This window comes from Anastrepha obliqua, chromosome 2, assembly GCF_027943255.1.
Source record: "Anastrepha obliqua isolate idAnaObli1 chromosome 2, idAnaObli1_1.0, whole genome shotgun sequence".
NCBI classification, from domain to species: Eukaryota; Metazoa; Arthropoda; class Insecta; order Diptera; family Tephritidae; genus Anastrepha; species Anastrepha obliqua.
Window position 1 is genome coordinate 50,611,443 of NC_072893.1, and position 233,990 is coordinate 50,845,432.

The 233,990-nt window shown below is 38.4% G+C and overlaps 2 protein-coding genes and 2 pseudogenes across 6 annotated transcripts; 1 reads left to right on the plus strand and 3 right to left on the minus strand.

Annotated features, from left to right (window-relative positions):
• Positions 1–399: 399 nt before the first annotated feature.
• LOC129237739 (uncharacterized) lies at positions 400–2,982 on the plus strand. 3 transcript variants are annotated; one of them, XM_054872658.1, is made up of 3 exons: positions 400–561; positions 642–863; positions 945–2,982. In XM_054872658.1, the coding sequence occupies exons 1-3, from the start codon at positions 480–482 to the stop codon at positions 2,801–2,803; spliced, it is 2,163 nt and encodes a 720-aa protein (XP_054728633.1). In that variant the 5' UTR covers positions 400–479; the 3' UTR covers positions 2,804–2,982. The 3 variants fall into 3 exon arrangements, with proteins under 3 accessions (XP_054728633.1, XP_054728634.1, XP_054728632.1); XM_054872659.1 differs by having other exon boundaries at positions 642–857; XM_054872657.1 differs by having other exon boundaries at positions 642–2,982.
• A 24,596-nt stretch (positions 2,983–27,578) lies between these two features.
• On the minus strand, positions 27,579–27,762 carry LOC129239863 (U2 spliceosomal RNA; annotated as a pseudogene).
• Positions 27,763–28,296: 534 nt separating this feature from the next.
• Positions 28,297–28,480, minus strand: LOC129239923 (U2 spliceosomal RNA; annotated as a pseudogene).
• Positions 28,481–98,670: 70,190 nt separating this feature from the next.
• LOC129238801 (galactokinase-like) lies at positions 98,671–224,175 on the minus strand. Of its 3 annotated transcripts, none has more exons than XM_054873991.1 (8): positions 224,157–224,175; positions 213,438–213,805; positions 212,991–213,127; positions 201,440–201,628; positions 198,598–198,723; positions 178,613–178,800; positions 130,303–130,409; positions 98,671–99,120 (listed from the first exon to the last, which is right to left on the minus strand). In XM_054873991.1, the coding sequence occupies exons 2-8, from the start codon at positions 213,603–213,605 to the stop codon at positions 98,824–98,826; spliced, it is 1,212 nt and encodes a 403-aa protein (XP_054729966.1). In that variant the 5' UTR covers positions 213,606–213,805; positions 224,157–224,175; the 3' UTR covers positions 98,671–98,823. The 3 variants fall into 3 exon arrangements, with proteins under 3 accessions (XP_054729966.1, XP_054729964.1, XP_054729965.1); XM_054873989.1 differs by lacking the exon at positions 224,157–224,175 and adding an exon at positions 223,603–223,762; XM_054873990.1 differs by lacking the exon at positions 224,157–224,175 and adding an exon at positions 223,460–223,563.
• Between the last annotated feature and the right edge of the window lie 9,815 nt (positions 224,176–233,990).

The window sequence follows — 233,990 nt, forward strand, 5'->3', positions numbered from 1 at the left end:
GCACGAGCGCTGCACATTTGCACCGTCCCGCTCCATCAATTAGCGCGCCATTGGCATATTTTTGTTTGTTTGTTTGTTATTGACAATTCTACTTTATTCACTATCTCAATACGCTCCTCTTTTTTACAATTTCATTTGGTCTTTCTTTTAAATTTGCTTGCTTTGCATTTTCCAGTAAAAAGTGAAAAATAAAATAAAATGGAATAAAATAAAATTACTTATTGGCATTTGGATTTTCCCATCTTTCTATGCAAATGCACGTAAATTCTATTTTTATTCTATTTCGAAAATTTTGCTGCTGCGGCTTCGATTCACTATGCACATCTTCGTTTCACTGCGGCAGCGCCAAAGCGTTGTTGCACTGGTCTCGCCAGCCACCGCAGCTCGGGTATAAAATAAAATTGCAAATACTCAACTGGCACAATTGCAACTTAGACACCGTAGTAAACGCGGATACGAATTTACTTAGAGACTTCGAAATGCTGCATCAATCTAAGCGCACGCGTTGCGCACGGCCGCGGACGTTAACCGCGTTTATTTTTATAGCCTTCTGCTGCATTGGTGAGTACTCAAATAAATATGCGGTTTGTCTGCAATACTCCCCAGTGGAAAAGTGCTGAATGTTCGATTGAAATTTGCAGATGCGTCCAGCGGGTATGGCCATTACGGCGGTGGTGGCGGTTATGGCGGCGGCGGAGGTGGTGGCGGTGGTGCAGGCGCAAGTAGTTCCGCCTCCGCAAGTGCAAGCAGTTTTGCCTCAGCTGGTGCTGGAGGGCACGGTGGTAGCTGGGCGAGTGATAACACAATTGGTGGCGGTGGCGCTTCCAGCGGCGTTGTTAGCAATCCATTTTTGACAGGTAAAGGTGCGGGAAGCCCCGGCGGCCTAACAATATCAATTAACAGAGAGGGCAGCGGATTAATAAGTGGTTTGCTCAATGGCTTAGGAAAATTACATGGCGGTGTTATTGGTGCACTTGGCGGTGGAGGTGCAGGTGCAGGTGGCGGTGGAGCTGGTGGAGGTGGAGGCGGTGCTGGTGGAGGTGGCGGAGGTGGCGGTGCAGGTGGCGGCGGTGGTGGTGGTGGTGCAGGTGGTGGCGCTGGAGCCGGTGGTGGCGCTGGAGCCGGTGGATTTGGTGGTTTCGGTTCAGGCTGTGCAAACGGAAGATGCGGTAGGCCAAACAGTGGCGGTTATGGCAGTGGCGGTGGCGGCAGTGGCTGTAGTGGCCCATCGTGTGGCAGTGGTGGTGGTGCTGGAAAACCCATTTCACCGCCGAGCTCTATTTATCTACCGCCTGTACAATCTCCTGGTGGACAAAGTGGAGGCTGTCAGAGTGGAAGTTGTGGACGACCTGGCTCGCCTGGTAGTCCAGGAGGATTAGGTGGTCCCGGCGGTTTTGGCGGTTCTGGTGGAACTGGTGGTATTGGAGGAGCTGGCGGATTTGGAGGATCTGGTGGTTTTGGAGGATCCGGTGGACACGGAGGCAGTGGTGGAGCACCTGGCGCACCCGGCAGCCCAGGCGGTTCTGGATATCCAGGTGGTCCAGGAGGATTAGGTGGTCCCGGCGGTTTTGGCGGTTCCGGTGGAACTGGAGGTATTGGAGGGGCTGGTGGATTTGGAGGATCTGGTGGTTTTGGAGGATCCGGTGGACACGGAGGCAGTGGTGGAGCACCTGGCGCACCCGGCAGCCCGGGCGTTTCTGGATATCCAGGTGGACCCGGAGGGGCCTCTGGTGGTTTTGGTGGTGCTGGTGGTCATGGTTTTGCTGGTGGCGCTGGTAGTGCTGGCGGGCCTGGTAGTCCTGGCGGACCTGGTGGTCCTGGTGCACCTGGTAGTTCTGGTGGTCCTGGCGGTTCTGGTGGCCCTGGAGGTTCTGGTGGCTATGGTGGTAAAGGTGGTTACGGTGGCGCTGGCGGAATTGGCGGTGGAGGACACGGTTCTGGATTCCCAGGCGGTTCTGGTAGCCCTGGTAGTTCTGGGGGTCAAGGTTTTCCTGGAGGACCTGGTGGTTCAGGTAGTCCCGGCGGCTTTGGAGGCTCTGGAGGACACGGGAGCTCTGGTGGTAGCGGTGGATTTGGTGGTAGTGGCGGATTTGGTGGTAGTGGCGGATTTGGTGGTAGTGGCGGATTCGGAGGCTCAGGTGGACACGGTGGAGGCAGCCCTGGTGCTCCAGAAGGACCCGGATATCCGGGCGGCCCTGGCAGCCCTGGTGGTTCAGGTTATCCTGGTGGCTTAGGCGGTCCAGGTAGCCCTGGTGGACCTGGTGGCTTAGGCGGTCCAGGTGGCTCTGGTGGTCTTGGCGGCTCAGGCGGGCATGGTGGTTCAGGTGGTTTTGGTGGTAGCGGCGGTGGTGGCGCTGAACCTGGCACGCCAGGTGGACCGCCGAGTTTTGGCTGGACAGGTGAATTAGGAGGGCCACAAGTTCCAGGTTCAGGTGGTACTGGTTGTACGAGTGGCAGTTGCGGTAGTTCGAAGCCTTATGGTGGCAGTGGTGGCAATGGCGGTATCATCTTTGGACTCTCTGGCTTGGACTCAGCAAGTGCTCACAGTGGAGCGAGCGCATCAGCGAACGCAGGAGTAGGCAGCGGTAGTCATGCATTTGGACTGCCTGGTTCGGGCGGAGGAGGTGGTGGAGGCGGCTGTGGCAGTGGCAGCTGTGGTGGCGGCTGCGCTAGCGGCAAATGTGGTGGGGGTGGCGGTGGTGGCGGCGGTAAAAGGGGCTATGGCAGCTCGTGGAGTAACGCCGGCTCCTATGCCAGCGCCTCAGCCAGCGCACACTCCAGCAGCTTTGCGGGAGGCTATTAAGTAAATGGGAAGACGTACTTAGCAATAGTTGTAGTTTTACTGCTCATTATCGTTTGTATGGAGGAATGTACAACATTTGTAAATATGTATAATATTTAATTAAGTAGCCATATGATAATATATATAATATATATATAATATAAACTTTTAATAAAATTAATAACTTAACTAATTGAAAATACATTAAAATCTCTGAATGGGTGTCAGCCTTCAGCCTTAAGTCTTTAGCTCTCTGCTCATCACACACTTCTTCATGTCTGCCACAAACGCATCTGGAATTGTGTTAAAATTAGCATTAAACATCAAACGGGTTGGCCAATCTATGGCATTGCAACTCCTACAAAGTCACGGTAAATGTACTCGTAAATGTTTGCCAAGAATAAGGTCGCATATTCGTCATGCGATCGTTGCTCGTACATGTCATAAGGCTGCGTCTGCTTGCACTTCGAGTGCGTTTGACAAATGCATTATAAATTGCCTGAGCGCGTACACACACATGCGATTTTCATGTTCAGTTATTCACACTCACACATACACACAAAAACACAGCTATATATTTACTCATAAACTGCATCATTAGCCGACCGCTCCAGTTGTCCTTTCAGAGAAGCCTATCAACATTCAACCGCCAGTTGACAGAGCAGTGAATGCCATTTTCCCGGCGAGAACGGCATCAAGTGAACAGAAGAAATAGATTTTAACAAGCCAACGTAAGCGCCTTTGATCTCTGTTTAATAATAAATCAATCATTTTCAAGCTTCTAAGCAACCCAACAAATTACAATTAAGCGCTGCAAACTGGATATTTAGGTCCTGGCGCTCGCCTGCTCCCTCCACTGAATGAAACAACCCCAGAAACTCTAGGAATTCCAATTGTACCACACAAATTTTGCCACTCAGTTAGTTGGCTTAACCGAACAACATCGAATGCCAATTTATTTTTAATGTGAAATTCATTTCATAATGCTTATTTAAAGCGCTTATTTCTATGATAATTGTTAACGAAGTGAGGATGCAGCAGACACAGGCTTCCATGCTGCTAAATATATTTATTTGGATACAGAGAAGTACAGCATAGACTCTGTAATATTAAATATAATAAGGCCTAAATGCCTTTCTCATTTCTCGCCTGATTTTGAATTTGATTGCTGGGTGGTTGTTAGATTTTCAGCTGCTGGTAGAGAATTTCTGAAATTGTTATTTAATATGTGACAACAGCTGTGGCTGCCAATCAGCAAAGTAAGTTGAGGAGAGTTGGGAGGAGAATTTTTCTATTGGGCAAAGCGCTCTTATTTGATTCTGTTAAATATTTAAACGTGTTTTTTATTGTTTAGATGTGCGCAATTCAAGAATTATTAAATTTTGTTTTTAACCGATAACTTAGAAACGCGGGTATTTTTCTTTTTGCAAAAATATAACTTAATTTCAATTACAGATTAACGAGTATACTGAATGTTCACCAGAACCAATTTATTTTTATTATTATGAGCGAATTTTGCACTGATCTATTGTACTCCTTCTTGGATTCAAAGTACTTCTTTGCGCCTAACTCAGTAGCTCCTCAGTAAATTTAAGTTTTTTTTGATGCCAATACAAGCTTGGCAGTTTAATTTTCGTCCAAATCGAACTTTCCAGTTCCAATGAAGTAAATTCCCAGTTTAGTAGACGATAATTCAATCTAAAGGACTGCCATTAGAAGATAGAGAATTAGTTACCACTGGGGAGTCCGCCCCTTTCCTGATTAATTTATCTGCTACTTCGTTCCCAGTAATGCCTATGTGCCCTATGAGTTTAAAATTTGGAGCACAGGAGCGTGCGGACCGCTCTCTACCTAGTTATTGCGCTGTATTGCGCTGAATCTATAGTATTAGGAATTTCTGCATGACAAGTTCACAGTATATTCTTAAGATACAGGGTGGGCCATATAGCGTTTGCTTTTTGAACCACCTATTTTTTTGAGAATGGTAACACAAATGACAAGTCAAATGTGTTCATAATTTACTTAAAGGTTGGTCATTTACAAAATGGGATGTTATACGCTTGAACAAAATTGGGAAATATTGAAAACCTATTTCCAAAGTGGTAAGTCTTCTTCTTCTTTTCTGATTCTCACATCGGTGGCTGCGTCAATAAGCAAAATTGTCGGATTTGGGGCTCAGAAAATCCACACCTTACTGTAGAGAAGCAAATGCATCCACAACGAGTCACTGTTTGGTGCGGTTTTTGGTCTGGCGGCATCATCGGGCCATTTTTTTTTTTTCGAAAATCAGCGAGGAGCCGCGGTTACAGTAAATGGCGAGCGTTACCGTGACATACTCAACGAGTTTTTGTTTCCAAAAATTGAAGAGGATGACATGGACGACATTTGGTTTCAACAGGACGGTGCAACTTGTCACACGGCCAAAGTTACACTCGAACTTTTGGCTACCGTTTTTGAAAACCGAATAATCAGCCGAAATTCCGATATCAATTGGCCGCCTCGGAGCTGTGATTTAAGCCAGTTGGACTATTTTTTGTGGGAAGCCGTTAAGGACAAATGCTATGCGAACCATCCAGAGACGATTGATGCTTTAAAACACGAAATCGAAGTTGCCATTCATGAAATTGGAGCCCAAACAATCGTACTTAAAAATTGGGCTGATTGAGCTCGAGCACCTTAAAGTAAATAAAGTTTTTGTTTATCGCACTATTATTCATCTTCTACTGAGCTTCCTGAAATCCAATTTCAGCTAGTCTTAGATTTTAAGAACTCGGCTGATCACCTATTCCTTTTTCATCTATCTAAAGTAGCCATTGCGTATTCTGACGACTGAGGGGCTAATTACCTTGAAGGCGTAAATGCTAAATTTCAAAACAATAATGGACTAATGGGTAGTGCAGCGCATGAAATTTCACGAATTAAAGAGCAACTGCAGTTACAAAAACACGAAAAAAAATTTGAGAAAATAATTCCCATTAAACGTCGAAATTTCAACGCTAGGGAAGTGCATACAGCAGAATAAAAAGAAAAACAGCACATAGACCAGCGCAAAAGCAAACGTCGAGTCAATTGGAAATCATTGCAACTTATTCCCCAAACGATAAAATACAACAACACCTCCAGCGCGTCAGCCTTTCATTCTCACTCGCTGCATTCCAAGAAGTAATTCCACTTGTTTTGCTTTGCGTCACTCTCAGTTGCCTGCAATCAAAAATATGTACCAACACAATAAAAAGTGTGCGAGAGTGTGTGTGTGCGTGTGGGTGCAACTCTTGAATTTGGTAGCAAAAGACAATAACGAGCAACCGTTTTTGTTTTTGTGTTTTTTCTTTTTGTCAGAGCTCCCAAAAGGAGGATGTATCTCAGATTTCTAGACTTGACTGCAGTAGGCGATTTATGTGCGAGTATTGGCAATGCAATTCACAAGGCCAGGCAGAACATGAATGTAAGTATGTATGTGCATGTGTGTGTGTTAGTGTGAACAAAAGAAAACATACTTCGCCTGCTCCTTGCTTCTCTGGACATGCCGTACTTACATGCCGATATATTCATCTGATTGCTAGCAACAAGAAAAACAACAGGCAGATAGGTGGGATAGGTCCCTGTTTTTTTGTTTTTGTTTTGTCGCTCCCTTGCCCCATGCACGAGCATTGCTGCCGAATTGCTTATTTGTTTTCATTTTGCCCGCTCTGCGTCAATTTCAATTTTCCCTGCTTTGCAGAAAGATATATAATTTTCCTGTTGTAAGTTTCAGCATCCTCTTATCCTCAGCATCCACTATTCGCCTGCGGCCAACTTGTTTTTCAACAAGCACTTCCACGCTCGCCTTCCGTTTGACTCTGTTTTTATGACATTCTGTGTTTTTTTTTCTCCTGTGCTGTTTTGTGTTTTTTACCCCCGCTAGCAATGGCTTTGCTGCCGCTGTTGTTGATGTTGTACTTTATAGTTGATTTTTCCTGTGCTGAGCGAGTTTCGAGCATTTCTGCTCATTGACTGACAGTGTCATTGCTGTTGTCTTTCCGTAGCTGATGTTTATTTTATTTCTTCTTTGTCGCTGTTGCTGATTTGTGCTTACTGAGGTGTGTGTGTGTGTGCGTGTATATATGCATGTGTAGGTATGTATGCGGATGTATGCATGTGATGGAAGCCAGCAAGTCAATATCTGCCACAGCAAATTGCGCTGCTACCGCTCCATTGGTGTTGTAACTGCTCATCATCGACATTCTTGTTGTTTGGGTGGCTGCTTAACAATTTCTTTATGTTACTTTACTTTCCACTTCCCACTTCCCACTTCCGATACACCCATCCGTCATGCATGCACTACAGCGTAACTGTTCCTGTATCTAACAAACTCAGCGTAGCTGCCTTCCCAATTCACTTGTTCATCAACATTCATCGCTTTTGCTCTGTTCCGCTTGATTCGCTTCAATATACGAGCACGAGTACGCTTCCTGAGGGAAAGCTTTATAAATGTTGTGTGTTCTTTTGTTGTTGCTGTTGCTGCTGTTGTTGTTGTCGCAATGACAAAGACGCTCACTTCACCATCATCGTGTACGTGTTGTTGATTTCTTGATAACCAGCTTGCCGTCAATATTTCCCCCAAATTGGGGAGCGAGTAATTGCTTCAGCTTAGCAATGACATGCAGATTTTCCGCGTGATTGGAAGTTGCAGCCAAAGGCCTCCGGGGCTACACCATTCAATTGTTATTTGATTTTTCCGATATGTTTACGAAATTGAAGTTGGCACAAAACTCCAACTCCATGACTCAATGGAATTTAGGAGGAGGTTGGCCGAAATATAATTAATAGTTATAAGGAAGGTGGGTAGACGCGATCAGTGGTAGGTCATCCATTGTGGTATCATTAGATCTTATGTGACTCTCAGTTCGATTTGAAGCGAAGTGTGAACCTGGCTCTTCAGCTCCGAAACGAGTTCGTGCCCAGAAATCAGCCAAGCAGTTGTTAGCATCAATGTTTTGGGATGCGAAAGGAATTTTATTTGTGGATTACTTGCAAACTGGTAAAATATTATTAAAAATAAATTCTGAATATTAATGTAATCTTTTAGACCAGATGAAGAAAAAAATTCGTGAAAAAGACCCAGCTTGCAAAAGAAAATTTTCTTTTTCATCAGGACAATGCACCGTGTCACAAGAGAATTTTGGCAATGGTTAAAATCCGTGAATTAAAGTTCGAAGTGTTGGAGCATCCACCGAATTCATTATATTCGGCTTCCAGTGATATCAATTTGCTTCCAGACTAAAAACGCTTCATGCGTTTAAAGCGTTTTTCATCAAATGATGATGTCATAACGGCTGTGAAAGCGTATTTTGCAGCCCTTCTAAATTAAAATCTCGTTGGGGCAAGTGTTTTGATGTTCAGGGGCACTATACTGAATAATAAAGTGTATTTCAAACCATGAGGTTGTGATTTCTTATCGAACCGCAAAACTTATTGGCCAACTTAGTTTCTCTGTTAACCATTAATACCTGACATGGGATCTTGCTACTCGGCGATATTTAAAGGGTTATACCTATACCTTGTGTTGGACTGAAAATCAAAAATTTGTTTGTGACATGTTCTAAAAGTTCACCATCTTAGAAATATAAATTCAAAAAATCATAAAGAACGGAGCACTAGAACGAAAGTTACAGACCTTTTTTGGAAATGAAGTGCACGCAAAACTTTAGAGGCGATTATCTCGAAGTCGTGGTTTTTGAAAATTACCGTCGCAGTAACATTATTTATCAAAAACAAATCTGAACGGTTCACTTTTTATAAATATTTGCATAGTTCGCTGGAATTAATTTTTTGATTAATTTTTCAACTCCTCAAAAATCGTTTTTGGTGCAAAGCGGTTTTCATATCGAGAAAAATATTTTGGGTAAATAAAAAGTTCAGATTCACTAAAAAACATTTTTCTACAATAATAATTTAATTTTTTTTGATTTCAATATTCAATCGCACTCATCTCTATCTTTTCCTTCGAATAGTCCGTGAGATTACACTGATAATATTTTTTTTCTATTTTATGCACGTATGAAAATACCTCTGTAGGCAAATAAGTTATACAAACGCTAAAATTGCATTAGCGTTTAAGTTCTTTGTTGAATTGTGCATGTATAGGAGTATATTAAGCTTAAGTATGGAAATATTAAAGCGTGAAATTCTTCTCATTTCATTTTATGACCACACATCATATCCGACTTTTAATTACTCTTGAATATGTGTAATTATGAGCGTGCATGTCTATAACTTCCGCTAATTAGACCTTTTGTGCGATTCCGTACATACTCACACTCATGATCATACTTATACCCATATCTATACTTATACTCATATATGAATACATCAGCGCATACGAACGCATTGACACGCACCCTCGAAAATGTGCGCACAGGTTGCTTTGCATAAAGTCTCAGAGATATTTAAACAGAGTCCGGCACTCGAAGTGTAACCAATTAAAAAGGCCAACAAATTTAGGTTGGAAAATTACTTGTATCCATCTCAGAGTAAAAAATATGTGAAAATAATACAAAATTAAAAATCAATTTTTTTTTTTTACCTCGATATGACCACCTTTTGCCTTGATTATGGCCTTGAGCCGGACCAGAAACGAATCGCAAGCTACCCGAATGTGACTTGCAGGTATTTTGGGCCACTCGCCGACAATGGCGTTTTTCAGCGCTTCGAGACTGGTGAATCTTTTAGTTCGGACCTTGCTCCCCAAAATGGCCCAAAGAGAATAATCCATCGGATTCGCGTCTGATGAATTTGGGAGCCATTGTGTGCGCGTTATGAAGTTCGGATCCTTGTTTTTTAGTCATTCTTGGTTCACTCGAACTTTGTGAGACGGTGCCGCGTCCTGTTGAAACGCCCATGGTTTGCCATCGAAATGTTTGTCTGCCCACGACTTCAAATTCCGGCCATAAAAAATCTTTAATCATCTCTCGTTAGCGCAATCCATTCACCTGTAACACCTATTATTGGATCACCCTCTATATCCTACCTAAGCCTCACAACTCACGGGTTAATATATAATATCTAAATGCTTTGACGCACTCATATATAAGTGTATTTCCAATCTTGCAAGCTGAGGTGGAATGGTCTTGATAGCTATTTGGATATCCTGGCAGATTAATATCTCAGCGTCACAGATATAACGAAAACTTCTGCCTAAAAGACTGGTAATGTTACTACCAAGGGCAAACGAGAGTTGAATACGTTCCGCTTCGTAAAAAGAGTGCACCTCCAGAGCTGGAGGTCATTAGTGATCCGTTCGTGTACAAAATGATAGCATCGAATGGATTTTGTTGCAACCATTTGTTTGCCGTTCGTATTAGTCGGCGTATTAGTCGCCCAAATTAGTTCGTAGCTGCAAGGCTCGCGACGTCTGTCGTTCTGAGTGATAAGATACGCACAAGTACAGTAAAAGAGTCACTTTTTCATTCAAAGATATTATCTTTCTTATAATATACACTTACGATGTGAAACGACGATAGAGTCAGAACGAATTTGAGTTCTTCGATTCAGTCTCTCAGTGGTACTGCCAGAGGAACCAGGAGGCTTTTTAGGCTTTTTTTATATATATTTTATCTTACGCCCGATGGCTAAGCGATCTAGATATGATACGTTAGATAGTGACAGCTCTCACGAATATTACTTTGAATCTGATAAGACGGAAGATGACGGCATTACTTTGTCAAGCGGAAATAAAATCCGTGCAATAAGGAATCCAATCAAGCATTAAACCATAAGTAGTTATAGTAGTTTGTCTATAATTATTTTTTTAATTTTATGGAAAATTTTTCTTGTGCTAAATAAAACCTTAGTTTTTATAACGTTCAACGTATTTATTTTCTTTACTGCGCACTCCAATACCTCTCGTCCTCAGCGACGCTCGCCCGTCGAGCGACTTCGTCTCCAAAGGGTTAAGAAGTGGGCAAACGCTTGGTCAAAAAACAATGTTTGATAATCAATACAGATGTCTCCATACAGACGCAAATCGATCTTCCCGTATAAATAAATCTATCTATGCCTTTATAAATAAACCAAGCGAAGTATGCCGCTCGGAAGAACAACCTTCATGAATTGCATAGACTGAGCCGGGAGCTAATTGGCATTAACGGAAACTCAAACCATCCTATTAACTCCTAAAATGGGGCCCTTATTACATCGGAACGTGAGCAAAAGACTAGATGACAAATGGCTAATCCTGAACCCTCCAACCCACCAATTCTAACATCGAGCTCTACCTCGACACCTACCTAATATGCACACTCTAATAGCTGTTCACCGATATCATCCTCTTCCACAACTCTAGAAGAAATAATTAAATCGTGTCTTTATACAGCTGAAGTCCAGAAGAGCTTCGGGTGGTTATATGAACCCTTCTGTAATCCTCAAAGCTGACCCAGCCTTCTCAGCGCAATATTTTGTCTCTCTCTTTGATGCGATTTGGCGGGTCGAGGAACTGCCTAATGAATAGATGACCGCCATTTCGGTGGAAAGGGACCTCTCCGTTTGCAAAAATTATAGAGGCATCACAATTATAAGTACCCCAACCAAAATTTTGTTCAAAATGCTGTTTAATAGAATCAAAACTCATCTTGAACTGAAACTTCGTAAACAGCAAGCCGGGTTTCACACTAACAGGTCGTGATGCTCCGATCATATAGTCATTCTTATCATAGTTGGCTGATATTTTGTTGAGAATTGGAAGAAAATTATCCGTTGTCAACTTCGTATAGAGAGATTCTCTCGAACCATCGAGCGTAAGAGACGTACCAACCATTAGTTTTCGATTGCAGTTCGAGAGAATTTAGACCAAACTCTTTTATGTACTTATACTCGTAGATGGATAGGAAGGGTCGCATATCTATAATCCGCTACAAGATCACATCCGGTGATAATTTCCACTTGTTTTGTTTGTTTTTTTTGGATATAGTTTAAAGCATTAGTCTACGATGGTCCTGTAGATAGCCTTGAAGAGCTCCAGTTGCGAATCCGATTCCCCTAGGGAGTTTTAAAAAGTTTCCAACTTTCTCCAAGTTTCAGACAACAATTTTGTGCCTGCTTGGAAATGGAAGGACGCCGCCCTGAACATCTTTTCTAAGTTTGTATTTTCGTTCTTTCTCTGTTCGTATGTTTGCACGAATCATATGCACAGGTGATTGTCAGTAGATGTTTCAAAAAAGAGTAACTTGATATATCGGATATGCGGATACTTTTTTTTTTTTTGCTCTCTTGGTTCATACCTCCTTCATATTACCTCCATACCACCCTATATTATTAGGCTGGAAAGCGTAAGTTCGAATCTCTGTGCATGAAGATCAAATAAAAATAATAAAAAAAGGCATCATTGGGAGCATGAAAAGGTTCCTAATAAAAACCATCTGCGGTTCGAAGGCAGCATGAAACTGTAGGTCACTCCATTTGTGGAAAAGCAACAAGACACACGCCACAAGTAGGAGAAGGAGCTCGGCCAAACACCTAACAAAAGTGTACGCGCCAAATATTTATTATTTTTTATTATTAGATATATGTGTTATTAATAATTTATGAAGAAATTCCAAACTCAAAGTAGACATAGATCCAGACAGGCCAGTAGACCGTGAATATGGGAAAACTTTAGTTACATCACAAGCGCGACGACTGCGTAGTTTATTTTTGGCGAAAATTTTTCAAGAATGCCAACTTGTTTGTACATAGGCCCACATGCACACATTAGGGTGCACCACTCTGCATACAAAAAAAGACATAGGTGGTATTTTTCCATCAGTATCATTAAATTTTTCTTATTTCAAGACTTCCACAAAAATATTTCCAAAAAATTATAAAATTCGCAGGAGCTGTACCAATTTAAAAATGCTTTCAAAATTTCATTTGAATTTTTAAATATTTTTACGCTGAGGTTTTAAATTTAAGATTTTCTATTATTGATTTTTCTCTTTCATTCGAAAAAAACGGCGGCCGAAGCGCATCGAGAGCTACAAAAAGGTTATGGAAATGCTGCTTTAAGTGAAACAACGTGCCGAGATTGGTTCTGTCGCTGCAAAGGCGGTTATTTTAATGTTGACAACCGTCCGCGTGAAGTAAAGCCAAAAACCTTCGAAGACGCTGAATTGGAGGCGTTGCTCAAAGAGGATCTGTTAAAACGCAGAAGGGCTTGCTTCAGTATTAGGAGTTACCCGTCAATCCATTTCCAAGCAATTGCATGCTTTGGGAATGATTCAGAAACAGGGGGCTTGGGGTCCTTATGAGTTAAAACCAAGGGATGTTGAACGTCGTTTTTTCGCCTGCGAACAACTGCTCCAGCGGCAAAAAAGGAAGGTTTTTCATCACATCGTAACGGTTGATGAAAAATGGAATCATTACAGCAATCCAAAGAAAAGAAAGTCATGGGGACTGCCGGGTCATGCTTCTACGTCGTCGCGTCGGCCGAATATTCACGCTGCGAAAGTAATGCTATATATTTGGTGGGACCAAGTTGCCTTTATTTATTATGAACTGTTAAAACCAAGCAAAACCTTCACAGGGGATCGATATCGACTTCAATTGATGCGATTGAGCCAAGCACTGCGCGAGAAGCGACGCAATACGCGGAGAGGCATGAAAAAGTGATTTTACAGCATGAAAACGTTCGGACTCACGTTGCAAAACCCGTTAAAACCTACCTGGGAAATCCTGAAATGGGAAATCCTACCCCACCCGCCATACTCTCCAGATATTGCGACGTCCGACTATCACCTGTTCCGATCGATGGCACATGGTCTAGCTGACCAGCAGTTCCATTCATATGAAGACATCAAAAAATGACTTGCTCCGTGGATAGCCTCAAAAGATGGACAGTTTTACAGCGACAGTATACGAGGCGGCTGCCGTAGCCGAATGGGTTGGTGCGTGATCACCATTCGGAATTCACTGAGAGGTCGTTGGTTCGAGTCTCGGTGAAAGCATAATTAATAAAAATATTTTTCTAAAAGCTGTCGCCCCTCGGCAGGCAATGGCAAACCTCCGCGTGTATTTCTGCCACGAAAAAGCTCCTCATAAAAATATCTGCCGTTCGGAGTCGGCTTGAAACTGTAGGTCCTTCCATTTGTGGAACAACATCAAGACACACACCACAAATAGGAGGAGGAGCTCGGCAAAACACCTAACAGAAGTGTACGCGCCAATTATTTATTTATTTTTTATTTATACGAGATCTACCATAAATATGGGAAAAAGTAATAGCCAGCGATGGACAATACATTCAATTCACTTGTAACTATTTTTTTCATCAAAAAAACAGCGAGAACTTAGTTGCGCACCTAATATTATCTGAGCTTATTTTTGGAAAGAAAGTTCATTGGTAAAATTTTTAAATATTTTAATGCATACCTTTTAAATTTAAATTCTACCAGTACCTGAGGTGATTTTGTGAAAAAAAAAAAAATTTTAATTTTATTTATAAACAAATTGATTTTTGGCAATACTTACTTTCTGAGCTTTTAAATTTAAAGTTTTCCATCATTTGAGCTGATTTTTGGAAAAAAACTTCATTGATAAATTTTTTTAATATTTTTGCGCTGAACTTTTAAATTTAAACTTTTTTATAATCTGACCTGATTTGTGGAAAAAAGTTCATTGATACAATTTTTAAATATTTTTGCGCTGAACTTTTAAATTTAAACTTTTCTATCATCTTTGCTAAATAAACAAAAAATTGTTTAACTAGAATATTTTTTATATACAATAAAATATAGATTATCGAAGGTACCTATTTTGAAATCTCAGTATTTTTCGGAAATAATTGGCTGAAGGCTTAAAAAAGTAAATTAAAATTAAATTGAAATAATATTGATGCTTTCTTTATTTTTGTATGTGGAGTGATGCATACAAATATAATATAATAAGTTTTTGTGAAGCCCCCTTAATGTACATACATAGATATACTCCTATGTAAGTACACATAAACTCAAGCTCCAGCTCACGCTCTCGCTCATAAATAGAATCATATTATTTTTCGTGTGTCAACGCAATTTATGCTTCCCATAACTTTATGCCTCCCCCTCTTCCTACTACCACGACTACTTCTCCACTTATTTGTGTTTCGCCTCGTGTTTGAGTGCGGGTGTCTGTTCCTCTGATTTTCGCCATGTCGGCAAACATGTTTTATGCTCATCTTTCGCTTACCAAAGATAAAGTAAATTCAGTGTACGTCTTATACGGTAGTTGTTGTTGCTGTTGGTAGTATATGCCGCAAGAAGTTGATCATTAAATGTTGGCATTGACATTTAATACGCCGCAACCGTCACCACCACTGCCATTACTACCACAATGCCAGGCAGGCGGTAGCAGTAAAGCATATTTCATCACCACTATCACCCATTTCATCATTATTATTTCAGTCGTCGCATTCTGTGGTCGGGGATGTTCATCTTCTCAGGGTACAAAGTGTAGTTAGTGACTATCGTCAGCTGAAGTCAGCCAGTGTAAGGCAAACCAGCAACTTAAATGTCAACAGTAACATTTGTTTTAGGCTGCGCCGCTGTACATACTTTTGTTGGCTTCAATACCATTACATGGGATATTATTAATCGTGGTGGCGATGGAGGCGGTTGAGGCTGACTAAATTAACAGCTTTGTGAAATAAATTCTAGGACATTAACTTTGATAGCGCGTCATAGAATGTGGGCAAAATTTGTAAGTATACATTTAGTTAGTATTCTAGAAAACTTAAATCAACTACTTTCAAACGAATTTAAATGTTCCTGGAAATCGCTTAGAAACTAGAAATGCAAATAGACATAAAAATTATTTATAGGTTTACTGATCGGTAAGGTTAAAAAACGGGTGATTGGCCCATAAACTTGGACACATATAGAGGGAAGAATCCGACAGAAGTGTGAAATTACTTTTCATTTTCGATATACCTATTCTTGTTGAAACCTCTTATTATGGTAGTAGTCCGGTGTAACGACCAAAATTTCGATGTTTTTTCATAAAACTTTTTTAAAAAGAAAATAAATTGCGATCGTTTTAAAGTTTTTACAATACATGTTTTTATTGGTGTTTTGAAGTATATAAAAAAATTTTTAAAGTTAATTTTATATTAATTTGTTTAAAATTTTTGACGTCAAAGTGGAGTCCTTAAAAAAAAAGATGAGTTGGTTCGGGAAAACACACAGCCTTCCAAAGTCATCTGAAATAAAAAATTCAAAGAGACTATTATTCTGTAGACTTTATTTTAGGTACCGAACCTAAAATATACATAAACATAAAAAAACAAAAACAAAATGGCGAACTTGTGAAAAAGTTCTCAAAATCTAATTTTTTTTCTTCATAAATTGTTTAAATTAAATAGTTTATTATTAAAAAATTAAATGTTCTAAAGGTCCGGGATCTAGATATGTGTGTCTAGAATAACGGGTTAAATTTTTAGCCATATCGGTTGAATAGTTTTGAGTCAGTGATTCCCCGAAATTTCGAAAACAAGGTTTTGAGAAAAACGCGGTTAAAGTTTCAGAGCAGCTGCTGCTGGCGTGTCACACGCTTTCATACACACTACGGCGCGCTCTCTTATTGTAGCTATAACTTTAAAAATAATTAAAATTTCTGTCTGAAATTTTTATAGTATATTTTTAAGATGTTTTTCTTCTGAAAAATGTAAAAAAAAAATCGATTTTTTGAATCCGTCACACCGGGCTACTACCTTATGCATCGACGTTAATCTTCAGAGGTTAGTAGCAAAGTTCTAGCGTTTTTTTCAATATTTTTTTTTTATGTCATATTAAAATTGATTTTATTGGTGGCAGCTGATCCCACTTCAATGTTAGCATCCGATATTATTACAAAACCATTAATTTTTTATTTTATTAACTTCTCAATTTTTCTTCTTCTTCTTTGGTATAATAATCGCTACGGCGTTTTTGCTCGAGTTCAACATGGCGTGCCACTCGCTTCTTTCTCGTGCTAATCGGCGCCAGTTGGACACTCCAAGATAAGGCAACTTCGCCTCCAAATCTTTCTAAAGACATGGAGGAATTCTTCCTCTAGAAGCGTTTGTATCCATTCGGACGATATGACCCAGCCAACGGAGCCGCTGGATCTTTATTCGCTGCGTACAAAGTTCCAAAAATCTTACGTAGAATCTTTCTCTCAAACACTCCAAGCGTCGCTTCAGCGGATGTTGCCATCGTCCACGCTTCTGCGCCATACGTTAAAACGGGCATGAGGAGTTATTGAGTGTTAGTTTTGTTCGTCGTTAGAGAACTACTCAATTACTACTCAATTTCTTACTTAGTCCAAAGTAGGGCTTGTTGGCAAGACAGATTCTCCATTGGACTTCAAGGCTGATATTGTCACTTACAACCTTGAAATCATAGCTGCGACGGGAGATACCTAGTATTGTTCTCGTTTAACACCAAACCTATTCGCTTTGCGGCTTTATACAGCTTGCAAAAAGCAGAGCTAACAGCGCGGTGATTCCTACAAAAAGTACCTCACTGATTTTCACTAGGAAACACAATATGGAAGGCCTGTTACTACCCACATTGGAAGTGGTAACCCTGCAACTGTTTTATGAGGTTAAATATTTAGGAGTAATCCTAGATAGTAAGCTTACTTGGAAGAAGCACGTCGAGCAGAAGGTCTCTCGAAGACTAAAAGTCTTCTGGCAGTGTAAGAAAACCTTTGGCCAGCCATGGTGTCTAAGACCGACGATAGTACACTGGTGTACCCATTCACCCTGATTAGACCCATTATTAAATACGCCTCTGTAGTATGGTGGAGGGCTATAATGGTCAATTCCAGAGTAAAACTCCTAAACAGGATACACAGAAGTGTGTGCTTGGGTATCACAGCTGCCATGAGTACGACATCTGGTGATGCCCTTGATGCCATTCTGAACTTGCAACCTCTAGATCTTCAAATTTGAAAAGAAGCGATGGAAGCGGTGCACGGGCTCAAGTTAAACGTAGTCTGGGGAAATGAAGAAAGCACTGGCCACTGTTCTCGATGCCAGTGGATAAGCACCCGCGTTAGCTTCGGTAGGAAGTATGACGTTTTGGTACCAGAGAGAGATAGTTAAGTCCAGAGAACCTATCAATGGGATATCAGCACACTTTCTACACCGGCGCATCCAAAACCAGTGATGCTAGTGGATCTGGATGGTACTTAGACGAAACACCAAGTACACCTATGCCACAGGACAGATGGCCACGGTATTCCTTACGGAAGTCAATGTTACTGGCATACTGGCTAATTGAGAAAAAGTGGCGTGGTAGTAGTATTGGAATTTGTAAGGACAGTCACGCTGCAGTGAAAGCCCTTGCTAACCCACGCTGCTCTTCAAAACTAGTCGGTGAATGTAAGACAAAACTGAACAGTGTTACAAAACACAACAAAGTGTTGGCTGCCTGCCCATTGTGGTATTACAGGGAACGAGTTAGTTGAGAAACTGGCTAATGAAGGCTTTGCAGGTATGTCACTAGGCCCTGTACCCTTTCTAAGTGTCAATTACGCATCGATTCAACTATGGATTGTCGACTTCATTAGGTCTACCCATAGAGGACGTTGGTCTGGATTGAGCTCGTGTAGAGTAGCCAAGTGCTTTTTGAAAGAACCAAACAGGAAAATAGCGACCTTTCACCTAAAACTCAGCAGAAAGGACCTGAGAGTACTGGTGGGTGTAATCACGGAGCACAACGCCTGTGGTCAGCATATGGCTGCCATGGGGGTCGTAGCTAGCCCAATATGCTTACCCTGTCGTGAGAATGACGACACTGCACAGCATTTTCTCTGTAGCTGTTCGACGTTCTCCAGAATCAGACTTAGGATATTGGGTTGCGATATACTGAGTATGGATAAAGTTCATACTCTTCCGCTTCCGGAACTCTTAAGATTCATTAATGAGTCCAAGAGATTTGTAGAAGAGTCGGCTCAAACTAATTTATCCGTCTTACCACCCACATTTGTCTTTCCTATCTCTCTATTCTTTCTACTAAAAACTATCCGAGTGTAGTACAATAGTCCCCTGACTGAGTGCTTGGACTTGTCCAAACCCCCGTAAAGTTGTAAAGGCCATGGATGTCAATATGAAGCAGCAATTGCGCGCTCTTATAATAAATAGTGCATGAGCGATTAAGTTCTGGGGCTCGCACAATTTTTTCAGTATTAGGTTAAAGATTTTTTGATCTTTGATTAATAGTTTTTTTTGGAATGAGTAGTTTCAACCAGACCGTGCAATGTTGTTTCGTGAATGTTCGAAATGCTTCGTGGCTTTTATTTCTCGACCAGAACTCGGTGATTTTTAGCATTTTTCCCAACAATTCAAAAACTTTTACTTTATAATTTTTTAGCTTTTAGAAAATTGTTTTTATTTTTAACTTTCTTTGGTTCTATTCCTTAATTGAGTCCCTTGAGGCTCATTTCATATGAAATTCTCTGATATTATCGCAAAAACCTTAAAGTACAAACCTTCAAAACTATTGTACATTTTTCTAAATCTTATGTTGGAATGCTACTTATGTCGTTACCTTTAATTCCAGGTGTAAAAATGATCAAAAATCCATTCAGTAGTTTTTGTTTTATAAGCGAAATTGGAAAAATGTTGTTATTTCTATGGATAAAATAGCTGCACTGTGATACCCAATTTCATAAGCTGGATTTGATCGGCCAACCCTTATGAGCTGTTCTCAATTCGATCGCCAGTACCTTTGACAACAGGCATTTTAATCCCGGCATATTGGATCCCTTGTTGTGTGAGAGATGTAAGCAGCAGTCATTTTCCTAAACTTGCAACTTCTAATGTAACAGAAATGGGCACAAAACCGTTTTGATTTCCATGTATCAGAAAGAAATTACAACGCTCCGATTTGCCTACACACCCCCTTCCGCTTAATTATGAGTACGCTATAACTTACGTGACAGACTGTAAAAGTATATACAGATCAGCGCAAGTCCTTGACAATGCAATGAATTTGAAGCGACAGCGCTTGCTAACCCGCCTTGCGGCCTAACAATCAAACCACTAGACAACCATTAGTCAGGGAAGCTCTCTGCTCACTCGTCAGTCTGCCTGTCAACCTAATCCACCTTGCTCGCCGATGCTGCAAGTACGCAGATTGTCAGTTTGCCGACGTTTGTGTCACATCATTTCATCAATTTCGCGTGCAAATAACTGCGTGCATGCATACATGCACATACGCGTACATATACAAGCAACCTTAGTATTTGTGATTGATGCTTTATTGAACTTAGACGCTAACCATAAACGCACAGATATTTGCAGATTGAGTCATTGAAGGACTTTAACCTCAACCATAGGCGACATGGCGTTGCAGTCCACTACAAACGGCACATCCGAACGCATATAAATACTCATTCATAAGGTGTGTGTGTGTGTATGTACGCAAGTGTGTATGTATGGAGGCTTGTGGTACACTTCAGCAATCTGGCATAAACGCAACTGTAACGGTTAGTGTACGAGTATATGCGGCATTGAAGCCACAGATAACGGTAATAGCGCTTTACTACAAGCATAGTGGCTGCGCACAAGCAACCCCAACGATATCATTACGTACGGCTTTGACATTAATAACACTGACGGTATTGTCAATGGAGATTGTCGATATTATAATTCGCAAATTGAAGAGGCAAGCAGCAGTGGCAGAGCAGCGAAGTCTGTAACAGTAGTAGTAGTAGTGGAGGCATTTGAGTGTTAGCAGTGGCAGTCAGTGGCCTTTGGCGATAAATTACTTAGAATGTGGGCAAACAAAGCTAAACCAAAATTTCTCAATCTAATTATAGTAGGACAATATTATTAGATACTAGAAATGAACAAGTGCGTAGAGGAACAATTCCTGCTGAGGCAGAGTTTGTGGAAAGTCTCACAAACTATTAGCATTGGGCGAAGGCTTACACCTCTTTAGTTTGTTCCTTGATAAGTTTACTGAGCGAAGCCATACTTTAGCCATGTAAGTTGCACAGACTAGGTTTCGCTCGAACAGCCGGTGAATGGCAACTGGATTCAGTACAAACTTTCAACTTGACCTATGAAACCTTTTATGGTAAAAAACTCAGTTCCGAATAAGTTTTCAGAGAAGTTTTGGGGAATGACATCAAACTTCGTGACCTTAGTTATGAAAATTAATGGACAGGTAGAAAAAAAAGATCTGCCTCGGTAGTCTAGCGTAAGTGCACTATCCTGTCATCCCGGAGATTGTGGGTTCGAATCCCACGTAAAGCACGGTCCTCGCACTTTTTCAAACTTTCGTAGTTATAAAAAAAAGTTCAATCCACAACCCCAACAACCGTATCCCTCCAATCCTAACTCCCGCACAAAAGTCAACGCATTCATTGTGGCTGATAAAACAAGCAAAAAAATAAAAGAAAAATACGCATTACACATTGCATCAGTGGCACAGCAAGAGGACAGTCGCGGACAGTCGCGGTAATAGTGCAGGCACACCAAATTTAGCGAAGTCCTCAACCATCTTTGCGATCCCTCTGACAAAAAAATGTGAAACACAGATTCCGCTCTAAACAGTTGGAAGGCGTTGTTTCTAAGCAACGACAGGTGGGCATTTCCACTATTTAGGACTGGTAGCGGCAGGCTAATCACCTACCCTGTCAGAAAGCAAAATAGATTAACGAAACCAACGCGCAAGGCTGAGACTTGTCGAGGCCCTATGCTCCCGAATGGAATGAACAAGGAAAAAAAGAACAAAAGTGGGTCAGGGAACAAGTGAAAATATGTGAATACTAGGTACTTCAGACTTTTTACAAATGAAATATTAAGTTCAATGAAATTTTAATATTTAGTACACATTCCTTTTTGCCTGGAGATTTCATTAAGACTATTTGGCACGGAGTTAATTAATTTTTTAGTCACACCTGGACTCAAGTTTCGCCATTCTTATTGGAGTACCTCTTTTAATTGAGTTTTGCTAGTTATGTTTGTATGTAATTTAAGCGACACGCCTACCGAGTTCATCCCACTAATCTTCGATGGCATTCAAGTTGGAAGACTGTGTTGGTTTTGGAAGAATGAGAGGCACATGATGTATGATTCATATTCGCACACCGTGGGCAGTATGCTTAGGATCCTTATCTTGTTGAGAATAAAAGTTATTTTCCAGCATACAATTTTTGTGCACTTTCATGCAAGTTTTCTTTTAAAATATTAAGGTAAAGTGATTTATCCATAATACCATCAATAAATACAAGATTGCTGAAGCCTGCTGTTGACATACATCCCCCCACCATTACATACCCATCCCCATGTTTCTCCGGAATTGATGTATTGCTTTTTTCGAATTCAGTATTGGTTTTTCTCCGATTGAAAAATCTTGAACTTACTTACTAAAAATAAAGTTGTCCTAGAAATCAAGTGGCTTAGTTTCCTTATATTACTTTGCAAACTCCGTCCTCTTATTTTTATTGACTTTGCTGATGAGTGGTTTCCTTCGAGCCATTCGCGAGCTCTACCCGGCACGTTTCAGGGCGCTGTGAACTGTTTTCGGATGGACGTCTTTATTAATCTCCTCTCGATCCTCTGCTACCACTTGCGTTTATGCAATTTTTGGGTTCTTCCTTATTTTTCTGATTACAAGGCGTTCATCAGTGAGGGTCAATTTGCGAGGCCTTTCAATATGAAGTTTGCTTTTAAGGTTTGTTTCCCTTTTAAAAGGCTTTTTTGTGCTATAAGTAGTAAAACGACTTCGATTTAGCGTTTGACCGATTGCTGCACATGATTTGCCCTCATTATGCATATGTAAAATTATTTTTCTTTTAGCTTCAGTTGTGTCTGCTTGTTTCCGACCCATAGATAGATGCTCACCATTTCACCTGGTTGAAGTACCGCTCTGAGATTCCGTAAGTATCACCAAAGTCGTTTGATACCATTTTCAGATATCCAACAGGCAGATAACTACAACTAACCAGAGCTGTTGATGCAATGGAGAAGATTGATGAGATTTAGTTTGGTGCATTGCTTCAGGATGTCGAAGAAAGGAGCACCTAGTGACCTTAATCGTATAGCTTTCAAACCCGGATATTTACAGAGAAAATTCTCAACGGTTCTCTTCTCTGTGAGGCCTTCACAACTTCTGCAATGAGGGGTAAATAATAAACCTAGCTTTTATGCGAGTGCGCCGATCGTGCAGTGACCGGTAAATACAGCTACAAATTTGGAAATTGAATGGCGAGGAGTCCAAAGGACTTTCTAAGTCTTTCGTATATCGTATTGGGGCCAAGGCTTTTCGAAATAGCACATGCAGAAATGGAGCTCCATATTTTCTGCGTTCTCCTCAGAAATAATTTGTGCAGTTCTCCTTTATCAACTGTCTAGGCGATGTCGATGATCTGGTAGGAGGTCTCTGAAACCAATTCAGTCGACCCTTCCTGGCAAGCTCTTCAGCAATTTCATTTCCTTCCATGTTCCTATGCCCTGGAATCAGATCAGAGAAGTATTAGCTGCACATCCACGATCCCTAACCGTTTTTATTTCTGTAGGATCGCAAGGTCCTCTGTCTGAAAAACTCTAGCAGTTTTCAGGAGATAGATAAATTTACTGATTTAGAGAAAACCCGTGCTCTGACTCCCGATTCTATCTTAGAACCATCAGTGAAGACGTCCCAGCTTCGGTAAAGATTCTTCCTTCGTTCCAAGTTTACTTACTGGGAAAGATTGCCCTGGCATGACCCTCAAACTCCAGTTTGTGGACAAAGAGATCTGTTCGAAGTTCAGAGAAATACGGTGTTAACTGCGTAAAAATCCTATCATGTCCCTGGAGATTTTGCTTGCGGAGGCCAACCTCTTTTAACCTGTTGGCACTTTAAGCAGCAATGAAAATAACATAAAAGTCGATGGGAAGTAAGAGCAAAACGGCATTCAGGGCAGCACTATGGCAAGTTCCTCATGCTCCAGTAATGGCAATACATGCCGTTCCTTGCACTCTCACCAGTTTAGTGATATTATAGCCCTTCCGAAGAGCTTCCCACCAAATCAGGCATCCATACGTTAAAGATCGCAGAACCACTACTTTGTCTATCCAAAGCCGTGGGATAAGAGTTCATTAAATTTCGCTATGTTTAGAGTAGATGATGTATTTTAAGCGTCCAATCATTCACAGTGACTATCAACCCTCAATCTGGCAATTCCGTGGCATCGACACATTTGCAGAACGAGCACACACTCGTCTAACAACAAATTTAAAAATCGGTATAATTTCCGCAACGCTGATTAAAATTTTTCTGCCAGCGATAAAATATATATCAATCAATTGGACGATGATACTTGTAATACTGAGAAGCGTCATAATTGTGTATGTTGGCGAAAATGGTGGTAGGCACTTGCCGTAAGTAACGAGCCCTGCCGGCAATGCCATATCATTCGCTTGTACTTGCATGCGAGCACTTCATCAATTACCACCATTTTACTTATCAATAAAATCAAAGCTCCACGTACAAAATGAACGGAGTAAAGGGTGATCAAATTAGAAGTATCGGGCTTTAGATTTTATTTATTTGTTTAACATAATCCCTCTCAAATGTTGGCCGCAACTGCGCCGTAATTTGGCCAGCCGTAAGCACAAATTTTGAAAGACTCGCGACTCGCTGAAGGATTCCAGACGGTATCCTGTGAATAACTTTAGTAATTTTGGCTTCCAGTACCTCAATAGAAGCTGGTTTTATTCACAAAGTATTTCGATTTTACATACCCGCTCAAATAAAAGCTTAAAGGTGTGATATCATACGATTTTGGTGACAAATCCACTGGTCCGAGACGAAAGATAAATTGTTGACCGAAACGGCGACGCAGCGAATCTATTGTTTTACGTGTTGTGAAATATTGTGGAGATCACGGCCTTCAATTTCCGGAACCGATATCAAAGCGTCGTTTATCACGGCGCGATACATATGCATATAATTTCCTTTAGCTCGTTTTGGGGCGTAGGGCCAGAGCAAACTTATTGAAATCATTTCGATTGTGAGCCAACTGTTTTAATGAATCCCTCTACTTGGGAGTTTAATATATCCGTATCCACCATGCGTCGCCAGGAGGTCTTTGGTCTTCCACGGTTCCTTGCACCTTGCGGATTCCACCACAGAGCAGGCCTGCAAACTGCGCCGGCATCTTTGCGGAATGTGTGGTCTATCCAGCCAAATCGTATGCGTTTGATGCTGAGCTCGATTGGGAGTTCGTTGGTGGAAATAAGCCTCCTAACACGAGACCACCAGATTCTTAAAATTTCGCGTAAGCACGCGTTGACGAAAGATTTCCATCTTTGGATGAGCAACACCGATTTAACGTTGGAATTGAGGACTCGTAGCTAAGTTTTGAGCGATATGAAATTTGAAACCCATATGTTGTGCAACTGTGAAAATGCGGCACGAGCTTTGTTGATACGGTGTGCGATGTCTTCAATCGTCCCGCCTGGTGGTGTGATTTTACTTCCGTGGTAGCAAAATTCCGTCTTACGATTGATTTCTTCTCCACACACAGTAAACTGGGGGGTCTCGATTTGCAAGCAATTTGAAATGAGTTCAGACTTGCCAACGTTTATTTTAAGGCTCACTTTGCTTGCGACGGCGCTGAGCTGGTTTAAATTTGTTTGCAGATGTGACATTTTGACGGACAAAAGCGCTATGTTATCTGCATACGCTAATTCTTCTAACTGATCATGAAAATTCCAGGGTACGTCGCATTTGCCTGTCAGCGCTTTATTCAGCACATCGTCGACGACTATGAGAAATAGCAATGGCGGCAAGAGGCAACCTTGTTTCACACCGAATTTCGGGCGTATCGCATCCGAGAGTTGTTTGTTGTGTAAAATTCTACATACAAAAGCTTCATAATGAGCTCTGATAATGCTAATGACTTTCGCCATTCACTGTTACATTAGTTGCAGCCTCGTTTTTTAAGAAATATGGACCGATGATCCCTTCATTCCATAGGCTACACCCAGCGGTTATTTTCAATGGATCTAATGACTGTTCTTGAATGGCTTCGGGTTGCTCCCTAGCCCAAATACGGACATTTTGTTTATTGACGTAGCCATCAAGCCAAAAATGGGTCTCATCGCTGAGCCAAATTCGGGTCCCAAAATGCGGATGAACACTTTTCACAGAGCGTCGATTTGTAAACGCTGTTGAGGCAAAAGTCTTTCCATTATGAAATGTCAACAAGTACTGAAAAAAAGTATCGGTTTAGTCAGGCGTAAGCTTTCAAAAAAACTATATTGGAAAAAGTACCACCAATCTGATCACCCTCTGAATGTAGAGACCCTGCATGTGCCTGAAGGTCGATTTATCGGTATGTAAATATGTATATACCTGTATGTATGTATGTAAATTTAGTGTAACATACTCGTGCACATAAATGCATACTACGAAGCAGTACTTCACTTTTAAATAAAAGTACTTCAATCTTTGTTTAGCTATTGTGTAATGTGTACGTGCCACTTACACACACATACACACATATTCAGGCATAATTATCGTATTCACAAAATTTTCTATCATACATCCTTGTACACACACACACATCTATCTACTCGTGCTGCTTATGACGGTTACCGTGACTAGACACTCAAAAGTATGTAGCAACTTACTTGGTTCATTATACTGATGGATTACCCTGCTCGACATTAATGACACCGGTGTTGTCGTTGATGAAAACGATGAAGGTTGGAGCATACATAGTTAACGCTCTTAGCTATTGGATATTCTTTGATTCTGTCTGCCCTTATTGTTCGGCAGCTTAGTTAAGTGAGTGAGTTATAATCAATGTGGCTGATGAGCTTGATAAATATTCATCATTAAAATTGATAACCAAGGGCAACCAATCAGGCTCAGACCTAACTTGACTGAGACAAAGTGGCTTTGGCAAATGTTACCCTCACGTAGCGGCATGTTTGTTGGCATAAAGCACTTGGCATGTAAAACATTTTGGAGTGCCATTGAAGCTCTGGATATCGATATGAATGAGTTCAATCGAATTCTGTGTTATATATAATCATAGAAACACGCGTGCATTGTATGAATAAGTAGATTTTTCAAATGTTCACATATGATCCAACCCATTCCACGGCTGCTGGGAACTTGCTAGCGACTCTCATTCGCTTAATTCAGGCTTGGACGATGGCAGTGACGGGGCGAAGGATTAAACATGCACGTTTTCGCGTTTTTCCTTTTGCTACTTTTATTTTCATACATTTTTTCAAAAAGTATAGCTCATTCTACAATAAAAATCATACAAATGAATGTTTAGAACTCAGTGCAGGAACGCTTTAAAAATGATTTATGTGTGAGCCATATTAGTGTTGTTTATAAGAGCTTTCATCTCGGCAAAAAAATAAACTTTTTCATTACAGAAATACGCTCGGAGATTTTCCATTGCCTACCGAGGGGCGACCGCTATCAGAAAAAAAAAAATACCAGTCTAACGGTTAGACTTGATAGAAGTGAAACCTTCCGTAAAACAAACTGAGAGAGAATAAGACGAAAGCAGTATTAGGAGCAAGATAATTATAGGTTCATTATAATATTGCTATAAAGTTCATATTTTATTTTCTTCATTTTATCATTATTCATCCTCAATGTTTTCAATTTCAACAAATGATACGAGTGGCTTATGATAGATAAAATATGATACAAATGCTTTGGTTTCGATGTTGTCAAAAAAAATACCCAAACGGACCGAAGAAACAGACTTACAAATTTCTTCCATTTTCGTCTACTTGTATTCATATAAAAATTTATGTCTCTTCCCACCAAAGCTAAATGTATTAGTATATTTCTTCTTGTATTTATTCAAGGCTGAAATCCCGGCGGTACTGCAATACCGGGTCAACCCGTGGCAGAGAAGGAGCAAGCCCCTAACACACTCCGCCCATTTCCAAAAATTAGTTTAACATTTGTTGTCCTCCGATGGAGGATCTATCAGATGTTAAGCTGATAACCACACTACCTAGTCAATACATTTTAAATAATAAACCTAATAAACCTTTTGAGAATTACACGCTCACAAAAAAAAAAATAATGTACGAAATATTTATACCGATTCACTTAAACTGACTTTCAGTATCTAAACCAAAAATAGAAAAGCCAAAAAACTGTTTTCAATAAATAATCAGAAATGTCCTACAATGCAAATTTCAAAAAAAAAAAAATTTTATTTCTTGCGATTCGAACCAAGAATTTTGGATCGGAAGCTCACATTGCTAGCCGCTCGGCTATCGCGCCATACTGTCGGTGCTGGCCTAAAAGTTATTTAGTTCGTCGCTACGTTTATATGTTGTAATTCGTTTCACTTTTCCCAAATCACTCCCAACCGATTCACTTAAACTGACTTTCAGTATCTAAACCAAAAATAGAAAACCAAAAAACTGTTTTCAATAAATAATCAGAAATGTCCTACAATGCAAATTTCAAAAAAAAAATTCCATTTTCGTCTACATGTATTCATATAAAAATTTATGGCTCTTCCCACCAAAGCTAAATGTATTAGTATATTTTTTCTTGTATTTATTCAAAGCCGAAATCCCGGCGGTACTGCAATACCGGGTCAACCCGTGGCAGAGAAGGAGGAAGCCCCTAACACACTTCGCCCATTTCCAAAAATCAGTTTAACATTTGTTGTCCTCCGATGGAGGATCTATCAGATGTTAAGCTGATAACCACACTACCTAGTCAATACATTTTAAATAATAAACCTAATAAAACTTTTGAGAATTACACGCTCACAAAAATTATTTATATCAACATATAATATAACGCTTCGTAACTAAATAACTTTTAGGCCAGCGACGACAACATGGCGCGGTAGCCGAGCGACTAGCAATGTGAGCTTCCGATCCAAAATCCTTGGTTCGAATCACAAGAAAAAATGAAAGTTATTTTTATTTAGTTCGTCGCTACTTTTATATCAACATATAATATAACGCTTCGTAGCCAAGAAGGTCGCTTTTTCGTTTCACTTTTCCTCAAATCACTCCCAACGATTCTAAAGAAGTTTTCACTTCAAAAACTTTTTCTGTCATTTGATGTTTCATGCCCAAAGATTGGAGCATAGACACTTCCGATTGGCAGGCACGCCCCAACCCATTCGGTTACGGCGACCGCCTCTAGTACCGTAAAAAACTTATACAATGATTTTTGTAGTGATGGCAGTTCACTCAAAATAAATTGTTACGCCTGAAAATATCGAGCCTGTGCACGAAAAGATTGAGCAAGACTGTTACGTCCCATATAGTGAGATTGACACATCCTTGGGTTTTAGTATGACGAGCATCAATAAGATTTTGAGTGATCAATTTATAGCAGAAAAGATGTGTGTTAGATCCCTCATATGGCTGAGTGCATAAGTCTTCCTGGTGTTTGGCCGAGTTATCTCAACCTTATCCGTGCTATGGTTTCACAAAACAGATGTGAAAAGGAAGGAGAAGCTTTGATTAGAGGTTATCTACCAACAGTGGCTATTAACGTTCGTATATCTTGCTTCAAAGTGCAGGTGTCTGATATTTAAGCCCACAATATCCGCAGATGTAGCAACAAAGTGAGAGCCCAGATGTCTAAACCTTGGCTCGACAAGAGCAGGGCAGCTGAGAAAAGGGTGCTGAGATGATTCCACCTCACACTCCAGACAGCTTCTGCAGAAAGGATTTGAAGCAATCCCAAGTGTCACCGCATAGATACCTAACGAATAGTGTCCGGTGAGGATACCTACCAAATTCGAGGCCTGCGGCTATGTCAGCCTTAGAAGTTCTCTGAAGAACCCCCAATCCACCTGTGACCAGAAAGATCTTGCGACTTTCCACGTTTGCGCACTAGCCCAGCGCTCTCTGAGGTGACGCGAGTCACATCTCTTCTGGAGTGGTCCACAGGTTCTCAAAGCAACCCGAATCCTCCCTGCTTGCAATGAAACTGTCTCCAGGGTCCCCTGTCTAGTCGGCTCATCAGCATAGCAGTTTCCCTCTATGCTGCTGTGGCCGGGAACCGAAATTAGAATAAACTAACTAAAGCTCTCGAAGACAAAAACACAGCTTCTCCCGGGTGTACTAGCCCACCATTGGACTCTTGTTCATATGACCATCTTATAAGCAGTCCCGCACAAGGATTTTTGTATGATCTATAGAGTTTGGAGACAGACAGCAGACATGCATCGTACTGAGCAACCGCTTTTTCGAGGATCTGGGTAGACAAAATCTCGCTAGTGAGACTTATTGTATTTACGAACTACCGATTCAAATCCATTTATGGTTACAACTTGTCAAATTTCTATTACGCAACGCAATGAGCTTCTATGGCAACTGCTTTAACTGCTTTTTAAAAGCAGCCGCTATAGGTTAAACTCAAATAGCCTGTATTATTAGCAGCTCCAGAAAATGAAGTTAACATATCATTAAAATCAACTTAAGTTGAGTTAGTATATTTTGCTTCCCCTTTGAGATGGCGCTTATTTCTATCGCCTTGAAGCATGCCACTGTGCACCTTACTTGGTTTGAAGGCCATCCAATACCACTTAACACAATCACATCTGTTTGAGCAAAATTTAGCACAGAATCCGCAGTTCGTGAAATCTTTGGTTAACAGCAAGAAAAATATTTTTCTAAAATTTTCTTACATTCGCAACTAAACATTCTCGCAGCACTCAAGCACCGCAACAATCTGTCCAACAAATTTACTCCTCAAGCATAGGTATGACTTAAGCAACACTTTTCACACTCAATGACAGAGAGATAAGCGCCAGAGAATGGGACGATGAACGATACAGAAGCCAAGAAAGCCAGTGCCAAGTGAGCCAGTCAAATTTGAATTGGCGTTGCTTTAAATCCATATAAAAAAAGGTAAAAACCGAGACTGAAACAAGTGCACAATATTTTAAAAATTTCGACAAAAATTCATCAAAAAAAAAAAAAATTAAAAAATGTCGGGTACACTGTTCTACGAGTATAGCGTAATAAATTTTAGTATAATAAAGGATAAGCTTGAAGTGGCTCAAAATTCTATTTAATTTTTAATGTTTTTTTTTTTACTTTGTCGTTGTTAAGCAATTTCCCATATATAAAAAAAAGCATCGTACATTCGTTATGTGGAGAAAATGAGCAGTACTCAAAGATAGCCCGCAGTCAGTGACCCATTTGACAACTAGCTTTAAGGGGCAGCTTCTACAGCACTTTCAAATTTTTCATTTTGTTTTTTTTTTTTTTTTTGCTTCAAAAATTCATTTCTTATGTAAAGAATATATTTTCAAGCGTAATAGAAAGTCTACAAAACTCGCTTTAAGGCCAGTGAAGTGATGAGCGTCGAACGAAAAATGAATAAGAGCGAAAACTTTAATCGCGCTTTTTCCGCGCTGTAATCAACATATCAACTTAAGATATTATATTACAGTGAAGTTCTTTAACTTATAGGCCTTTGCATGCACCTCAAATTTTATATTAATTAACACTAAAAATATTGTTTCAATCAATTATTTTATAAAAGAAAAGGTGTAGTTTTTTCTTTTTCACTTCAAACTTTCAATTTTTTCATTTAAAATAGGTAAGTGCACATCGGAATAACTTATTTTAATGAAAAATTTTTGTCTTGTCGATTTCAGTTTATTATAAGAGGCTGTACATACCCGGCGCAAATTAAAGGAGCCACGTTGGAGCAGCTGTAGAAATAGCACGGAAGCTTGAAATTGCACGTTCATTGGTTTCTCATGCAATCAAACGATTTAAGGGGTTACATGGGTTCCGTAGGTTCAAAAAATCGATTTTATTATTAATTATTTTTAATTTCTACCACGCCTCAAGAATATTATCCTAAATTTTCAAGTCGATCCGAATAACAGTTTCGGAGATACAGCCTTTGGAAGGTGTGCGCTCCGAGCCACTTTTATTGTTACTCAAAACTTTAAACGCGTTTTTCTCGGAACCGTGTTTTCAAAGTCGGTTGTCAAATGATCTCGAAAACTACTTAACCGATCTTGATGAAATTTTACACAGATGTTCGAGATACAATTTACTCGCGCTTGAACGAAGGATTTTTTTTCCATTGCAACTCTTTAAAAAAAACAAAATATGAAGCAAATTTGACCGAAATTTTCATTTTTTTGGAAAAATGTCTGCCAAAATTCCGTTTTTTACTTTTTTTTTCTTTCCTTCGTTCAAGCACGAGTTTATGATCTTAACTAAACACTTTTTTTTGATTTTTCATTTTTTCGATGATCCTGTCAGGAGTTATGCTGACAACGCGGACGCACCTGTTTTTCGAGGGGGCACCGGAAATGACGTCACAATGGAGGAGTTTTAATTTTTTTTTTGAAAATTTCAGAAAATATTCTTTAAATATGTATCTATAAGACAGCAAAATGTTTGAATTAAATAAATAATGTACGTAGAAAAAAATATTTAAAATTAGCTTTTTTTTACTCGACGAAACCCATGTAACCCCTTAAGGAGCTTGGTAATGAAGAGGACCTTTATGGAAGAGGAAGAAAACGAGCTGTTAACACGTTCAACAACCAAAAAATCATCAAAAAAAGAGTTCAACGAAATTCTATAGTCTCAATGAGGAAAATTCCTCGTGAGACAGGCATCAATCGTCGCCTTATAGCAAAAAAAGAACTTGGACTTAAGCCTTATAAACTACAAAAATGCCAGCTGCTCACGGATGAAAACAAGAAAATAAGACTCAAAAGATGTCGCTCGCACCAACGTCGGGCCGCAGGTACGGGCTGGGAAACAATCGTCTTTACGGATCAGAAGTTGTTTGTCCTTGAACAAGCTCACAATCACCAGAACGACAGAAATTGATCCACAGAAGCGCCGCCGGCCCATAAACCGCACCAAACAGTCACTCCTTGTGGGTGCATTGGTTTTTCGGTAATCACTCTTGGATTATCATTCGCCCAAATGCGGCAACTCTGCTTATTGACGAATCCACTGAGGTGAAAATGTGCCTCATCACTGAAGATGAAGTGCGCGATATTCATTTTGATTTGAACGCCCGTTTTCATAATAAGCCTGAATAACTTTAACACGTTGCTCGATTATGTATCTTTCCATGGTTCAAATTGAAAAATGTCAAATTAAATGAAGAAAAAAACCTGACGTTTAGGTGTGGTTCACATTCAACATCGGCCCTTGAAATTTAACCACCCTTTACAATTGGAGGAGCCTAGAATTTTATGCCATCTCTGAACGGCAAATGGTTTGTTTTGGGAAAAGCTTTTTCATACACAGAAATACACTCGAATGTTTGCCATTGCCTGCAAGAGGGATTTTCTTCTTTATCCTGATTGGCGCGATAACCGCTTAAGCGATTTTGGTCGAGTTTAACAAATCGCGCCAGTCGTTTCCTTCTCGTGCTAACCAGCGCCAGTTGGATACACCAAGTGAAGCGTAATCGCATCTATTGAATGGCAGTGATGTCAGAATTTACTCTTACGAAGACATCAACCAGCCGGGCAAAGGCATCTTCGCCATTAATGGGGCGGACATTCCAGGTGTATGCCCTCAAATCGTAATCCTTGGTTCGTTTGCAGTGGTCGTCCTCAGTGTAATCAGTTCCCATTCGAGGATTTATTTCCATTTACCTACATTGGGGCGCGTTTTTACTTGGCGTGCCCCAAACCCAGCGTACAATCCTATATTCTAGGTTTCTTCGCCTTCGTGCATTAGCTCGCTCTCGAACGGATGTTCGGAAGCTACCCAGAGGATACTTGGGCGATGCCCGGAAGTTGTGAGCATGGACCATGTACAGAAGAATTGTCCTGGCCACTACGAAGTGAATAGATTGTAGAAGGAAAGGCCAGATGAAATGCAAAATTAGCAGAACGTTATGGCCTACCCACAACCTCAAGCAATCGTCGACATTAATAAGCATGAAACGACAGGACGCCTGGAGACGAACGGCGGTTGTAACTCGCTTTTGGTCTATCGGAGAGCAAGCAGCCAAAATGGGTATCCCTCACTATACTTACTGTCATAGTTGTAAACAACCGGAGAAAAAGGAAACAATCTTCCTTTTCCTCTGTGAATGCCCTGCCCTATGGAAGGACAGAACATTAACCCTGGGCCAACCGCTATTCGAGAATCTCGAACAGCTGTCTGTCTTGGACGTCAGCAAACTAATAAGGTTCTTAAACCGCACAGACTGGATATATTATATATAGTCTTGCTTTAAATAACCGTTAAACAAGTTGGTAAGAAGGAAGTGGCGACAAAATGGTGCCGAAGCGCTAGTTTAATTCTGGAAGAAACACTACTTTAACCAACCAACCCAGTGAATGGCGATCAGGTACCATCCACCACATATGAAACCATCTAGAAGTTGATCACTTGATCACTGTTAGAAAAAAAATTTGCTGTTTCATTTACAGTCTGTGTCAAAAGAAAAGAACCGGTTTTTTTCTTGTAACTGCAAGATATATTTCGTTCTGCTTTTTCCTGCGCACTCAGGGGTTACGACGTCAGTGCTAACTCAGCTTAGTGTCGGTCGAATCTTTCCGGTAAACGCAACCAAACAAAAATGCGGTATCTTTATCCACGCATTCGAAAGGGCGAAATTATCTTACGCCGTGGCAGCAAAAGTGATTAAAAAATCAAAAAATTTGTTGTGATGTAGAATCAACGGTATAAGGTGTACAAAAATGTTGATGACTTTTCCGAGTGCGGCTTGAAATGAGTGACGACAAAAACGTAGGATCGTCCAACTTTTTAAGCGGGACCCTTCTTTGTGACTACACCAAGCACGATCAGTTCTCGCTAAAAAGGGAATAGATGTGAGTATCAACACCATCGAATGACGACTGAAGGAGGCGAACATATCTTACCGTCCCACATCGTCAAAGCCACTGCTCTCAGAAAAACACATGGAGGAACAACAAAACAAGAAAATGGCGTCACGGTAGAAGACTGACCTTCTCAGTGTCCAGACGCCAACCTCAATGAAAATGTGTGGGAAACTATGATAACGCATCTTGCCGGAAGGCCAGTCCACGATTTAAAGCAACTCGTACGTCAAGTTCGTAAAAGCTGGTCCTCTGTCGACGTACTATGCAGAAAAGCTGGTTCAAAGCGTGAAGAAGATGTCAGGCTATACTCGACAACGATGAAGACTAACAAGCCGATTGAGTCATTGCGACTCGTAGTTTTGTACATACTTTTATGAAAAATAATTTTTAAATATATATATTTTATACTACATGAATAATCGCGGTTTCCTTTTTCTGACACAGACTGTATTTTACATTTATTTATCATATTTACCGGACGCTATGCAGTAAATGAGTTCCGGCAGCGGCGGCGGCCCATTTAGCAGAAATATTGTCCTCAAAATAAATACCAAATAATCTGTGTAGGCAGTCACCCGACATCTTCTTCTCACCAGTTCCTCCAGCTATTCGTAATGTATAGTAAAACAAAGTGAAATATTTGTTGTAACACTACCCCTTACAATTTCCAATTTAAAAATTGTTAGTTGGAATATTTTGATTTAATAATTTTTTACATTTATTGCATTTTTGGTAGCTTTTTAATGAATTAAATCTTTTTTCATTGTACTTGGAATGGGTTACTCTGTGTTTTAAAGGAGGCATGCTGTGCATACTAAATTTGTTTTCGGAAATTGAATTTGTGTGAGTTTTATGGGAGAATGAACTATATTTCCATAAAGAGAAATTGAAATTAAATTAAAAAAATAAACTAGTCGACAAGTCTTAGTACTTTAATTATTTTAAATTCACCCACTGACCTCCTATATGGGGAAAATGATGTATTAGCTGATCGACTTCAACGAAAATGTATGTATAGCTGAACAATTCTCTTTTTTCTAGGCAAAATATTACATCAATTTGGCTCATTTTATCATTTTAATAACTTTTTTGCTCAATGCAAATTTGATATCCCTTTTAATGGTTTTACTTTTGAAAAGTATTTTAAATTTATTAACATTTCTTGTCTTAAGTTTGCTAACATAAAATTATTCTCCTTACTCGCGTTTCCCTATAATGCATTCTAACTACGAGTACCAACTACTGGCAATGCGGGATGAGAAGCACTTAACAACATTTCGATGCTGCACCGGCGAAGATAGCAAATACATAAAAGTCGCGGAATAATTATGTAAATAAATATGCAAAAAGTGAGCAACACAGAAAGCCTTAAAAGATAAGCATAAACTGGCGGAGCGAAAGATACCAATACTCGAAACTACTTAGGTGGAGTAGCAAAACCCCAAAGCAGTGCAGGGTAGCTTAAGACTAGGTAGCATTGCGATACTTAGCAATCCGAGTTACTTAGAGTGGACGAAAGTGCAGCGATGGGACAGCGCCAGAAGGTGAAGAGAGTAGCATTGCAATGCTGATAATATGCAAATACAGAAATCTACCGCAGCCATTGCAATGATATCAAGGAATATGGCGAACTAATTTATATTGTGATCAGAGCATTTATTTGTGGATGGCAGAAGAGGAAAGTGAGGCGGTTAAGTTGACAAGCAAATGCTTGGCATCGGAAGGTCACTCCATGGAGGTTGCCATGAGCTGAGGCAGTCAATGTTTTGGTCGTTGAAAGGATTGCAAGGAATGCAGGGACAAGAACGTGAGTTATTATGAATTCACGGAAATGATTGGTTGTCGCTACAGTCGCCGAACGTTAGTCCATATACAAGAAAAAAAACTAGTGATGTTCGCTGTTAAGGTAAAGGTGAGCTCAATATTGCACAAATGTATCTTGCCGATGAGTCCAAGTTGTACGACATAATTTGAGCAAATTTTGCTGATTGTTGTTCCAGTTGCTTGAGTTGCTGTTCTCTTTGCTGTGCAACATTTTTGAATTTATTGCATGCCATTATGATGGTTGGAGCTAAGCCAAGCATAAACTTGCAAGCACTCCGATGCGGGTAGTACGTAGTGCTTGCTTGCAGCGAACGCCTGCCCCTGATTGAGACCAACAAACAACTAACGGAAAGGGAAACGGAAACGGATATGCCGAAGATAACGTCGCGTATGATGGCTATAGGAATGTTGAAGACAGCAACTATGGCGACGAGGATCGGAGCACACCAAAAATACCAACAACAACAACAACAACAATTATGGCAAAAACAACATTACCATCAACATCAACTGAAAAAGCAGACAACAGACGAGATGAAAGCAACACTGACACGATGAACCGGGCAAAGAAATGAACGTTAAAATTTGAGTTTTATGAGCTGGCGTCAGTTATTAAGGCCAGCGATGACTATAATGAGTAGAACATGGTGTTTTCAGCGTAAAGAAAAGAAATTGGTAAAACAGCATGAAAAAAATCATGAAATAATTCCTGCGCACTCCAGCAAAGCAGAGGAAATTGGTGTACAGTCGTAAAAAAAAAACTATAAAAAATTTATAAAATTAAAATCAGGTTAGAGGAGTAGATAACTTCTTTGACCGAAAATGCTATAATTTTGGTTTTTGCAATCGCTATTTTTAACTTTTTCACAATAAGCGCTTTTTATTTCCATTTTTGGCGTTTGCATTTCACAAATTGCATTTAATTATACCAAAAAAAGGTGCACAAAATAAATGAAATAAAAACAAGGAATGAATAAAATGCAGACTAAAAAAATAAGCTAAAGGGTGTGTGACCAAAAACCCTGCGCAATACTTTGCTTTAATCTGTAAGCCAGAATGTAAGAGCTGCACTGTGTGTCAAGCGGAAGCCAAATTAGAGAGTAATGTTTTTAAAAAAGTAGATTCATATAAAGAGTGGTTAAGTTTCAAGGGCCGGTGTTAGTTTTGAATAAAATACAATTTTTTTAGGAAATTCTTGTCATTTATCTTTATTATGACAATACTGGTATGGCTCAATTACACACTGAACAAAATATTGGCCAAATGACCGCAGTGACCTCGGGGGCATACCTCCATCCGATGACGTCCAAAATTTCGATGACGCTGAGGCATAATTGAGATTTTATGCCGTTAATGTGCCGAACTCTCTCATCCTTTAGTTCTTGAATTGTTGCTGGCTTATCGACGTACACCTTTTCTTTCAAAGAAAGAAGTCTAACGGTGTCGTTGACGTTTAGGTGTGGTTCACATTCAACATCGGCCCTTAAAATTTAACCACCATCAATTTTATAAAAGTAGAAATAAATATATTGATCGTATATTACCAAACTGTTTACAGAGAAAAGCTTGTCAAATAAAAAAGAATTTTGAAAAATTAACAAAAAACTGCTTTCCACAAAATTAAAAAAAAATATTAACTTTTTCTCAAATAATTCTTCATGTATATTTTCTCCACAAAATAAAAAAATAAAAAATTATATCGAAAAATTAAAATAAGAAGTTTAAAAATAATTTTCAAAAATGTCTCAACCTAAAAAACAATGAAACATAGAAATATAAAAGAAATCTACAAACAAAAAATTTGTTTGGTAGAACTTTTTCGACAAAGTTTGAAAAAAATATAAATTTTTCCCAAATACTTTTTTTAAATATATTTTATTAAAAAAATTTAGAAAAAGAAACACAAACAAATATTTATGTTTTTTAATATCTTTATTTATTATTATTACTTTTTTTAATATATTTAGCTATTTTATTCCAAAAAAAAACAAAAATTGAAATAATAAAACCAAATGGCATTTAAAAGAGTTTATAGAAACTTCCAAATAACTTAGTTCGATAAAGTTTGAAAAAAAAAATACATAAATTTTTTTCTCAAATATTTTTTTAAAATATGCATATATGAATTTAAAAGAATTTTTGAAAAATACAAAGAAATTAATAAAAACCAAATAAAAATAGTAATTTCTTTTTCACCAATATTTTTTTTAATATATTTTATCCAAAAATCGATAAAAAAAAACCTGAAAACAGAAAATTTAAAAAACGCACAAAAACAAAACTGCAAAAACAGAAATTTAAAATAGACTTAAAAAAATATTAATTTTTCCTCAAATAATTTTTTTAAATTTTTTCAGGCAAAAAATAGCATTTTTTTGTGTATATTATCAAAAAAAGAAACAAAAAAATAAACAAAAAAAAAATAAATAAAAAACAAATTTAAAAAGAACGTTAAAATATAAATATTTTTAAAAATAATTATTTTATATAAAAAACATATTAAGTGCGTAACTAAGTTTCCGCTGTTTCTTTTATGAAAATACAACTTTTCTTTCTGGAAAAATGGTATCATTGAATGTATTGCGCATCGGTGGCTATTACTTTTTCCCATCTTTCTGGTAGACCTCGTATACCGTCACGGTGAAACTGTCCATCTTTTGAGGCTATCCACGGAGCAAGCCAGTTTTTGATGTTTTCATATGAATGGGACTGCTTGTCAGCTAGATCATGTGCCATCGATCGGAACAGGTGATAATCGGACGGCGCAATATATGGAGAATATGTCGGGTGGGGTAGGATTTCCCATTTCAGTGTTTCCATTTAGCTTTTAACGGGTTTGGCAACGCGGGGCCGAGCGTTATCATGCTGTAGAATCACTTTTTCATGCCTCTCCGCGTATTGCGGCCGCTTCTTGCGCAGTGCTCGGCTCAATCGCATCAATTGCAGTCGATACCGATCCCCAGTGATGGTTTCGCTTGGTTTTAAAGGTTCATAATAAGTAACACCAACTTGGTCCCATCAAATACATAGGATAACCTTGGCAGAGTTAATATTCGGCCGAGGCGACGACGTAGAAGCATGACCGGGTAGTCCCTATGACTCTCTTTTCTTTGGATTGCTGTAATGAATCTATTTTTCACCACCCGTCACGATGCGATGAACACTTGTTCACAGGCGAAAAAACGACGTTCAACATCCCTTAGTTTTAACTCATAAGGAACCCAAGTCCCTGTTTCTGAATCATTCCCAAAGCATGCAATCGCTGGGAAATGGATTGGTGGGTAACTCCTAATGCTGAAGCAAGCTCTTCTTGCGTTTGACACGGATCCTCATTGAGCAACGCCCCCAATTCAGCGTCTTCGAAGGTTTTTGGCCTTCCTTTCCGCGGACGGTCGTCAACATTAAAATCACCATCTTTAAAGCGACGGAACCAATGTTGGAACATTGTTTCACATAAAGCAGCATCTCTTCATAAACTTTTTGTAGCTCTCGATGCGCTTTAGCCGCCGTTTTTTTCGAATGAAAGAGGAAAATCAACACCTCCCGCAAATGACGATTATTCGGCACAAAATCAGACATTTTCACAAAACCAAAAGTATTTGATACCAAACCAAAATCACTAATGTGTCGAATCAGTTAGTTTACCATATATCTAAGCTTGATTTATGACGTTTAGGGTCTGTTAGAATCGAATAGCACACACTACTGGCGCCATCTATTGACAAACAGCGGGAACTTATTTGCGCACCTAACAAAAAATAAAACTTACAAAAGAATTTTCCAAAATTACCAAACAACTTTTTTTGCCAAAGTTTAAAAAAAATATTAATAAAAAAATAAATATATAAAATATTATTAAATAAATTTTTTCAAAAAATTAAATAATGAATAAAAATTAAAAAAAAAATTTAATAAAGCCTAAAAAACTTTTGTTTTTTTTTTCAAAAAATAATAAGAGCCAAAACATAATAAAAGAATAAAAAAGGGAATTTTATAGAAATTTTTAGGTCCATTTTGTACATGTTTTAAATAATTTGTTAAATACATTTTATAAACCAAACAAAACATAAATAAAAAAATTAAACAAAATCCTTAAAAAATTTAAAAAATAAATTGGAAAAAAGTTTTCAAAAATTTTCAAACAACTTTTTCGACAGCGTTTGAAAAAACAATTTTTAATTTACTAAATACTTTTTTTAAATATATTTTTCCAAAAAAAAATAAAAATCAAAAAAAATGCTAAACCAAGAAATTTAAATAAAACCTAAATAAATATATTTTTTTAAATTTTTTAAGTTAATTCAATCGATCATTCAATAATCAAAAAAATTAACAAAAACCAATAAATGAATTAAAAAAGAAATTTACAAAGAACCTGAAAAATATATAACTTTTTTTTAATTATTTTTTTAAATAAATTTGAACAAAAAAAAAAAAAAGAAATAAATAAATTAGTAAAAGAAATTATAAAAAAAACACTTAAAAACTTTAAAAAATAAACTTAAAAATAGTTTTCAAAACCTTCCAAACAACTTGTTTCGACAATGTTTAAAAAAAACACCTAAATTAGTTTTAAAATACTTTTTTTAAATATATTTAGTACAAACAGAACACAGCATAAGAAACTTAATTTTCATTATATCACTTATTTTTGCAAAAAGCATAACACTGTAATCTGATTGTCTGCAGCAGATCAAAACAAAAAGTTAACCAATACTTTAACGAGAGAATATTGACAGACAGAGATCCTGAAAGTAAAATAAAAAGACATCAACTGCAAAATGGTAATTACAGAAATTTTAATAAAATGTTAGGTAATGAATAAATAAAATAGTGGAAAAGCAAATAAAAAAGGATGTAAGAGCAGAGTGAAAACATTAAACTAAAACTTGAGAATGCCATAGAATTCAATCAACTGCCAAAGGGATGAGTACGTGCACATACATATCATAGAAACATGATAGAATGGCAGGATAAGCAGCAGATATTTGAAAAGGGATTTGCGAACTCATTTTGGGTACTAATTAAAATCAGAAAAAAATTCATTTTGAAAAAAATTAAAGGAAATAAATAAAAGACAGAATATTCTTGTAGATATTATAGTAAACAGGGCATCCAAACGTATTTGCAATATTTACCCTTACCATCCTTCTGTCGATATGCCGCTCGTATGTATGTATGTATGTGCAATAGCCAACATGAAAATCAGTGTGAGTCTAACTTTAGTTCGCTTGTGCTACCAGTAGCTGATTTCGATTCAATATCAACCAATGTGCAGATGTGCTAAAATAAGAAAGAAATGGAAGATAAAAGCTGGCCAAAATAAAATTAGTTTGGTCTCGGACTTTTATTGTCTAATTTGTCCGTTGCTTACGTTACACTTTGGTTGGTTGAAATTAATTTTTTTCTTTAGCAGTTGGGATGCATATATTTTTATAATTCATACACACATATTTGATTTTATATTTTTAGAATCCAACTGCCGCATACACAGCTACACGAATTTGCTTTTAGTTTATTTTACGAACTCAGGGCATTTAGCACCAACCACAAGTTACAGTCATCATGGCTTGATGTGGAAAGTACAACTTGAAAACTATGTAGTAGCGCAATATTTTTGAACAAAAACAAAATCTTTTAAATAAAAGGGAATGAAATTCATATGAAATTTATATTTCATGCCTGCAGGCAGGGTGCAGTTAAACCAAACCTAAACTAGGCTAAATGATAGTAGGGGTCAAAACACTCAACATGGAACTAAACTGAAGATGCACGAATGGTGGTGCAAGAGAATTTGTACAGGTGACGCCACCAATTATATTGAAATGTATAAAACATCGATATTTATGTATAATTGTTTAAATATAATAAATATTTATACATAAAAAATAAATAAAAAACTTAATAAAAAAAAACAAAAAATTTAATAAAAAATTTAGTAAAAAAAATAAAAAAAATAATAAAAAATGAATAAAAAAAATTAATCAAAAGTATATAAAAAAACTTAATAATAAAATAAAATAAAAAAATAGTAAAAAAACAAATAAAAAAATTAACAAAAAATAAGTAAAAAAATAAATTTAAAAATTCATAAAAAAATTTAAAACGAATTTAAAAAATTAATAAAAAAAAATACAAAAATTAATAAAAAATTAAAAAAAATAATAAAAGATAAATAAAAAAAGGAATAAAAAAAATTTATAAAAAATTTATAAAAAAACTTAATAAAAAAATATAAAAAAACAAATAAAAAAATTAACAAAAGAAATTAGTAAAAAAATAAATTAAAAAATTAATATAATAAAAAAATTACAAAAGAAAAATAAAAGAAATTAATAAAAAAATGCTGATCGGAGGTGGCGAGTGGAAACTACTTGCGCTACGACCAGACAAATCTGGCCATCCTACAATCTGAAACAGACAAAAACCCTTATAAGTCTTTCGAAACACGAGCTAAGGCATATAATATCTCTTATCACCGGCCACTGCCTTTTGGGCACTCACGCACGTCGGCTCGGGGTTCCTCAAAACGACCTGTGTAGATACTGCGAGGACGAAGATGAGGAAGTATCGAACAGACATTTGCTATGCAATTGTCCCGGTCTAGCCAGAAGTCGACTCGCTCTTCTAGGCTCTCCAACAATTGACAATCTTTCAGTACTCTCGAACCTGAAAATCGAATCACTCATCAAATTCTCGAAACGAATTAATATCTTTGACCAAAATCTACAATAAAAATCTCGGTTAGGTGGGGAAATCATATAACACAATGAGCTCTAGGGCAACACAACGGACTCAACTTGCGGTCTATGTGGCACTCCGATGCGGGGTCACCCTTAAACAAACCAACCAATAAAAAAATTAATAAAACAATAAATAAAAACATTAATAAAGTATATATAAAAAAACTTAATAAAAAAAGTACTAAAAAACAAATAAAAAAATTAACATACGAAATTAGTAAAAAAAAATAAATTAAAAAATTAATAAAAAACGAAAAATAAATAAAATAAAATTAATAAAATAAACGAAAAAATTAATAAAAAATTAACAAAAAATAAGTAAAAAAATTAATAAAAAATAAATAAAACATGAATAAAAAAATTAATAGAAATAGTAAAAAAAAAAAACAAATAAAAAAATTAACAAAAGAAATTGGTAAAAAAATAAATTAAAAAATTAATAAAAAAATTAAAAAAAAATAAAAAAATTAATAAAAAATAAATAAAAACACACCAAAAATTATGGGGTTGACTAATTTACTTCTAACTATACATCCTCTACATATATTACCTCGATAGGAATTTCGGAAAGAAAAATCCGCTAACCAGAGCCATATTGCGAGATTAAGGATGTTGTGGAACAACAAAATAAATAATTCGCGCTTACACTTCTGTTAGGTGTTTGGCTGAGCTCCTCCTCCTATTTGTGGTGTGCGCCTTGAAGTTGTGCTACAATTGGAGAGACCTACAGTTAATGCCGACTCCGAACGGTATATATTTTTTATGAGCAGCTTTTTCATGGAAGAAATATACACGGAGGTTTACCTGCAAAACGGCCACTATTAGCAATAAAATTTTCTAATTTTATGGTGCCTCATTTCCGAGCTTTCCGACCCCGGCGCTATCGTAAGGCAGTCATGTCATTTGGAAAATGTATTGATTTTGCGGTATTTTTCAAATATGAGGTCCTACTTGAAACCTCTATACTTTCATCAATTTGCTTTAAATTCTATTTGTAAGTCTTTTTTGTGCTTTTGAAGTGAAACTTCTTATACGTCGATTGACGAGAGAGAATGGAGAGCAAAATTTTAAGGCCATGCAACGTTTCGGGCATTTTCGTTCCGCAAGAGAGAAAAAAGATATAACGTAGAGGAAAAGGAGAGAGAGAGAGCTGTACCTTCTATAGGGTGATCAATTAAGAGGAGTTTTTTTCATTTGCGTTTTTTTTACAGATCGCGCGCGAGTTGTGGCAAACTGTCATCGTGGATTTGTTGAACAGCGTTTGGCATTTCATCATGGAAAGACTCACACCGCAACAACGTCTACAAATTGTTCAACTGTATTATGAAAATCAGCGTTCTGTGCCATACAGCTCGTGAAACAATGACTTTATTGAGAAGTCATTTCGGAGAGCAGCTGATTTCACGTTTAGGACCTGTGAGTTGGCCACCAAGATCTTTTGATATCACACCTTTGGACTTTTTTCTTTGGGGATTCGTGAAGTCCAAGGTCTATACTGATAAACCAGCTACGATTGAAGCTCTGGAAGCCAACATTACGAGTGTTATTCACGACATACCAGTCGAATGATTGAAAATTGGACCTTCAGAATGGACCACCTTAAGCGTAGTTGCGGCCAACATTTGAATGAAGTCATATTCAAAAAGTAAATGTCAAAGAATGTCCTTTAAAATGATAAATAAAGGTTTTGAACATAATTTACATTTTTGTTTTTTTTTTTAACTATTGAAAAAAGCACCTCATGATTGATCACCCTATATATATCTTAGATACACTTTAGGCTATTTTTCCTGAGTTTTTCCTAGTGGTTGCTGTGGTTTCTAGTGAGAAACAACAGTGCCTACTTTTTGGCGCTTGTTTGTTGGTGTAAACTAGTAGGAAATATATTTTTGGTGCCTACTCTTAGGCGTTATATATCCTTGGTGCCTATTGTTTGGAGCGTTTTTTGGTGCCAATTTTTTTAGCTTTTTTTTAGTGCATACTTTCTGGCGCTTATTTCGGTTTCCTGGCTAGTGCTTGTGCATACTATAAAGTGCTATCCATTCCGGCGTCGAATTTGTAGTTATTGCCGTGCGGTAATTTATACCTTTGCTGTAGTCCTGGAATCGCTGCGTGTGACCGGGTGATAAACGCTCGGAGTTGTGCGCGTTGTTGCCACGGTTTGTGTCCGGCGTTTACCTACACCGGTCGACCCTTCTCCGTTTTTTGTAAATTTTGTCTACTTGTTTGCTCTGCAAATGTTGTTAATTTATTTAGATATATATTCTTTCTCTCTCTCTCTCTCTCTCATTCTCTCTCGGGTCTCTCCTTCATTGTTCGTCGGCCTTCAAAGTTTTACTTCTGTTATGTGTACGCACTATTTTTTTGTTTTTTTTTTTTCGTTTTTTTTTGTTTTGTTTTTGTGAGGTGCAGGTTTCTTCTACTAAACGTAAGTCACGTTTCAAATTTCTGTTTTCACTTTACTCCGTTTTCTCATGTGGGCATCTTCCTGTGCTGTGTTTACCATTTCATTTTCAAAACTGCATTAAGCAAATCGGATCGCTAAATGCGCACCTGTAATTGGCGGCTTCAGAATGAAAATTGAGCTGTAAAATCGCGAAATGACAGCTGATGTTAAGACAGTTGATGGCAAAAAATTCGCTAAGATAAATGGAATTTAACTGTGAAATTCGCGGTATTCACCTAATATTTCTGTTTTAACAGATATTTTTTAATATAATCTACAGCAGGTGTAGATGTGGGGTTACATATCTAGCGAGTGTTCCGCAAAAAGTGAATATTGTTGTTTCTTTTCATACAAATTATGGCCATCTTATTCCATGACTTTCTCCAATATGAGATAATTTTCAGAGTGAAGAGAATTTCGTAATTACAAAAGTGCTACAAAATAATAAAAGTCTATACAATTATTGATTTTGCAATGCAATGCAGACAAATTAATGTTTGTATGTTAATAAATTTATTTCAAGTCTCCGGCAGCAGCTCTAACTGGCCAAATGGTAAAATCGACTAAAGTTCAGTTTTCAGTAAGATTAAAATCATTTCATTTTTCCATATTTGTAAGCTACCCATTTGCTTAGCTCAAACTTATCACTTATTTTGTTTGCGTTTTGCACTACCCCCCAGTAAGCAAGCAAATTCTTATGTGAGTGCAATGGCGTATGAGTGACATTTCCGGGTATCCAACTCTTTTCGCAACTCAGCATCAGTGCTAACAAAGAATTAATTGCAATAGTGAATTCGAATTAAAATCGAAGAGCGTAATGTAATCTTGTTGTTATTTTGCAGTGCTGCCTTTTGTTTTTCACTGAATTGCTTTAGTTTGCGTCTGAGTTTGCAAAGGCTTACTACAGCATTTACTGGTTTTCATTTCATATTCACTTGAAACCCTCAAAGTAAACACATGTCAAATACTTACGCCAAACTTTTCATGTATCACTACAATCTCTATTCGTAATTTATTATGTTGCCAAGCAGCTGTGTAGCAACTACGAAATACCAACATTCCCCAAAATGGCCTTAATGGCAGGTCATTTTCGTAATTTCACTTAATAAAAGTTACAGGCAAAACTCATAGAAAGTAAAGTATTCAACTATAAATTACAACATTTACCAACGCTCTTTTTCCCCAGTCCCATTCATAATTTAACGCATGCACATACACACACACACACAATTACACTCAAGTGTTTCTATCAAAATGACACGCTTTGAAATGGACTGTCAAATACAGACGTCTGGCAAAAGAAGTCGTCGTTGCAGCAAAGCGCCCCAACTTCAAGCACAAAGAAGAAGCCAAAAAAAAAAAGAAAAAAATTAACAGCAAAAGTATGAAACTAGAAAAGTAGTAAAAACATAATTTGATGTGTATTAAAAAGTAATTTGGTAGCCTACAAAGGCAAGTCGTCGAAACTATGAGGCAACAAATGAGCAAGCAATTGGCAGGTGGCTGCGCTGTGTGGGTGAGTTTGTGAGCGCAAAATGGGGGTAGTCTGAGTGGCGTATGGACTCAGCAAGCAGCGAAAAAGGCAGTTGCGCTTGGCCGTCCTGGCGCTTAAGGCGCTTATTAAAAGTCAATAAAAATTAAAAAAAAGTGCAACATAATTACAAAAACTATTTATTAAGGTATATTTTTTTTTTGTTGACTATGAAAGGTTCAAGGTATATATGTACATTTGTAGGTATTATTGAAGCGAGCACACTTTTGAAGTTTAATAGAAATGAGTAGGCATTCTTTTTATATTCAATTGAGTAGAATTAGTGTTTTTTAATTAAGGAAAAGCTTAGCTTATTTTTCTATTTTTTTATTCTTTAAGCAGATAAACATATACATATATACGTCATACATCTACACACATTAAGAAGAAAAATGTTTAATACAGGAAGTAGTCAAATGCCAGTCGTAGCAGAAGAAACTGAGTATGCGGTTAAAAAATGTCTTCCTCACTTAACTTGAAATTAAATCATTTAAGTTAAAAAAATAATTTATTTTAGGGAGGACTATCTGAAATACGATTAATTGAATTGCATAAAGGAAAAAAGAAATTATTTTTTATTTTTAATCTTCATTCCCTTTTATATTCTCCACATAATCTCCATTAAACTCCATACATTTTTTTAGTCTGTAAATTTACAGTAAGTAAAATGGCTTCTTAAGCTCAGCATTAACCGCAGTTATTATCGACGTTTATTTTCTAGAAAACGCGGATGATAATGAAACAGTTATGACTACACGTAATGTAGATGCAGCAAGGCAGAAACTTACACAAGACACAGCTCGACTTGCATGACCTTAATTTAACTCCCGAAAAGACATACTTACGAGGGTGCGCACACCTCTAGAAGTAACAATGCCGGTCTACACAGAGAACATAACGACTTCAAAGGGATGAAATATCTGGGCGTCAGACTCGACAATACGCTGACCTATTGGGCACAAATCCAATACGCTGCTGAAAAATCTGCCAAAAATGTCTCAGCGCTACATCGGAGGCCAATCGGAAGCAGGCTGAAACTGCTCATGAAACGACGGTATCTACATATTTTACTATACGAATGTGAAATATGGGCGGGCACACTTAAGGGGTCCCGGTGGTCTGGAACTTTCATAAAATCTATTTTTTTGGTTTGATATTTCGGCTTATAAAAATATGAAATGAAATGAAATTTGAATAGATCGAGCCAAGGAGCACCAAGAGATTTGGTGGCCCCTTAAACACTCAGGCTAAAAAGCACATTGTATTTAAAGCTCTGGAAAGAGTGTAGATAGTCAAGGAGGGAAGGAGAAAAGTATCAGAGAAAGAAATAGGAAATGATAGAGACAAAGATAGAGATAGTTAGCCCTGTGAGAATTTTCCAGATTCTTTGGCAAATCTGTAAATATCCTCCAGTTTTAGAGAACAAATATTACTCATTCTCACGATATCGGAATCCAAAACTCGTAGCCATGCTCTAGTAAAGGCAGGACACTCACAGATAAAATGCTCAGTGCTATCCGCCTCCTCTAAGCAAGACAAACACATCGGGTCCTCAATGATTCCAATGGTGGTCATATGCTGACTCCATGGGTTGTATCCTGTAGTCAAACCGACCATCAACCGAACGTCGTTCCTTCCAAGTTTTAGTTGAAAGTTTGACAGTTTTCTGTTCGGATTTGTTGCAAAATACTTTGCAGTTGTGCAGTGTTCTAGACCGATTTATTTTCTTTATGTAAATTGTATACATTATCGCTAATCCAATTCATGATTCCTGCAGAACCAATTCCGATTATTGGTTTTGGTACCTGTGGAGTAACCGCTGGTTCGCATTTGGGCAATTCATCAGCAATCTCCTTTTCCTTGAACACCACAGTGTAACAGAATTAAGTTTCTTCTTACATTCTTGAGCAATACCTTATGCTTGCCTTGCGTTCTCCAGAGCCGTACTGTTACTTTTGGTTAGAGTCTACGAACAAAAAACAAAAAATTATAATTTAATTTTCAAATTTAATATCACATTAATATTAATAAGGATTATTAATAAATTATTAAATAAATATTCCGAGTAAAAATTACATTTTTTTTGTATGGAGTTTGGGTCTAAGTGCAATCTGTGGTAAGTTTAAAAATGGTTGTCGTCATTCCGACGAATAATGTTTCTACCGTCCTAAAAATATTAATTCCTAGGGTTAAGCGAACACACCAGAAATTACCTACGGGTAAATATCCTCCCATCATCCGTGAAAGCGTGCTAGACGCCGTAACTCAGGTTTAAAACAATCACTTTTACAGGACATACTAAGCTTGCCAGCCACTTGTAAGAAATTTCACTGCTCGGCATTCGGTTTGGATTTCATGAAACCAGGTTTTGATGAAAGTCTAGGGTGATAAATTATCCTTTATTGTTGACGTCATTTTCAAGATGCTGTTACCCAGCTTAAGGGGTTCGGGGTAGTCAGAATTTTCAAAAAATTGGATTCTTTCTTTAAATTTCCTTAAAGCATAAAAAAATTTGAAGAGAATCCGACAACTACTTTTCGAGTTATTCAACAATTAACAAAGGACGCTGGGGCTCTACATAAATTGATAGGTTAGGATAGGTTAGGTTGAAGCGGTTGTCCTGTGTGACACACTCAGGCTCATAGCCCATTCTGATACCGCGTGGGGAGCTTTTCCCAATCTCTTCTAAAATCAGTGCGTGCTTTTCAAAAATTTTAAAATATCTCTGACTTCTGTAGAACTGAGATCTTCCAACTCATTAAAAAATTGCCTACCCAGAATAGTGTACCTGCGTCTGGATAGAGCAGGGCAGTGGCACAGTAGGTGCGAGATTGTCTCTTCCTCGTCCTCATCTAGACAACAAGTCTTGTGTTTGCACACCCATCGCTTGGGCATGCCTACCTAATAGGCAGTGCCCTGTTATGACTGAGATCAATGTGCTAAGACTGTGTTTATTTTGGCTTAGCAGAGATTCTGTGCGTTAAGCATTGAGAGTCGATCACAGTTGACGGGCGATTTTGCAGGTGGCTTCATTACGCTATCTTTCGTTTGCTTTCTTTACAATTTCTTCAAGGATGAGTAGCTTAGGTTATCCCTATGTCATTATCTATGTGCTCGTCAGACAATTTAGTGCCGAGTCTCGCTAGTTCATCGGCTCTACAGTTACCCTCAATGTCGCGATGGCCAGGTACGCATGTTACCTTTAGGTGAAATGACTCAGCCATCTCGTTAAGAGGGATTTTATCGCCGCTTGGCTATCAGTGAAAATGTAGATATCATTTCCGGATATCGCATCACACTGTATCAGTGTCGCGGTTTTTATTATTGCCATCAGTTCAGCCAGAAAGACACTACAGTAGTCGGGGAGCCGAAAACTGAAGGAGATCCACAGATGTTCGGAATATACACCTCCGCCCACCCTGCCCTCGAGCTTTGAGCCATCTGTGTATACATGGATGGACTCGCCCTGTCTCACATCGTCCCGTTCCCACTTTTCCTTTGAGGGTAGGAGGGTCGTAAACGATGTAATGGCAAGTATAGGCGGGAGTGCATAGTCCACCAGTCCGGGAAGCCCCAAAGTGCCAGCCAGGATTTTACCGTGACCATAATCCGTGTTAGACCACTTATTTAGAGTGTTCAGCCTTATAGCTGCACTGCATGCGTTCTATATTGCCTGCAGATCTACCGGAAGGAGGTTTAATGTCGCATATAATGCTTTCGATGGTGTGGTTGACCTGGCGCCGGTCAGAACAGATGCTAGTCTTTGAACCTTGTCAAGTTTCTTGATGTTCACACCCTTCTGAAGGGCATCCCACCATATTACAATACCATGTTAGAGAATTGGCCTAACCACTGCTGTGTAGAGCCAATGTATCTTTCTGGGTTCCAATCCCCATTTCTTCCCAATAAGCCTTCCGCAGGAGTACATTGCGGTCATAGCTTTACGTGCTCTGTCTGCGACTGTGAGCCCCCAATTTAGCTTCCTATCTAGTACAAGTCCTAGATATTGTGCCCCTTAATTACTCTAAGTGGTTTCCCTCCTAGGAATATTTGTTAAACAGAGATACTGAAAAGTAACAAATCCGTTTTTTTCCGGATTTACTTCTAGTCCTCGACTTTTACACCAAAGTGATAATCTTTTGAGAGATCTTTGTTGGAGGTCACATAATGTTGGAAGGTGTTTCCCCGAGATTGCTATTACAATATCATCGGCATATGATATTATTTTACCTCCAATTTTTTCAAGTTCTTATAGAAGATTATTGACAGTTAGTTTCCACAGAAGTGGAGATATTACCCCACCTTTGAGTGTTTTCCGGATCGGGATTTTTTTATAATAATAAATAAATAAATCGATAGCAGAGCTTTAAATTCGTTTTTCTCAAAACTATGTTTTTTTGAACTGGTGATTACTGTAACTTAAAAACCGCTTGGTAGATTTCAATAAAATGTACACTGCTTTTGAAAAACATACAAAGCTCATTGAAGGATTTTTTTCGAAAATTTCTGTTTTTTTTTCGAAAAACTGAAAAATATTTCGTGAGGCCGCCATATTGTTAATTTAAAAAAAAACCTTCGATCAGGCACAAAATTAGCTACTAATAAAACTAATTTCTCTTGTTCGAATGATTCTAGATGAATCTCCAAGGACATGTGATGATTATCGCAAGAGACTTCTGGAGAAACGGGATCCACACAAACAGCGATAACTTTTACAATTATAATTTTTTTTTTGAAATTTTGATAAGGTCAATTCGAAACATGATGTATTAATGCTATGTTTTTATTTTTGTAAAATAAAATAATAAAAAATTATTGAAAATTATAATTTTTCGGGCTTCTGATTACCCCTAACCCTTTAATAAAGGCACCTTTGAAAAATTTATTACTTCTTTTATTCATTAAACCGCTACCGCAACTGCTTCACTTCATTTAATAATGAATATGCCGGCTCAGCAATTCATGGTGGCCGTTATGAATTTGTGATCAACAGATACCTATAGAAAGGTAGGTGGGTTAGATGGCAAGAGTTCCACGGGAACACTACAAGTAGCACTGGAGTGCCGTTCTGATACCATATTGTAGACCACTACCTTGTGAAAAATTAAAGGAAGAAAAATCCTCTACAGCCATGCAGTTCAGTTGATGTAGTGGAGGAGAGAAAAGGGTACTCGGCTGAAGAGCTGTCTGAGATTATGCACAATTGGCACAGTAATGAACCTTAAGCGCCTAACCGCCTAACCCAGACATTTACAAAGAAACTGTTCAATTGTCTCTTTCACTGCCGGATTCTCTCGGTTCTGCAATGGGAGTTGCACGGAAGTCCAAGCTTATCCGCATGTGCTCCCATAACTTAGAAACCGGCAACCAGCGCTATGAGTTTGAAACTTGAATGGCGGTGGATCCCCAGTACTTTAAGCGTCCTGCTTCTCTCGTACTGAGGCCAGGATATTTTTTAGATAGCACACGGGACGATAGAATTCCATCTCTCTTGCGCTTTTTGAAGAAATAAATTGTGCAGTTTTCTTTTAATTTTTTTAAACGGTTCAGAGGACACTGATGCCTGAGATGGGGACAACTGAAACCAACTCTGTCGACCTCTTCCTGGCAAATTTTGTACCAATTTCATTTCCCTTTATGTTTCTATGCCCTGGAACCCATATAGGAGAAATGTTCCCGGCACGTTCGAGACGTGCTCCTTACAGGAGATGGCTAGAAGAGAGCTACAACATGGCAACAACAGATCGCAGCTTGACTATCGGAAAAGATATTTATGTCTCTCTTGCAATAGCGATCCCTAAGCATTTTGCATGTCTGCCGGATCGCGACGACCTTTGCTTGAAAAACGCTGCTAGTTTTCGGCAGTTTAAATGAGACTAAAATAGTGGCTGATTTAGAGTAAACCCCCGCTCCCACTCTAGATTCCATTTTCGATCCATCGGTGAAAAGAGAGGTACCTATGTCTATGCAGACTCTCCCCTTCCCTTATCTTCAAAACCCAGATTGCGGATGGAGAAATCTGTACGAATTACATAGAAGGAAGCAGAAATCTGCCTCAATATGCTGTCATGTTCTACCGAATAGCGCTCTGAGCAGCAATGGATTCAACTTGAAGATTATTTACAAGTACATGGAAAGTAATTTCATAATTTCTCAGTTTTTCCAGATACAATTTTAAGATGCTGCTCACGGAAGAGTATAGTAAAAAAACTAAAATTCATGCAAATATTCTTAACATCACAATGCCGGTCTTGGGATTTTCGAGCACGAGGAATCTGAGATAGGAATTTTTCCTATATCAAAAAGAGGCATTAACAAAAATATGAAAAATGCCACAATTTAATGTTTTTTCGTTTTGTTAAGAATGTAATATAAGCAGATCTAATATATTTCTTTCGGTATTCTTGTTATTCAGCTAAACCAAAAAAAAATCTCTGACGGTTTTTGCAAAATTAAATTCCTCCTGCGTTAGACAAGAAAAAGATATTTCAAAAATCTCAGCCCAACTTTTGTTTAAACTTTCACGCGTTTTCAGTTACTCGTACACTTGACGCAAAAGTAGTCAGATCTTTCAATGAGACTGTACTTAGACAGATGAAGGTTCGCGAAAAAAATGATTCTTCAAAAATGTAAGGCCTATTAAAGCAAATGCGAGGAGACCCGTGCAGGGTGTAGAATGCATTCTCTCCCTGCCTCTCCTCCAAAACTCATCATGCAAGCATCGTTGCAAGAGCCTCTGAAGCTGGCGCTCAAAGAACCAATCGTCGTGTGCTCATAGCGAATGCGATTCTCTGCCGGCGTTCAGACTGATTCATCTGCCGTTAGTAGTTGTGTCTTGTACTCATTCCAGATGTGAATACAAGTAACCCTTAGGGACTAGACTAACTTAAATTTTCCTTTTGCGTCTGCTGACACGTTTTGCGAAACATCACTTCGTGTGCCATAAAGGGATTATCGCAGAAATTTGAAATATTTATAAATGTTTTTATTTATTTTCTTCTTTCCAAAAATTTAACAAAACCACATACATGCGGACAAAAAAAGTTGCGAAATTTCCAAACTTAGTTAATAAGCAGGTATGTTGCCTCATTTTAAGCAGACGTGTGTCTTGTCGAAACAATGTCGCAAGTTGCAAAACAGAAAAGTAAAAGTAATCGAGCGCCCATAAAACTTGAGTTGTTACTTGTAGCCACAGAAAGCAAGTGCGTACGTATTGAGGCTGGAGGCAGCTATGTACAGTGTGTGGCTAAATTGTTGTACGCAGAGGATTTTTTCAAGTCAATTTTTCTTTCGCAATATTCTAAACGCTTTTAGCCTTTAGCCTTTTGCGCTAGAATTTGTCACCGGAGCACAACTTCAACATTGCCAATAGAAAGACTTCGCGAATGGCATCCAATCAAATTAGTAGTAAGAAACTTAGCCAAAAGATCTGCACTAAGACTAAGGATGACTAGTAAATTTTCACAAAGACTTTTTGGACACAGTAACAGGCAGGACCTATACAGAAGGCCACGGTAAAACAGAAGGCTACGTTATTCCACAAATTAATTTAGGCAAGAGCTTTAAGCAGAACTCTTTACAATTTAGACTGTTTATTAAAACCCGCCAAGACACTGGTAACACTACGAACCCTTGTGTTCTAGGTGAGATCTCTTCAGATCAGCCAAATATACTTAACCTAACTCAGCTACGAATAATGAAATTTCATGTTTTTAATTGTTTCTTGTGTACTTTTCTTATAACCTCAAAATAATGTTGGCTGTGGCGAAGTCTTCAGCCATTTCCTCTAAGAAAGCATCGGATATAAAAAAAATACTTTTTAGTCCTACAAATCGTTGTCAGCGAGAGGATTGAGTAGGTGTTTTACAATCTACGGTCTGTAATATAAAGAAAATATTTCATGAGACCAAATTGTTATAGCCAAGGCGGGCTGGCCTATAATATGTGGAGCGAAGCGTCGCACATTCGGGTAGCTTCATTCATTTTTTGGATTCCTCGACGAACAAAACTAACACTCTATAAATCTCTCATAATTTCTGTTCTATCGTAAGGCGCAGAAGCTTAGACGATGACAAAATCCAGTGTGGCGTCCCGTGGAGTGTTCGAGAGAAAGATTCTGCAGAGGACTTTTGGACCTTTGCACGTTGGAGACGTAAACTCTGGAGTATGGATGGCTTGAAAAGGGAAAATATTTGTTTTGAATGCATTTCATCCATTGAAACATGAAAACCAATACCTGAGCTTGGGATGATACTTTTGACATTTCAAATTCACATCTTTCAATTTGATGCTCGAGACATCCCTGAACAGATTTATGAAAGTTGTGTTGAGGAACGAGTGAAACATTCACTCTCCGCTTCCACAGAATGGAATGGTATTCAGATTGTATCTATTTCTTAACCAGAATTCTGGCGCAAGTTCGCAAAACAAACTAACGAGATTTAAATATTTATTCAATATATTTAGTCATTTTGTAAGTCAAGGAATACAAAGTTTCTTACAGACTACATAGAACTAAGAGTATTTGTAGGGAAGTCTAAACCACCCTGGTGGTCCGAGCAGCTAACCTCACTACGAGAATCCCATAGAAAACTATTTAATCTGGCCAAGGCCACGAGAAGGTCGGAGGACTGGCAAGCCTATAAGGCTGAATTGAAAAACTACAAAAAAGCAGTTAGAACTGCGCAGCGTGAATCATGGCAAAATTATTGCAAAGAAATTGAAGAGACTTCAGAAGCGGCCAGATTAAGAAAAATTCTCTCAAAGACGCCATGCAACCTAGGCTACCTACAAGGTCAAGGGAATACATGGACTACGTCAAGTGAGGAATCGTTAGGTCTTCTTCTAGACACACACTTTCCAGGTAACACGCCGGTGGAACAAAACCATTCCGCCAATAATGAAAGGCAATCCGACCTAGGAATTCTCTTAGTTACACACTCAAAAATCGATTGGGCTATTAATACTTTTGGTCCTTATAAATCGCCAGGAATGGACGGGATCTACCCCGCTGAACTACAGCAATCACGGGGCATTGTACTACCGTTTATCAAAATTGTCATTAGAAGCTGTCTTAACATGGGCTACATCCCGCTAGGATGGAGGGAGACGAAAGTCTCCTTCATACCCAAGGCAGGTAGGTCCTCACACACTAACCCTAAAGACTTCAGACCCATTAGTCTAACGTCTTTTCTTCTCAAGATCCTGGAGAGAATAATAGATGAATACATACGGAGTGTCGTGCCTTTAAATAGGCTCTCTTCGGCGCAACACGCCTATACTAAAGGGAAGTCCACAGAAACCGCCTTACACTCACTCGTCGGGTTGGTCGAAAAAAGCTTATCAGACAAAGAGTTTGCATTGGTTGCTTTCGTAGACATAGAAGGCGCCTTCAACAATATAAATGCAAACGCCATAGTAGATTCATTAGAAGATTTTGGAGTTGAACCACACGTCGTAGCCCTGATAGAAGATATACTCATCAAAAGAAAGGTAACGGCTAAATTAGGAAGCACTACTCTAAGCAGACAGGTCTGCAGAGGCACACCGCAAGGTGGAGTCCTCTCCCCTCTTCTTTGGATCCTGGCAGTAAACTCCCTGTTGCTGACCCTGGAAAGAGGGGGTTGCCACGTCACAGCTTACGCAGATGACGTAGCAATAGCCGTTAAAGGCAAATATCCTAATACCCTTATGGATATTTTGCGCTCTAACATGGCCACGCTTAGAAGCTGGACTGAGAACAGGGGACTCGATATAAACCCCTCAAAAACTCAAATAATTCTCTTTACAAAGAAACATAGGCTCCCTGCAATCTCCCCGCTAATTTTTAAGGGTGTGGAGATTCCTTTGAAAGAGAATGTCAAGTACCTAGGACTCATATTAGACAGGAAACTTACGTGGAAATCTAATATTGAGGAAAGAGTAAAGAAGGCCAACGTTGCATTATACACTTGCAAAAAAGCGGTCGGTATCAAATGGGGACTAACACCCCGTATTACGCACTGGCTCTATACTTCGGTAGTTAGGCCAATCCTAATGTACGGAATACTTGTATGGTGGCCATCTGCTCAAAAGGCGACTTACGCTAAAATCATGAGTAAGGTCCAAAGAACAGCTTTTTTATGCATCTCTGGCGCTTTAAGGACTACTCCAAACAAATCGCTGGAAGTGCTAATCAACTTACCTGCCCTAAATCTGGTAGGAAAACACGTCGCCGCCGCCTCGGCGCTCAGACTAAAAAGTATGGCGCTATGGAAAGACCGGTGTGTTGGCCACGCTTCCATTTTGCACTCTCTGAATAGTCATAAACAAGAAATAGACTACTCTATCCCTAGACTCACCTTTGAAAGGCTCTTCAAGACGAGTATACCGTCAAGAAGTGAGTGGCATACAACAAGGCCATGGAGAAGGGGGGAATTAAACTTTTACACAGATGGCTCCAAGCTAGACGATAAGGTTGGCTACGGAGTTTTCTCGAAGGAATTAGGACTGGAACTATCCGTTCGACTACCAGACTACTGCAGCGTCTATCAGGCAGAGGTACTAGCTATAAAAGAAGTGGCTATATACCTAAATACGCACGCCGTAACAAAAACGATTATAAACATATTCTCGGATAGCCAGGCGGCCATCAAATCAATGAATGCGGCTTTACTAAGATCGAAGGTTGCACAGGAATGCCGGGCAGCCCTAAATGACATTAGTGACGTATTCAAGGTCAGCCTTATTTGGGTTCCGGGACATAGAGATATTGAGGGAAACTGTAAAGCAGATGAGCTAGCCAGAAAGGGTACTGCTCTCCAACTGCTTAGTGATAAAAGTACCATCGGAATACCCATGGCCACGAGTAAACTAATGATAAAAAACCACTTCATCCAAGAGGCCAATAGGTCATGGAGAAATGAGGATACGTGTCTAACAGCTAGGCTACTATGGCCGCAAATAAACAAGAAAAGAACAAAGGAATTGCTTAGTCTCTCAAGAGACAATATCTCGAAGGTCGTGGCTTGTCTAACCGGTCACTGGCTATTTGGCAGGCATTCCTCAAGACTAGGAGTTTTCTCCCATGAATATTGCAGAAGTTGTAGAGATGAGGAAGAGGAAGAAACAGTTGAGCACTTCCTTTGCAATTGTCCAGCCCTAGCTAAAATCAGAGCAGGTTGTCTAGGTAAATACTTTTTTAATTCTCTTACAGAACTGTCTGGCGTGGGGTTGGCATCAATACTACGCTTCATAAGAGCCACGAAATGGTTCCACGAAGGAAGATAAATGAGGTTCCCGTGTAGCACAGTGGTATCACAACGGACCTGTAAGGTCTAAGTGAGTTGGTCGTGCAGACCGACTACCACCATAACCTAACCTAACCTAAGAGTATTTGTAAGAATTATATCTACATACATGGTTCGATACTATTGAAAGAGATTATCAAGGGATAATATGAACTTAAATTTAGATAGCTATAAATCAGAAGCCAAAGAACTTCAAGTATGGTTGAACTCATTCAATGTTCTAATCCTAGTTGCTTTCGAGGCATAAACAGTTCTAACATGCCCTAGGAAGAATAAATCATTACTCCGAAGGTTTTTTCGAGGTATGTGAAAATGAATGCGCTCTAAAAGTAAGCAGAGTGACAATAAACTTCTTCTACTTTGTAACAATTTTAAGTTTAGTAATGAACACCTTGCATTATATGAAGGAATCGGATCAGTGAAGTTCAAAGATCTGAGTGCTAAACGAAGAAATTTCTTTTGAAATGCGTTCAAGTGTATTGATGTGGCACTGATGATAAGGCCTCCAAATAAAGACGGCATACTCCAACTTGGATCGTACAAGTAAAGTAAATCGTGACTTCAAAGTATAAGGAGCCGTAAAGGCGGAAGAAAACAGTCCCATGAAGGCAAACGTAGAATACGATTTGGCGATGACAAAAGTTAAATGACTTAGAAACTAAAAGGGGGAGTCGAGGATTATTCCTGAATCAGTAATTTCATTAAGAGTATTTATACGTCAGTAGCAGTAGAATGAAACCCAAAACTTATTAGTTTAAAGATTAAGGTTGAGTAGCAGACTTTATCGAAGGTCTTGAAAAAATCTGCATAAACGGCATCAACTTGAAGGTTATTATTGAAAAATCTGAGAAAATAGCAAGATTAGTAGCAGTTGACCTACCAGACATAAAACCATGCTAATTACTTGAAATATTTCGTTTTACAGCGAAGCATAATTTTTGCTTCAAAAAATATTTAAAGAGCTTTGAAAATGTTGAAAGTTTGGAAATAGGTCTGTAGTACGCGATGCCATTTTTATTCCCAGCTTTGAATATAGGTGTGCTAGAGGTCACTTTCCACGTATTTATGAATTGTCAACAAGCTAACGATTTATTAAAAACAAGCAGAAGTAGATAGGCAAGAGCACAGCGTTGTTTGACATAAAAAGATGATAATCCATCAACATCCACTTGCCATGAACTTTTGATGTGCTGAATACCATCCCAAATATCAGCAACAGTTAACTGTAGAGAAACAGAATTAGCAGAAGAAGCAGTGGAATCTCAATTCTATCTAATTGATTGTGACGCTGGTACAAAATTGGAACTAAAAAAATTCTGCAAAAAGGTCAACAGCCTCCTTGGTAGAGGAAGCGTTCTTTTCTTTAAAGAAGACATCCAAGAGGAACAGAACAGCAGTTTCTGGATTTTCATATCGCCAGAACGCTTTAGGATTTGTTTTAATTTTAATAGGCAATTAAAACGCACTGAGTTGATCTTGGACCTTAACCCAATTGAAAAGGCATATGAAAAGCAGAGCTAAGAAAAAGTTTCCAAAGAAAAAGTTACTACTATATTAATAAAAAAAAAAATTATAAAAAACGGCGGGTCCTTCGGTTGATCAGGGCATGAAAGCCACTGAGGTCATAAAGATTCATTAGATATAGAATTTATAATAAAATATTTTTCGTACTTCTATTCTAAATAATTTTTTTGTTTTGCCCCAGAGCTACTTATTATCACATGTCTGATAGTAGACTACAACCGTAAGTCCCATCTACTGTACGTAGTTCAATACGCTGTTACATTCAGATATATTGCGCTGAATAACCGCAAGCAGCTTAGTACTGGAAAGAGCAGTTGAACTTTTAATTAAATAAATTTGGAAAAATTTCAGCAATCAGACAACTTTCGAGCAGAGACATGCGTCGACCAGCTAACCAAGCCAAGCAAATAAATACCAAATGGGATTAGAAGTGTAGGAACATGTAAAACACAGAAACAACACGCGCGTAAGAATATTTACATACACTGGGGGAAGTGAACCTGAGGGTGGGATGATATACTCCTATGCCTCATATAACACACAATCATACATATTTACCTTTATAAGTTTGTTTGAGCATCCATGAAGCACTCAAATTCGAATGCATTCGTACCTAGAAAGTGGCTTCGATAGGGCTCACATACAGCTGAAGCGCATCCTGTATTAATTAAAGTTTAGTATGCTCGCTTTCGAATACAGCAGCAAATATTTTATAGATATTTATACCTACGTACATATGGACATTAAGGTGATTCACTCTGCTTATAAAACCAGAGCGTAACTGATGCAAGTGGATCTTAAAATTTGATCAAGTTACGGCTTGCACCAAAATAGTTCAGCTGGCGCTGAATTGCGCTGAAAACGTGCGACAAAAACCAAGGAATTTTTTTTTTGTTTTGGTGAAATGAAAAACTAGATTTTGCGATGTATTTAATCGCTTGACAGTCAATTTTACACACACAAAAAGCAATATACTGCGCAAAATCAGGTCTAAAGTTTTAGAAAACTGCTTTTTTGTTTTGCTAACTAAAGTGAGTATATTTAAAGGAATTTGAGGTATATAATAAATTCCAAAAATTAGTCAAAATAATAAATAAACAAGTGAAAATTATCTGGAATCGAAAAATAAAAATTATTCCAAATTTCAAAGTCCGGCACCCGAAGTGTAACCAATTAAAAAGGCGAACAAATTTAGTTTAGAAAATTACTTTTATTCAAATCAAAGTAAAAAATGTGTAAAAATACTACAAAATTAAGAATCAATTTAATATACTTTTGCTCGATATGACCACATTTTGCCTTGACTATGGCCTAGGGAGTTTCCGCACTGCTCAATTTTAAAAATTTTTTTGTCAGAAAACACAATGTTCGGAAATTGACTGCTTTCGACCAAGCGAAGCAACTCCTTTGCTCTCTCAAGTCTGACTTGTTGCTACTTTGGTGTGAGATCAGGCGCCTTTTGGACCTTGTAAGTCTTGACTTTGAGATCATTTTTCAGTATGCGGCGGATGCTACGGTCAGATATTTTCAGTTCTTTCGCCATTTGATTGACACTTCGTCGGGGATTTCGCACACTTTGAGTGCCGGACCCTATATAAAGTCAGCAGAATGGAATTTTTTTGAAAAATAACTATGTATATAAGAAATTTTCAAGGATATTCAGGAACAAGTATAAGTGAAAATTATCTGGAATTGAAAAAACAAAAAAATAAAAATAAATTTATTCATTTAAAATTATTAAATATATATTTTTTTAAATAACTATGAAAATGTTTGAAGCATAAAGTTTTAACAGCACATTTTCAATACCTACTCGTCTCTGTGCACTAAAAAAGTAAATTTTTTCAGTAACAGAGAATTTTTTCTTTTATTTAATACTCGAATTCTACTAATGTTTTTGTATATTCTTTCTGTAATTACATTCCTGAAATTTCAGGGTCCTTGAAAAAATTCCAGAAGTCGGCGAGAAAAATTAAAACCAAGATTTTATTCTATTTTGTGAGTATATTGAGTTTTTTTGTGAATAAAATTGACTGTCAAGCGATGCAATCGTCAAAAAATTCAGTTTTTCAAAAAACTTTTTGTTTCTATTTTTATCGCACGCTGTTTTCTGTGCAATCCAGCAAACTATGAAGCCATAATTAAGCTTAAATAACTTATTAGAATTCATAGCTTTACCAAATTTTAAGATTTCTAAATTTATAGTGTTTATCCTGCTGTTTATGGCTATAAAAGCTGCCAAGGCAGCTCTCAGATTAAGAGAAATCGGTCTACTCAGAACGAACCCGAGAGGACACTCTTCAATTTAAAAAAAAATCCCCTGCATTCCTGTTACAACGAATATCTGTAAGACCAAGGCCATCAACTTAGATAAATCCTTCGTCACAGTATTTCTTTCCAAAGAGGAATATGAGTGCGAAAGCTTAGCGAAAAGGAAGCTCCACACTCTTGACATGGCATTTTTCATTGATGTAGCGGACATAGCGCATCTAAAACTAAGAAAGCTTTGCTCGTTTATTAAAGCTACCGAATGGTTTGAAAAGGAACCCATAGGGTAAGGATAAGCTCCAGTGGTATCACAATGGACCTATAAAAGGTCTAAGTGTATCATTACGACAGCCATCCCACCTACCTACCTACCTAGTGGTACAGGGCCTGCCTAGTATGAGACTTTTTTTAGGGTCCAATTAAGTACATATTTTGAACGTTAAAAAGCCAAGAACATGCAAATTTAATATGGCATGAAACAAGTTTTACCTGCGAAAAAAAGCGAGTTCAAGGTTTTTAATATATGGGTATCTTTCATCATGAGTTGGAATCATTTCACCACTAAAAATGTTGATAAAAAATATATTTTTGTAACTCATAAAATATGCCAAATTTGGTAATTCATTTAGAAAATCAGAAACATTTTGTTTTGTTTTTTTTCGGTGGCACACCTTAACGTACTCGTACATACACGTGTGCATATTTTTATTGATAATTCTGTTTTTCTCTTTGAATTTGTTGCATTCAATAAATTTTCGTTCTGCTTGTACTCGATATTGTCAGCTCATTCAGTTTGTTCGACCATTCGTCCGATGCTTCGTTCCTGTGCACTTAGCTAAGCTCTACTCTTGTTGGCACTTGAATGGACTATTGCTGTTGTTGTTGTTGTTGTGTTTGTTATCATTCCTGGTACTGTGGTTTTACTGCTCCTTCCTGTTTACAACTTTTATTTTGTTTTGCTCTCAACAAAATGCAATTTTATTAAGAATATTTGGATATACGATTGGCTTACAAGTGAATTCAACGAATATGGGCCAACAAGCATTCTAAGGGGCAATTCCATATTAAATGGACTTTATGTAAGGTAAAGGTTTTCTACAAATTAACTCATCTTAAGTTGGTTAGTTAGCTGCTCAGTTGGTTAAGTTAGTTAAGGTATGAATTTGATATATTGAATTGAACAGCATTGACTTAACGCTCGGTGATTCGTTGATATTTTCAAGAGTATATTAAACCCCATCTAGCACTTTTTCGAAAAAAAAAAAATAATAATTTGATTATTCTATTTAAGAAGCATTCGCTACTATTTTATGTTTTCTTATATTAGTGTAAAATTGGAACTAAGATTTTTTTCTTCCTAACCATTTCTTTTTATTTTTCATGCAAACTGCCGTAAATTCGAATTACCAAATCAGAGGAGGTATTTTTCTTTCTCTGCCACCAAGTTACGACACCGGATACTCTAAAGACCGGATCATTTGTATCCATGACCGAGTCACCAGAACTTTTTTCGCTTTATTATACATTCATGTACTGGTTTTGTTTTTTGTTTGGATTCAATTTATTGTGAAGGACAAAAAAAAATGCTTGCATTCATAAAAGGTATGCGGGACTGACGCTGCAATAAAAGAGGTCAGCAAGCGCAACAGATCAGTTGTCACCAGCTGTTAAGTGTGAGGCTTTCCTTTCCGAATGCAGTACCTCTCGCTTCTGTAAATAAAAAGCCTTCGTGCGCATTAGAGTTGCTTCCATTTTCTATTGTTTGTTAGTACATCGAACTCCTGAAGACCGTTAATGCTGTTTGATGGGTACCTTGGCGGGATAACAGAGCTGGTCCCGAAAAACATGCACTAGATAGGGCGCTGTGGAGGGCGAGCAAGAGCAATTCCCGTAGATAGTACAATTCTTAATATTTAAGAACTCAACAAATAACAACGAAATCATCCTATTCATCCGATATGTCTCTGCTATTCTCTTAAATTTTTTTCACGCTTTACTAAACTTAAATTATCCCTTCCAAACAGCCATTTTCAGTCGACAGTAGGCATTGAAGAGAATTAGAGGAAAGAACTAAAATTTGTTTTGAGAAATACGTTTAAAACTTTTTTTTTTGTTTTTGACTGGTTTAGTGGTTTCGGAAAGGACCTATATTGAAGACGATACAATAAACTTGAGTGAACTAAAGGGCCTTTCAAGGGTGGTGGGTGCTGTTTTAAAATAAAACATGTAAATATGTAGATTCTTTCTAGTTTCAAAATTTTTATTCAAAATATGAATCTTAAAAATTTTATATGAAAAACGGCACCACTTAATTGTCCACCTTAAGGGCACCCGGTGGTCTAGAAATTTCAAAAAATCCATTTGTTTTTTCAATATTTCAAATGTATAGGATCTTAAGAATATACTGTGAAATTTTGATGCGGAAATTCCTAACGGTATAGTTTCTACATCCCATTAACTAGAGAGAGGTCCGCGCGCTCCTGTACCTAAAATTTTAAACTCATTTATCTCCAAACGACTTTTTCCGGCCTGGTGTTGTCAAACAAAACAAAAAAACTATTCAACCGAATAGTCTGAAATTTTAATATGTTGTTCACAACATCAATGGCTATTGGCCGTACTAGAATCCTATTATTATTTCAATTATTTCGTATTTTTTTATAAAAAACTGAAAAAAAAAACCGATTTTTAGAGTGCCAAGTTCAAAACCGCGCCACTTTGTCAATTTTTTTTTTGTATTCTAGTACGGGAAATAGCTACAGTCATCCGATTAATAATTTTTTTGGTTTTTGTGTTTTAGATAAATAGAAGAGCCAAAATGTACAACACCTTCAGCGCCATTAAAAAATTATTAAAATTAAAAATTTTTTTTTTCATTTTTGTATGTAAAAGAAGTTAAAGAAAAAAACAATTTTAATATCGTTTTTAACTTTTTTTATTGTATAAAAAAAATTCTGAAAGTACCCTAAATTTTCAAGCACTAGACCATCCCTCAAACTCGAGGGTCCCCCCTTAATACGGCTTCAGTTAAAATACGCCAAACAGCCGATTCAAGAATGCCTAATAGTTGGGAATATCGAGATTTCGTTGGTGAAATTTGTTCAGCTGTACTTTGCGCTACAGCAGCAATATTCTCAACAGAACCAGTTTCGGGGAATTTTTTCATTAAGGGGGGGGTAGGGTCACAAAATCGAAATTTTTTTTCTTCACTCATCTTATAGTAAATCATTTCAAGAATGTTGTGTCAAAATTTTAAGTGGATCGGAGCAGAACTCTCAAAGTTATAGCCTTTGTAGGCACTCTACCTCGAATGCGGAGCATCGATAATTTCTCAGAGTCATTTTTTCAAACGCGTTTTTCCCGAAACGACTTCTTAAAAGTCGGTGCCAATCACAACTCCGAAACTATTCAACCGATTCTTTTCAAATTTGGCACACGTTTTCTAAATCAAAAATACCTCCCCCCTACACTGTTTTTTTTTTATTTTTTGTTTTTTAAGGTTGTTTTTCACTTACAAATATGGCGAAATTTTTCGCCAAAAATGATCGTTTTACGTTTTTTTGCCACCAAAACTACAAAAATGAAAAAAACAAAATTTTATTAATGTAGGGGGGAGCATTACGTCATACTTTAACTGAAAAATTCGACTTTTTTAGTTTCAGATGATTCTACGACGAATGCCGATTGGCACCGCAGAGCACCTCTCGAAAAACATATCTCCAAAAAAACTCTGCCATGGGCTTATTTGTCAATATTTTATTATTAATATTTTTTAAAAACTTATTGAAAAGATGTACAATAACATGTAACTGATTTTATTAAAGTATCTTAAGCCATATTTCTGTAAAAAATTCACAAAAAAAGTGTTTTTTTTTTAGCGCTAAACCCTACCTCCCCCTTAACCTCTTAATTGCCGACTCATTCGGACGATTATTTCCTCCACCAAAGTCACGACGTTTGCGATATGTTTTCTTAGGATGCGTTTTCCTATCGTCTAAAATTTTATATCTGTCTACTTGACAAATGTCAAAGATGACTTAAAAAACAAATTATTCAGAACTTACATCTAGACGTCATTTTCGAAATACCTTTTATGAACGTCTTGTATCTTTTGGATGAATTTCTGATACTTTTTCGACAGAGCGTGCAAGTACATCTTCCATTTCAAAATCAACCTTACATTTCGTAAAAAATGTCTCCTACTTCTAAAGCACAAATACTCGCACACGCACTCACATTCACACTGAAAAATATACTCACAATATTTATAGAATTATTTCAAAATTGAAATAAATAAAAATATATCCGAAAAAGGCAACAACGAGTCAACCCGTACATATATATTTACGTACCGGATTTCTGTTGATATTTGAAAATTTCTGTCCAACTGCAATTCTCAGCTGTCCGCCCAATTGCCTATTGGTTGTTGCCCAACTACTTTTCCGAGTTTGCTTTTGAATAAGCACTTACCATTCTCACTTTCTACTTCGCTATTCCCCTCTAAATACACACACACACACACACACACACACCCTTTTCCTAATTTCCCTTTTTCCGCCACGTCAAGTGTCCTTTCTTTTCTTCTGTTTACCGGCCGGCCTACTTGTCGGTCGTTGCGGTTTGTCTTCGATAACGATTCCTTGTAATTTGTTGCGTTCTGTGACTGTGGCTTGCAAAGTTGGTCAGCAAATACCGTTTGCTTGGCGTCCTGACTGACTGCTGCAACATGGAAGAGGTTGCAACTTTTGTTTTATGTCGTTTGGCCACAACAAATTGTGGGCAGATTTTTGTTTGTTTCAAGCATGAAAAACGAGATGAGGATCTTCTTGTTGCACATTTCAACAGTTGACAAAAAAGGAAGAAGCAAAAGTGGGAACATAAATGCAGCAGTGGCGGAGTTTGGTGGTGTTGCAGCAAAGTGTCCTGCCGAGCGTACGTCTTCTTGCACCGCAGCTGCAGCTTGTACCGTTGGCAGTAAATCGTTTTAGTCGTAAAGTGAATTGTGGCATCAGTTGTAGAGATTTTTCAAAAGTATCCTTATTCAACAGTCAACTCTAGTCCTTGTCGTTGTTGCTGTCGTTGAATTTGTTTTTTTTTTTTTATTTGTTGTATAAACTCTTTCAATTACAATAAACTGCTACACAACTTTGGCAATTCAATACGAATATAAGCCAGTCAATGTGGTGCTCAATAGGAATACTCATACACACACCCACACACACATGTAGTTGTATTTGTAGTTGTATATTTACAGTGAAGCAGAAGTATGTAAGTACTTGTTTTTAGTTTCCCAACCGGACATGTAACTACTCATTTAATTCTTAAATATACACAAGTACACACACATATATGTATAATTATATATCATTAGGGAGGTCCGAAAAAAACCGAAAACTTTAATATTTTTACGATCAACCGAAAACAATTAAAGGCAAAACAAATATCGCTTTAGTCCCAGACTGGTGGACTGTGCACTCCTGCCTGTGCTTGCCATTACAACCTTCACGACCCTCCTCTACTCTCAAGTGAAGAGCGGGAACGCGATGATGTATAACAGGGCGAGTTCATTCATGTACACACAAATGGCTCAAAGCTCGACGGCAGGGTGGGTGGAGGTGTCTACTCCGGTACATCTGGGGAGATCTCCTTCAGTTTTCGGATTACTGTAGTATTTTTCAAGCTGAACTGATGGAAAAAATAAAAGCCGTGAGACTGGTGCAGTGTGAGGTAATACCTGGAGAAGATATCTACATTTCCACAGATAGCCAGGCGGCAATAAAATCACTCATACAATAATCAATAGCCTAGAAGGTAGCCATGAAATGTCGCATATCTCCTAACGAGACGGCTGAATCTATTAACTCACATGGCAAAGATAACATGGGTTCCTGTCCATTGTGACATTGAGGGTAATTGTACATAGAGCCGCTGAACTAGCGAGACTCGGCGTCAAGTTGACTGATGAGTGCACCAACAATGGCATAAGCATAACCTTACAGACTTTAAAGCTACTTATCTTTGAGGAAATTGTAAGAACAGCGCATGAAAGACGGCATATCGTGAGACAATTGTGGCCGACTCTCAGTGCAAAACGCGGCAGACATGCCCAGAGAATGGGCGTGCGAGTACATAACTTCTGCAGAAGTTGTCTAGACAAGGAAGAGGAGGTGACGATCTCACACCTTTTGTACTATTGTCCTGCTTTATTTTTCTGTTTTTTGTTTTCCTTGTTCACTCTTTTCGGAAGCATAGGGCCTCGACAAGACTTTTCCATCGCACACGGTTGTGTGCTGTTCTTTTTACATCGTCCCATGAGATGCCGGCATCTGCTGGTTCACGCAACATCGACCTTCTCCAAGTGTTTTTTAGTCGACCGCGACCTCTGCTCCCTTGCGGGTTCCAGTTCAGTGCCATTCTCGTGATGCTATCTGGTAGTTTTCTCAATATGTGACCTATCCATCGCCACTTTCTGCTTTTGATTTACCTTAAGATGGACCAGAATATTCTGCAGATGATGTGCAGGCACTTTTGATGAAGAATTGTAGTCTCTGTGTGATGCTGTTAGAGACCAGCCATGTTTTATTTCCGTGCAACAAAACGGACTTCACGCCTGAGCCGAATATTCGTAGTTTAGTGCGCCACAGTCCTGCTCTATACAGACGTAAATCTACCATTTTAGGTAGACAATTATTCTGTGAACTGGAAGATCTCACTGTGGAAATCAGAGATCTTCTAAATTTTTAGAAAATTGCACACTGATTTTAGGAGTGACAAGGAACTTCACAAGGCATCACATTGGGTTATGATCCTGAGTGTGCCCACAGTGGACAACTGATTCAACTTAACCTAACCGAACATCGCTTTTCGAGGTTATCAGACTGTGTATTAAAATAAAAATTCAGTACTTCAAGTTTTTATACATCACCCTAATGCTGATGGGATTCTATTTATGCATCTATTTGCATCAGATTTTACTATTGGTCATTGTTGTTGTATTTTCAATCTCTCTGGTCCTAAAACAAAAAGTTTCTTTTCATGTCCCAGCTCGATATTTAGCTGCAGGAAATAGCAAAATGTTTGAATGTAGTTGTATTAAATTACTCATAGCCTAATTGGGCCATATGGAATGAATCCTTAATTTAGTGTACCTTGTATTTGTAATGAATAAAGTCCTGTTTTTTGGTATTGATATTTATTGGAATTTTTGTGTGTATTTTACGAGGGTTGCTATTTACATTTCCGGCCTTGGGCACTGCTGGTGTTGTCAGGCGCCCTATCACGGAACCATTGCAAAGTTTGACATATTTCACCATAAACGCACACAGAAGGTTTGGTTATGTGAAGCATATTAGAGTTATTTACAGTGGCTTTAAAAATTAATCTCGGCAAAAAAAAATGGAATTAAACCGCGAACATTTCTGTGCGATTATTTTGCACAACTTTCGATTTGCATCAAGGAGACAAGAATGCATCGATGAATTAAAAACATTAAACTCGTATGGCGAGCAAGCACATTCCGTAAAAAACTGGCACAGCACTGTGGTCGGAAATTCTAAAAAACGCACCAAAACCTCGAAATATTTTTGTCACCGATCGGGATTGACTTCGTCGTGTTTAGAGTGCGTTACTGTCGAGATGTTTTAGAGATGTTCCCGTGCATTTGTTTTGAGCAGGCAGCCGCTCGACCTTGAACATTCCGATGAATGGGCGTGACGCTGCAGTATTGCCTCGCGCGTGCATCCGAAAGTTTTTGTTTATAAAAATAGTACAACTATTTTGAGAATATCCGGGTCTGATGGATTTTCATCGCGATTCTAATTGATATTGGTGCCTGTCAGAGACGTCCAACGAAAGGGTTTTATTTCTCTTTTGTTTAATAAAAATTTCAATATTGAGTGAAAAATTAGTTCAAGAGTTGAACCGAGTTGAGCTTAGAACCTTAGAGTTTCGAGATCGGAAAAGTGTCTACAATAAAATAGCGATTCAATCAACTGCTGATTCTTGCGGATTTGCCTTTATAAACGATTTTCGTGTGACCACGCGCGTGCCGTTTCCCGAGCACGGCTGGCGCGGCGGTGCAGTGTGAGTCCGGCATACGGCCCGACCGCGACGCGGCCGTGCGATACGGAGAATTTGGGTATCCCTAATTCTCATTGTGTAAAAGCGTTAATCAATGCATGTAGGGATCGTTTATCTCAGTTCAATATAATATATAATTTTTATTCCATATTTTCCATTTTTTGTTTTCAGTTTCTAAACAAATGGAAGTATCGTGGACGCGGCGGCAAATGTTTAAGGCGCTCTTTAATAATGTTGACGCAGACTTCGAAGTAAAAATCAGGATTCTGACTAAAAATTAACTACTTGTTCTCCCGATTCATGCCAAATTTCAACTACATCGAAAGGACCATTGAAACATTTTTTTTTTTGCTAATTGAAGAAGAAGTGGCAAAAATTTTATCGCAAAAGAAACATCTTCGACGAAAAATTCAAGGACTGGCTGGATGCTTCAACACTCGTAAATGTTGTGGTAAAATACGCATTTTTTGATAATACCTACTAATTTATCATTTTTATTAATGGTCGTTGTCAATCTGAAATTCAAGAAGCGTTCAAAGTTGAATTGAATCTGTTAGTTGACCGTCCGAAACCTGGTATGGGGAATTCCAATGATGGGAATACCGCGAGACGTTTCTTTGAAAACTCCGAAATACCCTGTAGAATTATTGGCTTGAAGAAAGAATTATTCGACCGATTTTACGTTATTTTACAAGTAGTATACAGCGGTTTTAATGTAAATGTACCGTGATTTGAGAGCTATTCCACAGAAACTGCCGATTAATATGTAACTGAATATTCATGGTATTATATGCCCACCACTGTCCATAAAGTTCTTATCCATGGCGCAAAAATTATCCAGTCGGCTATTTTGCCTATCGGACAGTTATCAGAAGAGGCACAACAAGCCCGAAATAAGGACATTAGGAATTACAGGGAGCACTTTTCGCGGAAATGTTCTAGAAAAAGTACAATGGAAAACATATTCCATTTGCTTATGGTAACTTCTGATTCCCATATTTCTAGTTTGAAAAAGTTAAAGCCGAAAAAAGGAAAGGCATTATCTTCGGAAGCGCTTGCATTGTGGAGTTATGAGAGAAGCGAGAACCAAGATACTGAAAGCGATAACGAGACCCAAAGCGATAACGATGATTAAAGTGTGATGTAGCATTTTGTGAAGAAAACATGTTTATCAATAAAACATTTCTCATTTTCCTTACGTGTTATTTCCATTATTTTAGGAGTTCACCTAAAACTTATAATATACACAAAATAATTAGCCATTCTGTCATTCTGCCATTTTGAATATTGAAAAATTAACATCATTAAGCGACCTCGAAAATATAAGTATCAGTTGATTTCGACTCGAAACACGATATTTTTATGACAGTTGGCCGCCATTTTGAATTTTGAAAAATCAACATCATTTTCGAATTCAGCGACCGCAAAAACCGTCAGGTAAGTATATTTCATTAATTTTTATAACCGTTTAGTGATTTTGGTGCGTTTTTTGGAATTTTCGTCGCCTAAAATCAGTTGTAATGCCATAAAATATCGATGCTGTGCGCGTCATGTCACATGCCGTGAGGGTGCGGCCTCCTTGGGCATTAATATGACGCGCATCAATAAGATTTTGCATTACCACCTTTTAGTAAAAAAAAGTTTTATTGAAATTGGTTCCCGCAATTTACCCCTTGGTTAGGCAAAGTGCTTCGAAAATTGGTTGCAATGAATGAAAAAGTGTGCCGAACACCATGGAGCATATTTTGAAAAAGAGTGAAACCGTTTTCAATCACCAGTCTCCATTTTTTCATATATATATATAATTGGCGCGTACACCCGTTTTGGGTGTTTGGCCGAGCTCCTCCTCCTATTTGTGGCATGCGTCTTGATGTTGTTCCACAAATGGAGGGACCTACAGTTTCAAGCCGACTCCGAACGGCAGATATTTTTATGAGGAGCTTTTTCATAGCAGAAATACACTCGGAGGTTTGCTATTGCCTGCCGAGGGGCGACCGCTATTAGAAATATGTTTTTCTTAATTTTGGTATTTTCACCGAGATTCGAACCGACATTCTCTCTGTGAATTCCGAATGGTAGTCGCGCACCAACCCATTCGGCTACGGCAACCACCATTTCCATTTTTTCATTATTGTGCCAGAAATACAATTTGCAACCCTCGTATGTATGTAAATATTCAATATTGCTTAAATTCAATAAAGGTGCTCTAATAACAAGAAGAATTTTGAGTTTGCAATCGAGGGTAGGTCGATAAAATTTGAAGAAAAAAAATATTTTATTCTAAAAAATTCATTTTTTTTTTTACACAAGCGTAGTTTTTTTCAGTTAATCACTTCATTTTTCTCCAGCTTTCTGATCTCCCCTTTGTAATATTACATAATTTTTCTAGGTTCTAAAAATGCATTTTTGTTTCAAAGGAATTTAACCCAAATCGATATTTTTTCTCACCCATTCAGACGTTTTTACTTCAATTAAATAAACCACAGGTACTGATCATTTTACTCCTTTCAAAGTAATTGGCTTAAATGAGACTGCGGCAATCCAAAACTCTGTCACTAGTACATTGAAGATCAGCACACTCAGTCTTGGTCATTGTAGATTTTGTAGATTCATAAAACATTCTCCAACAAGTGTTTAGCTATTTTTCTTGTATTAAAAAGTGTAAGGTTTGGCAATTATTTTGGTGTGGTAATAAGTTTCCATTCTCGTAAAAGAGGCGCCGTTGCTGATACTCTTTTCGCGTTCGCTCTAGTAATTACTGGTGATTTAAAGGTGTTTATGTGAGGTCTCAATCGCAGTAGGTGACATTCGTTTGAAACGTAAAGATTCTTTTCCATCTGACGTCAAATATGTCTACGTTCGTCGCGAGAAAACAGCAATTGCGGGAAGGCAAGCTTCATTAGTGCCTTTTAAAGAAAAGTCTAGCTGAAAAGTGTCGTATATGGATCAATATTTACGATAATCCCGCTCCAGCAAATATAACTTGCAAAGAGTGGTTTCGACGCTTCCAAAGTGGCAATTTGATAAAGATCATGACTGATAAAGATCGAGAAGGGGCAGCGAAAAAATTCGAAGATACTCAACTACAAAGGATGATGGCTTAAGACACATGTCGAACCCTTGATGATATGTCTACAGAGTTGAATGTTGACAGATTAACCATCGGTAAACACTTGTATGCGACGGGAATGGTCCAGAAAGCAGGTAACTGGGTGCCACATCAATTGAAGAAGAGGAATATCGAGAGACGTTTAGCGACGTGTGAGATGCTTCTTTTACGGCAGAAAGGAAAAGGTTTTCTGCATCCGCATCGTCACTGGCGATGAAAAATGGATCTGTTATGATAACCCTAAGAGTCGAAAATGTAGGAGCCTGCCGATCTGAACCAGGTCCAACGACAGCGAAACATTCATGCTTCAAAGGTTCTGTTGTGCATCTGGTGGCATTAGATGGGTGTTATCCATTATGAACTCCTTAAACCATCTGAAACCATTATTGGCGATCGTTACCGACTGCAGCTGATGCTGCATGAAAACGCCAGGCCACACGTTGCTAAATCGGTCTAGATATATTTTAGAGGGGAAATCTTACCCCATCCACCGTATTCACCAGATATTGCACCTTCGGATTCCCCTCTGTTCCGATCAATGCAGTCAGCGCTCATTGGAGAGCGGTTCACTTCCTACGAGAGGATCGCAAACTGGCTCAATGAATGGATGAAGTCGAAAGAGCTCGAAATTTTTGTCAGAGTAATCCGTATGCTGCCTGAAAGATTGAGTAAAGTTGTAGCTTCCAATGGCACACACTTCACATGATTTTATTTAATTGTTTAAATAATTCGTAGCTTTTGCTAGGAAAGGACGGAAACTTTCTCCCATACCTAACAAATGACAAACGATATCGTACAGATATCCATCGCGTCCACGGTTTACTGATAACGATTCTTTCATAAAAAGTTTCAATCGGTTCAATTGGCTCTGTATAGACTCTATATTTGAAATGCATAAAAATAATCCACTGGTGTTAAATCGCATGACTTGATGCGGCCATTAACAGCTGGATTCCATGAACTTATGCGATCGAAAATTTTCATTTATTGTTTATTTTATCATTGTTTCGGTGGCTGTTTGGCTTGCGTGTGGCACGATTTTGTTGAAGCAACTTGTCACGCTCCGGCTTTGAAAGTATTCGATGCGGTACCAGCTGGTGGTAGCAGAGGAAGAGGGCGGCCTCCACTGCGTTGGAAAGATCAGGTGGAGAAGGACTTGGCTTCACTTGGTGTGTCCAATTGGCGCCGGTTAGCACGAGAAAGAAACGACTGGCGCGCTTTGTTAATCTCGGCTAAAATCGCGTAAGCGGTTATCGCGCCAATTAAGAAAAGAAGAGAACTTGTCAATGGTATCCACGTCATCAATAATAGTCCAAAACTCAGTTGTTAACATGGCTCCTTAGCGTAATCCCTTGACCGTAACCGCATTTCCAGCCGAATTTTCGGAAAAAATGGCTCCATCACGGATCCAGACCACATAGCGGCGCATCAAACAGTGCAAGGACTTGTCAAGCAATCATTCTTGAATTAGCAGAAGCTTAAATGAGGCAATTTTGCTTGTTGCCGTATCCAAGTATTGGAGAAAGTCGAGAAATTGACAAATTCGGATCTTCCTCAACACTGTGCAAGCAAGGCTGCGATGTTTTCACTTGAATGAGTCAGTCGAAAGAGACGCATTGGTGCTGGCACTTTGACAATTTTACGAATTTTCGGAAGTTCTTAATAGGAGTTTTAATATTTTAATAATAATTTAATATGCAGTATGCAGTATATTCGGCCGCCGTAGCCGAATGGGTTGGTGCGTGATTGCCATTCGGAATTCACAGCGAGAACGTAGGTTCAAATCTCGGTGAAAAACATTTTTCTAATAGCGGTCGCCCCTCGGCAGGCAATAGCAAACCTACGAGTGTATTTCTCCCATGAAAAAACTCCTCATAAAAATATCTGCCGTTCGGAGTCGGCTTGAAACTGTAGGTCCCTCCATTTGTGGAACAACATCAAGACGCACACCACAAATAGGAGGAGGAGCTCGGCCAAACACCCAAACAGGGTGTACGCGCCAATTATATGTATATATATATACTTTTATAAAAACATAAAAAAATAAATTGCAAAAAAGAAAGTAACTGTTAAGAAGGTCGAAAAAAAGCGAATTTTCCAGAATTTTTTCTGAGAAAACTTTTAAATTCATTGATCTAAAAAATTTTACACTTATGTTATCTTTTTACTGTATTTTAAGGCTTAGTATTAGTAAAAAATATTTATTTGGAAAGGAGCTACAGCTGATCTCCGGGAGCTCCTCTCAAAAAAGACGTTTTACGGTGACCACAACATCTCTTAACTGGATCCTCTGAAATTAAAAAGCCAAACGGATTTAGTTAAAGTAATGTTAAATCTAGTAATTAATCAAAGGAATAAACAAAAATTATTTTTTTGACAAAATGGCGGTTTCTCAAACCAAAAAAACGATTTTTGACCAAAATTTCGACTTTAAATTCTTTATAATAAACAGTGCGCGTAGCGTAGTACACACAACAGAAGTGAAACTTTCAAGGCAGACAAAGAAAGAGGGAGGGACCCCAGAGAGAATGAAAGATAATGAGAGAGAGAGAGAGAATATATATCTAAATATATTATATATATAAGAGGGAGGGACCCCAGAGAGAATGAAAGAGAATGAGAGAGAGAGAGAGAATATATATCTAAATATATTCACAACATTTTCAGAGAATACAAATAGAAAAAATTTACAACCAAATTTCCCTTTATCGCTCGACATATTGACAGCTCGTACTCTTACGGTAGATAGATGCACTGTGTGCGGACAAACCACTGACTATACGACCCGTGTGCGGAGGCCCTAACTGCGTTAGTTCCTTCAAATTGAATCTGTCTTGTGAATACCTAGCAGCGAAGTTGAAATAAAATTTACTTCGGCATAAGTGTCTTGCTTTTACCTAATAGAAAGAAATACGGTACGCAATGACTATGGATCTGAGTTTGGACGAAATAATGGAAACCAAAAAGATTTGTCGACCATCAGCAGTTAAGAAAATGTAAGCATGTCGAAATATATTTTCCTGTGTGCAAGTCTGAGCAATCTGAAATCTTTTCCTTAATGCTTTTCATTCATCGCGAAAAGCCTTAGATAAGCCAATATTTAAACAAAGCGTTGTGACTGATCCCCGTAATAAAATAATACAAAATATAAACTGTCAAATATCAGACGATCAATAGCAAATAATCAGCCGAAAATGGATGGATTTATTATGGTAACTTACTCTTTCTCTCTCCTTCTCTTCTACGATTCATCTTTTTTCTCTCTCGCGGAACGAAAATGCCCAAAACGTTGCATGACCTTGAAATTTTACTCTCCATTCTCGCTTGTACATCGACGCCTAAGAAGTTTCACTTCAAAAATTTATCGGTGAGAAAAAATCTTCGATTAATTACTAAAAAATATATTTAAGAAGCTGGTGTTAAAATTTGAGACTAGTCGGTTTAGCCGGTCTCGAGTAATGTTGGTCACCAACTTTGAAAACACCATTTTGAGAAAAACGCGCTGGCGCACACTGGGGATTTTTGTACAGAGATGCGGAAAAAAGTATACATCCCAAAAAATATTTACATTTTTACTACTAACGAAGTTGTATATATTTGTGTATGAAAAGAACATGTTTAAAAACTATTTTTCAAAAAAGATTTAAAAACAATGTTTTTTAAAATTCATATTTTTTTTTTTTTTTTTTTTTATTAATATAAGCCAGCAAATATTTACGCACAGGATACATGTAAGTTCATAATTCTGAATTACCCTCAAAATGTCAAAACAAAATTAAAAGTGTTTCGTTATCATTATGCACACACTAGAAAGCGTTTAGTTATTATCATTGCCAAAAAATAATCAGTGGCGCCTGGTGGCACCTGCAATTGATTAAAACTGAAAGAGACATATATATAAAAAAAAACTGTAAGTCGGAGTTTAGTAATTCTTTTTGATTTTATTGTTGGTTCTATTCTGGAATTTAGAAATACCACTAAACATTGCGTAGGTGGTATGTTGCAAATTTGACTTTTTTCCGCTAAATGCGGCGCTCCGGCCTTGTACTTTCAAGCACTCTGAAACGCCTTTTCAAATTTGCGTGTAAATTCGAAAATATTCACCGGAACGATATTAAATTTTAAGTGTGTGTTCTTAAATATATGTACATTAAGAGAAAAATTAAAAAAAAAATCGATTTTTTGAAAATTTTAAATGTACTTATTTCTCGCGCTCTAATTAATTTGAACACGGGTGTAGGCACATAAAGTTAAGACTTTAAGTTAAATTTTATTCGAGCGTGAGCCCAGTAGACTTGCAAAATATACTTTCAATCGAAAAACTAGCTTAAATTTTCTGTGTGATGCGCATTGGGCTGAGAAGTGCAGCCCCAGAGTTCACAATAAACGTACCCAGACATTTTCTATACGTCCAACCATTTCAAGAAAAGAATTTTCATTTTCAAAGCATATGCACATCTTGAAAAGAAAAGATCTTCTGATATGTACAGTCGTCACCCATGAGCATGCAATGTAAGAAAATTGGGCTCCACAGTGGATTCATATTTAGCTCCTTGAATCTAATTGCACGGCCTCTCCCTCAATATTGCCCGATAACAACTTGAACGGCATAACCCAAGCACAACTTCGAACTTTGATGGTTTTCTTTCTGTTAATCCACGAACTTCTAGAAAACCGCTGCACTCAGTTCGCTCCAGTTCATTGAAACAGATACAGCTCGCACTCCTCGCAGAGTGCTTCTCTTCACTCTGGCACACAAGCACACAAATACACGTGCACTTGATGGGTTTAACGTCGCAACTAAGATATTTGGGTGTAATGATCGATGCTCGACTAAGCTTCAAGGAGCACATTAAAAAAGCATTCGGATAGGCAGCCATAATGACGGCGGCACTTCAAGAATTATGGCCAACATCGGTGGTCCCACTCAGAGTAGAAGAGCGCTCGTGGCTTAAGTTACCCAGTCTACACTCATCAGCACCCAAATGGGGTAAAAGCCCTGATTCAAAAAACATACGCGAAGAAGGCGGAAATATTTTTTAGACTAAACGCCCTTAGAGTTGCCTGTGCTTTCAGGACAGTGTCGTTTGAAGCAGTATGCGTCATATCGGGTATCATGCCACCAGATATACTGGCCTCTGAACTGAGTACAGTGTACGACAAAGCCAAAAGCCTAAACAGGCGACTAACTGCGGAATTAACCCCGGGCAACATTGTAAATTACATGTTGCAGTCGAAGTTGATGTGGACCAAGATGAGAGAATGGTCCGCAAATGCGTTACAGGAACTCCGGAAAAAGGAATGGGAACGCAGTAAACAAAGAAGACAAAAATGTAATGAAGTGTAAACGGAGACAGAAACATAAACGAAGAGCCATACTGGCATACTCGCTTGGTCCTGCGATGCAATGCTTAAACGACGGTATCGCAGGGCAAACCAAAGCTGCAGAGATCGGAGTTAGGGTTTAGGTGTACGTAGGTGTACTGTTTCGCAAGTCCAGTCTAGTAGTAATTCTGACTGTGCATGGTCCCAAATGAGGTGCACCCTTAGCGGTCAGTATGAATCGTGCATGCCGTCTATATTGACTAGATACCTAAGATTCCCCCTTCGGATAAAAAAAAAACATACACTAAATACTAAACTGTTGTTTTTTATCATTGCAAAGCTTCCATTCTTGTGACCAACTAAATTGTGTAATAGGACTATGAATAAGTTCGTGCGGTTTTTTTCGAAATTTGAAACTTTATTGACGTAAAATGGTTACAAATTTAATATTCAAAGTATTGTCCATCGCTTACTACTACTTTTTCCCATCTTTCTGGCAATTCACGGATTCCCTTTGTGAAAAATTCGGTCGGTTTTGCCGCAATCCACGAATCGATCCATTTTTTGACTTCATCGTAATTACGGAAGTGCTGGTCAGCCAGGCCATGTTGCATCGATCGGAAGAGATAGTAATCGGATGGCGCAAGGTCTGGACTATACGGCGGGTGGGGTAGGACATCCCATTTGAGCGTTTCTAAGTATGTTTTGACCACTTGTGCAACATGTGGCCGAGCATTGTCATGTTGCAAAATAACTTTGTCGTGTCTATCGGCGTATTGCGGCCGTTTTTCTCGCAGTGCTCGGCTCAAACGCATCAATTGTCGTCGGTAGACATCCCCCGTAATCGTTTCATTCGGTTTCAGTAGCTCATAATACACAACACCCAGCTGGTCCCACCAGATACACAGCATAACCTTCAGGCCATGAATATTCTGCGCCGACGTCGATGTTGAAGCATGGCCAGGGTATCCATACGTTGCCCGACGTTTTGGATTGTCGTAATGGACCCACTTTTCATCGCCAGTCACAATTCGATGCAAAAAACCCTTTCTTTTGTGCCGTTGAAGCAGTTGTTCGCATGCCATAAAACGGCGTTCAACGTCTCTTGGCTTCAATTCATACGGCACCCAATGGCCTACCTTTCGGATCATTCCCATGGCTTTTAAACGTTTGGAAATGGTTGATTGATCAACTCCCAAAGTTTTTGCAACCTCTTCTTGCGTTTGAGCCGGATCTTGATCGAGCAATTCCTCCAATTCGGTATCCATGAACTTTGGCGGCGCACCCTCGCGTTCTTCGTCTTCCAAGCCAAAATCACCACTTTTAAAGCGTGCAAACCACTTCTGGCACGTTCGCTCAGCTAGAGCATGCTCACCATAAACTTCCACCAAGATACGATGACTTTCGGCTGCTTTTTTCTTCATATTAAAATAATGAAGAAGAATTCCCCGCAAAAACACATTATTTGGCACGAAATTCGACATTTTCAAGTGTGGTAAAAATATTGTTGTTTACGCTTCAAATAAAAAACTTATACTGACGTTTGTGCCTTACGACAGTAGCTCTCCAATGAATGTTTGGAAATGTGGATCGATGGAATAATAATCAAGTTACGCCATCTGTTGTAAAACCGCACGAACTTATTCATAGTCCTATTACAAAAACCGCATATGTTGCTGCCGCCACTACAAATTTTAAATGCTCTTGCTGGTTGATCTGGTTGTGTGGTCATTTATGTTAGTTGTTTTTGTTGTTGTTATTAAGATTGTTGGCAATTTGCTCGCCGGACACTCCATTAAGTGCATAAATAGCTTTGCGGGCTTAAGTTCCTGCTGCTACCGTTGTTTTTTGCCCACTAAAAAAGCGCCTTGCCCTTTCCTCCTGGCAATGCCTATTCTTTTGTGTGTAGTTATCTACTTGTTTTTCACAATTTTACAAATTCTATTTTCTATGACCCGTAATTCTTCTAACGATTTTTCTTGTGTTCTTCAGCTACGAACTTTTTGTTTGTTGTCCACTCGCCGCCGCAGTTGGCAATTATTTTACTGGCAGCAACTGTTGTAAACGTTGCTGCAACACTTGTGTCATTGGCCATTTTTTAGTTGTTGAGTAAATTGCAGTGGTCAGCAGCAGGTCTGTTGCATGGCTGTGGATTAAAGAAAAACACAAACAAAGAAATCCACTAATGCATTCAAAGAGTTGTATAAAAATTTCAGTTATGTATTTCAGTATATCTGGTCGCCTTGTTGCTGCTTGTTGCTGTGCCAAGTTGAAATGTTGGCCTCCATGTCAGAGTTGTCGGTAGGCATTCCACATTCGAAGTATTTTTGTGCATGTTTTTATTTTTGTTTTTGCTACTTTTTTGGTTGTTGTTGTTGTTGTTGTTGCTTTTGCTTTTGGTACGTTTGACTCCGTTTGCTTGTTAAACTGCAGTTCAGAAAAATGTTTTATGACTCTGAAGTGACCATTCACTTTAAGGCCAAGTATGAAATGCCCAGAAAATGCTCGTTGTATGAAATTTTTTGTGTTTATGGTTTTGGTGTATTTGTTTTTTTTTTTTAAGGTTTTGCCTTTTACTGGACATAGCATTTGACAAGCATTTAGTCGTCCATTTTTCATGTTGCTATTCTCTCAGTCATCTGCGTTTTAATGAATGTCTGGAATTATTAGTGAATGAGTAGAGTCGAGTGTCCTTTGAATGTGGCAGAGAGCAATTGAAGGTAATTGAATGGCGGTTGTCGGTTCAGCTGGCTAACTGATTTGTGTTTCAATAGAATAGAGTTTGCGGTTGAAGGAAACCAGTGTAACGGTGAGTTACGAGTCTAGACGTTGCCCAATGCATTTAAATGCTTGTGTGAGACATGCAAATGCCAGAAGTTTAATTTAGAGCGGTGCAGTTGTTCATGCATTGGCGATAACTCATTTCGCCATCACGTTGCGCCTGTACAAGGCGGGATGTTCCAAAGGCTAGTTGTGCGTTAAATAAAGTGACACTGAGAAGAAAATTGAGGTAGGAAGTGATAAGGGCAGAGATGCATTATATTAGATTGGGGCAAAAGCAATCCATAATTTTTATTTTTTTATTTCGCGCAAATGGTTAAAAACAGTTTTTTGGTCAATCTTTAGCTCCTGAGCGATGCCACGACTACTAACAAGTCCAACTTAGAGTACAGGGTAAAGAAAGCGAATATAGCACTTTACACGTGTAAGAGAAAGTTGGGAACAAAATGGGGTCTTCAACCAAAATTATCCAACTGGTCCTACACAGCCATTGTAAGGCCAATACTAACATATGCGGCACTAGTTTGGTGGCCTGCAACAGAAAGGAAATACAACAAAACTAAGCTGAACAAGATACAAAGAACAGCGTGTATCTTAACTACAGGAGCGCTTAGCACCAGTCCTACTGAAGCGCTCAATGTACTAACACATCTCTTGCCATTAGAATTACACATTAAAACAATAGCTACTTGCAGCGCGGTGAAACTCAGAGACAGAGGAAGCTGGACAACAAGGTCGTACGGTCACGGTAAGATCCTCCTACAGGGACCCCCGCTGCTCAAAAACGGACCAGACTACACAGTCCCCGACCTCAACTTCAAGAAAGGCTTTACGGTACGTTTTTCACCGAGAGCCGAGTGAAGCAAAGGAGAGGTGATTGGAAGACACGATATCGAAATGTATAACGACGGTTCTAAGATGAGCTGTGGTGTGGGAGCTGGCTTCCATTCGGAGCCACTCAACCTATCTCAATCAATTCGTCTTCCTGATTATGTCACCGTGTTCCAGGCAGAACTTTTAGTGATCAGAGAAGCATGCAAATCCCTAGAACTCTACAAGGAAGTTGGTACAAGAGTAGCTATCTTCTCAGACAGTCAAGCAGCTATTAAGGCCTTAGACTCACACTACATTTCATCCAAACTGGTCCTACAGTGTAGAGAGGAGCTGAAACTGCTCAGCCATTGGCTTGAAATTACCCAGAATTACCCGGTCATAGGAACATACGGGGCAATGAGATAGCGGATGAGCTAGCAAGAAAGGGCTTGACACTAGACATAGCAGAGGCGGTGGCAGTCTCCACCCCACTGAACACACTAAAAGCATCCATTGCTTCATACTATCATGCTTTAGCCGAAAGAAGATGGAAGCAAATCCCTACATGTATTACAAAAAAAAACACATGGCCGTCATACAAAATCCAAAGGACGAATAACCTGCTAGGATGTTCTCGGCCAAACATCTCACACATCACTGCAACCCATACAGGTTATTGGAAAGTAGGGGATCATGCAACTAGACTCAATCTACCCTTCAATCCTATCTGTAGAAGCTGTCAAGCGGAAGGGGCGAAGGAAAGTCTGTTCCACTATCTATGTGAATGTCCGGGACTAGCCAGGGCACGATTCCGATCCTTCGGTAAGCCTTTCCTACAGCAAATTAAGGAGATCGCAGACATTGAGATAAAGGATTTGCTGCTATACTTGGACCTCACTAAATGGATCTGACTTGGAAACTGGTCACTAATTAGGAGCATTTCAGCTCAGACATGTTCAACCACCTCAACGACAACAACAACAACAACAACTAACATGCCGGCCAACATCTATTATTTTATCAAAATTTTCGACATTAGCGCCATTTTCTTTGATATCAAAAATAAGCGAACGGAACGGCGAAACCGAAAATGTATATAAACAAATGTGGCCCTGGTGAAGCGAAAAATTGAATGATACCCACGAATAATAATACAAGAAATGGTATGTAGTCAATTGTGCTTGAATGCTGGGGCAGTAACGCGAATACTGCTTAATGATTGGTAATACACAAATAAATCGGCTCGATGGGTTCCACGAATTTTGAGTGCGTATCAAAAAGAAACTAGAGTACATTTTGCTGACTATTTTTTTAGGGAAATTCGAAAACGGCGACTCTCCATTTAACTCGATACAACGTTCAGAACGTCAACCAATTTCTGCATGGACTTTTTTATGTCATCTAAGGGAATGTTCTTTAATACCTGTGTCACGGCTGCTTGAATGGCTGGAATATCATTATAAAATGCACCTTTCATGGCAGTTTTCAATTTAGGGAACAGAAAATAGTCGCAGGGTGATAGATCAGGAGAAATAGGAGGGTGGTCGATGACACAAATATGTTTTTGCATCAAAAATTCACGAACATTTTTGGTTTTGTGAGGTGGTGCATTATCATGCAATAAAAACAGCTGTTTTCCCTCTGGATATTCAGGTCTTACATGAAAAATTCTTGACCACAAACGATGTAAAACTTGTATATAGTATTCTCCATTAATAGTTTGACCTTCTGCAACAAATTCCTTGTGTACAATACCCTCGGAATCGTAGAACGTGATCAACATTGTTTTGATTCTTGACTTCTGAAAATGCAATTTCTTTGCTTTTGGCTCCCCTTTCGTGTTCCATTCTGCAGATTGACGCTTAGTTTCAGGGTCATATTTAAAGCACCATGTTTCTTTACCAGTTAAGATTGAATCAAGAAAAGTTGGATCGTTTTCAGATGTTGAAATGATGCCTTTACAATGCTCTACACGAGCGATTGTTTGATCTTCATTTAATTGGTGTGGAATAAAACGTGCACAAACCTTTCTTTTACCCAAATCGTCAGTTAAAATTTTCCAAATAGTACCAGTAGACGAATTTAATTCTTCAGCCAACATTCTTACAGTGAAATTTCCGTCAACAGCAATGATTTCCCGGACTTTTTCCACCAGTTCAGCACGATTACTTGCTTCTGGATGACCAGGTCTTTCATCATCATTCAAATCTTCACAAACATTTTTAAATGGTTTAAACCAATTATATACATTTGAACGAGCTAAACAATCATCAACATAAGCTTTTTGCATCAGCTCGTATGTCTCACTAAATGTTTTTCCAAGTGTAACACAGAATTTAATATTTGCTCTTTGCTCCATTGTATTTTTACGACACAAGCACGAAACATACTGTCAATAAAAGACGCGTAACTTTTTAACCTGTCAAACGATTTACATGAAGTTGGCTGCGGTTGAAATATGATCAAAGTTCAATAGATAACTCTACGTGTTCCATGATTTAAATAAAAAGTTCTGTTATTTATTGAACATACGTGTATGCGACGATAATGCGCCTACCCACCCTGCTAAAATGGCAAGTAACTTCATTGCATTTGCTGGGATCGAAGAAATCCGAGCATCGCCGTATTCTCAAGATTTGGCACCGTGTGGTCTCTGGTTACTTCCAAAAATAAAAAAAAATAAAAAATGTGGAGGAAAAGTGTTTAGTAGCACTTTTTTTAGTTTGTGGTGGTGAGGTAGGGCTTAAAATGTTTTCGTACTTACAGCGACCGTCGTAAGCTGCGTTGAATGGTGTGCCGCTAAAACAATCCCTACTCTTCCTCTCCTGGATGGTTCCTCTGCCTCGGAACTACGGTAGCATTCCATCGAAGACAGAGAACATCCAAAAAGGCGTTCTGATAAAGACTGTCTCTACTACGCTCCCTGCGTCCAGGTCGCCAGTTTTGGAGCAAGCGTCATGCTAACAGCTCCTCTTCTAATTAGATAGGGAGGTTAAGGTTAGTATGCCGGTTAAGCATCTCTGTCCATGACAAGTTTTTTGGCGCTAAGTACTCGCTTTATGTAGGTGCCAATTTTCTGTGCTTTTAACAATTTTTTTGATTCTGTTGTCTACTCTTAAGAGACCTGACTTGCCTTCGACACCTTTCCGATCTAATTTCCATCTCTTCATTTGAAGAATGTGTGATCTACATTGCCAATAGGTGCATCTCCGTAGATGCATTTAGTGGTTGCCGTTTTCTCTACTTTGTTTAGATATTTGCGAAAATACCTATGTTCAGATAGCATCTGAGTTAAAATATAGGTTCACCTCTCTAAACTGTCTGCCATACCATTTATTTGTCTTTCGTCTCTGACTCCCAGCGCTCTTGCCATATTTGTAGTGCGCGCGCTCTAATTTGTTGTTCGGCGCTATGGCGTTTGTCGGCTTCTTTTCAAAGATCCAAAGTTCTCTTCGTTCTCTCGCTAGAAGATCTATACTGCTGCTGCCGTGCGATACGCTGAAGCAACACGGAGGCCAGCAGTTCTTTGGGATTTGGCAAGAATCTTGCGGTGATACTCAGCTTTAAGGGGTCCCGGTGGTCTAGAGCTCGAAAATTTTTGGTATTTTCAGGAGTATTTTTTAATAAAAAAAATGAAAAACGATATTTAAATATTTGAGGTTCTTTATTTAACGTCTTTACATACAAAACTGGACATATCTATTTTTTTTAATTTGAATAATTTTAAAAATGTCACTGAATTTGACCCGAAAAGTTGGACTTGGACGGTGTTGTCCATTTTGGCTCTGCCGTTTTGGCAAGAGGGACCCGGGAGCTGGTGGAGACGTACGATTGGGAACCGCTGGTGCATGCGGCTTACTCACCAGACTTGGCGCCTTCCGATTATCATTTGTTTGAATCGATGGGCTACACACTTTTCGAGCTGCGCTTCAATTCTCACGAAGAAGCAGAAAAATGGCTCGATGATTGGTTTGCGGCCACAGACGACCAATTTTTTTGGCGCGGCATCCACAAATTGCCCGATATGTACATGTGAAAAATGTGTCGCTAGCGATGGCTATTATTTTGCAGATTAAATTTGTAACCATTTTTTGTTAATAAACGTTCGAAATTGAAAAAAAAAAGTTAATTTCATTGGTATAAAAAAAAATATATATTTTACAGCGTCGGTATTGTTATTTAATAGCCACACTTCGCATATAAGAATACTCCTGGTGTTTAGCCATAAAACATTTATAAATTTTTTATCTACATATAATATATATGTCAATGTATTTCCTTTCAGCATACACGCATGCACATACACAAATATAAATGTTTGCCTACATCAGCGTACGTATGTTTACAGAAGTGTATGCGCGTGGTATAGTGTCAACAACAACAAATTGCCAAACATTATAGCCATGTTGTAAAATTCAACAATTGGGTATTACGTTTATTAATCCGTATTTGTTTTGCGCGCTGATGTTGTACCAGCAGCATACAAGCGCAAATAATGCACACACACGAACATGCACGTACACTCATGAAAAAAAAATACAAAACAATTTACGTGTGTCTCTGCATCCTTTTTCATAAGGTTAGCACCAGCTTCGTTTGTTTGTTTTTTTTTTTGTTTTATTTATTTAGTTTTTTTTTTTGGTACTTTATTTTATTTTATTTTTCTACTTTGTTTGCTTTTACTAGTAACTTACTGCAAATTGTGCGCTACATTGTTGTTGTTATTATTGTTGCTGTTAGCCTGTCATTTCTAGGTTAATAACTCATCATAATCACTAAATTTATCATCGCAGCCAAGTTTTGCTGTCTTCCTTCGCTTTTTGTCTTTGTATGTACAGCTGTTTGTGTATGTAGTTGCCCACTCTCTCAACTACAACTACAACTCCCGAATGTATGCTATAACTTTTGAGATTGTTACCATTATTTTTTCATGTTTTGTTTTTTATTATTACTGCAGCGGCAGCGCCCACTATTGATTTAGCTTTCTTCTACCATCTCCTCTACTTACACCTACTTACACATACACACAGAACATTAAATTCTGCCGCCGCACACCTTCCAGCAAATCAACTTGCACTGCACACCCACCACAGCCACACAACCACCACCACCACCCAAGCCTCACACACTGCCCTTTTCGTTTGTTTGCCTATTTGTGAGTCTGTATTAGTCATTTTGACATTTGTTTGTTCTGTCGCATTTTCGTTAGTTCAAAGCTTATTGTCGCTGTTCACTTTTTCTAATCCCATTTTTCGTACGTTCTTTTTTTTTGTTTTTTTGGTTTTACTTCTTTATTTCAGGTTTTATGCTCCTTCAGCTGTACACTCGTAGTGTAATGCGCTTTGCTGAAATTTATTGTTGCTTTGGTCAGTTGTTTTTTTTTGCCTTTTCACTCCCTTTTGTTTGTGCTCTTTTTTCTTTTATGATTTCTGTGGATTGTCCAAACTTTTCTCAATGCGCTGATGTGGATGTGTACGTCTCCTGTATGCTGTCTATTGTTCCTGCCGTTCCTGTTGTTCATTCGCATTGCATTGTGCTCGTACTGGTAATCTGCAGTGTAATCAAAGACGATTTTCCATCACATGCACTATTCATAAATCAGCATTTCTTTCATCAAATCCATTATTTGCACTTTACAGCACTCGGATTACTCATACGCTCATCTTCAGAGTTTTTCGTTTTTATTATTTCAAAGCCGTATTTTCGTGCTTAGTTGTCTGCTGCTACGTATGAAAATTTCAAATGCTTCGATGAGCAAATATTCTGCTCGAAAAAGTACTCGTTTTCTCAACTTACTGTTTCTGCGAATGGCGTCCACTAAAGCATCTGCTAAAATCAATTGTTAGAAGAGCAGTTTGGCCAACTTGTGATCTAGAGAAATACAGCAATTTAATGAAATACTTCACTCATGCATTCTTAAATACAAATAAAGACAGCCATCTTGGTTGTGTTTTCATCAATTTTGTCATACCAAGTAAACATTCAAGGATCAGTAGCCGATATGTCACTTCCAGCAACATTTTCGAAAAAAAAAATTGGTCAATGCTGCAGCCTCCATTCGAAATTTCACTTCCAACTATCACCTCACGCAAATGCATTGGCTTCTCGACGATAACGTGCTGGCTTTGTCATCTGCAAATGAGATAATCTTTCAACGTTTTGCATATCTAAAGCAACTCAGTTTACTCCACGTAGGTGTATACTACTCAAGAATGATAGAAAGAAAATTGCGCCCATCAGAGAGTGCGTGACGTCAGGTTTTCCCTCGTTGTGCAGTATTGCCAACCATTTGCTCTTCACAATAAATTTAGTGCTTTTTTACACCGAAAATGCGAAAATTTTGAAGTTTCGTGTTTTTTTCTTTTTTTTAAATTTAAAGCTACCGAAACTTTAAGTTAAAAAACCTGTATTATTATACAAAAGAAGGATAAAAAGGCCAATCTGAAAAGGTTTTAGTGCTAATGAAAATTAGTTAGTTCATATACAATTTTATATTTTGAAAGTGTGAATTTAATTTTTTGCTCCTTTTAAGGTTATGCAAGAATATTAAATTTTGAAAACCTTTTTACACATTTTAAAAGGCGTTTGAATTTACTGAATGCGGATTAAAACCAAAGAGGTGTAGTCGCTTCTTCCGGCCATCAATCCTTAGTGGGACATAGGGCGTCAAGAGGTATATTCATTGAAAAATAAGCCACAAAATGCCATAAAATACTAAAGAAATCATAATGACATTTTTACACAAAGAGTACCTTCCTTATTTTGATACATAACAATACAGCAAAGAAGTCGTTCCCAAAACGACTCCCTAACAAAGGAGTCTCGCTTAACAAAAAAAAACGCATAAATTAAATTGTACATATCCATAACACATTTATTTAAAAAAACGAACATTTTAAAGACGCATGGTCAAGTGGAAGCTTAAGATAAGGCCCACTCTGGTAGGCCACTAACCGCTTACATCCTTTTAGGGTCTTTGGCCCAGCTCCTGCTTCAACTATTTGTAGTATAGGTCTCAGTGTTTTGCATAAATGGAGAGGCAAAAGTTTTACGCCGACTCCAACCCACAGATATTTTTTTATGAGGAGCTCTTCATGACAGAAACACACTCCGAGGTTTGCCATTGTCTGCCGAGGAGCTACCAGTTTTAGAAAAAACTCGTGCTATGATTTGAGTACTCGTGCCCTGGGTTTCGAACCTCTGTATTGCCAAGTGGAAGTCCCGCGCTCAACCAATATGTAAATATATATATATATATATAATTGGCGCGTACACCCTTTTTGGGTGCGTCTTGATGTTGTTCCACAAATGGAGGGACCTACAGTTTCAAGCCGACTCCGAACGGCAGATATTTTTTATGAGGAGCTTTTTCATGGCAGAAATACACTCGGAGGTTTGCCATTGCCTGCCGAGGGGCGACCGCTATTAGAAAAAACTTTTTCGTAATTTTTTGATCTTTCACCGAGATTCGAACCGACGTTCTCTCTCTGAATTCCGAATGGTAGTCACGCACCAACCCATTCGGCCACGGCGGCCGCCAATCACTTATGTCAATAAAATAGTGGAAATCGTTGGGTCAAACTGATATGTGATCACTTACTATGTTGCCCAGTAAGTGAATAATAGTTAGGAGCTGTTTCGAATCACTTCCAAAGGGTTAGTCTCAAGAAAAACGTTTGCTGCATGAGTGTCACTTGTATTTTAAATTGAATTAATAACAGCACTTCTTGGGTGAAACGCAAAGAACTCGACGCGTTTTGATGCGAATGGTAACTGGTGATAATATATGAATCACCTGCAAGCGCAACAGTCGAAAAACATCAAGGCCAAATCGCTATGAGTCGGCACAAATAATGCTAAGCTCATATTAAAAGGGAAGAAAGGTTTGCTGGGTGCTGGGCGCGATGGAAAGAAAATTATACAATACAGCGAATTAACAATACAGTTCGAGATTTTATTATCAACAACTCCTCTTGAAGCAGACTAGAATTGGCTTAAAGGAAGCGTGTTGTGTACCATGATGACTACGTCTGGGCGCACAAATCCTTAACGACGCGTCACGAGCTCCTAGAAAATGGATGGAAGGTTATTTTGTCATATAACCTATGATCGGGAATGTTTAAATAAAATAAAACACAGTTAAATTTCAGGCAAATTTATTTTTTCTCCTTCAAAATATGACCCGTCTGAAGCAACACACATGCCAACGTTTAACCCAGTCCTTCACGCACCCCTGGCATGTCGACGAAGAGATGGCCTTCAGCTCCTTCGCCGTATTCTCTTTGATGTCCTCAATCGACTGAAATCTCCTTAAACGAAGTGAGAAACATAAAAGAAGTCGCACGGGGCCATATCAGGTGAATACGGTGCTTGCAGGTTGGTATTTACTTGGTGTTTGGTCAAATAACCCAACATAATTTGGGCTCGGTGCGATGGCGCGTTAACATCATGCAAAATACAACAATTGTTTGCCCCCCTTTTTCGGCCATTTGCGACGTACAAAACGGATAAATAGTGACAGATGTGTGTCTTACAGTCCTACTAACGTAAGAAAAAAATATGGACCCGTTTCCACGTGAGCGATTCGTTTAAATTAAACATTTCCGGTACTTTTTGATCATAGGGTACTTCCGTATAGCGTAGTTTGGCAATTTTGTATGACTTTGACTGTTCCCATATCGACTGCGTTCCTAGAGCTAGTGCCTCATTCAGTTCCGCTTTCAGAAAGAAGACTGATGGGTATACGAGTATGTCTGAGGTGCTCAATCTCGGCAAGCGAATAGCTGCCTTAGTGACCTCCTCGGCTATCCCACTTCTTTCTACATATTTCTTTGCTTCCTGGTATCCCGTAAATAGTGACGTTCCCATTTTGGCCCACCCATTTTGGATCTGCACTGTTCAACACATTTCCAGTTAGAGCAAGGCGCCATAATTGCTTCAATAGCCAACTGGGTATACATGAGAATGTTTTTCCAGGTATTAAGGCCCTCGCCTCATTTGAAATGGTGTTTTTTGGGTGTTTCTTTGAAAGCGTGTAAAACGGAAAAACGGAAACGATAAACGATTTTTTATTTGTATTTATTTTCTGTATTTTATCTTCTAATCTATTGTTAAAGAATAACAATTTTGTTTTAGCTATACAAGGTTCGTTCAAAAAATTGTCAGCCTTCAAAAAATGGTCTTCGCATGGATAATGGACACAGATATAGTCGGTTCTACCGAACCGCTTTGATGAAATGAACTTTAAATGACGTACAAGAGATGTCGGAAAAAGGTTGGCTAAAGTAAAAAAAAAGGGTGAAGAAACGGTTTTTCATCTTTTAACGTCCGCCACTTTGTCAATTTTTTTTTAAGAACGTACATAGCTCACACGATAACGACATTCATACTGAAGAAGAACCTTTTTGTTTTCTTGATTTCAGACACCAGTGAGTCCTGGTATCCGTATCACCAGCGACATACCTGTTTCTGGAAGACCATTTTTTGACTGATAACTCTTTGAACGAACTTCGTATGGCCGTAGCAACAACGCGCACTACTCCAAGCGTTTATCACCCGCACAAACGCAGCGTTTCCAGGACCGCAGCAACGGCACAAATTATCGCAAGGCAATACCGATAAATACGACGCCGGAATGGACAGCACTTTAAAGTACGCACAAGTACTAGCCAGGAAACGGAAATAAGTGCCAAAAAGTAGGCACTAAGAAAAAAACGCCAAGAAACTGGGAACAAAAAACACCCTAAACAGTAGGCACCAAGGAAATATAACGCCAAAAAGTAGACACCAAAAATATATTTCCTGCAAATATGCACCAGCAAACAAGCGCCAAAAAGTAGGCAATGTTATTTCTCACTAGAAATTAGCAACCACAAGGAAAAACTCAGGAAAAATAGCCTAAAGTGTATCTAAGATATATTATATAAGGTATAACTGTATCTCTCCTTTTCCTCTACGTTATATCTTTTTTCTCTCTCGCGGAACGAAAATGCCCAAAACGTTGCATGGCCTTGAAATCTTACTCTCAATTCTCTTCACTTCAAAAATTGTATTCCTTAATAATGGATTAGGATACTCAAATACTCAAAACAAAAATAAAAAACCTTTTTTCGTTTCTGTTTTACACGGTTTTAAAGAAACACCCAAAAACACCATTTCAAATAAGACAAGAGCCTTAAAAGGAGGTAATTCCAGAGCTAATTCAGCTGCTTTTGTTGCGGCATAGATTGCAGCTTGGAATATACTACAGTAATTAGGCAAACTGAAAGACTTTTGGATATCGATTCGCGGATAAAAGACAGTCCCTGCTATTCCTTCCGCCAATTTGGACCCAACTGTAAAGAAATTCTAGGAATGGTATATGGATTCTTGACCTTTCTGCCATCCATTTGGCTATATAATGAGTCTAGGTCTTTTTCCAAATTTAACTTGTGGAATTACTCAGCTGAAAGGTAAGAAATAACTTGGTTTTTGTCGCTTGATATAATATATAATAAAAACAAATTTAGGCACTTATGATGTTTCCAAATTTGCAGAAGCAATTGGTTCGACCACAGACACTTTGCACCACACCAGAGGCGACTGGCAGCTGCTACCACTCATCGAGTTTCCAATGAAACCTAGAAAAAACATTTTCTTACACTGCAAAAGATGTATAATGAGCACTTTATGTTAGAATTTGAATTGACTAGGCAGTTTTTATAAAAAAATAAAAACAACAACTTTTATTTTTTCGGTCTCTAGATTAGCATAAACCCCTAAAAAGAAGATTTCAATCACGCCACAGATAAGAAATGATTTTTTAAGAGCTATAGGAAAGGTTTTCAAAAAATCCCATGTGAAATTCAGAAAAATCCATGCAATTTTTATTTAAATCAATTATACAGTCCATATAATTTAATGTTTGAAGATTATTTCATGCAAATGTTGACCGCGACTGCGCTTCAAATGATCCGCTTAGTCAAATTTTGGCATACTCTTTCCAATGTTTCGATCGGTATCTCACATATAAATGCTTTAATGTTGTCTTCCAATGCATTAATTGAAGCAGGCTTGCCTGAATAGACATGAGCTTTAACATTGCTCCACAAACAATAATCTCAAGGCGTTATATCGCAGGATCCGGGTGGCCAATTGACAGGTCCCGAACGTGAAATAAAATGTACACCGAACTCGCTTCTCAACAAGTACATTGTTACGCACGCTGTGTGGCATGTGGCACCGTCTTGCTGAAACCACATGTCATGCAAGTCAAGCTCTTGCATTTTGGGCAAAAAAAAGTTGGATATCATTTCACAGTAGCGCTCACCGTTCACAGTTTCGTTACGATTCGCAGCATCTTTGAAGAAGTACGGTCCAATGATACCTCCTTCTGGATACATTGGTAGCTCTTGCAATTCTTCTTGCTGATCTTCACTCGAAAATTGACAATGCTGGTTATTAACGTACCCATTGATCCAAAAATGAGCTTCGTCGTTGAACACAATTTTTCGATAAAAAAGTGGATCTTCGGCCAACTTTCCAAGAGCCCATTCACCAAAAATTCTGCGAGGCGCTAGGTCTTTCGACTTCAATTCTTGCACCAGCTGTATTTTGAAAGGCTTTACACCTAAATCCTTTCGCCAAATTTTCCACGTTGCGTTGTTGAGTAACAGAGGCCCAATTGCTGCGAACGGCGACGAATCGATAATTGATGGTCATCATTTGCGCTGGCCGATACAGCTGCAATATTTTCTTCAGTTCGCACTCTACGTAAGAGTGTTGATGGTTTGATGTCCAATAATGTAAATTTGGTTCTAAATTTAGTCACAATAGCTCGAAAAGCCGCTTCAGTGGGTCGATTAAACTGACCATAAAATGGAAGAAGCGGGCGATAAACTTTCTTAACAGAACACGCATTTTTATAATAAAATTCAATGGTTTGCAAGCATTGTTCGTTTGTAAGACAATTCATGGTTAAATTATAGACCAAACTGAAGATGTTTGACAGAGAAACAAAACACGTAACGTGCGTCAGCTGTTTAAACCAACTCTTTAAAAAGATAATAGCTAAAAAATCACCTTTTATTATAACCGCCGGTGAAGTATTTAAGATGATCATTAAATGCAATTAATTTTCAGCGAATATAAGCAACATTTCAGCTGTCGAAAATTTAAAAATACTGCAGTAGAATCGCAAAATCTTATCACCCGGGGCATCTGCCCTGTGCTATGTGACTTCATTCCACGGCTACGCCACAAACGCGCATTCCGATCAAATATATGTAATTACATACATATAAATATGGTGGTCATTCGTCAACAGTCAGCAGTCAACAAAAAATCATTGAATGTTGCCACAAGTGCACGCTTCAATTATCTTTATTATGCGAGTGTATGAGTGCATGCATTTAAATTGTTTTATGTATATGCAACTTGTCTACCAATCTGCTGGCCGTGGCTGCTGCTGAAGCAGAGATGTAATAGGAGGAGTACCACCCACCCATCGCTAACCAGCAACCACCAATGGTGAAGGCAGCCTAGCCTGTGTGCGACTGTTTTGTGTATGTGTGTGCATAAACAGCTATACGAGTACATGTATTTAATTGTGTGTGTATACATACACATACATACGAGTATGCGATGTCAACATGTTGCACACATCAATATCAACAAAGGCATTTGTAGGATTTATGTTGGTATGCGTTGGATTCTATGTATTTTAGCCTGTGTATGTGTATGTGTGTGTGTGCACTTTAGAGTTGCAGCCATCATCTGGGCGTATTTGTATAGCAACAAAATAAATATTGACTATTTTATTTGTTATTTCAACAATTTTTGTTGACACAGCGACGCGCTGGACCGTAGAACAAACACATAACGTGCCACATTGTGAGCCAATAACAACAACCACAACAAGAGTTGCTGGAGCAGCCAACAGCTAACAGTTAGCAGCCAGCATCGAACACCCAGCGCCTCCACATCAATAGCAAGGGCGCTGTGGCAATGACAGCTGCAATATTTCTTTTTCAAATATTAAATTTTCTATATAGAATTTGAAATTATTTTTGTATAAAGAAAATTTTTGTTGCATGCAAAATGTCCCTGTCGGTATTTGCAATCAAACGTTTTTGTCTTCAGCCACTTTATTTATTTAAAGCTTTGCACAAAACTCCGCATTAGAAAAAAAATTCACAAAAATCGTAAATACTCTCCTGTGTGCCGAAATTGATGAATATGAAAATTTAACATCGCAAATTGTTTTTTTCTTTTTTAATTTTTGTTAACTTTTTTCAAAACATTAATTTCGCAAGCTTCGTCTGGTGCATGTTGCATTAATTAAATGTGCTGGGGTCGCGATATTATCGTTGGAGTTGTTTGGCAAGGTGAATATTTAATGGACGACGGCGCAGAGCAAGAAATTTACAAAAATATGTATATTCATACATACATATATGAATATATGTGGATGTATGTAGCTTATAAGTATTCGGTTGCCATTGAACTTTTTTCATTCTTTCAATCTCTTAATTTTAGGTATGCATTTATCGCACAGCCAGATGGTTGAAAAAAGTTGAGTGCGTCAAAATGCAGGAATTCAACGCTGTTCCTAAGTAAATAAAATTTTATGGATAAATAAATGTATGGGAAACAAAATGCTTTTGAAAAAGCTCAATTATTCAAAACTATTAGGTGCGCAAATAAGTTCCCTATTCCCTAACCCAATATATCAAATGTTGAGTCGCTTGTGGATATATGTCGATAAGGTGTCTTATTCACAAGGCCACTAGGATTAGATTAGATTAGATTTGTGGGGGATTGGACAAGTCCACTCACTCAGTCAGGAGACCATTGCACTACACCCGGACAGATTTAAGTAGAAAAAATAGAGATCGGAAAGATAAAAAGTGGGTGATAAGATGGATACATTTCGTTTGAGGTCACTCTTCCACAAAACTCTTGGATTTATTAATGAATCTTAAGAGATCTGGAAGCAGAAGAGGATGAACTTTATCGATACTCAGTATATCGCAACCCAGTATCCTAAGTCTGATTCTGGAAAACGCCAGACAGCTACAGAGAAAATGCTGTGCAGTGTCGTCATTCTCAAGACAGGATAGGCATATCGGGCCGTCTATGAACCCCATGACAGCCATATGCTGACCACAGGCGTTGTGCTCCGTGATTACACGCACCAGTACTCTCATGTTGAGTTTTAGGAGAAAGGTCGCTATTTTTCTGTTTGGTTCTTTCAAAAAGCACTTGGCTACTCTGCACGAGTTCAACCCAGACCAATGTTCTCTATGGGTAGACCTCATGAAGTCGTCAATCCATAGTTGAATCGATGCGGAATTGACACCTAGAAATGGTTCAGAGCCTAGTGGCATACTTGCAGAGCCTTCATTTGCCAATTTTTCAGCTAATTCGTTCCACAATGTAATACCACAATGTCTCGCCACCCAAATAAGACTAAGTTTGTTGTGTTTTGCAACACTGTTCAGTTTTGTTTTACATTCACCGACTAACTTCGAAGAGCAGCGTGGGTTAGCAAGGGCTTTCAGTGCAGCTTGACTGTCGCTACCAATTCCAATACTGTTGCCTCGACACTTTTTCTCAGCTAGCCAGTATGCCACATTCAAGAAGGCATAGACTTCCGTAAGGAATGCCGTGACCATCTGTCCTGTCTTAGTGTCTTTCTTCTAAGTACCATCCAGATCCGCTACCATCACTGGTTTTGGATCCGTCGGTGTAGAAAGTGTGCTGATATCCCGTTAATAGGTTCCCTATCTGGGATCAAAACTTCATACTTCCTGCCAAAGCTAACGACAGGCAACCGATTGCCCGGCGGCATCGAAAACAGTGTGCACCGCTCTGACAACTGGTGGTTATCTGACAATGGCCAGTGCTTACAGCATTTCCCCAGACTCCGTTTAACTTGAGCCTGTACGCTGCTTTCATTGCTTCCCTTCGAATTTGAAGGTCTAGAGGTTGCAAGTTCAGAATGGCATTAAGGGCATCACCAGATGTTGTACTCATGGCACCTGTGACACCCAAGCACACACTTCTCTACAACCTGTTTAGGGGTTTTACTCTGGAATTAACCATTGTAGCCTTCCACCATACTACAGAGGCGTATTTAATAATGGGTCTAATCAGGGTGATGTGCAACCAATGTACTATCGCCGGTCTTAGACCCCATGTCTTGCCAAAGGTTATCTTGCACTGCCATAAGACTTTTAGTATGCGAGAGACCTTCTGCTCGACGTGCTTCTTCCAGGTAAGCTTACTATCTAGGATTACTCCTAAATATTTAACCTCATAAAACAGTTGCAGGGTTACCCCTTCCAATGTGGGTAGTAACAGGCCTCCCATATTGCGTTTCCTAGTGAAAAGCACTAAGCTACTTTTTCTAGGATACACCGAAAGACCACGCAATTTGCATCAATACTCAATCTTATTTAGAGCTACCTGCATTTTATTGCATATAATTAAAGTGATCGTCCTGAGATTAATACGCACACATCGTCTACGTAGGCTTGGGTGTGTCCAATTTCCTGCAGATCATTAAGAAGAGAGTCCACCACGAAGCACCAAAGTAGGGGAGAGAGTACACCACCTTGTGGGCAACTCTTCTTATCCTTAACCCTGACTCCTTCATCGCTTTCTCTATCCATGGTAAGCAGTCTTTTGGATAGAATAGAGTGGATCCATCTGACAATGATTTCTTCCACTCCATAACTTCTGATAGAAGAGCATATGGAGTCAAAGGTAGCATTGTCGAAAGCACCCTCAATGTCCACAAACACACCGAGAGTGTACTCTCTTGTTTCCAGCCCTTTTTCAAGGTAAGGTTTCCCACTTTGATAAACATGTTGTCTGCCGTTGAGAGGGTTTCCACTTAGAACCAAACGCCACAATTGTGGAACATAAGCGTGCGCAAAAATGCTATAAAGATTCTTTTCAAAGCCTTTATTAGTCGTTCTCCGTCCCGCTTGAGCATGATTGGGTAAATGCTATAGGGTCCTGGGGACTTTTTTCGAATGACGAGAAGGCGAACTTTATCGTTTCCTCGTTAACTATTCTGGATGAAATAAAACAATCACGTCTACTGGTAATTATATTGACATGATCAGATTGATCGGTAGAGCTTTGACCAACAACATGCCTGGAGCCAGGGCCACTAGGAAGAATTGGATTTTTAGAAGTGGGCTCTCTTAATAACTTTTACTGCACTCTGGTTTTGGAAACAAATTTCCGCAGCTTAATTACTCAGCTTTGGTGCGAGTCTTCGCATTATAAAATAAAGGTTCCATTGGATTAGAGAAGTGAAATAAATTGTGAAAATGTGAAGTGAAGAAATGTATTTGAAAATCGCAATTTTCCAAATTTGAACTTTAATGAGGTTTTATTATATTTTATTACATTTTTTGATTACAATTTTTTCATCAAATTTGTTCTTATTTAATTTAATTTTTTCCAAATATCGATAAACATTTTTATTTACTTATTTCAATTTTTTTTGTTTTTTGCTACCGTTCATTTCATTAATCATTATACCTCATAAGTCTACACGCCGCGCACCATTGCTGGGTACACACGTATAGAATCCCAAACGTTCAGCAGCATCTTTATTGAATTCTTTAGTGAAATTTGTACGCATCGTCGCTATCACATCGTCCACAGCATCGCGTTGCAGCAGCGTAACAGTGCAGCCACCAAAGCCACCGCCGGTCATACGTGATCCCAAAACACCAGAACAATTAATGGCCGCATCGACCAGGACATCCAATTCACGGCAGGATACTTCGAAATCGTCACGTAGAGATGTATGTGACTCTTTCATTAGTGCGCCCATCTGATGATGATGGTGGTGGAAGTGCAGAGCAGAGATGCGGGGGTGTGGTGCAGTGAAGTAGAGTGTAGCGGCGCAATAGCGATCCAAATATAAGCAACAGCAGTATTTAATGACATGGCGTTGGGAACACGTAGCAGGCATCCATGGCGTATGCGTTACCGGAAGAGCGACACATAAAAGGAAATAAAAACAATGGAAAAATACGTAAGTACAAATGTCCACATGTAAGTGTGCATACATGTTTAAATAACTGTTAGTGTGTGTGTGTGTTTGTAAAGCAAATATGCGATATAGCGTGAAAGTTAAAATTAAATTAATTGCTAGTGAGCAGGGTCACTCATAAGGTCGCTTGTAAATAATTGATAATCATAGTGACAGTAACTTACTTTTTTATATTTCGCGTTTTCAAATGCTACATAAAAATATACGGATAAATAAGCTGTGAAACTTGGGAAACTAAACTCTCTAAAAGCTGTTTCTATGTTTTCATACCTGCGTGTTGCCTGTGGGCTTCGAAACGATTGAAACGATTTTCATGAAATTTTGTTGAGTTGGTAAGGGTTTGCCAGTGATTAAAATTGAAATTTGAAAAAGGCGAGCCAAGAAGCACAGAGAGATACGTAACTCCTCAAGCACTCACGCTAAAAGGCTCATTTTACTTAAAAGCTCTGGAACGTAAAAGAACTGATAGTCAAGGAGGAAAGAAAAGAAGTGACACAAAGAAAGAAATGGGAAAGAATATAGGCAGAAACAGATATAGTCAGAGGCAGATATAGCCAGTCCTGTGAGAATTCTCTAGATTCTTTGCTAAATCTGAAAATATCTTCCAGTTTGAGAGAACGAATTTGGCTCATTCTCATGACATCGGAACCTAAAATTCATAGCCTTGCTCTAGCAAAGGCAAGACACACACAGAGAAAATAATTTAGAAATAAATTTGGATCCGATAGGTGACGCAGGAGTGGAGATCTTAAAATATATAGTAAAGAGGTGGCCATCGTAGGCGAACGGAATTCAGAGAGAACGTAGGTTCGAATCTCGGACTAAAGACCAAAAGGAAGACATTTTTTTTCTAATAGCGGTCACCCCTCGGTCGGTAATGGCAAACCTCCGGGTATATTTCTGTCATCAAAATGCTCTTCATAAGAAAAGAAAAAACAAATATCTGCCGTTCGGAGTCGACTTGAAAGTGTAGGTCCATTCATTTGTAGAACAACATCAAGACACACGCCACAAATAGGAGGAGGAGTTCGGCCTAAACAACCAGAATAATGTACCCGCCAATTATATATATATATATATGTATATATATAGTAAAGAGGCTTCAGTTGATATGTTGTTGGTGTTCAAAGTTTACCATTTCTTAAGAAATTACAAAATTCTTTTATCTGATATAAAATATACACTCAACAATTTTATGTGGAATCTTGCAAGAATCATTTTTTGAAAGCACATACCTATACATATATACATAAAGCAAATTTTGATTATAGTCCAAAAGTGTTTCTCATAAAATTTCGAAATTCATATAAATATCCTACCCCAGTTTCTTTTTTTTTTTTGGGAAAAATTGGATTATGTTGTATAGTGTAATCTGGAAATACACTACCCCTCGAACTATCCCTTGGCCTTAGTTGCATTCCATTGGCGAAACCATGATTTTTTTGGAAAAAGTTGGATTTTGTTGTAGAGTGTAGTCCAAAAACACTACCCCTCACATTATCCCTTGGCCTTAGTGGCCTTAACCTTAGTTGCATTCCATTGTCGAAACCATGTTTCTTTTTTGAAAAACTTGGATTTTGTTGTAGAGTGCAAGCTAGATGTGCACTACCCCTCATGTTATACTTGAACTTTTGTCTGGTTATTTTTAATTTTTTTACCTTATTTTGTTTTTTTTTTAATTCAAATTTGGTTGTACAGTGTAATTTACACTCGTATTACTGCTTGACCAGTTACCTTATTCTGCTGGCAAAACCTTTTTTGTTTTATCTTTTTGAAAAGTTTTAACTTTTTTTGCACAATGTAATCTATAAGCACATTATTCCTACTATTCTCACTTGGCTTTTATTTATTCGCGTATCTCTCGTTACCGCTCCGTTGATAAAAACTTGTTTTTATTTTTGTTTAAAATTTCATTTTGTTGTAGAGTGTAGTCCATAAATGCAGAACTTCTCTATTTGCTCTTTGACATTCTATTACCCTATTACATTCCCAAACCCTTGTTTTTTTTTGAAAAATTTTAATTTTGTTGTACAGTGTAATCTATAATTTCAGTAAAGCTCTTCAATTTACCTTTTCACTCCATTTGTAAACTTTGGATGTTTTAGAAAAAGTTGAATTTTGTTGAACACCGTAATTTATAGATTCACTATCTCATAAAAGGAGGCGCAGAAATTATCACCATATCGGTAGTGTTATAACTTTTGCAATTGGCCACGTACGTTAGTCATATTTGACACTTGTGAACTACACAGCTGAAGCGCATAAAGGTCAAATGAAAGATTTCCAACACGCAAAAATTCTAAATAAAAAAATTATTCCAAAACAAAATCGAATAATTACTTTTTCGCCACTTCATATTATCCCTTCATCTATATATTCCGTTGGCGTAACTTTGTTTCGAAAAAATATGTCGGTACTCGAGGTGTATTTGTGAATGGTAATCAGATTGGAGGTACTTTTTCCAATAGGATTCTTTGACAGATTACAAGTGACTACTGTCAAACTAAATACATAATTTTTTCAGAATTGATTGGCATTTCACCATGAAAGGACTTACGACTCAACAATGTTTATAAATCGTACAATTGGTCTTACGAAAATCGACGCATTGTTCAACGCGCGCTCTGGCCAACTTATGGTGCACGAATTTTGTTCAGCAATAAGGATCATTTTTGGTTTAGTGACTACGTCAATAAGCAAAATTTCCGTAATTAGACTGAAGAGCCACCGGAAGCCATTCAAGAACAGACATAACATGCATTGAAAATAACCGCTTGGTACGGCCTATGGGCGGGCGGAATCATCGGCCCATATTTATTCACTGAATGGCGAATGCAATCGCGCCATGATAAACGGCGTTTTGATCCACACAAAATACGTCTAAATTAATTACTCTTTGTTTTAAAAAAAACTATTATATTTGCTGTGCATTCAAATTACCAGCATCCTTCCAAAGTGTATAGTTACCAATCCCGCTTAATACTCGTTTGAAAACCAAAGGTGGCTAAGTGATACTCCAATCATTTTCTTTTACACACAATCATTAAATACTCACCCACTATTTTCATTACATAGCCACCAAATGCGCGCTGCTTGGCCAACACAGCGCTCAATGAGACTTATATTAAATATTCGCATTCGATTCAATATCTTCATTAAAGTGTTGAAAGTGATTGCATTTGCAAGGAATTTTATTGGAATTGTGAAACGTCAGTCAAGCGTTTGACCATAACTGCTTTGTTAGTCGCCGCGGTTAGGTCAATCAAAGCCACCAGCGCACCACCAGCAATAACCTCAAACGATATTACATATCACTTGCAACATTCCTTTTTTGCAATTACAAACATGTCAATTTGCCGGAAATGAAAATGAAGCGAGTCAAGAGAAGGTTCAAGAGCTGCCTGCTTTTATACCCTTCAACCTAAAGCAGCAAAAAATATTATACGAATTGGAGAAAGGACGAAACTTAAAGTTTATAATGGGCGTGTGAATAGCACAATTTTTACAAACCAGATAGATTTTGACAGAAATTTACAGACACATTTTTGTATTTGGCTGGTATTTCTCTAGCGGGCCCTATTTCGCAGCAGATGTGATATGAAAGCCTATTTTTTTTTTTTGGAATGTACAAAATTTGTTCAGAATTTTTTCGGTGTTTTGTGTAAAATTCTCTCAATATTCTAAAACAAAATTAATAAGACAAATAAGCTGTTTTTTTAAGAAAAACAAATTAAATGAAATCACAATGGAACAAGTAGAGATATTTAGACGTATGAAAAAAAAAAAAACAAAAAAACTAAAGGGCCGTTAAATTTTAAGGGCCGATGTTGAATGTAAGCCATACCTAAAGTTCAAGCTTTTTCTTCATTTTATTTGGCATTTTTCAATTTCAGACCAACTCAATTTAAGCCATGGAAAGATACACGATCGAGCAACGCGTTAAAGTAATTCAGACTTATTATGAAAACGGGCGTTCAAATCAAAATTAATATCGCGCAGTTCGTGATTTTTTCGGTCAATTTAATCGTCCAAATGTGCGTACAATCGTAATAATTGTGCAAAAGTTTGAGCAAACGGGGTCTGTAGGAGATGTGAAAAGACCAGTGCATGGTCGGTACAGCTCGTACTGCAGAAAATATTGCTGCTGTTCGCGATAGTGTGGTTGAAGAGCCGTCCACCTCAACTCGAAGTCGTGCCCAACAATTGCACCTCTCACGCTCGTCATTGATGAACATTATGCATAAAGACTTGCATTTACACGCTTACAAGGCGCAATTGACTCAAGAACTAAAGCCTCTTGATCATTTCAAGCGTCGTTAATGGCCAGAATGGTGGCAGGAAATGGCAACAGTGAATGACCAATTTTCGAAGAAAATCATCTTCAGTGTGCCTCATCACTCCTCACCTCAGTGGATTCGTCAATAAGCGGAATTGCCGCATTTGGGCGAATGATAATCCAAGAGTTATTGCCGAAAAACCAATGCAACCACAAAGAGTGACTGTTTCGTGCGGTTTATGGGCCGACGGCATCATTGGGCCGTATTTTTTCCAAAATGAGGCCGGTCAGGCAGTTACTGTGAATAGTGAGATGATAACGAACCATTTATGGCCCAAATTGGAAGATATGGATGTGGACGATATGTGGTTTCAATAGGACGGTGTCACTTGTCACACAGCTAACGAAACAAAGGCTCTTTTGCGCGAAAAATTTGATGGCCGAATAATCTCACGTCGCGGTGTCAATTGGTGATTTCACACCGTTGGACTTCTTTCTCTGGGGTTATTTGAAAGAAAAGGTGTACGTCGATAAGCCAGCAACAATTCAGGAGCTAAAGGATGAGATAATTCGGCACATTAACGGCATAGAACCTCTAATATGCCTCAGCGTCATCGAAAATTTGGACCATCGGATGGAGGAGTGCCGCCGAGTCCACGGCGGCTATTGGCCTTATTTTGTTCTATGCGTAATTGAGCCATACCAATATTATCATAAGAAAGAGGAATGACAACAATTTCTCATAAAAATTGTACTTTATTCAAATTCAACACCGGCCCTTGAAAATTAACCACCCTTTATAATTTGATTTCGGCTCGTTACTGATTTACGGCAAAGTTTGTTTTTGATTCTTTCCGCTGTGGAAGTTTGAGTCTCTATAGACAGGAGTAAAAAAATATGCTGCCACATTCAACCCCCATCGTTCTCCTTACGTTCTCACTTAGGGTTGGTTAGGTTAGGTTAGGTTGAAGCGGTTGCCCTGTGGGACACACTCAGGCTCATAGGCCATTGAGCTTTCTCTATTTCTCCTAAAACCAGTGTGTGCTTTCAAAAATTTGAGAATATCACCTATTTCTGCGGAACTGAGATCTTCCAATTCCTTACAAAATTACAAAATTAATGAAAGCCAAATATTTTCTATTTGTTTTTGTGTCAAACTTGCGAGTCGTCGAAAGAAAAAAATGTTTTTGCGAATAATTTAATTATGTTCTAAGAAATGTGATTGCTACAAAAATCCTCTTTTCTCGTTGGTAGTGGTAAATCAAAGTCTAAACAAGTGGCAGTTTTTTATTTAATTAATTGAAAATTAAGATAACAATAGTTTTGTTTACCATTATTAGGTACTGTAAAAATGATAGGAAAAGTTTTGTTTTTCCAATAGCGGTCGCCCCTCGCCAGACAATGGCAAACCTCCGAATATATTTCTGCCATGAAAAAGTTCCTCATAAATATCATTTGCCATGCGGAGTCGGTTTACAATTGTAAGTCCCTCCATTTGTGGAACAAAAGCAGGACGCACGCGACAACTAGGAGCAAGAGCTCGGCCAAGCACCTAACAGAGGTGCACGCGCTAATTATTTATTTATTTATTTTTTATTTTTTGGTTCTATTGATTTCGGCTGTAGAGGAAAATTTTAAGGCACAAATATTTTGGGTTACTATGATATTTTTGGTGCTGTTATTTGCTTTATTTAATAATTTTTTACAATTCCTTGAAAAGTTCGGTTTGAAATAGCGCCATAAATTGATTTAAGGTAGTTTTAAGAAATCGTAAACCATCGTGCCTTAATCGCATGAATTAATAAAATTTTATTTTCAAATTGTTTTCCATTCTCATACACTTCTTCTTTCACTCTCGCAAGTTGTTATGGGAAGAATACTAGAATTACTAATTAATGGGAATTATTAGAATAGTAAATACTAAATTCTAAATATTCGTCAATGTAACTTTGCGGCACAGTTTAATGGTTTAGAGAATTGCTCATTTGCCCTTTGCCAGGACGTGATTTTCCAAATTATTTAATGTCAAAAATTGCATTCCATCTAAACTCTCTCAAACCCTGCTTCTAAGTTTTCACTTTAAAAACTATGCAATTTTTTTAATTCTCTTCATTTTCTTTAATGATCCAGTGATCGCCTAAGCGATTTCGACCGAGTTCAACAAAGCGCGCCAGTCGTTCCTTTCAACTGCTAACCGACGCCAATTAGAAATGCGAAGTGAAGTCAACTTCTTCTCTACATGGAACTATGCAGTGGAGGCCTTCTTCTTCCTCTGCTGCCAATCACAGGCATCGAATCGAATACTTTTGGAGCCAATGCTTTTGTTTTTGTCTATTCATACGTCATGACTCGCTGCACTCCAATAGGAGATAAAGAAAACGTTGCTGATGATAATGATAATATCTTCATATGTTGTCTGAAACCTCATACAGCCTTTCGATATTCACTGTCACCAATGTGAACGAACACTCCAAGGTCCATCACATCAGGTGTAGTTACTTATTGTGAAGCTTCTGCGTTATGCAATAGGTCGGGGGGCATGATGAGAGGCTCATAAAAAGTGAGCTTTGTTTCTTGTGAAAGGACTTTACAACTCAATTGCCCACTTCGCCCAAAGAGAGAAACCGCAGTTTGGCAAGAGAGCAACCGCGCTAAAGCTCCTATCCCTTAGGTATGCTCATGGTCTTGAGTTAGAGCACACTTTAGTTAGGGTATTGCCAAGAGATAAGGGTCCCTTTATTTTTAAGTATATCAAAGTCAGTTTAGTGACTATGAAGTAGCTCTACAAAGCGCCTACTTTGCGCAAACTTTTATTGCTTTACAAGAAATCTATTACTCATTTTTATTATAATCCCACAATTATAATAATTATTATAATCCCCAATACTTATTATTTTAAGTGAATACCTTTGTTTATATCACATAAGGCGCAACTGTAAAAGCCTGCTGAAGATGAACCCGAGGAGTTGCATGACTTCAAGGTGAAACTTCTCTTGTTACAAATTCAAAGATAAAAAAATAATTAAATGATATAACTGTGTTAGTGTGTATAAAATTTTCAGAATTGTAATTTTTGTTTCTATTTTATTTTTTTATTTTGTACATGTTGAATGATTCTTAGTCTGGAGCAGCCCCATATCTGTGCGCCGTATATAATTATTTTATTATTGAAGGATAGCGCTGATTCATTTCCCATAAGCCAATTCATGTTTCTATACTTTAATTTCATTCCATGTTTTTTCTTTTCATGGGCGTTCCATCTAAGCTTTTCATCTAGAGTCATCCCCTGCTATATATATTATAATATATTGGAACATATTTAATTTTGTTCTGGAAGAAGTTGAAAGAATATCATTTTCTGTATCGTCAGCAAAAATAGCTGTTACGCAGTTTGGATTGCATGACAGATCACAAGGAGCAAATATAAGAAAGTGCCAAGTACGCTTCCGTGGGGAACCACCCCTGCTTTAATTTTCTTGAGGTATGAATATGAATTTTGTTTTATTACTCTGAAGTAGCGGATAAATACGAACGTAGTACAATGAAGTACTGTTTGGGTAGTAACGCATTTATAATCATTAGGAGCCCATAGTGGCATACCTTGTCGAATGCCTTGGTGACATGAAGGAATACCGCAGAGCAAGTTTTTATTCTTCAAAAGAGTTTTCAATTATTCGAACTATCCTATGAACTTGATCAATAGTCGAATGCTTCAGGCGGAATTCAAATGGGTGCGTCAATATAATTTTTTTCATTTTCTATTATTATATTGGATATTGAAATAAGTTTCCGTCCTTTCTTAGCCAAAGTTGCAAATTATTTAAACAATTAAATAACACATCATATTACCCATATGAGAAGTATTTGCCATTGGAAGCTACAACTTTACTCCATCTTACAGGCGGCATACGGATTCCTCTGACGAAAACTTTGAGTTCTTTTGACTTGATTCATTCAATGAGCCAGTTTGTGACGCTCTCGTAAGAAGTGAACCGCTCTCCAATAAGGGCTGACCGGATTGATCGGAACAGATAGTAGTCCGAAGCTGCAATGTCTGGGGAATATGGGCAAGATTTCCCAATTCAGTCCCTCTAAATATTTTTGGACCGATTTAGCAACGTGAGACTTGGCGTTGTCATGCAGCAAAATCAGTTTGTCATGTCTACCGTTCCCACAACTAAGAAGGAGATGCTGAGATGATTCCACTTCATGCTCCATACGTCCATCGCAAAAAGTGGTAGAGGGCATAAGCAGTCCTCTAAACTTGAGCATAGTAATCGCAAAAACCAATCGAAGGTGGTCTCTAACTACTAACTGCAGGGTATTCCGCTCTGGCCAAAACTGAATCTTAAAAGGACAAGAGATCTACTACCAGAGCCCTCACACATGTTATAAAGGGTCACTGCACTATTGACAGTCTAGCCTATAGAAAGGATGTACCTCACAAGGACTTTTGAAGGAGTTGTAGAGATGAAAAAACAATAAAATAGGTATAACACCTTCTCTGGAAATGTCTTGCACATATGTCAAATATCTGGGCGATTATTCCTTTGAGGGCCTGAGAAATTAGCAAAATGTCTCACTGGAGGGACTAATTTCCTTCTTAAAGAGATCTAAGTGGTTAAAGCAACTTAGTTAGGGATGGAAATCAAATGCAAGTGGCACAATGGGCCACCTGGCTAACCTTACCTAAAGCCATGCTATACCTATTCGCAAATGTTTCAATTAGATTTATTGCCCGCAAAAGGGTATACAAACGAAATATTTATTTCGCGTCCTTTTTGATCCTCGTCGTACAAATATACATTTACGAGTATATTTGTGTTTAATTGTTAAAGAGAGTGTAAGGTGTTGTTATTGTTGTTCAATGTAAGGGACCTATTACGGTCACACGAGCAGCAGTTGATGAGAATATTGAACATTAATAGAACTGCAAGGCGATAGGTTATTACATTTCCCACACGTACATATTTGACAAAGGCATGCGAAGCTGTAGAGCAAAAAAAAGTAATACAACACCAAGAAATACTAGAAAGCCAGAGCAAAACTCGAGAAAGAGCAATGTACTTTGCAGCTACGGGTAGTCGTAGTAGGTGTAGAATACAAGAATACACGAAACGAAGGAAGAAAAGAAAATTGTAGCGAAATTGAGACACACACACACCCACAACCATATCAAGCAGGCAGTGCGAAGTTATAAAAATGTGCATATTTATGTGTTCATGGGCTTGTACTCACACGTCCACTAACGGAAGCGGAAATTAGCTTTCTTTTATTATTGCCGCAGCCACAACTGTCATCTGTGGCTACTAGAAAAGTGAGTGAGAGAGAGGCGTGCGCACACAATACATTTTTACGCAGACAAGCACACATTTAGACGTGCGAAATTGTTAGTTGTACCTACGGTCGGTTGTGTATGATACAAAAGTGTGTTTGAGCAGCAGCATCAAGGACGCAAATGCGTTTTATGTTACTTTATTAAAGCTAAGGAAAATAGTGTACGAGTATAAATACCAACATGGCAAGAAACAAGTGTGGGTGAAGTGAAGTATACAAAGGCAGTTTAAATAGAATAGTTAGCCTTTATACGGCTTTGAAAGCAAATATCTCCAATAAAATTAAGAGTTTCTGAGATTCGAATGAGCAAATACACTCATCGCTCCCGTGCAAAACGAAACCGCGTAAAACGACATACAGAGCTCATGCAAAGTAAACGGATGTGTTCTATAAACTTCAAACCGGTGTAAATCGATCTAAGGAAGACAAAGAACAGTCAAAGTTATGTAGTGGGCTATGGTAGAGTCACACTTGCCTCTAAGCCTGCGTGCTCAGTTTAAGCGCCAATAAGAGGCAAAGAGGAATACATACATTATACGTTACAACCGCCTACTCAAACAATTGGTTCTGCTAACTTTTGAAAACACTGTTCAACAATTTTAAGGTACGATTATCATTATTTCCTAGCGCGCCGGCTGGGGGCGCAAAGTGCCGAAAGAAATAAATTCCATAGACATCAATTCCTATATTTTAGTTTTATTTGCGGCCATAACAGCAAGTCGTCAGCTGTAGTGAATACATCGTACAGGCTTCGTTTTTCAGATTCTTTGGGCCGATTCTTCGATATTCTGCTGATGTCAGTTGGAAATTTCGCTAATCCATTTCCACTTACGCTCGCCAACCTCAATTTCAACTGGCCTTTGCCTACCTCGGGTGCGGAGCTCATCAATCGACGCCCAAATATGACTCTAAGAAGACGGTTTTTGAAGGTCTGAAGCTTTTTTATTGCTGCGATGATTTTACGTTGGAGTTAAAATTCCTCAGATTTTCTTTCGTAATGACCTGTTTGGAATACCGAATAGTTTTGAATGAGGCAAATATGCTCTGGCTTTTATTATTCTGCATTCGATATCAGATGCAGTGCCACCGTCAGGCATTATTTGGCTACGTATATATACGAGGGGTGCCTTTTATATGTCGGGATTAGAGAACAAAAACAAATTTTAATCATCGAAAATCACTTTGTTGTTTTTCAAAATATTCTCCATGAAGATCTATACACTTTTGCATGCGTTTGAACCAATTGTCGAAGCACTTTTGCCACTCTGAATGAGGTACCTCCAAAACATGCCTTCTGAATGCCGCAACCGCTTCTTCAGGTGTCGAAAAACGTTGACCTCTCAGTTTGTTTTTTACGTACGGGAATAAAAAGTAGTCATTCGGTGCCAAGTCAGGACTATACGGCAGATGACCCATTAATTCGATGTTTTGGGTGCTCAAAAATGCAGTTGTTTGAGCCGATGTGTGAGAGCTCGCATTGTCCTGGAGAAGAGTGATCCGTCTTTGGCGATTGGTTTTTTGGAAGACAACTGGCAAACAAATGGTTGTGTACCACTCAGAATTTACTATTCTGCGTTGTTCTAGTGGTACGGTTGCTACATGTCCAGTTTTTCCGAAAAAACAGGTGACCATTTGCTTGGAAGTGCTTCGTGCGCGAACAACTTTTGTTGGATTTGGCTCATCTTGAAACACCCATACAGTCGACTGCTGTTTACTTTCGGGCTCATACACGTAAATCCATGATTCATCATCTGTCACGATGTCATAGACGTGTTTCGAAGCCCCGCGATCGTATTTTTTGAGCATTTCCTTCGACCAATCGACACGAGCCTTTTTTTGAGCGATTGACAAATTGTGTGGGATCCAACGCGAACAAATTTTTTTGACAGTCAAATGTTTATGCAATATTGAATGTATTCTGGTCCCACTAATGCCTAAGATTGTCTCAATCTCACGATAGGTCACATGACGATCTTGCAATATCAGTTCGCGCACAGCATCAATGGTTTTCGGAACAACAACTGATTTTGGACGACCTTCACGAAATTCGTCTTGGAGTGAACTACGACCACGATTGAATTCACCATACCATCGATAAACACTGGTCCTTGATGAAGTTTCATCGCCAAAAAATGAATTAAGTTCATCCATGCAAGGTTCTGAGTTAATCCACGTCGAAAGTTGTAAAAAATAATCACACGAAAATGTTCACGATTTAATTCCAATTTTGGACCGAGATGAATCTTTTAAGTTACTGTAAACAACACAAATAACGCTGGTATTTCAAAACGTTCTGAGTACGTAAAAGGCAATAAATGTCAAACTTTGCGATACAGCTGTCAGTTGCCAGATTGCAACACCAGGGTTGCCAAATCCTGAAATATAAAAGGCACCCCTCGTATATATAATTGGCGCGTACACCTTTTTTGGGTGTTTGGCCGAGCTCCTCCTCCTATTTGTGGTGTGCGTCTTGATGTTGTTCCACAAATGAAGGGACCTACAGTTTTAAGCCGACTCCGAACGGCAGATATTTTTATGAGGACCTTTTTCATGGCAGAAGTACACTCGGAGGTTTGCCATTGCCTGCCGAGGGGCGACCGCTATTAGAAAAAACTTCATTTTGGTCTTTCACCGAGGTTCAAAATTAGGTTCCTCTCTGACTTCCGAATGGTAGTCACGCACCAACCCATTCGGCTACGGCTACCTAATTAGGTAAATTTGTTGAAATCTTCAGTGGGTTGTCCGTACAACGTAAATACGTGCAAGGTCTACAGGTCTACCTTCCCCTGCACTAGAAACCGGTCCCAGTTCGCTGGCAAACAGCGGCGCAGTCAACATCGCTCCGCGCGTGAAAGCTGTTTTAAAAGTGTGTTAGGATTTTGCATTGGCGAAAATGCAGCGATCGTTGGATCAAAGTTACTCGATCAAATTTTTCGTAAAGCTAAACAGTTTGTACCTCCAGGAAGCACTGTAAACGCGGCATTTTACAAAGAAGTGCTTCTTCGACTGAAAAACCGCGTCGCCCGGGTTCGGCCCGACTTCGTCAACAATTGGACCCTTCATCACGACAATGCGTCGGCGCACACCGCCTTCCTCTGCCCCTCTGCATTGTCCAAAATGGGGGTTCCGGTGCTTCCCCACCCTCTCTACAGCCCAGACCTGTCCCCTCCGGACTTCTTCTTGCTCCCGCGCCTGAAAACAAAGCTGAAGGGGAGGCGTTTCGACTCCATCGAGGCGATCCAAAAAACTGTGACAGCCGAATTGAATGCGATTCCGGCGGATGAGTTTAAAAAATGTTTCCTACAGTGGAAGGACCGCTACCAGCGTTGTATTGACGCTCAAGGGTCCTATTTTGAAGAATATTGGTTGTATAAGCCAAAAGGTTTAATAAAACTGCTTAAAAAAATAAGGCTCATTACTTTTCAATCAAACCCTGTATAACCATTAATGGTCATTGACTTTGTGTTGCTAACGTTTATACGCAACTCAACACGTTCTGCATGCGTAGCTACACCGTTGAGCACGCGTTGCATATGTCTCCTTTGTTGTGGTATTAAAACAATGCCACCAGTACAGGGTTGGCCATATTAAACTGATCCATGTGATTATTAAAAAAATATGGAAAAAGAAACATTTTTTTGTGTTTCATTGTGAAAAACATTTAATTTAGTTCAAGGAGATTCGTTTACATCACTTTTTGAATATGATATCGCGCAAGTGGTCACCCTTAGCACGTATAGCGTAATGTGCCCGTTTTTCGGCGTTTTCCATAGTTTTGGCCAGCGTCTCGGCCGATATGGCGGCTATTTCCCGTCGGATATTAGCCTTAAGTGCGCCTAGTGTTTTTGGCTTGTTGACGTAAACCTTAGATTTCAAATTACAGTAAAAAGTTATAGGGTTACTCAATGGGTCAGTTTAATATGGCCAACCCTGTATATTCGAGATCATCTAAATGTTCCATACTGATTGGGTTCTAGATAATACTCTGCAAGGCTGAGCATCAAGGGCATTGCACATCATCAACTATGATCAGAAACAGGAGCGGCGACAGAATACAGCATTTTTCCACTCCCGAAACTGGTTCAATGGGGTTATAGCACTCTGCATTGAAAATTTGAATTTTAGGACTATATTATATGAACCCATTTACCTGGGACTCCCTTACGCCGGAGTGTGCGCTGCAGATTCTTTGATGCTGCAGTCGATTAAAAGCCTTTTCAAAATCGACCAGAACGGGGTACAGTATTTCTTGCATTTGAATGATTTGTTCTGAAATTATCTAGAGAATAGCTATTTGATCCACACCCGATCTGCTCGGTCTAATACCAGCTTGGTGCTGGCGTAAAGTGTAATCAGTTTTGTCGCTTATTCGATTAAGAATCACTTTGCAGAGAATTCTGAGAATTTGTACCCCACAACAACATGACACCCCTTCAGTTCCCACAGCCTTTCTCTTTCTGTCAGTTTCCCAGATGATTTAAAACAGTTCAAACAGCATTTCAGCCGTGATGTTATCCATTCCGCCAATCGTATGAGCGAGAAGGGAACAGCATTAGCTTAGTTATTCATGCGGACTATTTAGTCACAATGTCACAGTAGACGAGTGAGCAACGTGCGTTCGCAATCGATGCGTATTTCAGAGCCAATGATTCGACAGCAACTGCTCGTCGTAGATTTTGAACACATGATAACGTTTACGTAATGCCACAAGTGAATATTTCATTCGCTGACAAATTGGTTCGGTGGCAAAGAGCCCACGGCCGGTACCCAACCGGACATCGAGAAGAAATGAAAATATTGAACTCGCCGCTATAAGTTTACACGATGCGTCTGCCCTGGGACTTCCCAAAACTATTGAGCATGAAATATTGAGGAGCGATCTTAGACTTAGGCTATATTGCATGGTTTCTTCCTCAACAAATTGTTAAGCGGTTTGGTTTTGGGGTCGACTATTGACTACTGATAAAGTGTGCCCAATAGTATACAGATTCTTTATCGCAGCCTTGTGGACTGTATGTATGAACAAACTTTTGTTTCTGGGAATTGTTGTTTTTGTTTTTTATGTTGCTGTTGTTGAACACATGTAATAGAAGAACCACGCAGCAAAGGCCATTTTTGTACAATATATACATGTGATTTCTGGGGATCGAATAAGAATCAGCCCTTAACGGACTTCGCGCATAATAATTTACGTTCGAGCTACGCACTGATTTCAAGATATATTGAACCTGCGTATTTCTTTCAATGAGTGACGGTCTCGAACGGGAATTATGATGCTTGAAGTCCGTTGTGCGCCACGTATTTTATGCGCAACATCTACATCCCATACTTGGATCAGTTCACTACACATCTACGGGATCGATTTTTGAAGCATCGGAACATCTTGGCGAATTTAGCTTGTCTTTTCCGCAAAAGAATGCCAACTTTCGATGAAGCGTCTTGTAAAGATTGGTTCCAATCGTATGCTCCAATTTTGCAAGATACGTTCGAGGAAAAATGGATAAGTGAAGCTCAAATTTGGAGAGAACGAATCGCAGGTACAGACAACCATAATCCGCTTGAAGCCTTAGATATTTGCAAAAAGGACGCCTTTCCAAATGTCCACCAAATTCTTCAGATAATGGCGGTTTTGCCCGTTACCACGGCAGCAAACGAAAGGTCTTTTTCCACGCTACGACGCTTGAAATCTTACTTGAGGTCTACAATGAGAGAAGATTGTTTGAATGGACTTGTTTCTATGAATATCCATCGCAACGTGAAAGTAGACATTGACTTGGTATTCAAAGAATTTTTTTCCGTACCTCGAAGAGTCGCAATGTTATCGGCACATTGATCAGCATTGGGAAAAGTGCATACAGTCATTATACTTGGAATAAAACCATGTTAAAATGTTTTTAATAAGATTGAAATTAAAATATAATGACCTAAACCACAGAAAGATTTGGCGAAGTTATTTTTCATTGCAAAATATTTTTAATGTATATTACTATAATATATTCATTGCATAAAACAGAACAGAAAAAATATTTTATTTCTTTTAACATGTAATCCATGCACACGATTCTTAAACACTCAACAAAAAGGCAATTTTTCTTTACTAACTCTTTTAACGTATATAAAAAGAGGTTAATCGGATTTGTCAAATTTATTTGTAAATGAAATTTCAATCCAGAACCCCCCCGTGGGCTGAATCCTGCGCACGGCCCTGCAATGGCACAGTGTAAAGTCTATAGCTTGAGACTATGTTTATTGTTTGTTCGATTCAGTTGTGAGTTACAGGATGTTAACAATGGAAGTCCACAAAGACAAAAATATTTAAGCGCCACAACAATTGAAATAAAAAACCATAATGGATAAAATTTTCATTTGCGAAGCGCTTACCAAACGAAATGAAATTTATCCATTTTCTACACGAATGGTGACTGGGGCTGAGAAATCAGTCCCATGGGACAATATTGTGCGAAAACGATTGTGGCCAAAGCATGTTAAAACAGCCTAAACCGTAGCTAAACCACGACTAACGGCTAAGAAGCTTCTACTGTGTATTTGGTGGGACTTGAAAGGAATCATTTATTAAATTCATTTACTAAATTCAAATCTCTACTCCCAACAACTGTACAACACTTGAAGCTAACGATGGACCAGAAAGGGCCGGAATTGGTCAACAGAAGAGGTGTTGGGTTCCATCAGGACAACGCAAGGCCAAATACGTCTGTAGTGGCTCGCCATAAACTCCGGGAAATTGGCTGGGAAGTTTTAATACATCGACCATTTGGTTCGGACCAGGCACCAAGCGATTACCATCTCTGTCTCTCATTACAAAACTTCCTCAGTGATAAGGAATTGGTATCAAGAGAAGAGTGTGAAAATCGATTGCTAGAGTTTTTTGCCAATAAGCACCAAGACTTTTATGGGAGAGGCATTAGCTACCTTTAAAATGGCAACAAATTATATAACAAAACAATGTATATTTGACACGAGTCGTACCATCCAAAACATCTTAAATAAAGTTTTGTATTTTAGGTAAAAAAATGTTTTTTTCCCCCCAAACTAATATAAATTTCTAATTTACAGAACGACTAGCCTCACCCTATACTCGTTCTAGTACAAAAGAATACATTTGGTCTCTTCATAGGGCATTCTCAAAGTGGGAGCAGTTCATTCCATATTAAAAGAAAGTGAAATTAGGCGAAAATGTCAGATCTCTACGTGTTTGCTGCGACAGCTAAGCTGCGTTCATGGCCTTAAACAGCAGGGCAGTCGAGTCCTGTAAATGCAGGCTGAACTATGTCGTTGTCCCACAAAAAAAAAAAAAAAACGAGAATGTTCCTTGCGTCTAATCTGGGACAAATGGCATTTTTTGCAGGTTTATGCACATTCAAACACAAAGAAAATTCTCATCATCATGAAAGTGGCCGTTACACTGCGTAATTCTATTCTGAACTCTCGTACATTGTGCATTGACAATATCACCCTAATCAAGACTTTATTATTATTTGCAAATCCCAGGTTATCTGGATCAGTCCAACTCCTGTCTATATCTATTTAGTGTGGAGGTAGTACAGTCATCAATTCATGTGTGTATGAGAATGTATGAGCATAAGTTTGTGCTCACTTTAAGCTATAGCTCATTATACATGCACACATACATATAATATACACTCGCGTATGTATGCGCATATCCATTTTTCTACTCATTCATTTAAATGCGTGTGTGTACATTTGCGTAGCAGCGTGACCCTTGGGCCATACGACAGGCCAAACTGGTAATTAATCTTTCTTTTGTTTCTACTGCTTTGCTTTTGCTGTTCACTCACTCTTCCCACTTATGTATGTACCCATTCGTACTCTCGTACTCTCGCCTCTTGTCTGTGCTTAATGCAATGCTCCCTTTGTTGTTGTGTTTCGAAATCACTCTTCCCACATTGCACAACAGTTAACGGTTCACGTATTCATGTTAAGTGTTTTTCGCTTGTTGCCCTAAAGGCATTTAACAGCCGAAGTGGCCAGCGGTCGTCATTAATTACTCCAAATTGGCAGACTAAAGTCAAAAACTAGTTGAAGTAAAAACAAAAAAACATGAATACAACCTTGATCAAAAAGTTCCCCGAATGTATTCAGAAAATTCAAAATACAAATTTATTTCTCAAAAGTGAGATTCTTGAAACATTTCTCTATTTTCGATATAACCATCAGCGCCGTCTTCGATTCCTCCATTATTTCCTTTACTAAAACGCATCCCCGTAGTAGGTTTTGACTCAATCAAACAAAACAAAAGAATCGCAGGGAGCCATATTAGATGAATTCGATGGCTGTTGGATGGTATGCGTTTCGTTCCTTGTCAAACATTAACGGTTCAAAATGGCACTGCGAGACGATGCGTTATCTTGGAGCAAAATCCATTAGATCTTTTCCTGCAAATCCTTTTTTTTGCAGAATTGCTTCACTTAAGCGTCTCATAACATTTGGGCATAGTAGTAGATAATAGTCTAAGTCACCAGATCGTTGTCTTTGTTCTTTTCCTATAAGAAGACCGCGGTGATTTCCTGTAAGAAGAAAGACGGCGATCTGGTGATTGACATCCAGAGCATGACTTAAGTTTTAGAGGGAGCATTTCTCGAAGCTGTTAAACAGTGATAGCTGCGCATGTCAGAGAGAATATGAGGTTTCCGATACCCCATCAACCAACTGATTGGACCTTACCAGTGCGGCTTTAGACCTGGAAAGTCTACCATTGACCAAATATTCACAATACGCCAAATCTTGGAAAAGACCCATGAAAGGAGAGTCGACACACATCATCTTTTCGCCGACTGCAAAGCTGCATTCGACAGTACGAAAAGGAGTTATCTGTATGCCGCGATGTCTGAATTTGGTATCCCCGCAAAACTAATAGGGCTATGCAAGATGGCGTTGCTCAACACCAGCAGCGCCATCAGAATTAGAAAGAACCTCTCCGAGCCGTTTGATAGCAAACAAGGTTTCAGACAGGGTGACTCGCTGTCGTGTGACTTCTTTAACCTGATGTTGGAAAGGATCGGAAAGATTCTGCGCAAGATTTTGGGACCTTCGCACGTTGGCAACGGCGAATATCGCAGGCGATGGAACAATGAGCTGTATGAGCTTTACGACGACATAGACATAGCGCAGCGAATAAAGATCCAGCGGCTTCGTTGGCTGGGTCATGTCGTCCGAATGGATACAATGGCTCGGGCTCTGAAAGTATTTGATGCGGTACCAGCTGGTCATCGCTTTCTTTTTTGATTGAAAATGACGTGTTTTTTTTTTTTTGTATTTGGTCGGAGCTTTCCGCTCATTTGTCTAATGTCTGGATTGCATATCATACTCATAAGCCTATGTCTCGTCTTCAGTAATGATGCGTTTGATGAATGTTGGGTCGCATTCAGACTTGGAAATCGCGTCTTCTTTGTTGCATGAAATTCAGGTTCGTTGAGACCTGCACGGCACAAGCCGAAATCATTACCTACTACTTCCTGAATGGATCCATAAGCAATGCTCAAGTCATCTGCCAGCTCTCTGTCATTTAATTTGAGTTTATTGATCAACTTTCCTTTCACTTTATTGATATTTTCGTTATCGACGGCCTGCCACCACGTCCGTCATCCTCGATGGACTCGCGGTCTCTTCTGTAGCGTTCAGGCCCCTCGTAGACGACTATTTCCTTTTAAGTACCATTACCGAAACATTTTCCTAATATTTTTAAGGTTTTCGCTCCATTGAAATCATTTTTAAGACAAAATTTAATAAAAACCCGTTGTTGCAAAATCAAACCCATTTTTAAAACTATAAAAGATCGAAAACACTTGCAGAGGTAGATTTACGCACGACGGCGTAACTTTTTCAAATATCAAGCAATGCCGATGCGATTGTGGAAATGTTAATCACAGATGTGTGGCAACCGAGCAGAAAAAAACACAGAACTCAAATCAGTTGGCTTAGAGCGTCGCCTGGCCGTTGTTCCGGGAACTTTTTCATCGAAGTGGTATATGTAGTTGTGTATTATAGATATTTATGGGCATACACTTGTGCAGTATTTTGCAAATATCAAACAACTTGATTTATTGAATAATAAATGGTTGCTTTTCTATAAATAGGAGATTGCTTCACTGAAGCATTGATATTGGGCATTTATTTCCACTTACCAGGTAAATAATACTTTCCTCCTTAGGTGAAGTGAAATCATTCGGCGTTTTTTCGCTTTATTTCAACGATAAAATTAACTTAGTTATAATTATCCGCATGCAAATATTTCCTAACAGTTTTCTGGCTAATCGTCAATTCCTGGGTAATGGAATAAGAGCTTAAGTCTCGGTGCGACTCATTCATGAATGTGTAATTGTTGAGATCGTTGAGATATCGATTTTGAAAGTCCTTTTCCTATCCTTGACAGAAAAAGTTTCATGACATTTTTTCACCAACCTTTGAGTTGTCGACTCAATCAGACTATTACTTCCACCAAAGAAACCACGAATTTTGTGATAAGTTTATCTAAAGATCGACAATTTTCATGATAAATTTCAATAAGTTTAATACGTTGCTCTAACGTGTAAAGTTTTACATTTGTCTACTTGAGAAATGTCAGAGATGACCTAAATTCTAGGAATTATTCGCTACTGACATCTACGCGTCACTTTAGATTTACCCTTTACTTTTGTACTTTCAATGCTTCTAAATCCCGAGGGAACCTTACAGTATTGGGTTCACGGAGATTCAGTGCTAGCTTAATTCCAATACCGATAGTTCAACAATAGTATCTCGAAGTAGTTTCTCTCACACTTCGCTTGGAAGTATGTATCGGTATTATAAGCAGAACAGAACAGGTGGATAGACAAGGTTTTATGTATCTGTAGTGGCAACTAAGCTACCTTAGAAGCATTGCACCGCTCTCGAATTGCAAGTGAGCGCAGTGCTGTAGCTGTTGGTAAATTAGAGTCAGAGTGCGTATGAGCTTACGATGGTTGTGACATATTGTGCGGCTAGGTTAGGTCGTCCTTCAGACAGCTTCTGCAGAATGGGCTTGAAGTAGTCCCAAGCCTCACGGCATACACACCTAGTTCGAGAGCTGTGACTCTGTAAGTCTTAGAAGTTCCCTCGAGCGCCCCCGATATACTCGTGGACATAAGAGAGACCCATCTTTCCAGTAGCAGACCACATGTTCTCAAAGGAAACTCCAATCCTCTCATTTGGCAATGTAACCGTCTCCAGGGTCCTCTGCCTAGCCAGCTCATCAGCCCAGCAGTTTCCCTGTATACCAACCTAATGAGCCTAATATCGATGTATTCCGATGCAATCGAGAGGGAAGTCAGGCATTCCCCGACTAATTTCGAACGCACAAACAATGAGCCCTGGGCCTTATCTGCCGCTTGGCTGTCGAAGTAGATATTCAACTTCTTCTTCTTAATTCGCGCGATAACCGCTTACGCGATTTTGGCCGAGTTTAACAAACCGCGCCAATCGTTTCCTTCTCGTGCTAACCGGCGCCAATTGGATTCACCAAGTGAAGCCAAGTCCTTCTCCACCTGATCTTTTCAACGCAGAGGAGGCCTTCCTCTTCCTCTGCATCGAATACTTTCAAAGCCGGAGCGTTTGTATCCATTCGGACGACATGACCCAGCCAACGTAGCCGCTGGATCTTTATTCGCTGCGCCATGTCTATGTCGTCGTGAAGCTCATACAGCTCATCGTTCCATCGTCTGCGATATTCGCCGTTGCCAACGTGCAAAGGTCCAAAAATCTTACGCAGAATCTTTCTCTCAAACACTCCAAGCGTCGCTTCATCGGATGTGATCATCGTCCACGGACGGGGTCCAGATATTGAACTCCTTTACAGTAATTACAGAAGCGAGCAACCAATCCCTCCGTAGTTGCGTCTACTTCTGTTTAAAAAACACTACAGCGGTTCAGAAGCCTAATTTGAACTTGATGGGGAGCTCCGCGCAGAATACTCCTCAACCAACTGTTCCGCTCAACTTCGAGCCATCCGTTAACATATTTTCAATACCCTGCCTCCAAATGGACCCAGTAAGGGTGTACAATGATCCAGCACCATGGGGATAAACTCAAAGTTTTTAAAAATGCTAGAGTGTCCGTAGCTTAAGTCTAGTTTATGGCCCGTACCTGTCAACCTGATTGCGGCGCATGCAGCAGCATTTTTCCTGCAATGTCCACGGGTTTCACATTCAGCAAAACGTTTAGTCCTAGAGTAGGACTGGTCCGAAGCGCCCCACTGATTCCAGTGAGGGTACATGTTTGAACCCTCTCCAGCTTCTTAACTGATATCATCCTTTCCAGCGAGTTCGACCAGACAAGGACTCCGTACAGCAAAATTGGCTTTATAATTGAGTTATATCAGCTACTTATGCCAGGTACTTAACCGTGTCAATGTTACCACCAACCGGGCGCCTGCTTTTGAGGGGAGAAAGTTTAAGTATTCTGTATTTCCTCCTAAATAAGGCAAGCTCCGTCTTCAGAAGATTTATCGAGAGGCCGCATTCTGCTGTCCATTTCACAAGTAGTTTCAGATCAACCTGCATCAGTTCCACCAGAGTATCTAACAACTTTCAACAGTGAAAAAACAACAGTCCTGAAACTGACTTTGTATATCTAAATTTTTCTATTCGAGAAACACTAACCGAAGGAACTAAAAATGTAAGTAAAACCAATCATTTTCTATTTGTGTGTCTTGACACACATCGCCTTTAATGCAAGCTATCATTGCCATGGCGTTGAACCATGAAATTTCGAAAGGCGTAAATAGCAGCTGCGCAAATGGAGAAATCACTCCTTTCCTTTCTCAGCGCTTACGAGAATAAGTGGAAACCGTTGAACAAATTCACTGATTGCAGACTTGAATAGACTGGCATCCTAGCATACATATCCACTTATCCCTACTGCCACCCACAGCTGCTTTTTCCTGATACTTGTGGTGATTACCAGGCGCTGGTACTTTAATATGTATCCTTTGTACGAAAAAAAGTTGCATACCAAATTTCACTGAAGTAACGCGGCGCAACTTACGAAGGCATGCAGTGCATTCGTTTGCCTCTGATAAAGTCGATCAATTTCGTATTTAATACGGCAATTATAAAAAAGCGCTGGGAAAAAAGGATTGCAGATGGTAAAGAGATGAAGAGTTGAAATAGGAATATGGTACACCATCCCATGGATTGTATTTGCACTCGAAATAACTGGTTCTGAACTACAAAGATTACCATGAGTTTGCTTTGCAGCTAAAGTAGGTAGTTTTCTCCCATTCTCTGGGGGCGAAATGAAACCAATTTAAGATGAAAGTACTAGTGACATAATATGCATTATGAAGCTTTTCTTAAAAAGGTTTATTTTTTGTTTTTTCAATTGAGAATGTCATCTATATGTATAACTTATCAAGTCAAAAATCAAAAAAAAAATTTTTTCATTGCCTAATTAATTTTTAAATTATGTGCCTGAATGCTTATCGAAGAAACGCAATTACCGTCACATGCAACAGCCTTGTACATTCCCAACGTTCATACCCATGAAAGAAAGGAAAAAAAAGTGTATCATATCTTGAATCCTATGGAACTCTTTGCTCTTTTACTTTCTGCAGACTTTTATGTTCGTTTTCAGCGGAATAATATTTAATAACAACTTAACCCTCTTTAAGGGGGGGAGGGGGGTGGGGTAAGGGATAAACGCTAAAAAAAAACACTTTTTTCATGAATTTATTGTAGCGAAACGGTTCAAGTCAGTTTATTAAAAGTTATTGCATATTATAAAGTAACATTTCAAGAATATTTGATAAAATTTTCATGTAAAAATATTGCAAAATGAGCGAATGAGAGCACATTTACGTAGACGTCTTTTCAAAAATACATTTTGCAGTAGTCAGCATATCTCAGCGTAGAATCATCTGAAATCAAAAAGATCGAAGAATTTAGTTAAAGTATGAGTTAAACTTCCTCCCAACGATTTATTTTCATTTTCAGCCATTTGGTAGTCGTTTGAAGTAAAAAGTGATTTTTGACGAAAAAATGCCGCCATTTTGTAGGTGTAAAACCACCTTAATATAAAAAAAAATGGCGAAAAAAAACGTTGGAAGGAGGTTTTTTATATGTAAAATATGTGTGCAAAATTTCAAAAGGATCGGCTGAGTAGTTTTCGACTACGCACTTTAAAAAAAAAGGTTCGAGAAAACCGCGTTTAAAGTTTGTAACGGACTACGCGCGCAACTGCTGCGTCTCGGCAGATGTTTGAGGCGGCTCGGCTTTATGCTCTATAACTTAAAAAGTTTTGCTCGGATTGACTTAAAATTTTAACACGGTATTTTTGAAATGTTTTACTACAATAACATGCAAAAAAAAATCGATTTTTATCCCTTTCCCCCCCCCCCCCCGCCCCCCCCTTAAGTCCCTGAAAATAAATTATTTTTAAAATTTCTCCAAAACAAAAGGTCAAAGCTGCGCTATTATGAGTTAATATATTTTACAAAGTTATTCTTTGTGAAATTCTAATACAGGGTCCGGCACTCGAAGTGTAACCAACTTCAGACCGTTCGCTCAGTTGATTCATGGGCATCAGCTGCCTGTAAGTTGGCTAAATGACAGTCCAGAGTATTGTTTACAAGCGCGCGGAAGCATTTGACGGAAGTAAACGCGAAAAAAGAAGATCAGTAATAGATGTCAAACGTAATAGAGCGATTGAATTATATTTGGCTGGAAAATCACAACCAGCAATTCTTCGTGAGCTCGAGCACCTTAAAGTAAATAAAGTTTTTGTGACTGCAACGTCACGTGAAATGGTTCAAAAAGTGAAGAAGCGACTTGAGCGAAATCCCCGACGAAGTGCCAATCAAATGGCAAAAGAACTGAAAATACCTGACCGTAACATCCGCCGCATATTGAAAAATTAGCTCAAAGTCAAGCCTTATAAGACCCAAAAGTCGCATGGGCTCACATTATAGCAGCAGTGCGCAGATGTCTCGAATACACCAGAGGGCATAGGCGCTGGAATATATGGCACCAAAACCAAGGAGTAGTTTTCCAATCTTCTTCCTCCAGACTGAGCGAATCACCATTCTGAGCGACAGTGAGGCGCCACTCGAGCTCTTGCTGAGCTTTTCTAATAATTTGTGATATGAAATTTGATTTGGTCCTTTAAATGGAGGCACCTAAAATCTTATGTCGCCTATGAATGGCAAATGAATTTGTATGATAATCAACCCTATCATGCAATTCATCGTAGACTGTTTTTCGTAGAAACTAAAAAATTGTAATCGTACAATTCGAATAGCTCCGAACGTACATTCGAAATTCGTAGAGTAGCATTCACCGAATACACTCGTACCGACAAATCTGAGAAGTTCGTACAATTTTTCTACGATGCCGTTAGATTAACGGACAAAAATTAGAACGAGGTAATAAAAAGAGGAAACAAATAAAAAAGCTGTAAATTGTAAGTCCTATATTAACTAAACTATAAATAAAAAGAAATTTTTGAAGTATATCTACTTTTATTTGACTTCCACAGGTTTAAAGTGGTAACAACATGGCAGCAGTATGCCCAATGTGGCTAATAAAGGAGAAATCAATCATGACATTGATACTACAGTAGCCCTTGCAGTTGTAGTAGAGGAATTTTTCTTTAGTGGGAGAAATACTTTTTATGTGCGTCCCATCCCCACACAAAATGATGCCAGGAAATCTATATTTTTGATATAATTCCATCTTGCTTTGCCGTTTTTTAATGGCACTTATGTCGAGATTTACCCACTGAGGACTCAATCGGGTTTATAGTGACACCAATACGTCTTTTAGTACACAATTAAATGTCGATTGCCCCATTGGTACGTCGAAATCTTTGCCAACTCCGTGCAAGAAACCGTAAAACAGAGAATAGTCGGAGAACTGGAGTTATGGACAACGACCTCGTTGAGTTTGCGCTGTCTTCAACAAAACTCAAAATGTATGTAAATGCAGTTTTATTTAACCGGTAATTTTTGATAATCCTCTTTTAAATTGTATTTAAGTAAACGGTTTATTTGACAAAAAGGCGAACACTTACATTGGTTCGTCCATATCGAGAAGGATAGATGTGATCAATGTGTTTAGCTCAATTCTGAGGCTCCATTCGCTTCTCTCACTTTTCTTCTCCATTAACACAGACGCGCATGTCAACGAATGTATTTTAATTTGAAATTTCCGCTAACTTGACAAAAAGCTTAAAGATTATTTGCTAAATAGTATTGTTTACATTGAAGTTTACAAAATTTTACATTTGAGTTTGGCAGCACTTTTTTCGTGTTCACATGGAACCCACGATTACAATTTTTTCGTATTCCTAGTAGAAATTCGTATTCGAAAGTTTTCTACAACGGATTCTATGGTAGGGCTGAAAATTTTCATTGCACAAATAAGCATAAAGAGTGACTGAGATGGACGTTCGCTATCAGAAAAAAACTTTTTTTCCCCAATTTGTTGTTTCATATCCACAATCGGATATTTCGGCCGGGTAATAGCAACATTCAAAGCTATTCGACTGGTATTAAATAAAAATTAAAAATATAAATATTTTGAGTGGCAGTATTTATTTATTCCGCAGCCTATAAAAACTATATGAAGGATATTTATTTATGTTCCAGATATAACTGAACTAATTACTGCATGTTCGCCTGTCATTCGGCTTTTTGATAAGCGACATTTTCCCAAATGTGCCCAGACATTTGACAAATAAGACACATTGAAGTTTCCAATGCATTACCAGAAAAACGTTTTCTTCTTATATAATATTCCTTTTTTTTGATTTTTTTTTTTTGTTTGGCAAGCATTTGCATGGAGCAAGTTTAGATTTTTTTCCTTTCCATAATTTTTTTTTTTCTTTCACGGCTCACATTTCCAAGCGATTTCATATTTTTGTATGCTCTTAGATTTTTTATACTCTTCCATTCTTAATCACTTCTACCATTTACATTTAAAATTACACGAATTGCGTGAATGGCGCGAGCAAATACAAGACGATTGCCATGAAAAAACAAAAACCCGCCTCCATTGCACTCACATAATCAACGAACAGTAAAACAGCTGTGCATAGTCGAATCGAGAGCCAAGTGCCATAATTGAAGCGCCTGCACAAAGGCTCAGTAGCGCTAATTTTTACCGAATAGCAGCAGTCAAAATTTCATTCTACCAATCCATTCACATTGCTTCGCGCCTCTGCTGCTGAAAATTAGAGCTCCTACGTTTTTCTCCACATCTCACATCCTACTCCACCTCCATCAGCAACCCTGCCTGCCCCTCATTTATTTCACTATTTCTCGGTCGCCCTCTCTCTCTCTCACTCACTCTTCCGCACTTTCAGTTGAAACTACTTGCAGTGCAAAGGGAAAAACTAAAGTGATTCACAAAAACGCCAGCACAGCCGCATATACACATACATACAATCATACATTTTCATTCGTTACAAAAAGAGCTTTCGCCGTCAGCAATGCAGTTCATGTGGGGTCAAACGTATGTAATTTGAAGCTAATGAGCATTGCTCTTTTGTACTTGTACGTACATCATTTGCATGTACCATTCACACTGAATGTGCTGCAATTATTGTAGAGCCTCAATCTCAAATACATATACATACGTGCACTCAACTACACACACACATTTATGCCTTTTCGCTTGTAGTTGTTCTTATAAAGGTGGAGTCTAAGCTGGCGTTCAGGTCGTTGAAGGTTGAAATGCCAAATGCGCTATTGCGCTTTTTATTGTTGCTGCAATTGAAGTTGCTCGTAGATATTCGGATTTTCATTAGTTTTGTTGAAGAAAATTAGTTAAGCTTGGAAATTAATACAAAGGTGTAAGGTTTAGCTGGTTTTTGATTATTTTCTTTTGAATAGCAAAAACAATTACTTAATTTTTCGCAAGAAATTAAGGAACCTTTTCTTTGTGCAAGTGCTTTTCTGAGGTAAATGCGTGCTGTAAAAATGAACTTTAAACTTAAAAAAGAAAAAAATATTGCAAAAAACGCACTGATTAGGTTGGTATGAACGGCCTTACCTTTAAGGCTAAAGTTAACATTAGAAAATAATTACTAAAAATGTTTAGTGCACAACATGGAAGTTGTGCCAGTTCAAATGTACCAATAAAACGGTGAATAGAAAAAATAGCGCGGAAATCTCTTTACAACTTTCAAATAATATAAAATATATATAATATATATTTTTTGCGTAAATAACGCAGTACCAATATAGATTTTTTGCCTAGACCAGAAAAAAAAATTGGGGAAAAAGAAATCCATCATTTTTACATATAATTTTAATCCTGGAAGAACATCATCAATAGCCCATTTCTGTAAATCAAACTTATGGTCCAAGAATGATAGAAACAAGATTGCGTGTAGTCACATTGGTGTTGTTGTGCAGTGTTGCCAACCCTTTGATCTTCGCAATAAATTAAGTGCTTTTCTATACCCAAAATGCGAAAATTTTTAAGTTTCCTTTTTTAATTTAAAGCCACTAAAACTGTAAGTTAAAAAACAGTTTATGTAATTATAAAAGCAAGGCTACAACAGGCCACTCTTGCACTTGAAGCTTATGCTGAGAAGATGTCAATGCTATTAAAAATTTATTGACTCGTGTAAAATTTAATGTTCTCAAAGAGGAAATCTCAATTTATGCTCCCTTTGAGGTTATGCAAAACTTTGGACCTGCTTCTCTCAATTCTTCTTAACATTTGAAACGTTTGTGTAAACTTTTAAACAGCCTTTGAATATACTGAATGCGACTTAAAGGCATAGGGTGTATTCATAGTAAAAAACCAAAAATACCAGATAATACTGAACAAAGCATGACGACCTTATCTTGTTACATAACCTCAAATATAGCAAAGAACGCTTAACATACGTTTTGAATACAAAGATGGATTTTTAAAACTCTGTTTTTCAATATAGTCTATTGTTCATAGCCATAACTCATTTATTTAAAAAAATTAACAGTAAAGACAATTTTTCAGCATACAAAGTTCCTTAAGTAGCTCAATTAAAATTTGGTATTTTCTTTTCTTTAAATGGGCGTTTGAGTGCTTTTTATATCCAAAACTAGGCAACACTGCAGTTGCGAGAGAGAGATTTGGCTGCTCGAAGGAGAAGAGGAAAAACAAACTAACACCAACAATATTCGGCAATTGCGACAATGTGGCCAGATGATACGTAACAGGAAAGCTAAATAGAACTTAATGAAATATTTAATAATTTTTAAAAAATTTAAAGGAAAAGAAATAACTAAGACTCCGAGGCTAGAGTTGTCTGTGAAAGAAGGGTAGCGAAGGCCACCCAAATTATACCGCATGGGTTCGAAAGTACCATTCATCGAATGTTACAGTATCTACTGAGTATGGTTGGTTGGATCCACCTATTTATAGAGGGTGCGCCATCTTTTATGTCGCTATGAAAATATTGAATACTTTGAAAAAAAAAACAACAACTGAATTGTATAAGTGAGGTATTTTTATTTGGTTTGGTTATTTACAATTTATTAAAACTTAAAATTTTTTTTGAATACAATATCAATCACTTTATTAGCAATCACAAACTGCGATCATTTTTCTACGTTTGTCATCAGCTTGTAAGGCATTTTGGGTTTTATAGCGTCGATTTCGGCACGAATGTTTGCCTTAGGCTGGTCAATAGTCTGCGGATTGTTGGCGTAAACCTAATTTTTGAGATAACCCCACAAAAAGAAGTCCGGGGGGGGGGGGGGGGGGTTAAGTCAGGTGATCTGGGGTATGTCACCTCTTTTTAACACTAGACGTCCCGGGAATTTTCGTTGCGCAAACTCAATTGTTGCATTTGTGGCAGGGCGCACCGTCTTGTTGAAACCAGTAACCATATAAACCTTTCGAGCGACTGTTTGGCCGCATTCCAAACGATGTGAGTTAGTACAATAAAAAAATTATTTTTTTATATGGTGGTCAAATTTTTACCGCCTGTTCTATTGCCTGGGTATATCTCTTAGTAGTTGCATTTATCCTAAATATGTGTGCTTTTATTAGCATTTCAGGTATATTCGTTCTTCAGTGAGATCAAAACTGTCTTATTATTTTACGTTTTTGAACATCTGGACACCTTCTCCATAATATTCAAAAACAAAAAAGGATATTAAATTCCTTTGCTACTTAGATCAAGAAAGCATCCCAGTGCCACTTTTATGAGTGCACATTCATAACGGAAAACTGCTTAGCCGTTAGCCGATTCGTGGGCACCATTAGCTCCGCTGTCCGCGCGCGGAAAAAGGAGAATTGCCGTCGACTGAGACATTGTGTGGAATACCATTTACAAGGTGAATTTAAAAAAAAAACAGGACTGGCGTCATCAAAATGACTATTTTGAATAAAATAATGAAGTTATCAGAACAAAGCTCCTGTCATTTCATAAATTCTTGTACATTTCATAAATTCTTCTTAATAAGTACCTCTTTGAACTCAAGTGAATGGTCCTAAATATATTTGTTCTGAGAGTACTTTGGCGGTACAAGTTGACGACAGCAGTCGAAAGACTCAATAGGGAAAAGCTTGACCACACTTCGAAGTTCCAAAGGAGATTATCTTGACGGTGGCTGGCGCATATTTTTGAGGTCGGCCTAAATTGCTTATGGGATAGGAAGTAGAAAAATTCTATAGGAGCAAGGCAATGATAGGCCAATGTGAGAACTTAACACTTTGCTGACCGGCAATTTTACACAGAAACTATGCCATGTCACCGCCTATTTTTTTGTAATTGAATATGAAAGTAAAACATTCTTTCACTATCGGATTCTATAGCATTTCTTTTTTGTCGTTTTGGTGGTATAATGTCAGATTCATCACTTTCGGAATCACTACAATTTATTTCGAAATCACTCGGACAATCAATATTCTTCGCCGATACGTTCCGTCATGGTTGAAATTCTTGAAATTTTACTAAAATTGTGATAGAAATCGAAATACTAAGAAAAGTAATTTTTTTGTTATAGAGCGGACACGACTAAACCCGATACGCCAAGTGTTTGCAATATTCTATATCGCCCTGGGTGTCAAAAAGTGAAATAGATAATGCAAGTGCAATGACGACTTAACTCGTCACCGGTCACCAAAGTGTTAAGCGAAAAATTTAAACTGTCAAAAGCAAGAAAATTCAGAGACTATTGAAAATATAAATGGAAAATATAACATAGTTAAATTTACTTCGCTAGTTTCATGTTCTTGTTCGTCAAATAGCTCATAACCACACACACACATGCCAACACAGGCATGCATACATATCCACGTACATATGTAGTTGTAGTTATGCATTAATTAAAAAGTATAACTGAAGGGGGATGCACTCACCTTTGTAAAATCGCATGCCTTCAAGGCTTCGGCTGCATCTTGTGTTCGTTTCGTTTCCGTTATGACATGACGGGCGCGACGTAACAGTATCGGTTCCGACTGCAACACTGTAATTAAATCAACGCAAAGAAACCATCGTTAGTGCGAAATTTCAAGCACCAGGCCACCAAGTGTGCGCTTGTGTGTGGGCACACATACATACATACATGAGAATTTTATTTAAGCACAATATTGTGTGTATGTGCGTATGCATTTGCCTACGGCTTAATGATTAAAAAAATAACTATGAATGAGTAACATTTTTAATGAGTTGCAGCGCTCTTTCAACTCTTTCGAGCCCCTTGCACGGAATGCGCCTGGAAAAGTGAAGGAATTGCGAAAAAAAGTGCGCAAACTTGCAAAGAAATGCAAAAGTAATGTAAAGAAAGTACGCTGCCTCCCGCTTGGCGGTGCTATTCCTCATTTATTTATTAAAAGAAAAAAAAAAGAAAACAGCTTCGCTTTGCATTCAATAGTTGCAACTTGCATGGGTAAATGCAAGAATGCATACAAGCGGATGAAAAGTAAGGTGAACTAAGTTCAGGTAGACGACCCCTCCGTCCAATGCCACAGCTGCCAATTGCATGGCTTTGAAATGGTCTGAAGTAGCTCCTAATCTGCCAGTAATTGCTACTCTAGATGGTGGGCACAGTGAGCAGAATATATGCCCGTAGCAGCAGCAGAAAGTATAGGCGCCATGCAACAGATACATGCAGTGCCTAGACCTACATGCATTCTATCTTGCTTAGGTTGGTAAAGGACATAGCAAGAGGTAGCAGGTGAATGGGGAAATGCCAATCTGATGTGGCGGCATAATTGCGTATTCACACCTAATGATTTCCGTACACACTTCTTTGCTGCTACTGCTTTCCTTTATTCTTAAGGCACATTTTTTTACTTATTTTCAATTTTTTTACTTATTTCTACTCTCTACTCAGCCATAGTTGTGGAAAAGCGAAAAAAGGCAACTAAAGGCGAATTTGTAGCACAAAGCCATATTACACCTAATTAACAAAAGAATGCGCGAAAATGGTTTTAAAATTTTACCTTAATTGAAAGCAAAAATTCTATTAAAAGGATTATAAAACAGCTTTCAGTTGTGTCTTATTTTTTCTTATACTTTCTTTTTTTTTTTTTTTTGAAAGCTTACTTGTGTTAAATTGTAAACCAACAAAGTTTGTGCACCGCTAAGCATAATAAATTCACAAAAGAATTATCAACTAATATCAAAAGGAGAGCTGTGTGAGAAAGCTTTGGTGAGTTAACTATAAAAAGAGCCAAGCAAAAAATATAATAACGAAAAATGCATTTTTCAATTACAGCAAAAGAATAGCAAAATGCAACGATAATATCGCAATTACCAGCCGACGAGCAGAGGCGTAAAGTAATTCAAGCGATTCCAAAACAAAAAAGGAAAAAAAGCTTACCAACAAAACCAACAATGCAATACTCGTTGCATGCAACTCATAATCAATGTGTAAAAATCTTCTTGCCAGAAATGCGATTATCAGTAGCCAGAAGTCGTGAGCCAGCTAACAGAAGTTCTCTCAAGCACACACACACATACACATGCATCAATAGCAATACCAGCCAAATGGAACTTTCTACATGAAAACTACAGAAAATGTGAAAAATGAAATGATTGCATTTTGTTAAGAATTCAATTGAGTTTTCAATACTTGCTTTTCATAGATAATCTTTCGATTTAGTGCAGCAGCCAATAACAGATAAACGGAAATGTGCCATTTTAGGCGTTGCAATGGCCAAAGGGCAGACCGGCTAGTAGAGAAGTGAGCCGACCAATATGTGACAAAAGCCAAAGGAAATATCTATGGATTTATGATGATAGATACAAGTTTGAGAAGATATTGGAAAAATTTGAAAATGAGAATTTTTATTTTGTATTCTCACTGGTTGGGAAAAACATATTCACATGCAGAGAGGGCAACCGGAGCGGCTTACTATGGTAAATGTGAGCCCGTTGCTAATTAAAAATGGGGATATTTGCTGTTTGTAAGGAAAATCGCACAGTGAAATAAACACGGTTGTTGTTGTTGTTGTAGCAGCTGACTACACGATGCAAAAATGTTATTAATTTACTACTTTATCTTTCAACTGGTTGGAGAATATATGCACATAAGTATTTATATAAGTACTTTTGTATGTATTAGTAAATGTAGAACGAAGCAGAAAAATACAATATACGTATTAAAATATTGCTATCAATCGAAAGGTTTTTGAGAAATCCTCGCTCTCAAGAGTTTTATGCAGCGAGTTGCTACCAATTTAAAAGTGAGGTAAATTAATAAATAAAATTTTACATCACTTGTACCAAACACAAGTTTTTAAAGAACGCTTAAAAAGGAAAAATTTTTGGAAAGAGTTGCCACCTATCTGTATAATGGAAATTAATTAAATAAAATTTAGCAATACTGCTATAAAATGCAACATTTTTGAGAAATCTAGTACCGATAATTTTTTTTTGGAACGTGCTGCCACCTTTCTGAAAACCAAAGAAATCAATTAATAAAAGCAAAAAAAAAAATTGTAGCGAGTTGCCACCTATTTAAAAACAAAGAAGTTTGCTAAGTAAAATATTTTACCACTAGTATTAAACGCCAGTTTTTAAAGAACGCTTAAAGCAATAAATATTTTTGGGAAAGCGTTGCCACCTATTCAAAAACAAGGTCAATTAATAAATAAAATTGTGCACCACTGGTATAAAACCACAAGTTTTTGAACATCACTTAAAACAAGATATATTTTTGGAGAGAGTTGCCACCTATTAAAAACAAGGGAAATTAATAAATAAAATTTAACATCACTGGTATCAAACGCAGGTTTTTCAAGACCGCTTAAAACAAGAAAGATTTTTGGGAGAGAGTTGCCACCTATCTTTATAGTAGAAATAAATTAAATAAAATTTAACATCACTGGTATCAAACGCAGGTTTTTCAAGACCGCTTAAAACAAGAAATATTTTTTGGAGAGAGTTGCCACCTATCTTTACAATAGAAATAAATTAAATAAAATTTAGCAGTACTGCTATCGAATGCAATATTTTTGAGAAATTCTTATACCGATAATTTTTTTTGGAACGTGTTGCCACCTATTTGAAAACAAGAGAAATCAATTAATAAAAGTGCGTGTCAAATGCGAGTTTTTACAGAACGTTTAAAATGACAAAAAGAAAAATTTGGAGCAAGTTGCCACCTATTTAAAAATTTGGAAGATCTATATGTAAAATATTACACCACTAGTATTAAACGCCAGTTTTTAAGGAACGCTAAACCAACATTTTTTTTTTATGAGTTGCCATCTATTTAAAAACAAGGCCAATTAATAAATAAAACTATGCACCACTGGTATAAAATCGCAAATCTTTAAAGAACGCATAAAACAATAAATATTTCTTGGATAGCGTTGCCACCTCTTCAAAAACAAGAGAAATTTATAAATAGATTTTTATATTACTGGTATAAAACTGCATATGTTTGAAGAACGCTTAAAACAATAATTATTTCTCGGATGGCGTTGCCACCTATTTAAAAACAAGACAAATTAGTAACTAAAATTTTGCATCACTGGTATCAAACGCCAGTTCTTAAAGAGCGCTTAAAGTAATAAATATTTTTTGGGGAGTTGCCACCTAATTCCATAATGGAAATTAATTGAATAAATTTTAACAATACTGCTTTTAAACGATAGATTTAACGGAAGATCTAATACTACAGTTTTTTTAGCGAGTTGCCACCAATCTCAAAAATTACAATTATTTAAATAACATTTTAAAGCATTATTACCAAACGCATGCTTTTTTAGTTCAGATTTAATATTGGAAATTGTTTTTGAGCGAGTTACCATCTATTTAAAATTATGGGAAATTCATAAATACAATTTTACTTTCGGAAAACTTAGAGCCCTATTAAAAACATATTTGGATGTTTTAGAGAAAAGCGGAATAATGAGGTTTAGTTCCATTATAATTTTAGTTCACTATGATAGTTTTTATTTCGTTACTAACTCCTCATTAGATGGATATTTTTTGTCTCTTCTGCGGGAATCGTTCAGAAAAACTCATAACAGAGATATAGCGAATTAAAATTTACCACAAAAATATTCCTCACAGATTTCTATTATAAATCCTTCGAGGGTCGTTTGAAAAGTCCGTGCAAATTCAGAGAGATCACTTAAAGGCTTAAATAATTTATACTTTTGAGAGACTGGAAAAAGGTTTGCTTATAAGAAAAGTGTAAAAAAGTTAATAATATGTTGTGGGAGGGTTGTCCACTTAAGGACAAATTAAATTTTTTAAATTCTTAAGGGAAGTGTCCGCTTAACAGAGCTGTTTGCGAGGAGAGAGAGAGCGCTGTACTCTTTAAAGATGTACGCCCCTCGAGTAAATCACCCTAGCAAATTTCGTCTCTACTTTTTGTCAAGCTGTCGCACTTCTTCTAAGTTGATTTTAAGTTATGAAAGTATAAAGTTAAAATAACTATACAGAAATGAGAAATTATGTTTTTCAATCTCTTATTCTTCATTTGCCCAAAAAAAGTATTTATGAACCAGATATTTTTGTCACCTGCACTTCCCTACTTACTGTCAACGCCAGCTCTAATAAGTACAACGGGATAACTTCATGGTTGCAGAACAAAAGCATAATCAGGCAGCAATGCAACCATAAAATGCCGCCGCTTTTACGGCGAGTTTTCTCCAAGAAAATGGGTCGCAATGCAGTGTCAATAAAACTTCTCTTTGCTCACTCAAACTATCTTTTATTGCAAATTTCCGCACCGCCTTTGTTTCGGCACTTTGAATGTGTCCTTATGAGAAATCGTTGCTTTGGCAAGCGGCCAAAGTAATCAACAGCTAAACTCAGCTGGCGGTAGAGCAGAGAAAAGGAGTTGGTATGCCAGGAGCAAATTACCTAAGAATGAGACAGGAAAGACAGGACGAATTGAAAGGATTGTAGCCAAAATATATTAGCATTTCTCTACGTGACAGGGCCGATGTAATCAAGTACTTATTAACTGCTGACGTAAATATTTAAATGGAAATAATTTTCAATCATAAACACCGCCACTCGTAGGGATTTTCCAAATTTACGTATGTATAAAAAAAATTATTACAAATCTGATAGAACTTAAAGGCAGGTAACTTTTGTTGAAGCATAACTCATGCGAAGCTCAATAAAAACGTTCCAATTTTTATGAAGTCGCTTTGATTATGGCGCTTGATGTCAGCAAGCGTATCCACAGTAGACAAGTAAAAAAAATGTTGAAGCATCAATCAACGATGAATAAATTTTGCTCACACCAAATCCTTGAAAAGAAGCCAACGAAAATGTGGGTGCTCAAAAAGTACTGTAAATAAACGAAAAGATAAAAACTCTGGCAAGGTAAGCAAAGAGGAATTGTGTATATGCGGCCGTTATTTCAAGACAGTGTTTCGAAAGCGAATGGAATGGTGCACAAAATTTGCTCTTCTTCAACTTTTTAAATCCCTATAGAAAGCGAAAATACCGAATCATTGAGAAGTGAGCGGTGTAAAGGTGTCGCTAATACTCCTCGCAAATAATTCTTAGATTAGTTAAAAATTTGTTGCACAAACACGGTTTTCTTAGGATGCTTAATATAGTGCATTGAAGCCAAAAATTACAGTATTAAGAGCATGCGATTATTTCTTCGAATTGGTAGTTATTTTCTCGACATACATGACTTGAAACTATTCCGTCATATGTTCACAAGAAGAGCGTCAAAGGCAAGTTATTCACATCCCAGAATTTTCGACTACTTTTTTAAGCATTTCAGGCAATATATCACAGTTCGGGGTCTATAAGCATAAACCAATACAAAGGCATTACATCACATGAACATGAACTTCAGGTTACTTTCGGAGCCTGATCATATCGTTGACAAATTAGTTCAATAAATTTGTACAAGACGCTTTTCATGCATTTCTGAAAACAAGAAAAGTTTTTCAAAAAGTTTTACTATTATTTTTGTCTGCTAGTGGAAATAACTTTGTGGCTTGCGTCAACTAGAGTCCCGTACATGGTTTTTCACATAACTGGTCTCTATTTTGAACTGACTATTCCCCAATCCTTTCCTTTAACACTGAGACCTTTAACCAAATTTTCATAGCCAAATATTGAAAACTAAGCGAGTGAAAGTGAATCTCTGGAGGCATCCGAAAAAAAAAATTGTCATGTGCGTACACTAGGGTGCCCCTTAAATTTCAAGGACAATATTTTTCTACTCATACCTTCTTAAAAGTTTCGTAATAACCCTATATTGTCTAGGAAAAAATATCAGCTTGGTTTATAAACGACAACCCGTGCCGACTTGCGACTTAAACTTGTCCACTGACATGCACGCGAAGGTGGGCAGACTAGTCACGCACTTTCGGACTGGAAGTCAATATCGCCAAGGCGAACGCTATGAGGCTCAACCACAATAAAGCAAGACCAGTATTCATATATGATTGACGAGTGCCCGGTGGAATTTGTTGAAAGCTTCTGCTACCTCGGCTGCACTATCACGGCAGACGGCCGAGCCGATGAAGATGTCAACTGTAGGCTAAACAAAGTTAAAGCGGCGTTCGGGCGAATGCATACAGTATGGGCGAGTTCGCAAATCTCCAGGTGCTCTAAGCTGCGATCATTCAGCTCATGTGTGAAGTCAGTATTGTTGTACGGAAGTAAAACATGGCTGGTATCTAACACCACCATACTATTATTCTTCTTAATTGGCGCGATAACCGCTTACGCGATTTTGGCTGGCTAGCAAAGCGCGCCTGTCGTGCTAACCGGCACCAGTGAAGCCAAGTCCTTCTCCACCTGATCTTTCTACCGCAGAAGAGGCCTTCCTCTTCCTCTGCTACCACCAGCAGATACCGCATCGAATATTTTCAAAACCGGAGCGTTTGTATCCATTCGGACGACATGACCCAGCCAACGTAGCCGCTAGATCTTTATTCGCTGCGCTATGTCTATGTCGTCGTAAAGCTCATACAGCTCATCGTTCCATCGCCTACGATATTCGCCGTTACCAGCGTGCAAAGGTTCAAAAATCTTCCACAGAATCTTTCTCTCAAACACTCCAAGCGTAGTTTCATCGGATGTTGTCATCGTCCACGCTTCTGCCCCATACGTTAGGACGGGCATGATGAGAGTCTTTTAGAGTGTTAGTTTTGTCGCTCATGATGAGAGCCTTGTAGAGTGTTAGTTTTGTTCGTCGAGAGAGGACTTTACTGTTGAGTTGCCTACTTAGTCCAAAGTAGTACTTGTTGACATGAGAGCTTCTACGTTGGAGTTCTAGGCTGACATTGTTATCGATGTTAATGCTGATTCCTAAATATACGAAGTCTTTTACAACCTCGAAGTTATAACTGTCAACAGTGATGTGGGTGCCGATATGTGAGTGCGCCGACTGTTTGTTTGAAGACAGAAGGTACTTCGTTTTGTCCTCGTTCACCACCAAACCCATTCACTTTGCCTCTTTATCCAGTTTGAAGAAGGCAGAACTAACAGCGCGGTTGTTAAGGCCGGCTGTTGGGGAAAGTTACTGATCTTCTTATAAAGTGCGGTGCGGACGGCACACCAAAGGGAACAATAGATTCCGTTGCGGTACGGAGAAGCCCGGCGAAAAAGAGTAAAAACGACCGCGGTAAAACTCTCAGGACAACGCCGGCATCAACGAATGAGCAATCCACTTCTGAAGGAGGGAACTCTTTAATTGCTAAGAAAAACCGTAAAGGAGCTACAAGTAAAACTCCAAAACCTTACGGGAAACAAATGGACGAAATAAATACGAGAGGAAATCGCAGACGCCAGAGATCCTCGTAAAGATGCGGTAGTTGATAAAAGCGTTGGCAATGTCTCATATGCAGATCTTCTGAAACTCGTGAAAACAAAGCCATGTTTACAGGAGCTCAACCAGAAAGTATGTGGCGTAAAAAAACTGCAAGTGGAGACTTGCTACTTGAAAGATCATCTGATCCGAACACCCTGAAGATCAACGAAGCAGTTAAAGCTGTCCTAGGAGACGTAGTGGAAGGAAGCAGACTAACTGAACTACGGCAGAAAGAAATTCGTGATCTCGAAGAAATCACGATTAAATAAGAAGTTCATGAAGCTTTAACCAACCAATTCAAAACACTAAATGTGGCTTCGTCCGCAATCGTTAATTTGCGAAAAGCTTATGGGGAACACAAACGGCAACCCTAAAATTTACACCGGAGACTGCTACTAAGCTTACAGCAGCAGGCAAAATATGGGTTGGACTAGTCATCTGCCGTATTAGAAGCAAACTTGATTCGAAGAGGTGCTTTTACCAGGTTCACCAGCCGGTTGTGAACCGGGTGAAAAGTTGGCATAGCAACAGCAGGAGTGGGTGGAAGCGACTGCACGTGGAAAATGGTGGACATGTTGACGTGGTGAACCGAGTGAACCGGGTTAAAAGTGGACGTAGCACCAGCAGGAGTGGGTGGCTTTGGAGAAAGGTGGACATGTGAAGGCGGTGAGCCTGGTAAACCGGGTGAGAAGTGGGCATAGCAACAGCAGAAGTGAAGGGATGTCGAACATGGTGGACATGTGAACACGGTGAAGCTGGTCAACCGGGTGAAATGTCGGCGTAAGCAACAGCATGAGTGGATGGAAGTGGGGGGCTTTGGAAAATGGTGGACATGTGAAGGTCGTGAACCGGGTGAAAAGTGGACATAGCAACAGGAGGAGAGGGTGGATGTTGAGGGCTTAGGAAAATGGTGGACATGTGAAGGTGGTAAAGCTGGTGAACCGGGTGAAAAGAGTGTGTATATATACATATTTTTTTTTATAATACTTTCATTGAACAAATACGAGCTTCATCATGTAGTATTGTTGACTGTCAAAGCTTTCTTTGTTTTCCATTTTATATCGATTTCTTTAAAATTCCAAAGTTCAATAGTTTGTGATTTTCAGCGAAACATTTTAAATTATTTTCGAATAACACCAGGGACAACATCTCCCCACTGTACGCTAGAGCCTGCGCTGATGGCTTTTGGAATTTTGCAATTTTTTGTGAATGATTCGAGAAATTCTTGTGCATGCAGGCGAGTACAGAATTCAGGCATGGACCTGCAGGCAAACGATCGTTTATATGAATGTATGCCGATAAATGTGGCATGGATGTAAGAAACCATGTAGGAGCAAGGAGCAAGCATGAAATCAGCAAAAATATGACAAAGAGGATGGCCACGTAAAAACATCAACACACACACACACACATGCACATGAAAGCACACAAACACACACCGTCCAAGGCAAAGAAGCGACGAAAGCTGAGTTGAGCGCATAAATCGCAACACTTACTACGTGAACCTCATGTGGCAACATTACAAACAGTGCTGCGCTGTGCCTGTGTATTTGTGCTCCACGAATATGCAAAGGTACATCGAGCGAAAAGTGACAAGCAAAAATTGCCTTAGCTTTAATTTGAATTGCAGACTAGAGAAAATGCAATACACCTACACGCAGCCCCCGCCCCCGTTGGCAGTCGGCAGGCAGGTGCTCCATTTTTCCATGTGTTTGTGCTTGCATGTATGCTTGTGTGTATGCGTGTGAATGTAAGATCAGCGCGTGTGACACCTTTCCGGTGTGTTGGCATCAACGTTGGACAATACCAGCAGCGGCGGTGGCATTGTCGCTACGATAGCCCCATCAACAGCAGGTTGTCTCGTCCCTCATTCCTCATCTCTCATATGCCTTTTGTAATTTGTTCACTGCTTCTCTACTCACACTACTCTACTCTACCCCCTACGTCTTAGTTTTTACTTTGATATCATGGCAGCTGGCCGCTACTGGGCGATTGCTGTCACTGGCGCTCTATTTGCTATGAAGCCAATTTGTACGCTAAATTGGCTGCTTGCCGCGAATTCATTCTCGCCTTTCCCTTACTCACCTGCTGCTGCTATATTTTTCGCCACCCTTGGCTAGCCTTGCCAAATTACTTTGGTGCCACGAGCTGCAGGCGAATGACTCTTCACTTCCGGTGAAGGGCAGAACAGCAGCAGCAGCAGCAACAGCAGTAAAGAAAGCGGAACTCATTCAATCGCACAAAGAGAAATACGTGCACATGGATGTTTGCGTGTATGTGTACGTGTGTACTTATGTGTGCAACCAAATTCTGCAGGTATTTGCGGTTTACTGACAACAGCATCGAAGTGGCAAGGGGCGAAAGGAAGTAAAAATTTATCGCCTCAATGAAGCGCTACGGCTATAGGCGAATGCTTTTTTCTTCTTAATTTTTTCTTTGCATCAGCCGTGAAAATACCTTGGCCAAGAGGTATGCGCCGACAGGCTTATTACCTTTGACAAGTTGGCTATACTTTTTTCGAACAAGTTTCATTTCTCAGTTTCTTTTGTTTGTGGTAGCGTTAATTTTTTGCTTGTATGGCATTGGAAGGCCGGAAAAGTAGTCGAAGAAAGCAGCAGCGGAATATTTGCCATGGGTCTTTTTCATTAGTTAGGTTTCGTTCTTTTTTTCTGACATACAAAAATGATGCTGCAATGCGGTTATGTAGTCAAGACAGTTTTTATTGTAAAGTAAGAGCAAAGTAAAATGTAATAATCATACCTCAAATTCCAAACATCTCGGCATTTGAAAACAAAGCTCACCAAAATTCTCATAAAATTTCGCTGACGTGTCATCAGCAATGACAATATTGCAGAAATTGAAATTTTTTGAGAAAAGGAATAGTCAGTCAACGGTGGGGAAGTTCTGGTGAAAAAATTCAGAAATATTTTAAAAGCCTCAAACTATTTTTCGTTTGTAATAAATGAATTATTTATTACAGAAATATTTTTTGTTTGGTCATAAGTATTTAGTATAGGAATTTAGGTAGATAATCCGTAGAACTATTTGTACTTTTTATGAATATAAGTTTCAAGAAGTTAGACGCAATCCGAGTTAATTTGTAGCCGATAAAGAACGTTCTTTCAAATTTTAATTTCCAAAAAATGTTAAAAAAAATAATAAGTATGCGCGTTTTTCCCCCCTAGGGCCTCATTTTTCAACCGGGAATAAAAGCATGAAATATATATACGTTTCCTTAATTAGTTAACATTTGTTTTGACTTGGGCGAAATCCAGTTTCTACTGAAGCGTGCGCGGAGTTAATTTGAGCTTAGAAGAGAGCCAGTTTACTTTTCAAGTAAAACTTCTTAGGCGTCGATGGACGAGCGAGAGTGGAGAGTAAATTTTCAAGGCCATGCAACGTTCCAGGCATTTTCATTCCGCGGGAGAGAAAAAAGATGTAACGTAGAGGAAAAGGAGAGAGAGAGCTATGCCATAAATATATCTTGGATACACTTTAGGCAATTTTTCCTGAGTTTTTCCTTGTGGTTGCTAATTTCTAGTGAGAAATAACACTGCCTACTTTTTGGCGCTTGTTTATTGGTGCAAACTTCTAGGAAATATATTTTTGGTACCTACTTTTTGGCGTTATATTTTCTGGGTGCCTACTGTTTGGGGCGTTTTTTGGTCCCAATTTTTTTGGCGCTTTTTTTTGGTGCCTACTTTTTGGCGCTTATTTCCGTTTCCTGGCTAGTGCTTGTGCGTACTATAAAGTGCTAAACATTCCGGTGTCGGATTTATCGGTATTGCCTTGCGGTAATTTCTGCCGTTGCTGCGATCCTGAAATCGTTGCGTTTGTGCGGGTGATAAACGCTCGGAGTAGTGGGTATGTGTCCAGCGTTTATCTACATTGGTCGACCGTTTCCCGTTTTTTGTCAATTTTATCTATTCGTATTCCCTGCAAATGTTGTGAAATTAATTAATATAGATACATATTCTTTCTCTCCCTCTCTCATTCTCTCTCGGGTCTCTCCCTCTTTCTTTGTCTGCCTTGAAAGTTTCACTTCTGTACTACGCTACACGCACTTGGTTTTTAATTGCTAGTGCTAAATGGTTTCGGATGGTAGAGGAGACGTTTTGCTGCTATTGAGAAGGATATACCGTGTACTCTTCGCTAACGGACACCTCTCTAAAGCGGACACCTCTCTTAAGCGAACACCTCCTATAAGCGGACACTTTTTTCGGTTTTGTGGTATATCCTTAAAAATGTTCTTAAATTTACTTCTCTTGAGCGGACAACCAACCCTCCCCATAGCACGTTATCTCTCCTATAAAATAATACTCATTTTTTATACTCTTTTCTCATAAGCGCAGTACCTTGGGTGCCCGCTTAAGAGAAAGTATACTGTATTCCTTTCGAGCCCACGATATGCCTATAAGTTATTTCATAAACCTGGTGAGCGATTGTGCCAGAGGAAGGAAATGCTATATAAATAACGCTTACAGCTTAAACAATATCTTCACTCGTTTTCTTCCACTTCCACTTCTACTCCTCTTTTCTTTTTCTTTTTCTTTTTCATTTTCTAATTCTCTTGTTCTTCTTTATCTCCTCTTCTTTTTCTTTTTATCTTTTCAATATTTTCCTTCTTCTTTATTTTCATCACTGTGTTCTGATTATTCTTTACTTAATTTTTTAATATTTAATAAATATAATAATATTTTCTTCAGCTTCTCCTCCTCCTTGTTCCTTTGTCCGCTTCTTTCGTTCTTAAGTCTTTCCCTCTTTTCCATTATCTTCACATTAATTTTCTTCTCTTTTTCCAGTTTCTTTTCTTCCCCCTTAGTATCTATTCTTCTTCTTTGTTTGCTTCTTGCTCTTCCTCATTTTCTCTACCTTTTTATTCATTTTATTTTTATTATATTTCTTGTCTTGTCTTGTCGCGTCTTTTTCTTCTTATTTTTTCCTCTTCATTTTTATTATCAACTTTTCAATATTTTGCCCTTTTCTTTATTTTCCTCACTTAATTCCCATTTTTCTTCTCTTTATTTTTTTAAGTTTCTTCCTCTTATCCTTCTCCTCCTGTTCTTTTCCTATTCCTTCTAATATTCAACTTTTCGGCCTTTTTTAATTTCTTCTCATTAATTTTATCCCCTGTTTTCCGGTTTCTCTTTTTCTTCCTTAATTTTACTCTTTTTTTTCTTCTTTTTCTTCAGACTCAGCTCCCTTACTAAGCTTAAGATAGAGCTGGACCGAGTTCGAAGAGTTCGACCGAGCGTATGTGCCTTTTTTGTGACTGCAAATGACCAAGATGTATCAGCTTTCTCCTGTATTGGAGTCTCCTGAGATTGGTCACAGAAACGACAGGACTTAATGGACCAAATCCCGTTTATGTCGGATTCGCTTTTTACCATGAAGCAAACGACATTATCCTCTCCCAAAGAATTAGTAATGGGGTTACGTCTTCCAACTTAATATCTATTCTTCTTCTTGTTCTTTTTGCTCTTCCTCATTTTCTTTAGTTTTTTTTATTTTTTTATATCTTCTTCGCGTTTTCTTCTTGTTTTTTTCGTTTTTTCCTCTTCGGCCTTTTTTATTTTATTCTCATTAATTTTCTTCTCTATTTTCCAGTTTCTCTTTTTTTTCCTTAATTTTACTCCTTCTTCTTCTTCCTTTTCTTCTTATAATTCTTTTTCGTTTTCTTCTTCCTCTTTTTGTTTACTTTCTTATTCCTTTTATTTTTATTATTTTTCTTCTTGTTCTTCTTCTTCTTTTGTCCCTTCTTACTCCTTATCCTCTTCACTTCTTTCTTTTTTCTTTTTCTACCTCTTCCCTTTTACTTTTTCCCTTATTTTTTCTTTCTTATAAGTTTTCTTCCACATTATCTTGTGCATTATTCTTCTCCTCTTCTTCATTTTCATATTTTTAATCTTTTTCTTCTTCATATTTTTCTTACTCTTCTTCTTAATTTATTCCTCTTCTTCTCCATTTTCATTATTTTCATATTTTTAATTTCTTTCTTTTTCTTAATTGTCTACTTTTTCTTCCCTCCTTCTTGTTCAACCTTTTCTCCCTCTTCGGCTTTCACTTCTCTACACTTTGTTCATCTAATTGTTTTATTAATTTTCGCCCTTTTATTCATCTTTACCTTCTCTTCTTCCTTCCCAACTTTTTCCGTGTCTTCGTTTTCTTCCCCTTCTTCTTTTACTTCTTTCTCAATCCCTTCTTCTTAATATTCTTTTTCTTTTTATTTTTCCTCTTCACTTTTACTTTTGCTTCTCTCCTCATTCTTTTCCTTTCTCCTCTCCTTTTTTTCTCCTTCTTCCTCTCTTTTTCCTTTTCCTTCATTCTCAATCCCTTCTTAATTTTCTTCTTCTTCTTTTCCCTTCCCTTCTCATTTTTCTCTTTTCTCCTTTCCTGTTTTTCCTTCTCCTTCCCCATCTTCTTCTCTTTCTTCTTTTTCCCAATCCCTTCTTAATTTTCTTCTTTTCCCTTCTTTTTTCAATCGTCTCCTTTTTCCTCTCATTTTTTCTTTTGGTTCCCTTCTCATTCTTCTGCTTTCTTTTTTTCTTCTCTTTCTTCTTTTTCTTCTTCCTCAATCCTTTTTTCTTGATTTTCTTCTTCTTCTCTTTCCTTCTCTTTTAATTCTTCTCCTTTCTCCTCTCCTTTTTCCTTTGTCTACTTTTGACCTTTTATTCTGCTTCTACTCATCCTTTTAAATTTTTTCGTCTCCTTCCTAATTTCTTTTTAATTTCGTTGTCTTTCTTTTCTCTTTCTTCTTCTTTTTTATATCCTTCTTGATCTGCGTTTCTGTCTACCCACTTTTGCAGACAAACCCCATATCTATTGAAATTATTTCCTTTACTTGGCAACTATTGAGAGAATTTTTAGCCAATACTTGCCGAACAATGAACACGAAACTTACCGAGGTTCTCAAGCGTGTAAGGTGGCACATGGATCTAGCGGTCATACCCAGCATCCTAGGCATAATTTTCCACTACTTTAAATTTAAGCCACTTTTCGTCTTCGTGCACACTGTCCCAGGGACAAGCGTTTTAGAAGGCACAACATGACGGTGTTTGTGTCAACACAAAGTTGATAATTCGAGTATACAAACACATCCGAGCATAAGATACCGCATTCCTTCCTTCGATAGTATGACACCGCATGGACTATTACATATGCACATACTTGAAGGTACGATCTCGTAAAGATTTTGCCTTCTTGTCAGCAGAAGCGAGTGCTGATTTTTCACGCTCCAAACTGCCTGAAGTGCCCCAACGCTATTTTATTTATCACCGCAAACAAATGATTTTGCAGACAAGCAGGACACATCTTCATGCACTTGGTTATGTAGCGCAGGGATTGTATGTGCAACAGAAAATAAAAACAAAAAATCACCACTTAAAAAAATTTATATCCAGAAGATATCCGAAAAATTTGTTTGCCTTACCGCCACACAAGCTGACTGTCCCAAAGCTGTTGGCGTTCACTGCTCTGATTCCCTTAAGGCCCTACGTCGCACCTTCCTGCTCGCGCTATCTCTCTCTCTCTCTCTCGCTCCCTAGCTGTATCTGCTCATTTCTATTCCACACCCATAATATTACATTTGCGACTGGCGATGAGGATGACGTGCGGATACTTGCTGCTTGATGGTTGATGGCTGATGGCTGATGGCATGCCATGTCATCATCATTTTAATTTCTGGCACTCGTAAAGCTGTTGGCCGTAATTGCCAAAGTGACAATGAGGGCATAACGGCAGCAAAATCATGAGCCGTACGTAGCTGACGATGTCGCAAACAAAAACAAGCAAAACAAAAAAACAAAAACACATACACAGGCAAACAAACGCACATGTGCGAGCAGTCCACTGAAGCGCCTCATTCATGCCCAGCCACATCCTCATTCCACAATACTCGTTTATGTATGTATGTAGCCGCTTGGCGAACGTCTGTTGGTGGTGTCAACGATGAAGTGATGAAGTCAACAACGAAAAAATGTCATTTAGAAAAATTGCACTCACTGGCTATAGCGCCGCTAGCGGTAATATTGGTGTTACGGCATGTGGCAGGAGAATACTGAATGAATGCTCGCAATCTCAAGCATAAGTGGCTACACAACGCTTCAGCTGCGGGGAAATGTGGAAATGTTATATACAAAAATATGCGCAATCAAGCGTTGTGAGGTTGCACTTTTTACACTTGATTGCACTGCCAAAGGTGGCAAGTGGGCAAACGGCATACAGCATGTGGCGTGTTGCATGTGGCAAGTGGTAAATGCTATTCCCTCACTCATCCAGCAAAACCAACGCAAGCACATAAGAGCATTGTTAGCTTGGTTTGAGTGCGCTTTAGCGACTTCCGCCTGCAGGAATGATAAATTGTACGAGGGTAACTATTTATCTTATGAACTGAATAATAAAAAATAATAATTTGTGGCTGAAATTGGCTTTAATGGCATTCAAAATATGCTTCTTTGTTATTCATAACCCGTATGTTTGCATGAACTTCATGTTGACATCCCAAGAGTCGAGAGCCTCAGCCGGCTGCTTTATATATTATTTTGCTCAGTAGTGCCTTTTCTCGCCCCATGAGTCCATTCAACTCTAATAAATACCTCAGTAGACGAACTCTCTCTCGAAGCTCAGATTAATAGCCTCTTGCACCAGCCTTTCAACATGACGATATTTGACGTGATTGCAACCATTTCCAAGGCATCTCCCTTTTAAACTCGGCCTATAAAGTATTCACTAGTTTACTCGAGATAATTAGTCCGGTGGTAGAGGATGTTCTGGGTGAGTATTAATATGGATTCAGAGCGAATGGATCAACTACTGATGTATGGTATAAAATTTTTGAAAAATTGTGTGAACAGGGTCTTGGCATTCACTGCCTATTTGGGAAATTAAAAAAAAAGTTTGATAGCATCTAAAGAAACAAACTGTGTTTAACACTTCGTCGAAGTGCTGAAGAAACTCGCATCTTTGGTATCAATGACCCTGACAGGAACCACATTCAAGGTGGTGAGACGAGGAAAAACTTCAGATTCATTTGATGTTATCACAGGTGCGAAACAAGGATACACACTCTCTTCAGTCATATAACCTAGTTTTAAATTTTGTAATCAGCGACATCGACCCTGGAGCTACCATTTTCACGAAAAGCTTCCAGATCTGCGGCTATGCTGACGGCCTTGCTATCGTTGCGAGAAACCAAGGCGCACTTGCTAACTGTACGCTGGAGCTGATAACTAAAGCAAAGCTAGTCGGCCTTGAAGTTAATGTACAATAGTTAAGACAAAATTCCTCGTTAGGTCTTTAAGCGCGACACGCTGTGGCAACCTGGCGGTCGGTCCATATATTTTTCGCAAAACGAAGAGTTTTAAATACCTGGGCGTAAACCTTAGCAGCGCTACAGACCACTATTGAGGTCATGTAAGCTACAAATCTACACGACGCTAATAAGCCAGCCAGCAGCAACATATGGCTGGGAAGCGTGGGTACTGACATCAAACATAAAGAACTACCTTTTCCGCTTTGAGCGTAAAAGCCTAAGAAGGATGTTTGGACCAATAAGGGAAGCTGATTTTACACAATCCGATACAATGATGAGATCGAACAGCTGATATCAGGTCAAAAGATTGTGCGTTTCGCTAAAGCTGAGCGGCTGAGATGGTTTGGACAGGATCCCGACTAGAATTATAGTGAGCATGCCTCAATGCCGAAGAATCAGTTAGGCCCGAATTAGGCAGGCCTTACTGAGGCACGCCTCACTATTACCGTATCAGGCCCACGTTAGGCAAGGCAAAGATTGGCATGTCAGAACAATACCAAAATTTGGTTGTGGTCACGGAAATCTGTGGTAGTGTCTCACTTAGACATAAATTGGAATCCCTAGCTGATTTGTGGAAGGGCATACGGAGTATTACCGAAGTTCGGTTTTTCGTACCTGCGCCTAATGAGGCGATACCTTTCGGGTCTTGGGCCTAGTTTGGCTGCCTTATGAGGCGCAAACTTGGAATGCGGTCTGCCTTATTTGCGCCTAATCACCGCCTCACCTAGTCGGGATGGACTATAGCAGAATTAAGAAACAGACCTTCAACGCTCCTATTATGGGCAGCAAAAAGCGTGGAAGATAGTCAAGAAGATGGGCAGACGATGTTGATGCTTATACTTTAAATGCTAGATGAAGCGACGCAATGAACCGAGTCGTAAGAAGCGCGATCAAAGCTCATTCCGAGCTGTAATTGCTTTGATTATCACCGGTTCCCACTGTCATAGGTAAAAAACATCTGCACACCAAAATGTGCAGAATGATATGACGAATTGCTAGAGCCATTCCTTTTGCCCAACCGTCCGTCCGTCCGTGATAAGAAAACTTGGGAAATTAGATGGCTCAACGGAATTAGGTGCACCACTAGCAATTACCCTATGTTGCTAGGGCATTCAAAATGATCGAACGAAAAGGAATGCGATTGATTAAAAATTTTGAAAATAATGGCGGCACCGCCCACTCTCAGGTAAATTTTTGTATCTCCAAAACTTCTGTATCGAACTCTACCCAAAGTTACATACGCATTGCAATTTGGTCTTCTCTTATCAATATTAGGAAAAAAAACAGTCTGGAACATAAATTTGTGTATCGAGCCCACGCACACAAACCTCTCTGAGTTCCCTAATTTCACAAGTTAAGGAGAATACTAGAGCAGCTACTAACAGCTGGTGGACTTCTCTGTACATCCGTAGAGTGTCGCGTTCCGCTAGATTTGCATTTAGTTTCATTGGGGGTTTGCACTATGACCTAATGATCTTTTGTGCCATCTACACCTCATCTAGACTCAGTCCCCGTATTCAACTTAAGATGGCGCTATGTTGGACTGAGCGCATGTGCCTTGCTTCAGGCTGTAAATGACCGAAATATATCAACCTTCTCCTGCATTGGTGTCTCCTGGTCAAGACCATATTCCGTTCATGTAGGATTCGCTTTTTACCATCAAGCAAACGACATTATCCTCTCTCAATAAATTATTAATGATATTGCGTCTCTAAATTTCACTCAGCTAATGAATTTTTCCTGTATCCGTATAATTTCACTAACTCATTGCTTATCAGACTCCTGCCTTTCTTGGCCCAACGCCAAAACAAAAATTATACTTGCGTCATGCGGACTACGATCTTTTTGTTGCTTTGGGGGGAGGTGGGTAACTGTTGGGCTTAATAAAAATTAAAACTATTTCAAGTTACTGTTAACAATACAAAGCGGGGGAAAAACGTTCAAAATGGGTCTACATTTTTCACGTGTAATTAGGTACCCTCGAACACAGATTAGGTTGTTCTATAAGTTTTGCGGTTCAGTAAGAAAAGCGCAATTATATGGTTTAAAATATGTACATACACTTCATTTTTCAGTATCGTCTTTCTGAACATCAATAAGTTTGTTCCAACGAGATTCCAATTCATTAACTCCATCCCTGAAGTGGGAATCTGGAAGGGTCCGAAAACACGCTTCCACAGCTGCTATAACCTCATTATTTGATGAAAAACGCTTTCCGCGCATGCATGTTTTTAGGTCTGGAAATAAATACAAGTCGCTAGCGGCCAAACCTGGTGAATATGGTGGATGCTCTAACGATTCGAACTTTAATTCATGGATTGTAGCCATTGCCAAAATGTTCTCGTGCTGATGAAAAATAATACTTTTTTCTTGTACAAACTGGGTCTTTTTTATAATTTTTTTCCTGCAGCTGGTCTAAAGGCTTGCAATAATGTTTAGAATTTATTTTTTTATCAGTTGGCCAGTAATCTACAAAGAAAATTCCTTTCGCATCCCATAAAACTGATGCTAACCCCTTCTTGCCCGTTTTATGATTTTTGATTTTCCATCATTCTCTGCCTGTTTCAAACAGTGCGGCGCCATGACGTTTTCCGGCTGGATATTCCAGTCTCACGTGCGTAGCGACAGATTTCACTGGGAGGCTTACGTACAGTGTGCCCGATCCCACCCCATTTACGCCTTTTTATAATATTATTGTAGCGACTGGCTCGATGTTACTGCGTTGGTATAATGACGAGTTGCTGATAGTGTTGGGCCACCAAATTTTGAGAATGCGGCGCAATCTTCTATTTATAACGACTTGCAACTTGCTTGTAAGGATGTCACCATGTCTCGCAATCGTATAAAAGAACTGTGAGGTCATTGGATTTGTACAAGTTCAATTTTGTCTTCACAGATAAGCTGGTTGAGTTCCAGATTTTTCGTAAGCTGGCAAAAGCTCCTGCGCTTTTTGCTAATCTGGATTTTATGTCTTTCTTTGCACCACCTCCTTCGTAATCTCACTTCTAAGGTATTGAAAGGAGTCGACAAAATTTACTTTATCCTTTCGAAAGCCTCTAAGTGCTGCTGAAAAAGTCGCACTCAAATAGGTTTTTGTTCTACTGCTAGCGTAGGTGGCACCCAATGTGCACACAGCTTTCTGAAACCCAATACTTCAGTCAAAATATTGCTTACACTGCTCAGTGAGATGCTTAGGGCTTCTACTAAGTCTTTTCCAATCACTGGATGATTTTCCAATGCGATATCCCGTATTTTTTTGATGATTACTCCTGATGCTTTCCATTTCTATTCAACCGGGCTATTCGGGTCATGTTCTTCGATTTCGATGTAACTCAAATGTGTTGCTCTCTGGTCAAAATAATGAGACACGTATTTTTTTGTTCGCCCTAAACAAGTTTTTTTCAAGATTTATCGGCAATTTTGTTTTTCGGCTCAAAATCGATTTTTTTTTTAATTATATATTATAAGAACATTTTTTTCTTTAAATGCTCATAATTTAGTCAAAAATTAACCGATTTTAATAATTCTGGGTTCAAAATGATCGTTATTACTTGCACAACCGATTTCATGCAGAAACAATTGCAAAAAAGTAGTTGAAAATTTTTTATTTTGCAAAAAACAATAAAATTCGAAATTTTTTCGAAATTCAATATTTCAAAAAGTGTATTTCTTCTTTTTTTAACTTTTTCCAAATCCAGAGGATACCTCAAACTTCAATTGAGCTCAATGCCCAGTAGCTAAACTGAGTTGTTTTTGAGTAATGAATTTTTGAGTAAAAAACCTGTTTCGCACTTTTTGATTTTTGCAAAATAAAAATTTTTTAACTACTTTTTTGCAATTGTTTCTACAATACATGAAGTCGCTCGTGCAAGTAATAGCGATCATTATTAACCCAGAAGTGAAAAACATTTTTTTCGGGCGAACAAAAAAATACGTGTCTCATTATTTGCACCAGAGAGCAACATATTTGAGTTACATCGAAATCGAAGAACCTGACCCGAATAGCCCGGTTGAATTGAAATGGAAAGCACCTCCTGTTACCGCTGTTTTTTTGTTTCACATCGAACCGCAAAACTTATCGAACAACCTAGTATATTAGCATATATTTAAAATTTTTTATTTTCTTATTTTATTTTTCTTTTCTTGTTAAATATATTCATCCAATTCAAATATGTACAAGTACTCGTATGTACATATGTGTGCGGGTGTTAAAATATTCACGAAAATTCATTTTAATTCTCTTTCTTTTTTTCAGCCAGCTCATATCAGTTTCTTTACCTCTTTTCCACACTTTTATTATATTTCCAACTTCTTTTTTGGTTTTATGCTTCATTTTAACAATTTGAAATATCATAAATGTCCGCATTTGTATGGAGCAGTTCATTACTGGTATTTCCATGTCACTTTTATTTTTATTTCCTTTTTTTTTTTGTTTTTTTGTGTGGAATTCATTGGTTGTAATCAATTGTGCGATGTAAAAGTGTAATTTGGCAATTTGTAATAACCATTTACGAACATTCATACAAATATTTTTTCTCTTCATTTTAAAACACAAATTGGCTTTGTGCAAATTTCGTAGAAATATTGGAAAATATTGCTCGAATTATTTTTAAGTAATTGTCAGCTCGAAGTGGCTTGGTTAAAAAAATTCAGTTTTTCACACCGAATAAATCCATTAGGTTTTAATTTTTTTGGAAAAGTGTTTATATTTCACAAAAAAAAAAGAAAAATTATGGTAATCCGATAAAGAACGCCTCATTGCATCAGGTAAAAAAAGACGCTGCCCAGCGTTCGAGAGTCAAGAGTATTGCAAGCATGAAGTGAGTAGAGAAGAGAGTAGGGGCAAACTATTCGAAAAAATGTCGGGAAGTGTTTGAAAATCACATTTAGATGGACTAAAGATGCTGGCAGACAGAAGTACTGTACTGATGTGTACGAGGGCGGCTCAATAACTACCCGTGTTTGATGACAGAGAGCGTTCCTGAGGAAAGTTGGTATTAGCATCGTGCGCCGTCAACTTTCAAGCGACGGCAAAACAAATTTCGGACTAATTTCAGCTATTCGAGCCTTCTATAAAAATTACTAAAAATGCCAATTTTTAAATTATTAAAATTAAAAAAAATTTTTCTTCATTTTTGTATGTAAAGGAAATTAAATAAAAAGCGTAAAAAAATTTAAATATCAAAAGGCTTGTACTGACATCCTGAAGGACATACCGGTCAATGACCTGAAATACTCTTTCGAAAAGCTTTTAGATCGCGCAAAACAGAGTATCGAGGCCAGAGAGTACTATTTTGAATAAATAAACTCGAAGTTATCTGAACGAAATTCCTGTCGTTTCTACCTATTTTAGCTCAGTCTTGTTTATTTTGAACTTCACCTTGTATTTTATTGCAGGAAACATTTCAAAAATACTTTTTGAGCTCAGGAATTCCAAACAAACTCTCTCCTATACAGAGTTTCTTAGTGCTTGTAAATTTAAGCGTTATGATAATTATAAAGTTAGATTACATAACTCAATTCAAATTGGATAAAACCGACTATTTACGGTGCGAATTGTAATTGGTCGAATTTTCATGTATCGAATTAAAGGGTTTTCCAATAACTGGTGTTACACGTAAATGGATTGCGCTATCGAGAGATTATTAACAATTTTTATGACCGGAATTGTATCATATTGATCTGGACAACGTTAACTTTCAACAAGACGGCGCTACGTGCCACACAAGCAACGAAACCATTGATCTTTTACGGGAAAAGTTCCCGGACCGTGTTATCTCTCGAAGAGGTGATCGCAATTAGTCACCGAGATCTTGTGATTTAACACCTTGTGACTTTTTGCTTTGGGGCCACGTGAAAGAGAAGGTCTATGCCAACAGCCCAGGGTCGATTCAAGACCTCAAAGATGGAATTCGTGAGGCTATCGAGGGCATAGGGCAGCCACTCAATTCGGTTATGAAAAATTTCATGAAAAGGATATTGTCCTGTCAGCGTGGTCGTGGTGATGATTTACCTGATGTTATTTTCCACTATTAACGGCACACCTTCCTCTTTATAATGCAATAAACATCCGATCATTTATATTAAAAAATAGCATTTTTCTTTGAATATCAAAATAACATCTCTTATTAAAAAACCTTTTAGTCAAAACATTGCTGATAATTAGAAAACGTGCAATTGGTACTAATTAAAAAAATTTCGTTCGCCCTTTAGAAATGAGCTTTTCCCATTTTCTCTTTAGCAAGGCGAATGCATTGATAACGAGAAATCCAAATTCAAAAAAAAAAAAAAACCAAAAAAAAAGCCACTGCGAAGAAACAAAACTTTTTTATAGCAACAATACTTCTCTCGATTAAAAAAAAATAAATTTTGTTAGACAGCCCTAAATATATCGGAAAAACCAAAAAAAAAAATAATTTGCGTTAGATGGCTTGATTTCTTTTTTTTATAAATAAAATTAATTTTTAAAAGCAATTTTTTCAAAAACCAGAGTCTCAGATGACAAAAGTGTTTGAAAATGTTAGGAAATTGTGTGAATGGAATCAAAATAATGGAATTTTTAATGATATCTTTTTATTTTTTTTTCTGAAATATTTTTTTGAGTAAAACTAGAGCAACTCAGCCAAATTTTTAATAATAATAATAATAGTAATAATTTCGGAAATAATATTGGAAAGGTACAATCTCTTCATATTTCATTTTTTGGAAAATTAGAACACTCACTTTTTTTCGAAAATATAAATATTTTCATGCTATTTATAGAATTTAGTTAATGAAGCACTTTTGCGCAAACTTTTTAAGCTTAATCTCTCATATCTGAAGTGATTTTTGTTTTTCTTAAAATAATTTTAGAAATTAATCATGTTTGTAAAACACCCAAGATTTGTAGGCACCCTCAAATCGTTAAATCGTTTCGACTGGTCGCCTAGGTAACTTCGCAGTAATAGATAGTAGTCAAGGGGAAATATTTGTCTTAACTTATATATGTATTATATGTAGTAGTCATGGATGCCAAACGCTGTCAAAAGCCTTCGCTACGTCGAGATAAGTTGCGACACAGTAGTTTTTCTTGTCAATTTCATTTATGATTTTGTTGGTTACTCGGTAGACTTGTTGAATGGTTGAATGTTTATGTCAGAATCCAAACTGGTGGGAGGGAATTATGTTCTTCGCTTGTATGACCCCATCATACGATCATCACGATCATGAATCAAGTTTTCAAATGGTTTTGAAAGAATTGGTAAGAAGCTTATAGGTCTATATGATGATGGCTTACTGGCATCTTTATTTGGTTGCGGCAGTGCTATTATTTCTGAAACTTTCCATGTAAGGGGAAAAAATTTTTGTCTAATGGATCAGTTAAAAATGTTTCTTAAGTATATTATTCCATCGTCATGTAGTTCTTTTAATATTTGTACATTGATTTTGTCATCTCCAGGAGATTTTTTGTTGTTTATGTCCTTGATTTTGCGTCGGATTTCGTTCAAAGTTACTCTTTGGATTGGTTTGTCGGCTGTGTCAGATGTAGCAGGCAGTGTCCTTTTGATTTGTGAAAGTCTTCTTGAAGTGTCTGGCGATCACACTAGCCTTTTCTAGTGGCGTTTTGACCCATGTGTAGTGTACGTTTAAAATTGAATGTTGGTGAGGTGTTATTTTCTTGGTCTTCGATGTTGGCCGCCAGTGTGAGTAGTTGCTGCTTTCTGTTGGATCTAGGTTGAACAAAAACTTCTGCATTTTTTTGTCCTCGAAGTCCTTAAGCATTTCTTTTATGTCCTTTTTCATCTTGTTCAATTGTGCTTTATCTGCGGGACATCTTGTTGTTTGCCACTCTTTCCTTAGTCTTCTTTTCGATTTTATTGCCTATTTTATGAAGTTTGGGATGTAATTTTTCTTATTTTTAGTCTTGATTAATGCCAACGACTTAGATATCGCACCCATAATTGAGTCCGCAAAGTGCGCAATGGCACTATCAATCTACTTTTCTGTTTTAAGTGGAAAATTGTGGTTAAGAGGATGTCGTAGTATTTCGTGAAAAGCATTCCACTCGGTTTTTTTTAATACAGATATATGGCTTTGCATGGTTTATTTCGATGTTAAGTGTGGTGAGTTTGATTCCATTGTCAAGTAGTATCGGTTGACGTTTTTATAGATATAGAAGTCAATCAGGTCAGGCTTCTTTTTCATGTTAGGGGGCCAGTAGATGGGCTCACTAGTGCTTATATGGTCACCTTTGTTTGCTTTAATCACGCCGAGTAATTCGTCGCCGTTTTTATTTGTCAGTCTTGATCCCCATGCTCTGTTTTTTGCATTGTAGTCGCCTCCGGCAATAAACCGGCGGCCAAGAGTTTTCAGGTAGTCAAGATATTGGGTAGACGTGTTGTTATATTTCGGCGGGCAGTAGGTGCTGGATATTGTCAAGAGTCCGGATTGATCTTCAATTTGAATCGTCGCCAATTGAATGTTGTATCTTTTGTAGCCGTCCATTTCGATGCATTTGATAGTTTGTCGTATAATTACGGCTGTGCCACCATGAGCCTGTTTCAGCCACTTGTAGGATATCAATTTCGTAGTCAAGTAGGAAAGATTTGAGTTCGTGAATATACCGGCATAGGCCGTTTGTGATCCATAGTTCGATTTTTAATTTAATTGATTTATTTAATTTAAAAAAAAAATTTATATTAATTTCCAGTTAATTTTTGACAATTATTTTTTAAATTTTATTTTTAAATTTTCTTTTTTTTCCATAAAAAAACTAACTAAAACGAAAAAACAGTATAATAAAAAAAAATCAAGCTCTGAGAAGAATATACACAACAAAGTCAATAAAAAAATAAAAATAAAAAACACGAACTTTGTGACAATAAATTTTGTGTCAAAACTGCGTTCCCAGAATTTGAAGATTATTCGCCACTTATCGGTGGCGCTGGCTCAATAAAAGAAATGTAATAATAATTTTTTGATAGAGACTAAAAAAAATGGCACCTACATATCTATTATTTTATTAAAAAAACTACTTACGACCAGCTCCACTAAATTCCTCTGCAATTCATAAGAATTCTAGATAATTCAAGTTTCTATAATTCAAGATAAATTCTACTTAAATGGGTCCCCAATGCCTACTGCGAATTAAGATGAACAAAACATGCGATCAACAGAAATTTACAAGCACAAATTGCAAAAACACCAGCACTTGGATTGTCGCCACAATAAAAGTCAAGTACTTTTTTACACAGAATCAGCGAGCATTCAGCCATGCAAATGTTGCAGCGCGAAAAAGTGGGGATTTATATGCAGTAATTCATACACGCACACACACACATACATGTAAAGAATTACTTGAATGTCTAATAATTTCATTACAGCTGCGAAGGGTGAAAGGCAACATGATTGCCTGTGGGGGCGCAATGCCACAGCTGGAATTATAAATTAAAAAGAGCGCCGAATTGGAGGCGAAACCACGTGGGTGGTGGCAGTGGAAGGTTAATGTGGAACAGACATCCGCAGACCACTTCAAATTCGAACTCAACGCAGGCAGGATACGGCGTTCAAGACCCTTCAAGCAACAGCCAATAGGCTACTACTTAGGTATTTATGTGAATCATAGCAAATGCGCGTGCAAGGCATTGTGTGCTTTCAGGCGCTCTAACGACAATACAACAAAAACAGCAACAATAACAGCAACAACCGAATGTTCTACAAGTATTTTGCGTAATTTTTACATTAAGTGCAATTCAAGCGAATGTTGCAATTGAATCGCTGTTGAATATGCAAATGAATTGAATGGATTTTTTTTTTTGCTTCTTCCTCTTTTTGTACTACGAGCCAACGAAGCAAGCAAAGATTTGTGATATGCTGCGTGTAGTTTATAGGAAGTGAGTGATGTAAGAGGGGAGAAAGAAAAAAAAAGAGAAAATATAAAATATAAAATTCTCGCTGAATGAAATCAACCAACGAGGCAAATAACTGACTGACTGACTCAAGCGAAGCAGTGAAAAATATATATTTGTGTATGTATGTGTGTGTGTGCATGGAAATACCTTTGCATTTTAATGTCACACTTTAATTTAAATTAAATGACAAACATCGTTGAATTTAATGAGCAAAAAGAAGAGGAAGAAGAAAATAAGCAGCAGCAGCAGCGTCAGTAATAGCAATAAAAATAACCGGTGCTGCTTTTCATTTCATTTCATTTGCCAGCCGCTGGGTGCGAATGGTTATCCCGCTGAGGCGGTCATTCGCCCGAAGAGACATGTAAGTGAAATAAATAAATAAACTGTAGCCGAACGACATCCATAGGGACACGCACACACATACACACATACACAAACCACACACACATGCAACGCTTGTGAATATAAATAGTTTGCTTTGTTTGGACGCGCATTTGATTTCTCACACTGCACACAAACGCGTATCCTAATGTTACATAGCATGCGTTATGTGCTTTGCTGTGTGCTATTTATTTGTTGCATGCTTACAGGCGCAAACGAAACCATTTGCCATGCGAAGCGCACGCTAGCTTCGTGTACGTTGACGCAAATGAATGCAACAAATGACAAAGCGACAAAGTGTTAAAACAAACGCTGCGGGATATGGCGCAATCACACTCGCATGCACACGCACACATACACTCATACGCGAGTGTGAAGACAAACCCTGCAGAGAGAGGTAAAACCAGAAGGCAGTGACAGCTCGCATTGGCTACTATTTCAATAGAGAGTAGCCAGCTTAATTTAGGATTTCTTCTGTAAATCGATAGAAAAAACCATTTAATGATTCAATTCAAATGCCACTGACCTCAAGAATGAACTGCAATGCATTAAATAACTATCGCGTAGGGATTCATTGGCAAGGTTTGATTTTTTTTTTTTTTTGTTCCTTATTTAAGTTCGAAATTTTTTTTAGGAAATATAGGTAATTTTTATCCATATGATGCTTAGCGATAGAACGGTCGCGGCAGAATGGGGCGGCACCTCTCTCCGCCTTCAAGTGAGCAGAGGCACTGCGCAGGGCGGTGTTCTGTCGCCACTACTCTGGATTGCCCTACTTAACGACCTGCTGGAGGAGCTAGAGAGGAGGGGCTGTAAGATGATTGCCTACGGGGGTGACGTGGCACTTATTGTTAGAGGCAAGTTTTTATATACTCTGATGGAATTGATGCAGGGTTAACTGAATCTAGTTGTGAATGGGACCGCAAATTACGGCCTTTCGATAAATACTCTGAAGACGCAGCTCGTCTTTCTCCCCTCAATAGCGGGCGCTCCGTTGGTGCTCTCTGACAAGTTGAAGTACCTGGGACTTATCCTTGGCAGAGGTCTTACGTGGAAGCCAAACATTGAGGAGAGAATTAGGAAGGCAACAGTCGCCTTGTATAGTTGCAGGGGCGCTATAAGCAAAAGTTGGGGCCTCTCGCCTAAAGTCACTTTTTGGCTTTATAACACGATTATAAAACCAATCTTGCTATACGGAGTCCTTGTCTAGTGGAGCTCGCTAGAAAGGATGGTATCAGTTAAGAAGCTGGAGAGGATACAAAGTTCTGCCCACATTGGAATCAGTGAGGCCCGCCGTACCACTCCTACACTAGCGTTAACGCTATGTTGAATGTGGCACCCGTGGACATTGTAGGAAAAACTACCGCTGCACGCGCCGCAATCAGACTAGGTGTTCGGGCCATAGGCTAGACTTATGTTACGGGCACTCTAGCATTCTTAAAAATGTTGAGTTCTTCCCCATGGTGCTGGATCACTGTACACCCACGCTAGGTCCGAGCAGACCTTTTTCCACTCATATTCCCTCAAGGGATGAGTGGGCGGTGTGCAACATTTGGCGGCAAGGCATGGCAAACATGTTCACGGATGGCTCGAAGTTGGACGGAAGGGTTGGTGGGGGAGTATTATGTAAGGAGCTTCCCATCAAACTCAAATTGAGGCTTCCGGACCATTGTAGTGTTTTCCAAGCGCACGTGTCCCCTAATAAGGGAGCAGTGGATTGGTTGCTTACCTCGGTAATTACCGTCAAGGAAGTAAATATTTACTCCGATAGCCAAGCGGCAATTAGGGCCTTGGGTTCATTGCTTGTGCGTTCGAGATTGGTCGGAGAATGTCTGGCTTCTCTTTCGATTGCAATCGAATATTTGACATCAGGCTCGTTTGGGCTCCCGGTCACAGCGGCATAGAGGGAAACTGCTGGGCTGATGAGCTGGCTAGACAGGAAACTTTGGAGACGGTTTCGTCGCGAAATAAGAGAATTGGGGTTCCCTTCAGAACCTGTGGTCTGCTCCTGGAAAGATGGGCCTCGAGTCAACTCAGCGGGTGCTGGGCTAGTGCGCAAACGTGCCAGATCGCGAGATCTTTCTGGCCACGAGTAACTTGGGGACGCACGAGGGAACTCCTAAGGCTAACAAAGCCCCAGCTCTCCAATTTGGTGGGTATCGGACATTGTCCGTAAGGTGTTTATGCGGTGAGACTTGGGATTGCCCCAAGTCCATTCTGCAGAAGCTGTCTTGAGGACGAGTTGGAATCTCAACACCTTCTTCTCAGCTGCCATGCTCTATTCTGGCAAATATTTACAGATCTGGGCTCTCATTTTTTCGCTACGCCTGCGGATGTAGCGGGTATAAATATCATAAATTTGGTAAAGTTTATCAGTAGCTTGTTGCGGCTAACTACGAACGCAAATCAGCCACCGTTGGCGTCGTCGTAAAATGCATGGTCATCATCGTCTCTAATCCCAAGACTCCTTCTTCCTTCCCTTCTCTTTTCTCCTCTCCCCTGTATGGCATAGCAACGGACGAATTTTTGAATATTTGTCCAAGAGTGACCATTTAACCTAACCTAACCACAAAAAAACGACAATAGCTCATACGAAACAACACAGAGCAGGATTTCGTTCATACCAAACTATTAAAATCTAAGCTTCTTACGAGCGATTGCAAACTAAGTCAATATCAGTCAATAATAAGGCCAGTTCTTCAATACGGCTATGAATGCTGGATGAAAACTTATATGTACAGATGAATCGTGTCTAAGAATATTCGAACGAAAAGTGCTGCGAAGGGTATTTGGTCCACTACGACTGCAAGATGGTATCTACCGGATACGCTACAATGAAGAATTGCTGCAGCTATGGAATGACGAGGACATCGTCAAATACGTGAAGTCCTAAATACTGCGATGGTTGAGTAATATTACGCGCATAACAGATGACAGCCCCCAGAAATCAATCTAATCATACAAATTCGTTGCACCTCAAGCACAGAGACGTTCAAGTCTAAACTGGCTTGAACAGATTCTAATGGATCTGAGCACCCAGGCAATTAGAAACTGGAAAACTATTAACGAGGCCCAAGATGCATGGAAACGAAAATTTTCATCAATATTTCAATCATTTCTATCAGAAGAAATGGACTTTCAAACTGAGTACAGGAAATTATTATTAAATTTCTTGATGAAAATCGAGTGATGTTTTGAGCGCACTGTGAAATTTAGATTTAAATGATTAGATTGTAGGAGAACGAAAAAAATTTGCATAAAAAATTACTAAAATTAACTGAAAAACTTGCCCCAAATCCCTTTCTACGAAAGCTCCAAAAAAAATATTTTTATTCTGGGCGAACCAAGCCTCGGTTGATTCATACAGTGAGTCGTAGAAGCGCCCCGCCACATAAAATAATCGGAATGTGGTTCTCAGAAAATGAACCGCTAGAAAATGAACGACGATTAAATACAAATTTTATTCTGAACATGAATTGCAATTTTCCTCATGGGTCCACATTGTATTTGTGCACATTAATATGTACGCCAGTGGGGCAAACAGTGCTAGTGATTTAATTGTACGTGGCCTGTGTCGCTGGCGGTAGACAAAAATATTTATAATTTCATGTTGCAAATTTTTTGGCACACAAACAAACGGGTGTGCATACAAAACACGTATTCGCACATCCATACGTTATTTAATCCAGTTTGGTGCTTGACTTAATAAATATTTGGTTTTATTTAAAACATGACGAACTGTGAAGTTATTTAGGGAAGAGTACAAAGTTGACATTTGAAAACAAATTCATTAGTGTGATAAACTAAAACTTGTGCTGCATATAAAACGGCAAATAACAAATAGAAATGCGAGTGATGCCTAGTGTTTATGACGTAGTTACATGAATTCAGGCGTTGGTAGATTTCAGAGAGGTATTAATGTAGCCAGTTCACTTGGCCTACTGTTCGAAGTACATATTTTCGAGTTTTAATATTTTTGTGTTTTACAAGTAGAAAAAATGCAACCTCGATTCAAATGCTCTAAAGTAAGTATTCGATGTGATATTTGCTTGTGGTAACAGAGTAAGGGGAAAAGCTTCTTTTCACGGGAAATATCAAGCGGCTCAGGGACAAGCTTCATTTGTAGGGTCGAACTGTCGTCAGTCAGAACTCTGCCAAAACCGCTAATAGCATTCACAGGGGGCGGCGTTGGGCTGGATTAAAATAAATAAATAAATAATTCGCGTGTACATTTCGTGCTCCTCCTCCAAATGGTGGCGTACATCTTGATGTTGTTCCACACAAATGGAGGAACCACCAGTTTAAGCTGACTCGGAACGGCAGATGATTTTTTATTTTTATGAAGAGCTTTTTCAAGGCAGAAATACTCTGGAGGTTTGCCATGGCCTGCCGAGGTGCCACCGCTATTAGAAACAACTTTTTCTATAATATTATTATATTATTTGACGTTCATGCACGGAGGTTCGAACCTACGCACTCCCGAATGATGAGTGTGTTCATGCTTAGTAACACGGCAGTAATTCTGATTAAAATTGTCGTGTGACAGACGGTTGTTACGCGAATTCAGCTATTTTGTTCTAAGTAAAAGACGGACAGCAGGCATCAATTACGGGTATTGGCTGCCCTGATACTAAAAAAAAAATGCGTGTAGAGTAGTACACATAACAGAAGTGACAGTTTCAAGGCAGACAAAGAAAGAGGGAGAGATCCGAGAGAGAATGAGAGTGAGTGAGAAAAAATATATATCTAAATAAATCTCAACATTTGCAGAGAATACAAATAGACTAAATTTACAAAAATATTATAATAATTTTTTGTTTGCTTTTTTATATGTTGTTGGAATTCTCGATCAAAGCTAAAATTTTAAATTCTTCTTCACTATGCAAAGATATTCTTGACAAAAAGTAGGCACCAAAACAAAAACACAAAAAATAGGGACCAAAAATATATTTCCGATAAGTTTGCACAAACAAGCGCCAAAAAGTAGGCAGTGTTATTTCTCACTTGAAATTAGCAACCACAAGGAAAACTGAGGAAAATAGCCTTAAGTGTATCTGAGATATATGTAAGATATAGCTCTCTCTCTCCTCTACGTTATTTCTTTTTTCTCTCTCGTGGCACGAAAATGCCCAAAATGTGGCATGGCCTTGAAATTTTACTCTCCATTCTCGCTCGTCCATCGCCGCCTAAGAAGTTTCACTTCAAAAATAATTATTTATTCAAATGAAAACTTAACTTGCAGTTTCTCAAACTGGTCGGAAATATCAAGCAATTAATGTAATAATGCAAACTATCATTGCACCCAGTCTTTCTTCAAAGATCATAGAATACAAGGTTATGCCTTCCGAATTCGCTGTGTCGTCAGGCTGCATGAATAAACTAACAACCAGGAAGGGTAAGTACTTGTTTGTGAAGAGCAAGAGTAAGTGAATGCAATAGAAACTACCAAACCAATGGCGTCTTCCGAATAAAAAGGCAAAAAAACTTGATTTGAAGACTTTATATTAATTTGTGTTTTCTCAATTTAGCGCACGGCACCTGCCAAATTGCAATGGTGCCTCACGGTGCTCTAGAAGGGGGCTTAAATAAAAATGAGTTGGCACTTCAAAATTCCTTTTGATTATGATTCTTGGGTTAGTAGGGAATGTTTTAATATAGAATTTAAAATCAGTTCACGTGGCCGATTTTAAATAATTTGAGTTTGAAATTAGAAATAGCGCTATTATTACTATATTATATTTTATTCAATACTTTTTCGAAATCTCAAAACTGTTTTGAAAATTGGGATCGAAAGCCCTCGTTGTCTTCTATTTTATGCAATTTATTTGAAAAGAATCCGATCATAAATGGCAAAGTTATTCGCATTTGAATGTCCACCACAAGCGCACATTGTTCATTGTATAGGACGTATAGGATTTGTACTGGTGGACGACCCTTGCGGCATCACATTCCAATGCGAAATTATAACGGTAAACATCAAAATAATTACATATATTTCACGAATCTAACTGCGCAACAATCGGAGTCAGAGTCATAGTCATAGTAGAAAAATAATTGCGTCGTAGTTTTACACAGGAGCCTATAGTCACTAAAATAAAATGCGCAGTAGAGCAAGAACAGAGAATAATTATGTTCATTATTTGTAAAAATTAATTAGATTAGGTAAGTCAATTTTTCGAAATTTTAAACTTTAACTATTGACGCAAAGTGTTTATTTAATCTATTACATTATTATTATTATTCATTTTTAAATAGCAATCATTAGACATGCAGTCACAAGGTAAATCTTCCAAAAATCATGAACAAATCATGCAAAAGGAAGCCGCAGAAACAGTATTTTAAAACTACAGGCGCAATTGGAGCTCAAATCAAACTACTATTTCCTGATTTTAATGAAAAGGATTCAAGGCTTCCTGATGTGGTTTGTTGTGCTTGTAGGCACAAAATTATAAGAGCTAGTGCAAATCCAAGTTTGAAAGGTTCCCTTCAAATGCCAGATTACTCAAAATACCATTTTAAAATAAAAACCCGTACATCAGTGTCAGAAAAAGAATGTGAGTGTACTTTGTGCAACGAAATTAGATCAAGACAAGGAAATTTGGATGCCGTAAATGCTAAAAAAAAATCTAAATCTTTAAAGACTACTACTACTAATAGTAGGCGCTGCTCAAAGTGTCTTACTTTAATTGCTAAAGGTGTTAGTCATAAATGTTATGCAACTTCAACGTTGACAAATATTCATGAATGCGTCCAATCGCCAAAGCAAGCCGAACAATTATTATCTGGACTGTTAAAAAAGAACATACTTAAAGACAAATTAAATGTCAAAGAAGGAAGCACAACCATTCCAGCATCCCTATCGCAGCAGCATGGTAAACCCTTAGATTTACTCATTAATGCAAATCCGAAAAAAGTAGTACGTCAGATATCATCTAATGATTTATGTGAGTTACAAACAGATCTAAATTTATCGAATCGTCAGGTAAAGAATGTTTCTAAATTCATAAGAAAAAAAACGAGTACAAGAGATATTATTGAACCTTATGCTCAAGAAAAATTTGTTTTTACGTCCCACAACTTGGATGATTTTTTTGAAGTGCAGTCATTTGATTTTGAAACAACAAAAAAAGACGTAATGACAAAAGCTACAAACTTTGCTGTTGTTTGTGTTGACTTGATGCTCTTTGTAAGGCACATTATTGATAAACGGGAAATTTTTGATTTTCACTTAAATTTTGGTCTCGACGGTGGCGGAGGTTCCCTGAAATTCACCTTGTCTATACAATCAAGTCAATAAAATGATGATTTAAACCAGAAAACTAAAAAAAACAGTGAAAAATGGAAGGATACTGGAGTGAAAAAAATATTTATCATTGCTCTTGCCCCAGATACCCAAGAAAATTACAATAATGTTAAACTTCTGTGGTCAAAATTGGAAATAAATAAATGTTTGATTGAATATCCTGGAACAGTAACGACGGACTTGAAACTTGCAAATATTATTACGGGTTTGACAAGTAACGCAAGTTTTTGCCCATGCATTTGGTGTGACGTCACAAAATCTGATTTAAGTTCCTGTGGTACTTTAAGGACAACTGCAAGCTGCCTGTCTAATTACAATAATTGGTGTCATCAAGGAAGTGTGAAAAATAAAGTGAAGGATTTCAAAAATTGCATACATCCACCTTTGTTTTGCTCAGATAAGGATCAATTAATTTTGGATGTGATCCCTCCTCCTGAACTGCATCTATTGTTAGGATGTGTTAACACTCTTTACAGTAGCATGCTTAAACTACATCCTAATATTGCAGAAAAGTGGGCGCAGGAATGTCATGTTCAAAAAAGTTGTACAAATGGTGGCAATTTTTCGTTTGAAGGGAATGCTTGTAAGATCTTACTTAATAATGTTGACAAACTTCAACGGTTATGCGAAGTTAATTTTGGTGGTCTATCAGGTTGCATTGCGTACGTAGATACATTTAGAAAGTTTAAAACAGTTGTTGACGATTGTTTTTCTTTTAAATTACGGCCAAAGCTTCAACAACATGTTACCGAATTTCAGAAAAGTTATGAACTTTTAGGAATTTCGGTAACACCAAAAGTTCACACAATTTATAACCACGTTCCACAGTTTTGCTCAAAATTTCAGAAAGGTCTAGGATTTTTTGCAGAACAAGCCACAGAATCGGTACATCACGATTTCAACGAAAAGTGGAAAAACTTTAAGGTAGCAAAAATTAATGAAAATTACTTTGCAAAACTACTTCGAGCTGTACGTAGCTACAATAGTACACATATATAGCTTTGTGAGCAGTATATTATAAGTATTAGTTTTAATTTATATTTAATAAAATTAGTTTAATAAAATATTTCATGAACATTATTTTGTTTCTTTATGATTACATTTATGCATTAAATCAATTCCAATACGCATTAAAAGCAAGCAATTTGAAGCAATGAACAATGTGCGCTTGTGGTGGACATTCAAATGCGAATAACTTTGCCATTTATGATCGGATTCTTTTCAAATAAATTGCATAAAATAGAAGACAACGAGGGCTTTCGATCCCAATTTTCAAAACAGTTTTGAGATTTCGAAAAAGTATTGAATAAAATATAATATAGTAATAATAGCGCTATTTCTAATTTCAAACTCAAATTATTTAAAATCGGCCACGTGAACTGATTTTAAATTCTATATTAAAACATTCCCTACTAACCCAAGAATCATAATCAAAAGGAATTTCGAAGTGCCAACTCATTTTTATTTAAGCCCCCTTCTAGAGCACCGTGGCCTTTCACCTCTCACTGAATTTTCAGAAGCATGTAATTTCTCCTCCTTTTGTTTCATTTCGTTCCTTTGTTTTGTATTAGAAACGAGCCTGACGTCAGGCTTGTCAAAATCGCCAAAAAAAATAAAGTAACTGTTTTGTGCAGACGCCACCTTCAGTATTCAATTCGACTTGGTGTTTCTTGCTTTTCTTTTCAAAAGCTTGCTTAATTTTCATTCACAATAGACATTTTTCGGCGGTATTGCCATCGAAAATTACCATCATCTTCGGCTTAAATTAAAATTAATTCCTATGATAATTCCGAATTGCGTCGTTTATTCCGACCCGATGCCATCGTCTGTCTATGTTATAAGACAATTTCGTCGATAATAAAAAAAATAAAAGATATATAGTTATTTCACAAGGCATAATAAAAATCTCCTCGATACACAATAAATCGCCTATGTTAAGCACAATTTTATTCGAAAGTTGTAGTGAACATCTGTTCATTTGCTCAGGCTTTAGTGAGCTGAAGTGGGTATGGTGTCTCCTCGAAACCGCATCACAATCAAGCACCAGAGTATCTGCTACCACGTTGCTAAGTCTACATTAATCGCGTAACTTAACGTCGACTATATGCAGATGATTGAATGGTAGGAGTAACAAAATTTCTCTCCACCCTCCAACACGTACTGTAGCGTAGCTTTTCTTTTCGTAAATAGAGCTTAGCATACGCTAGGGCCAATCACCACCACAGCATTACAATGAAGATAGCAGAATGCATGTTTGGGATCTATCGCAATCTCTGGATTACATTCCGCCTATGCTGTGATAGTCTACTTTTCTTTTTTTTCGTATGAAAAACATGAGGCGAAGAGAAGATAAGGAAAAATTATTTCGCAAAATGTGTTTGCTTGCACTTTCTATTTCAAGAATTATGTTTTTTTTTGTGAGTATATTTGAAGCCGATGAATAACTCTTTTTTTTTTGGATCTCAAGAAAATTCAAACAAGTTACTTTTTTTTGTGTTTGTCGCGCGTTGTCATTTGTAGACTTTTTTGTTGTTTGTAATTAGTGAAGCAGTAACTTTAGAATTTCGTGAACAGCGGGTGCCGCACCAAGGATTAAGTGTTTTTCATTTTCATAATTTCATAAATTTTAATTAAAACCTTAACTCGGTTATTTTAAAACCATTTAACGAGAACGAAGAAAGTCTAGCTCTTCTAGTCTAAAAATTGTAACAGATGAAGAGTGAGTGCAGCATATCAAGAAGATATTTAGTATAAATAAAAAAAATATTATTAACATTTATTATTAATATTTTTTATAAATATTTTTTATAAGCAATGGTTTTCCAGAAACATTCCGAGAAGAAAATTCTATTTGACATAAGTAACAATAAACGTTTGGACCGCCCAAAATCAGTAATCACAGGAAACTCCATCGAAATTGTTCGTAAATTTATCAAAAATTAACCGAAATTATTGTTGAACTTCTTGAAATCGGAGTTGAATATCTCTAAAACATCGATTTATCGCATTTTAACTGATCATCTGGGCTTACGAAAGGTCTGTGCACGTTTCATACCGCACAAGTTAACTGAGGACCAAAAATTGCTCAGAATTCAATATTCGAAAGACCTCATTAAAGCGGCGGGAAAAGACGAGAACTTCCTTTACAACATTGTAACTGGTGATGGTAGACGAGGTGTTTCCAACATCAACCTGAAATTAAGCGTCAAGGTGCCGAATGGAAGGCCCCAGACAAGCCACCACCCAAAATCTCGCGTTTGGAGAAGTCAAAAATCAAGTCGATGCTCATTTGTTTTTACGATTTCAAGGGAATTGTCCACAAAGAGTTCGTGCCAATGGGCCAAACTACTAATGCAACTTTCTATCTTGGCATTTTGAAGCATTTGTTTCAGCGCATTCGCCGATTCGCCCTGAATACCGCGATGAGGAAACTAACGCTTATTGCATGATAATGCACCAACTCATCGATTCACACTTCTGACTGATTGTTCTAATAGAAATCGCATTTTAACCATCAATCACTCACCGTATTTGCCTGATATGGCTTCCTGAGACTCCTACCTATTCATAAAATTGCATTTGGCCATGAAAGCAAAACGTTTTGCGTCCGTAGAGGCCATCCAAAAGGCGTGTACCGACTTCCTGAAAGACATTCCGGTCAATGATCTGAAACACTCTTTCGAAAAGTTTTTAGATCGCGCAAAACAGTATATCGAGGCTAGAGAGGACTATTTTGAATAAATAAACTCGAAGTTATTATATCAGAATAAGGCTCCGGCCGTTTCTATTTTAGCTCAGTCTTGTTTATTTTTGACTTCATTATTAATTGTTAATAGTAACTGTTCTCCTGCATGTATTTAACTATCTTCTGCCGAAAGGCGGACGAAGTGTAATGCAGAGCTGGCGATTATTCCGCAGCATCTATTTTGCTATCTTCATTGTAATGCAGCGGTGGCGAGAACCTATTTCATATGACCTACAAATATTAGATACGTGTACTGAAAGCTTTGCAAATTACGCACTGCGATTGGTCAGGGGCTACTGGTATACACAAACTGACTGACGGTTGGGTAGTACTGGAGCGGTTCCTGATACTGATCCGTTTACGTTAAAGTAGGCCTATAGGAAATTACCTATTTTTTTACGCCAATCATTTACACTGTGAGTACACAATGAGTAGCATTCATTTCGCTGCTTGTTGCGTACTTCTTCAGTAAGCGTGGGCAAATCAGTTGATAGAAGAATAAATATCAGCAAGGCATCCTTATTTTTTCATATTTTATTATTATTGATTTCAAGTTATTTCTGACAAAGTTCGTAATTTTCTTATCTCACAAAAAAGCACTTACACCAACTATTCTGCTCTTACAAAAAAATATACCTGTTATTCCCACTAGTAATAAATGCGAATGACCTCAAAGCAAATCAGCTCTTGAAAGTTAGCTAGCAAATGGGTATAAACCTGTTTAAATGGACTTGTAAGCCAAAGGAAGCCACAAACTTGATTCAAATGTCAAAGTTTTGCCTAATGAAGTTTTACTCACAACTGCAATCTGTGAAGGCGGAGGGTCCTGCAGTAGTGCATGTAACATAGATTTACCTATTTCATCAAAGGTTTGCTTTGTGAAGGTAATCAGCAATACATTTACTTATACATTAAGATGGGTCAGCCCCGAAACAGATAAAAAACAAAATCCACTTGCGTATATAGAGAAAATGTACATTAAAATGAGGAAAAAAAAGTTCAAAACAAAGAAAAGCTAATGCGCAGATCAACTCGAAATACAAAAAAACTTTGGACCACCTTAAAGTGCACCGATTTTCCATAACTTTGTCATGTGATTCTTGATTTCCATAAACGATACATTGGAGAAAAGGTTGCGACGATTGCTAAAGATTATCTTTTAAGATGTCATTCATCTCAAAAATCACATTTCACTAGTGAAGTCTTGCACTTAAAGTCCGGGAGCCAAGGATCATTTTGACCTCATCATTTCATGCCGACTGATTTTAATACTGAAGGCAGACGCCATCCAATGAATGACGAAACCAACCGTCAGCTGGTCCAGTAGCGGTGAAAGAAGAAATTTTTAACAACTCATTTAATACCGGCTGCAATTTTTTTGTGTGTATTGTTGACATTTAGTAGAATAAAAAGCAATTGCCAGCTGCGCCGTAGAGGGGAGAAAATACGTCAGCTGAACAGGCGAACTTGTAAAATAAATTAAAAAGTAAAACTACCTTATGCCGATTAAATTTTTTTTACATAATTTAGGACACATATGAAAATATAATATTGATGGTCAGCTGCGTTTATAGCGGTGAGAAGACCGTCAGCCGAAGCATTGAAAATTCCGCGCGCCCCCGAGATGTATGAACGCAATGATACATTCTTGCTATTTGTGGCGTGCATCTTGATGTTGTTCCACAAACGAAGGGATTAAATTAGATTAGATTAAACTAGATTAGATTAGATGAGATTAGATTAGATTAGATTAGATTAGATTAGATTAGATTAGATTAGATTAGATTAGATTAGATTAGATTAGATTAGATTAGATTAGATTAGATTAGATTAGATTAGATTAGATTAGATTAGATTAGATTAGATTAGATTAGATTAGATTAGATTAGATTAGATTAGATTAGATTAGATTAGATTAGATTAGATTAGATTAGATTAGATTAGATTAGATTAGATTAGATTAAATTAGATTAGATTAGATTAGATTAAATTAGATTAGATTAGATTAGATTAGATTAGATTAGATTAGATTAGATTAGATTAGATTAGATTAGATTAGATTAGATTAGATTAGATTAGATTAGATTAGATTAGATTAGATTTGTGGGGGGTTGGACAAGTCCACTCACTCAGTCAGGAAGCCAACTGTGCTACACCCGTATTGAAGAAATAGAGAGTCAGGGTAGATATAGTATGGATGTTAAGCGGAAAAACTAACTAAGCGGAGAAACTAACTAACTAAAACTAACTTTGTTGTGTTTTGCAACACTGTTCAGTTTCGTCTAACATTCACCGACTAATTTCGAAGAGCAGCATGGGTTAGCAAGGGCTCTTAATGCAGCTTGACTGTCACTATAAATTCCAATACTACCACCCCGCCACTTTTTCTCAATTAGCCAGTAGGCCATATTCAAGATGGCATAGACTTCCGTAAGGAATACCGTGGCCATCTGTCCTGTGGCATAGGAGTACTTAGTGTCTTCGTCTAAGTACCATTCAGATCCGCTACCATCACTGCCTTTGAATCCGACTGTGTGGAGAGTGTGCTGATATCCCGTTAATGGGTTCTCTGGACTTAACCATTGATCTCCATCTGGGATCAAAACGTCATACTTCCTACCATTGCTGTACGCAGCCTTCATTGCTCCCTTCCGGATTTGAAGATCTAGATTCTAGAGGTTGGAAGTTCAGGATGGCATTAAGGGATGATGATGTCGTACTCATAGTACCTGTGATACCCAAGCAGACACTTTTCTGTAGTCTGGCTAGGGGTTTTACTCTGAAATTAACCGTAATAACCTTCTACCAGACTTCATAGGCGTATGTAATAATGGGTCTAATCAGGATGATATACAACCAGTGTACTATCGGCGGTCTTAGATCCCATGTCTTACCAAAGGTTCTCTTACACTGCCAGAAGACTTTTAGTGTTCGAGAGACCTTCTGCTCGACGTGCACCTTACAGGTAATCTTACAATCTGGTATTACTTTATTTGATCCCAGAAGTTAGTTAAATGTATTTATATATAAAATAGTACAAATGGAGGGACCTATAGTTTTACGCCGACTATGAATGTCAGATATTTTTATTTATGAGGTGCTTTTTCATGGCACAAATACATTCCGAGATTTGCCATTGCCTGCCGAGGGGCGAACGCTATTATAAAATACTTTTTCTTCATTTTGCTATTTCATCCATGGAGATTCGAACCTACGTTCTACGAATTATGAATGGTAGTCACACACCAACCCATTCAGCTACGGCAGCCGCCTCAAATTAAGTTCATAAAAAATATGTTAGGGCCCTAAATTTTAAGGGTACTTCTAGTTTTATTTTTAAAATTTTTGTTGTACAGTAACAATAAGCAAATTTATTAATAAACCCGGGAGAAATTTCATCTAATATTTATTTATTTTTATATTTATTTTTTATATTTCTGCCTCAACAGCTAAAAAAAATATCTGAACAAAAGCTTTCGCTAGTGAAATAACTCGTCGAAGATGAATAATATCGAAACAGAAAAGCTCTGGCCGTCGTAATCGAATGGGTTTGTGCGTGACCGCCGTTCGGTAGTACCCGAGCTCGAAATACCAAATGATAGAAAATGTTCAAAAGCGGTTACCCCTCGACAGGTAGTGGCAAACCTCCGATAGTATTTCTGCCATGGAAGATCTTCTCACAAGAAAAACACCCGCCGTTCGAAGGCGGCAAAAACTGTAGGCCCGTCCATCTGTTGGCATACATCACGAAGCCCACCGAAAATTGGGGAAGAAACTCCGCCAAACAATAAACAAAGAGTAAAAGCGTAATTATTTGTAATATCATTAAAAAAGATAGCATTTGTCGAGCGCTTTACAACAACAAACACACACTAAAGACAACAAAAGAGAATTTTACTGTTTTTATGGTAGTCCAACTAAGCCTTTGTTGTCTGGTTTCGAGATACTCTTCACTTGAGCTTTCAAATAAGGAGAGAGTTTGAACGTAATATTTTGTCGATCCGCTCTAATGTACATATCTAGTATCCCTGCACACGGGTGAACTTTGTCACCTATTATTTGGGAGAAACTAAATCCAATGTCATAGGAAAATTTGATTTGCAAGTGTTGTGTTTCATTAGCAGTCAGTTGAGTTAGGCATGTCGAAGGGTAGTTTTTGCTCAAAGGAAGCTCTAATGCCTTTGAAAATAAATAATTAAGGAATTGAGGTGGGTAAAATACCGCAGTACATAGTACGCGTATAAAGCAACTTATCCTGAATTTTTATTTATTTCGCTGAACAAAATTTTAAATATTTCGACACTTTGTGCTGAACCATTTTTTCTTTCAAAATTTATTTTTCAATGAAATTTTCTTCTAAACTTCACAACGCATCAGCTGGCATATTTGTATAAACGCGTTCTTAACCCTCCTGTGGAATCTTTTTTTAAAACCTTCGGTTGGGCACCCACTTCGGTTGGCCTGTTTTCGTCCTGTTCGAGGATACCTTTTAAAAGGTTATAGCCATAAATCGATAAAAAAATATATTTTAGGAGGAAGCTGAAGTCGTTAGGTATAATACGTGACCTGGTCTATGAAAAGGTACCTTACGTGTCAAAAAATCATTTTTCACTTTTTTGTTGATTCGAATAGTGTGTGAAAGGCTCTTCAAAATGGTGAAAACCAGAAAGTCAAAAAAAAAGTTTGTTAAAAGTAAAAAAAAAGAAAAGTACAAATACGAAAAAGACTGATTTTTTTGCCATGATACAAATTAGAATAACGAAGACAATAATTTGTGCAAATTAAAAACTGAACCATTTCTGGACAGTCTGAGGTGTAATGAATACGATACTGAAGTCTGTTTTCAAACAATTTGTTACAAAAAATGTATTCATAACTTTATAAATGGTGGTTTTTAAGGATTTGTCAAAATTTTTGTCACGAATTGTGGCATTGTTTCAACATCAAAAGTTAATTAAAATATTTAAAAACTGTTATTCGGGGGTTTGCGAGGTCGCTGAATATGAATATGAAGTGGGGGGTTTTTGGCGTTGCTGATTACGAATCCGATATCAGATTTCAGAAATTCAATATGGCGGATCCAATATGGCGGACATATTTTTTCAAAATTCATCAGATCCGCTTGAAACTTATCACTTGGGGGTTTTGGAGGTCGCTGATTACGAATCTGTTGTGAGATTTAAAAAAATCAAAATAGCTGATCCAATATGGCCGACAAATTAAAAAAAATGCATCGAATTCTTCCACAGTAGATAAATCTATCTTAACGTAAGCTTTTTCCATATCATCTCCTGAATGAGTCAAATATAGTTCACCATCATCATCGCTTTTCGAACTAACATCATCGTCTTCATCGTTTTTAGGAAAATATTTACTCTAAACGGCACTAAACTCCTCGTCAACACTCATTTTTCACTATTTTGGGAACAAAAGACTAACAGAAATAATTACATAAACGTAGTAACAGAAAAGCCACGAAGTAGAATAAGGAGACGTAACGCAGCTGTTAACTGTAACATTGTCAATTTGACATCATATTCGTAGTCAGTGGCTTTAAAAACCTTTACAAACATGTGTCACTTATTTATAGTTATTGTTGCTATTTGGAAAACTTAAATTATTTTTTCTATGTTTGGAGCGCCATCCTGGATATGCCATTTAAAATTTTTCAAATTTGACACCAGAATCGTATTCAGTACTTCGAAAAATTTTTGTCACCAGGTCTTATAAGTTTTTTTTGGCATGGATGTCGATACAAAAGCTATAATAACTTATTTTTTAAAACGATTTCTGCGATTTCCAATAACTTTTTCTTATTTATTTATATATTATATTTTATATATAAAAAAATGTTTTTCACTGCTTCTGTGATTTTAATGATACTGTGATCTATGCTGAAGAAAATAATCCAAACCGGATTGAAAAATATTAATATTTAAAAAAGTTGCAAGGGTTTTTAGAAGTTTAAACTTTAACTGCTGTTTTCTCGAAAACTTGTTTTCGCACGTAAGGTACCTTTTCGTAGACCAGGTCACATATTATATATAAAAATACGTTAAATTCACGTGCAATGTCGAAAAAGTCTAGCCAGACCCGGCTGCCAAACGGAAGGTTAATTTTAGTTTCACCTCCTTGTCTCTCCCTCTTGGCTTGCATGGCTCATAACAACTTTCTAACTCGTATTGTTTGTCAAACTAACGGAAATTTAGGCTGCAAATAAAATCCAAGTTTCGCTGTTGTTGTTATACTTAAATCGTTGCATTTCAAATATCATTCACAAATAAAAATTCATATTCATTTAAATGCACCTGAATGAGGCAGCCGAACGCATTAAGGTGAATAAAAAAGGAACAACGTTTTTTGCCTTAAATTGATAAATGATAAGTTTCTCTAATAAGCAAAATTATTTTCATAATAAAGTTGGTGAGCGAACAGCGAGTACGAGAAAATGCATTTTTCCTGTTGGTAGGGAAACCCGTGGCCGCCGCCTTGCTGCTTAGACTTGAAATCATGGCGCCAAGGAAAGAAATAACCTACTCTGTTTCTAGACTCACCTTCGAGAGACTCTTCAAGGCAGCTATACCGTAAAAAAGAGAGGGGCAAATACCAAGGCCACAGAGAAGGGCTATACAGGTGGTTCTAAGCTAGACGATAAGTTTGCCTATGATGTATTTTCAAAGGATTTAGGACTGACTTTATTCGTTCAACTACCAGACTAATGCAGCGTTTATCAGGCAGAAGTTCTAGCTATAAAATAAGTGCTTACGTACGAGGTGTGTTCAAAAAGTATCGCGAATTTTGCATTTTCGCAGGTTACGTATATTCGAATTTCGATTTCTTTGCGGCGATATGTTGGTACTCATGTCTCTCACACATGCCGGCGAGTTCGGCCATTTTGAATGTTCAGTTAAGCTGCTTTGCTTGCACATGTTTCGGCGTGTCTTCGACTTTTACCTATTCATAAAAATGGATCAAAGAATCTGTATCAAATTTTGTGTGAAAAACGAAATTAAGTGCGCGGCTGCATTCCTAATGTTGACTGTGTCATACGGAGAAGCTACTTTGGACCAAAGCAACATTTATCGGTGGTACAAAATGTTCTCAGAAGGCCGAGAAGATGTGAACGAAGAAAAACGTGCCGGGCGCCCGAGCACTTCAACAACAGACGAAAAAATTGATGAAGTGATGAAAATGGTATTGGTCAATCGTCGAATCACCGTTAAAGAAGTTACTGAGGACTTAGACATATCGATTGGTTCGTGCCATTCGATTTTTTTCAATGGTTTGGGCATCAGACGGGTCGCCTCAAAATTCGTACCAAAACTGGTGAATTTCGAGCAAAAGCAGCATCGCATGAACATTGCTAATGAGATGCTGGACTCTGTCCGCGACCATCCAAATTTGCTCCAGAGAGTCATAACTGGGGACGAATCGTAGGTTTATGGTTGTGACGTGGAAAGCAAAGCTGAATCATCTCAATGGAAGCTGCCGCACCAACCAAGATCGAAAAAAGCGCGCCAACTTCGGTCGAATGTAAAAGTTTTGCTTACCGTTTTCTTCGATTGCAGGGGCGTTGTGCATCATGAATTCTTGCCACAAAGTAAAACGGTCAATAAGGAATATTACCTGCAAGTTATGCGCAATTTCTGCAAAGCAATCCGCCAGAAACACCCGGATTTGTGGAAGAACAAAAATTGGCTCTTGTGCGCGACTTTTTGGCCAAAAACAACACACTAATGATGCCACAGCCACAGCCACCGTATTCCCAAGATCTGGCCCCCTGTGACTTTTTCTTGTTCCCGAAACTAAAGAGTCCCATGAAAGGACGACGCTACGCTAAGATTGACGAGATAAAGACGGCAACGAAGGAGGAGCTGAACAAGATAAAAAAAATGATTTTTTAAAGTGCTTCCAAGATTGGAAAAAACGTTGGCCCAAATGCATAATATCTCATGGGGACTACGGTGAAGGGGACAAAATAGATATTAATGAATAAATAAATAATTTTTGAAGAAACGTAAAATTCGCGATACTTTTTGAACACACTTCGTATCTAAATTCGCATACCGTAACCAAACCTACTATAAGTATATTCTCGGATATCCGAGCGGCGAAGAAATCAATGAATGCGGCTATACTAAACTCAATGGATTCACACTAATGCCGGGCAGCCCTTAATGATACTAGTGTCGTATTAAAGGTCAACATTATATAGGTTCCGAGTCGCGGAGATGTAAAGGGAAATTGTGAAGCCGGTTAGCTAGCCAGGAAAGGTACTACTCTTCAACTGCGCGGGATAGAAGTACCATTGGGATACCTACAACATCAAGAGGCCAATAGGTCTTGGCGAGATGAAGACACATGCGTAACAGCTAGGCTACTGAGGCCACAAATAAACCAGAAAAATGCAAAGGAACCGCTTAGACTTCCAGGAGTGGATATCCCGAAGGTCGTGGCTTATAAAGGATGGTTAAATTTCAAGGGCCGATGTTGAATGTGAACCACACCTAAACGTCGACGACACCGTTGGACTTCTTTGTTTGGGGTTATTTGAAAGAAAAGGTATACATCAATAAGCTAGCAACAATTCAAAAGCTAAAGGATGAGATAATTCGGCACATTAACGGCATAGAACCTCAATTATGCCTCAGCGTCATCGAAAATTTGGACCATCGGATGGAGGTGTGCGGCCGAGGCCGTGGCGGCCAATTGGCCGATATTTTGTTCCATGCGTAATTGAGCCATACCAATATTATCATAATAAAGAGAAATGCCACGAATATTTAAGAAGTTGTAGAGATGAGGAAGAGGAAGAGGAACAAACAGTGAGCTCTTCCTTTGCAATTGTCCAGCCTTAGCTGAAATCAGACTAGGTTTTCTAGGTAAACCTTTTCACTTCTCTTACAGAACTTACGGCGTAGGGATGGCACCACTCCTGCGCTTCATAAGAGCCACAAAGTGGTTCCATGAAGAAAAATGAATGAGTTTCCCGTGCCGCACAGTAGTACCACAAAGGACCTAAGGTCTAACCTAGGGATGACATGTTTGCTCGCTGCATAATTTTTTTGGTTCAACGATGATTTCTTGTCTTCTTAATGCAAGTGGAAAATTATTCCAAATAATCGCTCGAAGATGTGCGCGCTTTAATTAAATTTCTTTGTTGAGATAATCTATTGAAGCCACTGGAAAGAACACTAAAAAGTCGCACTCATAAAAACGTTCTGATTGCATTTACAGTGGAATATGTCAAAAGTCAGATGGCGCTTGCTGCGCTAGAGGTGCCTAGGGCAAGAATAGCAACCCTCATATCAACCGATTGCTTAATTTAAAAAAAATATATATTTTACATTTTTTAATATACAACCATTTTGTGGGTGTCGTAGAGTGCTTTACCTACTTTTGAACCACCTTCGTACGCGTACAATCACATATAAGCTCTGTCTCCAGTTGCACACGCTACTGAGTGAAACGCAAAGCTCCCGAAATAAAAAAGAAAATTTTCAAAATTTGATTCACTAATTTTTTTCTGAAAAAAAAATAAGTTTTTTGTTCCTCCTGCATCCTTGAAAGCATCTACGCTTGCCAAATATTTCTGAATTACTTTCCCGCTCTTCCCTTCTTCTATTGGCATCATTCGCCTGCGGCAGCTTTTCAACATCCAGTAACACAACAAAATGCTATAATAATCAGTTAAATTAAAAGCAGCGCAACTGAAGTCCCGCTGCCAATTCAACCAACATCAACACCAACAACAATAATCAGCTTTGTGATTTAAGCGACATTAATTACCTGACAAGTTATCCACTTTGGCATCTCTATAGCTCGTCTTTTCCATTAGTTTGAGTGCCTCGGCGCATTGTCTACGTCTGGTTGGATATTCGCTTTGCGATAATTCGTGGCGTACACCTGAATTGCAAATTAAAACCACCAAATCCTTGGAGCCGCCAATAAATGGTATTTGGAATGAATCCAGTGAGCTGTATTTGTAAAAAGAAAAAAAAAAACAAAAAAGGATGCGAAAGGATTACTCAATGCCAACTCATAGATATGCGGGTAAGTATGCAGTCACTAATCTAGTTTTGTATAGCGAGATTTACATATATCTGCAAACATACTTTACATGCCTGCTAACACTCAAATAATCTACGGAAAATGCCGCTAATATTTATACAGCAACGATCTGCATAAAAGTGAACGCTCCGCTTGAAGCTCAACACAATGAAAATAGTGAGGGAAACTACCGCAGCCTCATTCGCGGTCCCACACTCGCTAGTCAATTTGCAGCTGCGACTATGAGCACTTTGACTTGGCTCTTCACAATACTTTTTTGCTTTCATATACCGTCGTATATGAGATTCCAATTTTTTCCCTTGTCGCTCCAAAACAACAACAGCCTCATCCTAGCCACCATCCATCCATCCATCCATCCATCCGTCCATTATGCTGCCATTACTCATTTGCCATTCCACCCTTTCTGCTATATACTCGTATTTCCCTATATTCAAATGGCATAATGTTCAAATTGAATAAAATGCATCGCCCAGAGATTGTGTCGATGATAAATTATGAATGTTGGCACCTGCCTGGGGCCATGCCAAATGCACACAGCCTGCTACGAGTTGCTGTACGAGTAGCACTCGGCCAAATATACTCGTACGAGTTCATACCCAATGCAGGCATTTAATGTTAGACAAAAAACGTGTAACTGCATATTGGATATATTTTATACAGATAATGGGGATGCACCGATTCGTACTCAGGATGATAAGTATAAGACTCGTAAAGTAAAGGTACCGTACTTTGCATTTGCAGGTAAAGTTTTTCATGTCTCAGATTAAATTTGAAGTGATTTACTTGCGCGTTCTGTCCGGCATTATTAAAAACGCGTTTAAACTGCGTGGGAGCCCCATTGTTTGAGGTTCTGGAGGACGTTCCAAAAGCGGATCTCCCAGCTCTGCCTAGATTCGCCAAAAGCGCTGACATCCTACATGATGTCTACTTTCAGTATTCATAGAGGTCGGTCTCCATCTGGTATCGCTAGGGACCAAAAACTCTAACCTAACCTAACCTAACCTACTTGAGTGTTTTTCTTTTTTTAAGTGAAAAAAATTTTTTTGAAAGAAGGTTTTAAAACCAACAAAATTCTAGCCACGATCATACAAAGTAGACTCCAATGTATCGAGCGCTCCTTAAAAAACGAATAATCTGGATTTAGCCCTTACCGAAGTTATGTTGACCAAGCCAACACTCTCCGCGTAGTAGTAGAACAATCAGTTGAGTGGCGCTCCCTACTTTAAATGCAGTCCGTTAACTTAAAAAAGGCATTCGACACAATCAAATGAGCCTCAATATGGCAGGCGTTGAATCGAAAGTGAGTTCGCGCTATGAAAATCCGCCTCATCAAGGCCCTTTAGAAGAACTCCGAACTGCCAGTGCTTGTCTTCGACATCGTCCTGGACGACGATATGAGCCAAACTTCCAGACGCTCTAAGCTGCAATTATTCAGCTCATGTTTGGACTCAGTATTGTTGTACGAAAGTGAAACATGGCTGGTCTTTAAAACCATTACACAGAGGCTACAATATTTCGTCAATAAATGCCTCCGCATCATCATTCTACAGATGGCCGAACACCAAAAGCAACAACGCGCTATGGAGATCAACGAAGGAGAAAACCATCCTATGGCAAATCAAATGCTGAAAGTAGCGATGGATAGGTCACACGCTTGGAAAGTCACCAGATTGCATCACGAGAATGCCACTAAACTGAAACACTCAAGGGATGCTGCGCGAGCTAGCAGATGCCGACATCACATGGGGCGGCGCAAAAAGAACATTCCCAGAACCGTGTACGATGGAATAATGTTGTCGAGGCTCTATGTTCCCCTCTGAAATAGGATTGTTTTTTAAGCATTCATTGGGCTTGGTCGGAAACTTATTAATTATAATAAAATGGGAAACCATGAAGGTTTAACAGAATGCAAAACAGGAAAAATCTTAAACTCAGGGAATTTCAAATCACCAAATTGGCAAAAAATTTGGTCGAAGTCCAAACTTTTTGGATATTTACGTGAAACAAGATGCATTCTTAGGTAAGAACCACAAGAGCCGAACGGGGATGGCTTTAACATTGAACAAAATCCGCAATTCTTTAGGATTGCAACAAATTTGGCCCTTCCAACAGCAAAAATTAAAGAAATGGCAATTGTTGCGAATAGCAAACCCACCATTCGAAGGGCTTTTCTAAAAGCGCTACATCTGAAGCATAAAAAATTACAAACAAAACACCTTTGAATAAATTTCGCAATGAACGCCTCCTCGATTTCGCAGGGACCACATGGCTTGGAGCTCTATTGCAAAAAACGATCCCGGTAAATGGAAATAGTAGTTTTTAGTGACAAAAAGAAGTTCAATCCGGATGAGGCGGATGTATAGAATTACTACTTCCTTGACTTTTCAAAGGAGGAAAGGTTCTTGAGTCGACATTACAACCGGTAAAGTGGTGCTATGGTATGCGAGGCAATGTTGTCCTCTGGCGCGTTCGAATTGAAAATTGTGGACTACACAATGACGAGAAACAGCTATAAAGCTCTGTTGGAATCATCTTTTTCCGAGATTCGTGAAACATTAATTGTTTCCATCACCAGGATAACGCATCTAGAAGGTGAACGATATGACTTCATACTGCCTGTATCTGTAAAACAGCTCATGATATCAACGTCAAAATTGTTCTAATGACAGTTCAATATATTGTTTATAAGCCATCAAAAGCATTTGCGTCTCAGTTCTGTTGAATTTTTTTTCTGTGATGGAATTCAGACGTAATAGTTTGATTGCGTTATATTTGGCTGGAAATTCACAACCAGCCATTGTTCGTGAGCTCAGTCACCTCAAAGTGAATAAAATGTTTGTGTATCGCACTATAAAACGTTACAATGATACCGGTAGCATTGCAAAATGCGATGGAGGTGGATCAAAAAAAACCGCAACAACGCCACAAATGATTCGGAAAGCGAAGGCTCGACGAACGAAATCCACGTCGAAGTGGAAGAAAAATGGCCTTAGAACTGAAAATATCGCAAGACAGCACTCGACGCATACTGAAAAATGAGCTCAAGGTCAAGGCTTACAAGTTCCAAAAAGCACACGATCTTTCACTCCAGCAAAACAAAGGTTGGCGCGAAAGAGCAAAGGAGTTGTTGCGCTTGCACGAACGTGGCGAATTTCCTAACATTGTGTTTTCTCATGAAAAAAATTTCCCAATTGAGCAGTTCATAAACACTCAAATCACTATCGTTTGGCCATTCGAAGCAATTTCCCATCGCAAGTAATGGTTTGCGCCGCAGTGACCGCTGATGGACGCTCTCCAACCATTTATTATCGAGCCTGATCTCAAAGTGAATGCGACTTATTATCGGGAATTGTTTGAATGTTTTAGAAGCTGCTTTAGAGCCGTGGACACGCAAACATTTCGGTCGTAGACCATGGACATTCCAACAGGACTCGGCACCGTCTCATAAAGCTCGTGTGAACCAAGAATGGTTAAATGGTCAGGTTCCACACATCATTTCGTCCACACAATGGCTTTCGAATTCGGCAGACGCAAATCCGAAGGACTATTCCATCTCGTCCATTTTGGAGAGCATGTTGAGGACTAAAAAATATGCGCTGAAAAAAGCGATTATAAGAGAATGGGCCAAAATACCTCAAGATCACATTCGTGCAGCATGCAACTCATTTTTGACCGTTTGAAGGCTACAGTCAAGGCAAAAGGGGGTCATATCGAGCTAAAGTGAATATATATTAAAATTGTAATCATTTTTGAACAATTTTGCTTTTGAAATCAATAAAAACGAATTTCACACAAAAAAGTTATGGTGTTTTGAATAGGTAACACTTCATATCGCTCACCCTGTACATACAGACACTTCAAGTGTGGTCAGAGCTTGGTCATCGTATTCTCCAGATCTGCTTGTAAGATTTATAAGAATGAACACCAATTTGAAAAAAATGCTTTACTTCGAATCATTAAAACTGGCTGGTCTTAAATTTCATTAGGCTGTCGGGAGAATTTGTATAAATTTATGCATCAATGTATTCATGTAGTAATTCATGCAGTCTTCACTTGAATTATCCGAAACCCATGGACTACTACATCAAATACGCTTGCTTCAGTAACCATTTTCTTCCATAAAAAGGATTGCCTCTAATCAGGTGAAACGGACTGTAAGTATTTATATGTACGGGTGCTGTCCGCCACCTCTGTTTCATAAATTAGCCAGCCATTGTGGATAACTTTGTTCAGGCGAAGAATGAAATCGGAATCCTAAAAACTATAGCAAAAACGCAATTAGGTATATACATACAAACAAGTATGCAACAACAACAAAATCCAGGTGATGCAGACAGCTTTTGCTTGCAATTTAGCCAATAGTTGTGCGAAAGACTGACATACTTCTACACTTAAAGCGCATATGTATGTGTGTTACTTAAGTACATACATACTTATACATTGGCATATTCACGTAGATGTATGTATGTGTGCATATGCCTGAACAATATTGCCAGGCGAACCGCTTACAGCTCACCACACTCCGCTTCACTTCTCTGCAACTTTTTTGCAATGCATTCATTTAAGTGTGCACACACATACACACACATATATATTTCAACTACACACATACTTATGTATTTCAATTACGACAACAAAATCTCTATTTCCATCCATACATAAGCACGTATGTGCGTATGTATGTGTGCCCACAATATTTCTGCCATACTTGGCCATTGTCCATGAAATGTGGCTTCCGTCTGCCGGAATTTAAGCAAAGCAGCACACAAACGACGTCCACAAAACCACTCGAAGCACTAGGAGCATTGTCAGTTGCAGGTAGAAGAAAAAACGAAAAATTCAAAAAAAAAACAAAAGCAAAAAATGCATGTGAAATAAATAGGTGACAAGAAATTAGAGAACGGAAACAGTACTTTAGAGGAGCAGGCGACAGGCGACAGGCAGTGCTGAGAAGAGTTGCAGAAGAAGGAATTACATTGAAAAAGCTGTAAATGAAGTTAGTTAAGTGCATATGTTGGACAGCATCGGACAAAGCAAGGCGTTGAAAAAAGGAGATGCAGTGGGAGCGGAAGGAAAGTGGAGACTAAAAGAGTGAAGAGTTGCAAGGCAACAGCGCAGCAGCAGTGTACCGTAATGGAGCGCTGTGACCAGTATCACCTGCTAGACTAGCAAAAGTAGTGAATCTTTTATTGAGAATGCAAAGCATGCAGAGTGGAAAAATGTGTAGAGTAAAAGCAGCAGATGTGTGAGTATACGAGTCTAGTAGTTGGCCATACGAGTATACTTGTAGGTAGGTGTGTACGCGTATATTTTTATTTACTGAGGCACATTTGTGATGATTATGGTGACGCCTTGTAGGTAAAATTCGGCTTATGAGGCGAATTCTTTATGCGTACCAGATAGGCACCAATTGAACAAAACTGTAATTCATGACGGATTAAGGGGTTAGGGGTAGTCAGAATTAAAAAAAAAAAATGTTTGAAGGGGTTAGAGGTAGTCAGAATTTTCAAAAAATTTGATTGTTTTTACATTTTCTTAAAGTTTAATATCTAAAAAATATTAGGTGACAATTTGAAGTAAATCCGACAAATACTTTTCGAGTTATTCAACAATTAACAAAGGGCGCTCGTGCGCTCCGGTTCGATAGCAAAACTTTAAATGTGTTTTTCTCAAAACTATGTTTTTTGAACTGATGATCACTGTAACTTAAAATCCGCTTGGTAAATTTCAATAAAATTTGTACTGCTTTTTAAAAACATAAAAAACTCGTGCCTGATCGAAGGTTTTGTTTTTTTTTCAAAAATTTCGATTTTTTTAATCAATTAATTGTCAAGTTTTTTCTCAAAAATCTTAAAAATATTTCCTAAGGCCGCCATACTGTTAATTTTGAAAAAAGCTTCGATCAGACACAAGCTTATCTATTAATAAAACTAATTTCTCTTGACCGATTGATTTTAGATGAATCTCCAAGGACTTGTGATGATGACCGCAAAAGACTTCTGGAGAAACGGGTTCCACAGAAATAGCGATAACTTTTACAATTATTAATGTTTTTTTTCTCAAATTTTGCTAAATTCAATTCGAAACCCGATGTATTAATACTATGTTTTTATTTTTGTAAAGTTAAGCAATTGACTAGGAAAAAACTTATTGAAAATCATAATTTCTTCGGGCTTCTGACTACCCCTTAAGAGATTTCTGCTTTATTTTCCATTACTTCCAAATTATCGAATATAAAAGTGATATTCTAACGATTAGGTCAGTGTTTCCCTAACTAAAGGGTGCTTCAAAAGACGCGCCTAGATGTTGTTTTAAAGTCAAATATATAAAAAATTTAGATTATTTAAATTTTCACTATTTCAAACTCGAACGCCTACTCGGTTCTGCTGTATGGTTGCGAGACATGGTTGAAATTTTTTTTTGAAATTTGAAAAGGTCGAGCCAAGGAGCACCAGGAGATTTGGTGGCTCCCAAAACACTCAGGCTAAAAACCCCATTGTATTTAAAGCTCTGGAAAGTGGGTAGATAGTCAAGGAGGGAAGGAGAAAAGTATCAGAGAAAGAGATAGGAAAGAATAGAGACAGAGATAGAGATAGTTAGTGCTGTGAGAGTTTTCCAGATTCTTTGGCAATTCTGTAAATATCCTTCAGTTTTAGAGAACGAATATTACTCATTCTCACGACATCGGAACCCAAAACTCGTAGTCGTGCTCTAGCAAAGGCAGGACACTCACAGAGAAAGCGCTCAGTGCTATCCGCCTCCTCTAAGCATGACAGGCACATTGCGTCCTCAATGATTCCAAAATGATAGAAAGAAGATTGCGCCCATCAGAGAGTACGTGACGTCACGTTTTGCCAAGTTATGCAGTATTGCCAACCATTTGCTCTTCGCAATAAATTTAGTGCTTTTTTATACCGAAAATGCGAAAATTTTGAAGTTTCGTGTTTTTTCCTTTTTTTTAATTTAAAGCTACCGAGGCCACTCTGAGAAGATTTTAGAGCTAATGAAAATTAGTTGATCCTTGTAAAATTTGATATTTTGAATGCGTGAATTTAATTTTTTGCTGCTTTTAAGGTTATGCAAGAATATTAAATCTTCTTCTCTCAACTCTTCTTAAGATTGAAAACCTTTTTACACATTTTAAAAGGCGTTTGACTGAATGCGGATTAAAACCATAGAGGTGTAATCGTTTCTTCCGGCCATCAATCCTTAGTGGGACATAGGGCATCAAGAGGTGTATTCATTGTAAAAATAAGCCACAAAATGCCAGAAAATACTAAAGAAACCATACTGGCATTTTTACAAAAAGAGTACCTTATCTAGTTACATAACCTCAAATATAGCAAAGAAGTAGTTCTCTTAACAAAAGAGTCTCGCTTAACAAAAAAAGTCATGTATTAAATTGTACATAAGCATAACACATTTATTTAAAAAAAACGCGCATTCTCAAGACAATTTGTCACGCATACAAATTTCTTTAAGTGATTCAATAAAAAGGCATTTTAGTGCGTTTTGTTATCCAAAGCTAGGCAACACTGCAGTAGCGGGAGAGAGATTTGACTGCCGAAATCAGAAGAACACCAACAACACCTGCAATCGCGGGCAATACCACCAGATGTTAAAAAAAGTAAAACTAAATAAAACTGAGTTAATTTTTTAACTAATTATTAAAAAATGTATATTTAACAAAATTATAAACATTACATTTTAATTAGAACAGGCCAGAAAAATGTCATAAAGAAAGAAGTAAAACTCCGCGACTTAATAAGAAAAAAAAATGCTAAATCAAGTTACGAAAATGGTAATCTGTCCATACTGCAGTTAAAATCACGTAACTCGTTGTCAAATTCGCTGAGAGCCAAGTAACGGGACCACGATAGTCGCCATCTCATTATTCTTTCCATCATGGTTAGATGCTCTCCCTATTGGCATTGCGCTGCTTGCAAATGAGTGCGACCCTACATGTCTACTCTTCTCTTTGCTTGCTCCTCTCCGCTTATCTAAGTAGAAGCAGCGCTTAGAGCGAAGCTTATAAAATAATAATTTACTTTTTGTTGTGCACACATACACTAATTTGTAGGGACAGATATTCAGACCATTCGAAGTGGAAATTGTTGAACAACAAAAACATTTAAAAATTCCAATGCTTACTGCTCATCTCCCACCACAAATGCCACACATAGCGTTATGCAAAAGCAGCAAAGTTGAAATAAGTTTATGTAGTACATATCTATACATGCATGCATTTCCTACACACGCACACCAATAAGTGCATACATATGTGTTTTACATGATGCGAGTGTTGCCTGCATATTCAATTGCAATTGCAATGTTGGAAAATGTTTGCCGGAGTTGCTTAGAGTTCTGTAGACGAATATTTGTAGTCGAGTGATTTTTATTAAGCAAATACATATAGAGTTAACGGCAATAAAAATGTATGTACGCACACATACGAAGTAAGAATGTACGTACGCATTTGCACATAAAAAACTAGCAGAAAAGAATTGTACAATTCTCTAAAAGGACTAGTTTTGTGATAATTACATTTTTTAACTATCTTCAAACTTTGCAAATTGGATGAAGAGTTGTGATTTTACGCGATGAGGAGGATACAAATTTTGTTTGCTATCATCATCACCCTAGCAATTACAGCTCGCCTTCACAATCGCGCGACTCGGTTCATTGCGTCGCTTCTCCTAGCATTTAAAGTATGAGCATCAACATCGTCTGCCCATCTTCTTGACTATCTTCCACGCTTTTTGCTGCCCATAATAAGAGAGTTCAAGGTCTTTTTCTTAATTCTGCTATCGTCCATCCTGAGTACAGGGTTTGATTGAAAAGTAATGAGCCTTATTTTTTTAAGCAGTTTTATTAAACCTTTTGGCTTATACAACTAATATTCTTCAAAATAGGACCCTTGAGCGTCAATACACTGCAGAGATGCAGAGGAAGGCGGTGTGCGCCAGCGCATTGTCGTGATGAAGGGTCCAATTGAAGTGATTTGAAGTGATGAAGGGGCCTTCCTTGAATGACTTGTACCACCGTTTTACCTGGGCACTGGACAGAGATTGGTCCCGGTAAGCCTCCTTGAGTAGCCCAATGGTTTCGGTACTCGTTTTGTTTAGCTTTACGCAAAATTTGATCGAGTAACGTTGCTCCAACGATCGCTGCATTTTCGCCACTGCAAAATCCTAGCACACTTTTAAAACTGCACCACTGTTGCCAACGAACTGGGACCGGTTTCTAGTGGAAGGGGAAGGTCCAACGATTATTTTCCCCCACCAGCCGATTCGGTTGATCGCTTGGCAGACGCTCCGCGCGGCAAGGCTCATTACTTTTCAATCAAACCCTGTAGGTGTCCAAACCATCTCAGCTGCTGAGCTTTAGCGAAACGCACAATCTTTTGACCTGATATCGCCTGTTCGATCTTAACATTGTGTTTGATTCTGTAAGATCCACCAGCTTCACTTATCGGTCCAAATATCCTTCTTCGGATTTAACGCTCAAAGCGGAGAAGGTAGTTCTTTATGTTTGATGTCAATACCCACGCTTCCCAGCCTTATGTTGCTACTGGTCTTATTAGCGTCCTGTGGCTTTGTAGCATACCCGACCTCGATAGAAATTTATTTCTGAGGAGTTTCAGCTGAGCAAAATAGCTTCTATTAGCAGCTTCTAGTTTATCACTCCGATTAGAGGGTCTAGATTAGATTAGATTTATGGGGGGCTGGATAAGTCCAATCACTCAGTCATGAAGACCATTGTACTACTTAGGGAGCCTGCAGAGCTGCTAAGGTTTACAAACACTCTTCTCTTTGTGAAAAATATATGAGCCGACCTCCAGGTGGCCATAGCATGTCGCGGTTAAAGACCTGACGAGGTAGTTTGTCTTAACGACATTAACTTCCACGCCGCTGGCCTTACTTTAGTTATCAGCTCCAGCGTACAGTCAGCAAGTGCGCGTTGGCTCCTCGCAAAGTCGTCAGCATAGCTGCAGATTTGGACGCTTTTCGTACAATTTGTAGCTCCAGGAACGGCAGAGAGTGTCTCTCCTTGTTTCACAGCTGTTTCACACAACATCAAATGAGTCTGATGTTTTCTTTGTATCACTGCCTTGATGCCGATTTGGCGATGATTTTTATTCTACAAAACCAAGTTAAAAGTTAAAGGCAAAAATCAACATTATCGACACCTGCTCTTCTTTGCTTCTCATCGAGGTCAAAAAGCTGCCGAAGCAGACCGGGAAATTTGCGACATGTATGGAGAAGGTTGTACTAGCCGAGTCTACAGCACGAAAATGGTTTGCAAAGTCCGAAATTGGCGACTTTGGCGTCGATGACATGCCCCGCTGTGGGGGCCTTCTGAATTCGATGAAGAGCGTCGCAAATCACTTTTGAAGGAGAACGGTCGCCAAACCAGTCATGAATTGGCAGGAAAAATAGACTGCGATCGATACTCACTCACCTTCATGCAATGGGGTTTACCGAAAAATTGGGAACCTGGGAGCCTAGGTACCTCACGAGCTCAACGATACAAACGAAAAACAAAGAAAGTCGCCTTCAAATTGATTCTTAGCATCGCTATGAAGGGCGTTACCTTCGATAACAAAGAGGTACTTAAAAACTGGTCAGAGGTCAACAACTTCTTTGACACCAGACCAGGTGATTTTAAGCGGAACGGCATCAACAAATTGGTCGAGAGGTCGGAAGAGGTTGTAAACACCAATGGTGAATATATAATTCATTAGCTTATTGATATAATTATTGTTTTTTTTTTTTTGTTTAAATAAAAGTCTTCGGCAAAAACGCCGCGAACTTATTCCGCATCCTAATAATTCGCAGCCGCGGCGGATATACGCCGGATATCATATTCAAACACTAAATGCCATAAAATTATCTACCAGATAACAATAAAAAAGCTCAATCTCTTAAAAAAACACCTGACACTTATTATATGTATCTTTAATTCCTTACTCAGCTCACTAGAAAATGGTAATTTTTCCCACTAATGGTATAAACATTTCCACATAAATAGAAGGAGTCACTTGAACGCATTTCCTTGTATTCAAAGCGGAGCAGTAGGACCCCGAAATGAATTAGTTTTCCACTAGCTTTGAGACACTCCAACTTTTTGCAGTTTATATGCATACAGTGACCCAAAAGCACACACATATTACATGCGTAACTGTACATGTATGCATTTAAGTCAGTTTTAATTTTGGTACTGCAAGGCCTTTGGTTCACTTGCGCACTGCCAAATGTGGTCGTATCTATAGAAGTTGTTATGATAACTTGAATTGTTGGCACACAATAAAATACAACATTTGCAAAATAGAGCACATCACTAAGTTAACAGATGTGTGTGTATGTATATGTGAGTACAGTTGCAATTTTTGGAGAATGCACACAAAAGATAAAATTAAATTCGAAAGCGCCTTAGAAATCTTAATAGAGCAATGAGTAACAGCGTACATGAATTTTTAAGAAATTTTTGATTCAATTCAGAACAGACGAAAAAAAGAATTGAATTAGTTTTTAAGAAATTTCTGATTCAATTTAAGAGGAAAGACAGAGGAAAACAAAAATTTTATTAATCATTTAAAATTTTTCTTTCTGAACTTGTTCACGTGCACATGAGGGGCAGTTTGTTCGTGACTACTGTTTGGTAGGGCCTAAACAAATTGTGGACATGAAACACCAAATTATAGTAAGGGCTTTTTTCCATAGCAGTGGCATCTCGGCAGGCAATGGCAAACCTTCAAAGCGGATTTCTGGCATGAAAAAGCTGTCATTCGAAGGCAGCGCAAAATTGTAGGTAACTCCATTTCCGGAAAAACATCAGTCCGTACAACACTAATTGAAGAAAGAGATCGGCCACACTTCTAACGAAGAATGCGCGCGCCAATTATATGAAGCGGATGTTTCTTTACGAGCTTGAGAACTTAAAATTGTAATGCAAAACAGAAATATATTAGAATGATTTTTTTTTTACTAAAAGAAATTTTTTTATATAAATTTCATGGCGTTCATTATCCAGCATATGTCCCCCGCGGCTATGGGTTGCGTCGTCCAATCGATCACCCAAATTTTTAACTATTTTGTTTTCAATAATTCAAAGTATTATATAGGGTTTTTCAGTAAGAGCGCTTCAACTTTTGAACTTTTTTGAATAAAACACAAACGGTTTGACTTTTTTTACTAATTTTTATTTTTATTATCGGGTTTGAACATATAAGTTAAGCTATACAAGTTAAGCAGAAATAACTGCTGGCCACCTTCATACACGGATATGCTCTCTGATGTGTTCCTACCAGCGAACATCTTAAGCATACGACTTTACAGCGCTTCTACAGTTGCAATGCAAGTGTGAGTCAACTGCTGTGAAAGCGAGTTCAGTTAACAGCGAACAGCACACGCATTACTTGCAGTTACAATGAAAGTGTGAGGCGACTGTTATGAGAGCGACCAGAGCAATTAACAGCGATGAGTAATAAAGTGTGAAACTCATTATTGTCCAATTAGAATTTGTAAATGGGAGTTCTGTTGAAAATGGATCTTTCTTTTTTGGCAGAGACTCCGTGGTAAAAGGTTGTGTTCAATAAAGCTTATAATTTTTATATTTAATATTGAATTAGTTTTAAAGGTGAGACACAGATGGCGCTATTTATCACTTTATCGCGTTGGCAATACTGAATATATACATATTCATGACAAAGCCTCATCCCTAGGCTTTGTTTATCAGTATCTGTCATTTCGCTGAAGTATAAACAACGCAGTGTTTTCGTGCTCCGAGTATGTCAACTTTCGTGCCGTCGAAACGCAATTTGCGGGAAGCTTTGCTTTTCTGCTTCAATTTGAAAAAAAATACAGCCCAAGCCCGTGAATTGCTGCAGGAGGCCTACCCAGACCATACTCCGTCGATTTCAACATGTGAGTACTGGTTTCGACGATTCAAAAGTGGTGATTTTCACACCGAAGACAAGGAGCGCCTTGGCCAGCCCAAAAAGTTCGAGGACGCGGAATTGGGGGAATTGGTGAACGAGGACTCGTGCAAACCCAAGAAGAGCTTGCTGAATCATTGGGCGTTGATAAATCAACCGTTTGCAAGCGTCTAAAAGCGATGGGAATGATCCAAAAGCAAGGACATTGGGTCCCGTACGAGTTGAAGCTGCGCGACGTCGAACGGCGATTTTTTACGTGCGAATTGCTGATCGAGCGACAAAATCGGAAGGGTTTTTTGCATCGGGTGGTGACTGGCGACGAAAAATGGATCCACTACGATAACCCTAAACGCAAAAAATCATGGGGTTTGCCCGGCCACGCATCAACGTCGACGGCCAAGCAGAATATTCACGGCAAGAAAATCATGCTCTGCATTTGGTGGGATCAGGTCGGCTTCGTATATTTTGAGCTGCTCCAACCGGGCGAAACAATCACGGGGGATCGTTACCGACTGCAATTGATGCATTTAAGCCGGGCATTGAAAGAAAAACGGCCGGAAACGGTAAAAAGGCACGACAAGGTTATTTTGCAACATGACAACGCTCGGCCGCATGTTGCTCAACCTGTCAAAAAATACCTTGGAACGCTTGGCTGGGAAGTGTTACCCCACCCGCCGTATAGTCCAGACATAGCTCCCTCCGATTATCATTTGTTCCGGCATATGAGTCTCGATTTGGCGGACCAGCGGTTCTCCTCGTACGAGGCTACCAAAATATGGGTTGAGTCATGGATAGAAAAGCAGCGGCCAGAATTTTGGAGAAACGGCATCCGAAAATTGCCCGAAAGATGGGCGAAAGTTATAGCTAGCGATAGCCAATACTTCGAATAAAATATTTTGTACCGTTTTTTCACAATAAAGCCCCAAATCTTCGAAAAAAACCTTTAAAACTAATTCAACCTCCCAATATAAAAAGCTTATAATTTTATAATTTATACATTTTAGTGTGAAATTCGATTTCTTTTGCATGACCACCGCGTGCACGTTTTACGAAGTCCAATCCTTGAACCCAATTTTCGACCACTCTTTTGCATAAATCGGCCGAAATTCCAGCAATTTCGCGTTCAATATTAGCTCTGAGCACACAAATCGTCGCCGACTTGTTACTGTAGACCAATGACTTCACATAACCCCAAAACGGGACGGCTTGTTAAATGGACCGTAAAATGGCCGTAATGCTCTTAAAGTAGCAGCAACAGAAGGATTATTTTCATAAAAAATTTGCACGATTCGCAATCGTTGCTCAAGTATGTAGCGTTCCATGATGAAATGTATACTAATGAAGTTTACAAATGACAAGCGAAAAATAAAAAATATTGCGTCGTTCGCCCTCCCTATCGGAAAAAAGTTGAAGCGCACCTATTGAAAAACCCTATATTAGGTGCGCAACTAAGTTCTCGCTGTTTATCAATAGATGCCGCCAGCAGTGTATGCTAGTCGACTCTAACATAACATAAACGTCATAAACCAAGCTTAGACACATGGTAAACAAACTGCTTCGACACTTTAGTGATTTTGTTTTGGTATCAGATACTTTTGGTTTTGTGACAATGTCTAATTTTGCGCCGAATAATCGTCATTTGCGGGAAGTGTTGATTTTCCTCTTTCATTCAAAAAACAACGGCAACTGAAGCGCATCGAGAGCTACAAAAAGTTTATGGAAATGCTGCTTTAAGTGAGACAAGGTGCCGGCACTGGTTCCGTCACTTCAAAGACGGTGATTTTAATGTTGACGACCGTCCGCGTGAAGGAAGGCCAAAAACCTTCGAAGACGTTGAATTGGAGGCATTGATCAATGAGGATCCGTGTCAAACGCAAGAAGAGCTTGCTTCAGTATTAGGAGTTACCCGTCAATCCATTTCCAAGCGATTGCATGCTTTGGGGATGATTCAGAAACAGGGGAGTTGCGTTCCTTATGAGTTAAAACCAAAGGATGTTGAACGTCGTTTTTTCGCCTGTAACAACTGCTCCAAGGGCAAAAAAGGAAGAGTTTTCTTCTTCGCATCGTGACGGATGATGAAAAATGGATTCCTTACAGCAATCCGAAGAAAGGAAAGTTATGGGGACTGCTCGGTTATGCTTCTATGTCGTCGCCTCGGCCGAATATTCACGCCTCAAAGGGTATGGTATGTATTTATTTGATGGGACCAAGTTGGTGTTATTTATTATGAAATGTTAAAACCAAGCGAAGCCATCACTGGGGATCGGTATCGACTTCAGTTGATGCGATTGAGCTGAACATTGCGCAAGAAGCGGCCGCAATACACGGATAGGCATGAACAAGTGATTCTACTGCATGACAACGCTTGGCCTCTCGTTGCCAAACCCGTTAAAACCTACATGGAAACACTGAAATGGGAAATCCTACCCCACCCGCCATATTCTCCAGATATTGCGCCGTCCGATTATCACCTGTTACCATCGATCCAGCTGACCAGCAATTCTATTCATATGAAGACATCAAAAAATGGATTGATCCGTGGATAGCCTCAAAAGATGAACAGTTTTATTGCGACGGTATACGAGATCCACAAGAAAAATGGGAAAAAGTAGTAGCCAGCGATGGGCAATACTTTCAATGATTCACTTGTAACAAATTTTTCAGAATAAAGTTGTATTTTCATCAAAAAAACAATTATCTAGTTGTGCACCTAATAAGAAATCCAAATGAGCCCAATCAGCAAAAATGAGACGATAGTCATTTGGCTTTAGTTCTTGCACGTATTTTATAGGCACATAAGACAAGTCCCTTGCGTAAAATTTTCTACGTAGTCTAAGTACAGATCTATTTATACTTTTTTTTACTTTTACTGAACAGAAATGTTATAAATTATACTCGCTTTCGTGGGAAATTTCGCTGGTTAACAATGGAATCGGATTGTAGGGGTTGATTTCGAGAATGTTTCTGTACTGCTCTATCAATCGTCAAAATCTGCAGTGACAGACAAAAAGAAGAAGCGTTGCTCGAACCAGTGCAGCCATAAAAGGCATTCGAGAAAGAGTTCGCAGAACATAGGATCGAATCTCCGTAAAACACCGAAATGCAGAAAAAGCTTTTTCTAAAGGATTCTCCTCTCGGCAGGCAGTGGCAAACCTCCGAGTGTATTTCTGCCATGAAAAAGTTTCTCATAAAAAAAAATATCTGCCATTCGGAGTTGGCTTTAAACTGTAAGTCTCTCCATTTGTGAAACAACAGCAAGACGCACGGCTCAAATAGGAGGAGCTCGGCCAAACACGTGTAAGCGCCAATTTTATACTATATATAAATATCTCTAGAAAATATTCTAATTTTACTAGCTGCTTTGAATATTTTTTCTAATTTTGTGTGTTAGTTAAACTGCTCCCCTTTCTGTGTCCTCCCATGCAAATAATTTATCTGCTCCCTCATCTCACAGTGTGCAATCACAAAAACTGATCGGCAAAGGAATTACACTTTCTGAAACGCTGATAGGAGCTTAAGTTCAGTCGAAATCATAAAATTTTTGAACAATTTCAATAACCAGGGATCTTTTCAAATTCCCTCTAAATATAAAATTTAATTTTAAATATTTTATTTAATACTCTTAAAATCAGCTTAGGCTCCTTCCCATCAAACAACATTTCATTCAACTATCGCTATCCCTATCGTAAACTGCTGGAAAAAATTGCCAAATATTCACACTATAATACCGTAAATGCCTGTTTTTGGCAGTGCAACATTTTTTATACCAACGAGTATGCAACATTTTTATGACATTTTGTCTGCCAAGACAATGTTGGCATTTTTTTACAGCCTTTTCGCATACAAATTTATTTATATAAATAAAATGCAGAAACAGAGCAAGTAAAAAAACCGAAAACCTAAACAAAAGCACTTTTGAATAAAAAATTTGCTGCTAACCGTCAAGTCGTATGCGCGGGATTATTATTACTGCATACATACTTGCATACATACATACAGACATACGTGCATACATATATACATACATACATGCATACATTCATACATTCCACCACAAAAGCGCGGAACTTTTTCAATTTCAGAGCCACAGCAGCAGTAGCAGCTTGGCATTTGCAACATGGACACATACAGCCATATAAGTATTTATGAGGGGTCGCGAGAGGGAAGCGAGAGTGTGTATGTGTATGCCCCTATGCACGTGAGCATGTATGTGTGCGCTACTTGCTGCGGTTGCCAGCCAGCTGACGCTATTGTCGTAAATTTGTTGCTGGTTGTCGCGCAAATGTTGTTTTTATTACAATTATTTTTTATTATAATTTTCCATATACCCGTAAAGCACACATCACAATTTTTTACTGCAGCAACACAACCAGTCAGTGTGGTGCATCTTTTATTATTTTATTAGTTGATTTTGTATAATTTTGCATTTATTTCATTTTTGATATATTTAAAAAAAAATTTTTTTCTTCCAAATTTTCCTGTATTCTTTTTCCCCCCTACAAAACAAAAAAGAAAAATCTTCGCACATTATCAGCGAATTTTGGCTGTTTATGTGGTAGACAAAAGCTGCGCGATGGCTCGAACTTTGTGGATGCATTGTGGTTTTATGGCTGCACTGAATTTGTGTGTGCTATGCTGCATTTGGGAAGTTATTAAATTATATACGAGTATAGAGTGCAGATAAGAAAAAATGTTGATGGTTACGAGAGGTCATGTGCGGCACTTTTTTGTTTGTTTGTTCGGCATTAAAGTGACAGCAAAATAGTAACGATATTTGAAGGGTCGACAGTATAGAAATTTTATATGATAACTATGAAATTCAGTTATTTAAAATTAGTGGAGAGAGTACGCGGTTCATACACCATTTCTGAATCGGAAACGTATAAAGCTCTACTCGAAACCCATTTTCCCTATAGTAGAACTCTCTCTGAAGTAGAGAGTGGCATGAACAATAACGGTAGCAACGGTGGAACCTCTAGGTACAGCTGGTATATTGCTAGTCGGATAGTGCCAAACGAATCGATAAGGTGTTCCTTGTCTTCCTTTGAGAACTTTAAGTCCCCTGGACCTGACGGAATATATCCAGCAATGCTTAAAAAAGAAGGAGGTAGTAGAATTATTGAGGCCCTGAAAGAGATCTTCACAACCTATCTTCCACTTGGTTATATACCATCAAAATGGCGACGCGTAAGAGTAGTATTTATTCCGAAACCAGGAAAAGACGACTATTCCCTAGCAAAAAGTTTAGACCAATCAGTTTTATACCAATCAGTTTGACATCGTTCGTGTTGAAAAGTCTAGAACGAGTGGGGGAGAAACATATTCGAGTGGGGATATTGCCAACAAGTCCACTTAGTAGAAATCAACACGCTTACCAGCGTGGAGAATTATGTGAATCAGCCTTACCCGATCTGATTAGCAATATTGGAGCCGGGCTGGAAGCTGACGAATACACAATGGGCGTGTTCGTGGACATTGAGGGGGCTTTTGATAATGCCACTTTCGGCTCAAAATGTTCTTCTGCCGAGCGACACATTGTAAAATGTATGTATATATTCCATGCTCTCTGAGAGGCTGTTAAGCGCTGGTGGAAGCGGTGACGAACAAATCACAGTCAGCGCCAGGCAAGTATGTCCCCAAGGGGGTGTTCTTTCTCCGCTGCTGTGGTGCTTGGTCGTAGACTCTCTACTAGCGACGATGCAGGAACTCGGTTTTCTCACAGACTTAAACTTGAGAAACCCGTGTGTCTTCCTAATACCAGCAGTGTCTTCCAGGCGGAAGTACTGGCAATTGGGAAAACCTGTAGGCTACTGATTGCAGATTTCTCCTTTAAGGACAATATCGCTATTCTTTCGGATAGCTAAGCTGCAATCCAGGCACTGGGTTTAGCTACAACAACCTCTAAAGTGGTAGAGCAAAGCAGGAATACTCTCAGAACCTTGAGTGAAAACCATAAAATAACCATAATTTGGGTCCCGGGACACCGGAACATAGAAGGTAACGAAAAAGCAGATGAACTGGCAAGAGGGGGATCTGCCATGAATAGCGTTCTTGCAGTACCGGTAGTCACACCATTAGGTGCAGTCAAGAATGCAATTTCCCTAAAATATCTCCGAAACGCGGATTGTACATGGAGTGACCAGACGAAATGCAAAATCAACAGGACGTTATGGCCCACCTACAACCTCAAGCAAACATTGATAAATATGAAACGACGGGACGCCTGGAGAGTAACGGTAGTCATAACTGGCTTTTGGTCTATCCCTGACAACACATACTGTCACAGTTGTAATCAACCGGAGAAAAAGGAGACAATCTTCCATTTCCTCTGTGAATGCCCTGCCCTATGGAATGACAGAATGTTAACCCTGGGCCAACCGCTGTTCGCGAGTCTCGAACAACTGTCTGGCTTAGACGTCAACAACCTAATAAGGTTCTTAAACTGCACAGACTGGATGTAGGCATGCTGTAAATAACCATTAAACAAGTAGGAAGCGAGGATGTGGCAACAAAATGGTGCGGAAGCGCTAATGCTATGTTTTTTTGTAAAATAAAGCAACTGACTAGCAAAAAAAAAAGTATTGAAAATCATCATTCTTTCGGGCCTCTGACTACCCGTAACCACATAAATCAAACACTGCTTAAGGCATCGCAAGGCAAGCCATACCAACAACTTTCACATTTGAACATCAAACTAAGCATTTGGTATTTTTAATTGCCAAACTCTATTTTTTCTTACTAACCCCAAATGAATCGCATTACTTACCGACAATCCAGCAGCAGCGCATGATCCTTTTGGCCCGCAATGGAAATCATCTGATCCATAATGCCACAAGGCATACCAGCAAATTTATGTTCAGCGGCTTGACATACCAAAGCACGTTTCTTGTTGCTAAAAAACAAAAAATACAAACAAAAAATGGTAACATTTACTTACGCACACACGTATATATATATCTAAAGAAACTACATAACAGTAATACTGTGGGAAAATCAACAGATTTGCAGCTTCAAGGAACTGCTGAATGTCAAAATTAGGAAAAAAGGCAACCTTTGAAAAAAAGTGTAGCGAAAAGAAAACTGGCAAGAGAGGAGAAAAATGGCAAAAGATATATCTACTAATATTTTTAGTTTGTTTTTTAGCGCCTAGGTACCGAATTTGAGACAAAACCGCATAAATCGATTTCATCACACTTTCTTCCGGTAAAGCAGTAAACTGCTGAGTTGTTAGGCAAAAATTGAGCTAAAAGTACTGAAGAATCCACTTAAATAAAAGTTTCATTATGGATATGCATTATCTAGTATAACAGTAAAACCCTCTTAATTCTAATTTTTTGTCACAGATTCACAGATACACTGGGCGGTTCTTCCATAATTTGAAATTTCAATGATAAATTTTTTGACTCTAATTTTATTGGTGAGCCAAAACGGAACGCTTTTTCACAAAAATAAGTGGGGGAAGGCATAAAAACATTTCAGTTCCATTCAAAGAACGAGTAATCAGCCGAAACGGTTAGGTTCATACGCAGTCCAGGAGCAGCGATTCGACTCCATTATAAAGGGTGGTTAAATTTCAAGGGGCGATGTTGAATGTGAACCACACCTAAACGTCAACGACACCGTTGGGCTTCTTTATTTGGAGTTATTTGAAAGAAAAGGTGTACGTCGATAAGCCAGCAACAATTCAAGAGCTGAAGGATGAGATTATTCGGCACATTAACGGTATAGAACCTCAGTTATGTCTCAGCGTCATCGAAAATTTGGACCATCGGATGGAGTTGTGCCGCGGAGACCGCGGCAGCCATTTGGCTGATATTTTATTATTTTATTCCACGCGTAGTTGAGCCATACCAATATTGTCATAGTAAAGAGAAATGACAATTTCCTAAAAAAAATGTATTTCATTTAAAATCAACACCGGCCCTTGAAACTTAACCACCCTTTACAATTTTTTGATGAGGCCGTTAAGGATAAATATTGAGTAGTCGAAAAAGTCTTTTCGTATTTCTAATCCAACTTCAACTCATTTTTTTTATATTTATAATGAACTTTAATAAATCAAATATGTACCATTTTGGTCGACCACCTTTTGCCATTTTTTTTCTAGAGACAATATTCCTTCAGTGTAAAACTTTTGTGGTTTCTTGGCGAAAAACTGCAACAAGTAATTTTCACAGGCTTCTCTTGAAGCCAACTTTACTCCATTTAGGGAGTTCTGCATTAACCGAAACAAATGGTAGTCCGATGTTGCAAGGTCAGGGCTGTATGGTGGATGCATCAAAACTTCCCAGCCAAGCTCTCCCAGTTTTTGCCGAGTCATCAAAATGTGTGTGGCCAAGCGTTGTCCTGATGGAAGACGACGCCCTTTCTGCTCATCAGTTCTGGCCGTTTTTTTTCGATTTCTTGCTTTAATCTCATCAGTTGTTCACAGTAAAGTATAGAATCAATCGTTCGAGCAGGCTGGAGCAGCTCATAGTGGATGATTCCTTTCCAATCCCACCAAACACACAGCATAACATTTCGAGGCGTCAATCCTGGATTTACGATCATTTGTTGAGCTTCACCACCCTTGCACCATGATCTTTTTCGCACATTATTGTCGTATTTGATCCACTTTTCGTCTACCATTCGCTTCAGAAATGGTTGGATTTCATTTCGTTTCAGCAAAGAATCGCAGATGTTAATTCGGTCCATTAAATTTTTCACAGACAATTCATGTGGTACCCAAACATCGAGCTTCTTTTTGTAACCAGCTTTTTTTAAATGGTTCAAAACCGTTTGATGAGGAATACTTAGTGCCTTGGCGATGTCATGGCAGCTTATGTGACGGTCCTGGTCAATCCTTTCCATAACTTCATCGACTTTTTCAACGATAGGTCGACCGGAGCGAGGTGCATCTTTCACATCCAAATTTCCAGAACAGAAGCGAGCGAACCATTGTTGTGCTACACGAACTGATACTCGTACAGCATCGTCTCCGTAAACTTCACAAATTTCATTGGTGGCATGCGTGGCATTATTTCCTTTTTTATACAAAAATTTCAAAATATAGCGAATTTCTTCATTATTTTCACTCATTTTTGAACAGCTATAACTTTTTTTCAACTTCTCCGAATTTAATTTTTTTTTTTGTTAAATGAAGCTTAAGATGTCACCTTTCTAACACCATATGATATGACACAATGTGATTGGTAGCACTGGAGATAGATGACTCCAACGACATCTATTGACAAAATACGAAAAGACTTTTTCGACTACCCAATATTACGCACGCCATGCAGAGACGACGCAATATTTAAGACATAAAATTGATCAGATGAATGAGTGCCGAGGCTCGCTTAAATGTACAATAGTTGCAAGAATAGGCTATGGCAAAGCCAGTCATGGAAGTGATTTGGGTGCAAATGTTTAAAAGCAAAGTTTTGCTCTAACAGAAAACGGATTCTTTGGAAAATATTCATGCGTTTTTTTATTTATAGCTCAATTAAATAAAACTCCAAACGTTAGTCGACCAGCTTGTAAAACACTTTTGTATGTATTCGTGTCTGCTTACGCTTGTATTCATTTTGTTTTATTGATTTGAATTTTTTTTTTGCAAATTTCCTCACCTCTCAAGTTGTTTGCCAGTCAACTGTTCCATAAAGGTCAACGTTGCCATTTCAACTGCAGCACTCGATGACAGGCCACCACCCACCGGCACATTGGATGCAAATACTGCATTGAAGCCGGGCAATTGTCCCTCCAACTTCAGTTCGGTAGCAAAATTGTGAATAACACCTTTCACATAGTTGGCCCATCTGAAAAACAAAAATGTGAATATTGAATGTGTAAGTAGACAGGTGAGGTTGTGAGTGCATGAGTATATGAAAGAGTGCAACGATAACCGTAATCAGAGTTGACACGAAGGTGACCACCAAAGCTAACCTTCCATCTATTGGATGAGTTTTTGTCAGAAGCGCACTTAAGGCCAGGTTACCCTTGATTTGTGTGCTTTTTTAAATAAACTTTATTCATAGTACAAAATATATTTATTAATCAATTTTTTTACATGTGAAAAAACAAATATTAAATTGCTTAAAAAAAATTTTTTTTTTTTTTTTTTCAAATGGTGGCTTTCAAAATGGCTGCTAAATTTTAGCTGATTCGTAGTTGGATGCCATCATATCTCGAAAACGAATTATCTGAAAGTAAAAAATCAAACGGTTTCATCTTCTGTATTGAATTGGTTATAGCCGCAAGCAGAATCACAAACATTTATTGTTATTTAAAAAAGTTATAAACAATTAAAAGTGAAAAAATAGTGGCAAAAAATTCAAAAGTCCGCCATTTTGTTTTTTTTTTATTAAAAATATTTGATTCTGCTTGCGGTCATAACCAATTCAATACAGAAGATGAAACCGTTTGATTTTTTACTTTCAGATAATTCGTTTTCGAGATATGATGGCATCCAACTACGAATCAACTAAAATTTAGCAGCCATTTTGAAAGCCACCATTTGAAAAAAAAAAAAAAAAAAAATTTTTTTTAAGCAATTTAATATTTGTTTTTTCACATGTAAAAAAATTGATTAATAAATATATTTTGTACTATGAATAAAGTTTATTTAAAAAAGCACACAAATCAAGGGTAACCTGGCCTTAAGTAAAATACTCGAAGTGAAAATTTGCTTTTCGCCTCTGATGAACGTTCCATACTTTGTTGGGCACATTTTTTGGCTACTTTGCAAGTTCTCTACATTGATCGTACACACTTACATACTTTCAGGCCAGCATTCAAACGAACACAAATCCACAAATTCACTTCATTGCATAAACACTTTGAGCTCATTTTTCCATTTCCTTTGTGATCTTACAGTTGAGTAGTTGAATTTTGGGCAAGGAGCTGATGCACTTACACAAGTATAGTATTGGACAGAAGTTTGCATACCCTAAATAACTGAGAATTCAAATGCTAATATTTTCTTATGAAATATTTTACTGTTTTCGAAAATTTTTTATATTCATCTCTGGTGATGTCGAATAGCAAACAAAACAAGACAATCAAAAGCATTTCTAGTCCATTTTCACATGAAATATCAAGCATTTCCATCGCAGGCGAGTTAGGTAGGTAAGTTCCCGACTGGCACGCCCCAAGCAGCACTAAAGCGCCGTTTTTATACAATTACGAGACCTCCAACGGGCAGATATTTACAGCCAACCAGAGCTGTTGATGTTACGGAGAAGGTTGATGGGATTAAGGTTGAAGCACTGCCGCAGGCTGTCGAAGAAAGGCCCAGAAAGGACCTTAATCGTCGAGCTGCCAAACTCGTACATTTACACAGAAAGTGCTCAACAGTCTGCTTCCCTGAAAGGTTCCCACAGCTTCTGCAATAGATAGCAATAGTTAACTGCTAAGCCCAGCTTTTCAGCATGTGAGCCGATTGTCCAATGACCGGTAAACACAGCTACGGGTTTGGAAATTGAATGGTGCGGAGTCCCCAAGACTTTCTGCATCCTCCGTCTATTGTACTGAGGCCAAAGGGCTTTCGAAATGGCACATAAAAAAGAGGGCTTCATCTTTTCTGCACTTTCCTGAGAAATATTATAAGTTGTGCAATTCTCCTTTAACAACAGTCAGGGGGATGCTAATGACCGGATAGGAGGTCTCTGAGATCAATTCAGTTGACCCTTTCCTGGCAAGCTCCTTAGCAACTTCGTTTCCCTCTATCTTCCTATGTCCTAGAAGCCAGATCAGAGAAATGTTGCCAGCGCACCCAAGAGATTTGGTCTCCTCCTTACAGGAGTTGACCAGTTTAGACCGGCACCATGGCGTTGTCACGGCCTTGATGGCGGCTAAGCTATCGAAATGAAATGTTCATATCTTCCTCGCTCCTACATTCCTTAAGCATTTTGCATGTCTGCAGGATGGCAAGGACTTCTGCCTGAAAAATACTAGCAGTATTCGGTAGTTTTAAGGAAACAGATAAATTGCCTGATTTAGAGAAACTCTATTCCATCTTGTAGCCGTCAGTGAAGACAGAGGTAACGGTCTCGGTACAGATTTTTCTCTCGTTCCAATCTCGCCTACTTGGAAACTTTGCCCTGGCACGACCCTCAAACTCTAGTCTGCGGATAAAGTGATCCGTACAAAGCTCAGATAAATACGGTGTTAACTGCCTAAAAATGCTACCAAGACCCTCGAGAGATTGCCTCCAGATGCCAACCTCGTTTAACCTGATTACCTGAAGTCTATGGGAAGTAAGGCAAAACGACAATAAGGAAAGTATTGATACAGGTTCTATATACACCTGTGATGCGAAAACAAGCAGTTGTTTGCACCCTCCCCAGTGTAGTGATATTACAGCCCTTTCGAAAAGTTTCCCACCAAACAAGACATTCATGCGTTACAATTGGCAGAGTTACCACGTTTTACATCCAAAGCACGTCCTGTGGATTGACATAGCGACTGAATACGGCGAATAAACGTCCCAAGATCTCAGTCAGGACTAAGGGAAACGGTTCCGATACCATTACAACTAAGTCATCGGCGTATGCTACTACCTTAACCCTATCCGTACTTAACATTGTCAGAACTTTGTCAATAGCAACTAGTCCAAGTCGCGGCGAAAGAGCACCACCCTGCGGCGTCCCCCTTTGTACGAATCTAGAGACTTTAGCCCCTCCTGTCACCACATTAACTTACCTGCAGCCAAGCAAAGATGAGATCCAAAGACAGAGCGGACTTCCCACCTCTAGTCTATCTAACGCAGTCACAATTCATTCCGCACTAACGTTATTAAAAGCACCCTCCATATTAATGAGGGCCACTAAAGTTTGCCCTCTAGAGATTTTTCCACAGCCCGTACAACCTCGCGTAAGGCTGTTCCCATGGATTTCCCTTTCAAGTAAACGTCCTGCACTGCAGATAATTTCGATGTAATCTCGGATATGATAATCAATCAATCTTTCATACACCTTTAGGATAAATGATATAAGACTCATGGACCTGAAGTCCTTGGTCGAGTCGTGACCCCTCCTCCCTGCCTTGGATATGAAAACCACCCTCGTCTTCTTCCAGTTGGCGTGTCGAGTTAACTGAAGCAGCTTATTTTTGTTTGGATTACAGTTTTGTGAGCAATAGATTGTTACCAGAGCTGGCTTTAAACCATTAAAAGTGCAAATGAGACTTACGAATTGCAGAAAAAACTTAATATTTGGATAATTTTGTTCGAGCGCACAATCAATCGTTTTTCCCAAACGTCTGAAGTGACAGAGAGAAAACGATGTGGTCGTTGTCGCGTAGTTCCAACCAGTGCAGCAATAAAAGCCGTCCGAGAAAGAATTCGCCGTCCTTAACAAAGACATTTGCTATTATTAGCAACCTGATAAGGGCGGCCGCCGTAGCCGAATGGATTGGTGCGTGATTACCATTTGGAATTCACAGAGAGAACGTTGGTTCGAATCTCGGTGAAAGCAAAATTAATAAAAACATTTTTCTAATAGCAGTCGGCCCTCCGCAGGCAATGGCAAATCTCCGAGTGTATTTCTGCCATGAAAAAGCTCCTCATAAAAAATATCTGCCGTTCGGAGTCGGCTTGAAACTGTAGGTCCCTCCATTTGTGGAACAACATCAAGACGCACACCACAAATAGGAGGAGGAGCTCGGTCAAATATAATTAGAACCAACTTCATTAGAAATAGTATTACAATTTCATATCTATAACGGAGTTTACTTGTAACAGAACTTATGGCAGGTCTAAATAATTGTTTGTGTTAAAAATAAAGGGAAACGTGTTGAATTATTAAAAATCCTCTCAAATCAAACTTAACTAACAGATCTCGTTTACTTTGCTTATGCAGTGACAGCTCTGGGTGCGCCTGATATCTCTCTCACTCTCTCTCTGTTAGCATAACATTTTCTGTTGCGACCTGCTAAGTTGAGTTAACTGCCTTCTAAAAGTGAATATTTCTAATTTTTCACTTCACAAGCTATTAAAAGCTTTTAAATAGAAATAATTAATGACAAAAAAACATAACTGTTTACAGCGTCTGCATAGTTACGTAAAATACTGTAATACAAATTTTCATTCATTACAACGCATGCACTGCTCTGCATATGTATTAGTGTACAAACGCAACAACACATTTCAGGCTTTACAGTTTGGTCGTTACTTTATTTGTTTGCACGACAGCCACTCTCCTTTCATTCACTTGACAGCAGACGTCTCTGGCCAGTTTGCAGATGAGTTGACTATCAGTCAAGAAGAGCCACTCACCAAGTTATCAAATGTATGAAACAAGTCGTTGTTGTTTGCTGCTGCCCAAAGATATGTACTCGTACATACGTAAGCTAGGTTAAATAGTAAAGTCTTCACTTGTTTGTGGCGAGTAGCCATTGGTGCCATGGAGTTGATATGCAAACAACTTGATGAAATCATATGGCCTTTTGGGCAATGCTGGAGAGTTTTTTAAAAGCCACACAGAAAATTGGTAGAAATACTTTGTAAAGAAGTTGAGGCAAGCGGGTTCGGAGTTTCACAGCCTTTCATGTGAAAAAAAAAAATCGAAAGAAATTAAAGGATGTTAAGTAGGAGTCGTGCGTAGCCTCGCAGAAAAGACGCTGAGAGAGAAATGTGGCTCAAAGCCAAAGGAATCATAAAGCTAAAACAATTTAATGTTAAAAAGTATAAACCAATTTCCCATAAATCTGGCACAAAATCCAGTTACAACTGTGTACATAAAAAAAATTTCAGATTTTTCTAGCAACACCAAGATTGGGGATCCTTCGAGGTTGTAGAAAGCTTATGCGTTGGCACGCACAACCTCCCGAACGTTAAGAGCAAAGTGACCACAGTAGAAATTAGAGCTACTTTTACACAAAAATTACATCAGTGTTTACCTGATGGCGTTGATGTTTTTGTTGCTGATGCTGCGGTCTTGACTGCGGAGATTGACATCAGAACAAAAAGATTTTAAAATAGAATGTCGCACATCATCCACCTTTGGAGAGTTATGGGCATTGTTAAAGACTTTAGACGTTGCGCATCAGGCGCGCGCAGACAAAGTTGTTATCTTCTCGCACAGTCTGCAAGCTCTTAAAAAAACAATTATATAGGGTAGGTCATGTGAAATTTGCTTTTGAATCGGCTATAAAAAAAAAATAATTAATATTTTTTCAAACCTTTTTCTTTATTTTGAAGATTGAGCATTGTCATTTATGAATGAAAAATAATATTGTTCAAATGACTGCCACGACTGGCTTTACAGAAGGCCATTCGATCAACCCAATTTTTAAGCACATTTTCGATTGTTTGGACTGGATGGTTCGCATAGCATTTGTCCTTAACGGCTCCCCACAAAAAATAGTCCAACGGGCTTAAATCACAGCTCCGAGGCGGCCAATTGATATCGGAATTTCGGCCAAAAGTTCGAGTGTAACTTTGGCAGTGTGACAAGTTGCACCGTCCAGTTGAAACCAAATGTCGTCCATGTCATCCTCTTCAATTTTTGGAAACAAAAACTCGTTGAGCATGCCACGGTAAAGTTCGCCATTTACTGTAACCGTGGCTCCTCGCTCATTTTCGAAAAAAAAAATGGCCCGATGATGCCGCCAGACCAAAAACCGCACCAAACAGTGACTCGTTGTGGATGCATTTGCTTCTCTACAGTAAGGTGTGGATTTTCTGAGCTCCAAATCCGACAATTTTGCTTATTGACGTAGCCACCGATGTGAAAATGAGCTTCATCAGAAAAGAAGAAAAAGACTCACCACTTTGGAAATAGGTTTTCAATATTTCCCAATTTTGTTCAAGCGTATAGCGTCCCATTTCGTAAATGACAAACCTTTAAGTAAATTATGAACACATTTGACATGTCATTTGTGTTACCATTCTCAAAAAAATAGGTGGTTCAAAAAGCACACGCTATATGGCCCACCCTGTATGTTATATGATGTTCATTGTTAAGTAACGAACTGGGAGTTCGAACCCAAAGTTACTCTTCTTTAAATAGCAGGTAAAAATAGTACTTATTGTTATTGTTATAACAGATTGTATCAAATAAATGGAGATAAAAAAAAAATATTTTTGCTGTATTTAGGATAAAAATATATTTTTACTAACCTTCTTCAAAAAGCTGCGTTTCGAATAACTCTATCAAAGAAGAGTAAAAATTTGAGCACTCAGAATCTTATGAACATCTAAATGGTTCTGAAAATCGCGAAGTTTTTATTTCTTTATATCTACCCACTTCTATGTAGTTACTGCTGGACATCAATTCAAACTTATATATACTTGCAAATATATTAACCTAAGGCACCGCCCCCCCTGTTTGAATATTATGCAACTAAAAATGGTGCATAAGAAATCTTCTCCGGAGTGGCATCAAATTTTGTGCATTACCATCAGATTAGTTGTTGCAAAAAGTTTTCGAAATTCGTTTTAACATACACAGTTACGGTGCGAGTGGAAATCTTATGGCATTGCAGCAACTGTCCTTTTACTTAAATATATAGTAACATCCACATACCACAAATACCCACAGCTACATGCTCGTATATCCTAACTGTAGGTACGCAAAACAAACTATCGCTGCAGCTGCCCTTTAGCCGGTCCTTCTAATTTTCAAATGTTATGATAAAGAGATGAACTTTTGGAAAAGTAAATTTTAGGGAGAAAATACTTTGCTTTTACATAAGCCTTCAAAGGATTATTCCACTCAGCTATTGCAGCACGCACGGTTTTCCATGATATTGACGTCGCTGCTCGAATCAAATATTGTTTGAGACTCTCCAAATTCCTGTGAGGCCTTCGACAGATCATGTTCTCCAGTTCACATTCCAAACTGTAGTCCAATGGATTCAGATCTGGACTTCCAGCTCCCTAATCTTCTTTGACTATGAACCGAGGAACATTGGTTTTTAGTCACTGCTGTAGTATGGTGGAAAGCCACAATGGTTAATTCCAGAGTAAAACCACTAAACAGGCTACAGAGAAGTGTGTGCTTGGGTATCGCAGGTGCCATGAGTACGACATCTGGTGATGCCCTTAATGCCATTCTCAACTTGCAACTTCTAGACCTCCAAATTCGAAAGGAAGCGATGGAGGCGGCGTAAAGGCTCAAGTTAAACGGGGTCTGGGGAAATGAAGAAAGCACTGGCCACTGTCAGCTATACCACCAGTTGTCGGAGCGGTGCACACTGTTCTCTATGCCAGTGGACAATCGGGTGCCTGTCGTTAGCTTCGGTAGGAAGTATGATGTTTTGATCCCAGATAGAGATCAATGGTTAAGTCCTGAGAATCTATTAACGGGATATGAGCACACTTTCTACACCAACGGATCTAAAACCAGTGATGGAAGCGGGTCTGGATGGTACTTAGGCGAAGACACTTAGTACTCCTATGCCACAGGGTAGATGGCCACGGTATTCCTTACGGAAGTCTATGCCATCTTAAATTTGGCATTCCGGCTAATCGAGAAAAAGTGGCGGGGTGGTAGTATTGGAATTTGTAGTGACAGTCAAGCTGCACTGAAAGCCCTTGCTAACCCACGCTGCTCTTCAAAGTTAGTCTGTGAATGTAAGACAAAATTGAACAGTGTTGCAAAACACAACAAAGTTAGTCTTATTTGGGTGGCGGGACATTGTGGTATTATAGGGAACGAGTTAGCTGATAAATGTGCAAATGAAGGCTCTGCAAGTATGCCACTAGCACCTGAACCCTTTCTAGGTGTCAATTCTGCATCGATTCAACTATGGATTAACGACTTCATGAGGTCTACCCATAGAGCACGTTGGTCTGGTTTAAACTCTTGCAGAGTAGTCAAGTGCTTTGTGAAAGAACCAAACAGGAAAACACCGACCTGTCTCCTAAAACTCAACAGGAAGGACCTGAGGGTACTGGCGGGAGTAATCACAGAGCACAAGGTCTGTGGTCAGCATATGGCTACCATGGGCGTCGTGGACAGCCCGATATGCCTATCCTGTCTTGAGAATGACGACACTGCACAGCATTTTCTCTGTAGCTGTTCGGCGCTTTTCAGAATCAGACTTAGGATATTGGGTTGCGATATACTGAGTATGGATAAAGTTCACACTCTTCCTCTTCCGGATCTCTTAAAATTCATCAATGAATCCAAGAGACTTGTGGAAGAGTGACCTCAAACTAATTTATCCGTTTTAACCATCCACCTTTTATCTTTCCTATCTCTATTCTAGTCACTGCTGCGTGGGATTTACCTTCTGGGCTGGAGCGGAATCTTGCTGGAAGATCCAACGGTCTGCATGGAAGAGAGTACTGCTCAATTGTTTCACCACGTCTTCTAAGGCGTCATCATGGTACACTTTTGCCTCGATCTTAACCCACGTTTTCGTAGAAATGAAGAGATGTGACGTCTTTCCAAGACACTCCCCACCAAACCATTACGGAGGCTGGATGGTGGCCACGCTGAACACGGCACTCGAAGTGTAACCAATTAAAAAGGACATAAATTTAGTTTGGAAAATTACTTTCATTCAATTCAAGGTAAAAAATGTGTGAAAATATTACAAAATTAAGAATCAATTTACTTTTTCTCGATATGACCACCTTTTGCCTTGACTATGGCATTGGGATGGTCCAGAAACGAGTCGCAAGCTGCCCGAATGTGACTTGCAAGTATTTTGGGCCATTCGCGGGCAATATCTTTTTTCAGCGCCGCGAGACTGGTGAATCTTTTAGTTCGGACTTTACTTTCCAAAATGGTCCAAAGAGAATAATCTATCATATTCGCGTCTGGAGAATTTCAGAGCCATTGAGTACGTTATGAAGTTTGGAACGTTGTTTTTTAGTCATTATTTATTCACTCGAGCTTTGCGAGACGGTGCCGAGTCCTGTTGAAACGTCCATGGTCTGCCACCGAAATTTTTGCCTGCCCACGGCTTCAAAATAACAGAATACTTTCCCGATAATATTTCGCCAAGCTCAATGGAAACGATTGGAGGGCGTCTATCTCCGGTTACAGTGGCCCAAACTTTACTTGCGGCGGGTGCTGCCCCCTGGTGGCCAATCGGTGACTCAAATTCTCGTATGAACGGTCGGTCAAATAATCCCTATCGTTTTGGAAGTTTACGAATTTATCAATTTGAAAAATTTTCTCATCAGAAATAACAAAGTTCGGAAATTGACCGCTTTCGGCCAAGTGAAGCAACTCTTTCGCACTCTCAAGTCTGACTTGTTGCTGCTTTGGTTTGAGTTCAAGCACCTTTTGGCTCTTGTAGTGCTAGACTTTGAGATTATTTTTCAGTAATCGGCGGATGTTACGGTCAGATATTTTCAATTTTTTCGCCACTTGATTGGCACTTCGTCAGGGATTTCACTCAAGTTGCTTCTTCACTTTTGAACCATTTCACGTGACGTTGCAGTCGCTTGATGACCACCTCCAAGACGTTTCGCAATGCTACCAGTATCATTGTAACGAGTAGTGGTGCGATAAACAAAAACTTTATTTACTTTAAGGTGCTGGAGCTCATGAACAATCGCTGGTTGCGATTTTCCAGCCAAATATAATGCAATCACTCTATGACGTTTGAAATCCATTACTGATTTTCTTTTTTCGCGTTTACTATCGGTAAAATGCTTCCGTGTGCTTGTAAACAATACTCTGAACTGTCATTTAGACAATTGACAGACAGCTGGTACGCGTGCATCAGCTGCGCTAGCGGTTTGAAGTTGGTTACACTTCGAGTGCCGGATTCTCTAGGGTTTGTCGTTTTGCCTATTAAAAGCTTCCTTAACACTGAAAATTTTCTCATCTGTGGAGTCTAATTATCTTCAATTCGTTGCTTAATTTCGGTGTCAAAAGGTGACCAGTTGAATGACGGAATGCTTTCATGTGGAGATCATCTCCAATTAGTCCTGACATTGATCTGGTCGATGCATTCATTTAACTGGACATGATTTTCTGTTTTCTAAGAAGATTTCTGCGAATTCTTTCTCGGACGGATTTTATGGCTGCACTGGTTTTGAGCCATGCAAGGACGACCAATTTTTTCTGTCTGTGACTTCAGAAATGTTGGGGAAAAACTTTTGATCGTGTGTGAAACTAACATTCTGGAAATATTCGGTTTTTTTCAGCAATTCGTAAACCTCACTTGCACTTTTGCCACACATTTTAATCGAATGATTGCATTGCGATTTTCCTTAGCTTCCCACTCCATTGTTAATAAGCGAAATTTGCCACGAAACCGCGTATAATTTATGAGTAGACAATGCATACGAAACAAAAGCAAAAATAACGGAGCTTTTTTCTGCGAATTTGTTTTCGCTGTACGCATTGTAAAATTTTTCACAGAATTTATGGCAAGAACTAAGTATTTATCTCTCTACACCAAGAAATTTGGAATATGCCCGAATGAATACAAAAAAAACTTCTGAAGAGCAGCAGCACGGCTGGATTTAAGCTGAAAAATAACTGCATTGGGTTCCAAGGGGCTCTGCGGTTCAGAAGGTTGCATTAGCATGTCGGACAGTGAGGCGTCGAATGCACAAAAGCGAATGGACTTAAATTGCATGTCTCTCTACCGCTTTTTGAAGCGCTGAGAGTCCTACTGCTGATGTCCTTACTGTGCATCATTTTCATCTTACCTTTTTGCTATTGTTTTTCCCTCACCACGATAATGCCATTTGAGTAAGTACACACACACACATACCCACACTCACTATTTCCAGTTACTCTGTGATGTCACTTACAACCACAAACCAACGACAGGTGATGGGCACCAACGGCAATTTGCAAACTTCTGAAAGAAAAGTAACTCGATGCCAGCGCGAAGGAAGAGTTGAAGGTGTGATATGGCAAAGCAGCAGCACAATGAAATTGGGCGGTCGAAGGCGAGTTAATAAACGCACCAACACAAACATACCAACGAGCAGCTAACCACTAACAGCTGACAGTTACTACGATAAAAGTGTCCGAGCAATTTTTGATGCCGCAGGGCCGGCAGACAAGCTTGTGCAGCATTCGCCACCGTAATTTCAAGCATCAACAATCATACCTATGTACACACACACACCGGCATTAAGAGCATTCGTGTTTTCGAGACAGCAGTGTAATAATAATGAACGCACTTAAGTTTAGAATTTCGTAGCATAATTGTAGGTGTTCGAACCCCGTTGGGGATATTTAAGCAAATAAGGCTACTTACTTTGGCAATTCCGGCTTTAAGTCTTTCAGTGAGAATTCCACATGCTTCGGATCATCACAGCCACCACAGTGCGTAAACACCGAAGCCTTAGTGTCCGTACGACGGCCGCCAACCAACAGCGTCACCATAGGCAGTGCCTGAGAGTAGAGTTTTTGTAAGGCGAAATAAGGCAAGGCACATTAATAATTAAGGCACTTAATTGAGTTGGGTATGACGGTGAAGAAAATGAGACAAAGGAAAATGAAAGGCTTAATCTAGGAAAAGAAAAATTGATTTTCCTTCCTCCCTCTCGCCTTTCCAACACTCCTTTTTTTAATTAGTTTTTTTTTTTTCAATGTTTTTTAATACATTTTGCTTGCCTCTTTTTAATTGCTAAATGGGCAAGCCTAAATTTTTTCGTGTGGTTTAATTAAGTGCTTAGTTTTTCTATACTTTTTTCATACTCACCATTGGCAAAACGAAGCCGTCGTTATAGTCGATATGTTCGCCAATCAAATTAACACGTCCCGGCGCACAGCAGGCCACTTCTGGATCAGCGCCAAAAATTTCATGATATGTCGATTTGGCCAGTGTCAGAATTTCTTCGAAAGTGGCTAGTTTTGTAACTGCGGGCATTATTATTGTCTCGATTTACTTGTTACTCCCAATGTATTTATGTGTGTGTATGTGTGCTTAGTTTTATATTAGCCGACTGACGGTTGCTGATTGCTGGTAATCAGTGGCACGTGAGCGATTTTTTCAGTAATTAAAGATTCTTGGAAATTCTCGTTCATAAACCTGCACTGGCCTCTGCTTTCTTTGTTTTTTGTTAATGACTGCAAAAAAAAATTTCAAGTAAAACTCAAGTTATCTTTTTTTTGTGGACTTTTGACAAAACTGTTTATACCATCTTAGGCCCTTCTTCATCGGTCAAGCACTAAATTAATGCTCTGTAATATTTATTTTTTTTAATACTAATCATTCGTAGCTGTAGTTTAAGATTTTTTTTATAAAAGTTCAGTATTTAATTATTAAAAATTAAAAACTGCTTAGGTCTAATATCGGGGTGTAGGGCAGATCGCCTCCGCGTGGTGCACCCTGAGTAGCGCTAAATGATCTGCGGACTCAACGGCCTTCCTGAACGATGACGGGCTGTATAAAGCAGGGCTAGGAATATACAAGTCCGAAAATAAGAAGGCTAAGAAGGACTCTTGGAGAAGCTTCTGCGACAGCGTAAAGGGCTGCCATGAGTCCTCCAGGTTTAGACGAGTACTAACGAAGAGTTCCGCTCCCTTGGGGTACTTAAGAAACGAATTGGGACGTTGGGCGATGAGCAACAAGGAGTCACTGAAGTTACTTCTCGACGCCCATTTTCCGACGAGCCCAGCACCTAGCAGCACCGGCCTAGAAAGCATTTCAACTTGCATTCCGGACCGGGGCTGGTCGCCTGGCATGGGCCATTTACTCCTCTAGGCGCTTCAAGTCGCCTGGTCTTGACGGCATCATTCCTGCCCAACTGCAGAAATCTGTTGAGGTATCATGCCGTTGGTTGAGCCCTATCTATGCGAGCTGCGTAGCCAAGGGCTATATACCGAGATCATGGAGAGCCGTGAGTGTTGTCTTTATACCCAAGGCATTCAAGAGCTCGCATGTCTCCCCCAATCAGTCTCTCATCTTTCTTGCCGAAAACCCTTGAGAGGCTGATTGACTTACACATAAGTAGCGAAATTCCTCGGGGGCGTTTGTCGCACACCCAACATGCTTACTGTAAGGGCAGATCAGTGGAATCTGCCCTGCACACAATTGTTAAAGATATTGGGGAATCTCTACATCAAAAAGAACTCGCAGTTGGTGCCTTCCTCGACATTGAGGGGGCTTTTAATAACGCGTCGGCTGGGGGTTGGAGCCGACCTTTCCACGTTTATTTACAAAATGCTCAGCGACAGAACGGTCGTGGCAGAGTGGGGAGTTATATGGAGTCGTTGTCAGAGAGGGTCAGGATCCCCTTGACAACCTGCGCTCTACTCCTGGAAGGATGGGCTTTGCACCAACTCAGCGAGCGCTGGGTAAGTACATGAACGTGTAAGGTCGCAAAGTTCTTCTGGCCACGTTTGGATAGGAGGCGTTCGAGGGATATTCTGAGGATGACAAAATCTCATCTCTCAAATTTCGTGGGCATCCTCTCGGGGCACTGCCCGCGGGGTACACATGCCATGAGACTCGGAATTACTTCGAGTCCTTTTTGCGTCAGCTGTATGGAGGATGAGGTGGAATCATCTCAGATTTAAGCATCTTGGTTCTCACTTCTTTTCTGCGCCTGCTGATATAGCAGGTCTTGATAACAAGAATTTGATGAACTTCATCAGCAGCATAAAGAGGCTAACACAACCGCAGACTAGTCACCGTTCATAGTCCACAAACACTCAACCCTCCCCACCCCTTTCCCTTTCGTCCTTTTCCTTCATCTCTTTTCCCCTTCTTGCAATGGTATCACAAAGATGAAACAAACTTCTTTCGCCCAAATGTGCCCACTTTCTGGGCAACCATCACTATCTAACCGAACCTCGGTCTAATATCTGGTTTTCCCAAAAATATGTAGTTATGTTTCATTACTTTGATTAGCTTGTGAAAAAACTGCCTCAAACCCGTTTTAACGAACCAATCCAAAGGCTCAAAAAATCACCGAATCGAATCAACCAAATTTTGTTCAGGCTCCTTATAAATTAGTTGTTAGTTTAGATTAGACTGATTTGGCTAGAAAGGCAGCACTCTCCTACACATAGGCTAGAAGGATCGGAACAACACACTATGAAGACACCACTTCACTAAAATAACATGGAAAAAAACAGATCTTCTCTAAACCACAACAAACACATTTGATATAGACTTGACTGGACTAGCCCTTTTCGCTCTTGTGCTACACTTCTACGCTGAAGTAAATTTGATAAGCCAAATTCTTCTGGTTCTTTTTGATTTGGTCGAGCTTAACAAAGCGCGCCAGTCGTTGGAAGCCTAGTCCTTCTCCATCTGATGTTTCGAAAGCAGAGGATACCTTCCTCTTCCTCAGCTACCACCAGTTGGTATCGCATCGAATACTTTCATTCATTCAAACAACATGACCCAGCCAAGGAAGCCACTGAATCTTAATCAGGTTAAATGGCTGCCCTTGCTAGGGACCCACTTGGATCGAAAATTTGGAATTTGACCATCGTGATACCATACAGGGGGAGGGGAAGGGAAAAGAAGAAGGGAAGGAGCCAGACAGGTAGAAGAAAAGGGAACTTGGACTAGAGGATGACGACCATCAGTGGCGATTCACGTTTGTGTTAGCCGCTTCAGGCTACTGATGAATTTCACCAGATGTGTGAAAGGTTGAGAGTACAATTGTCTAAACCTTTGCCCGACGAGAGCAGGGCAGCTGAAAAGAAAATGCTCAGATGATTCCACCTCGACTTTAAGCAATCCCAAGCCTCACGGCATGGACACCAAATGAACAATGTACGGTAAGGATACATACCAAATTCGATAGCTGCGACTTTGTTAGTCTTATAAGATCTCTCGAGCGTCCCCGATTTAGCCGTGGCCAGAAGGATCTCGCGACTTTGCACATTTGCGCACTAGCCTAGCCCGCGTTGTGTTAATGTGAGGCGCATCTTTCCCTAATCTAACCTATGTCTAAGTCACCGTAAAGCTCATACAGCTCAACATCATTCCATGTCCTACGATATTCACCGTTGCCAACGTGTGAAGGTCAACAGAATCTTTCTCTCAAACACTCCAAGGGACGCTTTATGGGACGTTGTCATCGTCCAAGCGAAGACGGCGAAGACTTTACCACTCAATTGCCAATGACGGGCCAATTTACTATACCCAAAATGCAACTCCGGACACAAGGTTTATTTGCATTTCGTTGAGTGAAAATTGTAGCTATCGAGTCCAGATTAAACTAATAAAAAAATATTAAAAAACTACCGAAGAAGTGGCCAGATAAGAAAGAGGGCACATAAGAAGGAGGGCACCTTTCTGCAACAAAATCTATGGGAGGGGCACACACTCGTTTAATATTTACTTTTTATGTTTGCCAAATTCAGCTATTTAGCTCTTTTGTTAATCTACCACCTGAGTACACAATGCGTTCATGAACTGTTCAGCCACTCTGCAGGTAAGTAAATCTAAGTGCTAGTTACTTTTTTGCTATGACGAAGAGAAAAACCAAACAAAACATTATTTTTTTTTGTCGGGACAGACTAGCAAGTACAGCACTCAGACATAATTAAGTCCATTTTACTGCACTCGGGTTCCCATTTTAATGTTCTTTTTTCTAAATCTACCCGACCTCCGAAGAAATCTGAGTAGATTTTGTGGTGACAAGGAGCCAAGGTGGTCGCTTCTTAACGAAGACCTCAAGCCTAATACGAGCGAAGGCCGGACAGACGCACAGAAAGTGAGAAAGTGGTCCGTCGTCTCATCCTCCTCTCCACATGCTGGGCAAAAGGCACTGTCTGAAATGCCTACCTTTTCCGTGTGCTTCGCCCATAGAAAGTGGCCCGTCATCAGTCCAACCAACTGCCTACAGTCTTTTCTGTTTAAGGACAAGAGTATCTGCGACAGTCGGTCGGACACTAAAGGTAACATCAGTTTTGATTACAAAGCTTTTGAGTGAACTGAGCGCAGCGCTAGAGTTTTAGATGTGCCTGCTACTCAGGTCCATTGGCTCAGGGAGCTGATTAGAGAAGGAATAGGGATTTCGGATTCATATACTATAACAAACGGTCCCATTGCAGGCCTATTGGTGCTAAGAAAATTTTCAGTACCCTCCTGCTTAGCTTAACCCAACTTGACCTAAGATGACCTGACAGCTTAGAAAAAAACTGCCGGCATAAAAAATTCAGAAAAACGCATAAAAATAACTTTTATGATAGTTTTTAACTTTTGCCGCTTATTAAATTCAATTCCCCGCCATAGCACCCGAAATTAACTCGAATGTGAGAGAACAAAAGTGGAAAGCAACATTTTGGCTGACTCACAGCAAAGGAGTGAAAAGTAACGTAACATTTGTAAATATAATACAGAAGTTTGTAAGTGTGTGAGTGACTGTGTGTGAGCATCGAAATTGGCGTAAACTGTGCATAAACCAGACTCTCCTACTGCATACTTTGCCGCATTCTAAAATTTCGTTTCGCTTTGTTTACACTTGAGCAGAGATCAGCGCGCACTCAGTAGCCAACCGTCCAATGGCAGAAACTTTTCACATAAAAGTCTTAAAAGTGTTTTTAAAAGCATCATAAAAATAATAAAAATTAAAATAAAAGCAACTACATCAAGTGCGATGCGCACATGTTGAGGCACAAGGAACACTTTGCCATATTCCAAAAACAAAAAAAAAATGGAGATAAAAATGAAGATAAAATCGCGAAGACAAAGGAACTTAATTACACACACATGAAGTGTTTTATCGCTTCTCTGTTCATCTTTCGCTTTAGCGGACTGCCCTAAATGGAAATTTAAATGTTTTCTTTGTTTGAAAGGCAAAGTTTATTTCAAGATTACGCATGAATTTAGAAAGGATATTGAAAGTGCATAAAATATTGTTAAATTATTAACGAGCAATAAATTTTTATGGGTATAGTAAAAAAGTTTGGTTAGACGATGATCTCTCTTGTGCAAAGCTTTTTTTTGTCAAGGTAGATTTAAGTATGGCATAAGGGCAACAAACACAGCGTCTTGGGGAGACTTCTGTCAAAAGATAGAAAGTGGTGAGAAGACCAGTAGACTTCGGAAAGTTGCAAAAACGAGCCCCAGTAACCGTAGCCACCTCATAAAAGAGAACGGCCATTGGACAATTAGCAGAGAAGAAGCACTGGAATTACTAATGCTGACGGTCTCTGCGACGAAGACAGCGGAACTCCTATACCATATGATCAGAAAGTCCCGGAAATGTTTAATTTAAACGAACCGCGCACGTGGGAACTGGTCCATATTTTTTTCTAATGTTGGTAGAACTGTAAGACACACTGCTTTCACTTTTTAGGGCCATCGGATCATTAGTGTCTGCCTGGCCGGCCGAAAATGTGGGCAAACAATTTTTGGATTTTGCATGATGATAACGCGCCATCGCACCGAGCCCAAATTTTGTTGGGTTATTTGAGCAAACACCAAGTAAATACCACCGCACAAGCACCATATTCACCTAATATGGCCCCATGCGTCGTCTTTTTGTTCCCCAAGTTGAAGTTACCACTTCGTGGAAGGAGATTTCAGTCCATAGAGGAGATCAAAGAGAATGCGACGAAGGAGCTGAAAGTTATCCCTTCGTCGGCTTACCAAAGGTGCATGCAGGACTGGACTGAACGTTGGCATATGTGTGTTGCTTCAGATGGGTCATATTTTGAAGGAGATAAAATAAATTTGCCTGAAATTTACATTTATATTGTTTTATTTAAACATTCCCGGTACTTTCTGATCATAGGGTACTTCATAACGAGAATCCCCCAACAGATTTTATAACGTAGGGTAACAGAAAATTTGCCATTGGCAGCTTCAAACCTTATAAATAGCCGGAGCCAGATGGAATCTTCCAAGCTGATCTGCAACTTACAAAAGATATGAATGCGCCTATACTCGCCTTACTTTTTGAAGTGGTGATTCGACTTATTTATGTCCCCAAGATATGGGCAGAAGTAAAATTGGTATTTATTCTCAAAGGAAGAAAAATCGCGAACATGAAACTGCAGGCCGATAAGCCTATCATAAGCCTTTCTGTTAGAATCCTTAGAACGGTTGCTAGATGTGCATGCAAAGGAAAGGTTAGCTTTATCAAAGGAAAAGCTATCACCGTCCCAAAATGCTTACATCAAAGGCAAATCAGTGACAACAGCGCTCCAGGCGCTAGTTGACACAGTTGAGAAATCACTTCACTATAAAAAATACACCATCGCTGCCTTTCTACACATCGAGGTTGCCTTCCATTATATTCTCGTTTATAGAACGCATGCTAACTGGGCGAACGATAAGCGCAAATTTGGGTGACACATCCACTAAGAGATTTCCGCTCAGGGGTAAACCCCAAAGTGGGGTAAGCTCTCCACTTCTGTGGAACCTGACTGTCAATAATCTTTTCAAGAACTTGAAAACACCGGGAGGTAGGATAATTTCATATACCGATGATATTGTAATAGCAATCTCGGGTAAACACCTTCCAACATTATGTGATCTTCACCAACGATCTCTCAACAGGCTATCACTTTGGTGTAAAAGTCGAGGACCTGTTTAACAGGAAACATAAAATATTCCTAGCGGAGAAACCACTTAGAGGAACAGAAAGGACAAAATATATACGACTTGTACTGGATAGGACGCTCAATTGGGGGCGCACAGTCGCAGATAGACTAGGGAAAGCTTTAATAATGTTGTACTCCTGCGGAAGGTTGAAACCCAAAATTATATGTACACAGGGTCTACACAGCAGTGGTTAGACAAATACTCTACTAAGGTATTGTAATATGTTGGAATGCTCTTGAGAAGGTGGGTGAACATCAAAATAATTGATAAGGTTCAAGTACTAGCATCTAATCTTATAACTAGTGCGTTGTCAACCATACCTTTGACAGAATTATATGCGGCATTAAACTTCCTCCGGTAGATATGCAGGCAAAATATGTCTTGCGCAGTGCAGCAATAAGGCTAAACACTCTAAGTAAGTGATCAAATACGAATTACGGTCACGGCGAAGTCCTGGCTGGTACTTTGGAGCTTCCCGGACTGAGTGACTATGCGCTCCAACCTACACTTGCCACCGACCGACATTCACGACCCTCCTACCCTCAAGGGAAGAGCGGGAACAGAACGATGTAAGACAGGGCGAGTCCTCCCATGTTTACACAGAGGACACCCAAAGGTTGGGTATGCAAACACATGACTTCTGTAGAAGTTGTCTAGATGAGGAAGAGGACCTTTTGTGCCATTGTCCTGCTCTATCCAGACGTAGATTTACCATTGGACAACTTTTCAATGAATTGCAAGATCTCAGTTCTGCAGAAATCAGGGATATTCTAAAATTTTCGAAAAGCTCACACTGGTTTTCGGAGAAATAGGGTAAGCTCCCCATGCGGCATCACAATGAGCTATGAGCCTGAGGGTCCCATAGGATAACCGCCTCAGCCTAACCTAAGCTAAGGTAGTCTGAAATCCACTGCGTTAAATAACCATAGCTCTGGGACTTATTGACAAGTTTCGTCAATGCATTTATTTCTTATTCAACTTTAATACTTTTTGGCCATTCTCCTACAAAAACCATAAAAACAAGGTTCAAACTTTGAGAAACAAAAAAAAAATTCACCAAATTCTCATCGAAAATTCAAACTTTTTGATCAGAATCAAACTTTGTGAAAATTTCCATCGAAAATTCAATACTTTTATTTTTAAAATTAATGAAAATTAAAAAATATAATTCAACAAATTTCCGTAAAAAACTTCTGTATTTCAGTCAGTATTTTTAGAAAAATTTCGGGCATGCTATTTTATAACTAATAAAATTTTGATATGGTATAGTTTTGATATCATAATGTCGCCTGTTTTGAGACACCTATGCTCAATGCTCTTCAGCATAACTTTCCATTTCAAGCTTCTTTTTTCGGGTAATATCCTTCACAAAATTTGCGACGGCATTCCGTTTTTCTTCGTCTATCACCATTTTCTCGATAATTTCTTCAAGTGTAAATACACCAATAGCTAGTTGTAGGCTTTTTCTCTCTATGTTCCACCTCTCGCATTTAAAGTAGGTCAGCTTTGTATCATCATACTCAGTATTTCCATACATGCAGTTTGGTAGGCTCACTTTTCCCATTCGCCACAAATACTTGCGAAAGGACCCATGTCCGGACAAAAACGGTTTGAGGTAATAGTTAACCTCACCGTGCTTTCTTTCTACCCACTTTTTTAGATCGGGTATTAGTTTTTTTCAAAAATTTTAATTTTTTTAAACAATAAATTGGGTTTTTTTTCTCGAAAATTTGAAAAATATTTCCTGAGGATACCTTATTCTTTTATTACTATGTTTTTGAGACATAATAAACTGTTTCATATTGTTAAAAAATTGCTTTTATTTACTATAAATTAATATTTTCTGGTATGAAAAAAACAACAACCGTTTCGCCAGAAAAAAACAACAATGAGGTTCAATAGAACTTTTATAGCTTTTAAAAGAGTGCATTTGGCCATTTCCCTTTGATAAAATGTATTTTTAGAAATAGTCAAAATGTTAAAAAAAAGGATTTCTAGAAATAGGGAAAATGTTATTGTACAAACCAGAAATATTTTTATAAAGGGTGGTTAAATTTCAAGGGCCAATGTTGAATGTGAACCACACCTAAACGTCAACGACTTCGTTGGACTTCTTTCTTTGAGGTTATTTGAAAGAAACGGTGTACGTTAATAAGCCAGCAACAATTCAAGAGCTAAAGGATGAGATTATTCGTCACATTAACGGCATAGAACCTCAATTATGCCTCAGCGTCATCGAAAATTTGGACCATCGGATGGAGGTGTGCCGCCGAGCCCGCGGCGGTCATTTGGCCGATATTTTATTCCATACGTAATTGAGCCATACCAATATTATCATAATAAAGAAAAATGGCAATAATTTCCTAAAAAATTGCATTTTAATCAAAATCAACACCGGCCCTTAAAACTTAACTACCCTTTAGATAAGGAACTATTTGCATTTGGTGGTCTTTGGAGGTGTGCTGCAGAGGCCGCGGCGGCCATTTGGCCAATATTTTGTTCCATACGCAATTGAGCCATACCGATATTATCATAATAAAGAGAAATGACAATAATTTCCTAAAAAAATAGTATTTTATTCAAAATCAACACCGGCGCCTAAAACCGGCCCTTTATATTTATATTGGAAAAATTTTTAATAAAAAATTACGCGATTTTCGCCTCCGTTCTTTTTTTTGCTTTTAAATATATATCCTCATATATGTATAGATGTTAAAAAAAATGAATCAAGAAAACTCGAAAAAATTGCGCGATTTGTGCGGGGCCAAACCCCCTCCGGTCCCCATCCAAATGTGGTAACAATGGAAAGTTTAGCCTTAAAATGCTCCACCAAACTATTCCTAATTTCTATATTTTCGTCGCAATTTGACGCTCAGTCGCTCAGTGTTTCCCTTGCGAGTACGGCAATATATTATATTTGAAAACGAGTTCGTGATGTTTTATTTTTATTTTATTGCATTTTTGTTTTGTAAATTACCACACAATGAATATCAAGTTCATTTCCGAATTTATCAATTTTTCGCACAAACTAAATGCGTATTCACTTTCGCAGGAAAATTTGTTGGTGGAAGCCAAACAAGCCACACTTCCGTACCTTTACTTGTGTATAATTAAATCAAAAGCAACGATAACATTGAACTTGTTGCAAATTTTACCAAAAGAAATATTATACAACAATGCACAAAAATAAATGTATTAAAAACTTGTACCTCACTCTCGCAGCAGAGCGCGTCAACTGATTGCAAAGGCGCCGGCACTGTCCCCACTGATTATTATTTATATTGCTTTCACACACACTTGATTTTAACTTTTTTTATTCTTTACACTCGTTAACTTTGTGGTGCTCACTTACCCAGCCGCCCTTTCCACCACTTGGAATACTATGCTTGTTCGTTTTTTTTTTTTCTTAGTAAAAACACTTGTTATTATTTTTGTTAAACAACCGAATTTGACTCGGTATTTACGCTGACATTTGTTGACGCAGCTTTCTTATCAGCTCCGATAGCGATAAGCAACTAAATTCGCGCCGAATATTCAAACAAAAAGCAAATATTACAATAAATGCTACGAGAAATGTCAAGTGGCAATGAAATACGTATATGCATGTGTGTATGTAGCTGTGGGAGAACAACATAAAGGGGAATTGGGTTCTGAATTGTACGGCTTGGATGTAGCAGGTACGCCACAAATGCAGTGCAATGAACTGGTTGCGAGTGCTGATGCTCTTTCTCAGCTGTTCAGCTGTTCACTTGTTCACTTGTTCAGTTGTTGCTCAGCTGTCATTGTGAATTTTGCTTTGGCCTCTTCGCTTTGTAACTGCTCAGTCCCCCATACTGCCCTCGAAAGCCCACGTCAAATAATCGAAGCAATCGCCGCACTTGAAGAAGCACTGAAGATGACACTCACCCGTTCATTCATTCCTTCGTGCACTGCATACTGCACTGATTGCCGGCTTGTTGAGAGCGTTTGACGCCCGCTCACATGCTGCTATTTGCACTCTCGAATGACACGCGAATGTCATTTATTTTTATCAGCAATTATTACTAAAGATTCGCCACTCGGCAAACACTAATTAGATTAATTCTGTATACTAAAGAACTACTTTACTTAGTTTTTAAAATAATGCTAACAACAACACAAGAGCTTCTGTTTGATTCTGACACATGTTAACTTATGTATGTATGTATGCATTAGGGTGGTGCTTAAATAAAAATCACATCAATTTTTTTCAGTCTCACAAACTCAATTGATAATACCACAGGCAAAGATATTGCATAAAAAAGCTTGATCTGATTTGAAAGGGTTCAGGCGTATTGCTGAAGGGTCAAAGTTCAAAATTAAAACTAAGTCAATATAAAAGGTGAAGCCCAAAATAAACAGGACTGGCTTTGGTAACACTCGGTTCAGTGGAAGCGAAGTTATTGCGTCTAAAGTGTCAGTACCTTTGCGTCATCGGTACAAAAATGAGTTTCGAAAAAAGAGCTAATAATCAAATTTTGTTTTTCAATCGGGAAAACGTTTGAATTGATGAAAAAAGTTTGTGGCTATGATTGTCTATCTCGTGATAGAGTTCATGAGCGATTTACACGTTTCAGAGATGATTGTGGAGACATAAATGACAATGAATACGGGCTCAAAATCAGTAATCATCGAAATTGTTTGTAAATTTATCAAAAATTAACCGAAATCATCGTTGAAGTTTTTGGAATCGGGGTTGAATATCTCCAAAACATCGATTTATAAAATTTAACTGATCATTTGGGCTTATAAAAGGTAGGTGCACGTTTCATACCGCACAAGTTAACTGAGGACCAAAAATTGCTCAGAATTCAACACTCGAAAGACCTTATTAAAGAGGTGAAAAAAGAGACGAGAGCTTCCTTTACAACATTGTAACTGGTGATGAAACGTGGTGTTTCCAATATGAACCTGAAACTAAGCGTCAAAGTGGCGTAAAGAAGACCTAAGACAAACCACCAACCAAAATCTCGCTTTTGGAGAAGACAAAAATCAAGTTGACGCTCATTTTTTTTTTACGATTTCAAGGGAATTGTCCACAAAAAGCAAAACCGTTAATGCAGTTTTCTATCTAGGTGTTTTGAAACGTTTGTTGCATCGCATTCGTCGAATTTGCGCTGAATACCGTAAAGGAGGAAGCTGCCGCTTATTGCATGATAATGCGAGACGGTGCATCGATCCACTTTTGTAACTGGTTTTTTGACTAGAAATCGTATTTGTACCATGAAACACTTAACGTATTTGCCTGATATGGATCCATGAGACTTCTAACTATTCAGAAAATTGCGTTCGACCATGAAAGCAAAACGTTTTGCGTCCGTAGAGGCCCTCCAAAAGGCTTGTACCGACATCCTGATGGACATTCCAATCAATGACCTGAAATACTCTTCCGAAAAATTCTAGATCGCGCTAAACGGTGTATCGAGGCCAGAGGGGGCTTTTTGAATACATAAACTCGAAGTTATCAGAACAAAGCTAAGCTCCTGTCGTTTCTATTTTAGCTCAGTCTTGTTTATTTGGTAAAATTAGGAAATATGTAAAACTGTGCTTTTAGCTGTGTCCCTATGCTCCAGTGAGAGAAAAAGGGATCGATAATGATTAAAGCTATGTTTCTGGTTTAAATTAAGACTAAATGAAATTAAGACTAAAGAAATACGTGAAGCTGTGTTATTAGTTTAAATTAAAATTAAATGGTAATAAAACAAATAAAATTAAAAAAAAAATGACTGCTGTGTTCTTAGTTAAATTTTGGAATGATTCGAGTTGTAATATCTTTGATATCCTCGTCATATTGACGTAGTGGTTGAGGCTTAGAAAATTCAATTCATAAATTTTCTTCCCATATTTAAGGACAACCCTATGGTAAATACGTACAGATGTACATAATAATGTATTATTTTCCTACTTTTGTATCAATTTCGGGAGTATGCCAAGTGTGTTTTGCATTTAAAAAGTGCATCTCAAATTGCACGAACAGTAGCTGCAAGCCAAAATGAGACACCAGAGACAAAATATTACCAGAATTATTAGAATTTGACTCAAAGACGCATAAATAGTGTGACCACTGTATACAGATGGCCGATAGAGTGTAGGTTTGTGCAGGAATTCATACGTGTTTTACTTCAAATAGTCCCAGCGACACAACCGTTTACCAGCGCATCCCATTTTAGTTTGATGCCACTGTACGAGCTTGTATGCACAATTATTTGTATCATTTACTTTATTTTGCTTATTCGCATAAAAGAGTTACATCATTTTCAAGTGCACACTACAATTTGCTAATATGTTCTCAGCGCTTTCCCAATCGCGAACCGTCCCAAGCGGGCCACATAATTTCATATGCCAACCACAACGAAAAGGATCCGTGTCAAACGCAAGAAGGGCTTGCTTCAGTATTAGGAGTTACCCGCTAGTCCCAACCAATTTCCAAGCGATTGCATGATTTGGAAATGCTTCAGAAACAGAGGGTATGGGTTCCTTATGAGTTAAAACCAAGGGATGTTGAACGTCGTTTTTTCGCCTGTGAACAACTGCTCCAGCGGCAAAAACGGAAGGGTTTTCTTCATCGCATCGTGACGGGTGATGAAAAACGGATCCATTACAGCAATTCAAAGTCATGGGGACTGCCCGGTCATGCTTCTACGTCGTCGCCTCGGCCGAATATTAACTCTGCGAAGGTTATGCTATGTATTTAGTGGGACCAAGTTGGTGTTATTTCTTATGAACTGTTAAACCAAGCGAAACCATCACTGGGAATCGGTATCGACTTCAGTTGATGCGATTGAGCCGAGCACTGCGCGAGGAGCGGCCGCAATGTGCGGAGAGGCATGAAAAAGTGATTCTACTGCATGGGAACGCTCGGCCTTACTTTGCCAAATCCATTAAAACCTACCTGGAAACACTAAATTGAGAAGTCCTACCGTCGTCTGATTATAACCTATTCCGATCGCAGCAGTTGACCAGCAGTTCCATTCATATGAAGACATCAAAAAATGGCTTAATCCGTGGATAGCCTCAACAGATGAACAGTTTATCGCGACGGTATACGAGATCTACCAGAAAGATGGGAAAAAGTAATAGCATGCGAGGGGTAATACTTTCAATGATTCACTTGTAAACATTTTTTCTGATTAAAGTTGTATTTTCATCAATAAAACAGCGCGAACTTAGTTGCGCACCTAATAGAATTTTCTGACTACGGACAACTGGTATTAATTTTCTCAGGTTAGGAACATTGCTTTCCAGAATTTAAGAATCGAGACTAATAAAAAAGGTATTGATTAAGTAAACTTGCAGAAAGTATGGGTATTTTTTTTTTTTTTTTTGACATAAACGTTCCGCGAACAAAAATTGCGGATGCTGGAATAGCACCGATGGGGTTTTTTTTCCACAACGTTTCCATAGGATAAGTTCCACTTTATACTGAAAATGTATGTTGCACGGTGTAATTAGCCACATTTGTCTGCTTAAAATAGAAAATATTTAAATCAAGATGAGCATCGCACAAAAAATTTAATGCTATTTAATAGCATCGAACATTTCGCCAATTCCAATCATCATTGACCGGTCGGTCGATCAATGGCAAACACAAGAATAGTAATTACAATAATGTCGCCTATAGGAGAATAGCGGCAATAATTTGCTGTCAATGACAGCTTCGCATGACTGCCCATTTCACGGTGGCAACATATCGAGTTATTTACGTCAAAGCTTCAGCTGCTGTCTGCACGCCTCACCTATTCGTAAATATTTACAAAATTTATTAACTGAAACGGGCCTATTGCAGGTTCCATACTTTTGTTGTTGTTGTTGCTGTGCAGCGCTGCTACTGTTGCTTTGGTTGCGTCGGCAACACTATTATTAAGAGGCGAAAACAATTAGTTGTCAATTAATACAAATTACAAAGACTTGCCACATTGATACACTTCACTGTAGTACAACAAAAATGATGGAGCGCATATAAATCGGGGGAAAAATGTCAGACCAGCAACAGCCGCAGCAGCAGTAGCGCAGTGAGAAGCGAAAACAGAGTGCTACTGCAGAAAAATTGTCTCTACTCATGGCTAATACGTACACTGAGGAGCAAAAAAGTAACATAAGTCAACAGTGGGAAATATTCTCAAAAATATTGGTTCAAGTACTATGCTTTTTTAACTTTCGCCACGTTTATGTAGGAGCAAGATCAACTGAAAAAATTTGAAATTTGAATTTTATCATGGTCTGTGAGCAAAGTTGCGGAAGAAGTAGTAATAAAACTTGACTATCAAAATTTTGAAGCTGCCTTTTAAAATCAATACACTGCGTTGTATGGTGGTCGTTACATTTTTTTGACGAAAGGATATCTATCGTGCAAAGCCTACTGAGGTACCCCATATTTCAAGGCTTTTTAAAAATTTTAGCACATTCCGAGGAAGTCCACTGAAACAGCTCTCCTCAGAAGAGTGCTACAGATGGAGAAAGTGCTGCACTGTGAAGAATATGCAATGGGAGTTTTCCTTAACATATCTGGCACCTTCAACAATGTACACTATGTCAAAAACATATCGAGAATTGTTCTATTAAAAAGCGCGCGTTACACATACAAGTATGTCTAAATTTTTTTTGCTGGAATGTTGGTACAACTGGCCTCTATAGTGTTGCAGAATTTGAGCGTGATCTGTTAAATAGCTTGTTTTTGCCATTTAATTATATCAGTCAAGCAGAGGTGTGCCCTGCGATTTTCACTATGGATAAAAATATCGAACCAAGAATTTGTCTTATTGTGTTTTCAACGGGATTTCGTGTGCCGAATCTTTGAAAATGTTGCAGAAAGCCTATGGCGAGTGTGCTTTTCTCAAAAATACGGGTCTACGAGTGGTATAAGGCTTTTGCAGACGGTCGAGGAGTCGTGGAAGATTTGCCCCGATCTGGTCGCCCCTCAATGTCTTCAACAGATGAAAATGTCAAACGTCGACAAAGTCAAGGAAATGGTGCTGGAACACCATCATTTAAGTTTTAACGAGGTAGCTCTTGACCTTAGTGTGTCTCATGAATCAATTTGCACTATTTTACACCATCAATTGGGCTCAACTCGTTTTAAGAAAGTTGAACTTCTTTTAAAAATAAGGAAGAAGGTGGCTGAAGACATGCTTGAGCAAGTGAATTCGGACCCAACGTTTATCCAGCGCCTGATAACAGGTGATGAGACGTGGGTATATGAGTTTGACATGTAAAGCAGTCAACATGCAACCAGTCGGCTGAATACCGCTACTCACATGAGCCGAAACCCAAAAAACCACGTCAAAGTCGGTCAAAAGTGAATTCGGAATTCGTTCCAAATGGTTCTACGGTAAATCTATACTATAAAGGTGAATGTCTGTACGTTGACCGCGCATCACTACGAAACCACAACACCAAATGACGTAAAAATTTGTATACATTAATATTTTCACCCAATGAAGGTTATAGGCATGTTTTTATGATGGAACTCCCTTCCCACAGCCCCCAGGCCGCGCCACCACTCTCATTCGTCACTAATAATCGAATATTTGCTTAAATTTAATCTAAAAAATCTTACTTTTTTCTATTTCCCGTTATTTATAGCACACTCTAGACTTCATAATCCCCATAAGCTGTTCAACTATGACCCAAATGCAAAGTTGAAAAACGATTTGAGATAGAAAATGAATAAAAATAATTTTGCTTAATATTTTTCTGATTGGTTGTTTTGATTTTATTCAACGAGGCATAGCAACGGATGCCGGGTATTGTAATACTATGGTTATTAATAAAAAACTATTTGCTATGAAATTATTGTTTGTAATTCTTTTATATACATATCCTAAATCCCTCAAAACTACTCCTACGCGAGCGGGGCCGTGGGCTTAAGCTAGTAAAGAATTTTATTTGGAAGCTATGCGACGTGTTAGAGAATTTGCGTAGGAAATAGCCCGATTTGTGGAAAGAAAACTCATGGATCTTGCACCGCGATAACGCACGGTCTCACAAGGCTCATATTGTGAATACTTTTTTGTCCAAAAACTCATCAAATATCATCGAATAACCACCGTATTCACCATATTTAGCCACCTGTGACTTTTTCCTTTTCCCAAAACTTAAGTTGATAACTTAAAAAATTTAATGGTTTATGGACCAAATTCTATATTCCTAAAAATTCATTTTTCTTTTCTCACTGCAAAACGGGAACGATTGAGTTGCTCCGCTTTTATTATTTTATTGATATTAAAAGTTAAAATTTTAGTGCTCCTCTTTCAAAAGCTAACCATAAAAATATTTTTGTTAAACACAGAACCAGTATTTTGTTATAAAAGAAAATATAAAACAACTTTTTTTGCATAAAGTCTTGGTGAGAAGAATTCAAAAGGTGTGCTCAAGAGCATACCGTTAAACGGCTCTCAGCGCTTTTGAAGGCATCCGCTGATTGGCTGACGTCCCAGGGGTCATAACAACGGTTAGTTTACGAGAAAACTGAGATTCTTTTGGTGATGTACGAAAAAAGCGACACAGTATACGCTCATTGTCGTCGGAATAACGACTCATGGTGAGAAGATTTTTAGAGATCTGCTCTCTTGGCATGTGTTTACAAACAAACTGAGATTGTGTGGGTGATATACGAAAAAAATCAGCCAATGATACTTCGTTACTAACTGAACAACGACTGATTGGACAAGTATGTGAATTCGGGTGAAATGAGCGAGCAGAATTCGGCTGCCGAGTACCCGGCGACGTAAGTTGCTCGCACAATGTTCTTTTTCACCATAGCAGATTGGTCAAACCTGGAAGTCTATCCTCCATGGCATGAAGTACCTTTTGAAAACTATAGCTATATATTTGCTCCTCAGTGTACATATTCATACACACGCACATACATACATATTTACGAGTATTTATATGTTCACTGCTTTCATGTAAAAAATTCTTTCTATTTCTCCTTGTCATATATCCTGGCCATCATTCGCCATGGGAATACTAGCAGATCGGACCACTGACATTTTGCGGATAACGCTGACTGCTCTTCGTACACTGACTACAGCTACTATCTCCTGCTGACGTTTTTTCTCCTCCTACTCCTCAGCACATTTTTTGGTTTTGTTTATTTGAGCTCTGTTATTCCATTTAATTACTTTTATTTAATTTTCTTGCCAACCCGCAAACGCAGAAAAGTAGAAAATAAACAGTGGCTGCAAAGAACAACAATGAAAACATCATCAGCAACAACAACAATGCTAAAAATAAGAGCTAATTCTACGCTAGAATGCCACGTATCCGAACGAATGCCGCAAAGCGGCCACGCGGCTATGAAATACCAGCGGAAATGGGCACAAATAAAGTGGTTCGAGCGTAAAAATACAAATTAAATGACTTGCAGGACAACATGATGTCGCACTGATTTGTTTTTCCACCTCGGTTTACTTACTTCGTGTGCAGGCGTCTCTTCTAGCTGACCTTTGAGTATTTCTCCATGCTCTACTATGTTATTTGTTTCAAAACACTAGGGCTGATTTTATTTTTCCGAATTCGATTGAACAATTCCCGATATTGTAAACAAATGAGGAATTTTCAGCCGAAACTCATCAATCATAAATTTATTTAAAATATATTTTAACCTAAAAAATTAGAAAAAAAAACCAAAATTCACAAATTTTTAAATGTACTTTAACTTAAAAAAATTAGGAAAATAAAAACCCAAATTCATACATTTTTTTGAATGTATTTTAATCTAAAAAAATAGAAAAAAATAAAAACCTAAAAAATGAATTTGAATGTATTTTAATCTAAAAAATTATAAAAAAAAAACAAAACAAAATTCATAAATTTTTTGAAATGTATTTTAACTTAAAATATTAGAAAAAAAATAAAAAACTACAAAATCTAATTCATACATTTTTTTTAAATGTATTTTAACCAAAAAAAAAAAAAACTGAAAAACCAAATTCGTACATTTTTTTGAATGCATTTTAATAAAAAAAAATAGAAAAAATTATAAAAACCTAAAAAATGAATTAGAATGTATTTTATTCTAAAAAGTTAGAAAAAATATAAAAGAACCAAAACTCATAAAATATTTTAAATTAATTTTAACTTAAAAAATTGGCAAAAAATATAAAAAATACAAAAAAATGAATTTGAATGTATTTTAACTTAAAAAGTTAGAAAAAAAATATGTAAAAAAATCAAAATTCATAAAGTTTTTGAAATGTTTTTTAACTTAAAATATGAGCAAAAAAAATAAAAACCTACAAAATCAAATTCATGCATTTTTTAAATGTATTTTAACCAAAAATAAGAAAAAATAAAAAACTGAAAAAACAAATTCATAAATTTTCTTGAATGCATTTTAATCTAAAAAAATTAGACAAAAACAAATAAAAACCTAAAAAATGAACTTGAACGTATTTTAACCTAAAAAGTTAGAAAAAAATATAAAAAAACCAAAATTCATAAAATTATTTATTTAAATGCATTTTAACTTAAAAAATTAGAAACAAAATAAAAAACTGAAAAACCAAATTCATAGTTTTTTTTAAATGTGTTTTAATCTATAAAATTAAAAAAAAAATTAAAACCTAAAAATGAATTTGAATGTATTTAACCTACAAAGTTAGAAAAATATAAAAAAAACCAAAATTCATAAAATTCTTTAAATGTATTTTAACTTAAAAACTAGAAAAAAAAACTTCGAATTCAAATTCATGAATTTTGTTAAATGTATTTTAACCAAAAAATTTAAAAAAAAACCGAAAAACTAAATTCATAAATTTTTTAAAATTTATTTTAATCTAAACAAATAGAAAAAAAAGTAAAAAACTAAAAACTGAATTTTAATGTATTTTAACCTAAAAAGTTAGAAAAAACATAAAAAAATAAAATTCTTTAAATGTATTTTAACTTAAAAATTAGTATTTTAACTCTAAACAATTAGAAAAAACAATAAAAAACTGGATAACCAAATTTATAAAATTTTTTTTAAATGTATTTTAACATAAACAAATTAGAAAAAATATAAAAAACTAAAAAACAAAATTCATAAAATTTTTTAAATATATTTTAACTTCAAAAATTAGAAAAAAAAAATAAAAAACCAAAAGTAAAAAATTCTTTTTAATATATTTTAACTAAAAAAAATACTTAAAAGAACCGCATACATATATTTCTCTTCACAAAACTCTACACCATAGTTTTCAACATTGAATAATTCTCAATAATGTAAACTTTTTTTTTCAAAATGTTTGCAGTTTACTTCTTATTTAACGCAAGCCTACAAATAAACCAATTTTCACAAAAATTTGCGGCAATGTACAAACTACTTCAATCCCATGCCAAGAATTGCTCAATCTGCCCATCTGTCAAATCGTTTCAACTACAGACAATCTAAAAACAAAAAAACACCGATATAAAATCAGTTTTGTGAAATAAATAAGCACAAGCCACCCTCGTATGTAATCGCACCACATTGTTTTTTCATTGATTATTGTGTTTGTTAATCTCCCCCATGTCCTAGCGCGTATAGCAGATTGGGTAGCCGCAGCGCAGTTGAAAGGCCGTTGAATTACTCGTAAATAGCTGCTTTGCATTTTTGTTGTAAGCCGAAGGGCTGAAACTAATTTAATTTGTGAATGCAGCATCGCTGGAATAGTCGTACTGAGTTTTAATGTGCACTCGCATTTCTTAGCGGATTCTTTTAATACCGAATTGTTATTGTTATTAAAACAAATATGTATA

What these genes read in the sequence shown, in the direction of transcription:
- LOC129237739 (XM_054872657.1), top strand. Translation starts at nt 480, where the DNA reads ATGCTGCATCAATCTAAGCGCACGCGTTGCGCACGGCCGCGGACGTTA. An exon ending in TATAGCCTTCTGCTGCATTG is followed by an intron (nt 562 to 641) that starts GTGAGTACTCAA and finishes TGAAATTTGCAG; the next exon opens with ATGCGTCCAGCGGGTATGGC.
- LOC129238801 (XM_054873991.1), bottom strand. Translation starts at nt 213,605, where the DNA reads ATGCCCGCAGTTACAAAACTAGCCACTTTCGAAGAAATTCTGACACTG. An exon ending in TTAAAGCCGGAATTGCCAAA is followed by an intron (nt 201,629 to 212,990) that starts GTAAGTAGCCTT and finishes TTTGTTTTTCAG; the next exon opens with ATGGGCCAACTATGTGAAAG. An exon ending in CAAAGTGGATAACTTGTCAG is followed by an intron (nt 130,410 to 178,612) that starts GTAATTAATGTC and finishes ATTTAATTACAG; the next exon opens with TGTTGCAGTCGGAACCGATA.